We start from the raw sequence: 230,287 nt of genomic DNA on the forward strand, positions 1-230,287 counted from the left end.
TGGGCTCATAAATGTCAATAAAGAGCCTTTATTTTTTAAGAGTGTAGATGCCCAAAGTAGGCTACAAACTATAATAGCCTAACTCCCATTCCGTTTTTATCTGAACTTCAATTATAATTAAATGCAGATAAGTGTGCACAACAAAGATAATAAGTGCTTTTTACTAAAGCTCAATTCTTATGAACACACGTAACTGTTGCAGGTCAAAGTCAAACGTTTTGAATAACACTTGGAGTTCCGCTTGGGGGCGGCTGGCAACTGAGAACCAACAACTGCGCTCTCGCGGACATTCCTAACGCGCGGAGAACAGCAGCTGAGCGTGCGTGTCTGTCACTGGCGCTGCTGCCATGGCGACCGCGTAAACAAACGCACAAACTGTCCGCTCGAGCTAATGCCTCTGGCGGGTGAAGTTTCAGGAGCCCACGGAAAACTTACCTAGCACGCTGGCATCAGGTCAAATGACCCTCCGCCAGCTGTGTAAATCAAACGGGGCCCACAACAACTATCTGTTTCTGTTGAAGATTTAAGGCCTTTTGAGGTCAACAGCACTACACGAGGGTGTGAGAAAGGGTACATGATGTAGTAGTACATCAAATCCGTGAGGGAATATAGTGTCAACCACCATCGTAAAACCTGAAGATTAGACTATTCTCTCAGGACGAGTGGCAGAAATGAGCATGGACAAATTTAAATTATAGCCTACTTATTAAATTGTCACCAATTGTTGCCTTAAAGATCAATTTCATATTTTTGACTTCAATAAAACCAGTTCAAGATGATACCACTTTCACAGGCTTTCTTGACTGTAAAGAAGTGGTAGCAATTGTTACCTTAAAGATCAATTTCATATTTTTGACTTTAATAAAACCAAATCATTTAGAGGATACCACATAAAGCGCATTTTAACTGACAATTTTTTTTTTTTTACAAAATTAGCCTAAAAGCACATGACTCATGTATTTCCTAAAGTGTAGACCTATTTGTTTTGCGTGCATACAGTGCAATCAGAACAAAATTCAGAAATGCCACCCACACCAAAAAGTATATGATCAATAAGTTCTATCAGCATATGTATGATAAGTTATACAAGATTCAACACATTTTTAAGTAAATTTAATGTAATATAAGTTGAAATTACTTGTTAAAACCAAGTTGATTGTAGGCTACTTAAAAATTTAAGGCAGCAACATTTTTTTAAAATGTTTTATAACTCTCAACCTTTAACAGAACATCCAATGGCTAGGCGATCTTTTTAACTGCCCTTACAAAAGGCAGCTGAGAGGGTCAAGAGATTCCTCCAATGTTACTCGTGCACTATTAACATCACTGGAACTAGACGTAGCCTACACGTGATTTTAATAGTGCAATGACATACGTTCCACTAAATGAAGAGCCATTAAACAGAAAAACGTTCAAAATACTCTTCAGCATAGCAAGAGTGTATCAAATAAGTACCAAAATGACTATCAAATAAGTATTATAATTTATTAAGCATGTGTCCTTTTTTGTTTTTTTATGTTGTTAATTTATGTTCTTATTTAATAAAAGACTTATGCGTCTAATACTTCTCCATAATTTTATAGATTTTATTAATTAATTTTTTAATTGTATTAATTAATATTATTAATTTTAAGATAAATGTTTTTAAGTGGCGGCAACTCTCATAATGGAACAGAATGTTTAGTTTGAATTTTTGATTATTATTTTTAATTTAAACCAAGCGTCATCATCTTAATGGAATTAATTTAAATATCACATTAATAAAGATATTTAACACTGACAAAAATAACAATGCGCTCCTTCTAAAATTGGTACATAGATTGTCCAGCAGATCCATATACCTTTAATACATGATCATTGTAACAAAATAGACAAAAAGAAAATGAACAGGGAGGACAGATGATGGAAAAGAAGGGTAAAACAGAACAAAAGCAAAAGGAGTATAATACTGTGGAGGCAAAATACCATGAGATAGCGACATGCCTGCACTGCAAACTGAGGTAATTGAGACAATAGTGAATTACTTTTTAAAAGTACAAAGTTTTCAGTTTGATTATAACAGCATGATTATCATACATTGACACTATACAGAACCCTCCAATGATCCATTGCTATAACCATAATTCTCATCACAGTAAGAGGAAACAGACACACTGTTTGTTCCGTGTCTCTCTCACTCTCTCTCTCTCTCTGTCTCTCTCTCTCTCACACACACACACACACACACACACACACACACACACACACACACACACACACACACACACACACACACACACACACACACACACACACACACACACACACACACACACACACACACACACACACACACACAATGTTTCTCTTTCTCGATCTCAGTTTCTCTCTCTTTCACACAAGCCATGCTTTACTCAGTCAGAACTTGCTACTACCTACTACAGGTATAAAGGAGTCCATAAAAATATAAAAATACAAACACTTTATACAATAAAATGAAAACTGGAAAAGCAACATCTTCCCTTATTATGCAGGCAAAAAAAAATTGTTGCCCCAAAAAGTCTAGACACTACAGCAAATGTTACATAAGTTTGTAAAAACTGCTTCAAAATGTTTCATCTTTAGCCTTTTAACGTTACAAAAGTCACAGATCAAGAAGGCAACACCAGGAATTGATGAAGACATGTGGGAAACTGTGAAACATTTCTAAGGAATTCTTTTTGATGAAGTGGGAGGAGGACAAACTCCGATAGACAGACAAAGACCATCCTGAGAAGGAAAAGAAGAGAATAGACTAATCAAAGAAACAATAAATATCAATGAATAATTATAACAAATTATCTAATAGCTTACACATATGTGTTTCTTTATATGTGCACACTTTCGATCCAATGGAGTTTTATCAAATAAATTAAAACTATTCTTACTAAATTTCATTTGCTAACAATGTCTAAAAGAGGACATACATTCTGAATTCACACATTTAGAATTGTATCAGGGTTTTTTAACCAACAAATGTAAATCTAAAGTTTTATATTGCATTTCATAACACCTGAGTTATTTCACAGTCTTTTTTTTAGTCTTTTTTTTAAATCAAATAAAAATAGTCTTTCTTATAGGCTGATTTATTAGCTAGAATTGTATGTATCCTGGACAGTTAAATAATAGTTTCCCTTTTTTGCATAACATTACAAAATTACAGCTAGATCCTTTCACAAATTATATTTACCTTGATTTTTCTATTTTAAAGAAATGTCATCCAGAATTTTTTTTTTAAAAAACTTGTTAGTTGTGATGACTGTTAAAGCTGTTTTTTAAAGCAACCCCTTAGACACAAAGGTGTTCATAATGGAAGAAACACTCATAGATGAAATGCTATTATCACATGTTATATATTGTATACTACTGTGGACCACGCAGCATAATGCAAATAGAATGCCACAAAACAAAAGAAGAGAGAAATTCTTAATGAAAATAATAGATGTCCAATATGTAGTCAATGAATGTAGTCATTGCAGCCAGTAATGTAGCAAACTGTAGAATCTCAAAAGTTCACATACGAAGGTCCCTCTCTATAAAAAGGTTTGACCCTGCTGCAGCGAGTAGGCCCTCTGATCGGCCCCAGCAGCTGTCATCCTACTGCCTCAGCACAACAAATACTTTACTCGCCCGCTGACCTTTCCACACACACAGACATGCAGCTACACACACTCCAGCTCACACTCACACATGCATACTGTCAAGTGCCAGCAATACTTGCCAGTGTTTGGTATTTCTATGATTTTGTCGATGTGCATCATAAAAAAAACTTACTGTACGTTCACACCGCCGCCGGCGAGAGCGGCAAAATTCGCTGTCGCCGCCTTGCCAGCGACGCCGTGGAAAGATTCGTGGACGCTCTGATGCTCTGACATAGATCGAACGCGTGGTCTTTTTTACAACTGTATTTAAAGGGGCCACAAAGCAAACAAGCATGTCGATCGTTATTTTTGCAGAAAATTGATCGATGGAAAAAACTTAACAATTAAAGTGACATGTTTGCTAATGAAATTAAAAGCCATTTGTGTGGTGTGGCTTTTGTGTTCATGGTTAAGTGCTATTATAATTTGCATTCCCGCTGAAAAACAAGCGTTCTAGCGCGAAAATATTGCCTATAAATAGTGTTGCGTGCCTTCTTATCAAATTCAAATGATCAGATCAACCCCCTCAATTTTGCTTGGGAACTAATGTGGTCGGAACCAAAGTTTACAGGACTGCGTTCTCTGGACTCCTCTCAAACGGAGCACTTCTATATTCCGATTGGTTGCCGCCGGTTGCCGCCGAACCGCATCATTGCTTATTACCATAAAGTTGACCTGACTTCAACTCTCCTCGCCGCTCTCACCACCGTTAGAAAAATCTTTTTTTTAAATGACGTCAACACTGACACATCGTCATTTGCGAAATCAAGTTAATGTATAAGTCATGAGTTTTGGTTCATCTTAATATTTTTTCCTTATCTTACCTAAACAAGTTATTCACTTGCCTTTATTTTGCTTACTTGTACAATCCTTTGTCAAGCTGCTTTGATTCAAGTGGAAAAATCAGTAACACTTTATTTTACTGTGTCCTTGTTACATATGTTACATGTACTTACCATAATTAAAGCAAATTATGCATAATTACATGTAACTAACCCTAAACCACATCCTAACACTATCCTAACCCAATAGTAAGTACATGCAGTTGCTTAATATTACTCAGTACTTAAATATATAATTACACTGTAACAATGACACCTTAAAATGAAGTGTAACCGAAAAAATCCAATCGAATGTGTTACTGGTGATAATGCAAATGTCAATAAATCTCAAAGACAGTGCTAAATCATTAAAAACATAGAAACCTGAACACATAAAAGAAACATACAACAAGGCTCAACTTTTCATTAATACTCATGCACATACATTAAGTAAAATTCATTAATTTCCTTCACATTCACTTTTTTACACAATATTGCTGTACATATCATTTTTATCTGTCCATATACTGTAGGCCTAAATATATTGTGACCCTGGATCACAAAACCAGTCACAAGTCGCACGGGTATATTTGTGGCAATAGCCAACAATACATTGTATGGGTCAATGGGTCAATCAGGCTCATGTTTTGGCCTGGTCAGAGTCCATATTTGAACCCTATAGTGAATATTTGGTCTCACATTGATTGAAGTCAAACCAACTGGGAAACATTTTTCCAATTTTCCAATTCCATATATATATATATATATATATATATATATATATATATATATATATATATATATATATATATATATATACTGTATATATAAGTTATATATTTATATATAAAACAATCACAGTTGGATTGGTTGGGATTCATTCTTTTCAAAAAGAATTAGGCTACACCACACTTGAAAATGTATGAATTAAAGTGGAACCAAATATAAAACTGCATTTTAGAATCACATTTATTTTTTAGTAAATGAAGTCAATGCCCATGGTGTAGGACAGGTCATCATATTAATTATGCAAATCCTCTTACTTTTTGTCTTAACTTTTTAACAGCAAATTAATTATTTAATCATTTAAAATTAATTATTTTATCATTAATTATTTTATCATGCTACTATTTGTCTTAATTTTCGATGTCAAATTGATTACTTTATCATTTTAGACTTTTTGGTAAGCTTCCGAGAAGGCATTATTTCTTTTAAAGAAGTGTTACTTTATTTGATACTGACATTCATACATTTTTTTTACTGTGCACACACACACACACACACACACACACACACACACACACACACACACACACACACACACACACACACACACACACACACACACACACACACACACACACACACACACACACACACACACACATCCATGCAGTGGTTACTTACCTTCTGTTATTGATGCTCCACCACAAAGCTCATGGTTGTGCCGTCAAAGGAGGGAGGAGCAACAATACGGGCACCTTGCTGTGATGTAATACTGATGACAGGTTTGGTGGTACTGGGTACTGCGGTGCCTGGGGGTACCAGATAATTGCTGCCCGTCTCGACCGCATCCTCTGCCTCTGAGCAGGTGGACGAGCGGGACTGAGGGGCCGGGTGCGGGTGAGGCGGCAGCAGGGTCGAGGGGTAGACCAAGTATGTGGGGGGATAGGCTGCCGCAGGACCGAGGGCAACCGGCGAGACTGACACAGGCACTGGCGTGAATGATAAAGGAATGTCCAAGTACTGTCCACTTTCAGGATGGTAAAACCGCTGGGCGGCTGGCTGCATGGGCACAGGCGTGTCCACTAAGTAGTACTGGCCTGTGGTGGGGTCCAGCAGCAGCTTGCGCTGGATGTGAGGAGGTGAGAGGTCTGCGGGGGGGCTGGGGCAGAGTAGCTGGGGTTGAGCGGCAGGTACAGCCGGCAGGGGCACGGCGTGGTGATAAATCATGGCCGTCGGACTTTCAGGGGACCAAGACTCCATTACAATAGGTGAGCGTTGCAGGGGCTGATGGGAAGGTTTTGGGGGAGACTGGGTGGAGCCAAATGCGTGTGAGGGTTTTGAATCTGAAGCGTGAGCTTTAACAGGGATTGTTAAGTAATTGTCAGAGTCTGGCTGCTGGTGCTCTTTCTGGTGCTTTTCCTCACTTTTTGATTTAGAAGGACAGATTTTCACCGACAAAGGTGCTTTATGAGATTCAAATGTATAGTTTTTACTAAAAAACATTTGTTGAGTGCTATCATTCACTGTGTTTATACGGTTAGGTGTTTTGAGGTTACTGCCTAGACTAAATACGCACTTGTCACTGAAAGACTCTGTCCTTTGGGCTACTGATTTAGCCGTGTGTGCCTGACCGTGAGAACTTGTTAGCATACATACTTTATCCTCATCAACGCAACCTCGAGTGCTGGTGGTCAACTTTTCAGCATGCAGCTGCGAGCTAGTGTTCGCTTTTCCAAATTCGTTCTCAAAGTCCGTTTTGGTCGTGACTCCTTGCTCCTCTCGTGTGATGAGCGACAGCACATGGCTGTCTGTGATTGGTCGCGGCGCTTGCGATTTGCGCTTCCATTCGTTCCTATCGAAAACATATAGTTGCTCCATAGTTTTCACAGCTGCCTTTAACTTTTCAAGCGCTATTTGATTTGAAACCTTCAACTCTGGTTTCTTCTCGCTGCTGTCTGTTGCTTTTTCTGATTTTTGTTTTGTCGCTTTAGCGTCGATTTTTAAGCTAAGCTCTGGCTGTTCAGTGAGAGGCTGCTTAGCGCATGGCACTCTGGGTAAGGCACTTTTAGCAGTCCACTCAGAGGAGAGATTTAGGGATAATCTTGATGTTTCAGCCACACTCTCGCCCATGTTAACAGGCTTGGAGGGTTTTGTGGCATTGTTTGTGTTCACAGACTGGCATTTTATTACCATTGGTGTAGGAAATGTTTTTTTGTCAGGTCCCCTATTAACAGGTTTGCTCTCCTCTCGTAGTGCTGTGGATGCCGTCCCTGAAGAAGCGCAAGCATTTTCTATTGCTACAAAACGATATGAGCTTTTTACCAATTTGCGCACGTCCCTAACCTGATGAATAGGAGTCTGGAACTTACATTTACTATCTCTAATATCCCTTACCATAAAATGCGGTACTCTGTCTGATATGGTCAACAAATGGCTTTTAGATTCGCTTGTCGCCTTTTTAATGCTGGCATTGTGATGGATATTAGGCGTTAACAAACTGGTGATATTAAACTGATCGCTTTTGTTTTCTTTGACACTTCGAAGGTGTATTTTGATTTCGGGCGCTTTTTGACACTGTGAGGTTTGGTCTGTGTCCACTGAGCAAGGGAGCTGGCCAGTGCTCAGTTTTCCACACCCTCCCCCATTTGACTCTGCAAGATCTCCAGTCACTTTCAGATTATGTAATGAAAACCCAGCAGCTTCCTTTTCCTTAGGCATAAGCTGCGAGCTAGGGACATACAAGTGAGACATCTTAATCATCTTACTATTCTCGCCCTCAACACTTTCCCTGCTTTCCATCATAGGTCTAATTGAGGTGTCTAGCAGCGTCTCCTCCTCCAGTGCACACTGAGATTCTCCATCTCCTTGTGCTTCATGTTCTCCATCTTTCCAGGATTTGAAAGCACTTTTTTGGCTGGGGGTCAAAGGAGTCTTTAGTGGTTCGCTAGGGTCTAATTTAGAGGTCATTTCCGGGTCACAGGGTGACTCAGTGATTTCAGCAGCATGGGAACTCGGGTTCTCTTGTGGCTGGTCTGTTGCATCCCCGAGTTCCTCTTGAGAGTGTCCTGATGCAGTTTCTGAAGTCTGTCTTTGTAAGCTCTTTAATGTCTCTTTACAATCTTTAAAGTGAGGGCACAGTGATGACACAGGATAGGTGTCGCTTATTTCACCTCTTTCCATTTTACGCTCTTGCTCAAACTGCATTTTCTTGGAAATGACATTTTTCAAAATACTAGAGGCGAAGATGGCTTTCTTGTTGTGGGCATCTTCCAAGGTTTCACCTTGTGGACTTTCTGCTTCACACTCCTCCGTGGTTGGCGTGGTACCAGTAATGTCAGCTGTGGAACGTGACATTATGGCATTCATCGCGCGTTTCGCGCGCCTCTCGCGTGCAGGTATTCCTGATCCAACGTTACAGCCGAAGTTCAAGGTTTCAGTCAGTGTGATGGTTTCACCAGGTTTGCTTCGTATCTCTATTTTCTTAGACGCCTGCTGAGAGTTCAAGTTATTTTTCAGCGACACTATTTTAGTTTGAGGACTATGTGTATTGGTTTGAACCACGTCTTTTATTGTTGTACACTCGGCGCTTTTATTTGCCTCGAAAATAGGCGTAGAGTTCTTCTGCGCCTCACGTGTCAAATTGCCGTAATTTAAGTCAACGAAAGCGGACCATTTGTTAATACTCAGTCCGTGTTCTGACATTGAGGACTCACTCGAGCTGCTCAAATTTATGGCATCAAAGTAAGGACAAGCCAAACTCCGGAAGGAACGCGCGGTGAGATTACGCACCTCTTTATCAGCGTCATCCAGTTCGCTGACGGAACTGGACGCGCCACTGGAATATTCGTTAATGTCTTTCCCCCTCTGTTTGCTCGCGAGGTGCTGGCGACCCGGGGGCGGAATAAAGTAGCGGTCAAACAGGGTCTCGCTTTTGGAGTCAGAGCTTTTGAATGAATAATGACTCCGCTCACCTGCACGTCTGCTGTGAAAGCGGACATTCCTCTGACCTAAAACACTGTCAGGGTCGTTGATCGCGCGCGAAGACGTTTTGATTGACAGGTGAATATGTCCCGACGAATTTCCAAGCTGTCCACCGCCGCCTTCATCCGAGCTGGCACATTTATCGGATTCGCAAAGTTCACTTTCGGTGCTGACCAGAGCACCTGTGGCGGAAAGCTTCGCCGCGCGTGAAGTCGGCGGAACTTTACTGCTCTTGGACTTGCTTTGGATTCTACCGAGGGTCGTCTCGTCACTTTCAAATGATGCGTAGTCAACAAATGAATATACCAGATTATCATCTTCGAAATCCAAGCAGGATCCGCGACCAAACTCGTAATCCACATCGTGATCTAACTCCGTTAGCTGGATCTCGTGCGTCGTTATATAGTGTGGCTCTACATCTGCTGCGCTCGTGCTGTCTTTTGATTCGCAGCGACTGTTCAAGTACATGTCGGTGTATTGCAACTCCTCCGTTTCAAACGACGCCGATTTTGAATCTTCGGTCTTTACATCCGACCCCGCGTCTACATAAGCATTTATTAGCGGAACGCGCTCTTCATAAAGTCTCTCAGAATGGCACTTTCCCTCATGACAGTCTTTCGATAAACTTTTGTCTGCATTTTCATTCTCCTCTCGCTCCCCAGGACTTTTAATCCCGGAGATGGATGCATCGCCTTTACATTTAAATATTGCCAGCTGGTTCCCTTCACCTGTGAAAGTGACTTTTACAGTCTTTGTGCTGTCTGACTTCATGTCCGATGGATTGCCCAGGTCTACATAATTTGTTTCGCTGTGATCTCCACGGTTGCAGTGTTCTTTCGGGTCTGCCAGCGGCTTTTTCAACGGTCCGGTGTCCTCTCTGCTCGCGACGGCCGTTTGAAGTGTCTCCATCTGCTCTTAACGGCGTCCCGCACGGAGATCAGTGGTGTTCCTTCTGACACCGGACCGTAGTAAGGTTTGTGTGGGTGAGTGTGTGTGTGTGTGTGTGTGTGTGAGTGAGTGACTGAACTGAACCTGTGCGCGAGGGGAAAGTGAGCGAGGGAGACACTGCGACAACGAGAGAGAGAGAGAGAGAGAGAGAGAGAGAGAGAGAGAGAGAGAGATGCATAGTCTCACTGCACAGGTATGATCCCCTTACCGCTAATCATGTGTCTAGTAATGATAATGACGTAATTCTAAATGATGACTCCATAGCTGACATTAAATTGTGACAGTGTCATGTTACGGGATAAATTAAGCTTTTTGAGGAATACGTGAGCGGTTTACTTTTTAATAAGAAATATAGGGGGACTATATGAAAAAAATTATTATCCCATATTTGCTCAAAAAAGATATATAACAACATCTATCATAAACCAGTCTTAAGAAGGAATTTAATGTAGGAATTTATAATAATAAATTTTATTTAATGTAGCCTATTTCTATCTTTTAAATAATACAAATCTTTTGAATAAGTTATTAATTAAAAATAATGTTAATAAATTAAATTAAAATAAATGAATTAAATGAATTTGTTAATACAACAAATAACATTTTTATTTAAACAAACAAAAAATGAAAAGAAAATGTTGTTGAGTGGACTGAACAAACTAGATACATTATTACAATCTTCAGGACAGCAGCGAAATGTATCAAATGTTACTCTATTCATTGGAAAAACCTTAATAATTTTATTTGATAGGATTCTCTCTAACAGCGAACTTTCAAATTATTAAAAGAAATTGTGTTCCCATGCACATGTTTAATATTAAGTTTTGTAAGATTTGCAAGGAACTATGACTATTAGTTCAACCACTGGCACAATTTACCCTGAAGCATCTGACACATTCATTGGGTAAATTAAAAAAATTTCATGTAATAGATGAGCTAAGATAGCTAACCTTTGGCCATAGAATAAAAAAATACATAGTTTGATACATTGGAAATTTACAAGCAAGTTTGTAATATTAATATATATATATATATATATATATATATATATATATATATATATATATATATATATATATATATAGTATATGTTTGACAGGCAAAAACAGTTGCATCAAAACAATGTTCATCAGTTTCAGATTTCATGTTCATCTCTCAATCATAGGCAGCTGTATATATGGGTCCTTAATAAATATTAATTCAAATGACAAAAAATTGTGGGCAGTTTCCTAGATGACATATCTTACACTATACACCACTACACAGGTATTATTAGACATCATGTCATAGCCCTCAAAGCTTAGAGCAAAACACTATGCTCAGAAGAGCCGCAGGTCTATTGTGGGCGGCCGACTCCTAGAAGCGCATAACCGCATACATAACGCTATAGAAACATTTGTTGTCAACTGAATGTTATCAATGTCCGCCTCTGGCCCACGACAGCTGCATGCCCGTATTAGAGCCAGTGCCTGCTGCCAACCGTACAGAAGGCAAGTTGGCTCTGGGAAAGAGACACGAGAACCACTACCCAACAAAGAAAGAGAGAAAAGAACAACTGCAGAGGTGTGAGGGATATGACAGTCTGAAATCATGGCAACCCATAAGAAAGGAGACAATAAATCTAAGATGGTGACATCCAGTCTAATAACAGCATATTTGGCTAAATCCTAATTTTTAGGGGAGAATAGAGTCAGTTAAATTCTGAAACTTTGGTAACACTTTACAATAACTTGGGCTAGATGTCACATGGGGAAGGTCTCAATGACTGTATGTCAGTAAATACATTTCTTAGTCAAAGTCCAATAATTTTGTATGATGGTTACAAACAAAAAATAAAATCAGGATATTTTTTATTTTATTCGTAAACATTAATGAATGTTATCATAAACTACAATGAACAACTTTAAAAAAAATGCATTTGAAATGTTGAAAATGTATTAGTACTCATAGATATTAACATTCACGAAGATTAATAAATGCTATTGTTCGTATTTCATGTTAACTATTGCATTAACTAGTTATAACGTATAGAACCTTAATTTAAAGTGTTACCAACTACTCACTGTAAAATGTTTAATAGTTCATGTGCATTCAGATGTTTATCAACTTAATGAACGCTGTTATAAAGTGTTATGGTAAAGCATTAAGTCTAACTTTTAATTCCATTAAATACCAACTTTCACAACTTTTTTTTCTTGTGGGTGAAAAGAGGTCACCAGCAGCACAAGGATTCCTGATTTTTTGCTAATTAAAAAAAAATGAATAAACAAAACACAGAGTGCACCTTTTGTTGTAGCAGTAGTTGCAACTACTTGTTGGATTTAATGAGTAGAGAATTTGACTTAAAAAATATCACAAAAAATTCGGGGGGGGGGGGGGCGCTGCACATGCCCCTCCCCGGTCATAGTTAATCTATCGTCCAGAGCCGTGGAGGAGCCGGGTACGGGGCTATTTAGGACACCCGCTAACAGTATGTAAAGTATTTGCATATGGAGTAGTTGGGCCTGCACTCATCTCATGTATTACCATCATTAGTCCGAACGGGTAAATGACGGATCCACTATGACAGCTGTATATATAACAGACTACATTAAATGCTTCAGAGTGGTCGTTTTCACACCAGAACACAAACTGCTTACAAACTTGTCAGTGTCTGAATTTTTAACGACCTCTACAAAGCTGTTAAATTTAGGCAGCTATTTAAAATGTGGACACCACACATGCAAGCACTTCAAGATCAGTTACTCAGAGGGCCATATAAAACAGCAGGTGGCAAATCATGAGTGCCATTAATCAAAAGCACCGGCATTAGCGTGGTATGTCCTTCTCATTCTCACTCTGCTGTGCTTTGCTGGACTTTCGGCCTTACTTTGACCCTAAAGGTCAGCAGGGGTTTGGGGACATCATCAGCAGCACAGAGACAATAAGCAGTCTTTACAATTTATATCTAGCAAAAGCAGCGTTACATGGCACAAAATAGATGTACCTGTAAAAGTAGTTTATTTTCTAGCTAATATTAAGCTATACGATATATGTTATTATTATTCGCCTGTAACTATCAACAAAAAGACTTTTAGACCTATTATCACAGTACTAATGTGATTGCAGGTGGACAATTTAGTAGACAGCTCATCTCATGTCCCTGTGAGCATTAGTTGAGTCAGTGTGAATGATGACAAAAGTGTGGAGGGTTTTGAATTTCAGAACTGCTATGCTGAGACTTCACAATTAGGTCATAAGAACGCACTAGGCATGAGAACAGAAATAAAAATGCCCCACTAAAGGGGCTTGAGGAATGAATTCATTACCCTTTTGTGACTTTAACACTGTTAAATAACTTTGCATCCATACTATGTCAATAGTTCACACATGAGTTTTGACATAGCCTGACAAAATGAATATGCAGGCCATTAAATCAATGGGAGGAAAATGTATGGTCTAAAGCAGTGAACATGTGCCTTATAAGTTATGGTAACAGCTAGCTATGAGAAAGAGCTAATGGAAAACCAACCAACAAGCTCTGCACATGCACTACCATTTAAAAGTTTGGGGAAAATTTATCAAAATTTACTGTAAAGACTTTTAAATTGTTCCAAAATAAAATACATTTCAAATAAATTCTGCTTTCTATTCATCAACGAATCCTGAAAAAACTGTTTCCACAAAAATATTAAGTAGCACAACTTTTTCATTGACGACAATAATAAATGTATACATTTGTCTTATAATTTAAGAATGTTATCATCATACAATAAATATAGGATATTACTGGAGGTGTCCTTTGTCTGGTCATATTCTACGGTGGCCTAAATGGGATAGAGACGAAAAAGCTAACAAGATATAGGGCGAACACAAATTATGACAGCAATGCAAGGCATGTGTAACCCTGCCTTAGTGGACATCATGACAAAAGGAACGATCACACATTCACTCTTACTCACATACACAAGCTTTGCCATGATAACAGTGGGCATGTGGTCGCTGGTCTGATCATATGCGTCCCTGAAGAATAATAATATGCATGTTTGTGGTCATTGAGACATCAGATAATAAAAGCTGATAATGGACAATGTAAACACAGAATGGAGGAACATTTTCTAGTTTGAAAGCATTTATTACAAACATTTCATAGACTAAATTACTTATTTTTAATACAGCAAAAAATGATCTAGCAACCTTGGCATGAAAGTTGAGGACGAAGAGTGTGTTTGTGCTCCTCGTCGGATACTTTCAATAGTCAGAGAGACTGAAACACAACACCGTGAGAGAGTCTCTCAGTCTACGTATGGAATCATCAAAATCCCTCGCCGAACAAACAGGCACTGAACTTTGCGAGGTAGGAGACAGAGAAACGAGATCCTGTCACAAGCTCAACTTTGGACCAGTTTAGTGCTTTTGCCTCGTCATTTATGACAATATCACATGTGAAAGAGCAGGTTTTTGGTAGTCAGGTCCTAAAATTTAAATACACAGTTGAAAGGGTGTAATATTTAATATATTTCCTTAGCATTTTTTCTTCTCCATTTCACAGATATAGAACATTATCAACAGTATACTCTCCCCTAAACGACAAAAACACAACCATACATCATCTATCATTTTTGATTGCAGTTTTCTCAAAAATGGTAGCTCTACAGTGCCCTCTTGTGATCAAATCTAGTGCAGAAAACTCAAATCTGACACTACTGCTGATGCTACTACATTTCAGAAGGCGTCACTATGTTGGTTAGGAGTGTCGGATTAGTTCAAGTGAAAACTCCATTCATGAAAACTGATGCAAACCTGTATTGGTACCTGGACTGCGAGTGTCAAGGACCAGAAACGTGATCGGGATTACTCTTCGCTGACCTGCATCCAGACCCTGCTTCTTCCCTGTACAGTAGCTTGAAGACGCATTTACATTTTCTCAAAAGTGAGTTCGTGTCCACAGGTTTGACACACTTTCCTGTAGAGATCTTCCTCCTCGTCCAGAATCTCCTCAGGGCCGTAGTCATGCTGATGGATCCTGGTATCTTTCTTAAACATACTGCTCCTTACCGCCCGCCTCAGCTCTGAAAGCCAGACGAAGATTGAGAGCAATGTATAATTCCACACTGTGACCAAATATAGTCATGTGAACAAACGTAGTCTCGGTTTATTTATTCATTTAAAGGTGCAAAAAATAAAAAAAATTCACAAGAATTTTAAAATATAATTTTTTTATTACTATTTATCTCTCTAAGTGTACAACCTTTACAAGTGGAAAAAGATTTTAGCGAACATTTTAAATCTGACTGTTCAAGAGTAATGCACTAGGCTGGTCAGATTTCATACCTTTAACCTTTTTATTAAAGCGTTTCTGCTTCTGAACCTCCCTGTTCTCTTCTCTACTCTCCTTGGCCTCCTCCAGAGCTTCCTCACTGCCCCATACCTCCAGAGAGCGCTTTTCCACCTTAACATTCAATTAAATAAAACAAAATGGTATACAAAAATCAACAAACCAAACAAACGTAAGAATTCATGAAACCGTTGCATGATATAGTAACACTTCAATTTGTTAAATTGATGCATTAGGTATCATCACAATGAATTTTTTTTTTAAAGCATTTATTATTCTGGATTTAAAGTTAATTTATAAATATAAAAATTGTCATTATTGTTATGTTTGCTCATAATACATTAATAATAATGAATAGTAATAAAAAAGAATAAATTAATACTTTTATTTAGCAAGGTCACATTAAATTGATTAAAAGTGACAGCAAAGACATCATTTTACAAAAGATTTCCATTTCAAATAAATGCTGTTCTTTTGAACTTTGTATTCATCAAAGAATCCTGACAAATGTATCACGGTTTCCACAAAAATATTAAGCAGCACAACGGTTTTCATTGAAAACAATAAGAAATGTTACTAAAGCACCAAATCAGAATGTTAGAATGATTTCTGAAGGATCGTGTGACACTGAAGCTTAGAGCTGAAAAAAAATTCAGCTTTGCCATCACAGGAATAAATTACATTTTATAATATTTTTAAATAGAATACAGTTAATTTAAATTGTAAAAATATTTCAGAATACCATCCACTATATTACTACGTTTGACCAAATAAATGCAGTTTTGGCAATCATAGGAGCTTCTTTCAAAAACAAACAAAAACTAATTTCATTTATTCTAAGAAGGGATTTGAGTTTAATAACTGGGTTGAGTGAGATCAGGTTATATTTACAGATCTGGCTTGAGGATATGTTGAACCTACCTGTGTCTTTAGGTAGAGTTTCATGTCTCCCCAGTGCGGATTGTGAGGATTTTTCCTCAGGATAAATCGCAGAAGTGGCTCCCTCTTATCCAGATCACAATCCTTCAGAAGGAAAGTCTGTTTCGCTTCAGTGCGAGATATTAGCTTGTGCTTCACTTCATTGTCTCTATGCAAACATATGCAATTATAAAATGAATTACGCATAAACATTACAGTACTTGTTTTGAGCACTTTTTGAACTGCAGGTGCACAGGAAACACAACAAAGTAACGGAACTGAAATACTGAGACAAAAACAACTACATTATGCTAACAACACCAGCCAGTAAACTCTCTGTAACAAGTTTAACAGTACGTTTTAACCCACTGTGACCACGTACAGAATGGATGACATACCTGCATTTATCACACACGGACAAATCAAAACTGTTGCTGAGATAAGAGTCCATAAATGGCTTCTGACACTCCTCACACATCAGATAATCAGGCTCCATCACTGGGGCTGAAACACACACATACATTTGTCACTCAGGATTATAAAGGATGTCTATTGGCTAGGAAACACAATTATTAAGCACGCATTTTTTGTTAAAGCACTTACATGAAATATTAATTAAAATAGATATTTAAAACAATTGTGTGCCTGCATGCGATGCCATTTTTGGTCACCTGGTTGCTGGACCACTCTCTTTTCCTGCTGCTCATCTTCTGCTGTCTCCTCTTCAATAAAGAACCCTGCACCAGAGTCTATAGTTTTTGCCACTTTAGCACAAGTAGCACCTGGGGGAAGACAGATTATTATAAACCATGGCACATGATCAAATTAGATACACAATCTTAAATAAGTGAAACTCCTGCAATTTCAAGTTCTGTATGTGTTGTACAGTTTCCAAACACATACCTTCTATAGCTGAAGACGGTCTACTGGCGAGCCTGGCTTGTCTGAGCATCAATGCCTGTTGTCTGTTCCGTTCTATTTTGGCCAACATGTGTGGTGTTAAGGACACGCTGGACTCGTGTGAAGAGTCTGCTGGTGCTTCTTGAGAATGACTGGCCTCTGGTACATCCATGATCAGTCTATATACAATACCAGTTTTGAAAAAAAATTACTCATTCATTCATTTATTTCACTATAAAAGAATAAGTAAGCAATTAAAACATATTCATATAGAAATGACAGTTTGGAAATAATGCAGTGACCAAAGATCAACCTTTCAACCTTTCACAATAAAATACTATAGCCTAATATCAGTATTGAAATTATGCAGTGACTAAAATCAAAACTTTCAAGATTTGAAAACAAGCAATAAGATCAATATGAATAAATAAATAAGTACATATATATGTTATTAGATAAATCACAAATCAAATTTAATATATTATAAACTTACAGTGGCAATATTACTATGTATAAAGCATACACTATAGTCTAGTTGATTATCATAATTAATCAGATCGATACAAAAAAAATAAAAAAATGCATAAAAAAATAGAGAAATCACGAATCAAAATGAATATATTATCAATTTAAAGTGGTAATAATAATATATGTATGCAGCATAAACTATAGTTGGTTACTACTATACAGAAAGCAAAGAGCTCGAGACTTTTAACGACAATTAATCTTTAAAGCGAAGTCTTACCGGAAAGCGTTTCTGTTTTTTATAGTTGGTCTAATGAGGAATTAAATGAAATATTAAAAATGACAGTCCAGCAGCGTTTCTGTGATGTTTACGAGCGTACAGTCCAGTCCTTCTCTTCTTTGGAAATTTTGCTCCACAAGTCCAACATCGCCATCTATCGGACCTTTCGTAGCAGCTGAGACGGACTGCAGTCATAACCCATAGGTATGGTCATAACCATAGACATCATATATGATATCTATGGTCATAACAGCCGAAACTTCATTTGAAGAGTTTGCAGCATCCGTCGACAACTTATGTCATAGGCTACATTTTAATATTTAAAGATCAAAGATGTAACAACATTGATATTTTGTAAATATATAGGCTTACTTACACATATTTGCACTTAACTACAAGTTAACCCGGGTACACAGAATACGTGTTATGGTTTAATATAACACACACACACACACACACACACACACACACACACACACATATATATATATATATATATATATATATATATATATATATACAGCCATATTTATTTTTTATTTCATACAAGTTTTATTTTTTACATTTTATTTATAATACAAAATAACTGATTTTATTTTGAATACAACTTAAGCATTTTTATTTTTTATTACAACAGCAATTTTTCTATTTTATTATTTGTTATTTCTTTTCTTTTAATAGGCTACAACAGCAATATTTTATTTTATTATTTTTTTTATTTTGAGATAAGTTTCTCGTGAGCACGTTAAAGTCGTATATTTTAATTTATTGCAAAGGTCCCTTTAGGGGCTCCGTAGCATTGGCTTCAACATCAATAAAGAGAAGAAGTCAGCCAGGATGGAATAATAGAAGAATAAATAACTGAGGCCTCTCGAGGTTTAACTTTGCAAGAGTGTTGTTGACTACCTGCAAAGATTGAGGCGAATTAATGTTGGAAGGAATTAATGTTACTAGTTGCATTCTTAGCAATAGCTTAAATGTTTTCCCAATGAGAACGACTGTACCCGATTTTACACATTGTAAATGAAGCTCATGGCATCCTCCTGGCACAAAATCACAAAATAACTAGCCTACTTGAATTACAAAACGGCTGTAATGTATCTCACAGCTCTCCTATCTGCAGTTATTATGAAGGTAAATTAGTAGTAAAGCTCGAGAGCACGTAGATGTGAATTTGAGAACTTGTACAATAAATATTCGTACTTGTACGCGAACATTTACACTCACAGCTCCGATGTGAAAACCTGTAAAATAAAAATCTGAACTTGAACGCTGAGATTTGCACTTGCAGACAATAGTCACAACCTGTATTATGAATTTGAAGCTGCAGACAAGCAATGACAAATGTGTAAAATGCCATTCACAAAGATACAATGACAGACACAAACTTTTAATACAAATGTGCACTTCTTCTAACATTCAAATTCGCAATACATGCCTCAAATTGGCACTTGCAACTTCTCAAATCTGACACTGCAAGTTCAAATTTCGCGTCTTGACTTTTGCTACTCTTTTCGCGATATATTAGGTGCAAAACTGACTTGTGCACTTGCAACTCAGTGGCGGCGAGAGAGGAAGGGGGCGGGAGCGGGGGTGTTCAAACGAGCCGTTTTATTGGTTGGCGCCTAGCCAATGAAATAGGACTTCTATTATTTGTGAAGATGTCACGTAACCCGTTTGTGATGGACTGATATTAAAGTAATAAATGATATTATCAAACTCAGTTAACAACACCATACTAATTAAGCATAGCCTTGTAGGCTACAGAAAAGCCAATGAGCCCAGAATATGACGAAAGAAAGCAAATATGTGTTAAGTGCAAATAAACCTGCCGCCTGCAGTTTTATTAATAATAACAAATTGTGTGTGTTTTTATTTTTATAACTGTTATGTTATAACTGGTCCATTAAGCCTCATGAAGCATTTTATTGGTTTTTTATGGGAGGGAAATGCTTAAAGTGCAATTAAACGCGTTGCGTTCATATTATGTGCAAATTACTTTTCTATGCTTTATAGTTGGCATGGTGTTTCCTGAGTTTGGCCTTTTCATACCACTGTCTTAAATGCGTTGTGTTCATATTCTGTGTTGATCTGCTTTTCTGTACATAGTAGCCTATGCATTATTAGTATGGTGTTGTTTATTGAGTTTGATAATATCATTAATTTATTTTACTATCAGTCTAATGCATTAAGCCATGCTAGCATTTCAGATCTTTATTTTTTTAATGCCACAATAAATATACAAAGATTTGTACATGCATAGCCTATACACCTCACAACAACACCTTTAGTGTTTCAGATCATATTCAGATCATCCCCGAGGACGTGGGTTTCGTGACATCATCACATACAACAGAAGTCCCATTTCATTGGCTAGGCGCCAACCAATAAAAAGGCTCCTTTGAACACCCCCGCTCCCGCCCCCCTTCCTCTCTCGCCGCCACTGAGTTGCAAGTGCACAAGTCAGTTTTGCATCTAATAAATCGCGAAAAGAGTAGCAAAAGTCAAGGCGCGAAATTTGAAATTGCAGTGACAGGTTTGAGAAGTTGCAAGTGCCTACTTGAGGTTGTACTGCGAATTTGAATGTAAGAATACGTGCAAATATATGTCACAAGTTAGTGTTTGTCATTGTATTTTAATGAATGGCATTTTACACATTTGTGACTGCTTGTCTGCAGCTTCAAATTCAGAATAAAGGTTTGTGACTACTGTCTGCGAGTGCAAATCTTAGCATTCAAGTTTAGATTTTTATTTCTCAAGTTTCACATCGAACCTGTGAGTGTACATTTTAGCGTACAAGTATGCATATTTATTGTACAAGTTCTCAAATTCACATCTACGTGTTCTCGAGTTTTGCTAATCCTCGACTACATGGAGATGCGTCCTAAGGCACTAAAGAATGACTTGACGAGTAGCAACCTGCCTGCAAAAACGGAGGCTGCATTTTCAGGACCCCACTTCTAGGACCGCATTTCTAGGACCCCTAGGTTTTTAATGACAACGCCACCTACCGAATTAGAGGACCAGCGAAGATGGATGACATTCAGAGTGTGAGTATCAAATGCGAATCAATTCTTTTGTTTAACTTTAAAAACAATTGTGATGCATTTCATTGGAAAGTTAACGTTGCCAACGTGCTGGTGATTTGCTAAACAGTCTTGAATGCATAGCCATCATATATTAGCCTCTAATGCTGGAAAATGAATTGTTAGCACGTTCATTTAACGGAACTGTTGGATAAGCCTGTGTTGACTTATTTACAGCACAATAAACTGTAGCATGTTCGTTCTGAAAGCTTGTTAATTACTCATTGTTTTTCCATTTTAATTCAATTAAAATAATCTTAATGTTTTCACTGTCACGTGCTCAGTCAGCCTGTTTAACGTTAGGCTACCCACAATACATGTTATGTGTACGTCTCTTCATTTTGACATTTGACATTCAGACATATGACATTTTAATAGTCAGACATATCAGAGAGGCCATTCTAATAATTGACTGTTAAAATCCCACGTGTTAGATTGTGTCATTTACTGTATACTGTACTCTATATGAAGTGCTATCAAGGACACAGCTCAGGGTAGGCAATATGACAAAAGATAAATAAATAAATTGTTTAAGTGTTAGGCTTGGGACTAATTTATGTCTATTTATTTATATTAAATTAACTTAAAAATGTTTTTCAAGAAACGCATAATCCAAGAAGGGAGATCCTATTATATATATATGGTCAAGGAAAAGTTTTGTCAATAATGTTATTTCTATTCAGATTTCTTGCATCTCTCTCTATTTTTTTTCTCAGTTCAGATGGGCTTTATTGACATGAGTGTTTCTAGAACCTTTGTTCCCACAACATCAAAATCATTTTTTTTTCAAATCTTTGAACAGTATGCAATAATTGTATTATGAACATTAATTGGTATGAAGATTGATATCATTATTTTTTATCATTATCATTACTCTGGTAACTAAGATCTTTTAAATATGAAATTAAAAATTAGAGAGTAGAACATGTTCAACTAAATGTTCCTTATTTAATTCACTTCTCTTTCTCTCTCTTAGGAGTCAGTGATGATGTTGTCCATGTGTTTGCCCATCCATTGAAGTTCTGTCTATGTGGTTCACGTCATGATCAAATTTGTTTTTGTGTGTTCAAGTTCAGTTGTTATATATTATTTTGTAAAATATTTTGGGTGTTCAATTTCAGTTGTTATATATTATTTTGTAAAATATTTTGTCTGCTCAAGTTCAGGTGTTCTATATTATTTTGTAAAATACACAATATTATCTACCCCCAGAGTCATCCTTGTCTTCCCTCTGTACTTGAAAATGTGGTCCATCTAGTGACTGAAGACTATAACATGATTCCTTGTTTATTTTACTTGAGTTATTATAGTATGCTACTTAGACCCAATAATTTCTCAACATTCCTAGAAACCTGGTTTAATTGCAATAAAGTAGTATTTGGGTGTAATAAAACTTGGGGGAAAAAACTGTAATGTAGTTAAAACTGGCCGGAAATACTGCCTTGGTGGCACTTTTTTCGGTCCTCCAAAACTAGGGTCCTATAAATGCGTTCCTGGGACTGCGGTTCTCCGACTCGTTAGGTGGCGCTGTCACACAAAACTAGGGTCCTAGAAATGCGGTCCTAGAAGTGGGGTCCTGAAAATGCAGCCTCCGGGACTGCAGACAGATAATATTGGACTTGACCAGCGAAAGCTTAACTTTATCTGGATCAAACCCTGAGTCTTGGAATTCTGTAATTAATGAGTGTTGCATCGAAAAAGAACTGATGCAGGCCTGTGCTTCATCTCCATTACCTGTGGAGAATATCGATTCATCTCTTTGCTACACAGCTCAAGTTTGCGTCAGTGAATGAGGTCTGGAAAGTACCAGGATTCTGGCCGGGAAGAAATAGATGAATGATGCTGTGGAGACCAGAGTCTAGATTGTGATAAATGTCTCGGTCCAGCTCTCAGAGACGTCACCTAAAGTAAAGAAAGGTATTCAAGTCTTCCTTTCCAAACTCTTCTTATTTTCAAGAACAAGGCTAGTCAGCGTGTGGGTCCATGTCCTTAAAGGGTCACTCCACCTCTGGAAAGATGAATGTGTATTTAAAATGGGTAATATATGTATTAGAAATGTGAAATTATTTTTGAATTTGGAGCTTTCTAGACTGAGAAAAGACAGAAAATGTATTTTTGGCTTATGTGGATGAAAGACAACAACTCCCAGAATGCACTTGCTTCACTGCCCTAGGAGGCCACGCCTACCGGTAACAGAGCGCAGTAATTAAACAACAAATCTAGGCTACTAGTGAGTCTACCCGAAAATGTGTTTCGAGATCGCCCAAAAAGTCCGGGATTCGGCTTTTGCGTTCTACAGTCGCCATTCACCATGTTTACTGTGGCGAGCAGGACGAGTGAAGGCCGTGTGGAGAACAACGCGAAGCCGGTGGCGTGATTACTGATGAGCGACACCTGTGAGACGCACCGGTCTCGTATCTCTCACGGAGGAGCGGGCATTTTCTTAGCAATGTTAAAACGCACATCAACCGATCACTTTTTTTAGCGTTCATGTAAACACTAGATTCAGATTCACCAATCAGAATGAATTCAGTTAGATTGAAACCAAAGCTGTGCATGTAAACAATGAATGGCGACCGCAGAAAGCAAAAGCTGAATCCCGGAAATTGACGGCAGGACATGTCTGGGAAAAAGAGGACGGCAACCCCTAAAGTTACTACTCCGCTTTCTCCACAGAACAAGAGCCTGCTAGCTTACCTTCCAAAAAAGATGGCTGACACTATGTGTAATCCCAATCCTCCATAATGCATGCGTCTGCGTATTCAGTACCATCGTCCATATTTTCAAAAAGTTTCTGCCGAAATCAAACTCACTGGCACTGATCTGTGATTGGCCTGTTAGCGCATTAGGTCCAGCCCCCTATGGGCGGGTTTGAAAGGGAGAGATCTAGTGCTTGTAGTATTTACAGAAATCCCCCTGTCTTATACTTCCTCCTACAATGACGTAAAATGACGATTTTTGCGTCATTGTAGGAGGAAGTGAAAAAGGTAAATAGAGGATTTCTCTCGTCTCAGGGGGAAATCAGAGTGTTGCACGACCATTCAATAGTATAACTGTGTTTCTAACAATGGAAAGCTTAATGCAAATGGATGGGGTGACCCTTTAAGAACATTTATTTTCCACACAAAAAAACACTTGAATCATGAGAAACATTAATTAAGAAGTGTTTATTTATTAAAAAGCATTTATGTGCCTTTAAATAAATAATAATAGCTTTAGATTTTTTTTTTACAAAATCTATTTCTATTTTTTTATTTCCATTAAATATATTTGAATCTTAATTGTTTTTCTTTATTTGATTTATGAATTTAAAGTTGTAGTATTATATTTAGGCATATTTTATTAAATAATATAAATTTATATATATTTAGTAGGCTATACTACTTATATCTTAATATTTGCTTTTAAGATAGCCTATTTCCATAAAGTTGTTTTATTGTTCTTTATTCTTTTTTGTTTTTGTAAATGATAGATGGATGGATGAGTGAATGTCCAGTAGATGGCGGAAATGCACCAGTTAGTTTGCCAACCGCCATTCAATGTAAAGGTAAGTTAGTAGAAGAAGAAATCTGCTCATAATCAGCAGGAAGTAAATACTCTCGCCGACTCGTACTTAAGTTAATTGATAACTATTTCTATTAGTAAAAACAACCTTATTATCGCAGATCTATTTAAACATGATAGTGCTCTTTTTGGAAGCGTAAATAAAACAAATAACGTTACTTTACATATAGACTTTAGAGGTAGCCTCTAGCCTGTAAAAGGGGCATTTGTTGGACTATGCCCTGTCGTGTCATCTCCTGCGTTACACTTCTGCTCTCTGTTGGAATATTGATGGATGTAGTTAAAGCTGATGGATTTACTGAAGAAATTAAGCCTCCAGACTGGAGAAAGACCTTAAAATCCATCCGGAACGGGATTCACAGCATAGACGCATACCTTAACATGGCTTTGGACATGATCGGAGGTTCAGACGGACGGTGTCACTTAAAGTGCAGCGACGGTTGGTCATATTTTAAGAGAAATTAGACATCAATAACTGATCTATTAAACATAAAAAAACGTCCTATATACAATTAAATAAACATCTATAAAGCAACGTTGCAGGTGTTTGATATAAAGGGAAAATACGTAAGTTACACCCTCATATTAGTTTGGTTTAATTCTCTTGAGTTGAGTGTAATGCATTACTATGTCACTAATTACAGTAATCGAATTACTTCTCCCTTGAAATATTAATTAAGTGAAAGTTAAGAGTTAATTTTCTGTAATTTATTTACAGCTACTTCTGGCATTTTGTATTAGTAAGTTACTGTACAGAATATAGAAACAATTCTGTATATAGTGGATTTAACATCAAAATGTAACATAATGATACAATGCATTGTAGCCTTCTCCATTCAAGAATAATTTATGCAATTTTATATTGTTTACTTAAAAGAATTAAAAGAGCAATTCCATGTCTATCCTTGTATTGTTCGAGTTTGATATAGGATTTAGAAAGTAATAAGTAATGCAATACTTTATGGTAAGAGATAAGTAGTACAGTAATCTAATTACACCGTTGAAGATGAAATTAGTAGCTATTAATGAATTACTTTTTCACAGTAACTTAAGCAACACTGTTTACAGGGTACACGCCAGTTCCTCGCCCCAACTACAAATCCCCTCCTCCCAACGGATGTGGCTCCCCACTGTTTGGATTTCAGGTGAGGAGGGAAGACATGCAGTTACTTCTGTTGTTGTGTAGGAGCTAGCTGTTTTTGGTATTGCTGTTTTGTGACTTTCACTAATTGTCTGAGATTGAAATGCTTTTTCTTTTAATATTCTCATTGGTGGACGGCAGTTTGATGTTGGGATGCCATCTTTGACCAGATGCTGTAATGAGCATGATCAATGCTATGATACCTGCGGGAGAAAGAAAAATGACTGTGACGAGCAGTTCCAGGTCTGTCTGGAGAACATTTGTAAGAATTTACAAACGACACTGGGCTTGTCCCAAAGCGTTCAAGGTAATTGACAGTCTTGCTAATATTGTATATCGTCATGTTTCCACCACAGAATAAAAGAATATAAAAGTATTTGCAGGTTTATTTCACAATTCTTGCAATTATGATTTTTCTTCGCTCTATTTCTAGTTTATAGTTTATCAATGCTTTTTTTCAGAATTGCGAGTTTTTATCTTGCAATTCATACTTTATAACACGCAATTTCAAGTAGCCTATATCTCACAATTCGGAGAGAAAAAAGGCAATTGCGGGTTATGAAACTTGACTTATGAAATAAAGTTTTATTGGTAACACTTTACAGTAAGGTCTCATTTGTTAACATTAATGTATTAACTAACTAACAGGAACTAACAATGAGCAATACATTTGTTACACTATTTATAACAAATTTTTAATGTTAGCTAATAAAAATCCAACTGTTTTTTGATTGTTCATGTAGTTCACAAGAGCACTAACTAATGTTAACAAATACACCATTTGATTTTAGTAATGTATTAGTAAATGTTGAAAAATGGAAAAGTATTATTAATTCTTATACAGTATATCTATTTTATATTATTTATTGTTTGCCATTTGCAGGATGTGTATAGCCGGCCTATTATATCCTACTGTATTTCTTGGATATTATGCTGAGGTAAAACCTTTATACCCATATGTTTTCACAGCCTGTGAATCAGCAGTGACTCTGCTGTTTGATACGGTCATGCACTTGGGATGTAAGCCTTACCTGGACAGTCAAAGATCTTCCTGTATTTGTCACTATGAGGAGAAGATTGATCTGTGAACACTTCATTTGAGATCTGCTGATCGATTGTTATTGTCTCAGGGTGCAGCAGTAAAATATCTTATGTTTTTTTGTTTTTTCGATGTCAGTTTATTTTGTAATTGCAAAAGATGAGATGTATTTAATGTGATTCTGAATATATATATTTTTATATTTGTAAATGTATAAAATCTGATTCTAAATACTACAAATATAATATATAAATACAATAAATAAATACAGATGTACCTTTTCGTATATATATATATATATATATATATATATATATAGTGAATACAAATAAAGTGACACAAAAATAAATGTATCATGGTTATATTCTTCTGTAAGCTAAATGAGTATTTACTTAAACTAGTATGAAATGACACAAAAGGTTGTTTTTTTTGTAGTACCGGCTTTTCATACCACCTTTGGACACCAGTGGGGAGATACAGTATGGTAAATATAAAATGTGATGGGTTTGTGATATTTTGATATGAGATAAAATAGTTAAGATTTTAAACCTGAATAGATGAATAAAATATATTTATATTGCGTCAAGTGAAAAACCTTGATGTGCCTATAATCTGAATCATGACTAAAGCAGTAGACACATTCCCCTGGTTTCACAGGCAAGGCTTAAGCTAGTCCCAGACTAAAATGCATGTTTGAGTTTTAACTGAAAGCCACTTGCACTGACATATCTTAAAATATGTCAGTGCCATTGTTTTGTATTAAAATGCACGTCAGTAATGTTTTTTTTTTCTAAGGCACGTTTATCAAAGCTACTTAGATGTTCAAATTTAACTAAGGCTTAATCTAAACCCTGTCTGTGCAACCAAGCCATTATGTAGAGCTGTCATTCAGTATGAACATGCTCATTTAATTGAGACAACCTTCAAAAGGTCTACACACCCGTTTACCTACAAACATCACCCTGACATGATTATTATTATTAGTTTACTAGAAATGTCACAGTATAGTCAGTCAAAGCTTTTCCAAATCAGAATTTTAATATAAAGACAATGAGTAATAAGAGTAAGCAAATTGACATCTTATGCCTTAACGTTTTTAAGTTTGCATGTTTTCACGATAGCCAATGGCTTAAGCACTTTTTCACAGTAGGTCCAATAACAGCTAATTTCACACACACACAAAAAATTATGTTACATGACTCTGATTATATCTTTTTATGAAGATATAAAGTCAACATAAAAAAATGCCATTTTACTTTTTTATTCATTTTACATTTTATATATTTATTATTTTACCATAAAACAGAATTTTCAATGAGAATCTATCCAGGGACTTATTTTTATCAACTAAGATTGTCGAAAGTGGAAGTTCTATGCCAGAATACATTCTGATGACATTTTTTTCATGGAGGCATTTAATAAAAGACTTAATAATAAAATAAAAATTTCTTTGGAATAATATTGAATCACTGCAGAATAAGACCAAGAACTTGCATTAAGTAAATAGGGTTCATTTTGACTTTAAATATTTACAGAAATATAATTATATGGAAAATAAAGGCCTTTAAAATTTAAAACATTCAAATAACATTTTTCTTTTGAGAGAAAATAATTGCAATAAATGCAGTAGAATCACTTGTTTTTGGTGGGGTTTTTTTTTTATCCATAGTTAAATCCAGTATGAAAAAAGAACAGCAACAAACCAATCTAGATCAATAACGTGCTACATCTGGTCAAGCAAAGTCCGGGTTATGAATGAACAGTAGTATGAAGAAAAAGTTGTAAATATTTGTAATGTGCCTGTTGATCAAGTCCAATCTGAGAACTGAGGCTGTGAGAGTATACGCTCATATCTCATTTATCTTCTTTTAGTTCCTCCAAAACCTGCATCAGAAAACAACAGAAATATGAATGATATATATCATCAAAACACAAATCTTATTGATGTCTAATGGGTTACTCAAGGTAATATGCAGCCTAGTGCACTGTGACATTTTAGGAGGGAAATGGGCTTTTAAAAAAAACACAAGAGCACATCTAATATCTGTAATAGAGTGTATAGCTTTATTATTTTCTGGAGTTTACCTGAGGCGGTTCGTGTTCCTGAGCTTGTTTTTGGTGCAGGAGAAGGATTGTTGGAATAAGATGGTCTAGCAAACCCCATTGGTGGCTGGCGTCTAAGATCAACATAAAAGTCAATTAGTGCAGTGAGATTTATATTTGTTGTAAGCAAATATAAATTTTACCAAAAATACAAACAAGATCCAAACTGTCATGATTAACGACAACAGTTGCAAACAGTACCAATGCCATTAAATAAAAGATAAATACTGTTAAGGTGTGGTAACATTTACCATAGTTCGCCATTATTTTGGGCTGAATAGAGAGGTGCAGGGATGACGTATTTTTGTAGGCCAAAACAAAGAAGCGCGTTAGCATTTTAGCACTTCAGGTTCCATCATCCCGAAGTGAATGTTTTTTTTTTATGTGATTAAAAAAGTTAAAGTCCCAGTTAAAAGCTTGAAATAAGGTATGTGGTGAATACAAGTTCAAGAGATTAACATGTTTTATTCTACGACATAAAATTCATCAGTAATAACTCAATAAAAACTCGTTTTTTTAAAGCGGTTGCTAACAAGTGTCTATTGAGATTGAGGAGTCACGTGCCGATGTGGGCGGGGTCTGAGCCGGTCCGCCATGATGGTAGGAGACGCTATCGGTTGCCAGGGGCAACGCCATCAGAACTTCACAGAAGCGCGAACTAAACATTCAAGAGGTCTTTCATTTTTGCGCATTTATTATTTTCGCGCATTTATCATTTCGGCGGGACAGAGACGGATCTACGAATACAAGAAAAAAAGGAACAAAGTAAAGAAATGCAAAAAGATAAGGCGAAAGAAAAGGGACCTTACAGGAACAAGCTCACACCAAGCGCAAAACAGCGGTATTTGGAGAAACAGCATCAAGATATTTGTTCTTTTGCACTAAGAACAGTATTGTTATTTTATTATTATTACTTATGTTGTCCATGAAACTTATGTTGTCCGAAAAAAATACATATATTCAGTCCTCGATAAATATTGTTAAGCCATATCAAGTTGTTTCAAGCATTTATTTCAAGAAATAAAAAAGTAATGAACAAGGCACTCAAACAACACTTTTGCACATGTTCGTTAAGGCACAGCAAACAGTGACAACTTATCAAAGGCATCAGCCAACCAAGCAATCCGGCGTCTCTTCGTCAGGTCAGGGACTTGCTCTCCCTGATGCTGTGTCCATTTCGGTAACCTAAAAAACTGTATTCCATTCTTCCTATGTTTTCCAAATGTATCGTGTGAGGTACTGGAGCAGTTTTTAACGCAGCAGTGACCTCCAGGCATGGTAAAACAGTGTGGAATTGCGAGAACCTCCTCTACTACCGAGTTAACAACACATGTAAACAATCTTGTTTTGCCGCCGGAATCCTGCCAACATGGCGGAGAGGGTGAGAATCCCGCGAGATCCCGTGATATCGAGGGGAGGGGCTCTGTACCATGACGACAACTCCTCACTCTCAATTGTAGTGGACATTAAACATGCTGAAAAGTAAAGCCAAGGCATCTCGATCGCCCCCTGGTGGCTGGTCCCGGTATAGGTCATATAGCCCGCCACCCCATGAAGTCTAATGGATGCGAGGGAAACTAAACAATCAAATTACACTTCAAATAAAACATTTCAAATATGTTTTCTGCCATTTTAGGTAATTTTTATCACGCTGATTTAAGTTTGGTCGTAGTTAGTTATTTGATGCTATAAAAACGGGAATGTGACGTCATGACTGACAGCTTCTCTAAATGAAGAAGTCACCGAGGCACCAGCAGACTTTTGTGTTTATAATCAATCTTTCAAACTATTATAACTCCTTCTTTCAGTGAAAATGTTTTTAAAATAAAGACTGCAAGAGTTGTTGGAAGCTTAGTGATGGTGACGTTGAAGTCACACAACTGTGGTGTAGTTGGTATATAGCCTAAGGTTATTAAATTTAGGCTTTGTGTTCATTTGTGAAAATTATGTTGGAAAAAACGTTTAAACATCATAAACTTTTGTTAATCACAGAGCTTATTTTTTGTGATGACTCAAAAGCCTATGGAAAAATCGTATTGGGTTTTCGTCGAGGGAACCAGCGTGATGCTAACTTCCGGGTTGGCCAACAAAAATAAGAATCCATGGCATCAGGAATTTCACAATGAGTTCCAATTGGTTGGCCGGCCAATTGAAAGCTGCTCGGTTTGAAAGTGCCTTCTGAGTAACTGTATAAACTGTTGCAAATTACGTGTGAGAAAAATTTGCTTTCTTACCTCTGACTCCCAAACAAATATCCAAGAATTCCACCTGTGCCCATTCCAGTCCAGAATCCACCCCCACCAGGTCTGTTTCCAGCGTTTCCACCAGTGAAACCGGTCCAGGAACTCTGAGGTCTGGTGTGCGCATCGGAAAAGCCATACCCGGGCCTTGAGCTGGAGTGGTCTTCTGAGAGAACCCACAAAATGGAAATCTTATACACTAGCCACAAATAAATATGCAAATATTATGCATATTTGGTTATTATGCACACTAGGATATTATGGTCCCTACACTCATTGTTTGGAATCATACATATTTTCATGTATTTGATGTTGATTATGCTCACCAAGCCTGCATTTATCGGAACAAAACTACAGTAAAAAACAGTAATATTGAGAAATATTATTACAATTTTAAATAATCGTTTTCTAATAACCGAGTATATTTTAGTTCCTGTGACGGCAAAGCTATGATTTTCAGCAAAGTAATGATTTTCAGCATCATTACTCCAGTCTTCAGTGTCACCTGATCCTTTATTACAATGTCACAATGAATTACAATGTCCCACCAAACTCTGAATAGATAATTACCTGAGTAATAATCTGGTTTAAATCCAGGAGGTGGCGGTCCCATGCCGTGGCTGTTATCCGAGGCCCCGCCGTATCCCTGAGTCCCATCTCCATTGTAACCTTGGTGGCCGTGAGAAGGACTGCACAGAAACATCTTGTATACAACATATGCCACCAGCAAAAGGAAGGCTATTGCTATCAGCCCTCCCACTCCATCGCCAGACGGGCTGTTCTGGGAGGAATACTGGCTGTCAGCCTGCCGATAGGGGTCTCCTCTATGCTGCTGTTTTTGATTGGAAAAGCCTTGGAAGAAGTTAGAGGCAAAGCCTGAGAAGCCAGACGAGCCATGAGTGTTCTGCTGCTTCCCTTCTGCCGTGAGCTCTAGCGTGTACTCCAGACCGCATGAGCCTCTCAGTACATAGGCATCATTAGGACTGCTATAGCCCTCACAGGAGACCTCCACGCGCCCAAACCTGTACAAGTTGTCCATGTCAGCCTTGCATTCCCACTATAAAAATAGAGAGAGAGAGTTGATACCATGAATAGGTCCGAGACAGTTACCGGCCGTGCGCAAGAGTGAATTTTTGAGCCTGACCTGTGTGTCTATGCCATCTGATCCTCTGTTGTAACACTGCACCACCTCTGGAACGAACGACCCGCAGCCAGCGGTCCCTCCAGCACACTGCAGCTGTAGAACGGGGCTGGAGCGGCGTGCAGTGGTGTAGCGTCCTCTGTAGAGCGTAAGCACCTGAACATCACGCAGTAACACAGCGTCTGTTGAAGGAACAAAGACTGTATTATTACTTCTTATCTGTCTCCATGCATCTACACCGAACTGCCCTCTTAAAGATGCAAAGCTTATGAAATATTTAATTTATATTTTACTTCTGGTTTGTATTATTTAAGTGTATTTATATTTTTGTTAAGTGTCAAATCAATTAATCATAATTAATTGCATCTAAAATAAAAGTTTTTCTTTATATAAGTGCGTAAATATATTATTATACAGTATTTATGCATACAAATATATATATATATATATATATATATATATATATATATATATATGCATAGATGACTGGGTGTGTATACATACTGTGTGTGTGTATATATATATAGCCTATAATATAAACAAAAATATTGTTTGATAGCACTAATACTTACATATTTATGATTATTCTGGCCACCTGGCCATATTTATCATATTGGACACAATAGATGTTTTCCTCCTTCTTCTTATGTAATATTAATAAAATATCCTCACATATGTATATTATCATATTGGCCACAAAACCAACAATTGTGTGCCACATAAACTGTCCTCTTTACAAAAACGGACATTCATTTATATTTTCCTCTTTTCTCTTCTTCTTATTATTATTAGTAGTATCATATTAATAAAATATAATGTATTTACACATACCTGCCACACCCTAAAAACCATCCTCCTCATTATAAATAAATGTAGTACAAAAATGCACATATTTTATTGCTATTTTCTACTTTCTTCTTCTGCTTTTTCTTTATATTATAATTATGATCCCTTTCGTCATTACTATGTAATACTAGTAATAATAGGTATTAGTAAAATAATAAAATATCATCGCATATTTATATTATCAAATTGGCCATCCATCCCCCACCCTAAAAACATTATTTATCAAAAAAGGCCCAGCTGTCCTATTTAAGATTTAACTGTGATACATTTATAGCAATAATGTACAAAATGTCATTCTTTTTCTTCTTTTTTTTCCTTCAGGTCGAAATGAACAAAAATAATTGTCTCTGAGTCTTAGCAGGGTAACGTTAACTTACTAAAGCTGAAACTTCAATGCAAATATAAAGTAAGTCCAATACAAACTTATTTTACTCAGACTGACCCATCTATCTTCTCTGAGATCTCTGATTTGATTAGGATAGTTTATTTAGCTGTATGGTTCATAAAAAAGACATTTTACCATCATTCCAGCAGCGGATGTGAGGCACAATCAACAGAAGTTGAAGAAATAAAACTCCTGAGCTCCTCATTTCTCCGGTTGTGATGGAAAAATCACTTCTTTATCCTCGAGTAATATCGTCTGAAATGCCCCACTGTAGACAGGTACGTGTCTTTTACCAATAAGTAAAAATAAAGTCTGATGTAAACAAATGTAACAGCTCAGTGCATCATCAGTCTTATCACACTTCCGCTTCCGTGTTTCTGGTGTTAAGAGCTTCTCACTATCGCCATCCACTGAAAGATGCCATTGACTGCTAATAACAAAGCGGAAAAGTTTTAGACTGACAGCATTTTTGAGGATAAAAATGTAGACTCTTTTATAATAATAACTGTAGCATCCTCTCTAAAGTATGAACTAATTATTTACATTAGCTGTTAACTGTTTTACATCGCGCCTTTTAGCATTTGACCCAGCTGGAGTCTTACTTTATGGTTATTTATTTATTTTTATAAGATGAAATTACCAGTAGAAATTACTATATTATGTAATTTTATATAATATTAAATTATCTAATATATTCTGTGGTATTGAAGGGGGTTCGATATTTATTGTTTAATCTCACAAACAAAGCTAAACCATCAGACAATAACAACAGCCAAAATTGTATTGTTTTACTGTCTCTGCCGTTCTGAAGTAAAATTACAATGTAATGTATGTTTTAATGGCGTTGCAATACAAGCATCGTAACATTTGTAGCTAAATACATCATGATACTATAAGCAGGGTTAAAGCTTTACATTGCCCTTATAATCAAAAAAAGTGAGATAACATTATTTTAACAATGATTTATGGCAAGGACCCTATCAATATCTCAAAAATCTAAAGCAAAAACTATGAATTACTTCCTCCAATGATTGTTTCGCATGCACCACAAAACAGTATTTAAGCTCAAATTGTAAATAATTCCCAAATAAATAGAAATCCTCCAAGTAATACCGCTTAGATGTAGGTTTAGAAATAATTTTATTTTGTCCACCACTCATGTAAATATACAGAAATTATGAATGGATAGATACATTTGTATTTAACTAAGAATGACAGTCAACTGCAAAGCTGTTGGGTGCTCCATTTCTTTAGTACTTTCGCTTCCAAATTTCATCCCATCATCCGAAATTATTATTTAAGACAGGAATGAGAGATACAGGCAGAGATTCTTAAAGAGTTCTGCAAAGTGCGCCGTACAGATCTACTTACATTGACACCGGCTGGCAGATCTGATAACAGTAGAGCCAATAAAAGTTCATGAACCCAGCTCAATGTTCTAGACAGAGGATGATGATCTGTAACTGTAACTGACTGTGAGAAGAGAGTGATAACTGGTTCTCCTCTACAAGCAGAGAATGTCTTGCACTACTCATCCATTCATTGGATTTCGCCAAACAAATCACATCAAAATAAACATCAGTCCCAGAGAATGAGATTACAAAATATCGCATTTACAAGTAGCGTCATTAATTTGGTTGATTATATTCAATAGTACGAGCGTCTCAAATCTGTGTCGGATACTGTTTATTTGCAGTTTTAGACTTCTGAAGACTACAAGTCTATTCAATAAATTATATGATATATTATACTCAGAATGAAAATAATCAGATAACGATCAGAAAGGACCAGCATTCGGACAAAGCAAATATAGAGAGCTTTGTTTCTTCTTTCTTTCTTAAGTTATTGTGCAACACAAGGATTATGATATCATGAGCTTTAAAGCAAAGTACCAGGATCTTGATTTATTTACTATTGCATCTTTGCACCAAAGGTCCTTTCCTGAGTCTGTAGACAATCCCCACTGATGTCTGCCTCCCCATTGGATGTGGTGTCTCCTCACTCTTAAAGTCCAGCCTCATCCTGCAGCATATTAAAAGTGGCTAAAATCTACAGTACATCAAGTCTCTATGTACTGCTTTTGAGAGTGCATGCAGAATATTGCACTACTTGCCCATAACAAACTACTGCTTGGAAAGCCCTGCTACTCAGACGTCAGTGGATATATAGATGCAGAGCCACAGCGCAGCTTCTGTGTTATAACTCGTATGCCCTAGAGTGCCTTCGGAGCAATAAAGGAGGGTCTGTTCCTGGAAAACGAACAACGGCGGGCGTGATAAAGGAATCAGATTGAGACTGGGCAGACGATGACCTTGTCCTCCAGCATTACGCTGACCACCAGAAACACAAAGTACAGCAGGAACATGAAGAAACCCAGCAGCTTGCTCATCCTCCACTTGCACACAGCGATGGAGATAATGACGAAGAGGAGCATGAGGAAGAGCAGAACGATGGCGCAGAACAGACCGTTGCTGCTCACGGCCACTGGAGCCATGTCGTTCAGGATTGCGAAGAGTAACCAAGGAAATGGCAGGCTGGGGACAGTGAACAGACACAGGGCAATGTATTAGAAGCTTGTTTTAGGGAGTCGATGCAATTAAATGAGGATTATTGAGTCGATGATGAAGATCTCTCACCCCACAGTGATGTCAAATATGTTGGAGCCGACTGAGCTGGAGACGGCCATGTCGCCGAGACCTTTCCGGGCGACAATAACACTGGTGATGAGATCAGGAATGGAGGTACCAGCCGCTAGTATAGTTAAACCCATGATCTCCTCCGTTATTCCTATAGTCTCGCCAACCTGCGGGAAAAATTTGCATTGGGTGTTTAATGTGCACAAATATAAACCACAGTTGATAACACTATGATAAAATGATGCTAACCTGGTATTAGCAACAACTGTCGTCATAGAAATTAAGTGACAAAGACTTTGACAGCTTTTACTACATTCCTACATTAATTTATTATGATTTTACTCAAGTAGCAGCACTACAGGAAAATGCAGTAATTTGGCTATTTTGGTGGGAATTATGGTTACCATGGTAAATCTCTGTAAGGGCAAATAGGTATGACGTCACTTTGCAGGCCAGCCGGCAGTTCGCATCACACTGGTTCCCTTGAGAAAAACCCAATAGGATTTTCCCATAGGCTTTTGAATTATCGCTAAAAACAAGCTCTGTGATCAACAAAAGTTTACGATACTTGCACGTTTTGTCCATCAAGATAATTATCACAGATGAACACAACTTTTGAATCTTGTGTTCACCACAGACCTTATTTCAGCAATTTAACCAAAACCCCATTCAAAAAACCCATTGACTTCTGGACAATGGAACCGGAAGTGCTAAAATGCTAACTTGTTTCCGCTTTTTGGACTACAAAGTGATGTCATACCTGCACCACTCTATAGAGTGCAACAGTGCCCATCCCCTTTTTCAGCGTTCTGGAAAAAAAATTTCCATTCATTTTTTCTCAAAGGGATTTTAAAATAGTCTTCATTAAAGAGTTATAAGCCATGAACCAAGCCAATCAGCTGTGAGGTGAATCACAAAACTACAAAGTTTGATTTGAAGTACAAAGGTTTTTGAAAATCAGACAAAAAGACAAAAGGTACAAGACTGTGTACTTAATGGTTTAAGTGAGGGAAAGAACTCGAATTTCATAAAGCATTGCGAACAGCATAATTGAATTAAAAACTTAAAAACTTTATTAAAAAAAACGATTCAATTACAACTGTCGATTATACTGTATGTATTAAAAAATATAAAGTTATATTCATTTATTGCAAAATATGCATATATTTATATATATATAAACATTTCAGCCAGAAAGCGAGGGAGATCGACTCGATTACGTCATTTGCAGTGCATTATGGGAGTGGGCGGAGCTAAAGAGCTACTTTGGAGCATCTCGACTCTCTGATTGGTGTAATTTTCTGTACAGCATCATGGGTGATGTACTGTTGTTTTTCCACCCGGAATTCCACTGTTAAAAACGATTTTAAAAATAAGCTGAAATAATGTGGGCTGAACAGGTTTATAAGTTATCGAGTCAAAATGCTGTCATCATTTACTCACCCTCAAGTTGTTTCAAACCTGTATGAATTTCTTTCTTCTGCTGAACACAAAAGAAGATATTCTGAAAAATGTTGGTAACCAAAAAGTCGATAGGGGCATTGACTTCCATAGTATGGAGAAGAAGAAAAAAATACTATTGAAATTAATGGGGGCAATCAACAGTTTGGTTACCGACATTCTTCAGAATATCTTCTTTTGTGTTCAGCAGAAGAAAGAAATTAATACGGGTTTGGAACAACTTTAGGGTCAGTAAATGATGACCGAATTTAAATTTTTGGGTGAAACACTGTTATAGTTGATTCTCTGGAAAACCTGGCTGGACAGGTTCAGAAGTGTTTCTAAAGAGGGAGCTGATGCAGAGCTAGAGAGCAGTTGCCTCTGAGGAAAATGACAAGAATAGCTAATTGGCTTTAGGATTTGGCTGGTTTTATTGTGCTGCTCTGAGTTACAGATTTAAAGCAGAGTGATAAGGACAGATCAACCTTCACCTATGACTACCTCGCTCCTCTTTCACTCAACAGTTCTATTCTTTTTTGGACATACAGTATCCCTACAGTGTGCCTAATTTCAGAGTATTAATTCGGTAATTTAAATACAGTGGTAAAAAAAAGAAGGGTATTAGAACAGGTGTGTGTGTGTGTGTGTGTGTGAAGACATTGAAGTACCTGATGAGCCCACCACACCATCAGGTAGGAGAAAATAGCAATCCAACTAATAGATCCCAAAAATGTTAACGGGAAGAACTTCTTTGACGTCTATGGAAGAAAAGAGGACAGAAGGAAAAATAAGGAAGGGGTGTCATGCTATATATATATATATATATATATATATATATATATATATATATATATATATTATAAAACACCAAGCAATCTGTTTGTTTCACAGCCTAAAATAGCAAGTGTTAGGGAATAAGTCTTTTAGTACCACTATTGCACAGAAATTGCATGTTGCACCTTTAAATACAACAGCAGGATCTGCTTTGCTGTCTGCTGTAATAAACAGTAGGAGTAAGCAGTTTCTCAAATGTAAAAATAGAAAATGCTACTCGATCATACATCTCTGCGGACATCTGGCAGTGAGAGCCACAATGGAAAGACGATGGGGAAGATTAAGAGGTATGTTGCTTGCTTTCTCGGTGTGTCTGGCCATGCCAAGCTCAGAGGCTGGTCTTCATCTTCCTCCTCCTCCTCAGCCTTTGAGATAAGACCACAAAAACACAGTGATGTCAGTCAGTTGCCAGTGAAATTTTAGTATAGAGGGTATGCATTGATGTCACTTTCCCGGCGGAATACGCCCCCCTCAGCCGGACTGAGTGGCAAAAGAGCTGCTGCGTGACTGGATTTACGTGAGTAAAACAAACGATTATCAGTTTAAACTAAAGGTTGGATTCGATAAAGTGTTTCTTACAACTTTCCAAAGATCCAGTGATCCATGGATATTGACATGCAGCCAGGAATTGTGTTTCCTCACATTATGTGCCTGATTTAGACGCCAGGGCAATACATAAAGCAAATTTTACAGTGAACGCTTTATATGAATACAATATTGGTAGGTCTAAATCCGGGCGATCACTTATATCATATATATATATATATATATATATTCATATTCATATTGTGCAGCCCTAAAACTTGTATAGTTTGTTGTCAGTGTTTATTTAAAAAAAATCTAATTATGCAGAAAATAGGATGATAAATATTTAATTGATGAGTTGTCAATACAATATTTAGGATATGATTTTATCCCTAAATTCAGCATATTGACAAATTGATAACTGCAAATCCACGTTTCGCTGCTTGCCAGTTGTTTCTGTGAATTGCAACGATCCATTTGCCTTGAAGTTTCGTCAGTCTGTAAAAATATATCTCAGATTTCTTGTTTTTACAGCCAATCGCAAAGCTCTTTCCCATTTTAGATGTGTTTTCTGAAAACAAATGCTGCCGCTCAGTCTTTTTACCACTCGGTGGGCGTAACTGCAGTCACTCCGGCCGACGGTGACGTCACGCGCATACCCTCTATTAGGATCTTAGGGATTCAGATATATTTGGAGGGAGTATGCTGGACATGTCCGAGGTGATCTGGTCGTGTTTAGATTATTGTGTATGATGTCATCACCTCTGGTCCAACACTGCCATTCATGGGCGGAGTGACTTCTACCTCCACGTTACTGCTGTTGGGAAGGTTCTTATCGGCTAGAGAACAAAAAAACACTCAATTTAGTCATTTGAAATCTTATTTTAATATTACAATTTGTAGGCTAATGAGGTGATTTAAGCACTAACCCCAGCACTATCAGCAGATTTTAAATGCTTATGACAGACATAAATATTTACTGATCATTTTATCTGATTGTAGGCAGTGGCACAATAGGAAGGACATTTTTTTGAACAAATCGAAATGTTGCTTCTGATGTTACTGTGCACCATTCACTGCAAACTGCAAGTTTCCAAAGAAAAAACTGCTTGTCTTTATAGTATTCTTTTAGCATCAGAAATGACTTTTCGGCTGACGTCACCAAATCACCAATCACTTACGTTTTTTTTGGAATGGCCACTTTTCCGTGGATAAATGGCCAACCATTTGTGATCATCCAGATTTTACACAAAATTGTCACAAGTGTTCCACGTTGAATTTTAACAAAACATTTAAACTCACCAACACCATTTGCCTCATCTTCTCCCTTTTTTCTTGCGATCTTGTGTAGAATTGATGCCTTCTCCTTGAACTTCCCTGAAGTTTATTATTTAATTAATAAGACTACAAATCTACAACGTGAGTCAATATGTGTGTATATTTGTAAATTTGGAGTGTTTATTTTAGCACATTACCATCACTGAGAGGATCGAGTGTGTGAATCATTAGCTGGAAGATACTGTTTCTCATGAGAGTGTTGTGGAGGGAGGCGGAGCTTCCTCCTCTCTGGAGGCGGGGTTTAGCCTATAGGGATAAAAGAAGAAGAATACCATCAGATATCGAATTGTATTGTCTATCATTACCTAAATTGTGCTAGAAAGCGAATGTAGATGTTGAGGTCAAGTGTTGATACTTACAGAAAGTTTATTTTCTTCATCTACTGCAGTGATAACCTTGAGAAAAAAAGAGAGAAACAGAACTCATTGAATTTCATGAAAAGTAGTTTCTTATCAAAAAGAGGGGAGGGTACAATTAACAGCTAGTTTAGACACCTAAAATACCCCCACCACCCACACACACACCATAAAACTCAGTTTCTAAAAGAGAAGACATTTTCAGCGAAGCTTTAAAAGTGCAGGGACTATTTAGTCATCCCAACCTTTGGTTTAATTTTTTGGGTTTGTCCATATTTGACCCAAACATGGGTTGAAACAGCCCAGAAGTTTTAGAATGTAGGCTGCAAATTTCAAACCAAGTAAGATCATTTGACAATAATGGTTTTATCACTACTGTGTCCTAAAACAAGGTTGCTCTGTGGTAAAAGTCTGAATGATAAACTTTCTTTCTCTTGATTATCTTGACTTTGTTATGACATCATTGGCTCCTCCTACAAACAGCAACATCTCCAGCATTATCTGGATCTGGACAATATTAGTAGAAACGTTGGCAGAAATGGTATTCTAATCTCCATATAAAGTTTCACACACACACACACACACACACACACACACACACACACACACACACACACACACACACACACACACACACACACACACACACACACACACACACACACACACTTTGAAAAAAATGTTTTGAAATACATCTTTAATGCTCACCAAGTCTACGTGTTTAATCAAAAAATATTGTGTATTACAAATTGAATTTACTGTTATATTTAAATATTTTAAAATGTAATTTATTCCTGTAATGGTAAAGCTAAATTTTCAGCATCATTACTCCAGTCTTCAGTGTCACATGATCCTCCAGAAATCATTACAATATGCTGGTACTTTGGTATTTGGTGCTTAAGAAACATGTATTATTATTATATAATTATTATTATGATTACCAATGTTACTGATGCTGATGCATTATTTTCAGGATTCTTTAAACCTACCAATCTATCAATCAATCTAAATATATACCACACAAGTTAGTTAAATATGAGAAAACTTAAAATTAGTTCAAGCATATTTTTTCATACGTTTTTTTCTGGTCAAGATCCTAGTGGGGTGTGTATTATTAAGTACTAATAAATAATAAAAGTAGTAATATTTTAACCATTAACAAACATACAACTCCATTTAATTCACAGTGAAACAGTTTACCAGTACATATGGCAGTACATACAAGCAAAATGTATCAATAGAACGAGACTCCCTCATGACATGAAAAAAACTGAACAAAAACAAAGAGAAGAGGACTTTTAAGGCCACCTTTAAAATAGATCAGATCAATCTGTCAACATGTAGGTAACCAAGAATACGATAAGCTGTTACACAGAAAAGCTAAAAACAGCTAAGACCTGCTGTAGTTCTGGTCTTTTGCTTCTACATGACCCTAAATAACACTTCTTAAGTATTGTATAGGAAGACCTAACATAGAATTTTGACTCACCATCCGAATACCATCAATAACTGTTTCAAAGACACCAATAAAACCAAAATATCAAAATCACTCCTTACAAAATTCGGACTTGAAATCTCATAAGGATGTGGCCTCGAGCATTACATCCTTTCAAACAAAAAAGTACTGCATTTATTTAATACCATATCCAATGAATATGTAGTAAGTCAACCATATAATACTACACTACTAAGTTTTTATATAAAAATGTATATGTATGTATGTGTATAATATATATATATATATATATATATATATATATATATATATATATATATATAAACTTACATAAAATGTAAATATATAAATATTAATAAAATACATTTATATAATATAATATTATATAATATAAAAAAATCGTGAATTAAATGGTGTTGTATGTTTATATCACATAAAAGCAATTTTTAGAGCCAAAAAAGTCAGATTTTTTTTTTGTTGGAACTATTTCATAGAGAGAATAAAATATTGTTAAAACATTTTAAATACATTTACACTTTACAATATAGGCTACTTTACTCTCCAAAATGAGTTACAGATGTGAAAGCTCTGCTCCCAAAGGGTTCAAATAAGCAGTACTGAAATAAGCAGTTGCCCAGTGGGGTGGCAGCACCAGCAGTGTCCTCATGAGGAAATGAGTTGGCTCAGCAGAGACACACGAGCAGCCTTAATTAAGCCTAATCATCCCAGTAGAACAGTAGAGGGCTTAAGCACGTTTCGCTTGTGATTAGCGGGCCCTACCATTTGCTCTCTGTTCATGTTCCTCCCTCCCCAGCTTTGGTCTTTCTGCAGGTGGAAGATAAGCTCTGAGCGATGCCGGTGGAAATAGAGCTGAGCTCTGTGTGCTCAGCGAGCTTTAAAGCAGAGGTCAGCCAACAGGAGACCAGCTTGACATTAACGGACGTCCTGCTGCTAGGCCAACACCGAGTTAAGGCCGTTCGCACCAAGAATGAAAATTACATTAGCGTTATTATGTTTATTCGTACCTACTTTCCAATTGCCATGAACATAACTGCAGCTCACACTTTAAAGTCAGATGGATTCTGATTGGCCGTCAATAAGCTTGAGACAAAAACGCTCTAAATGTGATTCCAACAATATAATTTCCCCGTGTCAATCATTATTGTTATATTCGTGGTGTGGACTTCGCTATTCTCGTATAACGTTATAGTTTTAGTTATCATTCGTGAAGTTGATATTTTACCACCTATTACACTGGCATTCTTCAGATTATTAAAATACTCACACTAAGAAAAAAATTCTCTTTTGAACTGTTCACTAAAAGGTTCTTTGGGGAATCCAAAATGGTTCTTCTATTGAATCGCTACGAAAACCCTGTTTCGGAATCCTTATTTTTTAAAAGTTTAGCGCAGATGCAAGTGCACATTCACGTTACAAAATTCATTACACAGCAATCATGTGAACATCTTTTTTTTTTTTACATAAAATTAAGCACCAAATGGTAAAAAAAAATAGCGGAACTCTGCATCAAGATCAGTTAAAATGACTAGTGTTTAAAGCAAATCATTTTAAACATAACATTTAAAAGAATTGGGGTAGATAATGGTTTGAAAAAGTGTATATTTTACTGCATTCTTTTACAAAGTAGCAGACTCCAGAGACTGTCCCCATTCATCACAAAGGCAGTTGAATGAATATGCGATTAAAAATCATCTTTGCCCTGACTTTTTGAGCCGATCCCCTGAATCATTAATCATTCTGAAGTTGCAGGAAACTTACAGTACTGATGGGCTGATGGCACCACCACAACATTAAGCAACTAGCTGAGATGTGAAAGGCAGAGGACAGGAAAAAATATAAGTCCATTTCATGTTTTTAAGAGTCGTCCACAAAGGAAAAGAATCAACCTAGTTGAAGAGCTACCATATAAAACGATTTCTAGATTATTTCACCAGTAATGCACACAATACGCAATAGCTTAAATTCTAACAGGATGACCTGTGGACATCAGTTGAAAATGTTAGAAAATAAACAACTGACCTTGTGAAACCTTAAATTCTAAACTTTATGCATGACTAAAAATGGATTGTGGAGGTGGATTGTGAAGAAAAAAAAACCACTTCAGAGCCAAAGCACATTTAACAAATGTTATATAACTTTGTCATTGTATTTGGCATGTCATGTACCCTTACACAAGACACAGATGCTGCTGAAATTGAAGTCAATGGGATCAAGGGCAGTCTTACCAAGAGCAGCTAATGAAATTTGCAGAGTAACAGTTTTAGCAATTAGTTGGACCAATTAGCAAGCTGGATCCATGCAATGCCACCATTACAGTACTATATATAGTAGTGCAAGCAAGCACTATATATATATATATATATATTACTGTTTAAAATGTTAAAAATTACTGTTTTTTTAACCAATGATGCAGAAATCAATTTTCAGCTTGCATATTCATACTTTTCATTCACTTCATCACCCTCAATAACAGAGTTTTAAACCTTGATAAATGCACGGTAAGAAATGCAAACACATTATCTTATCATTCCCAAATGATTTAAAAGACTAAACCTAATTGAAACTTCCTCAGACCTAAAGTAACTCCATCACTCTGCATCAGTCAGTATAACAATGGATAAATAGACTGTCCGTTACATTAGTCCGTTCCCATTAGTCTCCTGGCCTGATGCCTTTACTAACGAAGATAATTCAGCATGATGTAACAAAGACACTGAAGATGCTGAATCATCTTTGTTCCAAATGAATCCAGCAAAAGATCGAAATCCAGCAAAAGAACTCTTTTTGCACACATCTGTGAAAAACAGAAACACAGACTGTTTACAAGGTCGATAATCTTGTGGAGTTCATTTCAGATTTAGCCACATGGTTCATCTGGGAACTTGAATTGGCTCTATAGTGTCTCTCAACAAGGGTCCTGTAGTTAACCAGAGAAGGCAGGTGAGCACACTAAAGAGGCTTAAGGTGACAGGTAACCAATTTTAGAGACAGATGCATTTAAGGATTCACAAATTACCTCACTCAAATGACACCAGGTTCTCACACTCTCCCCTCTTTACTTTTCATATGTAGTTAAATATCCTTAAGCACTTAGAATTATGCTTAAATATTCTAAGCATTGACATATTAAATAACTAGAAAGTCAAATGCACTACTTGTTTTTTATAAGTCAGAGGGCACTTAGAATAGTATACAGTACCACAAATTGAATTACGAAACCAATTCTGCAATCACTTTTAATAAATGGTGGTAGATAACAAAATAAATATGCAATGTTTTCTCAAGAAGTGTTTGTATTATTTTTAACTCAGATACACAGCTGCTTCATCACTCAAAATGCATAACCATATTTACTTATCATTTAAAAGGTTTCAAATTATCCACAGTGTATTTATTAATAATAATAAAAATGTCTCCCAGGTAATTGTCTATTGTAGGACATAGAGTAAAAAGGGTTGTTGTAATGTTCCCTATTCCCTTAAAAGTCTTCTTCAGAAGGCAGGTCACTTCCCTGAGCACTAAGACTCTTTTTACTTTAGTTGGCGTCACCCCTTCTAAGCAGTTGATTTGGGATTACAAAGGATTTCAGGTAGGGAGTCATAAACTTCAAACAGAGATGAAGATATCCGCCACGTTTCAGAACTTACATTAAACACTAACAGATACAAAGGTCTTAGAAAGAAATCTGATGTTGTGATTCAAAAACCTGCTGCTGGTTTCCCACAATCCTCTATATTTGAGTCCTGTATAAAAAAAGTCAGGACACCTGTCTATACTTAGCAGTACTAAAAGGATCACGTCTTATCGGATTAACCCGAGCTTCGGCTAAAGGAGCAAAGAGCACATGTCCCAACTGCCCTATACCAACGCCCTGACTATTCATTTTAATTTTAGAAGTCTTTCTAAACCAAAGCATTTTTCATTCCAATCCAGAAGGGTGAAAATCATTTGAAAAGTGCTCTATAACATGGTCATCTTCTACTAGGCCTACCTGTCAAATGAATTCTGAATGAAAAGTGAGAAACATTTTCACAAGCTTTCTGGAATCATATTCCCAATGTACTGTGGTGACATTCCTACATTTAAAAAGCAATCTACCAGCAATGAGCCATCTAACACTAATGAATGTGGGTTTGTATAGATAACATGCTACTAATGGTTCTCAAAAGTAATGTAAATGCCCCTGATGCATTTCTAAGAAGCCTATCAAAGCAGCGCGGTAGGCTGATTCACCTGTGCTCCATACGTGGGACAAACTGCATCTGCCAACAACAAATCCGACTCCAGCTGTTTGAACGAAACACAGCAGGTTGGACAAGTTAAAAACGAGAGCTTTAAACCTAAACTGGCTTCAAATGGGCCTAAACTATACTAATAATACATTTCACTAAACTGATACATCCAGATTCGTGTTAATTGGACAATGCATGGCATACAATCATACATGATTCATATCACATCCAGTAGTGGATTAATATACAGTGGCCACAAAACCATTTTTGGACATGTTTAAAAATGTCGCTGCATTAGTGACTTCTGCAAATACATTTTGCTTTTATAAACTGTATTTATACTGTATATGTGGCTAATTTGTCTAAATACATTTTGGAGCCATTGTTCAAGTTCTTACCAAAGAATTGTAGTAGAATCAAGATCTACTGGAAATATAAAAATCAGTTGCATATACTGTGTACATCAATGTTCCTTGTGCCACTCAGATTTATGCTTATTAATAATGAGTATTTTATAGAGAAATAACTCCACCCAGTTGTTGTTTTTGGTGTTTGTCCTATAATGCACTTGTAATATTCTATGATGGACACACACACACACACACACACACACACACACACACACACACACACACACACACACACACACACACACACACACACACACACACACACACACACACACACACACACACACACACACACACACACACAAAACATTTGAACAGTTCAGTAAACAGTTGATGTGAATCTCTAGACGGTTTGCACTGTAATAATTTTCTTTTTTTTTTGATTTTCCAAATGACCTAATCAGTATTTGTATAGTTTTTCCCAGTAAAAAATCGAAACATATTTCAAACAAGATTGCAAACACTGCTGTTAATATATCTCGATCCTTAGTTTATTGATCTTACCGTGCTGGCAAATTTAGTTTTTCTTGTTTAAACACAGTATATACAAAATTTAGTGAGGTTTATGCTTAAAACCTAAAATTCTCTGTTATAAGAGAGATGTTTAGACAACATTCCTGTGTTGTAATTGGCTTTATTGATGCCTTTAAGGCTTTTAATAGAGTTAATAAAACAAAGGGGTGTGGCTAATAGCATACTAAGAATTTTGGTATATTGGTACGCTAATCAGAACATGACAATAAAATGGGGTAATAATAGTGTCTCAGCTCCTTTTGGAGCAGGAATTTGAGTATGGCAGGGAGGTCTACTCTCAACAGCCCTTTTTAACATTTATATGAATGAATTGTCAGAACAATTAAGCGAATGTAAGACTGGATGTATGCTCGGTGATATCTTAATCAATAATTTTACTCGCATGCTGATGATTTGGTAATTTCTTCTATGAGTAGTGCTAGCTTTCAACAGCTGCTAAATACATGTTCTGATTATCGGATTAAATGTGATGTCCAATATAATGCAAAAAACATTGTTTCCATGATATGTAGAACTAGGATAGGGACTTTAATTTTCCAGATTTTTATCTGTCAGGGCAAGTACTAAATGTATGCACTAAAAGGAAATATTTGGGGCATATCATTAATGATGAAATGTGTGATGATGAGGATATGTATGGGCACCGTTGTATGTTATATACCCAAGCTTATATTTTAATGAGAAAATTGAATGTGTGTCCAGATCAGGTTAAAATAAACATCTTTATGCTGCTCCTTTGAGGGTTAATAAAAAAAAAGGGGGAGCCTATGTTTATTTGTTGGCTGGATAATTCACAGAATGCTATTATTATGCTGTTGTCAAAACCTAGGCAAAGTGTGGTGCAATACCAGTCACCTATGAGAAAATATTGGTACTTTTAACGATTTGTATTGTATGCAATTTTGTGTTGTCTCTTGATTTTGTCTCTTGATTTTGTGTTGTCTCTTGAATGGACCTTGAGTCTGGACATAAAGTTTTGAATTATTTTTTTTTAATTGAACTGATATCATGCAGCTTTGCTTCTAAATAAATACATTTAGTTCGAAGGATTATATTAGATATTTTTTCACTGCAAAACAAGACAAAATACTGCTTGTCGCAAATTGAGATTTGAACCACAAAACCAACTCTAAGAACTCTCTGAGGTAAAATCAACAAAGGTAATTGAGCCAAGAAAATACAAATATAGATATCCATCCCTCTTGAGATGTCTGGCTGCTAAAAGGCTTTTTAGATTTTTACCAACTTTCTTCCTTTACCTCAATCTTGCCTCATCTCTACTACTCTTGATCTAACTCTCTCTGTCTCTTTTTCTGCTGTCTATCTGTGTTGGTACCGCAGTGGTTCTGGTATTACTCAGCTGATTGTGTACTCAGAGCAGTGTTGTCTCCTCTGTCCAGGTGACACCTGATAGAAAGCCTAATCCGGCTCAGAGAGGTGATAAAACTGTGTGTTCTTATAATGGGGAACGCTAATTCTCAGTCAATATTTGCGTTCAACTCCCATTGCTACTGCAATCAGCTCCTTAGTTCTGTTGTAGTTGCCCAACGACCCTAGACATTCCCCAAATCCACCATAAAAACCAGTGAGCATCGGCTGCTCGCTATATTCACATAGCGTTAAACAGTGTTTCTCAACTGGGGGGTCACGACCAAAAGTGGGTCGCAAGACTGATGCTTTTGCTGATGCAAGACTTTTATTTTGAAAGAAGTGCGTGAAAGCTGTTGACACTTCTGTCAGATAGATAGCCTAAGTGCCTGAGAAAAACGCATTGTCCTGATTCAGTAGCTGCTGTTAGAGGAGATACTAGACTCGTTTGAGATGAGGAAAATCTGCGCAGAACCAATCACCGCGAGATGCATGGCGGTTAGAAATGTGTCCGAGTGCTCTGATGTCATGATGACGTTACGTATGTCAAAAAAAACTCTCGAGACGGCGAGGCGGACGTGTCGGATTCTGCAGTTGAGCTCAGTTGCTCTCCACCGACTGTGCTGATCAAAAGCATGATGGGAAACGACTATATGACAACACAGCTTAATGCTCATTGACTGGTTTAGACAACCATGATGTGTGGTTCTCTTTTAAAATGTGTATGTCAACAATTTTTGTGAAATAAATTTGCTTGTTTTAAAAAAATATTATATTTATAATTAATATATATTATAACAGGCCCATACATATATATATATATATATATATATATATATATATATATATATATATATATATAAATAAGAGTTCAGATTCAAAAGCCTCTAAGTGCCATTTGAAATTTTCTTCTAGAATGATAATTTTTATCAAGCTTGTATATTTAAGTTCAGTAATTTCACTTAAATGACAATTAATAGGTAATTTTCTTTGCCATTTAAGTGAAATTACTGAACTTAAATATACGAGGTTGATACAAATTATCATTCTAGAAGAAAATTTCAGATGGCACTTAGAGGCTTTTGTATCTGAACTCTTCATATATTTTCCTAAAAAAGTGGGTCTGCCTTAATGACCATGGGAAAATGTGGGTCCATGACCAAACCAGTTGAGAAGCACTGCCATGTCTTTTTGAATCAGTCTATTATATTGGTTTCCTTAATGTGCATAAAAAGATGCAATATGACATACTACCTTTAAAAAGTTCGCTGGCAAAAGCATGGAAATATAGTTTTACCTTCCACCTCATATTATATCCATCCTAAAAGTGTTATGAGCAAACAAAGTTTCTCAAGAAAACAAAAGTTTCCCCCATGTCATGTTTTTTTTTACCATCACCATTGTCCCTTTAGGAGCATAAGTGCATATTTCAAAGTGCCGCTATTGCACAATGGTGTATTTCAGAGCAAAGTTATTGTTAAATACTAGTTATAGCATATCAAAATCATCTTCATAATATACCAGTGGTTCTCAACCTTTTTGACTTGAAAGCCCCCACTGTAAATAATATAAACTATCTATAGTTATATTAGATAGATATCTATATATATCTACTTTATATATAATTGCTGAGCCCCACTGGTTAAGAACCACATGATATACTGTTTCCTAACAGGAGAGGAAGGAGAGACATCTGTAATTCACATCCACTGAATACCACCTTTGACCTGGGAAGCAAATAATTCGCCTGGAGTAATGCAACTCACCTTAGGAGGAGCTTCAATGTTGTCCACTTGATTCCTGAGTAGTTTAGTCTTGATCAAAGTCTCTACAGACACGTTGTACTTCATAAAAGTGACATAGGTAGCGTAACAGCTTAACAGCGCAATGCTCTCACCATAGGTAATGTGGTTATCCAGGAAGAAGACGATCAGCATAATTAGTCCAATGATATAAAAGGTGACATCTCTAAACAGAGGCCACCAAGTGAGGTTGAGAATTTCACGTGAAAAGAGAGCGCACATCCCGATCACGAACAAGATGTTGAAGACAGCAGAACCCACAATGGTCCCGATGCCCACGTTGCTGTGTGAGACGAACACCCCGATCACAGAGGTGAAGAGCTCGGGTGCAGAGCCTCCAGCGGCCATGAAGGTGGCGCCCGCCACGTCATCCGAGATCTCCAGTTTTTCTGTGATCACGGTGAGGGCGGGAACGAAGAACTCGTCGCACACGATAGCGAGGGCAATGAACATGTAGATCATGCCGAACATATGCAGCGTGACAGCACCCTGCCTCCTCTGGTCCAGTGTGAACAGATCCACAGGGTAGTCGCCCTGGCTGTGTTCATTGGTTGAGGCCATGGCGATGGGCGTATCTGCTGAAACATTATGCTCTTCCTTGGAAGACAGGACAGTTCTGTGTGGCACTGGCTCTGCAAGTCCCTCGTGGTTGGCGAAAGAGGTGAGTGGCATCCATCTCGGGAACGGGCCCAAAGTGAGGGTAAAGGCACTCCAGGACAGGAACAATGTGAGGGCAGAGAGGCTCAGGATGAAACCAAAAATCCGTGAAGGACGTAGTTTCCTCCTGACATGCTGCAATCGGTGGCGCTTGCTGTTCCGCTCCAGAGGGGTGCAATCTGACCCCAGTTTGATGCTGGGGAACGTGGGATCCATTGTTGAAGGGCAGCTCAGGGGTCCGGTGGTCCGAAGTCTATGGAGTGCCGGTCATGGTTACACTCCTACTCTACTTAAACCTGACAGGAACAATGTACTCCCCGATTCCTCGTAGGGTCCAGAATCTCTAATGGTTTCCTCATAATAATCTCTGAAACACAACAAGAGTATGTGAGAGAGAAAGATTATTCTTTTGGATAAAAAACATAATTCTGAAAAAAATCACAAATATCATAATTACCCGTCTGTGATACCAAAATATACAATTTTAGTATGACTGAATGGCATGAATATTCATTTTATTTATTCATCCTACTTCATTTAAGTAGGATTAACATATCAGATGCTTTCCTCAGACAATCAGGTATCTGGCTGTCAGCAGAGATGGGCAGTATTTTAATTACATGTATTTGAAATACGTATTTAATTACTTTTGAGTATTTTGTAATTTGTATTTTCCTTAAAAAAAAAAAATCTAATGTAATTTGTTTTTAAATACTTTGAGAGACTGCATTTTGTATTTCAAATACTTAAATACTTATTTAAATAGGCCTATGTCATTTTATTGTCGTATACAATAACTTTAATTACCAGGCTTAATAAGTCTACCAAATAACCTATCACAATTTTTGGGCAAGATGCAAGTAAATCACGTGACATGTTCCTGTTGGATCCATTCCATCGCGCGACCAAGATCAGAATAAAGAAGCTGTTTTTGTGTTCATTCAAACTGCTTTAAGGTAAAGTATCTAGTAAAATCTCAATCTCTCTCTCTCTCTCTCTCTCTCTCTCTCTCTCTCTCTCTCTCTCTCTCTCTCTCTCTCTCTCTCTCTCTCTCTCATATCTAACTCCACTTATACCTTCAAATGATTGCTTAATTTTTTTTGTATTTTTGTATTTTCAAATTACAAATTACTTGTATTTTAATTAAATAAAATTTTCACAGCAGTATTTTGTATTTTAATTAAATACACTTGATGAGTAAGTATTTGTAATTTGTAATTAAATACTTTTTGATGTATTTGTGCCCATCTCTGGCTGTCAGTCACCTTGCTGTAACCAATTAACTTCCAGAGCGTATACTTTGCAGTAAATCTAGCAACATTTTTAATACTACAGGCTCACTAATCAAAGATGGAAATGACAGATGACAGATGCTGTGGTTTTGGTTTGGCACGGCACATACACAAAGCTCTCTTTCCCAGTATGATAGTGCCATTGAGCAGTAGATCTACAGTAATCTCTGTGACAACTGGACTGTCAACAAAGCAACAGAGAGCTTAACTTTTCTCACCTCACTTCCTACTGTAACTTCTAATCATTTAAATGATGTCAATGCTTTGTGCAGATTTGGTGATAGACCATTTTTATCTTCCCATAGTTTCATAGTTCAAAAAGATTCTGCGATGTTAATTGCCATGTTGTAAGAAGCAATAACATGCACTTGTTAGCTTTGTCCACCAGATCTGACTTAAGTTGATGTAAATACAAATGTCAGAATGATTCAGTCATATTAGTCTTGAATAAAACCGACTAATTTACATGTTAGCACATATTTTCACGTGCATAACATTAAAACACAAAGCCATCCAACAAGTCATGAAAATGTCACTTTAGATCACCCTAATACTGTATATCTAATCATATTAGACACCATTCTCCTTTTTGGAGGCCTATATAGGCTACCACGCGAGTCCTAAAATAGAATCCAATCACTTATGATTACCAATCTAAAACAGTCAAAACCATTGAATGATATGACAGTTAGTTACAGTTAACACTGCCAATAATTCAGCTCCGTAGTGTCTGTAAATCAAAAATGTAATAATCACAGTGTGCAGCCACTTTTGTTCTGATCTGTATAGGTTACGGGAGGACATGTGCTAATGTGCCTATATATAACCACTATAATCTGGCAGACAGGTCCTGTACTCACACAATGCATACAACTAATAAAGTAATATTTCATTCACACATGAGATATTAATCCAATAAGCAAAAAGTGTTGCGTGGCTTATTTCATTAGCAATGTCAACAATAAGATAAACCAATAAATAGTTACATTTATTATATAAAAATTATACATTTCTATTATAAATATTTAAAATCAATTAATAATAATAACAATAATTAAAAAATATCAAGTTAAGCTATTTTTCCACCAAGTAATATAGCTCTGTAGAAAGACGATTTTACAGCATGGCTGATCCAAGTCAGAACAATAATTCATATTTTAACTTAACATTAGAACCATGAATAACTCGTTGGCATTTTTATGCATTTATATCTTTCAAATTTTAAAACTCCTGGCTGCATCCTCTGTTGAGTCCATCTGTCAAGTTAAGGATTTAATCGGATCTATAGGCCACTGTTATCCTGATTTACACAGCCTTTACTTTTACCTTAACTCACAGTAAATCCCAGCACATTCTGTATCACACTCACACTTATATATATATTTAAGCGGTGATCATATCTGCATGATAAGAATATTAAGAAACAAATCAGTAAACAGCTGAATGCACAAGGACAGTAAATGAACCCCACTTGCATCGGTGACCTTGATTTAAAGACATATTTATAGAAAATCTCCAAGTTGAATAGGATAAATAATCATCCCACCATTTCACATTCATTTAATAGAATTACCTTACGTCTTTCTTTGTATTTTTGCACTGGGCTTATAGATCATATACACTTGCATGAAAAACTCTTCATTAAGAAATAATAAAAACAGAAACACAGGAAAAACATGCCAAATACCAGAATACCACTATTAAATAATACATTTACCTTCACATCTGGTGGTTTACCGTGTATGGTGAACCTCTCAGAAGAATCCCACAGACTTATGGACACCAACCACTTGCTGTTTCACTGTCATGGATCAAGAAAGCTGCAACTGGTGCCACAGGTTAAAGGGGAGGTCTGATCTTTCCTCTCTCGCTCCCTCCCCCGTCTCACTCTCTCCTTCCTTGCCCCATCCCTTACCCATTCGTTCTGTCCTTGCCAAGTTGGATACAATACCTGCAATGGTGTAAAGAACACATAATGTGTCAATGGGCATAATGCGTCATTTTATCATGAAAGTGCAAATATTCCAGGTACACTCAATCAATATGATATGATAAAATGCATGACAACAAATAGCAAAATCTTTGTAAAATAAAAAAACTGTTCACCTTTCCAAAACCCATATTCCACTTGTAAACTCATAATATTATTGTTGTTACACTTTATACTTTGATATGATGCTTTGAATTATAAAAGTTAGCAGTTGGAGAAGTAGGTTGCATGGATGAAAACCATAATATTACATAATATTTTGCCAGATTTATGTATTATTTAATAGGGATTTCTTTCCAATTAAATGAACATCTTTTCTTTCTCTGTTTCCAAGTACTAGTCTAAAATAGTCATCTTTAGCTATGATCTCGCTCTAATGGTCATCTGTGTTGCAGGGTTAAGATTACCTTTAGCCACTCTCTTAAGCCATGGCAAATATTATGCAATCTCTACACCGCTCCCTTCCCACTCCATCCCTCCCTTTCAGATAAACTCTGTCTTTCTCAAGGGCCTGTTTCCCAGAGACAGATGCATGCCAGCGAGCCCCGCACGCAAGGACAAGATATACGCCAATACATAGAGTCCTGAAGCAGCTGTAACCCATTCCAATCTTACTGGACCTAAAGCTGTCATCATAGATTGAAGCCATAGATTAATGCATCTTTGTGAGGAGAAGATTAGGCCTGTAAGGCCAGAGCTTTCGCTAGGCTTTAAATAGCTTATGAGCGCAGCATGCTGGATGCAGCTGAACCTGACCCTGCCCTGCATAGAGGACATTTCAGCTTAACTATTGACTAATTCCACCTCCAATCAACCACACAATCTTCCAGGAAGTGGCCCAGGAGTCTGGTCCTTGCAGTTATATGGAAAATCATGTAGCATGTGCAAACACATCTGACCTGAGGCTAACTCTGTTCTGCAGGGTGAAACATCCTCCTCCTGCGGTTCTTGACGCTCTGGAGATTAACACTACACTGTACAAACATTGCAGTTTCATTTAGTTTGCCCGTGGTTGGTTTAGGCATTAGGATGGCATGATAGGCCTACATAAAATGTTATGACTACATATTACTCTCTATTAGTTGGTTTAAACTTTAAAGCCACTTAAATGAACGAAATGACTGGAAAAAATATTTGTTGATTTTGATGAAAAGGGTCAAACAAGAGTCAGTAAAATTATCCGAACTTCCCATCACTAGTCTGATGAAGTTTTTACTGGCGCAAGGGCGGGAAAACCTGTCACTCACATGACATCACAGCAATAGCAAACCACAACCATCCAATAATCCAATCAATTCCTGCTAAACAAAATGAAGTCCTGCCCTTCATTTTTTCTTGCTCAAGAAGCCAATTTGCTCGGATATGCGTCGCAATAGGGATAAGACTATTGCAACTTCCATTTCACGCCGACTTAAACTACAAATATCTTCTTAATATTTATGTCGCATTTATGATTTATCCTCCTGAATTCAATGATGAAACAGTGACCTCTGACCCCAGCTGTGCCTCTATGAAGACTGATGCATCCATGACCACCATTATAATAAAACCACATCTGATGTCACAAGTGTCTTTTTCAGAAACTAACTAGGGTCAATATTCATACATTCACAGTTATATAAAGACAGATAAAATAATGCAAAAAAACAAACAAAACATAAAGCCACTACAAAAGAAATTTGAGGTAAAAACTTTAAAAAATAATAATTAATGTGTGAGTAGATTAAAAATCAGTGTTCACTTCATTAGTCTTCTTCGTAAGTAAAGAAAAGAAGGTCTGGCTACTTTAGCAGCAAAAACGCTAATTACTTGCTTATTTTCGAATATACGACTTGTAGGACTTTCTTACTGTCAGTGGCTCATAATGTTGAATGACACTGATATAGCTGTCCATCTATTTTTCGTAAAAGTACAAGGGTGATTATATAATTAGGGGTACATTTCAGATCAACAAAAAAGTGAAGAAATCAGTGTGCTCTTCTGCAAAATAATCTAGTTGTTTCCATTATATACCCCCATGTTCTAAATTCATTAGTTGCCAAGCTTAAGCTCGAATTACGTTTTAAATATTTAAATGAAAATAAATTCATTTCATGACAAATTCGATTCCAAGTTTTGTCAACTGTGTTACAGACAAAAGTGGTGTCATAACATAAATGAAGTACTACACATATGATAAAACATTTGTTTGAACTTTCTTGAGTCTATTCACCAGGGGTTTCGAGCTTGTCTGTCTAATTGATTTAAAAAATAGGAATTTTAAACTGAGTAACTGATATTCCTTGGTATACTATTCACAAGGATGGATATTTGTTCAACATAATTCTCCATTACACTGAATTTAGAGTTATTAAACGTCTTTATGTAATACTGTTCACTCTAGAGATGTCCTTTTTTATCATTTTTATAAAAAATGTGCCTACATTTAAAGATTTATGACGCAAAAATCACGTAACAGTTGACAGATAAAGTAACACAGTTGACAGGAGTAACACGGTTGACAGGATGCATTAGGAGAAAAAGAGAAACATTTCTTTAAAATAAAACCTTTTATTTTGAAAAGTGTCAGCAACAAGTAATTAATTAACTCTCTTGAAACAATGGAGAAAACAAACATCAACTTTAAATAATGCGGAGGCTGTGATCAACTTCAGGACTCAGAGTAATCTGGTTCTCTATCACTTGCTTTCTCTCTCTGGACTGGTATTGGGCTTTCCTCCTATTCGTGGTTTCCTTCTCTTCTCCCTCTCACTTAAATCTTTCACTGTCTTCACCTTTCCTAGCTTTTTGTCCTTATGCCACGTCTCTCTGTGTTCCTGTAAATACACAGCCCTTCTCTCAGGATCAGCATCAGTCAAACACATGTATGTCTTGTATGTATGTATGTATGTCAAACACATACATACAACAAGAGAAAATGTAATATTAAAGAGTCCAACTAAAGTAAACACTGTCCACCATCATGGTGACTTGAAATACAACTATTGATTTCATTAAGATGGAAATTAAATAAAGTAAATCTGGTTAGTAATATGTGAAGCTATAATGCTGTTTGTGGAGTTGTTTAATCCTCCTCTGCTGAGATCTTCAGAGATTTAACGTCTCATTTTATCTTCAATTGATTTTATCTAAGGCTGTGTCTGGAAGTCAGTTGTAGTTCTTGTGTTTCTCTTTCCTTCAGTGGTTCTGCTTGTTAACAGCAGGTGTTCATCATTAATGCTCAATCAACACTTCATTATCTCATTAACTTCAACACTACTTCAAATACATAAATCTTATGTTTAGACTTTTTTTTGAGTGTATATTTCTGGAGATAATATAGATTTTGCTGTAAAGCTATGGAATGCTCCTTTAATCATATGTAGGAAAATCTAGTTAAAGTGCAAAGATTTATTCAGTGTAATATATAGATAATATAATAGTGTTAAGATTAGTTAAATTAATCCCTTAATGTGAATCACAGGTTTTTTATAAAATAACTATTACTCTGTAATTACACTTACTCATATTTTACCATGTCATTCATGTGTAATCACAATAGTTAATGAATGTTTTTATCAACAATACTCAAAATAGGCATAAACTATAAGAAACCCAGCCAACATTGTCAACCGTGTTAATCCCTGTCAACTCTGTTACACTTGATGGGTAACACAGTTGACAAGTAACACAGTTGACATTTCTTCCATTTTAGGAACTTGTGCTAAATGTAGACCTTGAACATGTCCCCACATTACCTTGATCAACTCATGTTCTTATACATTTTTGTAAATATATAATATCTAAAGTACACAAGACCATGTTGATAACAGTTGATGAGCAATTCATCTACTCTACGTGTAGATAATAATAATGATTAAAAATTGAAGAGGAGGAGTAGAAACTTACCACACTGTATATTAAATTCCCGCCACTGAAGGACGTGACATCACATGATGTTGGACATGTGACTTTAGAACAAACCATTGCTGATTTATAGGGGTTTTGTCAATGGATAACATAGTTGACAAAGATTTCTCGGACACACACAAAGTTAATAATTTAATAGATATAAATGAGTGAATTAGTTTTTAAAATACATTTGCCTTGTTTTAATGATTATTTTTAACAAATAATGATGAAAATAATATAAAAAAACATGTATTGTAGTGTTAATTTGAAAGGCGAAACTTGACTTTTAGCAAATCGGAAAGCACAAAAACTGCAATTTCCAGTACAGCATATGCATTTTCTTCTAATTAACTTGTGGAACTGGTTTACTTTTCTGCATGAAATAAAGAGAAATGTGCCCAAATATAAAAGTGATCATTGCTTGAAGTGAATATTCAGTAAAAATTATAAATACAACCCATGGACTTGAATAAAAATGTGTGTCCTTAATATTTTTATAAATAAGTTTATATATGACGTAAGTATGTTACACGTCGGAGCGGACATGATTTTGTCCATTGGGAATTGATTGGATCGTTAGATCATTGTGGTTTGCTATTGATGTCATGCGAGTGACAGGTTGTTGTTTTTTTTATTTTATTTTTTATTGCACTTCAAACAAACATAGTCAATTTACAGTCAAGAAAAAGAGAGAGGAAAAAACAACAACAAAAAACAGACAGCCAGGGGGAGGCTAAACATTATATAAAAATATCAAAGGATTCACAAATTGAAACAAATTTAATTGCTTTCTTATTGTGGTATAAGATAGTCTTGATATATTTGCATTTATTTTTCAGGAACCAAAAACAGAGGTTGCATTTTATTGTACTTACATTTATGTATATGGAATTTAGCAAAAATTAAATTAATAATATAGTACTCTTTCCTCTTATTTGAGGGAATATTATTAAAACCAAAACGTTTTCTAAACATGTGAGTGACAGGTTGTCCCGCCCTAGCGCCAGTAAATGCGTCATCAGAGAAGAGATGTTGTTGCAAGAGGGAGGGGGAAGTTATTTTTGATTAGAGATTACAAGGGCACTTGAATAAAATAATTTAAAAAAGATGTGCATGAATAAATACTGCCTTACCCCTACAATGTGATCTTATGAAGTAGTATTATCTTCATTTCAAACCATGGACTGTATAAAACATTTTCAAACCCACACTTTTTTTAATGCTGTTAAATTATGGCCATACATTTCATGCATATGTGTATAGAATTTGGTAGTGAGCATTGGCATGCTGCCTGGACAAAGACATTATGAAAGTTCAAAACACAGTGACCCCTATTGCTGTTCCTTTGGTCCATGGGACAGAAAGACAAGTGGCAGTGCCACTGAGCAGTTACTGTGATACTGAGGCCAGGAGATGAGTTCTAATCCTATTTTAATCGTGGTGGGATTAAGAAGACACAGCAGATCCTAATCTGCTCAGATTACCCATGCTGTTTCCCAAAGGAAGAAGGAGGGTTGTATAAGCAAGTGCAATTAAGGTGATTTAGACATCGCGGTTTCATTCCCAGCAAGGTCTCGAGGTGAACACACCCATGAAATTTAGTTAAGTGTGTATGCATATGTGTATTATGTAGCCCCGCCCCTTTTCAGCGCTGCACTCATTAGTCTTTTGTCTTCCGGTCTTAATTTTCACAGCGATCTTGCCTATTTATAAATAAACTCCTCATTTTAAAATCTTCCCGGTAAACTGACATTTGTTAAGACATCTGCTTTAAACATTAAAATCCTCATGATAACTTTTGTTAACTTTACATCAAGTAAATCCACTTCAAATTACTCCAGGACAGATATACAGAGCAACCGCAAAAACGAAAGTCCAAAAACAATATTCCTAAAATGGCGGCGCCCTTGTTTCTCCATAGGTGTTTCTCTGGCGCATAAGGTCTATAGGCTAGCTACTAATGTTACAATACACGTTTCATATTTATACTTTAATGTTTGTTAGTGGCTTTCAAGTAATAAATCAACTTTTAAAAGGGCATCAGTGAAATACAGCATTGAATCATACCTTCTGAGCTAAAGATCCACGCTTTGTGCAATTATTCATAAACCATGTGTAGACTCAGGCAAAGGTTAATCTGTGGCCAACCGTGTCACGTGAACCATGTCTGGCTCATAACTGAATCGTTGTGTGCAATGTTCTGACAGTTGCTGTGTACAGCTCTCTCTACTATGAGTAAATATTAATTTCTATGTAATTTTCACAATTAACTCCAGACCCTCATCATCAGTTTATCTTTATAGGGCAGTTACTTTCACACCTTGGGTAATATGTTTCATGCCTTGAGCGCCATCTAACGTCCAAACGTCCAAACTGCACGAGGAATGTTTGGTCTTCAGACGTAAAGGTAGCCACAAATTGACATAAATAATTGCTCAAATAGATTATTATGCTCTTATTCTGAATTATCAAAGCAAAACACAAAGGCAAACGCTGTAACTTTAAAGTACATATTTAAATAAATTCTATTCATATAAAATAGAAAAATTAAAAATATTAAAATAAAAGTAATGTTTGATTAACTGATGTTTTTGATTAACTGATGTTTATGATTAAATTCATAAAATGATGACCTTTAAATAACTAATGAATAATAAGGTTTATTGTTTTTTTTACAACTCCAATGGTATTTTATTTTTAAAAAGTATAAAACTTTAAAACACATTAAAAACATGCTGCACATGATGCTTATAGGTTGGTCATAATTAAATATTGGAGACGATTAATAATACTTTATTAACTTATTAACGGGTATGGTCTAGAAAAGAGTCCCAGACATAGACACAGGCTTACCACACATACAAAAACATATCAAATTTATTGTTTCCAATACCACCATCTTGGAAAACAATGTAAATTGTTATTACATTTGTTAAATAAGATAATGTAAAATTAATATTAAGAAATGGCACAGAAACATGGGAAAATTAGAATTAAATAATAAAAACAAAGAAAGTTCTGCCCAAATAAGACAAGCAGATCCAGTTAAAAAAGAAAACCTTAACCATCCCACCAAGTATGCCATACTTTCTGGTGATAACAAGATGATTGTGTGATAATGTGAATTTCCATTTGATCATAAAATCTCATTTTTACAAGTTTTCTGAGAAAATGCGGGGAAAAAAATGTATGGCACGACTAGTCAATGATCGATCAAAAGTTAAAGCTATGTTTAAGCTGGGGTAAAATTCAGGCTAAATTACAAGTGCAAGAAGAAAAGGGATTATTTTAGATCTGCACATTTTCAATACTAAAGCTTCCCTGTTCTCATACTGCAAAACCAGTGGAAGCCAGTTTAAATGCAGTCTTTAGCTATTCTTTGGACTTCACCTTTCACAAAGACAGTCCAAAACTTTAGCCAACTGAAAACAAACATATTATGATATATTGAGGTTATATACAGAAAAGTGTGAAGTGAAAAAATGATCACAACCACATGGATTTATTAAATCAGCTTGTGTTTCAAATAATCTCACAAACCCTGTTTTTACAAAAGTCACAAAACCACTATGTAACAGGCTGCAGATTCATTTCACAATCAAGTCAAAACATTCTCCTCATCTTTCTGACACAGACGCTGAGTTCAGAAAGATTTCATGATTCAATATCAGAAATACAGGTGAATCTCATAATAACAAGTCCCAATTATATTCCACCCCATTTACATTTATCCATATGGCAGATGCTTCCATCCAAATCAACCAGTGGTGTAAAGTCTATGAATAAATGTAATTAGCCTAGTTACTCTACTTACTTGAGTATCTTTTTAGCTACTTTGTAGTTTTACTGAGTATCAAAGTCATTAGCAACTTTTACTCTCTATTTGGCTGCATTTTTTAATAAGTATATGTACTTTTTACTCCAATACATTTGTAATTCACCAATATGCCCTCCCCAAAATCTGACAAAGTATTAAATTCCAGTGCTAATGTTTTTAAAACATTCTAGTGACACCATAACTTACACAGTGGCTATAATTTCAAAATCCAATACAGATAAACAGAGCCATTCACAAAAATATCTTCATATAGCTGAACACACAGGAAAAATGTAGTGGAATTCCCGTAAGCATGCAGTCCATTTTCCTTGTTTCAAAAGCAACTGTTTTAATAAAATCCATTAAACAGGTAATATACACACAATCTGACATTGTGAACAAATCGTCTCAATTAATGCTATACGTTTGAGAGTCACAATGAGACTCATGTAGCGTTAAGTAGACAGAAACTCATCATTTAGCACAATCTGCCTCAACAGAATTTCAGAAATCCGAAGGCCCAGGTATACTCCGTTTTTTTCCGTGACCGCTGTCCTTTCAACGTACACTCCTTTGGCTTAGTGCGCATGCGTCTTTCCGCGCTCAATCTATTTTTATAAGCGGTCAAGTCAGTCGCACATGCGCTGTTGCATGCGCGGAATGCGGACAGTCAAAGTATACTTTAGGCTTGAGCAGATTTCCACAGGATGCTAGTAATTCACAAAACTTTAAACATCCCCCGCAAGCAATTCATATTTTGCCTAATCTGATCATGTTTTCAGCTACCAATATAACTATTCTCTTAGCACTGACAAACATATCTTATAATATTTAAATTTCCATTTAGCATCATTTGTTCATTGGCTCATTTGTTCCCAGCACATTTGTTTAGGCCAACTTATTATCTATAAATACTGAGCTTGTTTGTATTTGCCTACAAACATGGAAGGATTTCAATGACTGATCATTGTTGCATCTGTCAAACTGATGAACTGCAGTCTGCAGAGTAATAATCATCTACCAGACATTTAGCACAATGCAATGCTCATAGTGTCGAATACGTTCATCTGAGGCATAAGATCAACATTTTAAAAACACAACACCGACAGAATGCAAGTGGCCTTTAGTGTTTGTTACGTTGTGTATCGTCTTAAGGAAGACAAATTAGTTGTATGTACTGTAGATTCAGCATGTTAATACTATTGAGATTTTTTTTGGTGTGATATTTGAAGGATTAAAAAACAAGTCTATCATTGGACACCATTATGATGGAAACGTGAAGATGTCGATGTACAATGTAATAAAGGAGGTATGTGAATGGAATCCCTCACTGGTTGCTAGGAGACTGATGACAATGCAAACCCTGTTGTTGAGTGACAGAGATGGAGGCTCTGTCTGCAGAACGGCTCAAGTGCTTCAGGTAAACAAACTGGAGGATAAAAAAAGAGAGAGAGAGAGACCGAAATGTTAGTAAGATGAGACACCCTCTACCTGCCTATTACCATCAAACTGACTGTTTGATTAAGAAATGATTACTTTCAGTGCACTACACACCAAAAAAGGTCTGATAATGCATTAAACTAAACAGATTTTTGCTGCCAGTCTGAATTAATACAAAAGGTGGTTTTTAGCCATAATTATACAGCCTAATTAGCCATAATATATCTGCATTGTTAATGCCCGTTCACACCAAGAACAATAACTGTAATGACAACTATCGGTGTGTTCACACTTTTGGTCCGAACAAAAAAAAATATATTTTCACTTAGTCCTGGTTCACTTAGTGTCCACACTGTCATTTTTAACACCAAACCTAAAGATACAGGAAAAAAAAGGCTTTTAAATGACGTATATTTTGCAACAGAACTTGTTGAACATCCAAACCAATACTGAGTGCTGGGCTAAACACGCTCGCTGTATGTGCGTACCCGTACAGTACATATGATGGTATATGATGGAGCTGACAACTCGTGAAGAGCTTATAAAATGTATAAAGGCATCAAAACAGCGCCAGAAATCCCTCCGTCACACGAAGATCTGCTGCATGGAGACGCGGTTCTGATGCTTGAACTGAGCCGTGATGGGCAACATCTAGACTATGACTAAAAAAACAGGTACGCTTGAGCATTCTGTTATTTTAGGGTCGCATCTTGTGACATCGTGTACTGTTTTTTTGTTCGTTTACATGTCTTTGGTCTGTGTGGCGTTTAGATTTCATTCGAACCGCACCAGAGTTCGTTTGAAAGCGGACCGAGACCCACATTTTAAAGGGTCTTGGTCCGCTTGTTTGGTACGCACCAGGGTTCAGATGGCAGCGTTCACACTTAATCAAATGAACAGAGCAATCGTACCAAGGTTCATTTCAATCGAACCAAAAACCTACCAAGTGTGAACACACTATATATTAGCGTCCCCGCCAGCGGACGACATCATTCTGTTTATTCTAAGCGCGAGCAGCAGTTTTGTCTTCTGCCGATTTAAATGCTTGAGCTCATTAAAGCAGAATGGATTCTGATTAGCTCTCAATGTTTTTATCGTTCATTAGCTGGAAAAATTGCTGTGAAAGTGATTCCAGCAATATCATTTGTCTGTGCATTTATAGTTGTGGTGTGGACTCTGCTATTCTTTCATATACACTCACCTAAAGGATTATTAGGAACACCATACTAATAATGTGTTTGACCCCCTTTCGCCTTCAGAACTGCCTTAATTCTACGTGGCATTGATTCAACAAGGTGCTGAAAGCATTCTTTAGAAATGTTGGGCAATATTGATAGGATAGCATCTTGCAGTTGATGGAGATTTGTGGGATGCACATCCAGGGCACGAAGCTCCTGTTCCAACACATCCCAAAGATGCTCTATTGGGTTGAGATCTGGTGACTGTGGGGGCCATTTTAGTACAGTGAACTCATTGTCATGTTCAAGAAACCAATTTGAAATGATTCGAGCTTTGTGACATGGTGCATTATCCTGCTGGAAGTAGCCATCAGTGGATGGGTACATGGTGGCCATATAGGGATGGACATGGTCAGAAACAATGCTCAGGTAGGCCGTGGCATTTAAACGATGCCCAATTGGCACTAAGGGGCCTAAAGTGTGCCAAGAAAACATCCCCCACACCATTACACCACCACCACCAGCCTGCACAGTGGTAACAAGCCATGATGGATCCATGTTCTCATTCTGTTTACACCAAATTCTGACTCTACCATCTGAATGTCTCAACAGAAATCGAGACTCATCAGGCCAGGCAACATTTTTCCAGTCTTCAACTGTCCAATTTTGGTGAGCTCTTGCAAATTGTAGCCTCTTTTTCCTATTTGTAGTGGAGATGAGTGGTATCCGGTGGGGTCTTCTGCTGTTGAAGCCTATCCGCCTCAAGGTTGTGCGTGTTGTGGCTTCACAAATGCTTTGCTGCATAACTCGGTTGTAACTAGTGGTTATCTCAGTCAAAGTTGCTCTTCTATCAGCTTGAATCATTCGACCCATTCTCCTCTGACCTCTAGCATCAACAAGGCATTTTCACCCACAGGACTGCCGCATACTGGATGTTTTTACCTTTTCACACCATTCTTTGTAAACCCTAGAAATGGTTGTGCGGGAAAATCCCAGTAACTGAGCAGATTGTGAAATACTCTGACCGGCCCGTCTGGCACCAACAACCATGCCACGCTCAAAATTGCTTAAATCACCTTTCTTTCCCATTCTGACATTCAGTTTGGAGTTCAGGAGGTTGTGTTGACCAGGACCACACCCCTAAATGCATTGAAGCAACTGCCATGTGATTGGTTGATTAGATAATTGCAGTAATGAGAAATTGAACAGGCGTTCCTAATAATCCTTTAGGGGTGGTGATGGCGCAGTGGATAAGACACATGCCTTTGGTTTGAGAGACCCGGGAATCCACTGTGAGACACCAATGTGTCCCTGAACAAGACACTTAAGCCCTAGTTAGTCCAGAGGCGTGCGACCTCTGAAATATAGCAATTGTAAGTCGCTTTGGATAAAAGCGTCAGCTAAATGAATAAATGTAAATGTAGGTGAGTGTATTCCTTGTTTCCCAGCCTTACATTAGGGTGTGTGGTGGCTCTAATCAAAATGCAGAGCTCAAGACAGTGTGCTTCTTATATCATTGATGTTTCTTACCAGCTCTCCCTGACCGCCTCAATGTCACTCAGTAGATTCTGTGCCAGACAGATCCCAAATATCTAGAAGCAGAGGATGGGTTAATGTCTCAGGCAACAAGACAACACAGAGTTACACATTACATAGCACAAATATTTATTAGGTGGCTTCCTGGACATTATTAAATGTAGGCTTAATGCCTTCTAACAGTATTCAAACACCCTAAAGAGCACATAGCTGTCAATAAATCAATAAAATAGGCACACTTGGTAGGTTGTTTAGGTTGTAAATTTGAAGGACAGCAGCTGAAATTAAAAAGCACTCACGAGAAGCTGGAGATAAATTAAAACCCCAATTATTTAATAGTCAGAGATTGTAAGTAATATCAAACCACCTACACATTTGTTAAAAAGTTTGGGTAGAATTAGTAAGCCTCACCAAGGCCGCATTTATTTGATTAGATAAAATAATAATGTCACAGTGTTACTGTTTTACTGTATTTTTTTATGATTTAAAATAACTGGTTTCTTTTTGAATACATTTTAAATAATTGTTACGTTTCAGAACCTAGAAATAAAATAATAAATCACTTATAAATAGAGTAGGGTAAATGTAAAATGAGAGAACTGTCTATAGGTCTTCATATACTTTCAGAGCACTGTATCATGTTCAAGGTGCCTGAATTTTCTATTATCAGTTATCCATTATCCCTTCATTTCTGTTAACAGTGGCACATGCACAACATTAAGACACGTATGCACACTGAGTGTGTGTGTGTATTTCACTGATTGTCATTGTTTATTTACCTGCAGAAGTGCAATTCCTATGAAGATTCCGGCAACTACGGTTAGATTCTCCTGTAGCCATTTTTCAAACTGCGGCACACATCCTTTCATGTGTATAAACGTCTTCTGTTCGTTGTCCTTCACACATAAAAACACACATTAACACTGTATCTACACCAACAGCTTGAGGCTATTTTGCAGTGGACGCGACAAAATGACCACTGCAAATCTATTTGTTCTTTGTCTCAGAAGTAGCGCGAGCGCTTGGAGTATGTCAGGAATTTGTAATGTGTGTCGCATACAGTGTAGAGAGCATCATTGATTATAATGGGTTTCTAGTTGCTTTTGTCTGGCCGCTTGGGTCTGGTTCTGACACAGTGTTAGCCAAAGATAAATTAAATGCATGCAAAATATAAAACAATTCTACTTATTAAAACACAGTAAGCTGTCATACAGCTTCAGAAAACTTGCAATATAGTGCATAGCTTATGGATGACTTTTTTGTTAGGGATTTTGAGTAATTTTGGAAGCTTAACAGTACCAGTATACTTCAATTATATGGAAATGTATATTCTTTAAATCAATTTGCATTCCACAATAGAAAGAAAGTCAAACAGATTGTAGAGATATGAGTGTAAATAAGGGTTGACTGAATTTTTTGGTGAATATTATTTTGCAGAAGAGTAGAGTACTTACACCTTTCGCTCGAATGTCATATCCACACTGAGTGTTGATCACATCCTCCTTTGGTAAGAAAAACAGGAAGAAAGCTTAGATTAAGTCCTCTGAAAACATCAACTTAACATTCCACACTAAATCCTAGGGTCTGAGCATATAAAATAGAGAACTGTTGTTTTGTATGTGGGTGTGTAGGTTTATGTTTAGAAGACTATGACACATTCTAGGTGATAAGATGACTGGAAGTCATGTGTCTGTGTTTACTTACAGCAGGGTCCTTGGTGCAGCAGGAAAAGGGAACCCCACATTTCTCTCTGCTCAGATTAGTGTCAGTACAATTAAAGTAAATATTCAGATTCCAGTCTTCAGGCCCAAAAGCTCCACAACACTCCCACTGCAGAAACATTCATGCAATGAATATTGATGTGTGAACCAACCAATAGATGAAAGCCATTACAGATTAGAACAGATTGCAGCTACTAAGATTAACATTCACTGCTTTAGAAGTATTTTCATTGCATTTACATTATATATATATATATATATATATATATGTGTGTGTGTGTGTGTGTGTGTGTGTGTGTGTGTGTGTATATATATATATATATATATACACACACACACATATATACACTGTATGTATGCACTTTTCATGGTTTGGTTTTGTGTGCCAGTGTGTCCTTACATAATCTTGTGTGAAATCAATGAGATTCTGTAGGTCAATGTCATCTCTGTATGCTCGAATATTGTTGTTGATGAAGAACTTGAGCTGGTCTTTAATCCAGTCCTTAAAGACAAACGCCAAGACTCCCGCTGTCAGCTCCAGGAAAAATATGATTCCCAGAAAAACGGAAAACTGCAGAAGAGGACAGCAGAGTTTGGGTTACACAACTCATGATGGATAATATCTGCCCTATGGGTCTCCAATAAATAAAGAACGTGTTACTTTACCACAACAGATTGAACTAAGTTAATGGTCTCTGTTTTATGATTCCTAACCCTGCCAACATCTCTTGAGACATTTACAGAGGAATGTTCCTTCTTTTTTTTCTTTTTTAGAGATGACGTAGTTCTTATTTCCTGTCTCAAAACATTCACAACGGTCATCTCCAACTGCACACACAATTTTTTATACAAGAACAGTGAGCAGTGATTTGACACTGTGACCGCAATGAATACTTCCAGAGTGACTTCACAGTTCATCTGGTGTTTCCAGATGTTTTAAGAACCCTACAGAGGAAATGGGCCTCTTGTAATACTTTTGCAATACCATTCTTGACATTCCCACAAAGCTCTCACAGCATCCTCTCTCATATGAAAGGAGTAACACAGACCACCAGAACCTGTGGCAGAGGAAGTTCACACACTTTCAAGCCAAGTCTATCCCACGCCTCCACGTAGTTACTCATGTCATATCCAGCCATTCAAAAACAAATTTACCCACCTGCACTCTCTATTCACATTTGTCTGTACAGTAGGTATGTTCTATGGAATTGTGTTGATAGGAAAAAACGAGATACATTTCTACGTTTCAACATTATTTTTTGTTCAGATATTCCTCTTTAAATTAAAAAAGTACCAGCTGTACGCAAAGTGACCCACATTTGGTTTTTGGCCACTGAAAATGTGTACAATTGACCAATTTACTCATGGAGCTCCATTAAGATCTCCAAATCTCTGGGATTGAACCATATAGGGCCTTTAAACTGAAGATACCAAAACAAACGTTTGTGAAAACCCAAAATCTAAAAGGATATTAAGCTATATTTAATAGGCTACCTCTTGAGTTACAAGCATGCATACTTGGGCAAAAAAAAAGTGCTTTCCCCCCCATTTTTGAACTGACACAATTGGCATATAATGCAACAAAGATTGCCAAAGTCAACAGATTTTACTAGTAGACCCACCAATCTCTGAGTAAAAATAAAATAACGATGCTGCCATCTTTCTAAAGTAATTTTTACCCCCCTGTAATTAGGCTCCAAATTGTCAATTTGACCCCTATACAAAAAGAGTGGATTATTTAGTCAATATACATTTATTACATTTTCATAAATCACTATTTATGTTTTTCTTTCTTCATAAAAAATATGAACAGTAAAAAAAATTGAGACAGGGAAGTTTCTGAAATTTGGAATGTCAACCCTGCAGCGTTTGTATAATGAACAGAAAGATATTGTGTGTTGGTGTGGAGGACACTAATATAGTCTTAGCTATAGTTATCTTTCTTGCCGTGAATGGGCCTTTAATCTGACAGGCAGTCATGACGTCAATGTAATAATTGCAATCATCCTACATTCTTGCAAATCTCTTAACAACTTTCACCACATAAGATTGCAAAATGGGGCACAGAAGCTGCATCTGGACATTTGCACAGCTGACAGATAAAGATTACAAAATATATGCCGAGTGTCATAACAAGGAAATTAATTTATGCCAGCCTGAAAGCCTAAAACCTAACCGTTCCTAAAACTTTAACACTATTCTTTGCTGCCTTGCGCTGCAGTGATTATGTATATTTGTAGGCCAACATAGAAGTTAGTATCACTCTGGTTTACTCAACAAAAAGCCAATAGAATTATTCCATTGGCTTCTTGATTATTGCTATAAAAAAGCTATGTGACCAACAAAAGTTTATGATTCTTGCATATTTTGTTCATCATGATAATCTTCACAAATAAACAATTTTAAGCCAAAATACAAAAAAAGCTACGCGGGCTATAAACAAACTACACAGTCACACGACTTCAATGGCAGATTGTAAGTGCACTAAATACATATTGCTTAGAGGTTCTGCTTGAACTCATTGGTAAAAACAAAATATGACATACAAACTTAAGAAGAAAGGAGTTTTCCCTCAGAGCACCGATGCATCCTGCGAAGCCGAGCACGAACATCACCCCTCCAACCACAAGAAACAGCCACACTGGGTCAAACCCACCCAGATCTGTGATGGAGGATATGTTGGAGAGGACCCCCTGGTGGAAAGACAAACAGGAACAAAACTGAGAACATTAACTTTATTTCACTTTAATTAGACCAAGATCTCACTTGATTTGTTGTTAGATTGATATATGAAGTGCTCGTGAAAAGATGGGCTTCACTCACCTTCTCACTCCAGGCCCACAGAGCCACAGACAGGAATGCCACTCCCAGCAGCTAAAGGGTGTATATTTGTGTGTCAGACAGAGTGAGAGATCAGATCAGTACTATAAATTACTTTTGAAACTAAATTTAGTTTGTGGTTACATTTACATTCATTCCTATGGAAGCCCATTTCTGCCAAGAAAAGAAAATCTTTTGTAAATCATAATTATTAGAAATTATGACATACTAAATCTAAATCTAATTTGCAACATCAAAATTCTGACTTAAAAAGGCATAATTATGACAAAGTGAACTTCAATTTATCTCATACATTTTTTAATCTCATAATTATGACTTACAGTAGTCATTTATTAATGATGACATATCTAATTAAGACATAAAGTTGAATTATGACACAATTATGAGATAATGTCTTAGTTGAAAAATAGTCGTCACACGAAGTCTAATTTATGACATGAGTAGAAATTCTGACTTAAAAAGTCAGATTTATGACATAGAAAGTGAATTATGACAGTTATAACAAACTTTTATATCTCGCAATTTTGATTTATTCAATCTCATAATTACAATTTAAAGTAGTCATAATTATTACTTAGTATGTCATACTTTTGACATTTTATCTCAGATTTATGACTTATGCAAATAATTTTGACTTATGTCATAATTGTAACATAAGTTATTGCATAAATTGAAATTCTGCGTGTCATAAATTAGCTAGATTTTCTGCTGGAAATAGGCTTCCATAGATTGACCTCTGGTACGGACAAAGCACAAACCACCTGTCACATGGGTTGTGACTCAAAACCTACTGAACTGCCTGCATAGACAGCATTTTTGCAGTAGGTTTACCCCCTCTCCATTTTTGCGTTGCATGTTATGAACTTTAGAACGATCGGAATTTTTTTTTTACATTTGGAATGCTTTAACAGCATTTCTGAATTACCTTTTAGCAGCAAAGAGTGTTTGTAAATTTTGAACATTATTTCGATTACAATAAGTGCATTTCTGGAGTCAAAAGCGCGTTTGGAAGGTCCAAGATAAGCTCATTTCGTTCCGTACGAATGTAAGTTACTTTAATGTCATAGCTTTTAAAAGATAAGCTAACGAACATTCAACTCAGGTTTGGGGCTTCATAACTGAACCTAGAACGTTCGATTCTGACTCTCATTGGCGCGTTTGACAATTCTGTCTAGATAGACAGCTCACTAGGATTTTAGGCAAAGCAGGCAGAGGTTGGTTTAATGCAAACCCCGGGCGAAAAAATAAATAAATAAAGATCAGCACGCACACAAATGTAAAAAATGGATAACTCACCCAAAATATAATATTAAATCCAAATATGAAGTATTTGATGCAACAGCCCACTTCGTGCACGTTAAAGTGATTTCCTGACATACTTGCGTTTGATAAAACAGACAAATTCCTCTCGGTTTTACTAATGACGGAGAGAGAAAAAAAAAATCGCCTACTGACTGGAAACCGGGCTCCGTCCTTTCACTCCATGTTTATGACATTTCTACAGACTGGTAGGCAATGCCACACGGGGCTTTGCCTGTTTCGACGGAACAATTAATGTACCTTGAAAAATCTAAATAATTATTGATGATAATAATAATAATAACAGCGAGTAACGGGACGAGCGCTCGTCTACAAATAAAGACTGGAGAGTCACTTCCGGTTAAATGAATTAGGACATAACACGATTCTTCAAAATAAAGGTTCAATAATTAGCGCTAAATTAAGCGTATGTGGTTGAGAATGATATGACTTGTAAAATAACGAAATTTTATAATGACAATAGCTGCATGTCTATTATGATGTAAATAATTATTATGAAAAAGGAAAAAATAAATACAATATGCATATATAAATGCTTTGTTATTTATAGTGAAATTCTGTAACATTTTACATGATTTATTTTTATTTATGCTTTTAAATTGTGTGATTAAAAATGTCAAAGTCTAATTCTCGTCCCAGCAGCATCACTTCTGAATAAAAAAAATATGAAACTCAAAATCACATTGCTTGTTGGTTGAAAAAAATCGATGTGGGTAATTGTGCATAGAAAGAATAATCTTCAGAGGTGCATACATCACGTTCTGAACTGTCCTTGTAACATGTATTCAATTAATCACATTTTAATTGTCACTGCCGGGATCAGAGATGCAGTTGTCACTACCACACCCATTTGACAAAGGCAAGGCTACAATTTCAAATTAAAAAAGTCACCAAATCTCGAGACCCAAATATGAAATAAACTGAATAGTATACTGATGCGACATAAACTAAAGCTACACATCAAAACTTAGTTGATGTGCCAATAGTACAGGAAAAGCATTGATTCTGTACTACATAATGTTTTTGGTGTACAAGATACACAACATAATACTTTTGTCAATTCTTGAAGAAGTGCTGCCATAAGATTTGCTTTTTTAATAACTAGTCACATTTTGTGGGTCACAAATACTGAATAAAAAAAACTGCAATGTTCAGCATCTATTTTGATTATGTCATTGCTCAGTGGCTTATAGCCTTTCCTTTTCAGTACTTGGCTGTGGATGGAATTTAAGTGGTTCACAGATTCACTTTGACTTAAAGAGGTGTGTTTGATAAGCTTTGCTTTCTACAATATTTCTTGCCAACCTTTAGTTTGCAGAGACACTAAATGCAGGTTAGCTTGGGGTCTATTGTGTATTGGTTATTGGAAACTTATTTAGTGACAGTGTCTCAAACAATTAATTGGAGTATCAGACAGCTAAGTGCGCTGTCTAGACAGGCTGTATCTGTGTGTCCTTGAGTAAGAGTGAAGCAGGCTGTAATATCCTCAAGGGCGGTGGAAATCCAAGGCCTTGCGACCACCTCACTGTTCAGCATTAAGGTCATCCATGCACAATCACCTCATGAGTCAGCAAATCACTGCAGTTATCATACAGATCTCACCCTAAAATTCCCAGACACAGTGATTATACCAAAGATCACGTCCTTCATTAAATAAAACTCACTACATGCAGTCAATACTCATGATCTACAAATTGTTGATCTTTCTCTAAACTTCAGACCATAAAAACTAATTTGTACACTAAGAAATTATTTTCATGATTTGTTATAACTTTTTTTCATTTGTCAAATCAACTTCGATAATGCCACAAATTGCTCTGAGACACAAAGGTTGAGGATCCAAATGCAGTATTAATTGAACAGGGTAATCTAATGACGTAATTCAGATAACAGGCAAAGGTCATAAACAAACAATCCAAACAATAACAGATCATGGCTGAGGCAAAGAGAGGAATCCAGGAGAACAATCAGAGAATCAAGAAAACCAGGGGCCTGTTTCAATAAGGAAGTTAAACCAACTCTGAGTTAAAACTTGAACTCTGAGTTGACTTACCCTGAGATGGGAAACGTCTCAGGTTACGTATGTAACCCTGGTTCCCTGAGAGGGAACGAGACGCTGCGTTGAGACGCGGTGGGAACGCTCTGCGTGATTGCGTCGTGAAGCACGTGTATAATCAGTCCAATGGAAGAACGAGACGTCACCGGCGGTGACGTCATAGACCAGGAAGCTATAAAGCACACCAGAAATCAGACCGCGACAGCTTCTGAAAAGGCCTGAAGCAAGTCGATCAGGGCATGCAGGAAGTATGGCAGGAGAACGCAGCGTCTCGTTCCCTCTCAGGGAACCAGGGTTACATACGTAACCTGAGACGTTCCCTTTCACAGGAACTCGAGCTGCGTTGAGACGCGGTGGGAACCCCATGTCCACTACGCCATAATGAGAAATGCCCGTTCTGTGTGGAGTCCTTGCGCACACTAAGGAACAAGCAGCCTAGCCCCGGGAGTGGAGAGGTCTAGGTCGTAGAATCTGACAAATGTATGCGGTGAGGACCAGCCTGCCGCATTACAAACGTCCTGCAGGGAAACCCCTGAAATTAAAGCCTTAGAGGCAGCCATACTCCTGGTAGAATGGGCGCGGACAGCCATAGGTGAGAGCTGTCCGGCCGCTTCATAAGCAAGTGAGATAGCCTCAACTACCCACTTGCTCATTACCTGTCTAGATGCAGGGCAACCTTTCTTGGTTGAACCGAAGCAGACAAATAGCCGTGCAGAAGGGACACTAGGTCCGAGAACCACACTCGGGTCGGCCAGTGCGGGGCTACTAATAATAGATGAGCCCCCTCCCGGCGAACCCTCTCCAGAACTCCCGGAAGCAATGATATCGGGGGGAATGCGTACAGGTGCAGCCTCGGCCACTCCTGTACCATAGCGTCCAGTCCGAGAGGAGCTGGATATGTGAGGGAGAACCAAAGCGGACAATGGGTTGTATCGTAAGATGCGAAAAGATCTATCTGAGCTTGACCATAGTTCTCCCATAGGAGCTCCACCACCTCGGGGTGAAGTCTCCACTCCCCGGGCCTCAGCCCCTGTCTTGACAGGATATCTGCTCCCAGATTCAAATACCCTGGAATATAAACTGCCCTGAGTGACAGTAATTTTCCCTGGGCCCATAGGAGGATCTGATGAGCCAGTTTGCATAATAATAGGGACCTCAGACCCCCCTGATGGTTGATGTAAGAGACCACCGATGTGTTGTCTGTGCGGACGAGCACATGATGGCCTCTCAGGTCTGGCAGGAAGTATTTGAGAGCCTGAAATACCGCCATCATCTCTAGTCGGTTTATATGCCACGAAAGCTGATGGTCCTGCCAGACACCTGTCGCCGAGCGGCCACTCATGACCGCCCCCCAGCCTGTGAGGGAAGCATCCGTCGATAGCGTTACGCGTCGACAAGAAGCCCCCAATACTGGGCCTTGGGCGAGGAACCAAGGTTTCTTCCACATGACCAAGGCACGTAGGCATAGCCGCGTGACCTTGATCGTGCGAAACGGATTTCCCCTCGGAGAAAACCCCTTGGTCCTGAGCCACCACTGCAGGGGTCTCATGTGCAGAAGGCCAAAAGTAACTACGTTGGATGCAGCTGCCATGAGACCCACCAGTCTCTGGAACTGTTTCACAGTGAGTGACTGGCCTAGTTTTACCATATTTACGGCTGTGAGAATCGCAGAAATACGAGCTGGAGACAATCGTGCTTGCATAGTTGTCGAATCCCACATCACCCCTAAAAAAGTGGTCCTCTGGGCTGGGAGGAGCACACTCTTCTTGGTGTTTAGCCGCAACCCCAACCTTTTTAAGTGAGACAGAACGACATCTCGATGCCGAACTGCCAACTGCTCGGAACGAGCCAGGATCAACCAGTCGTCGATATAGTTTAATACGCGAATGCCCTGGAGTCTCAGAGGAGCCAGTGCTGCATCCACGCATTTCGTAAAGGTGCGGGGTGATAAACCTAGACCGAATGGAAGGACCCGATATTGGTATGCTTCGCCCCCGAAAGCAAACCTCAGGAACTTCCTGTGATGAGGATGAATGGATACATGAAAGTAAGCGTCCTTCAAGTCTATTGTGACAAACCAGTCCTCGGACTGAATCTGTGATACAATCTGTTTGAGTGTAAGCATCTTGAACTTGAGTTTCTGAACTCTGCTGTTTAACTGACGCAGATCTAGAATAGGACGCAACCCCCCATCCTTCTTGGGAACGATGAAGTAACGGCTGTAAAACCCTGACTCTCTGCTGGGAGGAGAAACCCTTTCTATAGCCCCTTTTTGCAGAAGCGTCAGTACTTCTAGTTCCATGACCCGAGCCTGCCTTGGGTCCACCACTGTGGGAAGGACCCCTTGAAATCTGGGCGGACAAGAACCGAACTGAATTCTGTAACCCTTTTCTATTATATGCAGGACCCACTGAGAAATATTTGGCAGTAGTTTCCACGCTGCTAGAAATTCTACTAAGGGGACCAGTCTCTCGAGACTGGCCTCGGGATTCGGTTGTACAGACATTTCGGTGCCCTGAAGCGGCGAACCGGCAGGGAACAACCGAACTGACCGTTCTACGATCCTCCTCGGAGAATCGTATGGGGACGCTGACACCTCGGTGCCCTGAAGCGGCGAACCGGCAGGGAACAACCGATGTGGCAGCGCTGCGACTCTCCTCAGAGAATCGCCCCCCAGAGGGTGCCGAGGATGAACGATTTCTCGAAATCGTCCCTCCTCGGAGGGGACCACCCTCAGAAGCCTGACGCCTTGGGCGTCAGGACTTCTTCTTAGCCCAAGCCTTCTTAGAGATGACAGTCCTCAGATCTTGCCTACCCCTAGCTGGCCTGGACTGCGACCGCCACCCAGATTCCCCAGATTGTGGAGGAGCCCGAGTGGCGACGCTCTGTTTTTGATCCACTCTGTGCTGTGAGGAGCTTGTACTCGGATGAGACTGCTCGGATTTAATAATCATTTTTCGCCCAGCAGTCTCAGGGATATTGAAACGTCGAGGAAGAAACCTCTGGAACGCAGCCGATTGTTTTTTCGTTTCTTGAAACCTATCGACGACACAGTTGATAGCGTCGCCGAACAAACTTGAAGGTGACAGTGGCGCGTCCAGAAGAACAGACCTATCTTTATCCTTTATATCAGACAGATTTAACCAAAGATGCCGCTCCGTGGCCACCAGGGCTGCCATAGAACGGCCCACTGATTTGGCCGTCTCCTTGGTGGCCCGGAGAGACAGGTCTGTTGCGCGACGCAATTCTCGAATTGCGTCAGCGCTGACTTCCTCACGTTCATCGATATCCTTCAGCAGATCAGCCTGGTATGCCTGCAGTATAGACATAGTGTGCAGACATGACGCAGCCTGACCTGCTGCCGAATAAGCTTTACCCACCAGCGAAGATGTAGATTTTAATGGCTTGGTGGGTAACGTCGGGGTTTTTAATGATGACGATGACTCGGGAGAGAGATAGCTCGCGAGCGTCTCTTCAGCCCGAGGCACCTTAACATAACCATAATCAGATGCACCCAAAACATTACTGTAACATGAAGTTTGTGGGTTAAAAACTCTGAATGACGCCGGTTTATTCCACGATCTCGAAACCTCATTGTGGAGATCGGGAAAAAACGAGAGTCCCCGACGTGGAGGCTGTGTTTTAGATGGTAAAAATCTTTAATCTAATAAACTTTTTCTAGTAACACTCAAAGAATCATCGGCTGGCCATTCAATATTTAATCTAGCTACAGCACGAGATAAAACCTCCATAAGCTCCTCATCATTATCGGAGGCATGAGCTGGCGAAAACTCAACATCCCCCATATCAACACTGACGACATCCAGATCCTCAGAACTGGATAGCCGCAACAATGGTGCCCCAACCTGGGAAGGAGAAGCCGCAGCGCGGGCTCCTTCCTGGGCAGAGGCACCGGATCCAGCAGGTAAGGGTTGAGAAAGGGCTGGGCCCGTCTCAAGCCCCGCTACTAGATCCATATGCGAACCCCAAGATGAAAGCCTTCGCTGTGCCTCGGCAGCAGCGGGACCCGCACCCCGGGGAGCGCGAACCGAACCGTCCTCCTCAAAGAACGCCCGGCGAGAGCGGAGCGTCCTCACGGACAGCTTCTCGCAATGCTCACAGTCAGCTCCCTCGAGAACTGACTGGGCATGCTCCACTCCCAAACAAGCAACACAAAGCTGATGTGTGTCCCCACCCGTGATGAAACGAGGGCAAGGGACAACACAACGCTTGAATTCTTGTTTCGCCATAATATATATATATATATAGATAGATAATGTGCTTGTGACAGACAACAATAAATAGACAAGGACAGTATACAGAGAGCGCTTGCTGAAGGCAACAGAAGCTGTCGCGGTCTGATTTCTGGTGTGCTTTATAGCTTCCTGGTCTATGACGTCACCGCCGGTGACGTCTCGTTCTTCCATTGGACTGATTATACACGTGCTTCACGACGCAATCACGCAGAACGTTCCCACCGCGTCTCAACGCAGCTCGAGTTCCCTTGAAAGGGAACTCTGAGTTTTCGGTTTCAGAACAGCTGAAATGAGTAAGTTCAATCAACTCTAAGTTGACTGACTCTGAGTTAAGCGCGTGCACCACAACTATAAAAAGCCATTATCAATGGAGCGCAGATATTATGAGTCACCATGGTAACAGCGCCAGACAAAAAGAGGGCTGCATATTTCTCACCAGCAGTACGCAAACTTTTTTTTTAAGCAACAGGGCAGCAGCGGCGATCGAGAGAGTTTGGGAGAAGATAGTTGCTCGAGTCAATGCGTAAGTTTACATTTTAATTACTGTTATACAGTGTTGGGTGTAATTACCAAGTAATCTAAAAACTGTAATTTAATTAAAGGGATTACTCTTAATTCTCGTGTAATATAAAGTAAAATATGATGTCATTGCATTAAATACTGCATAGACTATAGGACAATTCTAAACAATAGTGGATTTAACAGTTTTTAAAAGGTATATTTTTAATGTAACCTTCTCTCTTTACACACTTTATACAATTGCATGAATTATTCTTGAATTGACCATTGTTGATTTGAAAGCATTAAAAGTGCAGTTTATTGTCTCTTTTTGAAATGAAATGAATGTTTGAAATGAAATATAAAAACATAATTCAGTCAGGTAAGGCTTAAGCATATCATGGATGTAGGCTACCTGACTTTACAAACATTTGACGTTAAATAACTAAATAGCATCCAGTGTCTTGCAGTGTAGTAGCATTTTTGACATAGGTTTAATTAACACAATTAAATGTTCATTCTCATTTGACTTCTACTCAGCCAACAGAAAGAAGGAAGAGGCTCGCAAAGATGGAGATGCAGAGGAGATGGAGATGCAGAGGAGATGGAGATGCAGAGGAGATGGAGATGCAGAGGAGATGGAGATGCAGTGGAGATGGAGATGCAGTGGAGATGGAGATGCAGTGGAGATGGAGATGCAGAGGAGATGGAGATGCAGAGGAGATGGAGATGCAGAGGAGATGCAGAGGAGATGCAGAGGAGATGGAGATGCAGAGGAGATGGAGAGGAGATGCAGAGGAGATGCAGAGGAGATGCAGAGGAGATGGAGATGGAGATGCAGATGAGATGGAGATGCAGAGGAGATGGAGATGCAGAGGAGATGGAGATGCAGAGGAGATGGAGATGCAGAGGAGATGGAGATGCAGATGCAGAGGAGATGGAGATGCAGTGGAGATGGAGATGCAGAGGAGATGGAGATGCAGAAGAGATGGAGATGCAGAGGAGATGGAGATGCAGATGAGATGCAGAGGAGATGCAGAGGAGATGCAGAGGAGATGGAGATGCAGAGGAGATGGAGATGGAGATGCAGAGGAGATGGAGATGGAGATGGAGATGCAGAGGAGATGGAGATGGAGATGCAGAGGAGATGGAGATGCAGAGGAGATGGAGATGGAGATGCAGAGGAGATGGAGATGGAGATGCAGAGGAGATGGAGATGCAGAGGAGATGGAGATGCAGAGGAGATGGAGATGCAGAGGAGATGGAGATGCAGAGGAGATGCAGAGGAGATGCAGAGGAGATGGAGATGCAGAGGAGATGGAGATGCAGAGGAGATGGAGATGGAGATGCAGAGGAGATGGAGATGCAGAGGAGATGCAGAGGAGATGCAGAGGAGATGGAGATGCAGAGGAGATGCAGAGGAGATGCAGAGGAGATGGAGATGGAGATGCAGAGGAGATGCAGAGGAGATGGAGATGGAGATGCAGAGGAGATGGAGATGCAGAGGAGATGGAGATGCAGAGGAGATGGAGATGCAGAGGAGATGGAGATGCAGAGGAGATGGAGATGGCCCTGACCCTGAATGCTGGAAGGCCAATGGCTTAGGGAATTCCTGGAGGGACTTCATCAGAGCCAGTCACTCCCGAAGAATCAAGTGCCTTCATATAATGTAAGAGGTCTACATATTTTATATAGGCTGTTTTTGACATTTCCATATATTTTACTTTGGGTTGGGTTTTTTGTTGCTCCCAACAGATTCGGATGGTAATATCTGTCTTTTGGAGCCTCCTGTCCCAACAGAAACCCAGGCAGTTGGAAGTAGCCTACTCAATACACCAGAAATTATGACAACTAGTATTATAAAATGTGCTCTACCAAATGCTCATCTTCACAGGATGATGGGGATGAAGAAACAGTTTCTGCTGCCACAGAGAGGCCTACAGAGGAAATGTTAATGTCTACACATCATATAATCTACACATTCACATTTTTTTCAAATTATTCATGTGGAGTAGCCTATAGAATCTAAGTTTATATCTAAGTATAAACGGATATTCTTATCTCTCCCCTGTCCCCAGAGTGTGGAAGAACAGTAGGAGGAAGGTCCATCAACTTCTGGTGCACAGATGAACACAGTTCAGTGATTTTCAGTGAATGCCACAGTTTAATTGTGTAGAATTGGTTTAGAACTGTAACTCTAATCTACTGTATTTTCTGTTGCCAGTTAAGAAGTTATATAGACTTCATCTTATTAAAAAACTTGGGGGAAAAACAGCAATGAATAAATGTACCGAAAGAATGAATGAGGTGTTTAAACACTGCTTCCTCTTTAAAAAAGGGGAGGAGACCGAAATAAACTCTGGGTTTACGGAAATAAACCTGCACCTGACCAGGTTAGGTTCACAGGGTAAGTTACCATGGTAACTGAATCTGAGTATAAGTTACCTCTCTTTCAGAAACGGGCTTGACTTACCCTACTTTCTCAGGTTTGACTTACCTCCCATTCTGTAACAGAAAACCCAGAGTTTCCCTCATTTCAGGGTTAACATACTCAGAGTTTTCACTTAACCTCCTTTCTGAAACAGGACCCAGGAGACGGGAGAAACAGGATACAAACACGCTAAGAAATGCAAACTTAACCGATAATGAATGAGAAAACCAGGCTTATACGGGGGTGAGCTAAACAAGATAATGAGACACAGGTGAATGTGATAATGGATGAAGAGTCCGGGCAATGAGTTATGGGAGATGTAGTTTGTGAGGGAATGACAATAGTCTGATGTGGAGTGCACTCTGGTGGCTCTCAAGGGCACTCCAGCTGGTGACTGTTACAGATAATTAATGTGGTTCAGAAAACGACTACGGTTACGTATGTAACCCTCGTTCCCTGAGTAGGGAACGGAGACGTTACGTCGGATGACGACGAATGGGGTTTCGCTTAGAAAGCCTATCAACTTCGAGTATTACAAAACGAGCCAATGGCAAGGAAATGCCATGGGTCTGCGGAATTTGCATGGCGTAACTCCGCCCCACCTCGTGGGTATAAAAGGAGGAAGCCGGCAGCAAGCAGATATGTTTCTTCGCTGAGGAGCCAAGACTGAGCTCAGGCGATCCCCGTGGTACAGCGGAAAGTGGCAGGCAGACGTAACGTCTCCGTTCCCTACTCAGGGAACGAGGGTTACATACGTAACCGTAGACGTTCCCTTTCGTTGTCACTCCGAGTTACGTCGGATGACGACGAATGGGGTTACCTGTCTAATCACGCCACCTTCTCAGCTGTCTTCCAGTGCCCTGCGTAAATCGAGATCCCTGTCAGCCTGGACAAAGGACTCCATTTATCACAGGAATACCAAGGTACACTGGGAAGCATATCCCAAGCTTAGGGGAAGTATGCAATTAATGCCAGCCCGGAGGGGGGGGGGGGACTTAGAGAATACACGTATGACCCGAAGGAAGCATATGGAAAACACTGGGGTGTCCAGCCGCAGGTGGAATATTTCAACCCCAGGGGTGGCAAGGTGGCTTGCCAAGGGAAAGACACACGTTCAGAGAGGCTTACAGTGGAAATACACATGTGGGGGTCGCTCAGAGGAGGGACCATGCACACGGGAGGCACCTAGCCGACGCGCAGGCAATAGACACTGGCGCCGACGTCAGGAGTGCTGGAGGAGCTCAGGGCTTTCGGAGAAGCTCACCTGAGGAAAATATCGCACGTATCCAGTCCGTGGAGTGGAATGGCGAGCAAGCGAAGACACCTGAGCGGGTCCGGTACTAGCTGGTTGAAGCGAGTACACGAGAGGACACAGGCTCCACTCTGAGATTATAGAACCTGGCGAATGTGTTAGGTGTCGCCCAGCCTGCAGCTCTGCAGATGTCTGTTAGCGAGGCGCCATGCGCTAGAGCCCAAGAGGACGCCACACTCCGGGTGGAGTGGGCAGTCACATCAAGGGGGCACGGTCGACATTGCTGCTGGTAAGCCAAAGCAATGGTGTCCACTATCCAGTGAGACAACCTTTGCTTGGAGAGAGCCTTTCCCTTCAGCTTCCCACCATAACAGACAAAGAGCTGGTCTGAGGTCCTGAAACACTGCGTTCTGTCTACATAGGCGCGGAGAGCGCGTACTGGACAGAGCAGTGCCAAGGCTGGGTCTGCCTCCTCCGAGGGCAGCGCTTGCAGGTTCACCACCTGGTCCCGAAAGGGAGTGGTAGGAACCTTGGGCACGTATCCAGGCCGGGGTCTCAGGAACACGTGAGAGGAAGCCGGCCCAAATTCCAGGCACGCTTCGTCAACGGAGAATGCGTGCAGGTCCCCAACCCTCTTGATGGAGGCCAGTGCAACCAGGAGCGCTGTCTTCATAGACAGGAACTTAAGCTCGACTGATTGCAGGGGCTCAAAGGGAGCACTCTTCAGGGCAGTTAGAACCACTGAGAGGTCCCAAGAGGGAACGAGAGGAGGACGAGGAGGATTTAGTCTCCTCGCTCCTCTCAGGAACCTGATGACCAGGTCGTGCTTCCCCACCGACTTACCTTCGATGAGGTCATGATGTGCGGCAATGGCGGCAACATAGACCTTCAGGGTGGAGGGAGACAGCCTTCGCTCCAGCCCCTGTTGAAGGAAGGAAAGCACAACACTGATCGAGCATCTCCGGGGGTCTTCTCGGTGAGAAGAGCACCAGTTGACGAAGAGGTTCCACTTCAACGCATAGACGTGTCTCGTGGACGACGCTCTAGCGGAAGTGATGGTAGCCACCACCGCTGGTGGTAGGGTACTCAAACCTGCCTCGTCCCATCCAGGAGCCACACGTGGAGGTTCCAAAGATCGGGACGAGGGTGCCATAGGGTGCCCCGACCCTGAGAAAGAAGGTTCTTCCTCAGAGGGATCGGCCAGGGAGGTGCTGTCGCGAGGAGTACTAGTTCGGGGAACCAGGTCCGGTTGGGCCAGTAAGGGGCAACCAGAATGACCTGCTCCTCATCCTCCCTGACCTTGCGCAAAGTGTGCGCAAGAAGGCTCACTGGGGGAAACGCATACTTGCGGCCCTGCGGCCAGCTGTGCGCCAGAGCATCCGTGCCGAGCGTGCCCTCGGTCAGGGAATAGAACTGGGCGCAATGGGTCGAGTCGTGAGAGGCAAACAGATCTATCGGCGCGTCCCCGAACTGGTCCCAAATCAGCTGAACCGACTGGGGATGGAGTCGCCATTCTCCAGGGAGGGGCTGAAGCCGTGAGAGCTTGTCGGCTGCACAGTTCAGCGCTCCGGGAATGAAGATGGCTCGAAGCGACCTCAGATGCTTCTGACTCCATAGGAGGAGGTGGCGAGCGAGTTGTGACATACGGCGGGAGCGTAGACCACCTTGATGGTTGATGTACGCTACAGTGGCGGTATTGTCTGAACGGACTAGTACGTGTTGACCCCTGAGCAACGCCCGGAAGCGGTGCAGGGCAAGGCGTACTGCCAACAACTCGAGGCAATTGACATGCCACAGCCGCTGGGGTCCTGTCCAGGAGCCTGCAGCAGCATGTCCATTGCACATGGCGCCCCAGCCCGTGGTGGAGGCATCTGTTGAGACAACAACATGCCGGGAAGCTCGTGCCAGGGGGACACCGGCCCTGAGAAAACCGAGGTTCGCCCACGGGGTGAAGAACTGACGGCAGGTCGGAGTAACTGGTACTCGGAATGTGCCGTGTTGCCATGCCCACCTCGGGACTCGGTCGCGAAGCCAAAGCTGAAGCGGTCTCATATGAAGCAATCCGAGCGGCGTGGCCGCGGCTGCAGATGCCATATGCCCCAGGAGCCTCTGAAAAAGTTTCAGTGGAACCGCATTCTTGCCCTCGAATTGTCTTAGGCAAGTCAGCAGTGACTGCGCGCGCTCGCTCGTAAGCTGCGCGGACATGGCGACCGAGTCGATGTCCATACCGAGAAAAGAGATCCTCTGCACGGGGCAAAGTTTGCTCTTCTCCCAGTTGACCCGAAGGCCCAGACGGGCTAGGTGCCGAAGCACTAGGTCCCTGTGTTCGCAAACCCGATCTCGAGAGTGAGCTAGGATCAGCCAGTCGTCGATATAACTCAGGATGCGAACCCCTTGTTCTCGAAGGGGAACAAGGGCCGCCTCGACGACCTTCGTGAAGATGCGAGGAGACAGGGCTAGCCCGAAAGGGAGAACCGCGTACTGGTATGCCTGCCCCTCGAAAGCAAACCGGAGGAACGGTCTGTGTCGAGGAAGAATGGAGACATGAAAGTAGGCGTCCTTCAGGTCGATCGCTGCAAACCAATCCTGGGGCTGTATGCATTCGAAAACGCGTTTGGCGGTGAGCATCTTGAACGGCATCCTGTGAAGGGAGCGGTTCAGCACGCGCAAGTCCAGGATTGGCCGTAACCCACCGGTTTTCTTGGGGACAATGAAGTAGGGGCTGTAGAAGCCGGACCTCATCTCGGCTGGAGGGACAGTCTCGATTGCACCCTTCGCCAGCAGGGTGGCAATCTCTGCTCTCATGATAGGGGCATTGCCACCGACCAAAGTGGAGCGGACTCCCCTGAAGCGGGGAGGAGAGCGTGCGAACTGAATCGCATAGCCGAGCCTGACGGTACGCGCGATCCAGTGGGACAGACAGGGAAGCTCTAGCCAGGCTCCCAGGAACTGAACCAACGGGATCATGCGAGCCACAGGCGTCCCCCCGGAGGGGCAGCGAAGCGGAGTAACTGGCCCAGATGTGGATGGCATAGCGGCCCGGAGAGGGGGCACAGTTAGCAACCGCGCCCTGGCAGAGGGGGCCAGGGGAGGACCAGGCTGGTCGTCCCGCGGGGGCCTGCTCTGCCAGGGGTCTGGCGACAGAGGGGGACAGGGGCGAAGCGGTCCGTGGACGGCACGCCGTGTCAACCGCCTCTGGGACAGAGGGGGGCGAGGAGAGCACGGCTTGTGGGCGGCGCTCTGTGTCGCCCGAGAACTCTGTGAGCTCAGGGAAGAGGGGATTGTTTCTGACTTTAACCACATTAGGGTGCTGCCCACCCGTGGGTGAGCAGCGGGGAGTGGAGAACAAAAGATTCTCCCCCGGCCCTCCACCGGGGGAAGGAGTGGTCCTGCTACCACCTCCTGAGAAACAACCATCATCCCTGAGCAGCCCGTCTCAGGAGCGCCGCTTGGCCCGGCGTTTAGCGGGGGGCGGGGCAGGAGAGGGCTGTGGCGCCTTCTTACGGCTTCCTCCGCGACCGGCCCTGGGTGGAGGCTGCTGCGTGGTCCGGGCGGGAGGGGCGGGAGCCGCAGGAGGGCGCCCTCGGCGGGAAACAGGTCGAGGCGTCTGCCCGGCCGGCAAGGTGGAGGCAGCAGCGGGCCGGCGGGGCAGAATGTGTCTGATGGCCTCGGTCTGTTTCTGGGCAGTTGAAAACTGTTGGGCAAAGTCTTCAACTGCACCGCCGAAGAGACCGGCCTGGGACAAGGGGGCGTTAAGCAGACGGGTCCGCTCAGCGTCCCGCATGTCAGCCAGGTTCAGCCACAGATGTCGCTCCTGGACCACAGCTGTGGACATCACCAAACCCAGGGAGCGCGCGGTAACCTTCGTCGCCCGGAGAGCAAGGTCGGTCGCGGCGCGCAGCTCATCAAAGAGCCCTGGGTTTGTCCTACCCTCGTGCATGTCTCTGAGCATCTGGGCCTGGTAGACCTGCAGAGTGGCCATAGCATGCAGTGAAGCAGCCGCCTGTCCCGCCGCTCTGTAAGACTTCGCCACCAGGGTCGACGAAAATCGACAGGCTTTGGATGGGTGCTTAGGCTCGCCCAGAGAAGAAGCACTCTGAGGACATAGTTGCATGGCAACAGAGCGTTCAACCGGGGGAAGCCCAGTGTACCCACGGGCAGCTGCCTCATCGAGGGGAGGAAAGGCGGATGAGACCAGCGAGCGGTCCCGAGAAGACAGGGGGGTCTTCCAGGACTTCGAGATCTCATCATGCACATCCGGGAAGAAAGGTATTGGGGTTTGCCGAGGACGAGGGTCGGCGGCCTTACCCAAAAACCAATCGTCCAGCCGCGAGCGCTCAGGACAGGGTGGAGGCCTCCACTCAAGTCCGATGCTCGCGGCTGCCCGGGAAAGCATGGCCGTCATCTCCGGATCAGACTCGAGCACAGCCGTATGCACACCGGAAGGTGGCAGCTGTGACGAGCCCTCACTTCCAGAAGAGTCAAACCCGCCTAGTGATGCTGCAACAGACATGGCATCTTCCTCTGTAGCTTCAACTGAAACACGCGGGCCACCAGAGGGTAGACCCGCGGGAATCAGCAGTTCACTAGCGGGCACCGTCATTGAAGAGGGGGGCTGGGGTCGCGGACACATAGTCGGCGCCTTGTTCCAGACCGTAACCCTCAGGTCACCCTGGCCACCAGCCGCAGGACGGGGGGTGGATGAGGGGACTCTCACTCTTGCGAGTTCACGGAGTCTCGACCGTAATGACGCGATGGTCATGTTCCCACAGAGAGAACATGAGTCATCCACGAGCGCTGCTCTAGCATGATCAATGCCCAAACATACTATGCAACGCTCGTGCCCATCAGAGTCCGATACCAATCTGCCGCAACCAGAAGTACACGGGCGAGACATCTTTAAAAAGACGTGCCACGTGTAAGCTCTTTTAGTGAGAGAAAACTCAAGTGTTGAAGCACCCGGGGAAAAACGCACCGACTGGCAGACCACTGCAACAGATCAGCAGGAAGTACGCTCTCGCCGTAGATCGCCGTCACACCAACACTCGAGGTACTCGTTTGTAAAGCTGACAATTCAGAGATGGCTTGTGGAGAGAAGAATACACTTGGCTCCTCAGCGAAAACATATCTGCTTGCTGCCGGCTTCCTCCTTTTATACCCACGAGGTGGGGCGGAGTTACGCCATGCAAATTCCGCAGACCCATGGCATTTCCTTGCCATTGGCTCGTTTTGTAATACTCGAAGTTGATAGGCTTTCTAAGCGAAACCCCATTCGTCGTCATCCGACGTAACTCGGAGTGACAACGAAAGGGAACATATTATTTTGAATTTCTGTTTATTGAACCAATCTTCTTCATTATAAATTTTTAATTTCAATGAACACAAAATTTTAAGGCAACCAGGTAACTTACTTTTTTTAAGTTAAACCAACAATACATTTTTACAGTGTACAAACTATCAACACTTTATAAGGGCCCTGCATGAACAAGATGCACTGCAAAATGAATTCAATTTGTAAATACTGTTATGATGATCTCCTACAGTATGTATCCAAAAAGAAAAAAAGCGTGTCAATTTACAATGCACATTTTGTGTTCTCAAATATTTTGTTACTAACTTGCTCAACTTCAAAATTCTGATATTAAGCAAATAGGTGCAAAATATGTATACTGGTATGTGAATTTAATCTTATGCTCAGCAAATAATGAAATATGTGCTTTTGAAATGATAATGTGAAAATTAATTTTCATTCATTTTTAACCCATTCAAATTGCAAAAATGTGTTGATGAGTAAACTTGATTTTAAACAATATTGTCTTTTTGCAACATTTAGAGTAATATACAATTATATATTATTTTCAGTGTAAGTTACTCTAAAAATGTAATTAACTACTAATTACATATTCAACAGTAATTAGATTACTCTCTCTGAACAGTATTGAATTACTTATTAATAATTACTTTCAAAAGCCCATTTAATAAACATTATAAAAAGCATAAATTATTGTTGAAATGACCAAAGTATTTAAAGGGAGAAGGTTAATATTGTTTTATAATTGTTCAATAGTCTATACAGTATTTAATGCAATTACATCAGCAGTAACTGTAATTAAATTCCAGAAAAATTAAGACTAATCTCTTACCTTAGTTCCCTTTCAAGAACGGTCACTTTTTGTTGCGTCTAGCTAGACGCTATAGGCTCCTTTTCTCGAGAATATTGAAGCCTTTATTTTAAAACGCAGTGCAGCTGCACAGCGAGTATAGAGTAGTGGGGCAACGGATCATCATTGATCCGTGATCCGTTCGGATCAATATCTTCGGTTCGGCACACACGTGATCCGCGGATTGATTTATGAAAAAAAAAAAAAGTTGTGCGCATGTTCAGTCCACACACAGCGTGGTCATGGCGAGCGGAGGAACGGAGGAGCTTGAACGCCCCGCGTCATTTAAATCCCCTGTATGGGAGCATTTTGGCTTCCCTGTCAAATATAATGATGAAGGAAAGAGGTTAGTGGATAAAACCGTGACAATGTGTAGGCACTGTGGCAGCATGGCCACGCATTTGAAGCGACATCACCCCGATGTTTCACTGACAGGAGTGAAAACTAAGGCTGCTCAACAACCGCTTATCACTGCAGCATTTAAGCAGCCCCTTGTTGCACAATCAGACTGGGCTAAAGCCATCACAAACGGCATTCGCGCAGCACTACCCCTCGCTCGTCCCTCTCTCTCTCTCTCTCTCTCTCGCGAGCGCTCTCTCTCTCCCTCATATAAGGTGCCATCTAGGGCTTAAATCAAACTTCATTCACGCACACATATATGAAACACTTGCATACACATACTAAGTAGTCAAACATACATGTATACTGCTGAATGCTCAAACAACATATGAAATGCACAAAGACACACCTAAAGTCGCTCACGCACATACACGCAAACTCTACACACGCGAGATGCGCGCACACAAACTCTCCTCGCACATAATCATATGAGAGACGCACGCACACACACAAACTCGCGCACATACTCATATGAGACGCGCGCGCGCACACACAAACTCTCCACGCACATACTCATATGAGACGCGAGCACACACACACACAGAAACTCGCGCACAAACTCAATGAGACGCGAGCGCACACACTCACAAACTCTCCGCGCACATACTCATATGAGACGCGAGCACACACACAAACTAGCGCACATACTCATATGAGACGCATGCTCACACAGTACATGATGCATATGATTCTCAGTGTGAACGTAAGTCACACATTGGTAAGACAAGACATACATTTTTTGTTAACAGAGAATGAGAGTCCCTTGCTTTTATTGTTTTTGGTTGTTTTGTTCATTTATTGCGGATATTTAAAATGTTTTCAGTGTTAAATAGTCTTTAGAAATAAAAGTTTATTGATCTTTGAAAAGCTATACCTGCATTATTATGCCATTATCATTATTTTAGATGAAAATGGTCTCAGAACGACAATATTATCGTTTATTATCAATATTATCGTTTATCGCAATAATTTCTTGGACAATTTACCGTCCAGCAAAATTTGTAATCGTGACAGGCCTAACTATCGGTGTGTTTATAGGTGCAGACATGAGGCCATTTTTTTTTTTTTTTTTTTTGCTGATCCGAAAAATGATCCGATCCGTTACTCTGATCCGAGAAACGATCCGAACCGTGAGTTTTTTGATCCGTTGCACCCCTAGTATAGAGCAGAGAGTATAGCTTGCCATTGGCTGTGCTGCAGCAACTATATGGTGAGGCGGCAAACCAATCAGGGCGCTTTGCGCCAGAGCGTGTCAGAGCCTGCCAGAAGGGGCGTGGCTTATGACTATGTAAGCCTAGCCGGCTCGCCATTGAATCAGATTTAATCTCCTTCAGCGAAACTTCACGTCGCTGACCTCTCTAGAGATCTCGCCGTCGAAGTGCACCTTGCAGCGGAACGAGCGACCTGCCAGCTAAGCAGAGTTAGACGACCGGCAGGCGCATCTATGCCCGGCCACCTCTAGCGGATGGAGAACCAAAGCGGTCTACCCATCCAAGCCGTGCCGCATTACGTCAGCTCTCGCTGGTCGCGCATACGCCGCCGCTGGCTAAGCTGCATCTGCCCTGAAAACCATGGGCGTTCTACAAGTGTATCAGGCCAGACTCCTCAAGTGCTATGGAAGAGGCTGGACCGGATCCAGAGACGTTTGGGGATCTTCGCAGCGCTATGGATTTAGCCCTGCGAGCCACTAAGTCAACCGCCCAGGCTATCGGCAGGGGGATGGCTAGCCAAAATTGCATTGGACCCTTTGCCTCGGGCTCCCTCCTAGTCCAGGGACGCGGGGGAAAAGAGAGGGTTTGAGTTCCGCTGCGGCCGGACCGGCCTTAAAGAGAGCTCATGCACATCTCACACTTCAGGTGACTGTAGATGCTCTTACTACAGTAAATGGGCCCGTCATCAAGCACGCACCCCTGTTTTTACAGCGACCTGTATTTAAAGCACAAAAAGAGCACTTTTCTGTCTATCCCCCCATTAAGATTCGCACTCCACTACAGACGAACGCCGTAGCAACATTTCATAACAGCCCCCTACACAGTTCAGGCGGTCGGAAATGTTTAATCATCAGTCACCAGGCCCGTTACAAAGCACGCGCCACTGTTAACAGACACTGTCTCCACTACAGCAGTAAACGCTCTCATAAAAACCAAGGGGCCGTTGCGGTGAAAGGCAGTGTAGCACACATCCTTCGCACCGAAGTGTCAATGAAAGGAGCCGTCGAGACAGTCTCCCCGCCCCTAAGCGAGTCTGGCTTTTTCAGCCGCTACTTTCTCGTAAATACTCTGATTTTGGATCTCAGACACCTGAACAGGGCCCTCATCAGGTGACCAGTCAGGATGCTTACAACCAAACAAATTCTCGCGCAGATTCGCCCAGGGGATTGGTTTCTCTCATTGGACCTGAAAGATGCTTACTTTCATATCCAAATAGCCCCCCAGCACAGGCCATTCTTGAGATTCGCCTTTGAGGGGCAGACTTATCAGTATACGGTCCTACCATTCGGGGTCTATCGCTAGCAACTCGTGTCTTCACGAAATGCATGGATGCCGCGCTTCTCCTGTTCTGTTCAATGCACGTTCTGAACTACCTCAATGATTGGCTTGCTCTAGCGCAATCGGAGGGCGAGTTGTTAACACACAGAGCATTTATCCTCAGCCATTTGGAATGACTGGGGCTTAAGGTCAAATTCACGAAACCAGCGCATTGCTTTTCTAGGGATAGTTTTGGACTCTATGCTGATAAAGGCACGCCTCTCGCCAAAGTCCTCCCTCGCTATACAATGGCTTGTGGGTTCGTTCAAAGTGGGGTCACACAGGCCGCTGAGGACATTTTATAGGGTCCTGGGTCTGATGGCCTCAGCATCGTCAGTACTCCAACTGCACATGCAACCTTTGCAGCTCTGGCTGAAGCGCCAAGTGCCGGCACGAGCGTGGTGCTCCTGCCATCTGCGTATCGAAATGGACCACAAATGTGTTAGAGCTCTAGCTCCGTTGAAACGCCACGACTGGTAACAGTCAGGGGTGGACATGGAAGTGGTTTTAAGGAGGAAAGTGGTCTTGACAGATGCCTCCAACCTGGGTTGGGGTGCCCTGTGCAAGAATAGACCAATCTCCGGCCTCTGGTCGAGCCCGGAGAAGCACCTGCAAATCAACTGCCTCGAAATGAGAGCAGTTTGCTTGGCTCTGAGGTTCTTCCTCCCAGAACTGAGTGGACACCACATCCTGGTCCGCACAGACAACATGTCGGTGGTGTCCTACATAAACCGCCAGGGTGGCCTCAGGTCAGCCAACCTGGACAGAATGGCCAGACTCCTCCTCCATTGGGCCCATGCCAACCTGCGCTCGCTGAGAGCGGCACATGTGCCGGGCATCCAAAACCAGGGTGCAAATATGTTGTCTAGGGACAACATCAACCCAGGGGAATGGTCTCTCCACCCACAGGCGGCTCAAATGATTTGGAGCACCTTCGGCAGGGCAGAGGTCGACCTCTTCGTCTCAGAAGGCAACGCTCTCTGCCCAATATTCTTTTCAAAGAACAGGGACGCGTTGGCCCACACTTGCCCCAACCTCCCCCTCTATGCATTCCCTCCAGTCTCGATGTTCCCACAAGTCATCGAGATGATCAGGGAGGGCAAGTGCCCAGTCCTCCTCATAGTCTGACTCTGGCCATCCAGGACCTGGTTCCCAGAGCTGGTGGAACTGCTGGAAACAGCACCAAAATACCGCCAGCAGCCCCTCGCGGACGACTGCTGGCTACCGAAAATAAACACAAAACTAAAATACAAAATACAAAAACCAAAACACAACTAAAACACAGGCCTTTTCCTCTCTCGATCATCAACGCCGTCGCTCCTCCTTTTTGCTTCAGCTCCTCCGTGAGAGAAGCGAGACCGGTGTGCTTCACAGGTTATGTGCCTAAGGTGCTCTCAACCCCATTCAGAGCCCAGGTTATTTCCCTATCTGCTCTTCTCTCGTCGGGAGAAGACAAAGACTCGGGTCTGCTCTGCCCAGTCAGGGCTCTCGGAGTCTATGTGTAGTGCTCTGCAGCTTTTAGACAGTTCGGAGCAGCTCTTTGTATGTTTTGGTGGCCGCACCAAGGGTCTGCCAGTCACAAAGCAGAGGTTATCGAGATGGATAGAAGATCTCACAATCTCATTATCTCCTTAGCTTACGCCTCTATTGGCCTTCAGTGCCCCATAGGCGTGAGAGCCCATTCAACCAAAGCAAGGCCTCCTCTGGAAGCATTTCCCTATGTAGGGGGGTTCCAGTCTCCCCGTAACCTGCAGGGTTGAGCTTACAATAAAGTATACTCCATCATAAGGGCCCAGGGGTTCTCTGGCCCAGGGAAGTTCTTAGCTTCTATCCTATGCTATTGGATATGCCTTGTGCATATGCTCAGAGCAAAAATATAGGGTGAAGTTATGGTGATAGCACGGCATTTTTATACGCAACACAAAGTGACCGTTCTCAAAAGGGAATGTATCATTTACTAACGTAACCTGGGTGAGAATAGGGAACGAGTTTTGCGTAACCTGCCGTGCTACCACATCTGGCGGGTGTTTCACTTCAGTGGATTTAACCTGATTCCATGGCGCTGGCCAAGCTTATATAGTCATAAGCCACACCCCTTCTGGCGGGCTCTGACGCGCTCGGCTGCGAAGCTCCCTAATTGGTTTGTGCGTCTCAGCCGCCTCGCCATAGGATGTGCAGTTGCTGCAGCACAGCCAATGGAAAGCAAGACGCTCTGTTCTATGCTCGCTGTGCATAATATTCTCGAGAAAAGGAGTTTTCCCATAGAGTCTAACTAGACGCAACACTCGTTCCATATTCTCAGGGGACCAAGGTTACGTTAGTAACCAATACGTTTTTCAAAGGGCAAAGTAATTAATTCATTACTTAGTAATACATAACACCAAACACAACACTGATTATTTCCTTTAGAACTTTTGCTGTAATGATGATAATGCTGCTTGTGTAGAAACTTTTTAGGAGTGTCAATTAACCATGATTAATTTTTTGATTCCGCAAGTTTTAACCGTATGTTCTTTAAAAAAAAAAAAAGTTTACAGGACAAATTAAAATTAGTTTAACATGTTGTACATCGTTTGCTGAGGCCCCCTAGTGGACCTCGTCCACTTTCTTGAAGAACCAATGATGTGAATTCATTGTTTGTTTGTTTTTCACCTTTCACCAAAAATATACCACAGTATACGTAACATTAAATTAAAAAATATATAAAGATATTAACTAATTATATTAGATTCTTTCATGTAGGCTACATACATTAGTGTAAAGTCTGTTAGTTAATGTGTTTAATGTAATGGAAATCGTAATAGAATTGTTCAATAGAAATCTTCAATATGCTAACATCAGTAAAAATCCATAGTTGCCCAGTTTCCCAACAAATAGTTAAATAAATAAAAATCTGCAGCCTACTTATCTGGAAGTTTCTGTACTGAGATGATGAATTTTTTCACAATAATCTGCCTTGTTGTCTTTGCTGGGTAAATGTAGTGGACGATAAATCTGAGCTGTGTGTGAGAAACGTGATGTTTTATAACATATTTACAATACTTTGAGTATTGTAGGCTCTAGGGTTCGCAAATATTGTAAATGATGACAATCAGATAGAGAGCGAGACTGTGTTGGTTACATTCTGGTTGTAAGATGATCCCTCCTCCTCCAGAGCTGACGGTGTAAGCGAGAGCTCGCTCGAGACAGGAAGGACTGCTGAGCACTGAATGCTAACAAGGGGGAGAGAGAGTAACGTTACATGTCCACGGCGAGCGGAAAGGTGGGGGGTTCAACAGCGAGATATGGAGAAATACAATTAACCTGCAATGTGCCAACGCCAAATTCACGCCGATCATAACCATCCTCACCACCGAACATCATCCTCATCATCACCACCACCAACAGCGCGACCGTCCTCGTCTTTTTTCTCCTAAGTGAAATGTATCGGGACTGCACGGGATCTTTTTTCTGACAATGGAGATTGAGAATATCGTGGCCAACACCGTGCTGCTGAAGGCGAGGGAAGGTAAGAGACAGGCAATGGCGCAATCAATTATCGATAAACGAATCCCGTATTAACTTCATCATGGACGGGACTGAATCCAGCGTCTTACTGGATCTGACTACAGATCGCCACATCTGTATAGCCTACATTCTTGAACGAGTGCTCTCTGTTAAATAGCATCTCATTTATTATGCTAGTAAGTTACGCACGTCATATGCACAGTCTCCTCTGTCAGACCCCTAATGGAGGTTACTATGTATTTTCCCCTGGATTCATAACGCAGAGACCGCAGTGTACACCCATCCCCGTCTCTTCACCTGAGAGGGAGGTTGAACTGCAGCTGTAGGCCGCAAGGTTGCCCCTCTATCTGCGCACAAAGGAGTACACTGTGATATGAGTGAGGTCGGATTGCTCCTAGCTGGACCTGGTCTTATCTGTGATAAATTGGGTATTATTGGAAGACTCGATTCTGATTGGTCAAGCGCATAATTGAGCGGTCAAATGTCTTTTTTTTTTGTATAATAACTGGCAAACGGAGTGGCTGCTTACGAAATTGCATACTCTCTTGAGTAGGTACTTAATTTGAATAAGTAATTACTTCGCAACCTCTAAAAAAGTATGTTCTATATGTGTGTAGTAGGAATATAATCTAGGCATACTATATTTGCCATATTGACATTATCATGTGACATACCATCATCATTTACAAATCCTCTCCCGTGGCCTCGTGGGATATTAAAGTGTCCATCATATGCAATCTTGTCAGAAATAGTAGGTCTTTTGGGAACTTTTTTTTTCTTCTCTTTTTATGAATACTGTGAATTCGGACGTCCTGATTTTGTCGCATACTGTGTTTCGCCTACTACATATAGTAGGGAAGTATGTGATTTCGGATGCAGCCGATACTTCACCATTGCCAATGGCAATTTACCAGCCTTATGTCTTGGGTATAACTCCATGTACTCGCTCTTCATGTCAATGCAAGTTTGTGAATCAAAACTTTTATTACAAACGCTTACTGTAATAACCTCGGATGACAGTATTAATTTTAAAGTCGGCACGAAATTAATATTTTTTCAAATGCATGTTATAGATGTTATTGTGAACAATTAATGTCTGGGTGACGACTTCTCGAACAAGAAAAAATGTATGACGGGACTTGATTTTGTCTGTCAGGAATTGATTGGATGGTTCTGGTTTGCTATTGCTATGATGTCATGTGATTGACAGGTTGTCCCGCCCTCACGCCAGTAAACACGTCATCAGTGAAGAGATGTTGCTGCAAGAGGGAGGGGAAGTTATTTTAAATTAAAGATTACGAGGGAACGTGAAATAAAAAATATTATGTGCACGAATAAATCATTTATTATATATACATTATTCCATTAAAAAACAAGAATTGCAAACTTCATGGTTTCATGGTGACTTCAAACACATGCAAGCTCATGTTCATCTGCCTCTGCTTTTGAGGGCAATACCCACATCTCAAAATCCAATCAACATCCGATGCATAGAACTAATTCCCCTCCTTAAATTGTTTTCTTTTTCAATAATCGATAACACTCAAATGCATGTCACAGTATGGAAGAAAAGATCTCTCATTACCTCCAATTCATCGCAACTTTATATGGCATACAACTTTTAATAGATGGCTATTAGAAGTGGCTCAGGTGCCCTCAAGAAACCAAAATCATCAGTTGGAAGACAACAATTTGGGTAGAAATTAAAATAGAAAGCACTGAGTACATCTTAGCTAACTATGCCTTTAAATAAGTTACTAATAATATATTTTAGTAGTGTTGCAGCCTTTGTCCTGCTAGTAGGACAATTGTTTTCGGACTATTTTTCTTAGTGAAAGGTTTAAAGTTTTAATGAAACCATATTGTGACTTCCGTATTGCGACTGTCATCCGAATGTAACATTATCGAAGAAAAAAAAAAATGTGGGGACTTGGTTCTATGCATTGCTTGTTGATTGTATGTTGAGTAAAAAATTTGAACGACGCATCGGCATCGACGTAATCGATTACGTCGATTACAAAATTACGTAGATTTGAGGGTAATGTGTCGATGTGCCACACTGTTCACATTAATCCCTAATCCCCTGTTATGTTTCACGCAAAACAAAACTCAGGAGCAGATGCTAATGGCTAGTATGGCAGCTCCGCTTAATATGATGTAGCCTTTCGACAAGCGCATTCTATAACCAAACTGACACCTGCACATTTTCAGGACTCACAACAGCATTCTCGACAAACCTGCACTGAATGAACAGATAAGATGAGAGCCACACAGAACTGTATAATCATGACAGGTTTAGTCTACTTAAAATATATAGATTTTTTAAAATATCTGATGGATGAACGCACGCCTTCATTGGACTCGTTTATTTAATAACACTCTGTCATTTGTGATAAAACTTCCTGGTGTTATGGACATAGCCATTTTTGATACCGTCGCTGCATGGCGTTGTGACTTCTGGTCTTTGTTAATACAGATATGAACGAAACATTTCAAGACTCACACCTTGCTGTCAATCCTAAACAGTGACTATGAATGCAGCCATCATAGACATTTGTATTACTGATAGATGCCTATTCATTCTTGGCATTTAGTTATTTTTTATGTTGGTAGTTAAAAAAATAAATTATTTTATGAGAAAATGTTTGAATAAAACATTGAAAGATTTATGGCAGAAGCTGTGGTTATTATTTATTGGTAAGTAATTATTACCTGGTACCTAAATGATTAATCGACTGATCAGAAAACAATTAGATAATAATAATAATAATCAATAGATTAATCGACTAATCGTAAAAAAAAAATCATCAAAAATAATAGTTAGTTACAGCCCTACATGAAACATGGATGAATCATTCCTAGTAAGATCTATGACGTGCATTTGTAATTTTCATTTTACGCCATCTTTAAGATAATCTACTCAATATTTCTGTTATTTATTTTGACAAGCTATGAAATACTCCACAGGGAATTAGGGGGCCTCAGCAAACTTCTAAGGGGACTTCAAGACTAAAAACATACTTACTTATTCACTTAAAATGCTAAAAGACTTTATGCTAAATACTAAAATCAACATATAAACTGACATCATTATGTATCGTTTTAATTTGTCCTAAGAATAGCTGTTGTTGTTATTTCTGCCGAACATACAGTTCTGAACAGAAAGTTCTGAAAGTTCTGGAATCACAGTGTTAATTGGAATTAATTATTTAAATTAACTGACACTCATAGTTTCTGTTAATAAAAGGATGGAACAAACAGTATTGTCATCAATACAGCAGAAGTACCTAAGGGACTATCTTAGCCTACATTAGAATGGGGGCTTTATATGGTCTGGACAATGCATGGTGGTCTTGGAGTTAAAAAGATTGAGAACCACAGTTTCTTTATAAGGCCTTTTTTTGTTCACAGTTGCGTCAGTAGCCTTCTCTTTTCTTTTAGTGTGTTAGTTGATTAGATGTTCTTCACTACTTGTTTTGTAGAGCAAGTAACAGGTCGTGCACAGTTTTCTTAGATAGGGCTCAGTATTTTTTTGTCCAAGATAAAGCTATTCTTAAGGTAACTGCATTTCTGAGGTCATCTAAGCTTATTACATTAATAAAGCTTACAAATGGAGTGGTTTCATGAATTGATTTAGGTATTTAGCATTTGCTGAGATTGTTTCAATTTAGATTATTGGTTAAAATTTATAGATTTTAGGTTAATAATTCATACGAATGTACAAAGGAAAGGGTAGGTCATGTATCTGGACATTTTTACTCTTAAGATTTTCAACTGTTTTTAAACAACTCGTTGCTGTAATCCCACAATTAATATCAGCTCATAAATGCTGAATTTTTATTAAAAGCACAATTCTGTTTTAAATAGTTTTAGATGGAGTACAGTAGGACATGCCAACTTTCCGAATGTATTTCATGTCAACTTCCCAAATACATTTTGAGGAATGCTGAGACAGCATAAACATTGTGTTTCTTTTAAGGTGTGTTTGTGTCGAATAATGAGGAAAAAGTATTTGTTGGACTTAACTTTCTCTGTAGGCAAATTTATTCAGAGTGAAAGAGTGTTTTTCTTGTTTTCAGCCAGTCATCTTGTTCGTCTTCCTGTTTATCTTGTTGTGCCTTTATGTAAATACAGAAAATATGCTTGCCTTGTCTAGCTTTATATTAGCTGCTCCAAAAACTACTACCAGTCTTACACAGACATTTGACTTGTGGCATGAAGTCTTGACCAGGGTGTTTATTGTCTCTTTCTTTGTCTCACTTCAGCAGTTGCTCATATCTGTCCTTGTAGATTTTAGAGTAGATTGAACAGATGTGTATTATCTGTGAGGGTCTGACCGGTCAAACAGCTCAGTGGCTGTGTGTGTGTGTGTGTGCGTGTGTGTGTTTGTGTGTGTGTGTGTTTGTGTGTGTGTGTGTGTGTGTGTGTGTGTGTGTGTGTGTGTGTGTGTGTGTGTGTGTGTGTGTGTGTGTGTGTGTGTGTGTGTGCGTGCGCATGTTATTGCATTAGTATTGAGTGAGTGATATGTTGTCAATGTATAATCAAATGCAAGAATTCACATGTGGACTATGTGCATCTGTACTGTGTGAATTAACATGATAGATCTTAATTATGTTTAGGAGAGACTGTTGTTTATATTAAATATATACATGATTTTATTTTAATAATCACAATGCATTAACAACTATATATTTTTATTTGAAGTTAGTGGTTAAACAGATCACAAAACTCACGGTTAGGATCATATTGCGTTTTTTTGAGGTACAGATAATTTTTCACATTTTAGGGGTGGGGTGGTAACTTTACTATCCATTTATTACTTAAAGCACACTTTAAGTTCTCCGATACCACATCAAAAACTTCTAGCCTAACTAATAAAGTCCAGACATTATTACAGTAAAGCAGGGCTGTACAGTGCGACATATATCTCACACGAAATGGTCTGTGCGGTGAATAAATTTACCACAGCGATACAGTTTTGCATGTTCATAACACAGCCGCTCAATAGTGTGAAGTGATTGTGCTTGTTTGCGTGTGAGATTGATGGCGCACTGCTATTATACTTGGTAGTTGTAGTCTATTGTGTGATTAAAACTCGTGTCCTGGCTGCATTGAGCCATTTTCTCCTACTCCATTTCTCACAATTCCTAAGTAACTAATTGTAACATAATTTCTAATTTCACATGCCTCTTTAAGTGATGAACTCCATTACTTGTGTTTGTTTTCAGGGATGATAACAGACGTTTTATACTTGTGCTACAACTGTTTGGCCTGTGCTACAAAACTTTTTTAACCTTTGTAGCACCAGTACTAGTGCAAAAAAGTTCATTTTACAGCCCTTATTAAAGGCAAGTGACCAGTCAGTAAAAACAAAACAAATACACAATTCACAAGCATAGATAAACAATATAACAAAGTTACAAATAAAGTAGGGATGCACCGATATGAACATTTTGGCCGATACCGATAACCGATAATTCTTTACATTTGAAAGCCGATAACCGATATATTGGCCGATAAATCTAAATTAAAATTTTTATATACTTTGATTGCCTGTATACATAAACAAAAGGCTCACCATTAAAAGCCTTGTCTCAAACACTTTTAACATAAATCAAACATATACAATACAGTATAGCCTAGTTTGAACCAGTGTAAGATTCCTTAACTTTTAAAATTAATTTTACACTCCTATGGGCAACTTTCTTTATTAAAAAAATGGTAACACTTTATAATAAGGTTTAATTTTGTTAGCATTAGTTAGCATGAACCAAAAATTTTATAAGACATTTTTAAGAAAGTTGTACCTGTTAACATTAGTCAATGCACTGTGAACTAACATGAACACACATATTTTATTAACTACTATAACAAAGGCTATTGCTCTCTGTTAGTTAATGCATTAACAAATGAGACCTTATTGTAAAGTGTTATCAAAAAATCTATTGCCTAACAAAAAATAAAATACCTAAATAATGCAAACAAGTCATTGGATAACATTGGGCTGCATATAAAGAAACAAAATGGATCAATAAAATGGAATCGCCTCTGCACGGACAATAAGGAAATAATTTTTATCAAACCATATCATTGATGAAAATAATACGAGAACAAAATAATGGTAGTTATTAATTATAACACAATGTTTTTGAAAAAAATAGACATTTTTAATATTACAGTGATATTAAACATCTTTAATAGCTTAGTTACTGTTTCAAATGACATTGCTGTGTGAGCTGCGCGCGCTGAAGCTGAAGAGAACGAACGTTAAACCGAATCGCTTTGCTAGAAGGTTTATCAACTCAACGGTTGCTGAAGAATGCAAACCCAAAGAATTTACAAATTTATTACAATAGTGAATACAATTATAATTATATGACAGTCCCAATCATAGCTTTTAATGTTTTGCATTGTTGTTTAATCTGATGCTGAAGAGAACGAGCACCGGGAAACTGAAGAACTTTTCTAGCAGGTTGTTTAAATCCACGAAACGCATCATATGTGAGATTAATCAGATATTTATTTTACATCAACTTTATATTACGACTTATCTGCAAAAAATGACGTGAATGCCTAATCGAACTTGTGCTGGTCATAATGTTGTTGTAGGCTAATCCCTGTTCTGGACGCGCTATTCCCACAACAACGCGCTGAAACGGCAACTAAACCCAGAGAATTCACAACGTTTTATTACAATAGTGTTCTCATTATAATGGCATGTATATGACAGTCCCAATTATAGTTATAAATGTGCATTGCTGTTTGAGCTGCGCGCACGCTAAATAGGCTATAAAGATGATCACCGGTAGCCTACAATGAAGCGCTACTGCTTCGTTCATTAACTCAACCAAACGCATCCTATATTAGATTAATCAGATATATATATACACAAAGTAAACATATTACAACTTACAATGGCACAGAATGCTGCGAATGCTCAAGAGAACTCGACTGTGCTTGTCATGAAGGCTTAACTCCATAGATGCGCTCTTTCCACCACAGCGCGCTCGTCGCGCTGAAACACTGGCGAACAAGAATTCACAACATTCTTTTACAGGCGTGTTTTTATTATAATGCTATGAAGCCTATGTGACAGATTTATGCTGCACATGTTGCACGGAACTGTATCTTCCTTTTCGAAGTGAATCCAATCATTCAGAACCATCATGGCGAACAGCGGCATCTCTCAACTGAAGTAAATAATCTATTATCTATCGGCTTTGATATATCGGCCCAATTTTCTTATCGGATCGATAACGATATCATCAAAAAAGACCATTTATCGGCCGATATCGATATGTGGTCGATATATCGTGCATCCCTAAAATAAAGTATTAATTTCAGGTACAAAAATGTAATAATTAAATGTAAAATAACACTATGTTCACCGTATAAATTTAATATAGATTCATCTTTGTTAAAGCTGTGTTTTGTAGTTTGATTAACATTAATGACATATAGACAACAGCAGGTATTTATAGGCTGCCGTCACTTTAAGACATAACTGACTGTGTTTACAAGAATACTGGCCGAGTCTGGTATTTTTACCTAATTTTGTGTGTATTTGTCCATCCATGTGCAAGGAGAAGCGAAAGAGGAATCAATTTGGAGTGCGCATGCTATCTTAAACGCGCCTCTCTCTTCGTGCATGTGCTTTGGCTGTGTGCGGCTGTGCGTACATATAACAGCGTGCGAGTACAGAATTAAATTCTCTTCTGCTTTTTCTAGCACTGGAATGGTTTAAAATCTGCTGAATGAGTAATCTAGCAAGACAAAACACGTGCAAATTATAAACTTTCAGTCTATGGCGGTTAAACTTGAAATTAAAGGACAATTCCGGCCAAAAATGAACCTAGGGCTAAATAACACATGGGTACTTAGTTTTCATGTTAATCGAATGTACCCAGTTTTAACGTTTGTTTTAGTTTATCCACAGATTAGCTTATAACGCTTGTGTATGGGGCATAGAATAAGTAAAAATAAAAATCACTAGTTAATACTACTAATAATGCTCAAAATAGCCCCACACTAACACGGTAGCATAAATGAGGGTCCCTACTTGCAAACCGAAGCACTGAGAACTTTGTAAGTGTACAGACAGTTTAATAAGAAGATACTTTATAAAGACAGTACACTTCGCGTTTACAGGCAGGAGCCATCTTTGGAAAACAGTCTCGACCAGTCGAAACACGAACGCCGTGTTACTTGAGCTGAACTGTGACTATCGACCAGCACGTAGCACGGCGTTCGTGGTTCATCAAGACTGTTTTCCAGACATTTTTCGGAGTAGGGCTGAACGATTAATTGCATTTGTGATAATATCGCGATATGATGAAATGCGATTTTGTAACCGCAAAAGCTGCGATTACACTGGTCATGTGACACGCGAGAGAAAAGCAGTCTGCAAATCAAGCATCAACTTGGCACGCTACGCATAGGTCTGGCATACAGGAAAGAACAGTTTATTTTTTATGTATGTGATATTGTGTTATTTATTCTCTCTCCAACAATTCTGGATTGATTCAGAGAATTTCAGAATCGAATCTGAGCTTAGTTTTTAAACACACAAGCGTGATGACGCTGCGCGTGCTTTAGAAACAACCGTATTCTGCTTGCTTCTAATTTCTCTCTCTCTCTCGCTCTCTCTCTCTCTCTCTCACACACACACACACATAAAGTTCGGGGTTTAAGCGAATTACAAGGACAAACGCGGGCTTCATTGCACAGGTTTTGCCGCTTTGATGTTTCTCTTGCAGTGCGCGGTCTTGGCCGCCGGAATTTTCCTTACAAATGCTCCACAAAGGCATTATGTCTTTTGGAATGCAGTTGGCTTATATATTAAAATTATGAAAATCACTGAGAAAGCTGCTTTCATTTTAAAATACTTACGCGCGCTTTGTGAAGAGTGCTCGTGCATGCGGCTGTGAGCGACTCATTGGGTAAATGTACTTGCATCTCAAAATGCTTTTGACGCGAAATTAATGTAAACACGTTCAGTTATATCTTAAACCAATAGGACAAACTACATTTACAATTTCAAAAGAGATATGTGCATTAGTCTGAATGCAATTTATCGTATAGGGGGAAAATCACTCCAGCTCTTGAATGGAAAACGTGCAGACAGCCTACTTTTAAATACTGAAAGCACTCTTTGTTTATTGCTTGTAATGTTTTTTTTTGTTCCTCTTTATTTACTACTTTTATATGTTGAAGCTATATTAGTTTATAGCCCATTTAAAATTCTTAACATGTAATTGGTTTAATTAATATATATATATATATATATATATATATATATATATATATATATATATATATATATATATTTATTTATATATTTAATGTGTGTATATTTACACATGTAATTAAATACATATTTTAAGTATTATTAAGATTAATTAATAAGAAAAAAATTAGATCGGATCATGAGCTGCCTAAAGATTCCCATCCCTACTGTACAATGATTTATTGCCTGTCTTTGTCGACTAATACAGAAGGTAAAGAACTTAAAGTAATCGCATATTAAATCGCAATCGCAATAGTGGTTAAAAAAATCGCAATTAGATTATTTTCCATAATAGTTCAGCCCTATTTCGGAGTGGAATATGTTTGATATGAAGAAGATGTTCGATAGGGTCCGTGGTCGTGCTTTCCTTCTTGGAGCAAGGGTTGGAGCGAAGGCTGTCTCCGTCCACCCTCAAAGTACATGCTGCCGCTATTTCAGCTTATCACGACCACATAGATGGCAAAGCACGACCTGGTCGTCAGGTTTCTTGGGGGGCGAGATGGTTGAACCCTCCTTGACACCCCTCTATACCCTCTTGGGACCTTTCCCTGGTGCTCCGAGCACTCCAGGATGCTCCCTTTGATCATTTGCAGTCAGCAGACTTAAAGCTTCTCTCTATGAAGACTTTCCTGCTGGTTGCACTGGCCTCTATCAAGAGGGTAGGGGACCAGCAGGCATTTTCAGTCACCAAATCATGCCTAGAGTTCGGGCCGGCTGACAACCATGTTGTACTGAGACCCTGGCCTGGCTATGTGCCCACGGTTCCTACTTTGTTCTGTCCCGTCCACGCTCTGCGTTTGTATGTGGACAGAACTCAAAGTCTCAGGACCTCAGACCAGCTCTTTGTCTGTTACGGAGGCCAGCAGAAGGGAAAGCCCGTCTTCAAGCAGAGGATGGCCCACTGGATAGTGGATGCCATTGCCTTGGCTTACCAAGTACAAAACGTGCCCTGCCCGCTCAGGTTGCATGCTAACTCCACGAGAGGCGTTGCATCCTCCTGGGCGCTGGCATGTAGCTTCTCGCTAACAGATATCTGTAGACACCTAACAATTTCATCCCTAAACGGGTAGAAGCACTGAGAGGCCCGGCTCTGTCGGCTTGCTGCACCCTACTGTCCACACTTATTGCTCCAGAGTGAAAAACCTGTTGAGTCGGGCCTCGGCCCGGACGTGGTGGAGTGTCCTGTGCCAGGCCTTTATCAGTTGAATCCTTGAGAACCGGGTCTAGGCTGGGTCCCATATGTGTGGCGCTGCGGGGATCCCATATGTGTATTTCTTACACGGCTGCTCCTAAACGGAAGCCTGTGTCTTTCCCTTGGGCTAAGTCACCCAGTATTTCATATGCAGTAGAACCTTCAGGTTGGTCCATATGTATATCTCCACATAACTCCTTTGGGGAAAAATCTGGGTTCCGCAGCGTTCTCCTTCCTACAGAAAAGGCACGTTTTCCCAGTGTTATCCAATGATCTCACTGTATGGATTATCATGGATCAACAGTGACAGATATACTCTGTGTATATAAGAGGCTCGCACAGGGTGCTGGATGGGGTCAGCAGTTGTGGCGCGTTAGTAGGGATTTCTATTCGTCAGTCACAACGTACACCAAGAGTGACCGACTGATAGGGAATGTCTTGGTTACGTATGGTAACCCTCGTTCCCTGAAGGAGGGAACAGAGACGTATGTCCCGTCGCCACATCTGCTGCTGCCCGCTGGGGCAGCCAGCTTATCGGTTCGGCTCCTCAGCAAAAATCTGTAGTGCAATCGCACCTGCTGCTCATTATATACCCGTGCTGCGAGGCTGAACAGCTGATGCAAATGATTGCATTCCAATGTGCATTGGCTCGTTTAGTTTCACTCGAAGTAGATTGGCCTCTCTAGCGAGATGCCTATTCGTCGGTCACTATGTACGCCTCTGTTCCCTCCTTCAGGGAACGAGGGTTACCATACGTAACCTAGACGTTTTATTGAAGAACATATGGTTCTTGAAACTTCTAAAATAACTAAATTAATTGTGGTTACTTAACTTTAAGGGATAGTTCACACATATCATTTACATATCATTTACTCAACCTCTTGTTCCTGTATGAATTTCTTTCTACTACTTAACACAAAAGAAGATATTTTGAAGAATGCCGGTAACCAAAAAAATTCTGGTCCCCTTGACTTTCATAGTTTTTTTTTTCAATGGGGACCAGCAACTGTTTGTTACCAACATTATAAAATACATAATGCGGAGTGTCTTGCTTACACTCAGCAGCACAGGCTATTTTGAGTTACAAATCGCCCTGAGCCTCTTGTTGCTCTTCTTTCACATGGAAACATTTGCTAACAATGGGAATTTGCATTCAGAGTTTACACCTTTTGGGAGCAGAATGCCATTTGCTTGGCAGACACACCCTCCTCTGTGTGCCAGTTATCTCTAAACTCTTAAGAACTTTATTACCTTTCGGTTTACTTCTTTGGGAATGAGACATTTGTACCAGTCGCACTGAGACATTTCAAATGATACCAAACATGTATAATACTGTATAATAATTATTCACATTAAACCATGAATTTTGGTGATCTCAGCATGAGAGAGAAGGAGTGGGGGAAGAGGGAAAGAGATGTATTCTGAGGTGAGACTTGCGTCTTAAATGGTGAAGCTAACTTCACAAGAGAGAGTTAAAATGTTAATTTCCTTTGTTTTCTCAGAGAGTTGCCCTCTCTTCCAGTTCTTCCAGTTTTTCCAGTCATACACTGCTCATTTTTTTCTCAGAGACATATGCAGCTGTAACCTAAACATTTTTTTTGTGTAGGACTATATTTAACTTTTTAAATGGTCTACATCTGCTATACTTAAAATTCTAAAATTGGTTTAGAGCTTTTTGGATTCAACCCACTTTATTTTCCTAATTTGTTTGAGATAAAAGTATATTACATATTATTAAATTGTATTAATAAAATTATTTTATTAACAAGTGTCATGTTTGTGATTTTCATTTGTCAAGTAGCCAGCTTCTGCCCATGAAATCGTGATTTTATTAAATTCATTTTATTTATTCAGGTACAGAATTAACATGTTGTGTATTTTAATTTTTTTTGTCAGCATTGGAAACACGAACAGCCTTCCTTCGTTTGACAGACGGAGTATTTTTATACGAGCTTCAGAGATTTTCAAGGCATTATATTTTATATATTTATATAATATTTATATTTTTATGTTCATTTATTAAAAAGTGTCATGTTTTTTGTGCTACTTGACAAATGAAAATCACAAACAAGACACTTGTTAATAAAATAATTTTATTAATACAATTTAATTTATTAATATGTAATATCATTTTATCTCAAACAAATTAGGAAAATAAAGTGGATTGAATCTAAAAAGCTCTAAACCAATTTTAGAATTGTTTTAGAATTTTAGAATTGAATTTTGTGCTTCCTTCGTTTGACAGACGGAGCATTTTTATACGAGCTTCAGAGATTTTCAAGGCATTATATTTTATATATTTATATAATATTTATATTTTCATATTTATTTTATTAAAAAGTGTCATGTTTTTTGTGCTTCATTATAAAGACTTTTTAGATCAATACTTGATCAGCAAGCAATATTCAGAAATGTGTGCAGTTGTAGGCTAGCTATTATTTTACTGATTAACTCTTATTGGTAAAAAAATAAACAAAATTACAAAAATTGGGATGAATGATGTTTGAGAGGTAACAGGTCTTATTCTTACCAATAGTAATTTAATAATATGAATATAATAGATTTAATGCATCTTTTTGAACAACAGTGAAGCGGTGCTTTAACGGGAGCAACACCATGAACAAAGATAGGTTCCGTCAATGAATACAAGCAGTCGGATATATGAACTCCCTTTTTACTTGATCTGCTCCAAGAATGTACACTTCCTGAATGTACTGTAGTCAAACAAAACGTAAGTCTGAACACACCAGCATGAAACTCAAGTAGGGTATTTACAATAATGCTCACGCACGCGTGCACGCACCTACTTGCTCACACACACACACACACACACACACACACACACACACACACACACACACACACACACACACACACACACACACACACACACACACACACACACACACACAAACACACACACACACACACACACACACACTCTCTCTTGTTGTTTCTGTTGAAAGGAATGGCTACTGTTTTTCGCAATAATTGAAGTATTGGCATAATTTTTACGCTAAAGTTAAGTTAAAGATTGTGTCGACATTTGCAAAAAATTATCGATAATTGCCATTTCCATCTGCTATATCGGTAAACATTTGATTCACTAAACCTTTTTTTTTTTCGCAAAAAAATCCTTGGATGGAAACCCAAATAATAAAAACCGAAATAATCACTCTAAATGTTTTCTACCCCCAAGGGTAATTTCAGAGGCCAGCAGTTCTCTCTCTCTCTCTCTCTCTCTCTCTCTCTCTCTCTCTCTCTCTCTCTCTCTCTCTCTCTCTCTCTCTCTCTCTCTCTCTCTGTATGTGTATTTTCAAGAGCATGACTTGTAAGTCTGTCTGTAATGTGGCTGGAATTTGCAGTCACTGAAATTACAGTAAATCCTGGAGGATAAACTCTTCTCATTCCTCAGTTTGAGGAAAACTGTATTTCCTGTGTACGACGAATGCTTTCTCTACATTTTGGCCTCAAGACGTCAAGCTTTTGATTACTCTCTTGTACGCTCCTTGAGTGTTTTGCATAGAACAATTATATGAAAACAAGGTATGATTACTTCATATTATCTTACAGGTTCAACGTTTTCCAGCTGTCGTGATCTCTTTAAGGCAATGTGCATTCAGGAATAATAGCTTTGATTACCAGATGTATGGAAGAATGAAAATGGATTGGAGACTGAAAAAAGGATTTCTGTAAAACACTTGTTATTGTTGTTTGACTGTCTGTAGTCTGTTAAAATGCCTTATTTCTTATGTCATCCTCATGTTTCAAATGTTTTGACTGGTTATTACTAGGGCTTATTAATTGAATATTACATAGGCTATATTATGAAAATTCTATAATATTTAATAATTAATATATAGAGTGGAATCTTTTCACACTCATGTGGAATGTGTGCCAAAATAAATCTGTGTTTATGTGTTTTAACCATGGATAGAGACTGAAAAATAATAGTAAATAGCCAAATTACAATGTTATTGAGTTTATCTTATTTGTTTCTCTCTTTATCTCTCATAGGAGGAGGAGGGAAACGGAATGGGCGGAGCAAGAAATGGAAGGAGATGCTCAAACTGCCTCATATCAGTCTGTGTGAGGAACTTAGACGCACTATTGGTAAGATAGATGTATGGAAGAGTGCATTCAGAAATGAGTTTTGGCATAATATATGTTTTAAGTAGGGCTGGCAATCAATAAAACTACATAAGTAACTACATAAATATTTGATGAGAAATTTAATCAATTGAAACACATTAACCTACATTATTGTGGCAAGTGTGTAAAATTATTTATTATTATATAATAAAAATTATTTTATTTAATTAATTGCACTAAATTGACAGCCACAGGTTCAAGGTATTAAAATACCAATTTGTTTGTATTTGTATATAAACATTCCTAGTCATGCAGGGACCAGGTGCAGTCTGGATACCCTCTGGGCACGTTGGGTTTTTTTGTGGTTAAAATCAAATTATGCAAGCTAAATTATTATTAGTGTTGTTTGATGTTTTTTAAGCACTGCCCATCTGGCTGATACCTAGAAACCCTTTTTAGCATAATGCAAATTTCTTTCTTTCTTTCTTTTTTTTTTAATGTTAGATTTATCTACATCAACTTGAGGAACTTGAGTTTTAATATATATATTAAAAATATGCATATCAGATTTATAATGTTGGCCATTATCAGCCATTAAAATTCTGTCATCATTTTTTATATCACTGATTTAAATAGTTCAATCAATTAATTGATTCCATTAAATTAAGTTAAATAGCTAGTTGCAGATGCAATTGTGCGGTATTTGTCGTCCATTAATAAATAATTTACAATATGTTTTTTTTTACTTGTTGCACCTTAAATGTAGTACATATTAAAATATTTATTTATAATTATTTATAATTATTTTGTGGCTCTCTAAACAAAGCATACTTATTAGTGTATTCCTCATTAAAAGGTTTACATGGTTTAGAATGTTTCTGTCATTTAAAAATTTATGCTGGTGTGTGGGCAGATGTGTGTGTATGTGTTTGCGTCAGACAGCTGTAGACCTTGGCTCACTGAGGAAGTCCTGGCTGTTTCCTCTTGGCCCAGAATGCACCAGGCCTATAACGTTCCAGAGAGTCCTGCAGCAAAGGGCTCAGCTTGAGCACTCTGCTCAGCATCACTGTGATTTAGTGTTGTGGCTGTATGCTGAGTTTTGCACTTTTTGTGTGTTTAAAGAGGAAATATTTCATAAAAGGGGTCATATATCATGTATTAAAACATTTTATTTTTTCCCTAAGGTCTACAAAAATGTTATTTAAGGGCTTTGCATCTCAATCAGTCAGAATTATGTTTTTCATGATTTTCCATCCTCCCTGGCACATTCCATGAATACAGTTTTGTGTCTGGTGTCTTTATTTCTAAATTAGAGGCACAAATGTCATGTTTAATCTGAGACCTATTAGATATGTCGAGAAATTATTATCTAACATAAAATAATAGTATCTAATTTCAAATATATATGTCAAATGAGGTTTCTGTTTTCTTCCTTAACTGAGTCCGTGGCCCTGTTTACACCTGGTATTTAGGTGCATTTTGGTCGATCTGATCATAAGTGAACGATGCTGAATACAGGCGTAAACGGGGTCTAAAGCGTTTTGAGCTTGTCCCTTCCAACCACTTCCAAAGGTAGTTGAAAGCGCATTTGACCGGATTGCTTTCGTAGTGTTGATGCTCATGTGTTAGAATGCGTCTGAACCATAGGCGTAGCAGGCCCGCGTGCGGGGGGGTCCCGCTTGTTGGAGGGCCCCGCGAAAACCCTGGTGCCAGGTTGTGCCGATATACGATGATCAGCTGATAGACGCGATGCGCTGATGCGCGATTGACGATGATCAGAAGATGATCAGCATCAGCTGACCTAATAAATTAGGCCTATTATTATTACTTTTATTATTAAATTAATAGGCTATTAGTTACAATTAAATTTCCCCGCAGTAATTTTATAGCGCATGTGTAAGATCCACTGACTCGCCTTCATGGTTTAAAATGTAAATATGTCCAATATTGTGCAAAAATTTCCTTTATCTACAATTGCTCGCAAAATGATAGACAATAATCAAGTAAATTATTAAATAAATGAATAGGCTAAATTAACGATTTAACGAAGAACGTTTCAATCAAAGATTAAACGCACAGTATACAAAGAACTCTACAACAGCAATGTACAAAACAGCAAACAAGCAAGAGCAAACGAGCAACAACAAGGTGAGCAAAAAGCTGGAGGAGATACGGGTATTTGAAGAGGCCGGCGTAATGTGATTGGCCATGTGAACCGGGGCGTCAACTTCCTTAGTGAAGACTGACAGGCTGTGTGTCACGAACTGCTCTGAGACACAAAGGTTGTGGATCCAAATGCAGTTTTATTGAAAGGGTAATCCACAATCGGTCATAAGGTCATAAACACCGGGTAACCAGTCCAAACAATAACAAACACAACAAGGCAGGGAACACAGGGAAAATAGTAATCCACGGAACAGGCAAGAAATCCAAAAACCAAGAGACATGAAACCAGGGAGAATGCTTGGAATTGCAGTATAACACTAAACAAGACTTCGCAGAGAATGAATGTGAAAACCAGGTTATTATAGGGTGAGTTAAACAAGTTAATGAGACACAGGTGTATGCAATCAAAGATGATGAGTCGGGGCAGTGAGTTATGGGAAATGTAGTTTGTGAGGGAATGACAATAGTCTGATGTGGAGTGCCCTCTGGTGGCTCTCAATAGCACTCCAGCTGGTGACCTTTGCACTGTGGAACAGTGTGAATCTGAAATACTCACAAAACAGACCCAAACATACACATATACAACACGCATTCCTACTGTACGTAACACGCACTGGTCTTGCCATGGTCTTGCGGCTATCAGAGCAGAAATGAAAGCTGCTGCTCTTTGTGGGTTTTTTCGTGGTCTCTGGTCGCATTCATATGTAAATTGCGTGAGCTTATTTCGTTCATTAGATTGAAAGAGCTGAAGAGGCCCAAATATTTACCCACCCATAGACCCTCCCCTCAAAGAAATCAGCAGAGAAGTGGTTGAAAGTGCACAATAGAGACATATTAAAACGCCAGGTGTAAACGGGAATCATTCTCCCTCGTCTACTTGTGATCCGATCGGCCAAAACGCATCTTAATACCAGGTGTAAACAGGGCCTGTGTTTCCTATTTGTTTCCTTGGTTTATAAAATGTTCTCTTTTGTTGTCATGGCTACTCATTGATTGATTGATTTGTTACACCCAACCCCTTGTTTAGCGCTTCAGTTACTCTGTGTTTACTGTTTATGTGGTGCATTCAAGTTATGTCGGGAAAGATCGTATGCGAATTGAGTGCACATGAACGATTCAACAAAGTCGTGAATACAAGTTGTAAGCCTGGGATTTTCTTTAAGCACTGATCTTTATGATCTTCTGTTGCATGTCAGTGTGAAATATGGGAGGATACCACAATACATTGTCAGGGTTTTTAATTTACAACAAAATAAGTAAACTGCCTGCACTAAAAATAATATCACTGTAAATAGGGATGTGACTGAGGAGGACCACTTTGCGACATTATGGTTTCTGGAAACAGTCATGACTAGCTAGTTGATTTCTTCAACGATGCATCGTACTATGGTAGAGAGCCAGCGAGTTATGTCGTTGTGCGGGAAAACACACCCGTGGTTGATGTTTCAGACTGCAGTTTAGGCAGTGGTCACATGGTCAGTCTGATGTTGCGATGACATGATCCATATGAGTTACATTTCAAAACATCTCAAGGGCCCCCAAAACACTTCAGACCCCAGAGGGTTAAATCACTCACAGTGCGTGTCCACTGGCGCAGAGCGAGCGTTTTCAGTTAATTCCTATGGAAGCTCCTATAAAGTTTTCCTGATGGACGAAATCAAGTAATTTTTTCTTGTTCAAGAAGCCGTTTCCCTCAGATATAAGTCACAATAGGGAAGAAAAGACTATCGCAACTCCCCATTTCATGCTGACTTTAAAGATTATAGATGAGGAAAATCATGTGAAGATGATAGGTTTAACTGTCTTTCTCTGTCTTTCTGCTTATTTAATGCTCTCAGAGAGGGATTACACTAGCCTTTGTGAGAAGCAACCCATCGGACGTCTGTTGTTCCGGCAGTTCTGTGACACTCAGCCCAAATTAAGACGGTGCATAGAGTTCCAGGATTCTGTGGTATGAAATCTCTTCACAATTATACACATACTCAGTCTGCACCTCTCTTTAACCTCTCTATCTTTGTATTTCTCTCTCAGACTGCCTTTGACATACACATACAATCTATCTCTATGTCAAAGATCGAATTGTTCTCTCACCTTCTCTTTAATGGAACACATATTTTGTGCACCCTTACTGATTGTCATATGTAGTTTTCAGCAAATTAATTTCAGTATTATTTGTGTGTGTTTGTTTAGGCAATATATCAGTTGGCTGCGGATGAGAAGAGGAGAGACGTCGGTTTAAATATTTTAGACACATATTTTAATAATGGGGTAAATATTTATTCAAATTTTTACTCGCACACACCTTTTCTCACACTCTCCCATGTAAGGATTGCTGAATTAATGATTGAACTTTACACTTCTCTTTTTTTTTAATGACACACTATCAACCCCTCTTCCTGTTTACTCTCCCTCTTTTTCATTCTGTCTTCCTCATGTAGTCAGCAGCTCATCTACCAGAGATCGCTCAGGATGTTGTTGGGGACTGCAGGCAGAAACTAGAACAGACTCCATGTAAAGAGCTGTTCCAGGAGTGTACCAGGTAAATAACACATTTATTTAATAATAAGTAAAAGAAGTTCACTTGGCAATCATCTACTGTAGGTAACAGCTATTTTGCAGGAAACAGCTTTCTAAAAACGCAGCACTCAAGTTAAAAGAAGTTTAACATTTAAAAAACGTCTCGACATCTCGACACCACTGCCTACGACGTTTTTAGATGCAAAGACGCATTATATGTGAATGGCGCAAGGTCCGTTTTGCGTGTTTACATAGAAAATAATGGAGAAGCAGTGCAGTGTAATGCAGATATGCGTTCTGTGGAACGTGCGTTTTGTTATTGCCGGACTATGCCAGGCACGAGCTGTAAAGGCACAGCCCTCTTCTGGAAAAGTGATACATTTTTTCAGAATGTTTTTGCTAAAGAGAAAGTTCAACAGCATTTATTTAAAACAGCAATTTTTTGTAACATTATAAATGTTACTTAATGTTTTTTTTGTTGTTTTTTTATCAATTTAATGCATCGTTTTTGAATAAAATACTAACACACAGCTTACTACCTAATGCACTGTTCACACTACCAATCAAATGTTAAGACATGCTTTGACTTTATTCTGCTAAAATTATCCTAAAAACTTGTTACTAAATAACTTGGATTTTTTTTTACCACGAAGCACCAGTCCACATTCGCTTTAATTATATTCAATTGAGTGTCCAAATTAATCTTTAAAAAGACTACCTTTTGTATTTTATGAAAGAAGGGATGTGTTAAAGGCTAATCAATAGCCTGACTTTTCATTTTTTTGGTTCAACTATTCCTTTAAGTTTATGCAATAGGCTGGTCCATGCGTTAACACATGCTAGTTATTTAGTTTATGTAAAGCCCGAAGTGGAATCAACAGTTTATCCACCTCACTTTTAGTTTTGGATCTCAGTTTGTGGTTTTCACTGGTGTTAGTGCGAAGATCTACGGTATTAGAATGAACCACTCGCTGTAGCCACGCTGTTTGTCTGAGTAACGTAAGCGCATGACTTTAAATCTAAACAGAGTTTTGTGTGTTTGTGTTTAGCCTCAGTCACTCTTAGTTCTGTTTAGTTTAAGCTTCCTTTCGGTTTGAGAGGGGGTGAGGTGGAGTACTTTAACCCTTCCTGTTAGATCTCTATGGGCACAGAGTTTGTTAAAGTATGTGTTGCTGTATTTAAGTGTGATAGCGTGTGTGTTACATTAGAGGGTAAGATGGCATGAGATGCATGAAAATTATCCGGTTCATCTCCAATCACACTTGTACACGTCATCATTCGAGATGCTACTAACTAAGGTCCCATTAGTTAACATCACTTAATGCATTAACTAGGGCTGTAACGATACGCGATATAAAATCGAAATCGCGATACTCAGGTCCACGATCCTGTATCGCGATGTGAGAAGGCAGAATCGCGATCACACCCCTTCCAACTCCCAGAGTTATCCTTCCTGTCCAGAACCAGGGCTCGAATTTCGGCGCGGGTATTGCGCATAATTCTAATCATTCCCGCAGGTCTCCCATTTATAATGTGGGAAATTCCCGCAATCGTAATCCACACAGATAATAAAATAAAATCATTCTTTTAACAACTATCTTCCAGACGCAATTTCACAAACAGCGTGAGTGTTCAGCGGTGCCGCGCGTCTTCTATCTCTTCTCATAATGTTTTGTGCAAGGCAGGCATCAAGCGCTGCGGCGATAATACACACTCGCGTTTTGGAGTCGGGACCATAGACTGTAAGGTCGGGACATGACGGAATATTCACTTGCACAATCGGGCCAGCAGTGCATCGTGACTGAAGTCTTTTTAAGTCTTACCAGTTTAAACATTCAAGCGATTTTAAACTAATCAGTGCTCGCGCGCTCTCTGAGATTATTTTCTATGCACACATTCATAGAAAATCCGCCTCAAAAACAGCTGGCTAGTAACTATTTTTCGCGGATTATATTGCTTTAACACGCAAAATTGTCAATTTCGGTCTTTGTGAGTAGGCTATACTCTAAATAGGCTATAGTCGGTTTTGTCTTTAATAAACATAAAACGCATGCCAGTATAATGAACACAGGATCCGTGCACTAGCTCTTAAAGTGACGGCAGCCATATGTGTCTGTCATTAATTTTGTTGTCAAAACAACAAAAGATGGCTTTAAGTTAAAGGAATCAGGATTAATAGCCTATGTATTTAATTTATTCAGGACTAAAATACTACCCAGTGTTATTTTCCATTTGATTACTTTATTCAGTATCTGTATATAAATACTAGTGTTAGACCTATTCAAAAACTTTTCTCTTTAATTGTCTTTATTTGTATCTTTATTCTATTGTATTTATTTGTGCTACTTTTTTCAATTTAATTAAACAATTTAAATCAAGCTTCCTTGTGATGTGTAAATTCTTAACAACAATAGGCTATTACCCCATTGTAAAAATGCAATGAGCGCAAACATTTAGGCAAGATAAATGTAATAATTTTGTTTGGAAAAAATGCCCCCCCTTTCTCCCCTCAAACAAAAAAAATCCCCCCCATGAGAATCATCTAAAGGGTTAGATGCCCCCCCCCTCCCCTCAGGCCCATGAGAACTACCACATCTTTAAATTACTATTAGTATTATTTGAAGTTAACATTATAAAATAGCCTACGTAGACCTACACCACAAAACTAGTTGAGGATAAATTATTTAAAATTTGGCAATTTCAGCATTATGGACGTGAAATTTGCAGCCAAAACTTGAAATATAAATTCTCAGAAAGTGCATTAAATTAATCCTCAATTGACCGGCAACACGTCCAACATGCAGATGCATATTACGGCACCATCCCGAAATCAATTTAGTTGGAGTACAGAACACAGCCCAAAAGCAGCAGCCTACACTGCCGTATAGTATAATAATTTGCATAGTTATTATTGTTCTTTGGTGTTTAGATTATACAGGTTTTTCCTAATGTTATTTAATAAAAATACCGGTATTTTTTTTCTTCTCTCAAAATCTCTTTTTTTCACCACAAGCCCCGCCCCCTCAAGCCCCGCCCCCGTGATAGAATCGCGATACGAATCGAATCGTGGGTCAAAAATCGTGATACGAATCGAATCGTGGGTTTGGTGTATCGTTACAGCCCTAGCATTAACTAACAATGAGCAGCACATTTTTTACAGTATTTGTTCATCTTTGTTGATGTTAGTTAATCAAAATATAATTAAGTATTATATTTAGTACTTTTTCATGTTATGTCATGTTAACCAATGTAGTTAATGTTAACAAATGGAACCTTATTGTCAAGTTTAAAGTATTGTTAAAGGGGTGGTTTTCTGCTTTTTTTCTTTGCATGACTGTGTTTATGGGGTGCAATATAACATGTCTTCGTGGGTTTTTTTTTTTAAAGCCTTCTTTTTCATAAATTTCACCTTTGTTGTAAGCCGCTTTCTCCTCTGTCATTTGAACGACCGGTAGACTTCCTGATTCTATGAAACCACTCCCTCAGAAACAGGCAATGGGCTCAGATTGGTTAGTTGATCCGCTGTGTTGCAATTGGCTAAACTTCGTCGGAAACTTCACGCCCGTTACCTTTACAGGCGAAAGCTGCATGTGCTCCGGTCAATTCAAAACATTTTTGAATCATTATTATTATTCTATTCTACTATTATTATATAAGAATTTCGATATGCTGTTACTTGAAAATGCTACTGCTGCTTGTTAGCTTTTGAGATACGGTTTTCTCCTGATTAAATGTTTAATATAACTGAATAAAAAGTAATACCGTTTTTTAAAGTTATTGTTTTGTCGATATAATGAACAACCATTTATCTATTCACAAAACTTAGTTTACTCTGTGTATCGTTTTCTTTAGGCGTACATGTGGCAACTGTGTTAAAATGCCAACAGAACGTGAAAACATCTGTTAACAGCAGCTGAAGTTTGCTGTTGCGATTACATATCATTTTTGAACTTTATACACGTTTGTCTTATACACACAAAATAGCAAAGAACTAACTAGCTACTAACAGCGTTGACATTGGTTTACGTTCTTGATCAAATCGAAAAATGACGTCATAAAGTATACATGGAAAAAACATTTACAAAATTAGTACATAATTACAAATTCAGGTCCAAAATGTTTGTACGCGTTTGTCATAGACACACGAAATAGCATATCTAAGTGGCTACTAAAGCCAGCGCTGGCATTTGTTTACATCCTTGATAAAAACTAAAACATTACGTCTAAAATTATACATGCAAATACATTTAAAATGATTAAGTCTTACTTACAGGTTGTGGCCCAACAACTGCTGCCTCTGGTTTTAAAGTTGGAACTGATGCTTTAGTAAAAGTTTGTTGTTGAATCCGACATTGAATTCGTGGAGATTCTGGAAGCTGTTTTCCGTAAAATGCGCAGCACAGAGAGCTAGATTACGATTGTAATTTTCTGGAACATAATCAAACATAAATTGTAGCCATTGTTGACGAACTACAGCGTCCGTAGGAAGCCCGAACACAGAAGACCTGACAGCTGGGTGAAAATAACACACTTTCGACGGCATGTCTACTGCTCTCCACTTTTCTGCCTCTTCGACAAATCAGCCGAAATATGGCCACGCCCCCTTTTTTGCATATTCCGGAGGGAGGGTTGATGTAAATATATGGGTTAGTTACGTATAAAACCCGGGAGTATCTCGTTGTAGTCCCATTCGAGTCGTTTTTGTAGGCATTAAACTTCCTGATTTTTAAAAGACGATATCTCTGCTTACGTTGAAATTTCAGCGCAGCAACTTTGCAGATACTGTTCATGCACCAACAGCAACATTACACACTATTTAAAATTAAAAAAGTGAAATTGCAATCAACCACCCCTTTAAGTACCTCAGTTTTCAAAACATGGCCTCTCAGGACCAAGTTGTTTTGTTTGGACTGTTTATTTCAATTAACAAGTTCTAGAAGTTTTTTTAGCAAAATAAATATTTAATTTATTACTGTTTTCAGCTTTGTTGTTTATGTATTTATTTGAGTAGCTTTACTGTCATTTAACTACTTGAAATAATGAATAGCTTGTAGCAACACAATAAAGTATTATGGCAGTACAATGGTACAATGATGGTTACAGAGGGTAGATACTGTATAAATACCATATTCATGTACACCATGGCAGTTGTACTTACCTACATTTTCTCAAAAATCCCTTCTCTTTTTTCAGGATAGTTCGTGAATATTTAAGTGGAGGTCCATTCTCAGCATATCAGGAGACAATGTACTTTTCCCGTTTTCTTCAATGGAAGTGGTTGGAGAGGTGAGTAACATCTCCATCGGCCTTTGTGATTGGTGGAGCTGTTCAGACCTCCTGTCCAGTCAGGACGAATAATTAACACACACAACTAAATGTTGCTCTAACAAAAGGCCATTTGAAATCATTAATTCATATTTTTTCATGGATTTTCTTATTTTTACAGTAAAATTGACAAGTTTCCAAGTTTTAACATGACCTTCATACAACAAAACAAAATGTTTTCTTTAATAAAAATCATCCTTAAGTTGTGATGCCCATCATGTTCGATTTCTGAAATTGTTTTGTGCAGTGAATTGACTTGAACTGTATTTCATTTGCAGGCAACCAGTAACCAAAAACACATTTAGACACTACAGGGTATTGGGCAAGGGCGGATTTGGTGAGGTGAGTAATTTCATTCAGTCACTGTCAGATCAGTTTTTAAAGAATTCAACATGACTTAATAAGTCTTTTTTTTTTTTTACATATAATTATGTGTGCAGTATTTAGGACCTTTTTAATTTAGAGACTCCATGGAAGAATTATCCAGTTACAGTTAAAATTACTTTGTTACACAGCATGACTATTAAAAGGTGCACTCAGTTATTTTTTGCTAATTGAAAAAGTTTTACATATGTAGAAATGCATTGCACTTTAGAGAACACTATGAATTTTTCCTAGTGGACAGTGGTTAAAATTGGCCCCACCACAACAAAAAGTAATAAATAAATAAATAAAAATAGTTATTGTTCTGGTTGCATTTGACTCATGCAACCTATAAATAAGGTTATGACACCAAATTTTTGTGAAATTTCAAAATTCTAGATTTCAATTTTATAAACTACCAGCTAAAACTACCATCTAATATAAATTTCAAATATTATTAAAGGAAAGTAAACATTCAGTAATAAAATAAGAACAAACATACAAATGAAATAAAGGTTAAGGTTTTTCAGTAAGGTCTAACTGTCGTTTTCAAGTACAGAAATTGAATAAAGCAATCAAATGTAAAACATTATTAAAGTTGTATTTTCTTATTAAAGTTACATTTATTAAAGTTATGTTCAATCAAGAGCAATAAGTGATTTTTTCTTTGCCTTTTGTTGTGTGATTAACATAAAAAAACAAAAAAACTTTTCTTTGCACACATCCGAAGGCCGTGCCAGACAGCATGTCACACACAATTGTGCGAGTACCGAAATTAGTTCTTTTTCCTGTCTTCTTGCACTTGAATATTTAAATTGGCAAGACTTATAAACACATGCAAATGATAAAATTTCATGACGATGCAGCACTGACCCGATTGGGCAAGTGTCATGTCCGCCTGCTGTCCTGAGCGTCGTTTACGATGGCCCTAGGCCCCAGTCTGTATTGTTGAGTAGAAGTGTTACTTTCAATAAAAGTGCGGTTGTTATTTATTGGCTTGTATTTTTTTAAGTTCAGTATCATTAAAATGACTGAATTTCATTAAAAAGTCTAATATTATTAAAAAGCAATTTCTGATTCGGATTTTGGTGCATACAGAATTTTTGGTTTCGTTTGGGCCCAGAATTTTAACTTCGGTGCATCACTAAAAATAATAAGAATGTGGGGCATTTAAGTGAACTGCAAACGGGCGATTAAAAATAATAAATGTCTTTTTCTGTGCCACTTCATCCTTTCAACCAGGTTTGTGCCTGCCAGGTTCGTGCCACTGGTAAGATGTACGCCTGTAAAAAGCTGGAGAAGAAACGGGTGAAGAAAAGAAAAGGTGAAGCAATGGCATTAAATGAAAAACGCATTTTAGAAAAAGTTAACAGTAGTTTTGTAGTAAGTACTACTTTCTTTTTATTCCTCATTTTTTACTTTTCTCTTAACCTGACATCTCAGTTGCATGCTGGTCTTGTCTGTATTGTTTGTGCAATAAACGTTTGACTCACTCTCTCTGTGATTCAGTTTCCGTGAGCTTCTCAACAGAGTTTTAGGGAAAATCTACTATATTTTCCAGCTTAATGGCAAATCTCGACGTCATTTGCATTTATCATGGGTAGTTGAGCTAAATCTTGTCCAGAGTAGTAATTCACAACCAGTTGCTGACTAGCTAAATCACAGAGAGATGGTTTAAAACAGCTATTTGGCTGTGGTCCCAAATATCAGCCATCAAAATTATTTTAATATTTGCTGTGTAAAAAGAAGAATTTAAGCTATTTTTATGGTAAACAGATATTCAAACTAAGGATATCTCACAAAGCAGTCCAATTTCTCCATTAAAAATGTCTTAAATAAAGATGTCTACGTTTTGAACCTAACCAGTCCGTTCAAAGATGATTTTAATCTTATGACTTTTGACTCAAAATAAAATAGTATTTAAAAGTGTGAAAAAGGAAGACAGTACAAGACCATGTTCTTAAGAAGGATTGAATTAACTATTTTGTTTTTGTATGATTTGTTATGTTTTTTATTTTCTCCCATTATTATTATTTTTTTATTATTTATATACTGTTATAGTATTTCATTAATTTTGAAAAAAATATTTAACAAAGCTTTTATTTTTATTTGTTCAGTTTTCATTATAAAGTGACCATGAAATCTAACTGGAAAATTCTTATTTTTTATGTAATACTGCAGTTTATTATAAATTATAAATCTGTGTAAATCATTTAAAAAAAAAAATAATGTGTCCTCATAATCCAATTGGATGGACAAAATCACTCAGATATACATCAAAATAGGGAAAGAAAAGACTATCGCAACATCCGTTTCATGCTGACTTTAATGCATTTTAGTTTAAGTTTTAGTAATTTTGTTATGTACTTCACTTATTTTTAGGAGTTTTTTAATATTTCTATGTAGCTTTAATTTTTTTTAAACTATTTTCATACTGAAACTTATTTCAGTTAGTATTTTTTCAATATTTATATTTTATTTTAATTTGTATTTATTTCAGTTACTGAAAATTATTTTAAATAGTTTTAGTTAACAATAACAACACTGCCATGGAAAACACAGGGAGATTTTAGGAAAAATATTCTGGCCGTTTTTTTTTTAATGACTTGATTTGTCAAAATGACTAAAAATGCACTAAAAATAGTGGTCCATACAACATGTGTTCTCATGCACATTAAAATATGCACCTCAAGATATTTTACTCCAGGTTTAATGCCAGTGACATCAATTGTCATTAAACTTGATTGTATGTAAACAAAGATTTTCGATTAACAATGATTCATGTTTTGGTCTATTCTTTACACAAAGATATTGTATGGCTTCAGAAGACTTAAATATTGTGCACAGATCTTACAGACCACTTTTATGATACGTACTTTGGTCATTTTTGAAGCTTGATAGCCCCAGTCTCCATTCACTTTCACTGGAAAGCGGCCTTAACATTCTGCAAAAATTCTTCTATTTTGTTCCACGGATGAAAATTATTTGAGTTTAGAATGAATTTAGCTGAACCATTCCTTTAAATAACTTGAAGCATTTTTACATTATCTTTTTGAATTTGGTCACGCAGTAAAAATTCTAGCACCTCAAAAACGATATTGAAAAGAGAACAGCCAACCGAACATGTGTACAGACAAAGCACAGTGCCTGCAGTGTAATGTCGGCCTCTGATTCATTCCACTACAGCTGTAGAGCACCTGAACCTCTGTCCACCCACCCACACACTCACACACAAGCTTGCACACACACACACACACACACACACACACACACACACACACACACACACACACACACACACACACACACACACACACACACACAAACACACACACACACACGGCCACATGCACATACACATACACATACAGGTGAGCTGTGCTTAGCATTGCAGCTAGTGCAAGTGTCTTTTAGGTATGCAAAGTACATCTAAATTTAAAAGAAAGATGGTGTATGTGTGCGCAAGAGTATGCATGCGTCTGTGTGAGTCTTTGTGCGCATTCATGCTACAGGCAGGCACGATTGCTCCTCATGAACTACTTCACAAATGAGAACATCTCTGTTGCCTAGCAATGCTGACCAAACAGCAGCTTTAGAGAGCAGAGTCAAGTGCTCTATACCCTAAACCCACACACACACACTCTCTCTCTCTCTATCTCTCTCTCTCGCTCTACTCTCCCCCCCCCCCCCCCCCCCCCAAAGCTCCAGAGTTCATTCAGTATGTATAAACAGACTCATGTTTAAAAGTTGAGGACGACAAGTTAACTCTACCAGTATAAAGTGACATAATGCCGTGACTAAAATGAGTTGTGTGTGATGGGAAACAGCTTATATTCTATTCACTGTTTCTCTGACTGCGTCACCATGCTATTAATCTGTACACTTTTAACAGACTACTGATTACTATTTATGAAAAATATATAGATCAATATTCATGTAGTTATTTTATATACTGTTTAGAATTTTTTTATATATATATTTGATCAAAAATACAGTAAAAACAGTCAATATATATATTATGAAAATGATATATAAATGGGTAAAACTTTACAATAAGGTTTAATTTACAATAAGGTTAAAAACTTTACAATAAGGTTTAATTTGTTAACATTAGTTAACTACATTAATTAACATGAACTAACGATAAACAATTTTGTATTATGTTAATACAAATATTAATATTATGTCTTAATTTTCACTTCAGGTCAATTTAATGCATCATTTATTTATGCATCATATATATATATTTACAGTGCTCGAGTGGGCTGGTACTGGCACTTCTGTATTTTATTATTTAGCGTACCTTCACTTTTTCGTGCGTATCGTCACTTCTCACAGGTTGCCGGTACTTTAATATTCATATAATGTGTGGCAGTACCATTGTACAGTTATGGAAGAGTCATGGTGTTGATATATCATCATACTGTGTACATGGTTACAGTATTTACATGGTAGTCCAAAGTAGTTGGCAAACGGTTTTTGAGGAGTCATTTATTTATTTCAGATTTAAAATCAGCACTATTTACATGATAAATGAGCGGATTGCTTTACATTGTAGTTTGTACAGATATGCTCCCATTTGGGTTATGTTTGATGTATTGATGTAAAGGGTCATTTGATTGTCTTTGTGGTCTCGTTGAGCAGCAGGTTTTCACAGTAACATCAGCTTGTTGGTCTTAATTCACAGGCCATTCCCGCATCTGTCTTACTTTTGAAACCTAACCACCCACAATGTTGGGTGTAACCGCTAAGATATGAGAACCCCTCCTTAACAGTGGTTTTGAACTTCTGCAGTGGTTCTAACACGCCACTCAACAGATCACAAAGGATGTGCTGGTGTAAAATGATAATTCACATCACCGTTATTACTGCAACTTGGGATTTTTCGAAACCCTTAATCCTACGTTTTAATCTTAGTTACTAGTCCTGTAGGGTGCTATAGAAAATGAATGATACCCAAATTGTATGGCTTGTTGAGTAGAGGTGTGCGGTCACTTTTCTATGCAGTTAGTTTCGCCTGGAAGACGATAAAACAGGTGTAAACTTTTTTTAAATAATAATTAAGATTTTTAAAGGTTTCTGAAAAAAGTCTTGTATGTTCACCAAGGCTGCATTTATTTATTCAGTAAAAACAATAATATTGTGAAATATTATTACAATTGTAAATACTGTTTACTGCTTTCTATACTAATATATTTTCAAATGTAAATTTATTCCTGTGATGCAAAGCTGCATTTTCAGAAATCATTACTCCAGTCTTCAGTGTCACAGAAATCACTCTAATATGCTGATTATATCACAATTTTACTGTTTTTAATGCATTTTGTGATGAAAAAAAAATGAAGCCTTGGTGAGCATAAGACTTCTTTAAAAACAATCTGAATTCACAAATCAAATAACATACTAATGTCCTAATGACTTCACAAAACACCCTAGCAACAGCATAGCAACTTTACATGGGCATACGTCTTCCTTTGTTTCTCTGACCATTGAAGTGTCTTTATTAATCTCTATACTAGTATAAAAAATCCTTAAGATAAAAACCAATAATCAAGATAATTTAATGGTTTAAGTGTATACAGTAGTATATTTCCTGAGTGTCCATTTATAGTTTATACTGGCATAACCTTGTGGAGTTTTGAAATGTGCTGTATTACAGGTGCCAGATGATTTATGTGAAAGTGCTTGAAAAACATTCTCATGAGCTACATTTGTCTGTTTCACATGTAACTCAAAGTTTCATGTATCCTTTCTTTATGAATAGATAACAATGCACCTCTTTTTCTCTCTTTTATTTCCCCTAGGTTTGTTTGGCATATGCATATGAGACTAAAGACGCTCTATGTTTAGTGTTGACTATAATGAATGGCGGTGACTTGAAGTTTCATATCTATAACATGGGAAACTCGGGTTTTGATGAACAGCGTGCCATCTTTTATGCAGCAGAGATCTGCTGTGGCTTAGAGGACCTGCATCGAGAGAGGATCGTCTACAGGTGTGTTTAGTTTCAACATATTTACATCTGTTTTGCAAAATTCTGCAAATTTTCCACCATATACATGATAAAGTCCACAGATTCTGTCTAGTGATAACTTTTTTGGACTTTTTTCTTTGTGTTTTGCTTGATAAATATAGCAAATTTTGAATGGTGAGGCATAGCAATGTTAAGCTGCGAGATTTGAATATATTTAAATTGTGAATATTTAAAAAAAAAAATATTTAAGGCTTTACTTTCCATCAATATTGGCAGGCATCATTTTCTATGCAAAATATATAAACAAATTTCTTTCTTTTTTTTGTACGCCTTTTATTAAAAGCAGGCAGATTGAGGGGACAGTTCGTATGGAATTACCTGGTCAGTGCTAGAAATAGAGCAGGATTATTATGCAAGCTTTCTTTCAAGTAATTTGGTCAAAAGCATCCGGATTTAAACCATGTATTAGCTGCCCAGATTATTAAACATAAGGCTACCGCTTCCCATATTCACTAAAGTTCAAATGTTTGGGGTCAGTACGAATTTTTTTTTGAAGAAGAAATTAGCATTTTTATTCAGCAAGGACACATTAAAATTATCAAGTGACAGTAAAAACATTTATAATGTTAAGTAAAATGCTGTAAATGCTGTTCTTTTTAACTTATGAAAGAATCCTGATAAAAAATATATCATGGTTTCCAGAAGACATTAAAGGGTAGTTCACCCAACATTTTTCTTTTAGACGAATACAATCGGAGTTCTAATAGCCGGAAGCTAGTTATTTTAAGCCTAGTTCACACTACATGATTTTAAGCCCGATTTAAGCCCGATTTGCAAATCGTTGAGCTCGCCAACTCGTGAGCTCGTGCAAATCGCGGGGGATTAGCGGGCGATGAACGCTCGCCAATCTGTTAGTATGAAAGAACCAACAACGCATCAAAGACGCTCGCAGACGCCTCGCCGAGCCTAGAAAATATCTTGCATGCTAGATATCTAGAGCTGTTGCACGACTCAACTTCACTGATTTCATGAGCAACAGCCAATCAGAGCAAGGCATGGGTTGAGGTCACCGGGTAAATACGCGGGTAAATACAGGATTTTTGCCATCAGCCAAACATAAACATGCAGCTACATCTCCGATATAAACATGCTGTACTCACCTCCAACTCTCTCTGTAGCACAGACAATCCCTGCTGTTCGCGTATGCGGGTCCACTCGCCCATACTCTCTTATCTTTTCTTTTTTTGCGTTTTTTTCTCAGAGCAAATCATCGCGCAAACAGTTTGCAGCACTAGTTTCTGTCTGACGTCCATATTCGCGGCCGTGTTTGTGTTCTTCTTCGGCGCGCGTGCAGTTTCGCCTCATGTCCGGTTCGCGTGATTTTTCGTGACAATGTGGTTTGTAGACAAGATAGAATCGTTGGGTGACAGAGTTGTTGTCAACTCGTGTAGCGGTTACCTCCTGTTGCGGATCAATCACGTTGTGTCGTGTGGTGTGAACAGCTCAACAACTTGAACACTACTGATTTCACAGAGAGCAAGTCATGTAGTGTGAACCAAACAGTTCAGCCCGACGTTTAAAAATCATGTAGTGTGAACTAGGCATTAGTGGAAAAAGTTTTAAATAGGGATATTTTTCTTACATGAACGCATCACTTCACTTCAGAAGGCCTTTATTATCCCGCTAGAGCCGTGTGGACCACTTTAATCATGGATGGATGCGCTTTGATGGACTTCCAAAAATAATATACCCATTCACTCCCATTATGAAGCTTGGAAGAGCCAGGACCTTTTTTAATATAACTCCGGTTTCTTGAGCAGCAAATCAGCATATTAGATTGATTTCTGAAGGATCATGTGACACTAAAGACTGGAGTAATGATGCTGAAAATTCAGCTTTGCCATTACAGGAATAAATTACATTTAAAAAATATATTACAATTGAAAAACTTTTTTTTTATTGTAATAATAATATAGTATATATTACTATATTTTCTAATAAATAAAAGCAGTCTTGGTGACCCCTACGAAAAAGAAGTATACTTCAAGTTAATTTTATGAAGTACACTTACGTAATATTCAAGTATAATTTTAAGTATACTTTATGTAGTAAGTATACTAATATAAATGTGTACTTGAAGTAAACTTGCAAGTGTACTATTTCAATACTGCTTGGGGCTAAATTGGCCCACTTTTAGTATATAAAGGTATTCTTTTAAGTGTACTATAAGTGTGACAGTAGTAAACCTTAAGTGCACAATTAGGTTTCTCATTTGTAATGCATCTGTACTACAAGTGAACTTGTAAGTATACTAGTAGTTTACTATTTTAATACAAGTAGTAAATTTTTTAGTTTATGAAAGTACACACTGAAGTATACTCTCAGTAAACTACTAGTTTAGTAGTTTATACTGCAAGTATACTTATAAGTTTTCTTTAAGTGAACATAACATTATACTTATAGTTTACTATTTATATATTATTTTTGGACTTGCAGTATACTACTATGTTCAACTGTAGATATTTTTTTATACTTGAAAAATACCTTTAACTGTACTTTTAACTAATTTTAAAAACATTTGCATAGCTTCATGCATCCTTTTTTATCAACACTTGAATGTCAGTGAGTTTCATAAAGAAAGGCTACATTTTAAACAAAAACGTTGAGAAAATCCCATTTTTGTCAAAGACTATGCCTTGATCAGATTAAGAACGATGATCAAAACACAGAGGGAGTAGATCGACTCCAAAGCCCCCAAAGCTTCACAGTCGTTTTCTCTTCATGGGTTACGCTTCATTTAATTTCATTTGGTAACATTAAGCAGTTTGATTTACAGGCTGTTTAATGACGTCATTTTACATTTGCGTGAGCAGTCTTCTATCACGTGTTTCATCTTCTTCTTCTCCTGTGTTTTGATCTGGAGATTCTGTACTAGAAGATGTGTCATAGCGCCCCCTACCATATAACAGTGAAAATAAGAATAGCTGGAAAATTCAGTCAATGCTGGGGAAAGAGTAGAGTAGAATTAAAGTAAATTCCTATGTACACTTTCAGTGGACTAGCCTACACAAAAATTCCGATACGCAGAATTGGAAACATATCTGTTTTATATCAATATTCTAATCAATACTTTCAAACAATGTAAGTTTCGTAAAAAAAAAAGTATATTTAATAGGCTACTCGATCAAAAGAGTTAACACAACTACAAGCCAAGTATACTTTGAATACTTAATTATACTTTTAAGTATATCTCGATCAAAAGATTGAGTACAAGTACAGGCCAAATATACTTGGACTTTTCTCTCAGTATAAGTCAACTACACTTAAGTGTAATTTTAAGTATATTTCTGAGAAGTATATAAAATGTAGACTAAAAGTATACTTTCTTATTTTTAGTTTAAAAGAAGTATACTAATAGAACACTTGAATAAACTTATTTTTCGTAAGGGGAGCATAAGAGACTTGTTTCAGTAATATCTTACTGACCCCAAACTTTTGAATGGTAGTGTAAACAATATCAAAAAGGTTAACTAATAACTATAGTTATTAGAATTCTGCTTTTTAAAATTAAATTTTTTCTCTATTTTTGCAGAGACTTGAAACCTGAGAATATTCTCCTAGATGACCGTGGTAAGCCATTTCTATATTTACCACTGCGTATTAAAGTGGTCCTATTATGCTTTTCCACTTTTTCAACTTTAGTTAGTTTGTAATGTTGCTGTTTGAGCATTAAAAAGATCTGCAAGGTTACAAAGTTCAAAGTCCACTCCAAAGGGAGATATTTATTTAACAGAATCCACTTTCCAAGAAGTACAACGAATGGCTACAACACTATTTTTCCGGATCTTATGAAGTCACAATGTTCCTCCTTTTAAATAATATACGCCCATGGAAAACGCAAAAAGGGGGACGAGGCCTGCATTAGAGAAGACAGTGCTGTTGCTATGTCAAAGAGACTGTAAAATCTGTGCTTGCAAAGTCTGGGCACGAAATCCGTTCTGCAAAGTCCTCTTGATCGTTAACATTGTCAGTGTCTGAATCGGGCTCGAATTGGTTTGAAATTGACGCCATCATTAATATTTACACTAGAGAAGAACTCGCCTTTATGGAGGGGCTGGACATGTCATTTCGAGTGTTCGAGCCAGACTGGAGATAGAGGTGCTGTAATGTCACGGTGGGTTGTGGAGAAATGGAGAAGAGGACTCAAATGTGGAGTGAAATGAAGAATTTAATAAAGATAAAACATAAAATAAACAAACCAACAAAAGAATTCCAATGTTTCAAAACTAAATCCAACACAGACCAGACAGGACAGGCACAGAACTCCACACGACTAAACCACGTAACAATGACAATGAACGAGCACAGGACAGCAAACACAGGAAGACTAAATAGGGAGGCAAACAAGGAGGGTAACGAGACAGACAGGTGGAGCAAATAAACCAATAATCAGATAACAAGAGGGAGGGGTCAACAATGACGAGAGCACATGGCTCAACATAACAAACACCCATGTGCAACACAAGACCGGACAGACATGTGACATAACCCCCTCCTTACGGAGCGGCTACCAGACGCTCCATCAGGCCAAGGCGGGACAGTAAGGAAACATCAGGGTGGGACGGGAGGGACAGACCAAGGGGGAAACGGGAGGGACAGACCAAGGGGGAAACGGGAGGGACAGACCAGGGGGGGAACAGGAGGGACAGACCAGGGAAAAACAGAGTAAATCGGACGGCCAGGGAAAAACAGAGTAAATCGGACGGCCAGGGCGAAACAGAGTTCATCGGGCGGCCAGAGCGAAACAAAGTTCATCGGGCGGCCAGGGCGGGGAAGACCCCTCGGGCGGCCAGGGCGGCGAAGACCCCTCGGGCGGCCAGGGCGGCGAAGACCCCTCGGGCGGCCAGGGCGGCGAAGACCCCTCGGGCGGCCAGGGCGGCGAAGACCCCTCGGGCGGCCAGGGCGGCGAAGACCCCTCGGGCGGCCAGGGCGGCGAAGACCCCTCGGGCGGCCAGGGCGGCGAAGACCCTTCGGGCGGCCATGGTGGTGACTCCGGCTCAGGAACAGCGGACACCGGCTCAGGAACAGCGGACACCGGCTCAGGAACAGCGGACACCGGCTCAGGAACAGCGGACACCGGCTCAGGAACAGCGGACACCGGCTCAGGAACAGCGGACACCGGCTCAGGTACAGCGGACACCGGCTCAGGACACCGGCTCAGGAATAGACACCGGCTCAGGAACAGCCACAAGAACTGAAACAGTTACAAGAACAGACACAAAAACAGAAACAGCAGACACTGGCTCCGGCCCTGGAACAGCAGACACTGGCTCCGGCCCTGGAACAGCAGACACTGGCTCCGGCCCTGGAACAGCAGACACTGGCTCCGGCCCTGGAACAGCAGACACTGGCTCCGGCCCTGGAACAGTAGACACTGGCTCCGGCTCTGGAACAGCAGACACTGGCTCCGGCTCTGGAACAGCAGACACTGGCTCCGGCCCTGGAACAGCAGACACTGGCTCCGGCTCTGGAACAGCAGACACTGGCTCCGGCTCTGGAACAGCAGACACTGGCTCCGGCTCTGGAACAGCAGACACTGGCTCCGGCTCTGGAACAGCAGACACTGGCTCCGGCTCTGGAACAGCAGACACTGGCTCCGGCTCTGGAACAGCAGACACTGGCTCCGGCTCTGGAACAGCAGACACTGGCCCCGGCTCTGGAACAGCAGAGCATTTCCGGATCTGTCTCAGACTGGGCAGACTGGACGTGCTCAGTCTCTGACTGGGCAGACAGAGCGTGTACTGTCTCTCGCTGGGCAGACGTGACGTGAACAGTCTCTCGCTGGGCAGACGTGACGTGAACAGTCTCTCGCTGGGCAGACGTGACGTGAACAGTCTCTCGCTGGGCAGACGTGACGTGAACAGTCTCTCGCTGGGCAGACGTGACGTGAACAGTCTCTCGCTGGGCAGACGGGACGTGAACAGTCTCTCGCTGGGCAGACGGGACGTGAACAGTCTCTCGCTGGGCAGACGGGACGTGAACAGTCTCTGGCTGGGCAGGCGCAGGTCTCCTTCTCCTCCTCCGTCCTTTCTGACGGATATGTGCAAACTCGAGGCTGGCTAAAACCATCGATGAAGTCCCCACGCTTGACGGATCCAGTGATGATGACTCTGCTGCCCTCCTTTCCTCATTCCTTTGAACGCACATGGATAAATATTTAAACAAAGAAATCCCATTCTCCTTCTCCGCAGGAGAAAGTTCGCTCCGCTGAATCCACATTGGCTCGTTCGTTCTGTCACGGTGGGTTGTGGAGAAATGGAGAAGAGGACTCAAATGTGGAGTGAAATGAAGAATTTAATAAAGATAAAACATAAAATAAACAAACCAACAAAAGAATTCCAATGTTTCAAAACTAAATCCAACACAGACCAGACAGGACAGGCACAGAACTCCACACGACTAAACCACGTAACAATGACAACGAACGAGCACAGGACAGCAAACACAGGAAGACTAAATAGGGAGGCAAACAAGGAGGCTGATGCTGAATATTCAGCTTTAGTGAAATATTTATTTAACAGTATCCACTTTCCAAGAAGAAGTACAACGAATGGCTACAGCACTATTTTTCCGGATCTTATGAAGTCACAATGTTCCTCATTTAAATAATATACACCCATGGAAAACGCAAAAAGGGGACGAGGCTTGCATTAGAGAAGATTGTGCTGTTGCTATGTCAAAGAGACTGTAAAATCTCTGCTTGCAAAGTCTGGGCATGAAATCCGTTCTGCACAGTCCTCTTGACCGTTAACATTGTCAGGGTCTGAATCGGGCAAGAATTGGTTTGAAATTGACGCCATCATTAATATTTACACTAGAGAAGTACTCGCCGTTATGGAGGGGCGGGACATTTCATCTCAAGTGTTCGAGCCAGACTGGAGATAGAGGTGCTGTTATAATGTAAAATATGTGAAAAATAATGTCTTTTTTGAACAATGAAGCATGAAAACATATTCTAGTACACCTCAAAATTTAAATCAAGACTTTGTAAAAGGCCATAATAGGACCCCTTTTTGTCATTTTACACAAACAAACACTTCTCGTGTTTTTCTTGTTAAGCTTCTTTAATTAGAGTATTTACCTCTAAGGAGAACATTCTTTTTACCTGTAGACATTTTGAAGCATGTCATGTTTGGGCATGATAGGAATGAAAAAACTGCCAGACCTATAAAGCCCTTTTACAAACTCCATTTGGAGTAGACTTTGTGCTTGGCAGACCTTTGAGCAACGTTACACACTAAAGAAAGTTGAAAATGTAAAAAAGTATAATAGTAATCTTTAGCGAGGTGCTGTTCTTCAGGGCACATCCGTATTTCTGATCTGGGACTGGCCGTCCAAATTCCAGAGGCTGAGACGATACGAGGGCGTGTTGGCACGGTGGGATACATGGGTAAGAGCCAAACGCATTCCGGATCTCTTCAGCGGTACTTGTCATAGAGTGTTTGACCTCATTCTTCTCCGTATGTGTTTTTAGCACCAGAGGTCATTCAGAATGAGAGCTACACCTTCTGTCCCGACTGGTGGGGTTTGGGATGCCTAATATACGAAATGATTCAGGGTCAATCTCCTTTCCGTCGCCGCAAAGAGCGAGTGAAGAGAGAGGAGGTGGACCGTCGTGTATGTGAGGACCAGGAAGAATACACTGAAAAGTTTGCTGAAGAAGCTAAAGACATTTGCCGACAGGTTAACACTTAATGCTCTTTAGGTTTTTTTGGTGCTGTTGCAAAAGTAATAGTCCTATAAGAATGATCATAGTCATGAGACGGGAACAAACGAACAAAGCCGCAGTTAAGTTGGGAGCGTGTCAACTAAACGATTGTCAACATAAATTGGTATTGAGGTCAATGACATAATGATAATATTTTGTACGAATGTATTAGTAAAAAAAATTTGAAAGCAACATGAGTACTAGAGCTGCACAATTAATCGTTAAAAGATTGCGATCTCGATTCAAGCTCCCACGCGATCTCACTCCTAAATGACAACGGTAAGCCTGTTAGCCTGTGTCTATTAAACCTTTGACAAAATCATACCAGAACATTTAGATCTGCGTCGGCGCTACGTCCAGAGAGAGCAGATGTCATGTATGAAACCATTTCACAGACAGCCACACAGTCTTTTCAGCCACACACAGTATCACTATTTCTGTGCTACAAATATTCATATTATCACAAAAGAACTGGGATAAAAGTTTATATTTCAGTTCGGATATAAACACTGATGTCTACGGTAGCTATCAAAATAGAGCAAATCACCTTTTTAAAGTAAGATGGCACTTCAAATAACGATTGTATCAATTACATCATTATTCCAGTAGGTGGCGACAAGTGACTGTTAAAAAATGTAACAGTGTCTATTGTCATTGAATCATTCATTCAAGAGATTTGTTCAAAAACGCTGATTCATCCAGTAGCTAATGAAACAAGTGAAGTATTTATGAGTGAGTCATTAAATCATTCATTCAAACCGATTATTTTGTTATTAAATTATTTTTTTAAATAATTCATTCAGAGTCATTAAACATTTTAAATAGACTAAGCAATTATAATTTTGCTAGAACCTCTAGTGCATTACGTGTTATTTTGTTTTAGTTGTCTGTTCAGAATCGTAGGAGAATCGTGATATTTGAGTACTAAGTATAGGTGTATAAAAACGTGTGTCCTTTACTTCATCATGGACATGTTTATTGGTCAGAAATAAGATTAAATTTTGAACGTTGGCTATAATATGTAAGATTTTCTACATGGAAAAGAGTTCATGCGTAGTAGTGGAGGAGTGAGTGTTGTTTAGTCCTCTCTCACAGTGTCATGGAAGACTGTGACCTCAAGGTCAGTTTTACTTCCACTGGGATTTCTCCTCTTCTGTGTCAGCCTTACTTCTTTCCCTCCCTGACTCAGTTCCTGTTTCTGACAGCACTTTCCCTCTCTTTTCCTGGGCTCCACAGTTGTTATGTAAAGATCCAAAGGAGCGGTTGGGGTGTCGAGGTAATGGAGCGGCTGAAGTCAAACTGCATCCCATTTTCCGCAACATCAATTTCAAGCGTTTGGAAGCCAATATGCTAGACCCACCGTTCTGTCCTGATGTGAGTTATTGATTGGCTGTTTTCATGTTTTTATCTGCTTGATTCATGAGCACCTATGAGACTAAACATATAGGATTTCCAGGTGAATGTTTGTCATCTGCTTCTTCTTTTTTTAGCCACGTGCAGTGTACTGCAAGGATGTTCTGGACATAGAGCAGTTTTCTACAGTCAAAGGTGTAAATCTGGACCCTACAGATGATGACTTCTACCACAAGTTTGTAACAGGAAGTGTCTCCATCCCATGGCAAAATGAGGTACAGCACTCTGGTCACTTCAGTACAGTAACATGTCCATACTTTACCATTCAAACGTTTGTTTCATCTTTTTATGCTCACCAAAGCTGCATTTATTTAATCAAAAATGCAAAAAAAAAATTTAACTTGGTGAAATTAAAGGATCTATTTTAATATATTTCATGTAATTTATTCCTGTGATGGCAAAACTAAATTTTCTGCATCATTACTCCAGTCTTCAGTGTCACATGAACCTTCAGAAATTATTTTCTAAAATGCTAATTTGGTGCTCAAGAAACATTTCTTATTGTTATCAATGTTGAAAACAGTTGTGCTACTATCCATGATAAGAAAAAATTCCAGGATTCTTTGATGAATAGGAAGTTCAAAAGAACAGCATTTATATAAAATACAAATCTTGTAAGATTCTAAATGTTCTTTGCTGTCATTTAAAATATATTTTATAAATTTTAAAAAAATTTATACAATCTCGCTGTATGTAGTTAATTGTGTCATTTTTTCATGTCGTCTTAGGATATTTAAGCGAAACATCTGAGATAAAGTTAAATGAGACAACTCCATTTAACTCAATAAAAAAGTAACTTCTAAGCAGTAAAATTTCCTTCTAGAAATTCACGATAGACCATTGAATTATTGAAAATCCTAGATGGAAATGCAGCCAGGATGTGAAACAGAGGCCCGGCGTGTTCACAGTAGTAGCGTGTGTGTGTGTGTCCATATTTCAGATGATCGAGATGGAGTGCTTTAAGGAGATTAATGTGTTCGAGATGGATGGTGCACTGTGTTCTGATCTGGATGTAAACAGGCCAAATCCACCGCCCAAGCGAGGATTCTTCTACCGGTTATTCCGACGAGAGGCAAGTTCTAGCGTGCCGCCCGCTGTGGTCAGAGGGGGTGGGGCTTGAGGTATTTTCTGGCTCTTTCCAAACAGATTTTCCCTTCATATTTAGTTTTTTTGCCAAAACACTTTTGTTTGGCATTTATGATCTTGAATGGTAAAACCATCTCTACATGGCCAGCTTCTCATTTCTATCTCTATGTTCATACTACAGGGCTAAATGTATTTATTTTGTTTTTCATGTTGTACTTTATTTATATGTTGTGTGTGTATATATATATATATATATATATATATATATATATATATATATATATATATATATATATATATATATATATATATATATATATACTGTATATATATACTGTATATATACATTGATTTCATGTTGAGTTTAAGTCCTGCAATATGAAAATCCAGACTATCTGTGTGTGTTTACTCTGACTAACTCTAACCTGAGTAATGCAAACCTCAAAGCTGATTAGTAAATGACTAGACATTTGAATGTATGTGGTTTACCACTTATAGCCAAGTTTTGTTGGTTAAATGACAGCTGATTCCAGTTCAAACTTTTAACTGTGTATTGTTTGCACTGAGGTGAAAAAAACTATCATTGGTTACAAATAATTTGATCTCCAATAATAAGATATATCAGGAAAAACAATATAAAACATTTGTGGTCCTCTAAAATACATTTAACAACAAGTTAAAATACAAAGTAAGAGATGTTATGACATGATTACACACTCAATGCAAATTACAAACTAATGAAAACTGAAAGCAATCTAGTGATCACAACTGCGCTTTTTGCATTAGATGGCAAGACATTTCTAAAGTGATTCAAAATTGGTCTGAAATTAAAATTAATAATAAAGAGAAATTACATAATAAGGTCGATATAAGATTTACGTATTGATTCTTGGTTAATTTGGGTAATATGTTGCTAAATTTATACAAAATCTATCTATCTATCTTCATAAGTAGCCAAGAATGATATATTATGCAAGTAATCACATGTAAAAGTAATTTATCAGTACATGTAGGTTGTTTTGGTAAATTATTTCAACAAAAACTGTATTTGGTCCCCCTAAAATGAATTTTTGGTTCATCATTATGTTTAGCCTTTTTATGTCAGTCACTTTGCAGATGATCACATTTCATACATCATATTGTTGTGGGTTTGGGGTCAAATTTACCGTTGTGCAGCAAATTTTCACAGGTGAAATTCAGTAATTTCGATAGGAATCCACAGTCGCTTATGGGTGAAAGTTTTCCCCACGCAGATTTCGCAATGGGTTCAGTTTGGTTATGAGGATTTGCTGCGTTTACCAAGAGATTGATGTGAAAGTGACATCAGTGTGAGCGGTGCTTTATGCATCCCTATACTATTGGAAACAGACAATTAACCTTTTTTGACTGTGACCTTAGCTTTATACATCAGGGGCCGGTTGCACCAGCTGTGCGTAAGTTACAACTTAGCCTAGTTTTGACGTAAATGGGAACTAAGTTACAACTTACGAACTACTAAATATTTTTACGTTGCACCATTAAACTTAGTTTAAACTTAACTCTACGTTCCAGCTAAATATTTACGGCAGCCTCCAATCAGGAGTAACTGTTGGAATAAAATATCAGACAGACTAAACTGCATCAATAAGCTCTTCTTATACCTGACAGACTTAAATTCTTTAGACATAATATGATAATGCTGACATTTACACTCGCTTACATTTTAAGAGACAGAACATTATGTGAAAAGATAACTATGTTAGCGGCTCTTTAACACCAACCCGTCCTAAACAGCGCCGCTGTGTGCATCAGTCCATGTTGTGCATGTCAAATATCAGTCATAATCCATAAACGTACTAATATCTTATGTTTTTTGTATCAATATTTATTTATTGATGCTTATTTCATTTCAAATACAGTTTCTGAATGTTATTTACATAAAAACACTTAAGTTATGATCAAGTATCGTATTTAATGGAAACTTATTTTTACCGTTAGTAACCTGAGGTAAAAGTTGTTAGAATGAAGGATAAACTGAAATTCACGGCAATTCAACACAACTTCTGCTCACGTATTTGAAGACTGCTACTGGTTCATCGAGGCTAAACGTCATAATATGCGACTACGCATTACTTTACGGAGAGCTTACAACCTACTAGCTACGGAAAATAGTACAGTGCAACGGAATATAGTACAGTGTTAGTTACAAACTAGCTAGTAGTTACTAAGCCTCTAGTGTGGACTTTACGTTCCAATTTAAGAAAGAACTTACGAACGGCTGGTGCAACCCTACCCGGAAACACTAATGTTTGCCATGTTAGTGTGTATAAGCTTCACTGTTTTTGATATATTGTCAGTGTGTTCTTCATCATTTACAGGTTTGTTTTAGGAGTGCTAGCAATGAGGAGGAGGAGCCATCTTGACTTAAAACCACTCCCACTTCCCATCAGCTGCCAATCAGAATGCTAAACGTATGAATGTTCAACTGTATTTATGAACTGTATTAAACTGTATCATAATTAAAGAAAAGGGTATGAGTTTAAAGAATTTTGTACATTTGTACTTGAATTATGTGTAGATGTATATTTTCACTAAAGGTTGTATTGTACAAAAAGCCATAGAAACACCACTTGAATGCATATATAATGTTTTTATTGTTATTATTTTTCATCTGTGCTGAATATGAAATGTGTATTTCTTTTTATGCACAATTTAAGCATTCACTTTTATTTTTTTAATGCTAACATCCTGTTAGCACAGCCTTTGTTTGTATGTTAGATGGCTGAACAGATTTGGTGCACTTGTTTTGCACAGTGGGGTAAGATAAACCAAGATAAAGGAGCAGTACAAATGATCTATTCATCATATAATTTCTAGTGGTCAATGGAATGGGGTTTTTCTGATTGCCAATCTAGAAAGCAAGGTGGTTGATGGTCGAATGCAGATGTAGATGGTATAACCTACGTATGGGGTCCAAAAGTCTGAGAACACCAAGTAAAATGCTTACATATTTCTAATTCAATTTAACTTTTTCATTTCAAATTATCATCTTAAAAGGGGCTATATGTACAATTCAGAAACCTTTGTTATTAGCGACACCGGTGGCCGATAAGTGAATTGTAGCCAGCAACTTATTGCTCGCACTCGCGCGCACGTAACATAGGCTACACGAGATTGAAGTCCCCCGGTATACTCACAGAGTTCTTTTACGTTCTTTGCTTAGAAATAAAAAGAAGTTGGAAATGCCTTTGCAGTGATATTCTTTTAACGAACATCCCGATGCCGTCCATGCTGCAGAGAGCAACGTTTAGATTAATACGTAAACAGCCTATGTGCTGCGCGCTTTCCTCTCAATAACAAACTAATAAACACAACAAAAATGGCTGTGAAAAAACAGCAGTTGAGAAAGCATCTGTTCATAGAGATGTGGATATGTTTGCATCAACTCTGCAATTCACCGGCGTCACATCAACAGATAAGGTGTTTAATAAATACCATTCACTTCATGTCTCATTCTGAAGAGAGGCTTTTGGGAGCGCGCAAAAACTTCCCATCCTTTAGATTTTCCCGGCAAAAACGCCCCGAGTCCTTCACATAAAAATCTACAAAAAGTCTAGTGTCTTTCTTAGACAACCTACGAAGTCGTGGTTTTAAGTTGTTGGTACATTGTCAATATAAAAGCGATGAATGCATGAAGGTTTTAAATAGCCCCTTTAACATTTGAGTAAAAGTTGAATTGAAAAAAATAACCTGAAAATCAAAATGTCATAGTTTTTGGTTTGTCTTTTTGTTTTCTTTAATGGCAGAAGCACCCGAGCTGCATGAACTCCACAGGTTTGTGTAAAACCTGATGATTTCAGAATGTTAGAATGATGAGTATCTTGCTTTAAGTTTAGTTCTATGTAATAACTTTTCTTGTTTTAAATTTTTTTTTTGCTAAGCATTGTTTATTTTGTCTCCTCAGACTTTTGAATCCATTGTATATTTATATTTTTAAAACACCAAATAGGCTAGCCATTTATGTTCATGATAAACAGTGTGCCAAATATCTAGTCAATAGCCTCAAAATGACCAAATATTGGACGATTAACGTTAATTAGCCGGATCCTTATAAACATCAGTCATGATAATCCCCCCATGCCATTCTTTGAATTAATGCAGATGTTATGAACTGCATGAAACAAGTAATCATTTTGTATCTCTGTGCATCAGGTGATGAATCCCTGTTTTAGCCATGTGCATAAACAAGACATAATCCCACATTTTTTTTCTTGTTTCTAAACTGCTCTGTGTATGTTAAATACTGTGACCTCCACATAGCTTTCAGACGACAGGGAAACAGTTGGGCATGTTGAGCAATTTTCAACTGAAATGGGTTTTTCAGTGGCAGATAACTGGTGTCGATATATGGAAAGCAGGGTGGCTGATGTAATGTGGATATATACATAAATGACTTAATGACGGCATATTACACTATATCTACGCAAAATCTACGTACGATTGAAAATAGGAAATGTTTATTATGATTTAAAAAAGGCTGTTCGAATTTGGACCTGAAACAAGGGAATGATAGTAAGTGGCTGGTACTGATAATCTCAAAATTAACCAAATATTGACAGATTAATCAATTTTGTTGACTGCTTGCGAATCTGAATTCAGTTCAGCTTTCTGCCTCCGTTCTCATTGTTACCTTTAGTGCCATGCGGGTTCCTTTACAGTGGTTTTAACCAGGCCAGTGTAAAAATACCTAAATAAGCTTCATCTTTAAATTTGCTCAAATGATGGCTCTTAAATGAGCTGTTGATTTTGCCTTAGGTGTCATAGGTTCAGTTAATATTCTAAAAGGAGTATTGATTGATCGGTTACTGATAATCATATAATGTAACTAATGAGTGTGCACTATCAGAACTGTGCAATTTGTTTATCATACACGTGCACATGTCTTTGTTGCTCATTGTTTATTATTTAGTTTAACTTTTTGTATGCATATGGCATTATCACAATTCTGAGATGGGAATTAGTCACAAATTCATTATACTTAAATATGTAGAGAAAAGGCCTTTATTCTTACTATTACCCCCAAAATGCCTTTATATACGACATTGTATTTTGTGTCATTTTTTTTTTTTTGAAAATATTTTCTCCTTCCCCATCTTAACATGCATAGACAAAATAAACCATCCGTACGTTGATTCCGTCTCTGGCACTGCTCCGATTGTTGGAGAATCTCAACCAATAGCGTAAAGTCTCGGGCAGGGCTACAACATAATTCAGCACTGACAGTAAAGCTCAAACAGGAACCATTGTTTTACCTTGCACCATTGCCCATATTTGTTTCTCTCTTTATGGGGATCTTTATGATCCCTTTTGCAAAGCTGTGAACTTAAACTCTTAAACTTCTGTTATTCCCATATGTGTGCATGTGCTACTGTATTCACAAGAGGAAGAGCACTCACTTTAGTTGACAATAAAATTATGAGTTGACATATGGCCATTAAAATGTACTTTTCATTCTCTTGTAAAAACATTATTAAAACGTGCAAGTTTGTTTTAACTTGTGAAGATTACACTGCCTTTTCCCCTGTGTGTGGTCATATCTTTGATTACAATATTCTATATAATAATATTGAAAAATAATTCAATAAGAAATTAGCTAAAAATTTTGTGGCTGAACCAAACACCAAAACAGGCCAATGTATGTGATGTGTTTGGCACCCTGTTAAGTTTATAGACTATAATGTGTGTCTAAAGAGTTCATTTTTTTGTAAAATGTAAAGACTGCATCTAATGTACACACAAACATAACTGTAGAGATAAACACCACTGGTAAAAATGATGAACATGACATGATTTCATCTTAACGTGTTTCTTCTCATTATTTTTTTAAAATTCTCTTACACCGTTTTGTTTTGTTTCTCTCTTTTCGGTGGAGAGTTATCCAGTGCAATTGACTGGATTGACATATTTGAAATCATTTTTCAAAAATCGTCAATTTATTCACTGATAACTTTTAGCATAAATGCTTTAGTTGACAAAGCATCTACTAGCTGCGAGCTTAAATTTCATGCTAACTGCCTGGTGTGAAAATGTCTGATCAAAACAATGACAACAGACCTCCTGTGCTGTACCATACCTGACATCTGGAATTATTAAATGATACTCTGCCATTTGTATAAAACTTATCGGTCTTGTCCTTTGTATGTGTGATGGTCAGTGTTGGGGAAAGTTACTTTTAAAAGTAATGCGTTACAATATTGCATTACTCCCTAATAAAGTAACTAATTGCATTACTTACCTTTTGCATTACTTTTTCTCCACTGCGCTGGGCTTGCTTGTTTGTTTTTTAATAACTAAAAATCTCTTTTGGCAAATGTAAAGGCCTATTCACAGCAAATGAGAAGTGCATAAGCCTCAGGCTGAAGGAAATGCAATTGAATGCATGTACAGTAAAGATCAATAAATGGGAAAGCAAATTAACCTGCGTTAATTAGTTGTAAATTTAAAAGTAATGTGTTACTTTAATTGTTACCTTAAAAAGTAATCTGGTTACATAACTGAAGTTATTTGTAACGCAATTACCCCCCCAACACTGCTGATGGCTGTGGATCGTTTTTCAAATATTATTTGAAAGTTCCTAAAAATACCTAAATAAGCTTCATCTTTAAATTTGCTCAAATGATGGCTCTTAAATGAGCTGTTGATTTTGCCTTAGGTGTCATAGGTTCAGTTAATATTCTAAAAGGAGTATTGATTGATCGGTTACTGTTTTGGAAATGTTATTTTGGGTTAACTGGAAAAAAAATGAGATGAGCAGGTTTTGGAAGATGTGGGATTATTTATTTGAATGTGTAACCCCGTATTGCATCAAACATATGAGGTTCACGTATTAAAAGAAAAAGGGAAATTGGGAATTCAATGAAAAAGTCAAAAGCAAAGACATCATGTTAGTCTCAAAAGGTGTTTTTCAACTATAATTCTTTAAAATAAGTATTTTCTATATTCTCTGAATATATAGTGGCCTCAAAAAGTATTTGGATACTTTAGGGTAAAATTTTTTTGAAATTCCTTCAGATAACAAAATATCAAACCAAAAGTAAAACAAATTTACCAATTAAACTTAAAAACTTGCTGCCTTACATTTTTTAAGTATAAACAAATTGGATGTAATTTCAACTTAAATTATATTTCCATAAAAACGAGTTGAATCACATAACTTTAAGAAAGTTGAAATTGCTTAAGTTTTATGATCTCAAGTAATGTAAAAACATATGTTGCCATGACTTAATGATCAATGATCATAATTTTTTTTACAGTTAACATCATGAACGGTTAACAAAAATGAAGTTAGTTTGGTTGGCAGACAGTTTGATATTTTGTCTCTAATGACATTTTTATGTGACCTTAAGTGTTCAAATATTTTTTTGGGCCACTGTGTTTTCTGTATTTACATATTTGGAAAACTAATGAAGAGAATTGTTAAAGTATGTACAGTCAAGAGAAAGGAAACACATAGCATGAAGGAGTATACTGAGTTCTTGGGTTTCGAGAAAAGGCTGGGAGATTCCCTCATATTTACTGTCCTGGACTGGTTATGCAGGGCCAATGACAGCGCAGGTCTTCTGTCCTCTGAAGGTGTGTGTTTGAGAAGAGGAATGAGACGACGGTTCATTAGCACTCTCAAACAGATCCTTCAGTTTCGGATGAAGTTCACCCCACACATCACCCATCTGAGGAATGAAAATGCACAGTTCACACTGTGTGAAGTGTTGAACTGCTAAAATAATCAGCTGAAGTAATAGAGTTGTTGTGTTATTGGAAATGTACCTCTTTGTGCCCTTGTATTTGTGAGTGGACAAATGTCCCCAGTATTGAAGTTACAAGGGGCAAATGGGTAAAGACCATCTGGGTTTCTTGATGCAGACACAAAAGGGAGAAATAACTCCTCATCTCCATGGTGATAATCGTGTTTTCCTGCTGTAGGAAGACAGAATTGTAATATTTAGTTCATGGATTTTTTATGCAGGTTAAATTTTTATGCCACTAGGCACCAAAGTGAATCATTCACTCATATCGTTCAAACGATGATTCGCTACTGTGTGCTCGACGCTCAGTTGATCCTGCTTTGGCTTTGTTTGATCTTTTAACATTGGCAGAGCAAAATTGGACAAAGCAATTGGAAGGATTGTGTCTAAAATGTAAGTTACTCAATATTAACGTCATGTTTTTATAAAACTATTGTATAAAAGCAATACCACAATATAAGTTAAATTATAATAAATAATTAGAAAATAATAAAAAAACGAACTAAAATATTAAATATTTCATTTGTTTGTGCTGAGCGGCCTCTCGATTTTCCATGTTATAGTCGCCTGACTTGTGGCGGGTCTGTGTGAGCAATTTCAGAAAAAGTTTGAGAAAGAAAAGATTTTTAAAGATAAAAAAGGAAAAGGATTTGGGAGAATCATCCTGCCATTTTGTAAATATTAAGTAATCAATCAATAACAAAGTTTTATGAGTATTTTAAAAAGTAATAATCTAATTACAAGTATTTAATTTTTGGAATCTGATTATGAAATCTAGATTACATATAATAATATTACCCAGGACTATATTGCGATGTATATCCGAGTAAAACGGCTTCTTGAATAAGAAATAAAAAAGAAAATAGAACGGGACTTGATTTTGTCCATCGCTTAAGGAGTTTTTAAAAACACATATTTATGCCTTGCTTTTTTTCAATTCCACTGCCTTTTTTTGTTGTTGTTGCAAAAGACAAAATTTGTTGTGTGTGAATCACCCCAATGAATCTTTTGGACTGATTCATGAGCCGTTTTGAGTGATTCTAAAGAACCAACAAGGACCAAGAACAATTTGCTCACAAGTCAGACATCATTATGGATTGTGAGCAAGTTTTACTGTACCCATACGTGCACATTAATATTTAAAATGGATATTTAAAATAGAAATTTCTATTCCATTCTCCATGCCAGATTTTATTTTCTCCTTATATTCCCAGGCTGTAGCCTAAATGTGTGAACCCGGCTGAATTACTGTAATGTTTTTCCTGTGAACAATTAAATTTTCCTATGCAATAGGAGACCTGTATACCTCAGTTTGGTAAGTGTGTATGTTGGTGGTGCAATACTGTATGTGTTACCTGTGTGAGTCGAGATTCTGGCTGCTCAATGTAGCTCTGGTATTTTAAGTGTGTAGCCACAGGCCCACTGCGCTTTTCAAACGCTCTCTGATGCTCTAATAACACACCGCTGTCATGCCGATCACACAAGTCCTATACACACACACACACACACACACACACATGCAAATATATTAACATCGGAATGTCGTTACAGTTGAATTGTTAAAGTGTAAACTGACCATCCTTACACAGATATTGATTTAATCTTACAAACTCCTTAATGACTCCATCTTATGCCAGCTGCATATGGCCCTTTAATTTGTGGCACTATTGAAAAGTTTTCTTCAGACAGAACTCACTTTATACGACTGCAGCTGTTCGAGGAGAAGGTTCAGTTTCTCCACCACTTCATCCTCTTCTCTGCTGCCCTGGAGTATTAAAGGGGTTGGAAATATTCAGTTTAGTTTCTGTTCAACCAAAGTAAACTGAAGAAACTGTAGCGAGAGTCATAATATTGTGGGTGTATATTAAAATAACACTTTTGTTCAGTGGCGTTTGTTATCAGACTAATGCTCAATAATTATCTACCAATAATTACTACCTGGTGTGCAGCTTTGTCTGCGAGAAGACCAAATTCTCCTGACAGCTCTACGAGTGACTTCCTCTGTGTTTTCCATGTTTTGCTCATTGTAGCGTTCACTGGCAGGTCTGGTGTGTCTGAGCCCAGTTCACTGTTGAAGAATCAAGGGATAACCTCTGATTTGTTCACACAGACTTTCATATTTTCAGTATTACTTATCAGGGTTATTATCGTTAAATAAAACGAAAACCATCAATGACATTTCCATTAGTTAAAATAAAATAACCAATACATTGAAATAAAATAAACTATAAACATTGTAATCTTTTTTTTAAGTTCAACTAGTTGCCAAGGCAAAATTACTTATTTCCTTTTGATTTAACTTGAAGTACTAAAATAACTCAAATAAAATAATAATTAACAAAAACTACATCAAATTACTTTACAAAATGACATAAAAATCACTTATAGAGTTACTAAAACTTTAACTTAAATTAAAATAAAAAAAAATTCAAAATATTAACAATAATATTATATTATAATACAATAATATTATATTAATGATATTAAAATAACACACTATAATCATTGAATATTTATCATTCTATAAGTGTTAGAATGATAAATATTCCACAAAAAATGATGTAAACAATAATAGAAAAAATAACAATTTTAAAGGTTAAACACTTTTAAATATTAAATAATTAATCATTTAATGTTAACATTGATATCAAGTTGTACAACTGTACATTGTACAATTTAGCTACATACATTTTTATGATATTATTGTAACGGTCATCAGCTGGAGTGCCCTTTAGAGCCACCAGAGGGCACTCCACTTCAGTTTTTTGTTTTTCCCTCACAACTACATTTCCCATAACTCACTGCCTGGAATCATCATCACCGCTCACATTCACTGTTTGTCATTACCTTGTTTAGCTCACCCCTTATAAGCCTGGTTTTCACATTCAATCACTGCATAGTTTTGTATGTTGTTGCACTGCATCTCTGAGCATTTCGTTGGTTCCCTGTATTTTGGTTTCTTGGACTCTCTGCCTACCTCTGGATTACCCGTTTGCCTTGTTCCCAACCTTGTGTGTTTGTTTGTTTGGACTGCCTACCTGGATTTCGACCTGTTGCCTGTTCAGTGTGGATTACCCCATCTTATTAAAAGCTGCGTTTGGATCTAAACTTTCTGGTCTCAGGGCAGTTTGTGACAATCATCTTGTATATTCTATCACTACATTCATTATTTTGATTATAAACATTATTTTTTAATATTTCTATTAAAATTAGAAAGATGGATGGATGGATGGATGGATAGTGACGAATTGGTTCACCTCAGGTCTTTTCCAAACATAAGCAGATCCGTTGAGTTTTCTCTTGAGCGCTGAGCCATCCGCTCAGCTACATCTCTGAGTTTATTGAAACTGCTGTGGATACTTGCAATGACCTCTCGATTAGCAGCAGCCTGGTTCTGCATGTCCTCAGGTAGTTTCACCTTAAAGATGACAATATTCATTTTGTGTGTTAATTTCCCTTTCAAGAAGTACTGTGGTAAACACTGTTCTTTGATATATACCAATGTCCCGGACAGCAACATAGTGTCGGCCTAGATCTGGCCCACATTTGGTACAGGTTGAATCCACATGTACCAGATGTGGCCCAGATCGACAATACCAGACAAATGAACTGAGGAAACTCTTTACACGACACCGTTTTCAACTAAAAATGTTAAATTTTTGATGCGTTTTGGCCCTTAGTTTATACGACAACGGAGTTTTGGGTGCATGAAAACGCAAACTTTTGAAAATGGGTTTCAAAGTGCAAGTTTTTGAAAAACGGTCTCCGTGTAAACAACAAAAACGCGAATCTCTGAAAACAATGACGTCATGCTCATACGTAGCCTACTACATGTTCAGTCTATGGCCCTGTCCCAATACTCACACTAAGCCCTAAGGTCTTCCTCGAAGTGGACACTTGTTGAAAATGCACTTAGCGGAGTAAAGTGCGCAAGGGCCCGAAGCTGTGGAGAGAAGAATTGGGACAGTTTTGCACACGTCACTATCTACTTCACTTCTGTTTTGTAATGAAGCCCTTACTTTCAAATAACAAACTTGTCTGCTCATGTTATGGACATGATAACTTATCCCTGGCTAGAGGCATTTCTGTGCCCCGTGAATAGACTGTCATTCTCGATAAAAGCAGTTTGTTGCCGTCAAGTAATACATTTATTTGTATAGCGCTTTTCATAGTAGGTTACGTCAACAGCAGAGGAGAAAGGCCGCGATATTTAAAAATACTACTTTTGTGTCACGAAATGTAGTTTTAAGAGTTTTTCAGTCGAGAATATAGTTGTTTAAAGCTCAAATCTGTGGTTTATTTAAATTTTGATCGGAAGTTTTCAGAGTTGTGCGATCCAGGCGATCACCGGGCGCTCAGCGCTCATGTAACCCGGCTGGAACAGCCTTAACTCGGCTAGTCCTTCTGATGTTTGCCAGGCACTAAAGCGATTACCCATAAAACGTGCTTTGAACCAATCGGATTGCTTGGGTCCTAAGCTGGAACCCAATATTTCGGTGGGACCCAACACTTCACCACACCGGTTTCCTTTTTCTTCAGAGTTTTCCCGCTGCCGACAAGCACCATAGCAACCGTTTTGCTCCCCCATTGTTTAACTCTTCGAAACGTCACGACACTACAAGGATTCTGGGTAATAGCCCATAGCAAAGTGAGGTCTGATGCGCACTTGCGAAAGGGGTGCATTAAGTGCATCAAGGGTGGAAGTGCGGATAGTGGGACAGGGCCTATAGTGTTTCATCGCTAATGGCCTGGCAGCATAATACAGCATTTTTAGTCGTTTTCGCGGATCTGTGTAAATGGGATCATTTTGACAATGGTGACGTCTGTACGCGGGAAAACTCAAAGGAAACCTCCTCTGTTTTAAACATATCGTTGTCGTGCAAGCGTACCCTCAGTGCTTAATGTGGAGAGTAATCAAGATAAAACAGAACAGTTGTGTAGGATTAATTAACAACAAGGGCACACAGGCAAACCAGAACAGGGAAAACAGAACATAGCCTACATGTTACAATTACTTCTGATGTAATTGCATTAAATACTGTATACAATTCTGTATAAAACAATAGTGGATTTAACATCATGTTAAAATGTATGTTCCCCCCTTTAAATACTTTGGTCACTTCAAGAATAATTTATGCAATTTTATATTATTTATTTGAAAGAATTAAAACTGGTTGAGCTTTAAATGGGATTTAGAAAGTAATTAGTAATAACCATTTTTTTACATGGAATATAAATTTTTATTTCATATCTTTGTTATTTTTTACCCACCTTGCCATGCAACGCTATTTGGGAGGTCAGAAACTCGTCCCCTGTCTTTTTATATGCATCACGCATCTTGTTTAGAACATCCTGTAACATAAAAAAGGACGAAACCTGATAAATAATTTTTTATTAAACTTTTGGAACAAATGTTTGATCAAACTATTCCTCCTAAGATGAATTAGTTTTACTGTCATCTCCTGGTTTGCGGGACTTACTGCGCTGCTTACTGACAGAAAGATGCTGACCAACTCATCTCCTGCTAGGACTGGATGTCTGATCACCAAGGTCATGAATCTTTGTAGACCACGGCGGCGACTATCGTTAAACTCTCGGTCTGATACTGAGTTCAAAACTGAGAGTTAATGGGAGAGATAGAAAAAATACAGAGTTTTAGTGGGATAATAGGAGCACACTCATTTGAGGACAGTTAGTTGAAATCTCACCTCCTTTAAGGATACGCTTTGGGGGCAGAGACGGGACCATCCTGTAGATGAACTTTTGCAGCAGCAGGCCGTGGAACACCTCAAAATCACTGTATCTGCGTTGAACTGGGATCTGGAAACACTATGTAAAAGAGATGGATTAGTTTAATATTGTTTAGGGATAGACCATATGTGTGTGTTTTTCTGCATGATTAATTGTTAAAACACCCACGTGATCTTATTCTTAAGAGTCAGACGTCACTCTTTGGCCGGAAGATCGGACTTGCGCACAAGTGATTATATTCTATAAAGTTATAAATAAGGATATTTTTGCCCTCTGGAGCCATGTGGATTACTTTTATGATGGACGGATGTGCTTTTTTGGGCTTTGAAATCTAAGTTACCATTCACTCCCATTATTAAGCTTGGAAGAGGCAGGCATTATTTTTTATTATACTACAGGGCTGTTGAATGCTTGATTCTGATTGGTTGAGAACGTTCTAAGGTGTGCAATTATTTTCAGGGAAACGGCTAACGTAGTTCCACGCAGGTCTTGACCGCATTACAGTTCCATATCACTTCGCGTAGTTAACTGTAATAACGGAAAATAGGATACAATTCATAACAAGAAAAAACATGCAGCCCATGCAACTTCACAATCAATGGAAACATGCAGTTTAATTTTAATAAACAAAGTTTATAGCCCTATATAGTTAATAGAAAATTAAACTGAATAGGCCTATATAAATAAATTGATAGTCCTGCTGCACGGGTTTTCGTAATTATTGCAGATAATAGGCTATAACAAATAAATAGTTATTGATAGGGCTGTAGCCTTCTTGTTAATAGGACTTTGTGTTTCATTTACTACTGTCAATATTAGGAAAAAAACATGAACAAACTAATTAGAATGATTTGAATTAATTAATAAATAATAACATTGAAGCACATGTCTCTCTCTCTCTCTCTCTCTCTCTCTAATAACTGCATTAATAACTGCATAAAGTCGGGGACACACTTATTGTAAGGCCGGTTATGAATGTAATTTGATACTTTGTTATGATTGATCATGCCCAAACGCGTGTTCAGCGCGTTCAGTCTTTGTTTAAAATCTGCTGTAGTCGATGGAAACAGAATGTTTCAGCCAGTCGTTAAGTATGTCCAGCATTAGTCTGCTATCAGTGGCTCAAACCTCCGTTACTAACTCTAAAATGACGTTTTGGAATTAGCAACGGAGGCGTGGGATTAGATGCGCAATAAATTAGTCCTACATACAAGAGCGTTTTAATGACAAAAACTTTACAAACGTCTTGAAATACATCATTTGAACAATTTTTCGATGTGTGGTAACTGTAGTATAAGCGGAATAATTGACTTCAGGCCGTTGAATTATTAGAAAAATAATGCACACCGAGGTGTAACCGTGTAACGGTTCGCTTCGCGTCGTGACCGCATGACCACCTCGGGTGTGCATTATTTTTCTAATAATTCAAAGGGCTGTCGTCAATTATTCCTTATATATAGGTGAACTAACCCTGTAAGGTTTCACATACAATTTGTATCAATTACATTGTTAAGTCAGTAGGTGGCGACAAGTGACTGTTAAAACATTTATTTGTCATTGAATCATTCAATCGAGAGATTTATTCAAAAAATGCTGATTCATCCAGTAATCATAATGAAACAAGAGAAATCTGTATGAGTGAGCCATTGAATCATTCAATCAAACCGATTTTTTTAAAACAAATAATTTATTAATTCAAATTAATTCAATATTTTTAGATAGACTGCAGCAATTAACATTTGGTCAGGAACCTCTAGTCTAGTAAATTGCATGTTATTTTGTTTAGTCTATTCAGAATCGTGGGAGAATTGTGCTCTTGTGTGTGTGTCTGTGTCTAGGCCTATATAGAAAATTGAGTTTACCTTGCTAACAATACGGTACTCCACATGTTTGAGGAAGGGCAGTCCTTTCCTTCGGGACTCTATCTCCACCAGCACACTGTCCCCCAGCTCTTTTAGCGACAGCCCATCCATCAGGGCGCTTTGTTGACCCAAATGCATTTTCTTTGCACCTGACAACACATGCACAAAAGGTCCAATTAACAGTGTGCAAATTATTTAGTGACTTCCAGGAGGGTAAAATTGTTGAAAAGCTCTGTAGAAAATTTTTATGACATAATTTCTTGAGGTTCATATTGTTCAACCCAGGTTGCCTTTTTTTGCGCGCTTTTTAGCCCAATGTTAACTTACACAAAACACTAATGTTTTTTGTTTTTATGTTTGTTTTATCTAAATTGCTTTATTAGACCATTCAAAATCTACCATTCAAAATGTGGGGTCAGTACAAGTTTTTTTCTGTTATTTAAATTAATACTTTTATTCAGCAAGGATGAATTAAATTGATCAAAAGTGACAGTGAAGATTGCTATTTTAGTCACACTTTACAATAAGGTCTCATTTGTTAACATCATTTAACAACATTAGTTAATATGAACTAACAAATTAACAAAATACAGCATTTATTAATCTTAGTTTAATACAACATTTACTAATACATGTTTAAATTCAAAACTTGAATCTGTTAACATTATTATGCACTGTGAACCAACATGAACAAAGGTTAATAAATGTGGTAAAAATGTAATACTCATTAGTTCATCTTAGTTAATACATTAACTAATGTTAACAAATGAGATCTTATTATAAAATGTAACCACTATTTCAAATAAATGCTGTTCTTTTGAACATTATTCATCAAAAAATCCTGAAATAAAATGTATCATGTTTTCCACAAAAATCTTAAGCAGCAATAATAACAAATGTTGCACCAAATCATCATATTCAAATGATTTCTGAAGGATCATGTGACACTGAAAACTGAAGTAATGATGCTGAAAATTCAGCTTTGCCATCACAGGAATAATTTACATTAAAATATATTAAAACAGCCTATTTTAAATGGTAACAATGTCACAATATTATAGTTTTTAGTGTATGTTTGTCAGTTATTTTTACTCTAAGGATGAGTTCTTATTTGAAATAATTGTTGTTGATTAATTGAAAATTCAATATCCATTTTGTATTATATAATACTCATGCAAATTACTAAAAACAGGGAATATTGTGATGGATTTAGATTCATCCCCAATATGGTTTAAGTGAAGCGTTTTAATCTTCTGTTGAACAAAGTGACCTATTTCACATCAGATAACACAAGCTATGCTTCACGCAATGTATCCACGACTATTTTTGGTGTAAATAACAGTGGTGTGGTTTATATTTATGGTGCATAAGGTTTGCTGAGGCTCATGTAAATGCATGAGTTGTGGTTTTGCCATTCAGCATATTTTAACAAGTTTCCCCCTATTTTAATTATGAATGTTTCTGTGTTTCAACATAGGTATCTTAAATATAAATACAATCTCCTAATGCTGTCAGTCCGTCTCTCATGTCTCACTGTGTACTTAGGTCTATAAGCTCTTTGTTAAAATAGGATTTGTTACCTTAACACTGGGGCAATAGGTGATTTTAGGTGATACGGGGAGCAATGCACTGGCCTTCGAAATAAAGACGAGAACTTGCTATTATAATTCCTATATAGCTACATGACACATATGACAAAACACATTAACATGGTTTTAAATACTGTCATATAATAAAAAAGTCTATAGGCAGGCTATGTCACTTCTCTTGGACGTTCACATCATTGAAATCAATATGCAATATGCAATATATTGAACTAAATATACACTCTTTCCTCTTTTCATTTAAAAAGTGTATCCAATGAAACAGTAATTTTAAGCAATATTTTTTAAAATACATTTCTAATACTTTAGTAGTTTTTGTAGACATGAATGCACAATTTCTTCATCAAATGCGCAAGCTCTCATGAAAATATTATGTTTCGTTTTTTTTAGTGAGATTGTTCTAAACGAATAGTTCACTTAAAATGAAAATTCTGTCCTCATTTACTAACCCTCAAGTTGTTCCAAACTTTTACGAGTTTCTTTCTTCTGCTGAACACAAAAGAATACATTTTGAAGAATGTCGGTAACCAGACAGCTGATGAACCCCATTGACTTCCATAGTAGGAAAAATAAATACTATGGAAGTCAATGTGGCCCATCAACTGGTTTGGAACAACTTGAGGGAGAGTAAATGATCATTTTTAAGTGAACTATTCCTTTAAGATTGTTTCATCATATCCTTACCAGATTGCAGATGTGTCTGAAGTTGGCTTTGCGTTGCAATCCCCAAGAGACCTTCGTTCGCACCTCGACTGCCCTCTTTACGCTTAATGCCTGACTGTGACTGTAAAGACCAATAACACCAACAGATCAGATAATAGTCTTTTCTCCCTCTCCCTCTCCCTCTCCCTCCCCCTCTCTCTCTCTCACTCTCACTCTCTCGCTTTGCTCTTTCCCTCCCCTTCTCTTTGCATCCCTCAACACATACATATTACCATTAATCATCTTAAGAGGATAGGAGCTCTTTAAAACATCACAGCCTCTTGGAAGGCAATCTGGAATTAAAGTTTATGTAACTGGGTTATAATAATAAGAGTGGCAGGCAAAAGATTTAGGTTTTTTTCGTAAAGCTTTGCAACAGCGCTGCTTGATAACTATAAAGACAAGCAGAGAGGTTGTCTCAGGTTACCCACGCATTCATATACCTCTGTTTCCATTTCATTGAAAGAATAACCTATTATTTGAATAAATAGTCATAGTTTTAAATGAATTATTAGAGAGTAACAGGTGGCTTTTTTATACACACATGTAATCCCCAAACCAAATCCATCTATGAGATGTCTATCATCATGTGTGGGTAATGTGATGTGGTAGTACTATATTACCAAAGCAAGGTCATAACTGTTTTTACCCCACGGTTAAATAATGATAGCAGCAGAGTAGGATTATCCCCTGTAGCGCTTCAGCTGTTCACTGTTTCCGGTTTCTGTAACATTATTTTAACTGTCATCTTCAAGCATCTCACTTTCTATTTGATAAACTAGTATGTATATATATACGGTTTTCAAGTATTTTGACATTAGTGACACATAAAGCCCATGCAGCATGTTTCTACTTTAAGCAATTACATATTTAAAGATCTAAACCCTACACCCTAACCCTACATATATATGTAAATAGGCATACATACATAAATAGGCTACATAGGCCTACATACATACATACATGACTCATTCCAGAATTGCGGGTATATTTCAAGTAGAGAAAGAAAGCAAAAAATAGGATTTTTATTTCTGTTAAACTTTTTTATTTTCATAGAATGCACTTTAAATTCAACATTTTCATTGCTGATCTTAAACTTGTAAGATTTAAACTCTCAACTCTGTTATAGACAAATTGGGTTGACGATAACAGAGTTGACGTTTTCCACCATTTTGTGCTTTAGCTCAAAATGCTAACCCCAAACCAGATACCAACATGACATGTCTAAAAACAGAATTTTATGGGTTTTCGACATATTATCGTTTTTTTTAAAAGTGAATGAGAGATTCACTGCAATATCACAATAATAGATTTGACAAATAATTAATCTACTATTGGTGTCTCCTAAACATTTTGCACAAATGAATGAGACAAGAATAATGACTGACATCACTGCTTTCCAGAGTTTCCCACCAGAGGAAGTGACATCACTTGGTGCAAGTCACATGCTTTTTCTACAAATGCTTTGGAGTTTTTTTGTTTTGTTTTATAACAGAGGTAACAGAGTTGACCAGAACGTAGGGACAGACACAAAATCTATTTTTTTTATTAAATAAATTACAAATAATACAGAAAATATATATTCTATGCAACTGTTTATATAACTTAATAAACACAACAAAAAAAAATATTTGAAAATTAGACTTACTGGTTTCATGATAATTCAAGAATGTATGAATCGGGAGGCAGAGACAGTCAATAATAGGTGGAGTGGGAATCATTTAGTTAATTTCGCATTTTTTCCCCTAAATATAGGCTACATAAAGAATTATACATAAAGCATTATTTTTAATGATAGTGTAATATAATTTGTGTTATTATTCATAACTGATTCAAATTTATTATTATTTTTTTAAATAAAAGAAGGTTTATCTGGGAGACTCGGAATGTACCCCCAATTCAAGAATGAGTCACATAAATACATAAGCGGTATAGGCCTACATACATCCATTGAATACATACATTCACACTAGGCTACATGTCCATACATAAAGAGTGATTTGGGGAATAACAAAAAAGAAGGAATTACGAAAAGAACAAAATGGTACTTTAAGAAATCACACATTTTAAGGAAATCTACATTTATACTAATTATACATTTTAATGAAGCTGTATTTCAAACAGGCGACAGCTCACAGTTTGCGCAGGCATAGCGCAGTGCTGACGCACACGAACACGTTTGGTTTTCTGTTTATTGTCATGTTAAACATTTTCGGTTGCTAGACGACAATAATGCACATTACATCCGTACAGCGAGGAGAGACGCGAAACGACGCTGTGCAACATTATTGCGTTAAATCTGTAGCTTTCACACACAATATCGACGTAGGATCTGTTGCTTTTCTTAACGGCGACATCAGGAAACAGCTGCATAGTGGGAACTTAACAGCCCCTAAACACTTCAATGCTCGTTTATGCTGTTTTATATTAGGATTTACACATCTTTGAAATGAGAAAAATACGATTTCCTGCTGCATCGTAAAACTCGGACATTGCAGGTCTTAACGTTACTCCATAGATCATACTGTATGAGAAAGGATTATGGTCCTGTTGTTTGTTAAAGGTGATGATTAAATAAACACAGGCCATCACAGGCTATAATGTCTGTAGCTGGGGAACTTGTCACAGAAGAGGAGGTGGAGGATCTGGTAAGTAACAATTCATGATGCTTAATTCGTATAAATCTCCTGGACTGTAACTCTAGCAAAAAGTATCATGCAATACCATGTGTTTTGGAGATGCACTGTGCTAAAAAATACATTGGGATACCACGCTATAAAAAAGTTATCTAAATACTGGTACCATGTCATATGAACATGTCATGGTAGATTATCGATAGTAGGTTACAAAAACTTAATGTTGTATATAGATATATACGTATTTTTATTAATGTTTCATTTCTGTGTATATTTTTTTTTCAAGGCAGAGGACAGTCTCTGTAGCAGCTATGTGTCTGACACTGAAAAGGTGAGATAGAGTCTTTAAAGACAAGTTGTGATATACTTTTCTCCCCTATTGTGATGTATGTCTGAGGGAAACGGCTTCTGGAACAAGAAAGAATGTAGGACGGGACTTGATTTTGTCCATCAGGAATTGATTAGATTGTTATGGTTTGCTATTGGTCGATCTCATGTGAGTGACAGTTTGCCCCGCCCTTGCGCCAGTAAACGCGTCATCACAGAAGAGAAGAGAAGATACGTTGCTGCAAGTTATTTTGATTAAAGATTACGAGTGCACACAAACAAAAAATAATAATAATGTGCATGGATCAATCATTTATAATAAATACAGCAATACTGCATTAAAAACAAGAATTGTTGATTTTGTTTACATGGTGATAATGGTGACTTTAAGCTAATCGGTTTCCTCAGTTCAACTGTTGCTCTTTCATTCTTGGATCTTTGCGCCAATTTGGTATCACATTTATGTGTCTGATTGTTGGATTTCTTTTCAGAAGTCAAGAAAAAAGAAAGTTTCAGGCAGACCACCTCCTTCTCCTAGTAAGTTTAAGACTGCCACATAATTGCCACCACCTTTTTCTGTGCATTATAACAACACAGTATTGTAAAAATGTTTGTTTCATTGTGATTACTTAATGCAGCTACACTGCAGAAATGCCTTTAACATAAAATATTGTATTTAAATAAAGAGTCACCATACCTGAACAGTGCAAACTTGCATTTGAAGAAAAATCCAGTAACATCATGGAGGACGGTGAAAGGGACACAGCTTCAAAACTGTAAAACTCCTCCGGCTCGTACACCCAGGGACGTCTGGCTGCACTTACAGAATGATGGACATGGTCTGTTACTATTTTTAAATAACTCTGCATTTAATGTTTGGTAACACTTTATTTTACAGTGTCATTGTTACATGTTACTGTAGTAATAACTATAAATTATGCAAAATTACATGCAACTAATCCTAAACCATACCAAAACCTAATCCTCCTTACCCTATAGTAAGTACATGTAGTTACTTAATATTTCTCAGTATATACATTTATAATTACAGTGTAACAAAGACACCTTAAAATAAAGTGTAACCTTATGTTTCTTCTACCAAATAAATGACGTTTACGTTCTAAGAACCAACCAAAGTTCAGATCTGCACCTCAACATAAAAATGCAATTTTGTTTCTCAGATAAATGTTGTTTTAAATAACTTGTTTTAAAGATGTTCAAACATTTTCTGGAAAACTAGACAAAACAGATTATCATCACAGAAATCACATTCAAAGCAAACCTGTGTGCTCTAGCATAGCTATGCATTTGAAAGACATGCAAATGTAGCCTAATATATTTAACTCTATAAACCATATTGTTTCATATTGATGCATTTATATCTAAGGCCTCTAAATTGACATGAATAAAATGTAGCTAAAATTACTACATGCTTTCTGCCCTCTGAATGATAGTGTATACTTTTTTTCAAGTAAAAGTCCTTTTAGTATAATTCTAAAAATGTCCACCTTCAGGTTGTGGTACATGTCTTTTTGCTGTAAAATAGTTGCTGATTTGTATAAAGTCATTTTAAATTTTTTTGTTATATTGTTAGTAATATTTCAAGATCAACAATTACTGGTCTGAAGCAAGCAACTTACTTGATTGCCCATACATCAAGTTTTTTTTAGTGAAATCATGTTAAAATGCTTTTAAAGGAACGTTTATTTGTTTGTCTTAATTGTATTGTAATATGTACTTTATAAGTACTAGTAAACAGCCAATATCCTAGTAATATGCATGCTAATGAGAAACTAATTAATATTGAGAATTGGACCCTAAACTAAAGTGTTACGTCAGGCTTTACAGGGTTACGTTATGTTTATTTCAGGGAAATCTCCAAAAGGAGCAGATTACAGTGTCACACAAACCAGCATCTCCATGACCAGCACACCTGAATACTTAAAGGAGGCCTTAGAAATGAAGAAGCCGAAATGTTCCCGATCTCCATCTAACGGTGAGATAAAACTAAATATATCAACCTTAAATTGTTCATATAACAGGTTTTATTTTTTCTAATTTTGTCATCATGTTATTTTTACAATTCTTTATCAGGTTATGTTCCAGGGACCCCAGTCTACAAAGAAAAGGAAGAAATGTATGATGAAATAATTGATCTAAAAAAGGTGATGCTCACCTCTCGTAAACTCACTCGCTGACGTAATACTGCAAATGTTTTTCAGGATATGTATTTAGAATTCTGATTACATCAGATGGCATGTTTTCAACGAATTGGGATTTATGTAAACTCTCAATACTATCATTCCTATATGTATACCAGGGATTAGTGGTTAGGATTAGTGTGTCCCAAATCATAGTTTGTTTAAAATAGCATGCCGAATGTTCCTGGATGGTGTATTATTTCCACTGGATTTCAGGAAATATCAATCCGAAATTCAAGGAAATGGTTTTTGAGATTTATTTCAGTACTGCGTAATTTTGTCTCAGATTTCCTATCACTAGCCTAGAATGTTGCTATCTATGAACTAGAAGTGTGCACACTGAAATTGCATGTACACACATATTTTCTCTTCTTTTTCTCAGACTATTCAATCCCTAAAGGCTGAATCTGACAAGATGAAAGCAAAGCTGCGCCGTCTTGAAGAAGACAACACAAAGAAAGACAGACAAATCGAACAGCTGCTGGATCCAGCGAAGGTGATGAGCAATTGTCAGTAAATCCAGCAGCAGAGATGAGCTTGAATAGTTTATATGAGTGTTAACGTCGCCTTTATTGTGTAAATTAGTAGCTTAGTGTGTGGCCTGTTTAACACCACATGCGTAACTGCAACTTCCATTATTCTTTAAAACTATTCTAACTGAAAAGAATATGTTTTATTTTTTATTGAATATTTGATTTTCATGAAAGCTAAAAAAAAACATTAGGGCAGGTAAATGTCAGACATACAGTACACTACCATGCACATGTTTGGGATCAGATTTTTTGAATTTAATTTTCAGAAATGAATACTTTATTCATCAAAATGCATTTAATTGATCAAAAGTGACAGTAAAGACTTTTACATTATTCCCCCCCCCAAAAAAAATCTGTTTAAAGTAAATACTGTTCATCAAAGAATCCTGAAAAATTTATTTTCACCATAATAAGAATTGAAACTTGGGCAGCAAATCAGCATATTAGAATGATTTCTGAAGGATCATTTGACAATGAAGACGATGCTGAAAATTCAGCTTTGACATCACAGGAATAAATTACATTTTAATAAATGTATAATATATAATCATTTTTAAATAATTATTTTTGCGTTGATCATATAGGACCCAGATTACGCAAGGGGTTTAGTGGACAGAAAGACGGATCCTAGATCGGTGAGTACGCCATTATAAAAAATCTCGTTTCTTCAGAACAAGGTTTTTTAATTTGATGAATGATATAAAATAAAAACTGTATTTCTCTCTTTTTAAACACACCAGATCATTAATGGACTGAAACAGAGGATTCTACGATTAGAGCAGCAGTGCAAAGAAAAGGAGAATGCCTTGAGGTCTGATGCCAAATAATGTATATTATACAGTCATGCAATTAATCAGGTTATGGTGAATCAGAACAGTATAAATGAACTTAACAGAACTTCAGCATGAGAGTTGTAGGCTAAGTGGAGTAAAAAAAAAACGATTTGTAGTTCACGTGGAGACGATAACATTAAAGTTTTCAAAAACTTAAACTAAAGCCCCTAAAACGCAGTTGTTGTGTAAATGCGGCAAAAACGCATGAATTTTTTTTGGTTTTTAGTTGAAAACAATTTAGTGTAAACACCCCCTTAGACAGTAATAATAATATGATAAGACTATAGACATAAAGATGTTCTGAAACTCTTTTTCCATTGAAATTCCATTGTGTATTTGGAATTACAGTCAGCTTCAGAGTGACCTCAAAACTACCAACATGCAGGAAATGAAGATCACTGTAGAAACCTACTTTGAGGAGGTAGCTTATATTATTTTATATAAACTAAATGTATTTCACTATATATTAACTTCTGTTTTTTTTGTAATACATTCTTTATTATTCATGCTTAGGTTCAACGATTGCGAACACTGTTGGAGTCAGCTGAGAGAAGGTACAAACTTTGTTAATTTTGTTAATTTTACGCATAGTTTGATGGTTCCTCTTGATTCCATGTTTTGTATAAGTCTTTCTCTCACTCTTTTTTACTCTCTTTAGTAATAAGATGGAGAGCAAAGAAATCAGGCGGCAGAACAAGACCCTTAGTGCGACAGTTCTGAAACTCACAAAGACTGTTCAACAACAGGAGGACGAGAACCAAGAACTCAAAAAAGAATTGACACAGGAAGAGATGAGCATGATGGACAGCCCTGTTTGCCGTGCCAAGGGTACTTACATTTACATAGGCGCATCTTAACTTAGATTCACAGTAGAACTGGAAACACTATTATACCAAACATTGTTTTCTATGAACAAAAATACTGGCTTAAGCTAGTCTAAGATGCTTAACTGGTCTTAGCTGGTCTGTTGACCTTGCCAATTTGGTGTTTAACTGGTTTAGTTGACTGAACTGTTCTCCTAGCATGACAAGCCGAAATGTGCAAAAATAAAAATAAAATTGTATTTACAATTATTCCCACACCCAGGGCTGAATTCAGTCAAATGATTTATCATGTTTTAATGTTAACAGGTTATATGGATTGGAGTAAACAGAGACTTGTGCGACGAATCCTGGAACTTGAAAAGGTATATATACAAAGTTTCATCATGAAATTGTAGATGGCGCAGGCTAATAAGTCATTAACTCAAACTACTTGCAATCATATCATTCTATATAGGGCACAGTTGATTGTTTTCTGCTGTATCAGTAGCCAATGAGCTGGCGTGCTAAACCTTCAAATACTTCGCTTTTGCCTTTAGCAGTGTCTTCCACCTTTCCCAGCTCCACCTGTAAGATCTGCTACGGGTAATTCATGTAGGCTATATTGTATGGCAGCAGCATGTCTTACTTGCACACAGCAGCGAGTCCTGTACTAATAACCAACAGCAGCATAACAGATCTATTCTGCCAAGACCAAATATATCACCATATATACTGTAAATATACAGTATATATATATATATACATTGTAAATGTATGTGTGTGTGTATATATTAAGTATTACTTGTAGAAAGTAATGATCATGTCCATCATGTGAATGTAGTTTGTCTCATTTTTTCAGAGAGTCGAGCAGATGAAGAATCTTCATATTACTAAAGCATCAGACTCACAGAAGAGCTCAGTGGAAAAAGGCACTGAGTCAGAATCGGCCAATCAGAGTGATTCTGTCAACACAGAGATGGAGCCGTCTGTGATTACGGAAAATGATGTACATTTGAGGGGAGCATTTAAGAAACTGGCAGAAGAGAAAAAGAAACTACAGGAAAAACTAACCCAGAGAGAGTGAGTGTACTCGCAGCATACACACTAGCATTAAAAAATTGGGGTTGGTAAGATTTTTTAATTGTTTTTGAAAGAAATCTCTTGTGCTCACAAATGTTGCATTTATTTGAATAAAAGAGGAATATTGTAAATTGTTATTAAAATTTTTAATATTTTTTAAAAATTCATTACAAAAAAAAGACATTACTCCAGTCTTCAGTGTTACATGATCCTTCAAAAATCATTCTAATATGCTGATTTGGTGCTCAAGTAAAATTGTTATATTATTATCAATGTTAAAAATAGTAAAAACATTTCCCATTTATTATATTTATATTTCTGAAATGTTTAACGTATTTGAGAGTAATTCTAATTGAAAGTATTTGTCTTGTCTTATCAGTAAAGAGATAAAGCAGTTGTCTGCTGAGAAGGATGATGGTCTGAAAGAGGTAGAAAACGCGCTGAAGGAGCGAATTAGAGAGCATGAGAGTCTGATGCTAACACACAGGTTTGTAATATAAACATAATGAAGGAATCAAGAAATAAAATTCAAAATAAAGTTTTGGAATTCTCACAAGATTTAATCATATGTGATTTTACTCTTATGTGAGACAAACTTATTAAAGCCTGATTTATTTTTCCAATGCGCTAAACAGTTATTTTTTATATTGAAAGCATTTGTGCTCCTTTAGAAATGTTTAGAGAAATTATTTACTGTGGTTATTGTTGGAATATTGTCAGAATACTGTGACATTTTTCTGAGTGAAACACTGTACGTATGCAGATAGAAAACTCATTTAAAAGGTATAGGAAGTTATTACATTTCTATGATTTTTTTTTATTTCTGTAGAATAACATGCATGGATTCATGAGCAAGGAAATCTATTAAGAAAGTATGTAATGTCAGTTTAGATTTCATGTTGTTTTATTTACAGGCAGGAGATGGGTGCACTGACTGTAGAAATCAACTGTTTAAAAGAGAAATTAGAAGACGAGAGAAAACTCAGATTAGTACAAAATCCAAATCAGGTAATACCTTCAAAATACTTATTAGCAACACACACGGACAGTTCACTCAAGGCAGTGAAGATGACAACTCATAAAAATGAAACTGTCACAGTCTATATATTTTCTCATCTCATAGGTTCGGAACGGTTCTTTATCATTAACACTCACAGAACCATTGTCGTCATCAGCGGTTGCGTCAATAGAGAAGAACAAAGCAGCTAAGATCATCCAGACACACTGGCTCTCGCACCGAACACGGGTTGGTACAACACATCCACATAAACTGTACTCCCACAGTGAATGCAGATTATTCATCGCTTCCTTTATTCTTCTGCTCCTTTGCTTAGGATCTAGTTATCTTGCAATCCTGTCTCAGAGGGCATCTAATCAGGCAGAGGCAGATAGATGGACAGATGCAAGCAGACCCAACAACCCACTTTGTTGCCATGGTAATTCTTTTGATGGGATGTTTTATTATACACAGTTTGTTTACAGATATATATAGTTCAGTCATGAAACTCTCAAGGGTATAGACTGATAGGTCCTTTACATGCAATCTGCAAGCAATCACATCATTACCAGGTGGCACACACGCCACTTATCCACTGTCGGGCCAGTGCGAGCCAGGGCTAACGGCTTTCTGGGAGGGGCCAACAGCCTCTGACATCAACCCATGAGGCCAAAATCAAGCTGCGTTTCCAATGTCGGGCCAGTTGCCCCACAGCACTACCCTTAAACCCTCCCTAAAAAAAACGTCACCCAACCCTACCATTTCACCAGCTGACTGAAAACTAGCTGGATTGCAAAATGAGCATGATAGAAGCGAAAAAAATTTCTTTACTGAAAGACTTTAAGATTCCAGCATCGATATATGACCACTGATTTACAATATTAAACTTCTTGACCATATATTTCAGAGCCAATCAGGTTTTAACACTCAGGCTGTACAGGAAGAGGAAGTGACTCTGCTGCAGGCTGTCTTTAGGGCTCATCTCAAACGCAGCACTCTGAGGATGGACAGGTGATTTAGATACATAGTGTATACACTAAATTACTACTCCACTACACTGAAATACTACATACAGTCAAACCAAAAATTATTCAGACACCAGATATAATTTTGTATATTTTTTTTACTAGTGGGTGCAGGACACTATAGTTCATTTATAGTGAGGAAACCAAAATAAAGTAAACTTTGACATATTATGCCCAAATATTCTTCATACAGTGGACTACCAGTAAAATGTATACAAATTTGGGACCAAAGATTATTCAGACACTTTGACCTGACCATGTTTTGCTTAAGTGTTTTTTCTTTAATTGCTAATGTGACCTTTTAACACCACAGACTGAACAAAATTAAGCATTGCTTGGTAATTGGTTGACCTAAATTGGTATTATCTGAATCTGACTGTACTTAAATTTAACAGCTGACAGATATTCAACCTAATTCATTTGTGAGACAGTTTAACAGAAGGATGGCCAAAACTAGTGAAATATCAACTGATTTGATAACTCTTAGTTCTTGTCATGTGACAATGTGAAAAATGTTGAAGGTGTCTGAATAAATTTTGGCTTGACTGTATACCACACAGTTTTTGCATTTTTCCATATTTATGCATATTTGCACATTTATATTATATCAATTCCATTAAAAAATAAACCTTGCACCGATGATGTGCTGGGTAGAGGATGCAAGAATGCAGTAATAACAGTTGGTTTGAGTGAATATGATTGCATGCATGGCCAGGTGGTCTCCTGACAGACATACGTTGACTTGACTTTGCAGGGCGTCTACAGTGACACTGTCTGAATCTTTCATTGATCAGAAAAAGCGGTATCTCTCCACCCCTCCACTGCTGCCCACAGGGCCCCCACAGGCCATGTTTACAAACAAAACGCAAACCTCAGGTGATTATTCATCTTTAATAATGTGCTCTGTTCTCACTGAAAAGATTGATATGACCTCATGGTAGTATTCTTCTTTGTTAATCTAAGATCAATAAGACGTTTAATGAATCATAAATACATTTTGTAAACAAAGATATAAACCTGGCAATTCTTAAATCTCCTATACTAACCACTCTTTAAAACCACTGTAACTTGGATGTTTTTTATTATATTCTTTTAGGTGTAACTCAGAATAATAGCGAGGAGACTGAAGAGAAACTAAATCCTGCTTATAATGATGAGCTACGTGACAAGAGATCAATACCAGGTTAGAATATATAAGTCATTCTTATTACACTGCTTATTACACTGCTTTTTTTTTCCAAAGAAATGAATACTTTTGTTCAGCAAGGATGCAATAAATTGTTCAAAAGTGACACCAAAGGCATTTAATAATGTTACAATAGATTTCTGTTTAAAATAAATGCTGTTCTATTCATCAAAGATTCCTGATTTTTTTATGATTTCTATAAAAATAATAATAAAAGACACTAAATAAGAACATATGAAATATTTCTTCAGCACAATAGAATGATTTCTGAAGGATTATGTGACACTGAAGACTGAAAATTTAGCTTTGCCATCACAAGAATAAATTACATTTTAAAATATTTTAAAATACAAAAGTGGTATTTTGAATTTTAATAATATTTCACAATATTATTCTTTTTGGTGTAAATAAATGCAGCCTTAACTTACTGACCTCAAACTTTTGAATGGAAAACACCAGTATATCTTTGAATAATCTGTGATCAACTACAGTTATGCTTACAGTATAATCATTCATCTATTCAATGTAATGACATATACCATTTTGTTTTGTTGGTATTAAGACCTGAAGATCCACCAACAGCGACCGGCCACTGCGATTCCAAAGACCACTGATTCAGACGACTCTGACGACATCATTGTGTCTCCTTCAAGGCCACTGAGAAAAAGAGAAAAATGCTTAAATCCGTTCAATGCTAATGACATGATTTAGCTCTTTGTTGTTGTTTTTTTACAGTTTGGACCTAAAATGGTTTCATTAATAATGCTTTTTCTCTCTTAACTTGGAACACACATTATTACATGAACAATTTAAAAGGGAATTAAAACAAACAAACTGTCATTTATATGGGCAATAATAACTGTACATAGAAGAACACAGATCATGGATTATAAATCATTACGGCTTTGTGATTTTACACTTTATTATTTTGCTACGGTCACATTCTTTTGACTTCTAGGAACTGAAACTTCAAATAACGTAGACATTTCAGAAGTCGTGTCTTCAACTCCAAAAGTGCCTTGTGTTGGAAGATCATCTTTAAATGAGGATCAGGGATTTAATATGCTTCATATACTTTTCATTTCAGATAAATATACACATGACACTAAGCAACGTATGTTATAAAGCATATTTAAGCCATTGTGTGCATTTAAGGTACACCTCTGATTTATACAAAAGTACTGTGAATCTCCACTAACACATTGCTGTATAAGAGAACTTCAAGTTCAGATTGGGGAAAAATTACAGTAAATGCTGTTAATGCAGTTGTCAGTGGGTTTCATGTTATTATAGACCAATCTGTATTGAACCAATAATGGCACTGAAAAAATGTGATGCTGTTTTCTCGTTTCAATGTATTTTTAAGACTGAATTTGCTCTAAGAGCTCATTATTTTTTGTGGCAATTTAAATTTGTGTTAGATTTTTCTTTATTAAAGATTTGTTTTCCTGAACGTTTGTCCTTTGTGCTAAGTGTAAAAATACAATTTCCTCATTTAGTCTAACTTCCTATCTAGCAATGGCTACCTGATTGTTAAATTTAAGAAATTAACATAAATACAGTACAACTATGTGATCTATTATGTCTTTTTTTAATACATTGGTGGCACAAACCCCAATATATCATATACCAGTGGTTTTCAACAATTGAATGTCTGATATTCCTAGTTTCTTTGAAGCTTTAAGAGCTGAATGTTCCTCAAGCATCCCAATCTTTTTAAACAATGATTCTTTCCCAGTTGTGGTGTACTGGATAAGGTTTAAGGAAAATTATTGTAATTTTTATTTATTTATTTATAAACCTTTTGCTGTAAATTCAGCAGTCACATACTGGATTAGTCTTTTCCTTTGTCAATTGGGTTGCGATTAATTGATTTGACAGCACTAAATATAACCTAAAAGTAGTCTACTCTTGTATATTTACAATCTAGCAACTAAAATTGCCAGTAAGTTACTGTAAATTTTACAGTATTTTTTTTTACGGTGTAGTTGTCACAATGAGCTAGAACGGTTAACATGGATCAGCTAAATCTCTAACCTCCGGGAATCATCCGGGCAGAGAAGAGTCTGCAGGCAAAGAGAGAACGCATCAGAGCTCGTAATAAAACATTGACATTGGCTTGGCTTTTCTGAGATAGCTAGAACTGAGGGATATGAAATGTAAAAGTGACGCATAGATGGCGGCGGTTTTAATTCTCAACAGTTAAGCCATTTTATTGAACAGATAAATTACTCAATGTAGATCAATAACAGAATTCATTTTAAAACATCAGGCTATCTATCTATTGTGAAGGGTCATATTCCATACAGTTATGCAGAGGCAATCGCACAACCAAACAATGTTCTTCTGCAAAATACATGCAGTTTTGTCTTTTAACCGCTAGAGGGCCAAAAGTTACATGTACAGGAGTACACATGAATAAAAAATACTTAAATATTAGACTACATAAAAAAACTATATATATATATATATATATATATATATATATATATATATATATATATATATATAAATTTTGATTTAATGGTGACTTTAAACAGATTTTAATAGTAAACATTTTTATTCTTTTTTTTAGGTGTTTAAAAATCGAAATCAATCAGTTAAATGCATTCAGAGGTGAAGTTGTCTAAGGGGTTGCACCAAAAATACTCATATAAATAAACCATATAATAAAATATTTTGTTAGACCTCCTGGACATTTTGTTGACCATTTGTTGAAAAGACACAAAACATACATTGTGCTATTTGGAAGATAATTTTGTACATGCCTTTGCCCAATAACATATGTTAAAAAGGCCAATCACAAATGAATTCAGTATGCAAATAATTGCTAAAATTAAAACCTTTGAATTAAGAAAAACGAATTATTAAAAATCAGTAAAATGGCCGAAAATTGTGGATAAGAACAATAAAAAGAAGACTAATACAGTATTGCCAAGTGATATGATTTGAATTTGCGTCATTTGGCCACCAGAGGTCTGTCAGCACACTAATCCATCTGAGGATTGAAATAGATGGACGTGGATGATCGACAAAAACGCCCGTTTGAAACGTTAGTCTTCTCACAAATCACTAGTTCATTCTCGTAATGCGTGATATCATCGTGTATTTTGTATGTCAATTTTAACGCTACAGAAATGAACAAGCGCTGAACACAGGCGTCTACTGGAAGAAAGCAGTGCGGGACAACCTTAAAACAAAAGCGCATTGGACATGAAAGGCGTTTAAAGCTCTGGCTTCAGTTCCTGTGAGCGATAACATGCAGACGGCAGTGACGCAGGGGCAGCGTTCGTTCGTTCGGTTCATGCTGACTGACTGCTGAGCTCAGATAAACCTGCTGTTATTGCTTTTCCCCCAAAACATCGAAGGACAGGAGCCATTTGTCTGTTGTTGAGATCATCGCAGGGTTTTTTGCTGGAACTATGGATTAGGCTGAAAACGGGTAAGAATGGATTCCCGATAACAAAAGCCTGTCTGAGCAAATTGCGGTTTAAATCCTAGTGTATATAAACAATGTATGTTAATTCTTAAATTTAATAACAAATCTTTATTATCTAATTAAGAACAAGGGGTGAGTGTTAATCACAGATTTCTAGGAAAATCTAGCCATTTGTTTGTTAGCTCGGTTGTCTTTAGTGCAGATTTCAACCCCTGCACAACTGCAGGTAACGTTAGCTTGTAAAGAGACACTTTAAATGCATTTGATGCAATGCGACGTGTGAAACAGTCGAAGTCTAGAACCGGCTGCTGAATGCATCATTGTGTCTTTTACAGTCAGAGATCTGGATGAACACTATGGCTGCAGTGGTGAATTATTCTCCGCCGTGGTGGGTTAACCTTTTCCATCGCCTTCCACACGTAAACCTACAGTTTCAGCTGACCAGCAGCGATTTCCGCCCGGAGGACACGGAATATCAAAAGGTAGGTCGAGTTCAATTGCTACATGATTTGGAAATATGAAAATAATCAAGATCGATGTGTGCGTGCGGAGCGGCAACATCAAAGGTTGTTCTCAATCATGACGTCATCCTCTTTACTGCAGTGTGTCAACTAGTTTTGAGGTACTAGATTGTGAGTTGTGCCATTCTGTCACATATTTGACAGCTAGTTATAAATAATAAACACAAAATGTGCTATTCATATGTAATTATGATGTAAAACATCAAAGAGTTAGACAATGATATGCAGCAAGACAATACATGTCTATTTAAAACAGTACATATACTTTATTTAAATAAAGCACTTCCAGCTGATGCCCTACCAGGCTCAACATTTTTAGTCAACCAGTCTTTTTTTACTGATTAGTAGAATGGCTTTATTGATTAGGGAGCTTGATCAGTACTAACCAGTTTAAAAAACGATGAAAATTCCTCCTGGTCAAGCTGGGACATCTTTTACGCCTAAACAGTGGCATTGATTTGTAATCGGTTTGAATGACTTCATCTTACTGAGCTTCTCGTGTTGCACATGAGAACAGACTGTCCAATCACTGAGCAGTTACTGTTCAGAAATGATGTTATGCTTAGGAACTGTGTGGAGATAGTCAGTGTTTGTCTATTTACCCACCCACATAAATAGATATCAACACCCAATAGGAGACATTAAGAGGATGTACATAGGATATATAATGCATATGCAGCATTTGGTCATATGTATAATGTAGAGGCATTTAAGATTAATGTATGTTAGTCACAGCAATATTAAGGCAATGCTGCCAAAAAATGGTATAAATAGTATGCAGTTTCCCTTTCAGATGCAAAATTTATAAGAGGAGAGTATTTAAATGAATCATGCAAGCTGATTTACTAAGGTTTGCGCTCGTCAATTTACTAATATTTGCGCCAAAATTTACAGCCCAGAAAAGCATGTTTTAAACCAGATGCTAATTTGCGCTGCTCTTGTTAGATTGCGTTTTATCATAATGGAAATGATCCGGCTGAGTCTCTGCGTTCTTTAATTTGCAAGTTGTGAGTAGAGCATGCGCAGAACTTTCCACTACCATCGGATCTTTAATTTGGTATTGCGCTCTCACGCTAATTTACAGTTTAGTAAATCTAGCCCATAGACTTCTTTCAGACAGAGATGAAGGTCACAGAGACACTTTTCAAGTTCAAATGTCATGAAGGTTTGTTTACTGTCCACTTCATAAAATGACGTTATTTTGTCAAAGCAGCCATTCTCCAGAGCACCAGTAGGAAATAGCATCCAGCTGCGTGAAATTGCAGCCATTGCTCACCAGCTATAGCTGTCAGTGACCACATCCAGAGCACTCCAATGCTGTATGGTAAAATGGCCAACAACTGTCACTTGTTCCCAAAAAGAAATATCTGCAATTAAAAAGATACATAGGGCTGCAGTAATAGAAATTGATCTCTCAGGTTCAAACGTTGTTTGGAGAAATCGGATGAATGCAACACAGTGGTGCCATGTACCATCAACTATCATTAAAGTAAAATGGGCTCACTTATCACTGCAAATTCAGTTGATTACAAATACATTTTCTGCTGCGAATAATCTTCCAAGGTCAAGACATATTATATGTGATTACATTCAACTCAGTGCTGAAAGACGAGTGAAACTTGTACTGTGCTTGAATGTGAAGGTACTAACATCGTGGAAAACATCAATAAGGCCTGGTTTTCCTGGGATGTTTGTAGATGAGATTGGCCTAGTTGGTCGGCTTGGTAGGTACGAGGTCACAGGAAAGCCACGGGGTATGTGGGGGTAAATCTGTATGAGATGAGGTCATGACAAGCCCTTGGGTCTGTCTGGCCTGGCAGAGCAGAAGGGAAGAGAGAGAGAGAGCGAGGGAGGGAGGGAGGGAGGGAGGGGAGAGGAGAGGAGAGGAAGAGGAAGGGGGGTTGGGTGTTGTTATTCTCTTTTTTTATAAAAGATGAATGCACCCCATTCTGTGGGCTTCTGTGAAAATGGGGTTTAATCCCTAATGTATCCCAGAGTGCTTTGCCGGCATCCTTTTGTCAAATGGACACAGTCTTTATGCCAGTACCCCTTCGCTCTCATTCTCACACTCTTACACATGCATGCTGGGACATATGGGGGTCTGCACTCGTTCACACCGACACACAGGGAGGGCAAGCAAACTACTTGATTTGAAGATCACATGCCAGTACAACAGTTCTAAATGGAGAAATATAGCCTGTAAATATCTACTATGGAAGTTACATAATTCATAATTTGAATATTCAAATATAATTCAATAATACTATAATAAAATTGAATAAAATAAATAAATAATAATTAATGTATATTATACAAAATATTGTTTTAAATAGTCTCATTTTGAACAAGGCTGCACTTATTTGATGATAAATGCAGTGAAATTAGTCATATTATTTTAAATATATAATACATTTGGAAACTGTGATACATTTTTTCAGGATTCTTTGATGAATAGAAAATTCAAGAGAACAGCATTTATTTGAAAAATAATGAAATCCATTTTTTGTAACATTGCAAGAAAAAACTTTACTGTCACTTTTCATCAATTTAATGTGTCTGTGCTGAATCAAAGCATTAAGTTCTGTCAACAAAAAAAATTGAACTGTGGTGTGTAATATATATTATAGACCGACCATTAGCAGATCACTCGTTTATTTATTAGTCACACATTTGGTGATTTTAGTGTGCACAGAGAAAGAGGTGTATCATTTCTGTATCCAAAGGTACATTTGCCACAAAATTGCTAATTTTTTGACCCCTGAGTTTTATTCATCTTTTTGCAGTTAAAATAAATAGTCCTGCATTGTGAAATATTAATTTTAAAATTACAAAGATTCTACATAGTCTTTCATAGTTATTAATATGAGGTCATTACTGAATGTAATACAGTTATACAGAATTTTTTTAAAATTAACTTTTCAAATGTTTAAAATTTAAAAAGTGTTTTTTTTTTTCTCTAAACATTTTTAAACCTTTCTAACCAGTTTTTTTTCAACAGACCTAACTTCCTTTTAAATGGGAAAGGGAAAAAGAGGGCACACATGCACCCATATGAACTCGGGCACACACATAGCCAGTGCCATTTCAACATTATTCAGCCCCCAAGGCCTCCCTTCAACCACCTTTAAAACTGTGCTTACATCCTGGCACTGAGAAGAAGACATATATTTGCACTTTTGGATTGAAACCATCTGTGTGGCGGAGGGTTCGCTTGGATCTCAGGTCACTCAGTACAATTGTTTGTCTGGGTCTGGCCCGCCAGTAGCTGCCAAAACATGTCAGCACTTTGTCGTCCTCTTTTCTCGGTACTTTAATGCCAGATCGACCTTATCCACAACCACACTGTTTTTTCTTATGTCTTTTTATTCAAAAGATCGTCGTGATTGTCCGATTCACTAATGAATCATTCATCTTTTGAATCAGTTCGGTGTAATTATTTGGTCAAATCTATTCACAAAGTGCCTATAGTTCACTTGACTTCACGAGTTTTTACAATCTGTGTAACTTTTTTGAGAACATAAATATAAACACTAGTATTTGACTGAATATGTAGGACTGTTTCACAACAACACAATAACATAACCACACAGGGACTTCTGGGAATGCTTTTAAAGGGATAATTCACCTAAAACCAAAAATGTATTCTCTCATGTCACTCTAAACTTGTATGATACTTTATGGTCTGTGAGGATATTTTCCAAGAACTGTTTTTGTTCATTCAATGAAAGATAATGGGATCAAACTAGGGTCTTCACTGACCGTTAGGCCTATTTGTATTTACAAAAAAACAACAACAACCCCAAAACATGGCTATTTAAATTTGTTTTTTGTTCTTTCTTTCCTTTTTTTTAAACCAAAATTTCAACCACATTGTAACCAGGTAGATTCAAAATGTTTAATTTAAAAACAAGTTGAAAAAAATAAAGTTTTTCACTAAAACAAGGATGTTTCATCTTTTATGGACCTTTTTCACAATATTGTATATATAGTTGAATATATATATATATATTGAGGGTGAGTAAATAATGACAGAAATTTCATTTTTGGGTGAAGTAGCTGAACTAAATATGTACATTTTCCTGTATTTTACCATTATTTGTGTCCTAAAAAAACTCCCTTTGTCCACCTTGGGCTTGCTGTCGTCTTCCTGTATATGGGAATAACAGATGCTGTACATATGTTTTAGTTGGTATCAGACTACTGTTTTCTCAGCGTTACTGTAATAAAGATTTTGGCACAACTTTTGTATGTTCCGTGTCCAAAATGATATGTATTTAAGACTCTTTCTAATTCTGCAATAGTTTTAGAGGATTTCTGTTTGCTGAAGACGGCTCGTACAGCTGTGTTGCTGTTCTCGTTTGACGTGTGGAAAAAAAGCACTAGGGTTTTTTCTCAGCAGGGAATGCTGGGATAATTAAAAGCATATTGGGCAGGAAAGGGGCCCAGCTGGCAGGAAGACACGAGTAGTGGCGATGAAACGATTTACACCAGAACACTGCGCTGTACACACAAAAACACACGTACTAATGACACATAAACACTGAGCTGAGAGGTAAATGTCATTGCGCTTAAATGACTGCAATTACTGTTTTAGCTTAACCATTATTCTCTTAGCACAGATTGAGGTAATATGGTGATTTACGTGTATTACTGAGTAAAATTGTGCTGTCATAGACCAGATCCTAAAGATCTGTCCTGTAATTTACATGCACAGGCATTAAATGATCTGCGTTTACTTTCTGATTCAATTGAAAACACTGAGCTGCACAATTGCAAACACCCCTGCGATCTTTTTCCAAAATGCCAACGATTCGGCTCTGTCTATTAAACCTTTGACAAGTACGATCACAGCAGAACATTAAAATCTGCGTTCATGCTATCGCTGGGATAAACGTTTGTAGTTTGGATATAAACGCTAGTATTCAAAATGGAGTAAGCCACCATTTTAAAGTAACCAGACTCTTCAAATAAATATCAATTACATCATTAAACCAGTAGGTAGCGACAAGTGACTTTTAAAAATGTATAGCCTATTTACCATTTAATCATTCATTCAAGTTTCGTTCAATAAGACTGATTCATCCAGTAACGAAATGAGTCTTTATGAGTGAGTCATTGAATCATTCATTCAAACCGATTAAATGAAATATTTTAAAATTAATTAAATGGTTTTTAAATAAAACATTTTGTCAGAGCCTCTAATAAATTACATTATTTAGTTGTCTATTCAGAATTGTGGGAGAATTCTGATCTCTATTTTAAACAAAAATTCAGAACAGAACAGAATTTCACATTTGAGTTGTTGTAATTCGTTTTATATTATTTGTATAAACAAATATTTTTGTTTTATGCTATTAGTTAACTCAAATGTGAATTTCCAGCATATATTTTGTATGTTATGTTTTCCTATTTTAGACAGTATACACTTGAAACAAAAATGAAAGCAAATAATACAATTTAACAAATAAAAAAATATTTTATACATTTATCCAAACTTGAGGTATAGGCATATTGGTGCAATGTCTATTTGTCTCCTTGGTAAGAATATGCTAAAGGAACAAATGTATAATTTTTGACTACTGTTAATATTGCATATCCGCTTATATTTACCAATTTTGTTGTTTCATAATGATTATAGAAAATATTCGACTTTAAAAACATATTGGATTCATGCATGCACATTCATGAACTATTTGGGTTTGGTTTTAAGGCATTCCTGTAATTAGACAGTGCCAAATTCCTGCCATCCTGCTCTTTATTATTACTGAGTTGCCCAATACAAACTAAGGTTCAGTCTCTCCCTCCCTGTGTGTCTCTGAGGCCTGCTAATAAGATAATTACATTTGAGAGTTTTAGACTCCCTCCCCCACTCTCATCTTCTACTAGATTATTTATATAGTCTCTTCTCTTTGGTCTTGCTCACTGGTTATAGTCTCCTTCTGTGATCACATTTTGTGTTGCCTAAACTTCATCACTTTTCCAAGAAATCTCCGCTTCATAAACTTGGGTTTGAGTTAGTGTTAGGCTATAGTGATTTATAATAAACGTTATATAAAAACAGTAAAAGTCTATGATATATCCTCATTTAGATTAGCTACGTGTGTGTGTGTGTGTGTGTGTGTGTGAGGGGGAGAGGAAGAGAGAGAGAGCTGATAATTAATTCTCTCTAATCTCTTTACGAATGCTTTCAGTGGTGACTGACTCAAATGAGCTTTGACACATTAACAGATAGAAGCTGACATCAACTCGCTCATAGGTCCCTCTATCTCACAGATGACCAGGATCGAATATTAATGTTGTAAAAATCTCATGACACCAGCTCTAAGCCTTAACACTAACAATAAAGCATTTAAATGTAACTTTATGGGTGTAAATGACAGCATTGTGTCACTCAGCACTGTTTCAGTGACACTGATGATCCTGCTGGGATGAGCGTCTGCACCGGGCCGTATCCGACTAGGTCACTCTGGGCATTTGAGGACAAAATATTGATATTGCTATATTTTGCAAACCTGGGCTTGTGATTATCAACTGTTTGGGGATCTTACTTTTTACTTTTATTCCCTCAACTGTCTTTTTAGTAAGGTTTTTAGAGCAGAGGTTATCAACCTTTTTACTCGAAGGCCCCTGACTGTCCAACACAATATTAGAAGTCCCCCTATATACTTTTAAAAAAAAAAATATATATTATTGCTGTCAAATAGAATAATTACGATTAAGCGCATCTAACATAAAAGTTTTTGTTGACAATATATGTGTTTGTATATATTGTATATTTATATATATTCTATATAAATGTGTGTGTGTGTGTGCGTGTCTGTGTACACACACACGTACATACTGTATATATATATATATATACTGTATATACACACACTGACATCTATATATTATAGTATATATTCACACATATTATGTAAACAAAGACTTTTATGTTAGATGCGCTTAATCGATTTGATATATAATATTGTGTTTGTATGTACGAGCTATATTATATTATTTACACAAACAATTGGTATTGATAAATTAACCCACAATTTATTTTGTTTCAAGAACTGTATGTATACCAATAAAAAAAGAAGGAATTTTAATTGATTTCAATCTTGGTTGTATGTTGTTGTTGTTGTTGTTGTTTTTAGCATTTTAATTAAAGCTACAATATGTAATTGTTTTCGCCACTAGGGGTCGCTAACCTCTTTGCAATAACAAAGGCGTAGGTTGATGATGCCGTGAATAAGCGGATTCATGAAACATGTCGTCATGCCGATAGATCTAATAATTTTTATGGATGAGTGAATACATTGATATTTTTTAACATGACTGTGGTATGAAGCAGGTCTTGATTGTTAATGAGAGACAGATGATGAGTCCCGCGGATATAGGCTAAAGGACATTTCATTCTACCGAACTAACGTTACACACAAGTGCTGAATTAATACTCACACAGGTCAGTTTATTAGACAAATTAAACTTGTGAGGTAACGCAGCAGTGTTTCACTTACCTAGTCTACACTATCACAGTAAACTGCATTTCAGTGTTGAAAGTTACAATGTTATTCTATAGTTTGTTGGCTGTATGAGACTAGCAGTAAGATAGATCTACATTAAAATAACATAATGATCATATTCTAACATTTCAGCATGTTGAGCATTGATTCGTTTTATGTACATTTGCTCACCTGTCTAATAAAGTACATGCAAGAGCGGCATCTCTGTCAAGTCGTGACTCGTGAAGCTCTGTCAAGTTTGTAGCGGACGTGGAGCTCTCGGCATCTTGAAAACGCCACACTGAAATTGATCCTCGTTTTATCTATCCTTTTGTCCCAAAGTCTGCTTGCCATGATCCATAATGTTTGAACAAAACAAGAACAGAGTGAGCGTGCCGCTAGATATAACGCAGTTGTCCACGTTACTATGGCAGTACAAGCGGAAACCAGGAATAACGCGAATATTACGTCATTGACAGGCGACAAGTTACAAGGGATGGGCACTATTTAAAATTGAGAATTTCTATGAATTTACTAATTCTTGGAAACATTTATGATAATGTAAGGCAAGCACACAATTGAAAAAATGTATAACACTGTGCAAGTGGTTTTTGGATATTTTGATTCAAAATTCTTACATATTGTACCTTTAAGTTTTTAATAAGATAAGATTTTAATAATATAAATATAAGTTATATGAGTACTCAGGGCTCACAAAATTTGAAAATCGCTGGTAGCCCTTCGGGCAGGCACTCTTCAGATTTTGGTAGCCCGAAATTAATTTTACTAGCTCAAATAAAAAGACCATTTTTAATGTAGAAAATTGGTTAGGAGTCAAACATCAATCAAAAACTTTTTCAAAACACAAATATCAACAATAAAATATAAAATAATCAAATTAGAATCATCAATACAAATATGCATCTGGTTCTAACTGAACTGAAATTTGTGTGACCAGTATGGAACATGAATCAGTCTGTGGCTCAGCCCCCATTGAGGTTATGACTAAAAAAGTTAACACTTTAGTTTTGTGTCTAATGCTCACTATTAACTAGTTTCATTAACATGCAGATGGCAGGGTTTTATAATTACTGAGGTTCTGGATGTGAGGTAGGCTAGTTAGGGGGGTTCGAGAAAAAAATTATTTCTCTGATCTACATATCCCAAAAAATTGGATAACAATAACTTTAAAAACATGTCATGCAGCTGATTATTTTCCTTATGTCAGTGAAGAAAGTAAACATAGGGTCAACTGATTGATTGACTGTTGATTTATGAATAATTTTCTCAGCAGCGTTCATTTACTGAAAGCTACTAGGGAAGCTAGGTAGCCTAAATAAGTTTATTAAATTCATTCACAATATACACATTCATTATTGATCTTATTCCTAACACAGGGCCGTAGACAGGGCTTTATTATCAAAGAGGTCCTAAATTTAAGGTTGTCAGGGGGTTCAATTTTTTTATTTCTCTGATGTGTGCATTTCAAGACATTTGAAGGCCAAAAAAGGATAAGAAATAGCTTTAAGACCATGTCAGTGGCAGTAGATTGTCAATACCTGCTCTCTCATCTCCATCACTCTTTCTTTTTCTATGTCTCTTCATTTTGCCCGGTCTCTTCCCCTCCGAAAAATGAACTTTTTTAATTTACTGAAGGCTACAAATTGTATTATATTAATTCTCAACATGTACACATTCATTATTAATCTTATGCCCAACATGATGCAAACGGCTTTGTTAATGTTTCTTGTCACCTCACAATGACAGTAAACTAATTATTTCATTACATGAATCACGTTACATAAGCCTATTAGTTTGCCTGATTATTTTTGTCATTCGTTTAACATTTATGACCTAAAAGAACTGTCAAATATGAAATGTTTAGTTTAGCTACTTACATCTTATCTCGCACTTGACCATAAACTGAAGCGTCAGTCGCTCTGCTAAAATTCGCGCTCAGCAGCTTCCTATGACATAAAGCCCGCCTATTTGATTGGTCATCTCAAATATTCTGACATTGACGAGCAGTGACAGACCAATGAGGCTAAGATGAACACACACACACTCACACACCCCTTGTCCTCTTTTTCTGACGTGCACTCTGCTCGCGCGCCGCTGCGGATTGAAGATGAACGCGCTGAATCTGATAATAACAAGACTGAAGTGAACACGAATTTGTGTGGCTTACACTTAATCACACATTTTTAGGGGGGCGAGGCAGAAGTTTAGGGGAATTTGATTACACTATTTCAGATAGCCCGTCGGGCAGACCGGTTATGCATTTTGGTAGCCCGACTTGAAAACACTATAGCCCCGGGACGTCGGGCTAGCGATTTTGCAAGCCCTGGTACTAATAATTCATTCAAATAAATTTAATTCATCATGTGGCCACTTTGGATGGTTTCAGTAGTTTGTCATCTGTTATAAAAGATATATATTTTTGTAATTAGTGGTAGAAGAAAATCAGGGATGGGATTGTTGACTTCCTACCTAGCAACCTCTCAAAACACTCAGCAACCACCCTAACATGTTTTGCATGAGCAAGCACCTCTCGATTTGACTTAAAAAATAAAGAACTAAAGTGAGAATTGTATTGATATGAAGAGTGTACTGCAAGAATGATAATTAAAAAAGATATCCCCATTGTATTCATTAAACAAATGGTCCTATTTGTATTCCACTGTTGGAATGCTGGAAAACACAACAAAAGATGTATTATGTTGGAAAACCCAAAGATAAAGTCTGAAGCCAAACCCTTGCTGTATTTTTAATATGATTGATCCAAGTAGGACATGCTTCTGGATCAGTATCGCTGTTAGTGCTGGATGAACATTCACAAGATCATTTCTCTCTGATTTTAAATTATGGTTGGGAATACCTTTCGGACTGTGATTTTGATAGGAACGTTGTTCCAGGACTAACAAGGGATGTTGATTCAGAATCATGTCCTAGAAGAACTTGGCTGTGGTTATTCAGACGTGTATACAGTAGAACTTCTGAGCTCTTACGTCACAGCTTTGAAAGCAAAAGAAGTCTCCCGTGTTCAGCCTGACCTACATTTGCTGCATATGGAGATTTTCATGGTACACAGAAGCCATTGATTTAAAAAAAAAAAAAATCCCGATAAATCATGACACTTCTGGTGCAGTGGGAGAGCCTGTGGATGTAGATCTAGATTAAAAATGCACAACTCCTTCTGAAAAGGTTTTCTAGAAGAGCATATCACACAATCAATAAAGAAATAAAATATTCTAAAAACGATGTCACTCCAGATTCCAATAAAAGAAATGTGATACCGTACAATAACAAAAGATTGTGATTGGAAGACCCAGCCTTCAATGGCTTCATTGTATTTTTTTATTGTTGTCGGTACATTTATGGTCTAAATGACTCTTTCTCTCTCTCTCTGCAGTCTGTGTTGTTGCTAGGTGCAGCGGCATTGGTGTGTTTGGCACTGGACCTCCTCTTCCTCCTTTTCTACTCTTTTTGGCTGTGCTGCCGTCGCAGGAAGAATCAGGACTCTCCCAATGCGGACTGCTGCTGCACCGCTTGGTGTGTGATCATCGCCACGCTCGTGTGCAGGTCTGTGATTTGCACTCGTGTACACTTCAACACAAAACACTCATCACCTCATAATGTGGCAGTACATGTCATACATTCCAGTTAATCGGGCATCACGATTTCCACACAAATAAAACTGATTGCAATCCATTCATCTGGGTCTGTTCCAAACAGCTCCCTTGCCATCCGCTGTCAAAATAGGCAGCAAACTGAAATGGAAGCTCGCAGTTGGCTAATCTTAAAAGCTCTTCAAGTGCACGAGATACTAAGTGCGTGTTCACACTTGGCAGGTTTGGTTTGATTAAAATTCAAAACTCTGGTTCAATGTGATATCACAAGATGCAACCATAAAAAGATCATAATGCTCAAGCATACCTTTTTTTCTCGTCATAAGAGCTACGTGGCTCATTACAGTTCGGTGAAGGGATTGGAAACGCGTCTCCTTGCAGCAGATCTTCATTTGTGTGTAATGGAGGAATTCCTGCTGCTATTTTGACTCCTTTACACATTTTATAAGCTCTTTGTGAGTTCTCAGCTGGTAAAAATACCATCATATATATGCACATACAATGAGCGCATTTAGCCCGGAACACAACAATGGTTTAAATGTTTGGTAAATTTCGTAGCAAAATATACATCATAAATTAAAAAACTAATTTTTGTTTTGTATTTTTATGTTTGGTGTTAAAAATGACAGTGTGAACGTAAAGTGAGGCAGGACAAAATGTATCATTTTCTTTTTTGGTCCTGGACCAATAGAACGAAGAGAACCAAATTACAAGTGTGAACACACTGTCAAAGGGTTAGTTCACCCAAAATGAAAATTGCTGTTCCACAGAAGAAAGTCATGTAGGTTTATAATGACATGAGGAAATGTAGGGTACACTTACACGTCAACGATGTGCTAAAAACAGAAAGGTTTTGTCTTTTTACAGATAACAGCGGTATCAAAACGATCCTCGTTCACACGGATCTGCAAAAATGACTAATAACGCTGTATTATGCATGCTAGACAAGTAGTCGGCGATGGAAGACTGCGCACATATGCATTTTTTTACTACAGTGCCTTCGAGCCGAACGCACATGCGTATTGACACAAATTACACAATCTATATATTTTTTTTGTCTAACTTTCATTCTAAGGATGTTAATCTCTATAATACTGTATTATTACTTTGTCTTCTGGGTAAATTTCATCTTTGCAAAGCCAGAATCCCAAATTTTAATCCCTGTAAAACCAGTTTTAGAATGTTCTCCTCTCCTATATAAAGTCCCTTTTTACTTGCTTTAAGAAAATGTCAAAACCTTTGAACACAAAGGCTTCAAAAACGTAGATCATCTATAAGGCTGTTGTAAAGAACCTTTATTTTTTCATGATGACCAAATGTTATAATGTTGATTTGTGTATTTCTATTAACCACTTGTAATTATGACCGTATGCATCCTGTATACGATATCTGTATCCTTTCATTTGCCAAAAAAAAAAATGAAAAAATAAAAGCCTAAGACTAAACACGTAATAGGCCTACACATGTGCATGCCATCACCATTGTCTCAGATTCGCGGTTTTGTAGTTTACACGGAGATGATAATTTAAGAAGTTGCTCTGTTTATTCTTTTGATGTATTGCATGTTCAGATATTCATACAACAAAATATTCTGGGAGCCATGAAAGATTTGTGAAAATTACCAAAAATGCTGGCGGGAAAAGAGTTAACAAAAGCCAAAAACTAAGAACAAAAGAGCGCTCAAGTAATAGCTGTATGACACATAATTCATGCAACGCATATGGCAGCTTATTAAACGCCTAACCCACGCTGATGAGCGCCGGTGTCCATGATTCATATGAAATAGTAGGTGTGTGTTTCTCCTTGTGCAGTGTGGAATGGATGGTAACTCATCTGTATTTTTAGTAATAATCCATGTCTGCATCTCAATGTACAACTGACAGCATCCTGCACTGTACACACTCGGTTGTTTTAATAGTTAGGACATTGTTGGAACATTTTTCACAATCCACATGCCGTCACATCTGACATTTGACCTTGACGATTAACCTCAACATTTTAAACCATTTCTTTAGATTGACATGGTACTGAATTTCATCTTCCTTTTAAATTTGTTCAATCCAGTAAATAATGAGGTGTTTATGTGCAGTTCAGCTTGTTGTGTGCATTTGGACATTTGGATATAGAGAGTGTTGCGAGGTCAGATCAGGCTGGCACCAATTGCACACTGAACCCTGAACACCGAGGTTAAGTAGTTTAATCAGGTGTCTGCATTAGTTGGGGGTTAAAATGATGTCGGCTGAATTGTCCTGCAATGACCCTGTTTAATAATAGCAGCTGCTTTTTTGTGGTCGTGATGTAGAAATAGTGGATTGGATTTTAAATAAAAGCTTCACTGAAATACTGTGATTTTTAAATGGGATTCTTTGCTGTAGTTGTTCACACTTGGTCAAAAATGGGTTTCACATTATTTTAGGTTCTTTCATTTATGTAAACAATAAAGGTGCGGTCACATTTACAGCTGCTCTGTGAAATTACGCAGGCGAAATCCAGGAATTTCAATAGGAATCTATTGTCTCCCATGCAGATTTTGCTCATGTTCAAGTAATCTACAAGTCTATGATTTTTTCAAAGGCTTTTGGAAGTAATGATAATCTTATCAAGTTATGTAGCTATTGAAGGGAAAACTCTTTTAAATCAAACAAAGTTACTCTAATTTGTGTAAATAATAAGCCATAATTTTGCATATGAATTTTCCATAGTTTTGTTTTCGTTAACTGTTACTCACTATTGTTCTAATTGGTTTTGGGTTTTTGCTTTCTTTGTCTTCTGTTCTGATTATTTTCTGGGCTCTCCTCCCATTTATCCCCCCACAAGGGTCATCAGACCATCTCCTCCTCCTCTCTGTTCCACCCCTTCTTCGTTCCCTCCCTCATGTCTGTCCTATGTCTGTCCTATATCTGACTTCATGCTCTGCCGTTCATGCTGTGATTGACAAACAAAGAAGAGATTATTTCCCTTAGAGAGAGATGGATGCAGAAGAACCAGTGAAAAGGACAATGACTTCTGATTGATTGAGCGAGCGAGATGCAGATAAAGCTTAACGGAGAAAAGAGAGCGAGTTGCGGATCAGACTGAGTGATGGGTCCATGGCAGAGATGAGAGATGTCATGCTGATATAATGGCTCAGATGAAACGCAGTGTAGTGCACACGCTCATGGGGTGACCTAAAACACTGTAGCACTCTCCTAAAAGCTTAATCTCACTAATGTTTTGTGTCTCTGAGCTTTAGTAGCTCAATGAATTTACTGTAAACAAATTATTTTCATAACGTTCAGTTCCACTAAAGGAATATTCCGGCTTCAGTACAAGTTAAGCTTTAACAACAGTTAGGGCAATGTTAATCACCACAAAAATTATTGTGACTGGTCCCTATTTATTGAGCTTCCCCGAAAGTATTTAAATAATGTATTCAGTGAAATATCTCGCCATTCACTGATGCATCCAGGTCGCACTCACTCACCATTATATGTTTGGTCAAAAACGCAACTGCTCTCATGTTTTGCCGTAGGACAGCAAATGCGAGTAAATTATCTGTCATCTTAGCAGGACTGCGATATGAAGAGTGTGCGAAGTAACATTTTAGCAACTGTGTGAAAGTGAATAGCACATAACAGGCACAATAGCAGTATAAAATTACATATCTACAGGTTCAATATGCATCACATGACTAAACATGCTTCATCGTTTTTAAATACCTCCGTTTTTACAGTTCACACTACTACGCGAAAATGGCGTTTTCAAAATCATCGACTTTGGAAAGCCTTTTCAAAAAGCTTCGTTATTAAAACGGTGTCTCATTGTGGAGGGAAGGCCGAAAACATATTAGTATGGACAAGGCAAACTTTTGAAAATGCGTTTAAAAGTGATGGTTTTTGAAAATTCTACTGTTATCGTCTCCATGTTAACAACAAAACTACGAATTTTTGAAATAAATGACGTCAAGTGCATGTGTATTACTTGTTCATTCTATAGGCGTGTAGTTTCTTTATAAAGGGACATTGCCAACTACTGGCCTGGCAGCAGAATACAGCGTTTTTCGTCGTTTTGCGGATCCGTGTGAACGAGGATCGTTTTGACAACTTTGTCGTCTGTACACGAAAAACACAAAGGAAAAACTTTTCCAATTTTATTACATAGTTGTCGTATAAACGTACCCTTCATTTTGATATTTATTTTATTTGAATTCCATTCATTTATTTATTTATTTTCATTTGTGTTTTTCAAATTTTTACAGCTTGGACATTTTTTTTTTATATTATTGTACACTGCAAACAATGTCTGTTAGAAAATAAAAAAATGTAATTATATATTAAGTGAGGTTTATGCTTCAAACTAATGAAAAATATATTTAAGAAATATTCAAAAACATCTTGTGAAAACAAGTTTTATGCAGTATTGCTTCACAGATGCTGATGTCTTGACATGTTTACTGGAAAAAATAAGACAAAGCTACTGATGATAAGAATAGGGTTTGTGTGTGTGTGTGTGTGTGTGTGTGTGTGTGTGTGTGTGTGTGTGTGTGTGTGTGTGTGTGTGTGTGTGTGTGTGTGTGTGTGTGTGTGGATTTGTCCTGGGCTAAAGCGACCCGTTTCGGATAAAAATATTTTCTTCCTCTCTGCATTACATTCTCTGTTTTTCTCTCTGTCGCCCTCACGTCAGTTTTTTCCCCTTCTCTCCCTGACGCTGCCCCCTCGGTGCCTTGGAGATGTTGCCATAGCAACAGAATCAGATTTTGAACATTGAAGCTGCTAGATGAATAATGCACTGCAGGTCTCTAGCAGTGTGTGTGCGGGGAGGCTCTGCGTATGTGTGTGCCATAGCCGCATAGCCATTATTCAATATCTCTTATCTAACAGTGCCAGATTCTCACGAAAGATGTGTCTAGTTGTATCTTTAGGTATTTGTGTTCACTGTTTAATTATTTTAAGTAATTTTGCCTAGGTTTATGAATAACACTTTGGCTCAGTAATTGACCCATCAAGCCAGAATCGATTCTTTTTAAAGCAGCCAGGACTAAAAAAAAAAGTAATGGCTTATTTTTCACAACTCATTTCAAAGGCGGTTTTGTCCTCACTTTTCACATTTATGTTTGAAAGTGACCCAAATATGTCTGTGTCTCTGCATCTCTGAATGAACCCACACGAACATCAAATCAAATATTTCCTTACTCATTATACTTTAACAATTAGCTTTGGTAACAGTTACTATTATCCTCCAAACAGAACTGCTAACATATGCCCACTCACACGATCTAACAGATAAACAAACAACCCTGTGATTGTGGTCAGTGGTGTTAGAGTGAGGGTTTCTGGGTAAGAGAAGGAAAGCCTAGTCGAGGCACGTGACTCCTGACCTTAACAAAGAATGACAGCTTGACCTCTCTCTCGATATCTCTCGGTCTCACACACTTAAGCTTAAGGCAAATAGTAACACATGCAGGAAAATGCGCACGTGGCATCAGATAAAAGTTAAAACCCTCACGCATACACAATAAAACTGCCCGGACAATAATAATCTTGAAATAAATGCGTCATTATCTCACATTAATTCCGTTGTGTTAAAGGGGTCATGCATTGAGATTAAATTTACCTTGATCCTTTGTAAGAGGTCATTGTAATATAAAAACATTCTGTAAGTTTCAGAACTCCAAATTTCCTTGTTTGTCCAAAAACAGCTTTTATTGAAAACAAGCTCCGAAAACAACTCGTTTGGAATTGTCACATTATGATGTAATAGTGAATAAATAGTGCGAAAGACCGCCTCCGCAGAATTAAACAAACAAATGCCTATCTTTACCTCATCGCGTCTTTGTCACGCACTGGTACATTAGTGAGAAGAGAAGAGAAGAGGAGAGATACAGGATCACTGCACTAAAAATAACATTAACTTCCAAGGGTCCTAATGCTAGGGAGGTGTTTTTTTTATTTTCAACTGTAAATGTCTCAGAGCATTTTTTGATTGTTTGGTATATTTCACTGTAAACAGACTTTTAGTGTAACATATGGACTTGACAGTAATGCCACAACATGTAAGTAACCGTTAATTTTAATGCCTATTCTGCGATCAGTGATTTCTGGTATATAATGGTTTATGTACAGTCAGACGTTCTTTGTCTCAAAAACGTTTATTGCGGTTTATCTGTAAATCAACCCAGTGACTAAACGTCATCTTCACATTGTTTCTCTTAGTAGCATGAATAATCTGTTATTTAAATTGTTTAAATTTTGAACAGAAAGCAATCAAAGAGCACTCCGTTTATAATCGCTGGAACTGTCAATCACACAGCCGTTATCATCAATGACAATGTCTCACTGCAAAATGCATTTCTTATGTACATTGTGTTTGCACCGTTAGTTATGATGAAAGCGTTTATGAGGTTGCAGAAATGGAGTTGCATTGACGAGGTGACTGCATTCATGCGCTCAAAAGATAAATCTGCCTTCAGCTCAATGCTCATCACTGCAACCTTTCATGACACGGGAGTAGATCTGAATATAATGCTATAATCAACACTTTTCACGATTAAACATTCTCGACAGCTGTAATTGTAAAAGCTTAAAATATATATGTTATGTGTGTGTATTTTCTATATATATATGTGTGTGTGTGTGTGTGTGTGTGTGTGTGTGTGTGTGTGTGTGTGTGTGTGTGTGTGTGTGTGTGTTTTATTTTAATACATGGTAGTCAATAAAATAATTGTATTTCATTTGTGGCACGCAAAATAAAGTGGCTATAGTTGTTGTCCAGCATGTTAAAATCCAGTGTTAGAGCTGCATTGATTGTAAACAATGTGTTATACTTTACTGATGCAAGCTGGTAATTTAAGGGAAAGCCCATGTTTGATTCAGTTAAGTTCAGATCTGCTAACCTGGTCATTTTGAGGGTCTTCAAGAGTTTGTTGTAGTCTTAAGATTCCAGAATAAAGACATTGCTTGTGTGAGAGAGTTATTACATTCTATATAAAAGAGTCTGTCATAGTCCCATGAGCTGATTCCTATTTTGATGACTTTCCCGCAGTGCTGGCATTGCAGTCGGTTTCTATGGAAACGGCGAAACGTGCGATGGCGTGACACGACTGACATATTCCTTGCGCCATGCTAACCAAACAGTGGCAGGCATCGACAAACTGGTGAGTCATTCACGATTTTGTTTGTTCTGAGCTGTGGACAAGCTGTATCCAAGTGTTTAAAAGAGACTTAAATGCCCTTCTGTTACCAGTGCTAAACACTTTTCGTAACACTCTCTACATGTTTTATTTTCGTATTCTATTTTACAGCCCTAGCTAATAGTTGCATGGCATACCAAAACTCTACCACTTATTAGACCTGAAGATCGTTTGCTTTGTTTCCGAAACAGGGACTTGTTACAATGTTGCATTTTTTTCTGGGTTCTGATCGATTTCACAAGGCAACATTTCAAACCATACCAAAATGTGCTTATGCAAGTCACATGAGAGTAAAACTGTCCTCTTATTGGTCAGGGTTTCCTCTGCGTCATTCATCAAGATGAATTGACAAGTTCACTCAACAAGCTTCTTGGGGCTTTATCAGAAACTTTTGAGACACACGCAAACACAAATTTTGGTCCCTCCGAACATAGCTATTTTTAGGCTTTTTTGCCTTTTATTTAAATAGGACAGTAGATAGACAGACATGAAATCACGGGAGATGAGAGAGGGGAAATGGACCGGGACAGGACCTCAAACCAGGACTCAAACTTGGGTCGCCAGAGTGCAACTGTACCATATGTCGGAGCACTTGCCCACATGGCTATAGCTCCAACTGTTTTTAACATTTCTTATAATATTATTTCTGGCAGAAAGTTCTCCAGGTCCTGGTCTAACACTAATGATATCATTGGAATCTTCCTATTTGATTCAGGTGGCAGAAAAAAAATATGGATCTGATGTATTGAGCTTAACATATTTCCTTTTGTGCGTGTGTTTGTATTTTAGGTATCAGAGAGCAGCATCAGTCTGAATGAAACCCTGCAGGAGGGTTTGGTGCAGCTGGAGACTGTGTACTCCAAGCAGACAGACTACCTGTCCATCGTCCAGAAACTGCAGGGTCAGCTGGATGAGCTGATCAATCTGATGGTGGATGTGCCTTTCTGGAGCACTACGGATCTCTCTTTGGATAACCTGGCATCCATCACTGAGCAGTTTGACTGGTACAGGTAATTATAAAGTCCAGTCAAGTCATCTTGCTCTGTCTAAATTTGTTTCAAAGGTGTTACAGCAGAGAGTGGTGGTTTCTTAAGTCCTGTTTAGTGAGATTTGTTTGCAGATGACACATGCCATGATTTAAAAAAAAAAAAATTAATGTAATTAAGTGGCTGTCAGGCACAAGTATGACTTAAATGTCCAAAGACGTTACAAAGTAGAGTACACAATAGAGTTATTCAATAATAAAGTGCAGACCTGTTCCTACTTTTGGATAGTTATAAAGAAATGTCCTGCCACCTGGAAGTGATCGTGTGTGTTTGTTTTGTAGGTGGTTGGGTTATCTGAGCCTGCTGCTCTTTGATGTTGTTATCTGCCTGCTCGTTTTGGTTGGTCTCATACGCAACTCTAGAAGCATCTTGATCAGGTGAGTGCAAAAATGATTGACACATGTTATTATTTAATATCACACACAATAGCCACCCATGTAATCTATCACAAAAAAATGCCTAATGAACCTTTTATGTACCTTTAAGAAGTGACATTACTTTTGGTCAAAATATATCATTGGTTTTTATCATTTTTAATTTAATTTAGTACCAAAAATTATAATTTTTTTCGTGCGAAAATGTAAATACACTATTTAACCCAATATATGTGCGTTGTATGTGCTTAATACTTTTTACAGTATCACTGTATAAAATAATTTTCATTAATAAAGCTGAGATAAAATATAAATATTAAATTACAAACTTAAACTAATGTCTGTTCTAATTGTATTTTTCAAGTACTAAAATGATTTTGAAAACTCAATTTATAAATAAAAGCTAAATAGAAATATTTAGAAAAAACAAAAGATAATAAAAATAAAAAGCACTTAACAAAATTACTGAAACTTAAAGAAATAATCCAAAGTATTAATAAATATACTAAAATATGATATAAATGCTACTAAAATAACACATTATTTTTAAATTATGTATTAAAAGATGTGTTTGAGAAGTGACATGACAATGTAGGGTAAAGAGCAAAATGAAATTGGAAAATGACCTGTATATGAACTTGTGTCAGTAGAACTTAAATAAATGTAACTGACTTTGACTATCACAACAAAGAAATATTGAAGTATAAGAAAAAAGAAAATGGGATGTCAATGTTGCAATGCAAGATGACATGATATTTCAAGATAAATCATAAGAGCCTTTATTGTTTTCCTGGTGCCTCAGGATAACATCCACCACCTGAATTTACAGTTTAAGTTTGAAAATTTTCAGGTTGAAAATCGTTGTGTGAAAATGCCTATTTTTAGCCTGTAACTATGCAAAATTGAGATCCATTCTCTGAAAGCCTTTAGAGAGAGAGAGAGAGAGAGAGAGAGAGAGAGAAAGAGAGAGAGAGAGAGAGAGAGAGAGAGAGAGAGAGAGAGAGAGAGAGAGTTGTCAGTGGAGAGATGGATTCAGGCAAAATAAAATCTATTTAGTATACAAGGGAGGGTGCAGATCTCCCCTTGATTCACTCTGACTCACTTTCTCACTCCTTCTGCTGCAATAAGACACCTCTTCTGCGCTGTGTTGTGTACATGTGTGTTAGTTTGTGGTTATATTAGTGTTTGAGGGTGCATGTGTGTCTAGAAGCACATTTAGGCAGTAGGAGGTTGTTTTAATCCCCAGAGATGTTTACTAACTGGGTTACTCACCATGAGCCTAAATGACTTTAAAAAGAAACCAACCAGAAAATATCCATAAACAACACAGACGCATTTAGGTTATGTTCACAGTAATGGCATTAAAAGAAAACTCAAAATAGCACCCATTTTTGTACAGTTTTGTGCATTTAAAGAAGTCATATTATGCCCTTGATTTAGTTTTTGGGGTCTACTAGAATAGGATTTCTTGCTTGAATGTTAAAAAAAACACATTCTTTTTTAACATATTTTACATTGTTGCAGCATCTCTCTAACGCTCTGTTTAGTTCCGGTCTCTATTAAGCCACTCCTTCTGAAAAGTACAAGGTGCTCTGATTGGTCGGCTGTACCCCAGTGTGTTGTGATTAGTCAACACCTTCAAGCATGTTTCGGAAATGTCATGCCCCTTTACTAGAACCCCGAGTTTCAACACACTACTGTACTGAGCGTCCAAAGTCTTCTTTTGAATATGTATGACTGTAAAGACTGAGGGATGAGTGCAGATAAAAAAAAATCGTGCTAATTAATAATCCTACTCTATTTCTATCCTTTAGTGTTTGTTTGCTAGGTGTGCTGACGCTGGTGATCAGCTGGGCTTCACTTGGTCTGGAGTTTTCTGTTGCTGTGGTGCGTAAATTAGCAGAAACATCTTCAATTCTCTTCACCTTTATGCTGATATTTCTGTTTGGCTCTACAGCAGTCTAAAGAGAGAAAAGAAAGAAAAAAACCAGATTAACTACGTCACAGCTTATATATATCATACATATATCAAATTGACTAGTGATTTGACAGCATTACACGCCACAGTTGATTTTTACCCGCGGTTGGCGGATGTTCATTTCAAACGCCGAGCACGATCTTTCAGAAATCATTCTCATATGCTGATTTGGTGCTCAAGAAACATTTCGTATTAATAATAATTTTTATTACATTTATTTTGGTGGAAACCATGAGACATTTTTTTCAGGATTCTTTGTTGAATAGAAAGTTCAAAAGAACAGCATGTATTAGAATTTTTTTGTTTTTTGAAATGAGAATTATAAATAACTTAACAATCAAGTATGTGGCGTTAGCCATTTAAAGTGCTTGTGTCTTTGTGTTTGAGGGTATGTAGACGTGCTTCATGTCTTGTTCTCTTCCCTAGACTGCCAGTGATTTTTGTGTTGCCCCTGACTCTTACATCACCAAAGTTACACGTGAGAATGCCGTCATCAACCAAGGTATGTACTCCCCAAGTCAAGTCCAGTTTATTTGTCTTTTGCACAGTTTACGGTTCACTGGGCATTAAAATGCTTGTGACTAGGCTCAGATCACACAAGAAAAACCCAGTGTAGACAATTATATGCAGACAGATACATATATATATATAGTACAATATACTATATTTGTTAACATTAACATAAGTACTAAATGCTGGACTCAAATACCACACGTTGGTGCCATTCATTTTAATCTGTATTTTTTTTTCTTATGTTTTATTAATTGCATCATATACTGATAATTCAATGCATATCGATGTGTATCAAGTCTTGAATTCAATACTCCTCACAGAAAATGTGTTTGCTGACAATCGCTCTCATTCATTCATTTATTGCTTTAACTGTTCTGAAGCATTGCTATGCAGAGGAGGCTTTCTTTAAGGGTGTTAATGTACAAAGCAGGTTTTGTAACCTGCACTCAGACCTTGGCTTTACTGGACAGACATGAATGTCATTGCTAATTAGTTCCCACAAGCTAAAACAAATCAGCTTTGCATTATTTGTTATTATATTGGGATTTCTTAGTGACTTTTCATGATTTATTTTTACATCTGCTCCTAATAAGAGTGTGATGATTTAGATCCTGAGGTTAATGAATCATTAAACCTCTGCCGGAGGTCAATCCACTGCTGCTTCTCTCATTCTCTTCTCTTTCTAGCACACAAACATGCAGTAATATGATTCAGATCAATCCAGTGTCTTTACAGTCATCTCTCTCATACACTCACATTCACACAGAAAATAAACTTAATATCCTAACAAATGAAGCTAGTTGGCATTGTCGGTAATCTCAACCAGCTGGCTTAGTAAATAATAAACGAGTGGGTCGCAGTGACTCATGAGAGGCAGATGCATGTACTGCTACCAACAGATTTACTGACAAGGTTTGTAAGTTTGCATTAGCTGTTTTCTTTGCCGAGTGATTTCAACAATAATTCCTTATCTAATCTAGAATGATCTGTTTGTTGACCAACGGAAGATGAGAGAAATGTTGCGGAAATCTGTCATTATGTGATTATGAGTAAAACAATGATCATATTTATTGGATTTCATATATATTTATTAATAATTATGCTCTATGTGTGTTTTAGATATCCTGCAGTATTATCTGAAGTGCAGCATGGGACAGACCAACCCATTTCAGCAGGTACTTATTACTCTCTCTCTCACTTTCTGTTCTTTTTCACATATTCTCGTTCTCTTTCATGAATTATAAATTCTTCTACTGATTTGCAGAAACTCTCTGGGAGCCATAAAGCTCTTGTGGAGATGCAGGATGATGTTTCTGAGCTCTTGCGTTCAGCTATCAGAGAGTTCCCTAAGACAAAGGTGTGAGATTGCGGGTGTCTTTAAGAGTTAAACTGAGCGTGGCTTTACATTGTATCCGGATGTTTATCTGTTTATGTTCTTTGTCTCTCTCTGGGTTGGTTATCAGAGTAATCTGGAGGAGATGCAGGCGGTGTTGAACTCCACTGAAGTCAGCCTCCACCACCTCACTGCCCTGGTCGATTGTCGGAGCCTGCACATGGTATGCGTGTTTTGTGTAGAGCTTTTTTTATGGCTCATCTCGGTAGACAAGATTTAGTGGCAAAATTATATGGTTGTGAATGTTAAAATATGTCGCTTCTACCCCCAGTGTCTGTGTCTTACAAAAAACTTTTAGATGCACAAGTTTATATTTATTTATATATTTCACTATTATATCTCTTATTTCACTATTATTACCTTTTGTTTAGATTATGATAGTTTTTGTAAAACATGATTTTTAAGATGGATTTAAAAGCATAAAAATGAAAATATGGGTGTGGGACAACGGTAAAACAAAGTCAATACATAAAATGCTTTTTGAAAAATAGCACCAATGAATGATGGTAAAATGTTTAAGACATACACTACCGTTCCAAAGTTTAGATATTTTTTTTGAGAGAGAGAGAGAGAGAGAGTGAGAGTAAAGACATTTATAACTTTACAAAAGAATTCCATTTCAAATAAATGCTGTTCTTTTAAACTTTCTATTTATCAACGAATCCTGAAAACCAAATCAGCATATTAGAATGATTTCTGAAGGATCATGGGACACTGAAGACTGGCGTTATGATGCTGAAAATTCAGCTTTGCCATCACAGTAACTTTTTTTTAATGTATTTATAAATGTAAATTATTCCTTTCACAATATTACAGTTTTTACTGAATTTTTCGATCAAATAAATGCTTCTGTGAGCTTGAGGCTTTTTTCAAAACCATTAAAATATCTTGCTAACCCTAATATATTTGAACGGTAGTGTACAGTATAAGCAAAAGAAAAAGCATTAGTTTGAATAAAAATCAACCACTTGAAGGAACACCCATATATTGCTTCCCACGATTGTGTTTGTACTTTTGTACAATTACATTTATGCCACTTCCTTTACAGTGTGCAAAGACTTCTAAAACAAGAACAGACTGTTCATTTGACTCTTCATCTTTTTCTTTGTCTCACAGGACTATGTCCAGGCTCTGACTGGATTGTGTTACGATGGAGTTGAGGGTCTTATTTATCTGGTCCTTTTCTCATTCGTCACTGCGCTTATGTTTAGCTCCATCGTTTGCAGTGTGCCTCACACCTGGCAGAGCAAGAGGTGAGCGGGCAAGGGTCCAAAGAGAGAGAGGGGGGGGGGGGGGGGGTTGGGGGTGCAGGAGGGCAAAGTACTTTAAACTCAACTCCAGTAGATAAGGACTTCATTTCATGGAAATAGAATTGACGGCCAGTCACGTGTGTTTAATGCTTTTTTTCACATCTGCTCCTTCTGTTTTCACAAATTAATCATCTTCTCATGACTGTGTAGTTTCTGTTGTTTTGTCGTTCATTCCTTTTTGTGTCATAGATTTGGAAAACCCACTGCCCCATAGTATGTGTAAGCGACACGCTTTTGTATTGCTCAATGGGTTACCTAAAATATAGCTTGCATATGAAAGAAAAATAGTAGTATATTTTGAAAGGAGTAATTTGAATTAAGGCGATGGAGGTATTTGCTTTTTGACTCGCGGTGTAGCATCTGTCTGCGTCAGTGCGTGTTTCTCTGCAAAGGGAAAGAACAAAGAGACCCTATTCCAAATTCTGTGCAAAGGCAGACTGATATTTCTGTGGAAGATGTTGCCTCCCTTTGGACTATTATGAAATTGCAAGCAAGGCTGATGTGCATTTGTGAAGAGTATCATCATCATTGAAACTATGTTGGTGATGTGAAACTGTTCATTTGTCTAGATTACACACTCGGCAAGGTGGTTTGGAAATGGTCTGTTAAGAGTTACAAGATATGTTGATCAAAGTGGCATCCAAATCTACACATTCACAGATCCACTTTTTATTTATTTTTATTTCTTTCCTTTAAAATGCGTTCCTCCCTTCCCCCCTTTAAGTTTCAAATCCGATTCATAGTGGGTGTTTGTTGATTTAATGCATGACTCAAATCACTGAGAGAACGTTCAGTGGTTACTGAGGACAATCCATTGGACATGCAATGGACATCCACAGAGTTTGAAGTTCTCTTGGATTGCGTCTGACTAGCATCATTTTAGTACTTTTACTTTCTCTATGGCTGTAGAATTGTTTTGACTTTTATTTTACTTGTTTATTTTTTACATTGACTATGCACATGTATTAAAGCAAAGACATGCAAAAATTGAATGGAGACGCTGCCCTATTCCAAATTGACCACAAGTTTTTTGTTTGTTTTAGCATCCTTGTAGCCTGCCAATTTTACACTTAATCTAAAAATGCCCTGATGACTATGATTGGTCTGTAATAGGTGTAATGAGCCTAGTTTTTCCATTAGTTGGCAGATCAACTATTTCCTAATTAGTTCAACCACAACATTCAGTAAGCCATTAAAAATCATGAATAAAAAATCAGTTGAGAGCATCAAGATTTCATGTACATTAGATTAGACTCTGAAGAGGTCATATTATTTTAATTCAACATTTATTGTTTTATAAATAATATCTACAATATAATAATGTACACTACCCCTCAAAAGTTTGGGGTCAGTCATTTTTTAAAATGTTTTAAACAAAATCTTTTATTCTCACTAAGGCAGCATTTATTTGATTAAAAAAGGTAAAAACAGTAATATTGTGAAATATTACAATTTAAAATAACTGTTTTCTATTTGAATATTTTGAAAGTTTAAAATGTGTTTTAATTTTATAACATTTCTTACAGCCATTACTAATATATGCAATATATCTCTAAAAGCACATTGCTTGGCTAAAAGGCGTTGAGAGGATTTTTATTTTTATCTGAGAGGAGGGTAGAGTTGAATGAGATCATTTAATCTGAATGCATGTAATTCATATAAAACATGCAGTGACTCTAGAAAAAGTAGTCATTAAATTCGCTCTCAACAGAACTTTCCCTTTTGTCATGTTAACCGACAGAGATGAAACTGGGAAAACAAAAGCATTTGGCGTGAAAACTGGTTTTAAAGTTGTATTCACCAAGTCTAGTGAGAGGAGAGACTTTTGCCTTGCCCTGCCCTCCCCTCCGACCCAGGGGCACGTGTTTGACCTGTGCTAATTTGTCTGAAGGTCTGAGGAGGAGGATGGCGATGAGACTACGGCCACACTCGGGCCGCGAGCACCGCACGATAACCTGTACCGCGTGCACATGCCCAGCCTGTACAGCTGTGGCAGCAGCACCTACGGCAGCGAGGCTAGTCTCCCCGCTGCGGCACACACTGTCAGCAACGCACCAGTCACTGAGTACATGTGAGTGTAGCCACGCTAAACTCATCCTAATGCATGGGCTGGATCTGAAGGACCGTACCGGTATGACAGGTCCTGTAGTATAGGTTCGCAAGCATAGATTACTGCATGGGCTTTGCTGTATTTACCGTAGGTTTTCAGATTTCAGTTGTTAATACTGCATGGGTTTTACTTCTTGATTAAAGTTATTATAAATATAGAGCTGTAAACAGCGTTTAGAAACAAACATATTATGGTATGGGATGTATAAGCAGATTAGGGCTGCACCATATTGGAAAAAACTGACAAAACAATTTCGCGACAAACAATTTCACCAGATGACTTGAATAGCTCTATTTAAATAGAATGAATAATTCTAGAATGATTGAGGATGATTTTGTAGGGCAGTGAATCTGCATAGAATACAATAAACAAATTACAAGCATAGATAAATACAATAGAACAAAGATACAAATGAAATAAACAGTGCTTTGTTTTTCAGGTAAGTCTAACAGAATTCAGGTACAGAAATGTAAAATAAAACTGCTTATTCTTCGCTGTATAAATTAAATATTAGTAATCTTTGTTAAAGCTGCAAAAGTGATTTTCTTTTTGTATTTTGTTTAATTAACATCAATGACTCAGGCAGCAGCGGGTATATTAGGCTGCTGTCACTTTAAGATGGAATGCACAGATCCAATATAATGATACGCATCTGTTTTCTTTCTTGGTCGTTTTGTTCACGTAAGCCATAAGTGACTATTAACGAGGATACTCAGCGAGACAGGCATGTCCGCTCAATCACAAATAGACTTGAAAGAGAACTAAATTCGGTGTTGAAGTGTGTGCAGCACAGAAAACAGTGCGCGAGTTTCAAATTGAGTTCTCTTTCGCATCTTCTTGCACTCAAATGGTTTAAAATAGCTTAAATGTTTAAACTGACAGGGCCTAAAACAAGTGCACATAATAAACCTGTGCTCTATGATGGTTAAGCTTCGCAATTAATCTGAGAATCACATGCCTGGTCCGTGCGGATCAACTACGATCCCTATACTTTACATACGGATGCACACATCCAAATATCGATGCTAAAACAATATATCGTGCAGCCCTAAGTAGGTAATTCAGCTTGTGCAATTAGTTTTACTCTATAGATATCACTTAGGATGTGTGAAACATCATCAATATTTACAATGTACCTCTACATATATAGTGGATATGACTTAATATAATGCATAGTGGTATCGCTCAATGGCTTTGTGCATTACTCCTACTCTGCAGTTCAAAGCTTTGTCAGATTTGTAAAGTTTAGTGCATCGCGGTGTGGAAATCCCTCCCATGAAGAGGGAGTCAGAGTAACTGGTGTCTCGTTTGTGACGCAGGAGCCAGAATGCTAACTTTCAGACCCCTCGGTGCGAGAACACGCCACTCATTGGCAGAGAATCCCCCCCGCCGTCAGTAAGTGCACAAGCACATTTACACAAACACACATGTCTGTAGATGTACAGTCGCTATTTAGCCACTGTCACACATTCAGTTACTCTTTTATTAGATGGCATGGATCTTTCCTACAACCCTGCCCCATGATTGACACAACTGATTAGTAGTTGCCCTAAATTGCTTAAATAATCCGGAAAACCGGATATTACAGTGGTAGTATTTATACCTGTCTCTTACTGATAAGTTTGTAATTACCAGCTTTGACAACTGTCAAAGTTCGATTTTACCATAGTTATAGTATATTGATGAACACTGTCAACCCAAACACAAACATAAAGAGTCTGGAAGGTCATTTTGGCAGCCTGTATGCGACACCAAATAAGTCGACTTTGCATAACCGCCACACAAAATTCCTCAGAAAGAACAAGGTGAGATGGCACGAGCCAAATTTCTGTCATCATTTATTTTCTTCCTTTGAATTTGATTGATAGGTTCTCTTTTCCATGCAATAAAAGAAAATGCCAATGGAAATGACGTGGTCCAAACATGACAAAAAAGCACTGTAAAAGCTTTTTATACAACCAGTGTAGTCTTAGATAGCTTTATGTGAGGAACAAACCTCAGTTGTAATTCTTAGATGTAGTGTTTTTACAATACCTTGAAAAATATTGATATTCAATACCATGGGGAATTATTATTATTATTATTATGGCAGAAATATATTACTATTGTAATACAACTGAACTGTAATAAAAAAACCTTAATATATTTAATATCTTAATTATTTTTCTTCACAGATGCAAATGGTTTACAAACACTAATCATTGCAAATCTGCTTAAAAATATGAAATTCTATAATCATGCCCACAAAAATCTGAGAGAAGAGAGAGCGTGTACCAGTGTATCGGTGTAACTTACATTTCAGTCTGTTCCTCACACAAAGCTTTTGTATGGCTTCTGAAGACTTGGAATATGATGCATGGTTTGTATAGACTACTTTTAGGGTATTTCTATGGTGCCTTTTTGTCATTTTGTTTTTGGTCCATTTCCATTCACTTGCATTGTATGAAAAAAGGGCTGCATGAACCTTTTGCTAACTTTCTCCTTTTGTGTTTTATGGAAGAACATTGTATGGGTTTGGAGTAAATGGTAATAGATTGTGCATTTTTGGGTAAACCAATCCTTTAAAGCATATTCTGAGACGGCATTCATTTTTCGTATTATTTTCTAGTCAAGGCCCCTCATTGAGTGGAAGTGGGTTTTGCAATTCTTTTCAGAATCCTGGAGTTTGCATGATTGCATGCAGTCAATGACGAGACCAGAGAATGCCTCTCTTGGTTCAAGTGCGGTGAATAGGCGAGCATGGTACTCTTTTTGAAGTAACAGCGCAAGCTCTTTTAACCAGACTTGGCATGCAAGGGCATACTTCATCCTCCTATTAGTTAGAGTTCAGAAAACAAGAACACTCCGACTTCTAAGCGTCTCTCTCACTCCGGTTTACTTTCTAGGTGTTTTTTTTCCCTTTTGAATCTGTGTTTATGGGCCCTGGACGTGACGCATGCGTATTCAAACTCCAGACTGGAGAGACCACCCAAGAAACCATGTTTCTTTGAAAGGATTTTATCTTATTCTCAATAATGTCATGGTCCAGGATGCTGCTTTTTTGGTGCCTGTTCATGCTGGAATTGGAATAGCCGATATGTTATGGAATAGTCTCTCCTTCTCTGGATTTTATGATTCAAAATATGCATGAATTTTGTCTCTTTCTCACCCATCTGAAAAACATACCTCATGCATGTCTGTTTTGTAAACTGTTTCACATTATAACCCCAGTTGTTAATATTCCCCCACCTTTAGCTGCATTTTCTGTATATACGTGTCATTCTCATTCACTGACATTTTCTTTTACTATTTGTTAGTGTCAATTTCTTCTTTTCTATTTATTTTCACATTAATTGCACTTTTTTTTTAAATGAATTTGCACTCAAAAGCTGATCTCGAAGGAGCAAAGTATCTTATCGCTTAATGTTAATGTGCATCATCACAGTAACTTTTGGCTTTAAAAAACCATCAGGCTGTCCAAACGACTGTCAGTTTGTCTGTAACGCATGTGAGTGGGTTAGCGAGAGCGACAGAATGAGGTTCATATTTATATGTGCTTCATGTTTGTAAGACGCTATGGCTACACTCTGTCCGAATGGCCATGTAGACACTGTAACTTTTCCTTACTTTGACTAAATAATTGTATGAACCATATTCTGAAAAAAAGTTTTGTATTGTACTGTTAAAAAAACAACAACTCTTCAGAATGATGTGATGGTGTTTTCCCTCCCCTTTTCCTTGTTTTCTCACCCTGTTTTGCAGTACACCTCAAGCATGAGGGCCAAATATCTGGCAACCAGCCATCCAGACCAGTCCAGGCCATCAGAATCCCAGAACGGTCTGGAGCCCAACATGCGACCAGACTTGATCAGCCGCTCAGCTCCCAATAGCCGACCAAATTCAGCTATCCACCGACCCCACTCCGCCATCCATTAACAATCCTCAAATGCGTAACCAATATTCATCTACCTGTCAAGTTCACCGGTACAAAGTTTGTCTCCACCTCGATGTTCAGACATTTGCTAGTAAAGAAATTCACCCTAACATCTTTATCCGATTGGAAACCGCCATCCATGCTTATATACTCTGGCTTTTTAAAGACTCCATTCAACCAAACTTTTGTTAAAACTGCCATTTTTTTTACTCCTCTAATCGAACACAATGCATCTCAGCAACTACACTGCCCTCTTCTGGAGGACTCCTCTCAGTCGTCTGCACAGTAATTCCCACACTACCCTCACAGAGAGTCTCTCAGGGCAGCCATATTGGCAAGGACTGCAGGGCCACATTACCACAGCATTTTTACGAGTCTTGCCGTGCTGTGCAAGAAATGTCACTATGACATTTGATTTTGTGATGGAGTTCTATTTTTAAGTATTTAGCAAAATTACACTTGTCGATATAGTTTAACAAGGTTTTAACGATGCAGCTTTTGCGCTTTCTCTGCAGTTCCTGACAATATGGCAGTGTTCTACTAGTACAGCCACAATACAAGGTGTCCATCATTGCAATTTAATGTAAACGGAGATGTTTACAAATGTTCATGAGCTCACTGCATACTTGTGACTCTATGGATTAACAAATGTTTTTCATTGAAGGCCATTCTTTGTATTTACAGTACAGTGTAATCTATGGTGTTCTACAGTGTGAATTGACAGCCATCAAGCCTTTGAGCCATTATGCACATTCAGTATCTTATTCTAGAAGGGAAACAATTGCACAGCACACTAACAGTGTGTTTGCGTGCGTGGCATGTTTGCCTTGTGCATTAGTGAGTGTGTTTTAACTCGGGCACAACTCACGAGCTTTGCTCTTTGTAAATAGTAAGTGTTTTTGTACTTCAAAATGTCTAAATGATCAACACTACAAACTTGGTGCACTAATCTTCTGTGTAACAGTGCAGTGCAACATTTGCCGTGGCTTAAAGCTGCAGTGAAAAAAATTGTCAATGAACTCTGTGATGAAATAATAGTACATGTTTTGTAGACATATCACTTGAATTTGTGAATACACTTGTGGGTGCTTGTGTGTATGTGCACACTTTAAATGTGAATATTTCTAACGGAGGAAAATTTGCTCAGTGGAAAAGGAGAAGAAGGGATACCTGGACAAAAAGAGAAATGCCTCCCCACGGCCCCACATGTAAATCTTTTCTCTTTTTTTCTCTCTCTTCGTTGTCCAGGCTTCACATTCTTTAGAAGGAGATTTTTCTTTGTCTTTTGTTTTGTAGTGAATCAGATTTGATTTTCACCATGGTCAGCCTTTTTCTTTATTTCTGTTTTACATCAATGGGGAAACACTTCTCTGTGGTGTTGATGAATCTGCAATATGGACACTGGACGCTTGCCACCAACAGGACTTTGGACAACTGGTTTCGCCTCCTTTTCACCACAGAGATTATTAAAAACTGATGGGACAATGAAACTGAGGAAAGTTCCTCCTTGTCATGCAGTCACTAAGTAAGACTTGTGTGGATGTAGTGTAAGATAACCTAGCTGTCTTTACCAAGTGCAGTATCGTTGGTTTCATTTACTTGCATCCAGTGTCATAACGCTGACATAAGTGTTTAGACATTGTCATGACGCCAATCAACCGCTAATGTTATCATGCGTAAAATGTGGGATCTAATGCCACTCTCGAGACATCGCGATTCTTGAAAGTAGGTGTTTATGGATTCTTTTGATTTGAATAAATATCATAAATTACATTAGCAGGTAGAAATGTCATTTCAAACTGGAAAATGCTATAATGCTGTATCTTTTCTGACTTTGTGACACCCTCAGTCGAATGAGGTTGCGTGTTGTTTGAATAATCTTTTTGTGTAACAAAAGTGGGTGCTGTGTTTGGATGCAAACAGGAAAGGGCTTGTATCCCTAACCCTTAAAACTCATGCACAGATATGCTTTGACCATGCAGTGTCAGGCAGCCGATCCTTGAAAAACACTCATGCACACAAAGCAACAACGCAACACTAAATGTCTCACACAAACACAGAATATTACAGAAAAAGTCATAGTAGATAAAAATGCACCTTACCACTCAATAGACACATTGTAAAATTGCTCTGAGATATACGAGTCTTTTTACAGTATTTACATGTATTCAACCACTAACCATTATATAGAGACAATCCAAATGTTCAGATCTATGATTCTGTACCATATGATGCAGTTGCATGACTGAAGGAAATATTAGGAAGAAATATTCTGCCTTTCTTAACATTTTCATACAGTAACCTTTCTTTCTGTAAATGTACACATTTTTTCTAGCGTATTGTTAGCTTTCTATTGTATAGACCATAACAAATGAGCCTACTCACTCCTTTCTAAATGTGAATAATGATTTGTCATAAATTGATGTTTTGATAACAATTCTTATGGATTTTTCATGTTTTTTTTTTCTTTTCATTTGTGATTTAAGATGTTGTACATGTCAGGAAAATTGATTTTCTGAGCCTGGATTTAATGTTTTAATAATATATTAAAATGAACTTATCTGGTGCAGGGTGTTGAGCATCAGTGGCTGAAGACAGAAAAATACTTTATCGAGGTATGCATTTATCAAGGTATGCTCTTAAAAAAAATCTTGGCCCTGGAATTGTGATGCTAAAAATGGAAAGATAAGCTATGAACGTATGCCAAAGTACTTGAACAGAGAATTTGTACACTTGTTTGTTTGAAAACTGCATGAAGTATGTGAGCAGGTGTACATTTAAAAATAGATCATGTTGTAGTAGAACAACAAAAAAATGCAGTTGGGCTGTTAATAAACTGCTATATGTTTAAATGCCATATAGAAAAGTAGTCTAAACTTGTGTGTTGTTCCTAGGATGCTATCCAAAGCCATAATTATAACATGCACTAGACGCTAGTACATTGATATTGCTTATATAGACAATGATTTAGTATTAAAGGGATGGTTTGCAAAAAACGGAAAATTCTTTTTTCATATTCACCCTCATGTCATTTCCTAGAATTTCCAGGGCCCAGGCTGCTCTTTTTTTATATAGCTTATGAGTTTGATGACATCACTCTGCACTTCAGCTTATCATCAGAATTTATTGTCCAATCAAATGCTCTCTAGATTCTGAAGTGTCCCGCCCCTCGGCCCTACATTATAAATCGGTCATTTGTTCACACGTTTACTATTTTCTACATGGTAAATGGCACATAGTGCGTTATATAGGACATAAAGGGAATGATTAAGACTGTGTAAATATGCTTTCCATTGGGGCAAATGAAACCGCCGCAGCGCGCACAGTGTGCCGGTGAAAGCGAGAATTATTTGGATTAATAACCTTGATTTTATAAGTAATGCACTTTGGCTGCAGTTTATCTTATCACCACTGCCTCTCCTCAGAGTAGCCTTTGTTGACATTCATGAATATTTAACAATAAATCAATATCTTGATTGCGTCCTTATAAGGACATTTATGGACATTTTTGTCTTTTTCAGTGTTTGCCTGTGTTAACGCCAACTGCATTTTGGCACAAGTGTGTATTTTTATTGGAATTTTACTATTTCACCCCCATTTCCTTTATTAATCTATTTTGCACTTGGTACACAAAGAATTACACTTAGCATCTTTAGAACAAAAATGTCCCGATTGAAACCCATTAAAACTGCAATTTTTGATCCCATGATACAGTCTTTGTTAATAAACTTTCATTCTGTTGGCAGCTTTCATTCTGTTGGCAAGGCTTCAAAATAAACATGTTTACTTTTTTTTTTTTTACCAGATGGTGCCTTTTTCACAGATTTGGCCTGTAAAGCAAATCATTTTCTGCTTCTGCAGAGCCAATTTATGAAGCTATACTTTTTTAGTGGCCAATGGTCTTTTTTAAAATGAGACCAAACTTTAGTCTCCAAAGCTTAAAATTTTTATGACCGTTTTTTTGTTGTTGACATTTTTGTCCTCTAAGGACCTCAGAGTAACTTTTTCACATTGATGCACAAGGGTTAAATTATGATATTGTGTATTTTAATTGCATCTATATCACAGGGGTTGTACGAATAATACCCCAGAGTAATTGCAGTAGGCACAGACGGAGCACAGAAATTCTACACAGATGGTGTACCAGAAAATGGAAACTATTCAGTATAATGAATTCAGAAAAAGGAGAAATATCACATGAAATGTGCTGACAGGTGAAAGTAACATTGTCGTCCAGAACAGAGTGTGAGTTAATAAAGGAATGAACGGGTGCAGATCTACAGCAGCTATGAGCTTGATTTCTGTCTCAATTATTACATAAAGAAATTATTCTTTTTTTGGCCCCTTAACATGTTGCAACGTGCAATTGTTTTCATGACCATATTAGTTTTTATGTATAATGATGAAAATATTGTTTTTTTTTTTTTTTTTTTTAAATGCAATTTATTTAAGGAAGTACTGATTTTAAAATAATGTTTTTTTAATTCACTGTGCAGACTGATTTCATTATAGGCTAGTCTAGTGAGAGTGATATTTTTATGGTAGAGCAGAAAATTACTGGGGTGGGATATTATTAATTTCATTCTATTTACTACATTTCATCACTTTACAACTTAAATATTTAAATGATTCTGCTAACTTAAGCATCTGGACGTGCTCATCTGGCCACAGGGTTGCTCAGGAGGAAAGCACAGCTGGTGACCGGGGGTTGTGTCAGTTTCTTCATGCTGCCGCGAGGGGGCGCATGTGCGCAGCGATCGAACACCGCGTTAAGGACAAAGCTTCAGCTTGCCTTGAACCTCAACCCATAACTCATCTCATCTCCTCTTACCAGAAGTCGTGAACAGGTAACTGACGCCTCACCGCGCTGGATTTAATGAAAGTCTGTTGGAAAATGTACGTTGATCTTTACCTGGAGGACCTATATTAACTTTTGACCTATTGGAAGATACATCAGAGCGTTATGATCGTTTGAGTACGGTAAGTAGCCAAGGCCATCCATTTCAAATCCATATGTGTGTAAAATTAGCTGTGTTCTGTGTCGACTGCAGAAAATGTTTCGTCATTTTAAAATATATATTTTATCTACAATTATTATTGGTAGCAATAACATTTATCGAGGGAATAGTGTTGTAATAAGTTAGGCTACTTATCACTATGTATTTCTGCCTTTTTAATCTTCAATTATTTACCTTCATCGGCATGTATATTATTATAAAATATATTTATATTCATAAAATAAAAATGGTAACCAATAACCTACAAGAGTTTTTATGAATGGATTAAAACACTTGCAACACCATTCATGATTACACATCAGCCTGAGTGAAAATCAGTTTGACAGGTGAATTGGGGAAAATAAAGCTATTGATTTATACAAAGTATTAACCTTTCTGTCTTATTTATTGCGTTAGCACATCTCTGCTTCCCTTATACACATACTATGCAGCGTGAGACAAAAAGTATGAATAAATCAAAGGATTTGGAAAGCTTTTACTTGTTCGTGTTTGTGGCTTTTCTACATTCTTTTAAGGGGTGTATTTCTGTGGCGTGTACATCTATGTGTGTAACTGTCTCTGTCCTTTTTCAGGTCATACATGAAGATACAGATGACCTCAAGATGTGAAGGAAGAAAACAAAGGAATGAAGACGAGGTATACATATTAGATAAAGAAGAGGATCTTATTTGCTTTTGTTGTCATCTATATTGTCTGGGGAGGTAAAGGTGAATTGTGTAGTCAATATTTTGTGGAAGAAGAGATGCATTGGCTTTGAGTTAGTGAAATGACAAAAGGAAAGAATGGATTTCACATCATCTGCTTTTTTCTGTCATGGCCTTCAAGCTTTTTTGTGCATGAATGGAAACGTTAGTACCTGACAAGTAAAGTAAAAACTTCAAACTGTTACCATGTAGTTTAGTCATGTAGTTCTGTCATAGTTGACCCACTCAACATCACGGGAAAACCACTATGAATCTGACCCCAGATCAGCCACCAACCCAGTTCTACGCCCTTCCTAGGGCATTGGACCTTCAACGTGAACCTCAAAACAAGAGCAGATCGACTCCAGCCAGCTTCTTCAACAGCTCCTTCTTCTTCCAGGATAATGCTGCTTTAGAATGGCAGCTGTTCCTCACCATCCGAGAGCCTGGCACCATTATATTGACTGTCCTTTACTCTATTTCCTTCCTTGTGGGTTTCTTAGGAAATGTCATGTCCCTCAAAGTCCTACTTGGCCAGCATGGAAGCATGCGTCTGTCTGGTGCGAGCGCCACCCGCTGCCTGCTGATAAACCTAGCGGTGTGCGATCTAGCAGTTGTTTGCGTGTGCATGCCCGTCACCCTGGGCCACCGCATCTACACACCATGGGTGTACGGGGACTTTCTGTGCCGCGCGGTGCCATTCACACAAGCGGTGTCAGTTTCGGCCAGCGTCCTGAGCATCACTGTCATCAGCATCAGCCGGTACTATGCTGTTCACTCGCCGCTACAATCCCGAGCCTACTTCACTCGCCGACGCATCCTCGTCTCAGTCACAATCGTGTGGCTCGTCTCCTCAGTGATCTGCTTGCCCGTTGCAATAGTTACCAGGCGTGATGAAGTAGCTTTGATCGAAGGGCTGGCCATCGTGCTGCCTGTGTGTGGAGAGGTGTGGCCTCAGCCACGCTTGCGACAGGCGTACAACGTCCTGCTGTTCAGCGCACTCTACTGCCTACCTGTCGCGTTTAATCTCACTCTAGCCTTCCTCACGTGTCGCCGGCTGCGCAGCACTGGCACCGAGGGTCAGTTCACAGAGCTGGACCCCCGTTCTCAGGCGCTTCATGAAACGAGGTTGCAGGGGCGCAAGCAGATCGCACGTATGGTCGCTGCTTTGGTGCTGCTCTTTGCTCTGTCATGGTTGCCCATGTACGTGACTGATATTTGGCTGGACCGTGAGCTCCGCCATCCACCGGACTGGCTCTTACAGACCAGACCTTTTGCACAATGGTTAGGCCTCACCAACTCTTCTCTTAACCCATTTTGCTACTGCTTCATTGGTGACCTCCACCGCTCAGCCAAGGCTTTGCGTTTGCGCCTCTGTGGCCCGTCCCCAGCCTCAGCGCTGGCTCTGGCCTCCCTCCCAAAAATATTCAACCTGCAGAATCAAGACAAAACTCCAGGGAGCGCCGCTCTCAACACAACCAACTCCTGTGGAGAGGATAATGGAAATCTGAATCTGTCGATGTGGTGGACTCAATCTCGCACGTGTGAGTCTGTGAGCTTACCTTACCACTTAGGAATGAGCGAGGCGATTGCACTGGACACATAGCAGGCCTGATGCACCGCTGTGGACATTTGCTCACAAATGTGTTGTGCTTTGTGCTTCTATAAACCCTTCATTCCAAACCTCTTTGACTTTCTTTCTTTTTCAAACAGCATTGGACCCCAATGACTTTCATTGTATGGACAAAAAAATCACTTTTCAGAATAAATTATTTTGGATTCCACAGAAAAAAAAAACAAAGTCATACCAGTTTGGCTGGCACCTATGGAAGCTTGAATAATAAAAAAATAATAAAAAAGGTTATTTCGACTTTTTATCTCACAATTCTGACTTTTTTTCTCACAATTGCGAGTTTACATCTCGCAATTCTGAGTTTTTATCTCTGAATTGCTTGATATAAAGTCGCAATTGCGAGTTATGAAGTCAGAATTTCATGATATAAATTCGCAATTGCGTGTTATAAAGTCAGTATTGTGAGATATGAATAAAATAAAGACTAAAGAATAAAGACAGTCTTTTTTTCCTTAGAATTTGACTTTATAACTCGCAGTTGCAAATTTATATCTCACAATTCTGAGAAAAGATGTCAGAATTGCACGATATAAACTAGCAATTGTGAGAGAAAAAGGCGCAATTATCTTTTAAAATGTTTTATTCTGTGGCGAAAACAAGCTTCCATAAACTCCAACAACGTGAGGATGAGAAAATGATGACTGAATTTCACTTTTGGATGAAACATCTATTCATGTTTTGAAAAATTGCTTTCAAGGTTTGAGGAAAAGTATTGCAAACTGTTATTTTGCGGAATATTCTCAAGTTGGAATGGGACAGTCATGTGTGAATATTGAGCATCTTTTTAATCATACATTAATTGTTTAACTGCATAGTGATTAAACCTTAATTTACAGTTGGAGTAGATGTAACTCTTAGCCATGTTTAGATCTTCTGTAAATGTACTAATAATATGTAATAAATATCCATTTACAACTTAAGTACCATGTAAGAAATCCATATCATGTAGGAATAAAGTGGTTCAATACAGAATATATAAGGTTATACTGCTACGTTTTGCCTAGAGCAGTGTCTTAAAATAAACCAAACGCCATTAATGCTACTCCTACGTCTAGCAGAGCAGCAATTAAAATGATCATCCGAGTGAAGCCGAGACATATACATAAGCACTCACACCTACAATCTCTGGTGAAGAAACGTCATGGAAACGTCTTTCTTTGAACACACTCGCAGCTTCTCACCTTCCTTACTAAATGTGGAAACCATCTGCATCTCAAGTCATCACCCTCTTCCTAGTGTTATCTTTCTGAAGTCAGAGCAGAAACTTAAACTACACCGTCCAAAAGTTTAGGGTCAGTAGGAAAGAAATTAATACTTTTATTCAGAAAGGAGGGATTTAATTGATCAAAAGTGACAGTAAAGTCATGTATAATGTCACAAAACATTTCTATTTCTTTTGAACTTTATATTCATCAAAGAATCCTAAAAAAAAGGTAAGCAGCAACAACTGTGTTCAGTATTGATAATAATAAGAAATTGTTTCTTGAGCACCAAATCAGTATATTAGAATTAGGAATGCACAATATATTTCCCACCATATCGGTATCGGCCGATATATGTTAATTTGTAATGTTATTGTTATCGGCCATGATGGTTTTGAATTGCTTGAAATATTATTAGAATCACTTCTAAAAAGGAAAATACAGTTAAGTGCAACATGTCCAACACAAGTCTGTCATATAGGCTACATAAAATTAAATGAGAACTACATTATAATTGTGTGCTTGAAACATGGATTTTAATGGTAAATCCATAAAAATTGGATTTATATTTATAAGCACATGTAAAAATGTTACCAGTAGTGTATGTAGAAATTACACTGACTGCAACTTCAACCTAATGAGACAAAAAAATATGTTTGGATAATATCTTTAGTTTAATAAAAAATTAAAAAAAAAAAGGTGTGTAATGTCTGTCACTATATCTTAAACATATTCTGAGGAGGAATGCCCTCTGGTGAAAATGCTCAATATTTTATTGATTTGGGCATATTATAGCAGCAGTTGCATAAGAAGCTACAGTAACTGAAAATAAACTTGACTAGTATGATGGAGGAAGACCTTAGTCAAATAAAAAAAACAGATATACATTTTTTTTTACATATATATATTTCACTCATTAGCTTACAAAAAAATACACTATGCCATTGTCATGAAATGTCATGGCCACTAAATCACTGAGGAAAACTTTAAATATCTCGCCTTCGCTTTAATTTCGGATCATCTCAAAAAAGACATACAAAACTAACCAAATCATTTTAACATGCGTTTATCAAAGTAGGAAATCCACACTTTTACTGCCTTACACACAATTAGTGCTCTTGAAATACGAAATGGAGGAGGGTCTGGATTGTATTCTCTCCGGGTCCAGATCCGGACTCGAGTCCGGACTTTGAGGAGTACTGCACTATGGCATTATAGTGTATGCTGCTATATACGCTTTACTTCCCTGTCCTATTTTTTTTTTTTTTTTAACACACATTTATACGGGTACATGTTTTCCCATGAGTTCTGTATCTATTAATGTTTTCTGCAATATAGATGTGATAGGTGTCTTGTGTATAGTTCCACTATCTTAGCATTGCTATCTATGTTCAATTTACATCAAGCAGTCAATATAAAAGCATTATGTCTCAGAGAGGACATGACCTCAGATTTGTTAATAAAATGTATAATTAACGACTGCATTTCCTTTTGTGCCAACTGCTCTTGCTCTTTGTACCCACCTTCTCTCTCATGCTCTCTTCTCATCAGCCAGAAGCTTTCAAGTGTCTTGTAGTGGAGTCAGTGCACAATTGATTCTGACAGATTGAATGTGGGTACCTCCTGATTGAATCATATAGAGACCAAACTGTTGTGCTGCTGTTTCTCTACACATGTACATGCCTTATCTAGTTGGAGGAAAGTGCTACATCAAAGGCATTGCATTTGTAAGATGCTGTGTCGACTTCTTGAGATGTACATTCTGTTCCATTCTGTTGCGCTCCATCCAACTCTTAGCAGTTCAGAAAACCCACCGACTAGGTAATTTTGAAAAGATTCTTCCTTGGGCCCTGAATACATTCAGCCATGAAACTGCAGTAGGGATTTTTCTGCATCTGTTTTCATCACGCTCACATTATGTAATTATACATACCTATAAATAACTGCATCTCTGTTGCCAAAGTGGTGTACAGTGGACAGTATTTCAGTATGATATAATGCAGGTGTGTCCAATCCTACTCCTGGAGGGCCCCTGTCCTGCAAAGTTGAGCTCAACCCCAATTAAACACACCTAAACCATAATCAAGGTCTTAATAGGCATACTAGAAACTTCCAGGTAGGTGTGTTGAGGCAAGTTGGAATTCAACTGTGCATGACAGTGGCCCTTGAGGACCGTGTTTGGACAGCTGATATAATGTTTTCAGAACATGAAATGTTTTAACTCAGTACTAATGTTGTCACTTAAGTACATAATTTTAAGTACTAGACTAAGGGCATTTACACACTCGGCAGGTTTGGCTCGATCAAATCTAACCCTGGAAAGCTGGGTCTCTGTCCGCTTCCAAATTACCTCTGGTGCGGTTTGAAATATGACAAAACACAGACCAAAAACATCTAAACGAACCGAAAACAGGATATAATGTCACAAGATGCGGCCCTTAAAAGGACAGAATGCTGAAGCGTACCTGTTTTTTCTCGTTAAAAAGAGTTAGATAAGAGTGCGTTGGAACCGCGTCTCCTTGCAGCAAGCACCTTTTAAGGTTTGACCATTTCTATCGCAAAATATACGTCATAAAAGCTGTTTGTCATTTTGTATCTTTTCATTGTTAATAATGACAGTTTGAACATTAAGCGAATCAGGATAAAATATTATTTAAATATTATTTTATTTTTTGGTCCTGACCAAAAGAACCAAGAGAACCGAACTACAAATGTGAACAGACCCTAAAAATACTCAAAGAAACGAATAAGGAGTTTGTAAATACGTGATTTGGTAAACTTTGGAGTGTTTTCATTTCCTTCAAATTAGTTGATAAAGCATGCACATACATATTGCATCTTAAAATGCATAATGACTGTCTGTGATGAAATCTGCAGTCCTGGCTTTCTCATACATTATTCATGAGTTCATCTTCATCAGCACAGTCCTTATGTAGATTGATAGTGACATTTTGCCCAAGGGATATGAGGATAAATTTAGTAGTTGTGTGTGTATTAATAACTAAATGCACTACATGGCACAAAAGTATGTGTACACCCAAACACTACACACATATGAGCTTGGGAACATTTCAATTTACAATTCATGGATGTTAATCAGGAGCGCATTAACGCACTCAAGCACAGGGCTGCTAGATGCACGAAAATAATATTTTTCAAATAATTATTTTTATATATGGGAGTTTACAGCAGTGACAACCGCATTCTATAAACAAACTCACACACCCATTTTAGGACTCACAATCGTATTTTCGGAAAAGCCTGGACTGGACAGCTAGTTTTCTGTAAGGACACACTGTGAGAGTGCGAGTGTTATCTAAAGGTTTTATAGCCAGTCACTGTCTTCAATTGCTGCTTTTAAAGTCTTAATTTTCATTTCAAGAGGTCTTAAAATAGCTTAACGGGGTATACTTCAAAAGGCTATTTAATGAAATAAACGTGAGCACTGCATGTTTCAAAGTAAAAACGAGGTGCTGTTGCACGTTCTACATAGTCCTTCAGAGCAGTTTTCGATAGCCCACATGTTTGCCAACATTATGTTTAATTTATAGTGTTGATAAACTCCTCACATTTCAACCAAGTTTCAGTTGCAATTTCCTTTCATCCTTACCTACCGTAATGTTGTAACCCAGGGGTATCTGGTTATCTTCAGGCGCCCCTGGGGTTAATGGATAGTTTGGCCTCCATTATTTGCTGCTTTAACAGTTTCCATTCTTCTGGGAAGGTTTGACACTAAATGTTGGATGTTTTGCCGAAAGAGATTTGCTCCCGTTTGTACACACAAGCATCAGTGAGTTCAAGCACTGATGTTGGCTGACTGGTCCCGACTCGCATTTTGTATTTAATTTCAAAGGTCTTCAGTGGGGTTCTGATCTGAACTTTATGCACGCTAGACATGATTTTGTTCTTGTCTAAGAACATTATTTGGCAGTATGCATTATTATAGGTGCATTTTTTGAAATGTATATGCAAGTATTTGTGCATGCACATACTGTAAGTCTGACAAATGTGATGTAATGTACCAACGTGTGTGTGTGTGTGTGTGTGTGTGTGTGTGTGTGTGTGTGTGTGTGTGTGTGTGTGTGTGTGTGTGTGTGTGTGTGTGTGTGTGTGTGTGTGTGTGTGTGTGTGTGTGTGTGTGTGTGTGTGTGTGTGGTGTACCTGCTCTGGTCCTAATTCTGCCATCCAGTCTCACCATCAAACAGCCAGTGTTGTGTAACTGTGAGGTGTGAGCAGCAGTGTTGGGGTAGCTAGTTACACAGGCTAATTTAAGGTAGTATGTAACTTGTAAGTAGCACTGGCTCAATGTAGAGTAAAATGGGTAAAATCTTTTTTAATATATTACTATCAGATTTTGTATTTTTCACCTCTGCAATCAAATTCTTTATAAGTTATCTACTCAGAATCATGGCAGATTAAATATGAACAAATACAGCTGTTTAGAACAATCAAATCAATTATATATCACATGAGCAGCTTGACAGTGCATCATTTAAAATGAGTGACTGCAAATAGATCATATAAAAAATAAAAATGTAACTGATTAAAAACAACTAGCAAACTGGTACATGGATTATTGTTGTGTTCATGTAGTTCTAAATGGTTTAGTTCCAGACTTTTTCAAATTATAATACAATTAATCTAAGTTAACTAAAATGTAAAAATAATATAGGCTTATTTGAAATGTACATAAATAATTTGAAGCTCCTATACTTAGACAATGTTTAAACATTTAACAATGTTTAGCAGAATCAAAGTTGATTTGATCTGAGTTGGATAATTAGTTGGTAACACTGAGTTTATATAGGCTATATGTATGATTTAACATAAAATGATGGATATTTAAGTTTATACCGTACATGGATGTAAAAGAAAACATGTATTACTTTTGGATATACAGAGACATGTTAAAAGATACACCACTACAACATCAACTGAGATTCTAAATGCTTATAGTATTCACATCAAGAGAATAAGCTGCAATACCATTTAAAGGTTATGGTGTCATGAGTCTTGAGTGAGAAGACACTTTCAAACACACACTGGTATCAGATATACAGCAATTATATTACTCGAATCAGCCTATTTAAAATCAACAGTATACCCAAAGAGAGCAGAAAGTTTGATTGGGTAGTTTATAATGCATTCAATATCGACGCAACACTTTACTTTAACAGATTGTCTCGAGACTCTAGAGGTTTCTTGTATTCTTTCAGTTTGTTAAGACCGTGAAAGAGAGTGAGAGAAGAGAATGTGTGATCATCTGAGTCCATATCCCCCATAAACACCACAGCTGTGAAGTCTGACACAACTAATCGTATGGCTGCCAATCTCACTATACAATAAATCAGCGCTGTATCTGAAAATGATGCACACAAGATGCAGTCTGATTACATCTGAAAATCCAGCAAATCGATGATGATGATGATGGTGGTGATGTGTGTGCTGAAGCTGCACTTATATATTGATCTGTGACTGGCGACTCAATATTTCTCTTCAAGGAGCTTTCAAAGTGTATTTTCGCTTTGGACTGATTAAACTGTTCTGTCTTGTGAAGTTAGAAATGTAATTAAGATAATTACGCTTCAAACTCTTTTTTTATTATTTTATTGAGCAAAAACATGTATATACTGTTATAAAAGATATACAAAAACCAAATCAGCATATCATAATGATTGTGTGACACTGAAGACTGGAGTGATGATGCTGAAAATTCAGCTTTCCCATCACAGAAATAAATTACATTCTAAAATATATTAAAATCGAAACATATTTTAATTTGCAGTAATATTTCACAATATTATTCTATTTTTGATGGAATGCAGCCTTGGTAAGTATTTTTTTTCAAAAGCATTTTAAAATCTTACGACCCCAAGTGTGTGTTTAGAAAAGCCCACAAATGAAGATAATTTAAAGACATGACAATATTATCACACAAACAAAGCTCAGAGGGACCATTAAAAGCTTGCAAGTTAGAGCAAAATTACTGAACTGTTAATTAAAGTTTTCTAAATTCCTCAGAGCATGATGTGTGATCTCAGCATTTCTCACTTCTGATGTGTCACTTCTGAAAAATCTGATGATTAATGATCAAATTGGTATCCAGCAGCATTTTGATTAGGTAAAAAAAAAAAATACTGATAATTACTGATCCGTAGGAGTACTTGGCTCAGCTAAAACAGTTCTTCTATGGGCAAAAAAAGAAAAAGTGCCCACAGGACCTCTGTGTCTTAAACATAAAAATATAACTATTTCATAAATAATCAGTAAAATGATAAAGTGATTCTGAATGGTAAAGTAAATCTGAAAATAAAGTCAAATTAAGTCTTGAATGACAAACACTTTTATTTATTAAAGGTATAAGTTTTTACTCATCTTCATGTCGTATTAAACCTGTATGACTCTTTTATTTGCAGAACACATTATTTGAAGAAGGTTTGGTAACAGCCACACAGAGTTGGTGACCATTGATTGACATACTGAATGGACAAACACAGAGAAAATCACAAAACACACACACACACACACACACAAAAAACAGAGACATTTAGCCTCCAAATATCTTCTTTTGTGTTCAAGAGGTTTGGAATGAATCTTGGGATGAAGATTTTCATTTTTGGGTGAACTAGCTCATCATGGTGATCATATATAATCATTGTGAAACATATGGGCCAATAGCCCCTTTCATAGCAATCAGGTAAATTACCGTAAAATGAACAGAATGACTTTTCCGGTAAATACACAATGCTGTTCACACAAGCAATGGTGTTCTGTCTTTTTGGCGGTAATATTGTTTACTGGTATTTTTGTACTGATGTGATGCAAATCATCAGAAATTATTTTAAAATGCTGAGCCGTTTTCTTCATCCACCTGGACGAGGAGAAGTGCTTTAGTTTCACTATCTGTCCAATTTGACTACATTTTTTTTTTTACATCTAAATATGACCATAAACCGAAAACGATTTACCTGTACTGTATTTTTAAGTCCTGTTCACACTTGATCCAGTGGCATGCAGTGGTGTTCTTAAATGAGTTTTTTTTTAAATAAATCAAATGTAAATTCATGTCCCAGTCCAACGTAATGTTGTCACATTTTCCTGGTTAAAAACATTACTGTACATCAAAAAACAAATACAATTCTAGTTTTAGTATTATTTTTTTAATTTTTAAGTATAAATCTCAAGTTAGTGTTTTAACCATTTTTACATTTATTCCAAAAGAATAACTGGAGGCAACTAACATTTTAGACAATATTTTATTTGTGTATTGATGTTCAGCTGTTCTTTTTTAGTACTCAACCTATTTTCCGATCATCATTCATGCTTGGTAAACGAAGTTGTATCTTTAATTTCACCAAGCTGATTTTTAACCGTAATTTACCATTAAAGACTGTATGAATGAAAGGGGCTATATATAGACTGACATTTTCCATCATTCTTTCTTTGAATGTCAATTGACAAAATGTCTTTGTCAGTGTAGTGAACATGGCACCACAGTTCAAACATACTTCATCAGGTCTGTTGACAGGGGAAGAAAACCTGAGCCCTGTCTCGCTTTAATGCTTTTTAAAGAAAGTCTTGCCATTTCAAACCCGTGAAGAGGAAGCACTGAGCCAGTCACAGTTCCTGCCATCTCTGTCAGCTTGGCCCTTTTAAGATGAGGTGACATCAACCAGCTCTGCTTCCTCAGGGTGTAAACTTTATCTGGATGTGTCTGCCATCGTGATCACAGCTCCTGCAGTGAAGTCTCACGAGTTTAAGGGTGTAAGATTGGCTATTGTTGAACACTGTTGTTGTGCGTCACTAAAGCAGAAAGTTATTCTCAGTAAACTACATCACAAAATATTCTTCTTGCTCATAAGAGAGTGGAGATGATGATTAAAGGCTTCTGAATATGCTCTTATTTAACAGATGCATCCATTTTTATTGCAAGAGGGTTTGATTTTTGAACATTATTTGATTATTAGATTTTGATTAGCTAAATAAATACATTTTGAAGGTTAATTTAGAATATATATATTATTGTTCCAAAAACAACCCATGTAAATTTATCTTATTCATTGTGTATATTGTAAAAGTTAAGTCAATGTTTATCCATATAGTATATTTCAAAACAACAGAAGCTGAGGTTGACCCAAAAAAGTAATGAGGGAATAAATGGTAAAAAATAAACAATCATTAAAATAACAAGTAGGCCTATGTTCGTTCTTAAAATTATAATAAAAGTTCTCTTATATACAAATTGTATCAAAATTTGATAAAAAATCAAAATTGCAATTATTAATAAAAATTAATTGCAAAAAAAAAGAAGAAGCATCCCACAGTCATAGTATCAGATGGTAATACAATAGTAATTTGATATATATCATTGTACTGTATGATTACTATTCAAATCTCACTTATTGGTATGTACATAGTACTCCAAAGATTCATGGTTCCCTTTCAGTCGATAACGTCAGACGTAGTCGACGGTTGACTGAAATGGGATCGCGCTAGAGAGCCTATCATCTTCGATTACTATTGAACGAGCCAATGGAATTTGGCGTGCGTGATTTGCATCACACACTCCGCCCCCGCGGCACGGGTATATATACGGAAGTGGATGCACGCACTAGTTGCCTTTCGCTTCGGAGCCGTTCGTCTTTGATGTCTATGAAGAGTGCTGTTGTATTCAACGAGCGAGTGTGTCGGTGTTCTTGCGGGAAGACCTCTCCAGTGTTGGTGTTCTACAGCGTGGTGCAGCGGTGATCGCGAGCTTCTCAGCTCTCAACTGCTGTTTTAACAGCATCAAATTTCTATTGTTTGTTTGTGTGTTGACGGTTGGTTAGAGGGCGAGAAGTGAGTGCTTCACTGTTGGTTGAAAGGCTATTCAGTGTTTGCCGCGGTCATTCCCTGTGTGCTCCGGCACTGGTGACAGTCCCATTTCCTAAAAGAGCAACACGGGTGTGAGTGCGTCATTTTCAAGATGAAATTCCATCCGTGCGTTTCTGGGTGCGGTCTGGCGCTATCCCCCTTCTGACGGTCACGAAAGTTGTGTCGCATGTTTGGGCTTACAGCATGCTAAGGCAGCTTTCGTGGATGAGTCATGTTCTCACTGCGGGAACATGGCCATCTCGGTGGTGTGATCTAGACTCGCCTTCGTCAAAAGCGTTGGTGCAGTCCCCACCTCTGGGCCCCGCCCTTGTTACCTTCCCAGAGTTTTGGAGATGGACTCGGTCTAACACGTCTCTCCAATGAGAATGTGTTCAGCTGGTGTTGAAGTGAGAAAGGGTCCCACTGAAAGAACTTTCAGAGGCTCCTGGGGTATATGGTAGTCGCAGCCTTTGGCTTCTTCCATATGTGACCGCTTCAGCGCTAGCTTCATGATCGAGTCCCGAGGTGACCGTGGCAGAGCAGCTCACCCTGTGTGACTATAGTTCATCCCGGTCTGCTGCCAAACCCTCTTCAACAGAGGGGCCATGTACAAAAGGCGTGTTTTAACGGGGGCCTGGGCGACCCTCGACTACACGGGCATTCGTGCCTCGAGTTGTTAGACATTGCGACCGTTGCGCAAGCTTCCCTTGCATGTCACAACTCACCCGTCGCCTCCTCTTTGGAGTCAGAAGCTTCTGAGGACGCTTTGTTCCACTCTTCCCGCTTTACTCAATCGTGCCGCCGTCGAGCCTCACGACAGTTGTAGCCAGGGCAAGTGGAGTCTCCATCCCCTGGGTCCAGCTGGGTCATGACCATTCCGGGGCCGCTCAGTTGCCTCCCCGGTTTCGTCTTCCCGCCAGTGTTTGTGTAAACCGAGCGGACTACCCTTGGACAAACACTGGGTCTCAGCTGCCCCAAGGGCCCGCAGAAATGCGTTTAACCCCAGTGAGCCTTCTAAAAGCGACTGCGACTCATGGTCGCCTTGCGCCTGCTCAAGTCAGTGAAATCATCACACTTCATGTTGAGCAGAAATGCTCCTGAAACTCAGTGAAGTTCATCGCACTCAGGTGTTGAGCAGCAATGCTCCTGTAGCTCAGTGAGTTCGTCACACTCAGGTGTTGAGCAGAAATGCTCCTGTAGCTCAGTGAATTCATCACATGCAGTGCTGAGCAGAAATGCTCCTGGTGCTCAGTGAAGTTCTTCGCACTCAAGTGTTGAGCAGAAATTGCCTGAAGCTCAGTGAGTTTATCACACTCAGGTGTTGAGCAGGAATGCTCCTGAAGCTCAGTGAGCTTATCAAACTCAAGTGCTGAGCAGAAAATGCTCCTGAAGCCCAGTGATCTTCACATGTTGTGTTGAGCAATGCTCCTGTCTTTTTGCGCCCGTCACTTGCACCTACATGCCAGTCAGGAGGAACAGGTCTTCATAGTTGCCCCTTATTGGCCCAACTAGACCTGGTTCCCATCGACAGCCTTCCTAACTTCCCCTGAAAACTCTTTCAGGGACGGGGCACGATGGCACCCGCGTTCTTCCCCCGGGGATTCCGGGCGGTCTTACATCTGAACGCGGAGGTTCATGTGGCTATCACAGGCATGTGATAGTTACCATCACTTCTGCGAGCACCCCCTAGAAAGGGGTAGCGTGCTTACACATTTAGAAGGGGAACCTAGTCGTTGAGTGCGTCTTCTCTCCAGAGGAGATCCTGAAAGCTTTCGATCACTTCAGTGCTCTCTTTCCTGCAAAATGGGTTGGAGTAGGCTGTTTTCCTTCACCCTCAGAATGATGTTGCCTCGGTGTTTAAACGACGCTCATCGCGTTGCAGAAGCACGTTCTGATCGTCAGGTTCCTGAGGAGCAAGGTCTTGTAAATCTTTGCGTCCCTCTTTATCCTTTTGGGCCTTGCCTTCATTTCATTTCTTCATTTCGAGATGCAACATGTCCACTTAGGTGTTGAGCTCCTCTATGATGAGTGTAAAGTGCTCCGCCTGGGCGTTGACGCTTTGATGCTTTGCTAAACAGATTCTAGAGTTGGGGGCTGGACGACACCTAGTTGAACCGCTGCTTCCCGTGGGCTCCCTTCTCATGAAGCCAGTTTCACCGTGAGCCCGGTTCAAGTGTCGGATTGCTGCGCCATTCCCCTCCTATGGACTGGATACGTGCGCCTTTCTACTCCAGTTGAGTTCCCTTAAAATTGAACCCTGTTGAGTTCCTCCACACCCCTCCGACGTCGGACGTGCGGAACGTCTGGTGTTAGGCCTACCACTCGTAAGCAGTGTGGAACCTGTGTTAGGCTGGGTCCATATGTTGCGGTCCCTACGGCGACCCCATATGTGTATTCTTCCTCGATACGGCTCCCTGCGGCGAGCCCGTGTCTTCCCTCGGCAGAGTCTCTCTGCCGTCACTGTCCGGTGTGTCTCCCCCCGTCTTAGGCTGAAGCCACCCCAGTGACATTCCATATGTTAGACTGCCCGGTTTCCGCCCAGTTCATATGTGTATTCTCCACGTTACCTCCCTCTGGGTTGGATGTGACTTCCGCAGCGTCGCTTCCTTCCAATGTACGGGGAACGCTTTCCCAGTGGTCCTGTAGGAACAGCAGTGACTTCCCTGGCCTAAGCCCTGTCCTTCCCCGCCTTAAATTTGCGGGGGCATCAGGAGGCTTTTGGTTTAGGCACTGGAAGGTGGCAGCGTTTGTGGCGTGTTCAAAGGGTGATCCCAATTCAGTCGACCGTCGACTACGTCTGACGTTATCGACTGAAAGGGAACGTCCTGGTTGCTAATGCAACCCACCGTTCCCTGAAGGAGGGAACGGAGGACGTAGTCCCCTTGCCACTACCGCTGGACCACCGCTGACCCCGAGTTACTCTCGGCTCCTCAGCGAAAAGAAACTAGTGCGTGCATCCACTTCCGTATTTATACCCGCGCCGCGGGGGCGGAGTGTTTGATGCAAATCACGCACGCCAAATTCCATTGGCTCGTTCAATAGTAATCGAAGATGATAGGCTCTCTAGACCGATCCCAATTCAGTCGACCGTCGACTACGTTCTCCGTTCCCTCCTTCAGGGAACGGTGGGTTGCATACGCAACCAGGACGTTCTACCACGTTCAAAACCAGGTGTAAATGTGTCATTTGTTCTCTGTGGTTGTCCTTGGATTTTTGTGATACTTCCTGTTTTCTGTCCCATGTGCCATTATTATTATGGTGCTTGTTAATGTAAAGAATAGATCTGACATGTTTCTCTTTATTTCAGATATTCTATTAATACACTAGGTGGTGTATTTCATCAGTCATTAGAATGATTAAACTGCATCAATGATAAGGTGACGTCTATGAGTCTAAACAGGTGTTACCTTCAGCACTGACCTTCAAACACTGGCTGTATTTCGAAAACGCATACTTCCCTACTATATAGTAGGTGAAAAATAGTATGTAACGAAATAAGTAGTCAAAAAGTACATGGATGACCTACTTCTTCCGGAGAGATTCTGAAGTGTGCATACAATGGACACTTTACTATCCCATGAGGCCACGGTGGAGGAATATTGAATGCCAGTGAAGCGACGCAACTGACGCTGGTATGTCACATGATAATGACAACGAATAGATTACGTTCATACTATATAGAAAATACCCTTTTAGCAGTCGTAAAGTAATTATTCAAAATAAGAATAGAGAATATGTAATTTCAGATGCAGCCACTGTCATATCAGAAGGATCTGCCTCCTCACACTTTCAAATGAGACACCTTCCCACCTGTTCAACCATTCATTCATTCATTGATTGCTTGGAGACCCCAGACTTCCTCTTTAAGATTACCATGGATATGCGTGATTGGTGTCCACTTTTGGGTGACAAATACGACTGATAAACACAACTGCAACGATACGAAATGATCTTGATTAAATGTGACCTGTGCTTCCCTTTTTGCAGGACAGAAAATTATGGCATTGATAGATAGATTCGTTAGGGAATGTTTTTTCAGTCACTCATTATAGGAAATTTATGTAGATTACCTGTGACAGATGATGTGTGGAAGGAAATCTAGAGAGGAAAGAGCAGGAATATTTCACCTTAAGACTCACACGCAGTCTTCATACATTTCACATTGACAGGAACATTTCAATTCAAAGGTATATTTGTGGACATTTAGTTAGTATTCATTGGTTCCCGTTTTCCATTGTCCAGCTCCCGCTCTTTGTTTGTGGAAGGAAATCCAGAGAGGACAAAGCAGGAAGATTTCACCTGAAGACAGATATACACACAGTCTTCCTTTCACTGAACAATTAAAGGTATATTTGGAAGCAACAGTGAGTGTGCCATTTGTTTTTTATACACACTACCGTTCAAAAGTTTGTGGTCACTGAAATTAATAATTTTATTCAGCATGGACAAATTATCACAAGTAACAGAAAAGACATTTAAAATTTTACAAAAGATTTCTATTTCAAATAAATGCTGTTCGTTTGAACTTTCTGAATCCTGAATAAATGTATCAGGGTTTAGCTTAGTAATAAATGTCAACAATGACAATAATAAGAAATGTTTCTTAAATAACAAATCAGCATATTAGAATGCTTTCTGAAGGATCATGTGAAACTTAAGACTAGAGCTGAAAATTCAGCTTTGCCACCAAAGGAATAAATAATAATTGAAAATAAAAAAGTTGTTTTAAACTGTAATAATATTCTACTGTAATTTTGATCTAATAAAAGCAGCATTGCTGATCATAAGATACTTATTTTTCAAAAACATAAAATAAATCTTGCAGACACCAGATTTGTATATATTCTCGACATGTAACTGGGAGTGGTTTCCTTGGCATGCCATGAAAAGAGTTCTTTCTTTGATTCATTAAAAATGAATGAAATGTGTTTTTTGAGAATAATTTGATAAACAAAATGATTTCCTTTATTTTATTTCCTCTCAGCAGTCTGTTTTCCTTCCTGCCTGTTAAAACACAAAGATTTACCACACAAACTCACCAGGTCTACCTTTCCTTAATTCCACATTTTCCTCTCTCTCTTTCCTGCCTCACTGGTTGTTTGTTTAGGAAGGCGCCAACAGCTCTGTCCACGTGTTAAAGCATGCTAAGAGGGTGAGCATCTAATCGCAGCCTAAAGAAACCTGAAAAAAAACACACACAGCCTCAAGACATCACTTCCCACACATTTCAAGACGCATATACACTTACCCAAAATAAGCCTGAGACACATTCGGTCACCACAGTCACCTGACTCACCAGTGATAACATTTAAGGACAGGAAACAGTTCGAACCACCCAATTATCATCCAGAGCCCTCAGGCTTTGTCTGGGACGGTGTGCTGCCCTTATCTTCTCCATGATCGCTCAAGTGAAGCATTCCCTGGCATGCAGGTCTCTAAATCTTATCAAATACAATCACGATGTCAGGGTTTATATTGCCTTTTATTTCTTTATCTTCATTCACAGGTTTATTCATTGGTGGATTTATTTCTCAATATCACCACTTACAATTGATGGGAACAATCTTTATGGTAATTCTAAATAAGACTGTTGCCACAAAGAAAACGTAAAACTCTAGAAAGATCAAACCCTAAATATTTTTCTTTGTAACAGTATAAATGCAATGTATCATTAATTAAGTAGGCCTAAAGATATATTTTACAGTCGGCTCTTCATAGAAATTTTTCAGCTCTTCATATTTTTCATATGATTTTCTTTCAATTTTTTTTTCAAATGAGATTCATCATGAGCCCTCAATGTCTTTTGACGTCCATGTATCCCTTACGGAAAGTTTATTAATGTGTACTATTAGTATACTTCTTTTAAAGTAAAAATAGGAAAGTATACTTTCAGTTTGTGTACTTCACAGAAATATACGTATACTTGAGTAATCTTGATTTATACTGACAGAAAAGTCTTTATTTGGCCTATACCTCACTCACTCACACAGCAGTGATATTTGCCGCTGACTCTGATGTCCCTGTTGTGGTTAACATGAGATGTAATTCGCTTTGAATAGCCTAAAATCAAACGAGTAATCTTTGGTCTCAAAAATCTGTTATTTGTTACCAGGCAATTTGTTTTGGCTGAGGGCAAAGTTAGTTCATAACCTGATATTTAGAGCACTAGGCTACCTTTTTACTTTTCACCAAATTGTTTGCTTGTCTTTATTTCCTATTCTAAAAGCTTCTTATAGGCAACACATAGGCCTACTCTTATGATAGTTATTTCTGTCAGGACCACTATCGTCAAATACAATTGACAGTTAGCATGCAGTTTGGATTGGCGGTATGGTTCCGTTCTGGGTTAGTATTCCGTGCGCATCCATGCAGCCTCTTATAGCATGGATAAGAGCAGGGAGAGCAGCAATAACCCCCCTATAGGGTAAACAGAACAGAACCAACATAAATGTATGCAGATATCATTGATTCAAGATTTTAAAGTACAACATAATTTGAGAATTTATTCTGATTCCAGGGAAATCAGAATGCCAAATCCTGACTGACGAGAGGAGGAGCTGGGGATGGAGGAGGGTAATTAGCTCCTGAGAAACGTGATAGTTGCTGATAATACTGAAGGAGCTTATATATACATTCAGTGATAGGCATCGTATTCCTATAGGTAGATGTGGATCAGCTGAGAGCAGGCTGATGCGAGCTTGACTAACGTGACCTGCCAGAACTGACACTTGATTCTGTCAGGACGACTATCGTCAAATACAATTGACAATTAGCATACAGTTTGGATTGGCGGTATGGTTCCGTTCTGGGCGAGAACCCAGCCTAGCATGGATAAGAGTGGATAATTCACTAGTGGTCTCACACTTTTGAAGCCCATTGTATATTATCATCATATATTGCTAAAATACAGTATGTAAGGCTTTTAAAACATTAAACACTGAAATTATTTTTATGATCATTCCAAGATGAATATAGTGTCCGTCTGTCTTCCTGAGAGTTTCCCTTTTGTTCTTCATTAGCTACTGTATCTGAAAAACCATATGCCAATATCCCCCAAACCCAAACTGACAGCGTAATGCTGGATGCTTTTACAGAAACCTGTGTGAGCCAAGGCAAAAAGCATGTTGCAAATACCTGAAAAGCTTGAGCAACAGCATGTCACCAACAATACCGGAAAGCCTTAAGCAACAACTATGTTGCCCTTACCTGGATGATCTAAACGACTATGTTGCCAATAACCGCATGAGGCATAGCAACACGCATGTTGTCAATACCCAAAATGCTTAAGCAGTAAACATGCAAATTGCCATGAATGAATTATTTTTTTTTTTTTTACACACTACCCCCAACACGACCGAGGCTGATAAAATGGATAATACATCCTGATGTTAGCGGCATATGTTGTGCACTATAGATCCAGTCTAATGGGGGAAGCATCACCCCAGCTGAAGCAAACAAGGACACATTGCAACAAGCGTGTTGCTGTAGCCAATATAACAATTGTATGGGATCTATTGGGGGAAGCTTACACCCCTAGCGGCAGCAAAATATGATACAACAAGCATGTTGTATAATCACGGAACTATTGCTAAAACTAGTGTAGTTTGGCAGGGGAAGCATACACCATGCAGCACTAGCTCAGACTAGCGGCAACAAAACTGACACAACAAGAATGTTGTATAAATCACAGAACCATTGCTGAAACTAGTGTAGTTTGGCAGGAGAAGCATACATCATGCAGCACTAGCTCAGAATAACGGCAACAAAATCTGATATAACAAACATGTTAGTAACCATAGGACTAATATTAAAACTAGTGTAGTTTGGCAGGGGAAGCATATACCCTGTAGTTCTGAGTCAGATGCAGTGTGCAGCTAGCTATACAGTGTGCTTCCTCATTCATGAACATGATTTCTGCTCCCTTCGTACTGATTCCATCGGCTATGTAGGTAACCGATGCCACACTCCTTCACATGACCATCAAGCTACAATGTTGTTAGCGTTGAATAACAGACCTCTGCGGTGAATGTACCTACAGTACCTTGTATTTTGCATAAGTATATTACCAATAATTTAGATAGCTTTAGCAACAAGCTAATTTCAACACAGCATGCTGCAATAATCAGATAATCAGAATAAAGGACAATCATTTCTCCAATGCAACCAGATAAGCCTAAAACAACACTTGATTGTTCAACACTTGACAACACAGCATGTTGCTTCAGACAGTATGCGCAATAATACTAGAAGCCTAAGTAACAAGCATATATTCGATAACGTTTGCACTAGCAACCACCGTACAGTACTGATAGCAATGTTGCTGAATGACAGCATATTGCTGATACCTGATAAGCTTAGCACAGCATGTTATAATGACACCAGATATAAACACAGCCATGTTCCAAATAATGACTGGGCTAAATAACTACAAAAGTAAACAACCATGTTCTCGATGCAACTAACAGCTTCTAGAGCAAGCAATTTTCAATAGCCACTAGATAGCCTTTAGAACAAGCAGTGTTTCAATAACATAAAGTCTAGATAGCCTTTAAAAAAAAAATCACATATACAATACACTATAGCTTTGGGAATGCCGTGTTTCCAAGAACTGTGCCCAATACCCGACAGAATCAACGCTTACCTGATTCAACTGAATAGTGACTGTTACCATGTATTTTTAGAGCTGTGCAACAGTAGAAATGATTCCGTTCGCACCGTCTATAGTTTGCACCAAGTTTGGTGCACAAGTCCTGAAAAGTGAAGCCAAAGTGTCTCTATCGCAATTCATAGATGCCTACGTCACTACCAAATAGAACGCCATATTTACGACCGATCTCGCCCGCTATGGCCGCCCAAACCGCCCATTTGAATGATAGAGAGAGACAGATACCTGGAGAAAATTTTAATTTTAGGCTCCGATCCTTATTTGTTACCCCCAGTATTCTTTTGTGTTTTGTCCATTATTATCTGCCCCAGTCTTACCCCAATTTGCCTTCCATGATATATATATATATATATCTTGTGCATAACCCTCCCCATACAGTGGGGATCGCTTGAAGGCTTTCAAGAGTACCACTGCATCAATATGCTGTGGCTGGATGGGTAAAAGACGTAAAAGTGCGGCACCTGGCCACCAAGGATTTATATTTAATCATGGGAAATGTAGGTATTATAAAAAAAAATTAAAATATATGATTTTGGTGGTAGTTTGCTCTGAGAAGGTAGTGAGTTGTTAGCTAGCTAAGTGGCTAACAGCTGGTAGCTTGCCAGCTGTTAGCCACGGCTTAGGGCTAACTGGATTAGGGCTGACGCGATCAAGGGGGTAATCCATCAGCCGGAAACTGAAGCCTCGCGGGGGCCGCCATTGTAGCAGAACTTCACCTGCTGTTAGCATTCCATTGACTCCCATTCATTTTGGCATCACTTTGACAGCGAATAACTTTACATCTGAGGCGTCCAAATACTTCATTTGTCCATTATTTATTTCTAAAGAAACACGACAATGTATAAAAGGCTCCATTACTTCGTATCTTACGTTATTGCCCCGTAGAAGCCGTTTTTGTAAAAATAGGCTAACGATTGTGTCATAACCATGCAACTTTCTGTCGCACTTCTAGAGAAATTACCGTATAGGTAGGAGGAGAAGCTCACAAGCAATCTTTTACTGTCTATGAGGCAATCGGGGGGACATAGATGCATAAAGTCAAGGGAGAAGCCCATAGACTGAGAGTCCATAAAAGCAACAGGATAAAATATTTCAACATATTTTTTGAGGAATTAGGTGATTCCGATTTGTCTCGGCACAGCTACTAGAAGATTGACAACTGTCAGACTGTCGGCAAGCTCAGTTCCAGCCTGCGCAGTGCGCTCAGCCATCAGGAAGTGAGTGCTATAATCGGGCTTCAGTTTTCTCCGCTGAAATCAAGGGGGTCGCTGTGTCCATTTCTTTTACTGTCTATGGTCAGTAAAAGACCATGATCCGATATGTTCGGATATGTGATCCGAACGTCATTTGACCCGAACGAATAGAATGAGGCATTTACTTCGGGGATTTGTCATGTCGTGCTTCCTGCGTCAGGTGTAGACAGTAGACACAGTGTAAAGACTAGGAATATGTTCACCATATACATATATGCGGTAGATTCTATTTACATACATACATACCTACCTACACACACACACACACACACACACACACACACACACACACACACACACACTTATGCACTTACACTGCGCAGTAGCAGCTCCCAAATCTGCGCAAGATGTCAGCGCTATATTAGGACTTTGGCGGCTTCAGATTTCAACAAAGGAAGAGAATGAAGGTCCATCTTTTTTACAGTGTATGGTTTGCACCATGAATTTCCTAACTATCACCGGAAACTGATTGAATCTGTGCTGCATAATGCTAAAAGCACAGCAGCATTTGTAAGGCGAGCAGTTGCAATGACAACAGATAAGTAACGCGCATTGCCAATATGATTGCATAAGCCTAACAAGAGCATTTTAATGAAAACGACTAGATAAGCCCAAGCCCACGGATAGCATTAGCAACAAGCATGTTGCCAATACCCTGATAGCTTTTAGCAATGAGCATTAAAATTACTTTTTAGCTTCGTGAAGACTTTCAGAGATGAATGGAGAGTGAATCACATCGAGTCTTGTCAATAATGCAGAGATGCGAGCAGCAAGGCAGACTGAGATCACTTCCAAACCAGGCGATCAATGCGGTGAATCTTGTGTTCAAGTTCACGAGCTTGAATGAATCTGAGATGAAATCTTTGTGGGGAACAAATTCCTCTCGCTAAATTCCCGATTGCACGATTCTTTGTCAGATAATGCGGTTTGCCTGCCGAATTCCGCCATTCAATTAGCTCCTGAGAAAGGCAATGCAGGGTTGCAAACTCTCCACATCTGGCGTGACACTCACGCATTCAGCCTCAATCTCACGCTCATTTTTTTTTGTTGAGAATTACTAATTTCCGAATTACTATAAGCAAGTTCAGGCTCTTAACTACTGATTGGACCACTGCATTTTCTCACGCAGAGAAAAATCATGGACAAAGAGGACACTGACACCGACAGACTTGACAGAGAAGGTTACTTTTGATATGGAACAAATTCCCAGCTGTCAGATTCTGTCAATATTTCCAACGTTTTGGCGCTTTTAAATGTGACAGATGGCTGTAGCGCGTCAGTTCAAACGGCACGTGATACAGTAGCCTACAACCCCCCCCACCCCCCGTCAAAAAATCTCACTCCAAGCAAAACTCAAAAGTTGGCAACTCTGCAATAGTTGCTGATAATTCTTAAGGATCTTATATACAGTGATGGCGTCATATTCCTATAGACGTGGATCAGCTGAGAGTCAGCAGATGCGAGCTGGACTAACGTGACCAGCCAGAACTTACTCTACACTTGATTATTGTTCATTAAAATCTTTTTTTTAAATGAAAACAAAAAGAAGCAGGGTAGTTTTATATAATAAAAGATTACTAAATTAGGCAGTATGGAAGCTTGTTTCCGCCACAGAATTAAAAAAAGGTAATTGCGACTTTTTGTCTCGCAATTCTGACTTTTTTCTGATTGCGTGTTTTAAAGTCAGAATTGCGTGATATAATCTTGCAATTGCGAGGAAAAAGTCAGAATTGCGAGATATTAACTTTTTTAAATTGCCTAAAAATGTCAAAATTAGCACAATGAAAACTACATCATGACAATATCTTTATAGAAAAATCATAACACTGAAAATGTTATTGCATTATTATGACTCATATTTTTGTTGTTGTCTGCCCTAGCTCCCTCCAAACCTATATGTATGTAAATATCTCTCTGCTATATTTCTACTGTAACTTTACAATAGAATAATAATGTCCTTTTGCATACAGTATTTAGACCATAGTAGAGTGACTATAGTAATGGGGTGCTACTGCTAACATGAATTAGTATGTTGGTAACATGTTCTAACACGTTGCTTACATGAATTAACATGTTGCTTGCATGTTTTAGCACGTTACTAGAATGAATTAGCATGAGGTGGTTGTTTTGCAACAAGGTGGAGAAACGTCTCGGTTACATATGGTAACCCTCGTTCCCTGAAGGAGGGAACGGAGACGTAGGTTGTGACCGACCAATAGGACTCTCGTTAGAGAGGCAATCTACTTCGAGTGAAACTAATACCAATACACATTGGCGTGCAATCATTTGCATCAACTGAGCGCCCTCGTTAGC

General features: G+C 38.1%; 11 protein-coding genes across 19 annotated transcripts; 5 read left to right on the plus strand and 6 right to left on the minus strand.

Annotated features, from left to right (window-relative positions):
• Positions 1-1,803: 1,803 nt before the first annotated feature.
• LOC143714141 (uncharacterized protein C4orf54-like) lies at positions 1,804-10,269 on the minus strand. The gene is made up of 2 exons (XM_077205166.1): positions 5,888-10,269; positions 1,804-2,748 (listed from the first exon to the last, which is right to left on the minus strand). The coding sequence occupies exon 1, from the start codon at positions 10,094-10,096 to the stop codon at positions 5,894-5,896; it is 4,203 nt and encodes a 1,400-aa protein (XP_077061281.1). The 5' UTR covers positions 10,097-10,269; the 3' UTR covers positions 1,804-2,748; positions 5,888-5,893.
• A 3,959-nt stretch (positions 10,270-14,228) lies between these two features.
• On the minus strand, positions 14,229-18,152 carry xpa (xeroderma pigmentosum, complementation group A). 2 transcript variants are annotated; one of them, XM_077205168.1, is made up of 7 exons: positions 18,016-18,152; positions 17,274-17,449; positions 17,042-17,152; positions 16,769-16,874; positions 16,374-16,539; positions 15,449-15,566; positions 14,229-15,186 (listed from the first exon to the last, which is right to left on the minus strand). In XM_077205168.1, exons 2-7 carry the CDS (start codon positions 17,440-17,442, stop codon positions 15,032-15,034), a joined length of 825 nt encoding a protein of 274 aa, XP_077061283.1. In that variant the 5' UTR covers positions 17,443-17,449; positions 18,016-18,152; the 3' UTR covers positions 14,229-15,031. The 2 variants fall into 2 exon arrangements, with proteins under 2 accessions (XP_077061283.1, XP_077061284.1); XM_077205169.1 differs by lacking the exon at positions 18,016-18,152 and having other exon boundaries at positions 17,274-17,466.
• A 6,515-nt stretch (positions 18,153-24,667) lies between these two features.
• Positions 24,668-26,970, plus strand: pla2g12a (phospholipase A2, group XIIA). The gene is made up of 4 exons (XM_077205172.1): positions 24,668-25,104; positions 25,734-25,810; positions 25,948-26,113; positions 26,776-26,970. The coding sequence occupies exons 1-4, from the start codon at positions 24,882-24,884 to the stop codon at positions 26,892-26,894; spliced, it is 585 nt and encodes a 194-aa protein (XP_077061287.1). The 5' UTR covers positions 24,668-24,881; the 3' UTR covers positions 26,895-26,970.
• Positions 26,971-27,860: 890 nt separating this feature from the next.
• saraf (store-operated calcium entry-associated regulatory factor) lies at positions 27,861-33,950 on the minus strand. 2 transcript variants are annotated; one of them, XM_077205171.1, is made up of 6 exons: positions 33,696-33,950; positions 32,333-32,511; positions 31,759-32,245; positions 31,183-31,351; positions 28,931-29,022; positions 27,861-28,729 (listed from the first exon to the last, which is right to left on the minus strand). In XM_077205171.1, exons 1-6 carry the CDS (start codon positions 33,763-33,765, stop codon positions 28,704-28,706), a joined length of 1,023 nt encoding a protein of 340 aa, XP_077061286.1. In that variant the 5' UTR covers positions 33,766-33,950; the 3' UTR covers positions 27,861-28,703. The 2 variants fall into 2 exon arrangements, with proteins under 2 accessions (XP_077061286.1, XP_077061285.1); XM_077205170.1 differs by having other exon boundaries at positions 31,183-31,354; positions 33,696-33,948.
• A 733-nt stretch (positions 33,951-34,683) lies between these two features.
• Positions 34,684-54,578, minus strand: slc24a2b (solute carrier family 24 member 2b). 2 transcript variants are annotated; one of them, XM_077205173.1, is made up of 11 exons: positions 54,179-54,578; positions 50,477-51,536; positions 46,400-46,453; positions 40,693-40,728; positions 40,471-40,579; positions 40,298-40,372; positions 39,758-39,834; positions 38,698-38,835; positions 38,305-38,394; positions 36,197-36,363; positions 34,684-36,094 (listed from the first exon to the last, which is right to left on the minus strand). In XM_077205173.1, exons 2-11 carry the CDS (start codon positions 51,383-51,385, stop codon positions 35,845-35,847), a joined length of 1,905 nt encoding a protein of 634 aa, XP_077061288.1. In that variant the 5' UTR covers positions 51,386-51,536; positions 54,179-54,578; the 3' UTR covers positions 34,684-35,844. The 2 variants fall into 2 exon arrangements, with proteins under 2 accessions (XP_077061288.1, XP_077061289.1); XM_077205174.1 differs by lacking the exon at positions 46,400-46,453 and having other exon boundaries at positions 54,179-54,575.
• Positions 54,579-61,201: 6,623 nt separating this feature from the next.
• Positions 61,202-72,546, minus strand: tspan5b (tetraspanin 5b). The gene is made up of 9 exons (XM_077205175.1): positions 72,172-72,546; positions 70,858-70,908; positions 70,581-70,727; positions 68,435-68,605; positions 68,018-68,143; positions 67,768-67,815; positions 67,093-67,209; positions 66,308-66,369; positions 61,202-63,588 (listed from the first exon to the last, which is right to left on the minus strand). Exons 1-9 carry the CDS (start codon positions 72,250-72,252, stop codon positions 63,576-63,578), a joined length of 816 nt encoding a protein of 271 aa, XP_077061290.1. The 5' UTR covers positions 72,253-72,546; the 3' UTR covers positions 61,202-63,575.
• Positions 72,547-94,928: 22,382 nt separating this feature from the next.
• Positions 94,929-142,622, plus strand: grk4 (G protein-coupled receptor kinase 4). Of its 2 annotated transcripts, none has more exons than XM_077205177.1 (16): positions 94,929-95,284; positions 109,779-109,874; positions 113,858-113,970; positions 114,210-114,287; positions 114,458-114,558; positions 119,730-119,822; positions 120,140-120,203; positions 121,467-121,607; positions 126,029-126,219; positions 129,791-129,828; positions 133,559-133,648; positions 133,733-133,941; positions 135,203-135,340; positions 135,457-135,594; positions 136,320-136,451; positions 138,823-142,622. In XM_077205177.1, exons 1-16 carry the CDS (start codon positions 95,233-95,235, stop codon positions 138,865-138,867), a joined length of 1,719 nt encoding a protein of 572 aa, XP_077061292.1. In that variant the 5' UTR covers positions 94,929-95,232; the 3' UTR covers positions 138,868-142,622. The 2 variants fall into 2 exon arrangements, with proteins under 2 accessions (XP_077061292.1, XP_077061291.1); XM_077205176.1 differs by having other exon boundaries at positions 94,935-95,284; positions 136,320-136,500.
• A 637-nt stretch (positions 142,623-143,259) lies between these two features.
• snx8b (sorting nexin 8b) lies at positions 143,260-154,265 on the minus strand. Its single transcript, XM_077205178.1, has 12 exons — positions 154,148-154,265; positions 153,440-153,493; positions 151,860-152,008; positions 149,955-150,075; positions 149,727-149,863; positions 149,518-149,598; positions 147,504-147,664; positions 146,185-146,314; positions 145,943-146,011; positions 145,602-145,733; positions 144,269-144,418; positions 143,260-144,171 (listed from the first exon to the last, which is right to left on the minus strand). The coding sequence occupies exons 3-12, from the start codon at positions 151,995-151,997 to the stop codon at positions 144,034-144,036; spliced, it is 1,257 nt and encodes a 418-aa protein (XP_077061293.1). The 5' UTR covers positions 151,998-152,008; positions 153,440-153,493; positions 154,148-154,265; the 3' UTR covers positions 143,260-144,033.
• Positions 154,266-156,310: 2,045 nt separating this feature from the next.
• iqce (IQ motif containing E) lies at positions 156,311-167,239 on the plus strand. Of its 4 annotated transcripts, none has more exons than XM_077205181.1 (22): positions 156,311-156,813; positions 157,088-157,132; positions 157,623-157,665; positions 157,815-157,967; positions 158,999-159,124; positions 159,223-159,293; positions 159,712-159,825; positions 160,447-160,497; positions 160,603-160,673; positions 161,044-161,116; positions 161,209-161,249; positions 161,354-161,523; positions 161,826-161,881; positions 162,358-162,578; positions 162,958-163,065; positions 163,493-163,586; positions 163,702-163,824; positions 163,913-164,014; positions 164,483-164,586; positions 165,355-165,476; positions 165,697-165,783; positions 166,349-167,239. In XM_077205181.1, the coding sequence occupies exons 1-22, from the start codon at positions 156,766-156,768 to the stop codon at positions 166,495-166,497; spliced, it is 2,172 nt and encodes a 723-aa protein (XP_077061296.1). In that variant the 5' UTR covers positions 156,311-156,765; the 3' UTR covers positions 166,498-167,239. The 4 variants fall into 4 exon arrangements, with proteins under 4 accessions (XP_077061296.1, XP_077061294.1, XP_077061297.1 ...); XM_077205179.1 differs by having other exon boundaries at positions 156,315-156,813; positions 157,620-157,665; XM_077205182.1 differs by having other exon boundaries at positions 156,679-156,813; positions 157,620-157,665; positions 157,853-157,967.
• A 1,516-nt stretch (positions 167,240-168,755) lies between these two features.
• ttyh3b (tweety family member 3b) lies at positions 168,756-203,533 on the plus strand. Of its 2 annotated transcripts, XM_077205184.1 has the most exons (15): positions 168,773-169,228; positions 169,561-169,707; positions 180,646-180,815; positions 187,883-187,994; positions 188,820-189,040; positions 189,358-189,453; positions 191,265-191,337; positions 191,855-191,930; positions 193,061-193,116; positions 193,206-193,298; positions 193,405-193,497; positions 194,451-194,587; positions 196,536-196,715; positions 198,074-198,149; positions 200,496-203,533. In XM_077205184.1, the coding sequence occupies exons 2-15, from the start codon at positions 169,573-169,575 to the stop codon at positions 200,667-200,669; spliced, it is 1,692 nt and encodes a 563-aa protein (XP_077061299.1). In that variant the 5' UTR covers positions 168,773-169,228; positions 169,561-169,572; the 3' UTR covers positions 200,670-203,533. The 2 variants fall into 2 exon arrangements, with proteins under 2 accessions (XP_077061300.1, XP_077061299.1); XM_077205185.1 differs by lacking the exons at positions 196,536-196,715; positions 198,074-198,149 and having other exon boundaries at positions 168,756-169,228.
• Positions 203,534-205,500: 1,967 nt separating this feature from the next.
• On the plus strand, positions 205,501-210,647 carry LOC143714020 (neuropeptide FF receptor 1). The gene is made up of 2 exons (XM_077204924.1): positions 205,501-205,642; positions 206,258-210,647. The coding sequence occupies exon 2, from the start codon at positions 206,637-206,639 to the stop codon at positions 207,972-207,974; it is 1,338 nt and encodes a 445-aa protein (XP_077061039.1). The 5' UTR covers positions 205,501-205,642; positions 206,258-206,636; the 3' UTR covers positions 207,975-210,647.
• The last annotated feature ends 19,640 nt before the right edge of the window (positions 210,648-230,287 follow it).

This window comes from Siphateles boraxobius, unplaced genomic scaffold, assembly GCF_051911475.1.
Source record: "Siphateles boraxobius isolate OS27281-9 unplaced genomic scaffold, OSU_SipBor_1 53, whole genome shotgun sequence".
NCBI classification, from domain to species: Eukaryota; Metazoa; Chordata; class Actinopteri; order Cypriniformes; family Leuciscidae; genus Siphateles; species Siphateles boraxobius.

Excerpts from the sequence above, each read along its gene's own strand:
- LOC143714141 (XM_077205166.1), bottom strand. The coding sequence starts at position 10,096 with ATGGAGACACTTCAAACGGCCGTCGCGAGCAGAGAGGACACCGGACCG.
- xpa (XM_077205168.1), bottom strand. The coding sequence starts at position 17,442 with ATGGATGTACCAGAGGCCAGTCATTCTCAAGAAGCACCAGCAGACTCT. Across the intron at positions 17,153-17,273 it reads ACCGTCTTCAGCTATAGAAG|GTGCTACTTGTGCTAAAGTG; the intron begins GTATGTGTTTGG and ends GTCTTCCCCCAG. Across the intron at positions 15,567-16,373 it reads AACTCTACCTAAAGACACAG|GTGGAAAAGCGCTCTCTGGA; the intron begins GTAGGTTCAACA and ends TTGAATGTTAAG.
- pla2g12a (XM_077205172.1), top strand. The coding sequence starts at position 24,882 with ATGCCCTGTCGTGTCATCTCCTGCGTTACACTTCTGCTCTCTGTTGGA. Across the intron at positions 25,811-25,947 it reads CCCCACTGTTTGGATTTCAG|TTTGATGTTGGGATGCCATC; the intron begins GTGAGGAGGGAA and ends GGTGGACGGCAG. Across the intron at positions 26,114-26,775 it reads CTTGTCCCAAAGCGTTCAAG|CCTGTGAATCAGCAGTGACT; the intron begins GTAATTGACAGT and ends ATGTTTTCACAG.
- saraf (XM_077205170.1), bottom strand. The coding sequence starts at position 33,765 with ATGAGGAGCTCAGGAGTTTTATTTCTTCAACTTCTGTTGATTGTGCCT. Across the intron at positions 32,512-33,695 it reads CATCCGCTGCTGGAATGATG|ACGCTGTGTTACTGCGTGAT; the intron begins GTAAAATGTCTT and ends TTCCTTCAACAG. Across the intron at positions 32,246-32,332 it reads CAGATGGCATAGACACACAG|TGGGAATGCAAGGCTGACAT; the intron begins GTCAGGCTCAAA and ends CTATTTTTATAG.
- slc24a2b (XM_077205173.1), bottom strand. The coding sequence starts at position 51,385 with ATGGATCCCACGTTCCCCAGCATCAAACTGGGGTCAGATTGCACCCCT. Across the intron at positions 46,454-50,476 it reads ACATTGAAGCTCCTCCTAAG|CTGGAGTCGGATTTGTTGTT; the intron begins GTGAGTTGCATT and ends TCGTTCAAACAG. Across the intron at positions 36,364-38,304 it reads TGGTGTGGTGGGCTCATCAG|GTTGGCGAGACTATAGGAAT; the intron begins GTACTTCAATGT and ends TTTTTCCCGCAG.
- tspan5b (XM_077205175.1), bottom strand. The coding sequence starts at position 72,252 with ATGTCAGGAAATCACTTTAACGTGCACGAAGTGGGCTGTTGCATCAAA. Across the intron at positions 68,606-70,580 it reads ACTCCTTTCTTCTTAAGTTT|TTTTCCGTTTTTCTGGGAAT; the intron begins GTATGTCATATT and ends CCTCTTCTGCAG. Across the intron at positions 67,816-68,017 it reads GCTGCACCAAGGACCCTGCT|GAGGATGTGATCAACACTCA; the intron begins GTAAGTAAACAC and ends TTCTTACCAAAG.
- grk4 (XM_077205176.1), top strand. The coding sequence starts at position 95,233 with ATGGAGATTGAGAATATCGTGGCCAACACCGTGCTGCTGAAGGCGAGG. Across the intron at positions 120,204-121,466 it reads GCAAGGGCGGATTTGGTGAG|GTTTGTGCCTGCCAGGTTCG; the intron begins GTGAGTAATTTC and ends CCTTTCAACCAG. Across the intron at positions 135,595-136,319 it reads CCATCCCATGGCAAAATGAG|ATGATCGAGATGGAGTGCTT; the intron begins GTACAGCACTCT and ends TCCATATTTCAG.
- snx8b (XM_077205178.1), bottom strand. The coding sequence starts at position 151,997 with ATGCATTTGGGTCAACAAAGCGCCCTGATGGATGGGCTGTCGCTAAAA. Across the intron at positions 149,864-149,954 it reads AAAGCGTATCCTTAAAGGAG|TTTTGAACTCAGTATCAGAC; the intron begins GTGAGATTTCAA and ends ATTAACTCTCAG. Across the intron at positions 144,419-145,601 it reads CAGAATCTCGACTCACACAG|CAGGAAAACACGATTATCAC; the intron begins GTAACACATACA and ends GTCTTCCTACAG.
- iqce (XM_077205179.1), top strand. The coding sequence starts at position 156,766 with ATGTCTGTAGCTGGGGAACTTGTCACAGAAGAGGAGGTGGAGGATCTG. Across the intron at positions 161,250-161,353 it reads TTGGAGTCAGCTGAGAGAAG|TAATAAGATGGAGAGCAAAG; the intron begins GTACAAACTTTG and ends TACTCTCTTTAG. Across the intron at positions 165,477-165,696 it reads AAACAAAACGCAAACCTCAG|GTGTAACTCAGAATAATAGC; the intron begins GTGATTATTCAT and ends ATATTCTTTTAG.
- ttyh3b (XM_077205184.1), top strand. The coding sequence starts at position 169,573 with ATGAACACTATGGCTGCAGTGGTGAATTATTCTCCGCCGTGGTGGGTT. Across the intron at positions 193,117-193,205 it reads AGACCAACCCATTTCAGCAG|AAACTCTCTGGGAGCCATAA; the intron begins GTACTTATTACT and ends ACTGATTTGCAG. Across the intron at positions 198,150-200,495 it reads GAGAATCCCCCCCGCCGTCA|TACACCTCAAGCATGAGGGC; the intron begins GTAAGTGCACAA and ends CCTGTTTTGCAG.
- LOC143714020 (XM_077204924.1), top strand. The coding sequence starts at position 206,637 with ATGAATCTGACCCCAGATCAGCCACCAACCCAGTTCTACGCCCTTCCT.